This window comes from Polyodon spathula, chromosome 19, assembly GCF_017654505.1.
Source record: "Polyodon spathula isolate WHYD16114869_AA chromosome 19, ASM1765450v1, whole genome shotgun sequence".
In the NCBI taxonomy this organism is placed as follows: Eukaryota; Metazoa; Chordata; class Actinopteri; order Acipenseriformes; family Polyodontidae; genus Polyodon; species Polyodon spathula.
The window spans coordinates 12,807,750-13,074,426 of NC_054552.1; the positions used below are offsets into that span (position 1 = coordinate 12,807,750).

At 39.4% G+C, this 266,677-nt stretch overlaps 2 protein-coding genes across 4 annotated transcripts; both read left to right on the plus strand.

The window, feature by feature from the left end:
* Positions 1-956: 956 nt before the first annotated feature.
* On the plus strand, positions 957-63,415 carry LOC121294571 (tetratricopeptide repeat protein 17-like). The gene is made up of 24 exons (XM_041218366.1): positions 957-1,165; positions 2,206-2,295; positions 4,318-4,487; positions 9,225-9,336; positions 9,919-10,050; positions 12,503-12,612; positions 13,363-13,510; positions 15,549-15,688; positions 18,959-19,119; positions 24,396-24,508; positions 25,029-25,172; positions 32,525-32,640; positions 34,189-34,342; positions 34,780-34,857; positions 37,295-37,519; positions 38,128-38,317; positions 50,293-50,561; positions 50,682-50,820; positions 51,367-51,487; positions 56,034-56,193; positions 56,724-56,807; positions 58,085-58,204; positions 58,626-58,769; positions 62,015-63,415. The coding sequence occupies exons 1-24, from the start codon at positions 998-1,000 to the stop codon at positions 62,144-62,146; spliced, it is 3,420 nt and encodes a 1,139-aa protein (XP_041074300.1). The 5' UTR covers positions 957-997; the 3' UTR covers positions 62,147-63,415.
* Positions 63,416-95,600: 32,185 nt separating this feature from the next.
* On the plus strand, positions 95,601-229,549 carry LOC121294460 (very-long-chain 3-oxoacyl-CoA reductase-B-like). Of its 3 annotated transcripts, XM_041218162.1 has the most exons (13): positions 95,601-95,680; positions 103,092-103,200; positions 189,424-189,470; positions 189,740-189,743; positions 190,006-190,081; positions 215,311-215,421; positions 216,001-216,065; positions 217,313-217,357; positions 219,322-219,356; positions 222,144-222,225; positions 223,076-223,141; positions 225,371-225,520; positions 227,365-229,549. In XM_041218162.1, exons 1-13 carry the CDS (start codon positions 95,616-95,618, stop codon positions 227,470-227,472), a joined length of 963 nt encoding a protein of 320 aa, XP_041074096.1. In that variant the 5' UTR covers positions 95,601-95,615; the 3' UTR covers positions 227,473-229,549. The 3 variants fall into 3 exon arrangements, with proteins under 3 accessions (XP_041074096.1, XP_041074098.1, XP_041074097.1); XM_041218164.1 differs by lacking the exons at positions 95,601-95,680; positions 103,092-103,200; positions 189,740-189,743 and adding an exon at positions 143,443-143,487; XM_041218163.1 differs by lacking the exons at positions 95,601-95,680; positions 103,092-103,200; positions 189,740-189,743 and adding an exon at positions 163,454-163,765.
* Positions 229,550-266,677: the final 37,128 nt, after the last annotated feature.

Sequence of the window (266,677 nt, forward strand, 5' to 3'; positions counted from 1 at the left end):
AAAAAAAAAAAAAACACCCAGGAGATTCTGTTACCATGTGGCAAAAAGTTTTGTGGTCTGATAAAACTAAAATAGAACTTTTTAGCCTAAATGCAAAGCATTTTGTTTGGCGCAAACCCAACACAGCGCATCACCCAAAGAACACCATCCCTACTGTGAAGCATGGTGGTGGCAGCTGTAAGGGGGGACGGACGGACGGGGACTTATCCAATCATGATCTTTCAGTTTTATATTTTTAATATATAATTTTTTTCTCAATAAAAACTTTTTCCCCTTAACAATGTGGAGTATGGTGTGCTGATAAGTGGAAATAAAATCCTCATTTAAATGCATGAAACTTTGAGGCACTGACAAACAAAACGTGAAAAGGGGGTGTAGACTTGCTATAGGCAACACACACACACACATATATACCTGACAGATTCCGATTTTTGAATTTCTACTTGTGCTCCTGAGATATCAGTCTGCGTGATGTTCTGAAGCCTGATAAAAATGCAGTTTCTTTTTCTGTTTTCACGAGATAATTATTACGTTATAATGAAATAATTATTTTGTTAAAACGTAATAATTAATTTATTGTTGCTCCACGTGGCACCTAAATGTTTTCGCAGTTATTGACCCCAGATATCAAATATATTGTATTTCAAAGATTTAAAACTAAACCCGTGATTGAATGGACTGCTATTCCAAGATGCGTTTAGCATTATTATCAATCCAATCCTGCTTGTTTTTGTTAGGTCAGACGCATGCGCTTACTCATGCATTGGCCCATTACAGTTATTTTTAAATACTTTCATTCAACTCTACCGGACATATGGACCCTTAAATACAGGAGGTTCAGTACTAACATGGGGTAATGTAAGTTAACTACTCTGTCGCAATTTGTATTTCTATACCCGTTTCATGTACCAGCCTGGCGTTTTTATTCCTCACCTCACTTCCTTTTCAGGTATAAGCTTCCGTTTCCTGTTTCCTAGTTTCCTCATGGAGACGGAAGATGGCGAATTACAGGAGGGGGAATTTTGTGCCCATATTTTGCTTCAGATTCCCGGGCAGAGTCACTGGACTTGGAGGGGCTCTGATCTTTCTGAGCTGTGTCCTTGCAGAGCCCAGCGCAGCCACCACACACTGGGTAGTGACCGAGGATGGCAAGATCCAGCAGCAGGTAGGGAGCTTGTGAGAATCAGTGCAGGGTAGGGTCTGCGCCCGGAGATTTGCGAGAGTTGGGCTGTCACTGGATGGCCACCAGGGAAAGTGTATCCCGGACCTTGTATGAGAAGCTGTCGGTGCAACGGCACAAGAGTTTTTCATTGGGAATGTATTTCAGCTGAGAATACTACTGGTTTGAATCATGTGTTGTTGTTAAGAGGTGCGGAGTGTCACGACTGAAAACAGGGGCTGAGAAAGCTCAGAAGGAGGAAATGCGGTCTGTTGACAGGAGGTGCACGGAGACTCCCTGCACCGAAGTGTTGCAGATATATGGATTTGTACCAAATAGCAGTTTTTACAAATTAGACAAGCAGGTGGTCAGTCTCCACTGCTGTTTGTTTACCTGCTGTACAGGTTAACAGTTAACTGCTGTCGGACACTAGTAATATAGTCATTGTTGTAAGTCTCCTAAATACACTATGAATGAATTATTATTTTAAACACATGTTTTAGTAGTCACAGTATTCATTGTCACCGAAGTGTACATTTAAATATATCAATTACAGTGGTAATAGTGCTACACTAATAAAAAGATGCAAGCACAGGAGTGGTGGATTGTGCAGCCTCCCTGGACAGACAAGATTATAGTTAAGATGATAGAGCCTTCTATCTGACAACTAACCTACCTCTGACAACGTTTCATAAATATAAATATATGGAAAGTGTTTAATTACAAAGGCAAGAAAATGCATTTTTGGCTGAACTCATTAGAAAACACTCAATTTTCAATGGCTTATCCAAGAAAAATATCAAACAAATGTTATCATTGGAATGGTAACAGAGTATAAACCCCAGAGAACAGAACAGTTTAATTTCACCTGGGGGCTTGGATTTAGTTCATTCCGAAATATCTTTACAATGTTAATTCCCCGAACATGACTACATTGCCATAAGAACAATGTTGTGTCCCCCTTTTGGAACCGGTATCCAGTTCTTTCTCAGATATCCTGCCTGGCTCTGCTCATCTCTGTTTGCCTTTGCTGTTCTGTTTTGCAGGTGGATTCGCCACTGAACTTGAAACATCCCCACGACCTGGTGATTTTCATGCGACAAGAGACCAGAGTGAGCTACCTCAAGGAACTGGAGGTACCTTCATACAATGTCCAGGAAATAAGCATTGCAAGACCAGTGCTCTGCATCCTGCAACACAAGCCAGGGTGCTTGGAGATGGAACAACACACAGTCAACACACAAATATATGCTCTAGATTTTGCCTAATTCCTACCATCATAGTGTCTGTGTACACACACTGACTTCCTTACACTTACTTCTGATGAGCAGGAACAATATCAGATTGGGAAAGCACACGAGACTGAGCTTTTGAGAGTATGTGGGTTTAAGTTGCAATGATCAGTTCTCAAGGAATTTGAAACTGCAGTGGCTCAGTGTTAAGGTTTCCACACACTAGACGCGATCCGATTTGTCCTGCGATAAAATGCTACTTTCGCTGCGACATCAGTGGTGACAGGTGCGCGCAGTGTGATAAGCGACTCTCATCTGATTGTGTCATCAGCTGGAAAAAAATCACATGTATGAGTCCTGTTATGCAGCTAATAAAAATGTAGAATACATTGTAGCTTTTCAGAATACTTATTTCAGTAAAGGTAAATTAATCATACACACCAGCTATATCTGCCAGATGTTCTCCCTCATTGCTGTGTCTATAATTGTTGTGTCCTTTATTGTACAGTGTGGCAGGGACAGGGTTAATGTCTCTGCCAGCAATCACAGGTGTGGACACTCTCCAGTTAGTGCGAATTGGTGCTAATTGGGGAGTGTCCATCTGCGTAAAAACTGCTAGAAATCCTCTGTCTGGGAGAGGAGAAGGTGATGGATGGACCTTCAATGAAGGCACATGCCCAGCCTGACATTGTGTTTTGTTAAATCTTTATTTTGGCCTTTTGTTTATGCCCTGTTTTGTTTATTAAATGTGTGCTTTAGTACTTAAATTGGTCCTCATTTTCCTCATTGGTCAGTTCCCTAGTTGGCACGCGACAGAATCACAAAAATAGACACCAATTCTATTTTTTTTTAACATTGTTCAGTGCTGCCCATCGCATCACTGGGAGTGTGAATGGCTCATACCAAAAATACATGTTTTATTTTTTTTTTGTTGTGGTGCGTTGTGTCGTACGAGATGTTAACTTATTGCATCATGTCCAGTGTGCAGAGTTCTTAACACTCCTAAGCAAATTCCTAAAAAAAAAACAAAAAAAAAAACATGGTTCTCAAATTTGGCAGAACCATATCAAAAGATGATTAGCCTCAAATATGTCAAGTCCTGAGCACAAACACAGTAGATTTCAGCAGCAAAGGGCATTTATGCAAACATGGGGCGGTGCAGAGATACATTTGACACCTGTTTCTTCCCAATCTTGATAAGTACATCCATTAGCATCAAGTTATTGAGAGTTGCAGTTTGGGGATATAAGATGTATGTCACACTTACATTTGTACATTCTGCTAGATGTCTGTCATGGGGAGGCACATTTTTATAATAGAAGGCTCTAGTTTAGTTGTCATAACCATGACAGGGATATATCCATCTGACACAGTTTTAGTCACTTGTATTTGGGTTATAGAACATCCTGCAGTGTTTACAAGAAACACATTACCAATCACTGCTTGTCTTGTCTGCATCACAGCATTATGTTTCTTTTAAAATATTTAATCACACATGATAAATCAGCTGGAGAATACCTTTCTCAATATTTACTTGTGAGCATTGTCCAGGAGAAAACTCATTTCTCCTATAAGGATCACAGTGTGTCCAGATCATACTCCCCCCTGCAACAGTTCTGGTTTTTATTTCCCACAATATGTCACTCATTTCAATCCGTGCACCAGCAGTGTTGCAAGAGGGAGAATGAACTGGATGCATAGCGAGCAATCCTTCTAACAGAAGTTCTTTTTCTCCTAGTTGATTTACCAATGATGTGTGAATAAAAATATCAAAACAGCATTATGTTGAAAAATATATTGCTGCGATATAGATAACACAGGATACAGCGAAGGTAAAGTATTGTCCCTTGTGAACTCGGCAGGGGGTTCTGGAACACCGAATAACAGTGCTGACTGCTGTGCCTCCTCTCCTGTTCTCTGCTGTAGAAGCAGCTGGTGGCACAGAAGATTCATATTGAGGATAATGAGGACCGGGACACAGGATTGGAGCAGAGGCACTACAAAGAGGACCTGGACTGCATCAAAGCCAAGGTTCCTCTGGGAGACCTAGACCTCTACGATGGAACCTACATCTCACTGGAGAGCAAAGACATCAGGTACCAGCAGGGGGCAGTACAGCACCTTCAAAGTCATATTGGCTACAACCAAAATAAACTCCATTGAATGTGTTAACATTCACAACTGTAGAGCCCCATGTAGTTTGTGTAGGTTTCAGAAAATTTTTACTCCGTGACCCAGTGCGGATAGCTGTAGTTGTGATATTGGCTTAACAAACGCCATCTGGGTAAAAGTCCACTTTGTTTTACATTCTGCACCCATAACCTCGTACTGCTGCAAACAGTAGCCGGCTTCCAGTTACAAAGCGTGTCCCTCCTTATATCCCCTTATAAAAGTTTGACAGTAATTTAGCAGTTTTGCTATGCTTTCCCAATGGTTATACTCTGCTTTAACCATAGTTTACCGTGGTGTGCCATGTTTTTTAAGACACTTTATCATAGGTTTGAGACAATATTGAAAATCTCTGAAATGATAATTGTGGGATAAAAAAAGCGATAATTGCAATTATCGTGGTGTTTGCTCATTTAGATTCTGCTGGTTATACAAATATAAAATACAGTCAAATACAGTCGCTAAACCGAGGCCAGGTTACCTGGGATAATGAAGTGGCTGGTTTAAATAATAAATAAATACATTTACAAAACATGTGCACATTTATACTGCTCAATTTATTTTAAATGAATTTTCCATTTTCACTAAAATACAATTTCTGTGATGTGTACACATTGCATTAAGAATGCCTGTATAGTATACAAATAGTAAAATCAAATGAATACACAGTGCATTTCTTTTAGTTTAGCCTGTAGGCTACTGTAAATAATGATAATGCACAAAATAAATCATGCCTTCTCTGTACATATTGCTGTAGAATTCGGAAATAATAGAAGATTATTAAGTTAAAACTAATTTAGCGCACTTTATTTTTACTCAACTACTTAATATACACAAAACAACAAAATAGCTCATGTTGCCACATTAACATTATGTGATACCATACAGTACCTTGCATATACTGCACATGATAAAGAAATAATGCATACATTTTAAATTTACATAGAACAGTTTACAGTGTATTCGTAGCTGCAAGATCACCACATTAGAGTCTGTTATAGTTTAGCAAACTTACATTTGCAGACGACACAAAAATAGGAGTGGCAAACACCGTTACAGCATAAAAGGTCATTCAAAATGAGCTAGACAGCATTCAGAACTGGGCAGACACATGGCAAATGACATTTAATAGAGAAGTGCAAGGTACTGCAAACAGGCAATACAAATGTCCATTATAAGTACCATATGGGAGATACTGAAATTGAAGAAAGAATCTATGAAAATGATCTAGGAGTTTATGTTGGCTCAGAAATGTCTTAATCTGGACAATGTGGGGAAGCTATAAAAATAGCCAACAAAATACTTGGATATATAGTGAAAAGTGTTGAATTTAAATCAAGGGAAGTAATGTTAAAACTGTACAATGCATTAGTAAGACCTCATCTAGAATACTGTGTTCAGTTCTGGTCACCTGCTACAAAAAGGATATTGCTGCTCTAGAAAGAGTGCAAAGAACAGCGACCAGAGTTATTCCGGGTTTAAAAGGCATGTCATATGCAGACAGGCTAAAAGAATTGACTCTATTCAGTCTTGAGCAAAGAAGACTACACAGCGATCTGATTCAAGTATTCAAAATTTTAAAAGGTTCAAGTGTCGAACTAGGGGACTTTTTCGACCTGAAATAAGAAACAAGGACCAGGGGTCACAAATGGAGATTAGATAAAGGGGCATCCAGAACAGAAAATAGGAGGGACTTTTTTTCACAGAGAATTGTGGGAGTCTAGAACCATCTCCCTAGTAATGTTGTCAACGTTGATGCCCTGGGATCCTTCAAGAAGCTACTTGATGAGATTTTGGGATCATTAAGCTACTAACAAAGAAATGAGCAAGATGGGCCGAATGGCCTCCTCTTGTTTGACACCTTTTTATGTTCTTATGTAAAACACATAGCCTTCCTGCAATTTTCTAAAATAGTATACAATTGTTTTCTGTTGGTAACATATTTTGCACATAGGGAACCTCCATTTTCTCCAAGAATACTGAAATAGATGCTGAACTTGTTTTCTTTTTTGTGAAGCTGATTTGAACGAGGGTGCTCACTGCTGCTTTTAATTCAGATGTGCTTTATTGGCAAGACTGTATTACCAAAGCAATTTCTAACAATATAACAATACACGTGTGTGTGTGTGTGTACATACAGATGTGCTCAAATTTGTTGGTACCCCTCCACAAAAAACGAAGAATGCACAATTTTCTGTGACATAACTTGAAACTGACAAAAGTAATTGGCATCCACCATTGTTTATTCCATATTTAATAGAAATCAGACTTTGCTTTTGATTTTTTATTCAACATAGTATTGTAAACAATAAAACAAATGAAAATGACATGTACAAATGATGGGGTCGCTAACCTAATATTTTGTTGCACAACCTTTAGAGGCAGTCACTGCAATCAAATGTTTTCTGTAGCTCTCAATGAGACTTCTGCACCTGTTAACAGGTAGTTTGGCTCACTCTTCCTGAGCAAACTGCTCCAGCTGTCTCAGGTTTGATGGGTGCCTTCTCCAGACTGCACGTTTCAGCTCTTTCCATAGATGTTCGATAGGATTCAGATCAGGACTCATAGAAGGCCACTTCGGAATAGTCCAATGTTTTGTTGTTATCCATTCTTGGATGCTTTTAGCTGTGTGTTTAGGGTCATTATCCTGTTGGAGGACCCATGATCTGCGACTGAGACAGAGCTTTCTGGCACTGGGCCATACGTTTCGCTCCAGAATGCCTTGATAGTCTTGATTTCATTGTGCCCTGCACAGATTCAAGGCACCCTGTGCCAGACGCAGCAAAGCAGCCCCAAAACATAACCGAACCTCCTCCATGTTTCACTGTAGGTATGGTGTTCTTTTCTTTGGAAGCTTAATTTTTTCGTCTGTGAACATAGAGCTGATGTGACTTGCCAAAAAGCTCCAGTTTTGACTCATCTGTCCAAAGGACATTCACCCAGAAGGACTGTGGCTTGTCAATATGCCTTTTAGCAAATTCCAGTCTGCCTTTTTTAGTGGAGTCCTCCTGGGTCTTCTTCCATGGAGCCCACTTTCGCTCAAAAAGCGACGGATGGTGCGATCAGAAACTGACGTAACTTCACCTTGGAGTTCAGCTTGTATCTCTTTGGCAGTTATACTTGGTACTTTTCTACCATTCACACTATCCTTCTGTTCAATCTGGGGTCAATTTTCCTCTTGCGGCCGCGCCCAGGGAGGTTGCCTACAGTTCCATGGACCTTAAACTTCTTAATAATATTTGCAACTGTTGTCACAGGATCATCAAACTGCTTGGAGATGGTCTTGTAGCCTTTAACCTTTACCATGCTTGTCTATTATTTTCTTTCTTATCTCCTTAGACAACTCTCTCCTTTGCTTTCTCTGGTCCATGTTCAGTACACACAATGATACCAAACAGCACAGTGACTGCTTTTCTCCATTTAAATAGGCTGGATGACTGATTACAAGATTGGAGACATGTATGATACTAATTAAAGAAACTAATTAGTTTGAAATATCACTATAATCCAGTTATTTATTATTTTTTCTAAGGGATACCAACAAATGTGTCCAGGCCATTTTAGAATATCTTTGTAGAATAAGCAATAATTCATCTCTTTTCACAGCTACTTTGCTTTATTCTATGACATACCAAAGGCAAGCAAGTATACATGATAAAATAGCTTTTAATTTCACCACTTTTCAGGAGGAATGAAGCATGATTTCAATGAGCTGTAAGGGTACCAACAAATTTGAGCACGTCTGTATATGAACTATATATTATTAAACATTACTAAAACATTTCCCTGTCTCCTTATCCTTCACCTCCCCGCTCTAACCTCTTTCACCCTTCCTTTTGCTCACCGCCTTTTTTCAAGAAAATCTTGTGAAAGCCTCACAACCACTGGGTCATCGTTAGGGTGGAAGTGGCGGCTGCTCCAATACACAACAAGACGTACTGATTCAATATTACTAGAGCAAATGGAATACTTTGAATTACTTGTGGAAAGATTAAACCAAAAATATTATAGTAAACTTAGATGTCATTAAAAAGCATCATAATAAATAAAATGGTGTACATTTCTGATGACTCAGTAATTATTTTTATTTTTATAACGCAATTTTTTAATTTTTTGTTTGATATGATATTACCGAGTTGTTGTAAATCATCCCAACCCTACTTTACCATACCTCTGGGCTTTACAATGCTTACCTATGCTTTTACCACCCATGACTGAGCTTTATTACACTTTGCTATGCTTAGTTTATGGAAAACTTTCATAAGGGTCCACACAAGGAAATGCAAACAAACTGGAGTGTAAGCAGGGCCTGTGTGTTGAGAAGTGCACAGAAGAGAACTGGAAGAATGTACTAAACAGACACTGACGAATGGTCATTTTAATAAAAGATTGAAATGGTTGTGGGACACTGCTCTAAGTGTTTCTCTAGCGTGTAACAGGCAGCTTTCTCCACACGCTCTAATCCAGGAGTTACAGTCCTCTTACATTTTTCTGATGTTTGCAATCATCCGAGTGGCTCTTATTGAAGTTGTTCAGATGCTGTTTTCTTTAGTTGCCTGCCACAGGTGCATGGAACTAGAGGCTGGAAGTAAGAGCCTGCGCTGTTGGCTCCGGATAGTAAGATGCCCTTTTATTGAGAGCTGCGTCTCCTTTTCTCTCTGCAGTCCAGAAGACCATGTGGACCATAACTCCCCTCTGCCCCCGGACCTGGAGAAACCTGACTGTGCCAACATGCTGGAGCTGCCCTACAGTATCCACGCCTTCCAGCACCTGCGGGTGAGTGCAGCATAAAGTAACACCTGGGTGCACGTGCCCCAAGGATCAAACACTTTAATCATTTGTATTATATTCAGGTTTGTATTGGGATACACTGCATATTCCTTATAGTCCTCCAAATAGTACTTGAATGAAGCTTGACTGGGATTTGTAGTTGCTTCTGCATGTATGATGTCATACCTGCATATTGTGAGTGTTGTTTTAAGTCCTGAGCACTCTCTCTGTATACAACACGCAGGGTCGTTTCAGACAGTCCTGTATAATGCAGCAACACCATAAAACCAGCTCAACCATAAGCACAGTCCTCAGCCACACATTTGTACTGAGAAATGTCTAAATAATGAACACAACTGTTCAAACACTGCACATGTCTGTTTCATTGAGGCCAGCTGCATCCTGTACCTGTGCTGGGCCAGCTGCCACTGAGCTCCCAGCATCTGATTGAATGGGACATTCAGATCCAGAGTGTTGCATAAAGGAAAGAACCAAGCAGCGGGTAGCCTTGGGAGTGACTCAGGTTATATTTTGTAAAGATTTTGAATATGTTTCAATATTTTTCTCTCCATCTCGCTCCCCTGCCAGGGTGTACAGGAGAGAGTGAACCTGACCACCCCTCTCCTGTCTCAGGAGGACTCCATCTTCAGCTGCTTGTCCTGGAGACTGGGGAGGAGTATGGAGGAGGTGGGCCATCGCATTCACGAGGCCCTGCACCTGGTGAGACGCCTGCAGTACTGCAGAGAGAGTTGTCTGGTTCCTTTTCATTTCGTTTTAAAGAATGCTGCATTTAAAGTGGTAGTAGATAACTAAATAACTCCATAAATCATACATGTTTTGCACTTCAGAGTCTCCATTGTGCAGTTTTGGAAGAAACAAACGTATTTTAAATGTAAAACATGATGCCTGGAAATGTGTTTCTGCGACAATGGTGGACACTGACTGAAGTCATGTGAGTCAATGGGGAAAGCAGCTGGTTGGTTAAGGACAGTTTCACCCTCCAGGAAGTACAACACTATCTGAAAGCATGGCTTGCAAACAGAGGTTTCATTAACAGTGTATTACCAGATATCAAGTTTTAAAATAATAACCCCTGTTAACTAGAACACATTTCTTTCGAAACACTTAAAGTGATTGTAGTTAACACAATCATTCAAAAATTTTGTTATGTAGCGTTCAGATATCCAGTTTTGAATGAAACACGCGTTACAGTAAACTTAATTTCTATTTTAAAACAATATAATGTACAACACTTGTTAAATAAATTTAGAATGTCTTGCATTTCCTGGGTCATTTCACCTGGATGGTGAAATTGTCCACACTGCTTTAGGGATGTCTACCCTGTCATTTTAACACCATCCACGCTGCAAAACAATAATAGTAGTCACTTTCTTTAAATAAAACAATACATTTAAATCATAATACACAAATAATACAGGGATGGGCGTACTCGTCACACATACATAGGTCCTGTATCTTGTCTGACAGGTGAGAATTATACAGTTTACAATGAACCGTATGGTGGGGAAAAGAGTTATTTTATGTTGCAAAAAAGAACTATGTACATAACATGAAAAATAACCAAAGCTTTCCTATTCCATGAATTGAATGAAAGTGTTTTGTAACGAAATATATTTGAGGAGGTGATATCATTGGGTAAGAAAATATACCATTTTTGTTTTCACAACCCAAATGGCGAAATGTTAAACTAGTGCTTGTCTCTCCTGTTCATCGGATTAGTCTTCCCACCGCTGGTATAGTTCAAACCTGAATATTGTATTAAAACAGGGTTAGGCAAAGGTCGACAGGCAGCTACCGCCACCAGCAATGAGGCATGAAACCCTCAAGCACATACAACTTGAAGCGCATTATATGGAAGCTACTTAATTATAAGAATCGGTAGCTTTTTGTTTACAAATGAACCCCTTTATGCACGGGTGTTGATGACAGACAACTTTAGTGGCCTTAAATTAATGCTCATTCTAAAAGTATCGTCTCCAGTAAATTAATACTTTCCATAACTTTGTAGCTTTTTTGCCTGAAACATTGTAATCAAGGACAATAAAATAAATATATTAGAATTTGACACTTTAGGTAGCCAAAAACACTTTTGCACTAAAAATTTATATTTTCAAGTTTTTTTTAAAGTAAAACAAGCTATTCTTACAGTTAATTGATATTCGGAATTAATCCAGGACAACTCTGTCGCCATAACTAGAGATCGGGTTAAGGGGTGTAGGAAAGCCACAGAAAGAGCAGAGAAATAGTATATAATGAGTAAAATTAATAGAATGCAATGTTTTCTTATGCTTTTTTGTTTACATTTTCTATTACTTTTACATTTGCTAAATACAGTGTATGCAAAATATGACTGATTGCTAATCATAAATCTAGGATTACTTGCTTATTCTAAGATTTACTAATCCTGGTTTAGATTTGTGTGGTGCAGTGTAACTGTGATTAAAACATAACCCCAGAACAACTAACCCTAGTGTAACACTAAACTGAGTTTTATTTAATCCACATTGGTGCATTCGACCCTTGTTGCACTACAGCTGCCATTTTGAAAAGATCTTTGAAACAGACTTTAAAGTTACAAGTGTAAAAAGTTGTCAGGATGTTAACAATGAAATTAATAGTGACAGGTATGTTATTTGAACAGTTGTAGCAACACCTGGGGACGTGTAACGCTATAATTTTCAGAATCCTGCTACTTGCTCTAAGATTTTGTGACAAAAACTTCTAGCCAATAGATTAGTAAGAATGTAAAAATGGGTGTGTCTGAACCACTATAATTATAGTTTGGCTAGTGCTGGATACATTTATTGAGGTTAAAGTTCATTTTTATGGTCCTTATTTAAAAAAAAATAAAATAAATTGGGGACCCAGTTATTCACTAATCGTGTCCGTCATTCTCTCTGTCACACTGGTGAACAACCTTGGTTTTGCACATTGCGTGACCTGCATATCGTGATATGTAGAGTTGCACTCCTCAAAGGGGGTCCTTCGAGTTAGAATAGTTTCGTCACACTATGCAACTTATCCAGTCTTCAGGGCCACTGAAAGCTGTTATAATAGGGGGTGAAATGTCTCTCTGTGGTCTAGGGAGACTTTGGTCAAGCCTGGGCTAGTTTTAGAGATGCGCTGTAACCACTGCCCTGACCCCACACAGAACTCCTCCTCCTGGGTGCTGTATAACATGGCAGCCTTCTACTGGCGGATGAAGAACGAGCCGCGGCAGGTGGTGGAATGTGCCATGAGGGCGCTGCACTTCTCCCCCAGGTACGGTGCTGCTGGAGCGACACTGCAATACAGAGTCACTACTTGGGCCAAACTCCGTTTCAAACTACTTCTTGACATGGGCAAGCTGTAATATGTGATGGAAATAGTGTTTTTTTTTTTTTTTTTTTTTACTTTAATTGAAGATTACAAGCTAATCGCTGTTACGGATTGGCCAGTATTCACTTAAATTCAAGATGTATAGGTTATTCAATAGTAAAAAAAAAAAAAAAAAAACCTGTATTGAAATGAACCTGTCACCATGAGGATTTCTTAATATTCCGGTACATCGTGTCCTGTTTGTGTGTGTGTAGAATGCGTCAAACTATGCTGCATGTTCTAAACATTTTTTTTTTAATGTTTTAGTATTTGCAGAGACCAATCTTTATGTTTTGTGTGTTTTTGCATTTTGTTTATATGAAGTCTGTTATCCTTGAGTATTTCATCTCGCTTTGCTGCCCTCTTGCCCAAACTATACGAGATAAAGCACATGACTTAACCTGTTTTGCAACGTTACAGATCAACAATTAATACTGTTGCTTTCTTGCATCTATTCACTCTCTGTCCTGAAGGTCATATAGTGTGATTGCTGCTAGACCATTGAACAGACACTGCCAGGTAGCACAGGAAATGAACAGATACTTGTAAGAAATCCTTAAGGAGGTTTTATCTGCAATTAGTCATCAGGCTGTGCTGAGTAAACCCTATAATCCCATGTAGGGAGTACTGTATACCTGCTGTCTCCCCCTACAGGCAGCACAAGGACATTGCTCTTGTCAACATGGCCAATGTTCTGCATCGCGCTCACTTCTCTGCCGACGCTGCCATCCTGGTCCACACAGCTCTCGACATCACCTCAGACCTGCTGACCAGCCACTACACACTGGGGAACATCTATGCAGTGAGTACACTGTGCAATGCGCACCACAGGGGAAAGACTGCTCCATAAACCAACATGGTTGAGCTGAAAATAGTACATCTGGAATATAAGACTGCTATTTTAATTTCAAAATTGTGTTACATGTAAGTTGAGCAAGAATGCTGCATTTACACACCCTTTAAAATCTTGACAAGGAGCAGTTTTGCTATATATCTGACAGCAGGAGTATTTGTCATGACTAGGATAATATGATTTTTTTTTTTAAGTTCTTGAGTCTTCATTTTTCTTCCTTTTTTTAAAACTGAATGCTGGTAGATAAACAAACTAATCAATACCCCCCCCCCCCGCAGTGTAATACAAAGTGCATCGCTGTCTTTTACCAGTTCGCAGTGATTACATAGTCTCTTGTCTCTGGGCAGCTACAACTGTCTGTGTTGTCCTGTTTGAAGGCCAGGTGGTGGTCACTGAGTGTACTAGGGATGGGATGATATGAAATTTGCACTGTATGATAACCTTAGTCACGGTATACATCATGAAGTTTTCAAATAAAGGCTCAAATGAAGAAAGATTGATGAAAATCATTTAAATTACCATAATTCACAAAAATAAAACCAACAAAACACACTTCATTTCATGGAATGATTTAAACATTTGGTATTTAGTATTTTACTATGCACGGTACGTTTCTTTTTTTTATAAAGACAATCAGAATAATAATTAAAAAAAAAAAAATAAAAAAATAAAGTTGTACACACTATGTTATACTACAACAGTATTTATCTATTATTTGCTCAAAGTGAGGTGGTGCTGTAGTTTGTTAAAACATTTTAACGTATAAAATTAAATAAACAAATAAATTGTTTAGCTGATGGCAAATAGAATTGGGAAATGATCGGTCTTTTGCTTAAAACGCAAACATGTACACATACAGGAATACTGTTACAACTGGTTTAAACAAAACTACATTGATAATAAGGAGGCTATCCTGCTGCAGTCACAGATCTTTGCTAGTTTTGTTAGACATCACTTAACACCCAACACCCACAGAAATCTGTGCAGATTCTGCATAGCCCAGCATAGCTTTGAAATGTTACTGCGGGAGGCTGACTGCAGCTGTGAACCAAAGGGATGTTGCAAAGATCATGAGTGACCTGCTAATCGTAATGCAAATAACCACTAAAACTACTGCTGCCACCTTGTAGCGGAGGCGAACAACATTTTATCATTATAGAATGAAGCCGTGAACAGCCTTGTCAACGCTAGAGTAAATAAATAAATCAATTATTAAAAAAATAAATTAATAAAATGTACTAACCATGATAAGTGATGTATAGTTTTTATTTATTACATTAAACTGACTGTTGATATTACAGACAAATGTAAATATAGCACGTTGACAATGTGTTCTGCGCTGCAAGGTTTGGAGAAGGCGCTTCTCTAAAAGCTGCATGTGACAGTGCCTGTTCACAAAAGGATCTTCTTCAGACACTTTGCTAAGGCTGCAAGTACCATCGCTTGATTTAGAAGAAGCGTGTTTGCAGTTGAAAAAATGTGTCAACCGATGTATAACCGAATTGAGGTTTAGAATAAAAGCAATGGTAATACTGTAATGTATCTAAACTGAAAAACTGGTATACTGACCCATCCCTGGTATGTACCAGGTATTCTGCCAGGGTAAAGTCACTTTTTAGGGCCTGATAGCATTCCAGTTTGTTTTATGTTTTAGTTTGTGTCCCAGTGAGTGAGGTATAGTTTGGTTGACTCTGATTGCCATTGTTTTAGCAGTGCGGTCCAGAAGCTGACTGATGTCAGTGCCCCTCAGTGCAGCGCGCTTCATGGCTAGCTGGCTGAGCTCTTGGTTTGTCAGGGCTTTGTTTTGGTAGGATTTTGGGTTGCTGTGGTTTAAGTGAACCCAGTATTTTAGTGCTCATTTTTTTAATATTAAGAATCAGTGGGTAGAGGCCTAATTCTTTTTCTTTTAATGTATTTATTGCCAGGTTGAAGCTCCCTGACACACTGATAGTCAGACCCAGGAATTTATCTCTCTCTGTCTCCTCAGATGCTGGGGGAGTATAACCACTCAGTCCTCTGCTATGACCACGCACTGCAAGCCAAGCCCGGCTTCGAGCAGGCACTCAAACGCAAGCATGCTGTCCTGTGCCAACAGAAACTGGAGCAGAAACTGGAGACACAGCACAGGTAGGGAGAGGGGAGAGGTTATATAGGTCTCAAGTGTTAAGTTTTGAAGGAAACGCATGTTATAGCAGACCTGTATTTTCATTTTAAAATATGCTTTGTGGTAGTACTCAACTTGTGTGTGTGTGTGTGTGTGTGTGTGTAAATATATATATATATATATATATATATATATATATATATATATATATATATATATATATATATATATATATATATATATGTGTGTGTGTGTGTGTGTGGTGTGTGTGTGTGTGTGTGTGTGTATATATATATATATATGTGTGTATATATATATATATATATATATATATATATATATATATATATATATATATACACACACACACATACAGTGGCTTGCGAAAGTATTGACCCCCCTTGGCATTTTTCCTATTTTGTGGCCTTACAACCTGGAATTTAAATGGATTTTTACTTGGATTTCATGTAATGGACATACACAAAATAGTCCAAATTGGTGAAGTGAAATTAAAAAAATAACTTGTTTAAAAAAATTCTAAAAAATAAATAGGAGGAAAAGTAGTGTGTGCATATGTATTCTAAGTGTCACATGATCTGTCACATGATCTCAGTATATATATACACCTGTTCTGAAAGGCCCCAGAGTCTGCAACACCACTAAGCAAGGGGCACCACCAATCAAGCGGCACCATGAAGACCAAGGAGCTCTCCAAACAGGCCAGGGACAAAGTTGTGGAGAAGTGCAGATCAGGGTTGGGTTATAAAAAAATATCCGAAACTTTGAACATTTTAAAGCCATTATTAAAAAATGGAAAGAATATGGCACCACAACAAACCTGGCAAGAGAGGGCCCCCCCCCACCAAAACTCACGGACCAGGCAAGGAGGGCATTAATCAGAGAGGCAACAAAGAGACCAGAGATAACCCAGAAGGAGCTGCAAAGCTCCACAGCGGAGATTGGAGTATCTGTCCATAGAACCACTTTAAGCCATACACTCCACAGAGCTGGGCTTTACGGAAGAGTGGCCAGAAAAAAGCCATTGCTTAAAGAAAAAAATAAGCAAACACGTTTGGTGTTCACCAAAAGGCATGTGGGAGACTCCCCAAACATATGGAAGAAGGTACTCTAGTCAGATGAGACTAAAATTGAGCTTTTTGGCCATCAAGGAAAACGCTATGTCTGGCGCAAACCCAACACCTTTCATCACCCCGAGAACACCATCCCCACAGTGAAGCATGGTGGTGGCAGCATCATGCTGTGGGGATGTTTTTCATCGGCAGGGACTGGGAAACTGGTCAGAATTGAAGGAATGATGGATGGCGCTAAATACAGGGAAATTCTTGAGGGAAACCTGTTTCAGTCTTCCGGAGATTTGAGACTGGGACGGAGGTTCACCTTCCAGCAGGACAATGACCCTAAGATACTGCTAAAGCAACACTCGAGTGGTTTAAGGGGAAACATTTAAATGTCTTGGAATGGCCTAGTCAAAGCCCAGACCTCAATCCAATTGAGAATCTGTGGTATGACTTAAAGATTGCTGTACACCAGCGGAACCCATCCAACTTGAAGGAGCTAAAGCAGTTTTGCCTTGAAGAATGGGCAAAAATCCCAGTGGCTAGATGTGCCAAGCTTATAGATACATACCCCAAGAGACTTGCAGCTGTAATTGCTGCAAAAGGTGGCTCTACAAAGTATTGACTTTGGGGGGGTGAATAGTTATGCATGCTCAAGTTTTCTGTTTTTTTGTCTTATTTCTTAAATATTTTGCATCTTCAAAGTGGTAGGCATGTTGTGTAAATCAAATGATACAAACCCCCAAAAAATCCATTTTAATTCCAGGTTGTAAGGCAACAAAATAGGAAAAATGCCAAGGGGGGTCAATACTTTCGCAAGCCACTGTGTGTGTGTGTGTGTCTGTGTCTGTGTGTGTGTGTGTCTGTGTCTGTGTCTGTGTGTGTGTGTGTGTGTATATATATATATATAGCTCGTTATAGACTAATGAACAAGGGATTTTCATGTTTGTATAGTCATTCAAGATTGAGATGGTTGTTCGGTATTCTTTTACAAAGCGTTATTAAAGCCATTATTTGTAGCACTGTATTAAAGTTGAAAAATATCCCAGAAGTAAGAAAGGCCTTACTTTACCCTCATGAATGACTACAAAACAAAGAAAGCAATATAGTAGTTAAATCGTGTGTTTTTTAATTGGGCAACAAAAACTTTCGCAGCGACATGACCATACACACCAGAAGCGATACAGAGGCTATGCGACAGGTTTGATAACTGCCAGATCTATACAACTGTTCAAAATTGTTGTTGACAAAACTGATCAAGACTGTTACATATTCATCAACATGATGTGGAAATTGTGAGTGTCTTCTCTGACGGTATTTCAACACATACGGCAATAAATTGTACATACCTGGAATATCCAGTTCCTTCGCAATATATTATCTTTCATCTCTGTATCTTTGTAATTGTGATGACCTTTGTCGTAAAGCTCTGGGTATTTATCCACAGCAAGTATGAATTTTTTTCTGCCGTCATTTTGGATGTTGCTTCACTGACCTGGTGGACCACATGAATTGAAGCTGTTCTCTGATTGCTCAATGCTCTAGTTGACGAGCCACAAATTGCAAAAATAGAATTCAATCCTATTCACGTCGCTCCAGTGCCACTTGTCGTGTTGCTTGTGGTGTGAAAGATATTTATCAGAAGTTCAGGTTCTCTTCATTTCATCCCATCGCTGCACAGGTTCGCTTGCTGAATCGCGTCTGGTGGGTAGCAGTCCTAAATCCTGCCACCAACCTCTGTGGCAATATAGATAAAATCTCACACAGATTAAAAAAAAAAATTCTGACAGACTCTTTTTTTTGTTTGTCTGTAAAAAAAAAAAAAAAAGTGTTTGGATATTCTGATATTTTGTCCCAGCACTAGTATATAATATACATAATTGTATTTGATTTTTTTTTTTAATGACAATGCTTGTTTGCTAGAACACGTGTTTCTTTCAAAACTGCATATTTGAGACTTGTATAATGAGCGGATGTACCAGGCAGAACTTTTATGCAACAATTTTGTCAGCTACAGTTGCTTTGTCATAGTTTAAATAAAACATGAACTATTTAAATACTGAATACCTGGTTACAGAAATCTATTTTAGTATAGGAACGGTAGCTCCATACAAACAGCAGACTGCTACTGCAGTATAAGAAAGATAGCTTCACTTAAAACAGCTCTTCAGAGAAGCAGGGTGTGAGGTTTGTGTGCCTCTCTGTGTCTGTGTTCAGATCGCTGCAGCGTACCCTCAGTGAGCTCAAGGAGTACCAGAAGCAGCACGACCAGTATCTGCGGCAGCAGGAGGTGCTGGATAAGCACAAGCTGGGCCAGGAGGAGCAGATCCTGCGCAACATCATCCACGAGACTCAGATGGCCAAGGAGGCCCAGTTAGGTAATGAGTTCCACACCATGCAACTCCATTCATAATATAAGTCTCAAGTCTGATTGGAGCTATTAGCATCACTGCATAAGAGTTCCACACCATGCACCTCCATTCATAATATAAGTCTCAAGTCTGATTGGAGCTTGTAGCATCACTGCATAAGAGTTCCACACCATGCACCTCCATTCGTAATATAAGTCTCACGGCCCGCAGAATTTTGGTAATGATACTTGCCCTTTGGGCAGTCCATTGTAGACATTTCGTTGTCCAAAAAAATGTCAAGTTGCCCATAATTGACGTATGAACTGTGATTTGTTCAAAGTATACTGTACTCAATATAGGTACAGTATCTGAGGGTTCATACATTTTTTTTTCAACATCAAAATTCCATACTTTTTCCAGACTTGTGTTTCTACTAGTTTTTTGATAGTTATCCACACTGGCAGGCAGCCGCAGAGCATTATAGCTTTTTGATCCAGAGCAGAAGTTGCTCCTGGTTTTCTAAAAGTTTTTGTCAGAATCTGGAGGTGCATATCTAGCAAGAGACAGTGCAGGTATGCAAAAGGGAAGTAAGATGTCCAATATTTGAGAACTATGCTGCATTATTTCCAAAAAAAATATACAAAATTATATACTGCAAGTATACTTGTGTCAAAATAGAATAGTATAATGGTACTAATAGTATACTAAAACTAGACAATTCTGGCACAAGTTTACTTGCAGTATATTACTTTTTTGTAAGGGATGGTATTGGATTCTGATCCAAACTTCTTTATACCCTCTGTTTAAATGTTGAACACTGGGAGGTGAAAAATAACAAAAATAAAATAACAGATGTGCACTCATTATATATTAAAATGTTCAAGTGTCATGTATTAAGCATATAAGTCAAATACTTAATACAGTACACCCTTGCTATAACAACTGTTTGGGTCCAAAGCCTTTTGTTCGCTATAGTTTAAAGGACAATCCAAAACAAACAATATAAGCTGCTGGAGTAAATTAAGGATGTCACCTTGGATAAAGGCATTAGCTAAACTATTAATAATATTAGTACTGCTTTATTCTTTGATTTTCTTTATTATTACAGTATTATTTGTCACTACTAGCACTAATAATGAGATTGTGAATAAAAGTAGAATTCCAAGTACAGTACCTATTTGTGGCTGCATCCAGTATTCTGGCTATATCCTATTCATTGAGGAACACTGTACAACCCCCCCCCCCGCCCTTTCCAAAAAAAAAAAAAAAAAAAAAAGAGCATCAGCAAAGTTTCAGTTTGGTTTCAATTGCAAATGTTAATTGAAATCTTGGTTCCATATTTAAAAAAATAAATTAAGAAAATGTTGCTTCGGCGTGCTGTTGCATAGAGCTGTACATCAGCAGCAGTTTTATTATTTTATTATTGTTATTATTATTATTATTATTATTTATTTTTTATTTTTTTAACTCAGTATTTAATAATATAATGAAGACCTACAGTGAGGATATACAGTGCCTATAGAAAGTCTACACTCCCTTGAACTTTTTTCACATTTTGTTGTGTCAGTGCCTCAGAGTTTCATGCATTTAAATGAGAATTTTTTTCCACTTATCTACACACCATACTCCAGACTGTTAGGGGAAAAAAGGTTTTATTGAGAAAATGATATATTAAAATATAAAACTGAAAGATCATAATTGGATAAGTCTCCACCCCCCTGAGTTAATACTTGGTGGAAGCACCTTTGGCAGTAATTACAGCTGTGGGTGTTGGGATAGGTCTCTACCAACTTTACACACCTAGATTTGGCAATATTGGACCATTCTTCTTTATAAAACTGTTCAAGCTGTCAAGTTCCTGTGAGTGTTGATGGACAGCAAACTTCAAGTCATGCCACAAATTTTCGATTGGATTTAGGTCGGGGTTCTGACTGGGCCACTCAAGGACATTTACCTGTTTGTTCCTTAGCCACTCCAGTGTGGCTTTGGCTGTGTGCTTTCTACTTCCATCCCAGTTTCAGCTTTCTTGCAGAGGGCAACAGGTTTTCCTCACAAACTTCTCTCTACTTTGCTCCGTTCATTTCCCCTTCTATCCTGACAAGTGGCCCAGTCCCTGCTGATGAGAAACATCCCCATAACATGATGCTGCCACCACCAAGCTTCACAGTAGGAATGATGTTCTTTGGGTGATGCTCTGTGTTGGGTTTGCGCCAAACATAATACTTTGCATTTAAGCCAAAAAGTTACATTTTAATTTTGTCAGACCACAAAACTTTTTGCATACTTCAAAATGGCTTCCTTCTTGCCATCCTACCATATAGGCCAGATTTGTGGTGTTCTTGGGAGAGTGTTGTCACATGCACACTTGGACCAATTTTGGTCATAAAAGCCTGTAGCTCTTGCAAAGTTGCCATTGGCCTTTTGGTAGCCTCTCTCATCAGTCTCCTTCTTGCTCGGTCATCCAGTTTGGAGGGACAGTAGATCTAGGCAGGGTCTTGGTGGTGCCATACCATACCTTCTATCCTGACAAGTGCCACAGTCCCTGCTGATGAAAATCATCCCCATAACATGATTCTGCCACCACCATGCTTCACAGTAGAGATGGTGTTCTTTGGGTAATGCACTGTGTTGGGTTTGCGCCAAACATAACGATTTGCATTTAGTCCAGAAAGACCCCAATTACACTTGCTGAGTTGTCTTGGGCTGCCCTCAATTTCTGTTCACAGTTGAGGTTTTAGGGGGCTTTAGTGCCTTTAATGGCTTTAGTAAATATGGCAATCTTATTTTTTGCAACACTGTTGGTACTGTACTTACTGCATAAGATACAATAAAGGCGTGTGTTGACAGTGCAGTCGGTTACTGTGGAAAGAAGCGATCGTGTTGGATCATGCGTAAATGTAGCAAACAAGGACATGCACATTACATTAGTCACAATACAGATTATTAATGCTGACTGAATATGCAACGTCATATGCATTATTTATCAATATTGACATTTGCAATCTTAGCTACAATCTGAAATGTGTGTGTGTGTATATATACATACATACATACATACATACATACATACATACATACATATACACACACATACACACAGAGCGCAAGTTTTATCGTTTTAATGAAAGCTGTACGATGATTAAATACTTACCCATTCATGACTGACCCAGCATCATCACCGTCAAAAGTGTCGGTGTATCGGTGCATTCCCCATTGCTATTTAATGGGCTGGAGATCGCCGTAGGTTCCATAAAATCCAAGATCCGTTGTGGGTTTATGTCTGGCCTGCTGCTCAGTATTTCCGAGACTTCTCAGACAAACTTGCAGGTTTTCACCACAGAGATAATACGGACATAAAGGCGATAGCTGCTTCTGCATCCAGCGCTCAAAGAATATCGCATGCATTTGCAGAGCTTTTTGAGATGTTATAGTAATAAAATAATGACTTGGATCGTAATATTGAGGAGTTTGGTGATAAAATGAGTGATCGGGTGAGTCTATAAAGAGGTATGTGAAAAATACAGTAAACTAGGGGTGGGGCTTGGCTGGAGATGCAGGACTGTCCTTTTGCGATTCAATACCTTTTTAAACCTGCTTTACTCTACTTTGGAGGGACGGTCTGATCTAGGAAGGGTCTTGGTGGTGCCATACACCTTCCACTTCTTAATAATCGTCTTGACCATGCTCCAAGGGCTATTCAAGGCCTTTGATATTTTTTTTTATACCCATCCCCTGATCTGTGCATTTCAACAACTTTGTCCCGGAGTTCTTTTGAAAGCGCCTTGGTGCACATTTTTGAGTCTGTGATAATAACTATCGTATTCAGGTTTTTTTTTGTTTTTTTTTCCTGGGTTGGATTTAATAAAGATAGCAGCAAGATCCCGGAAATCACTCAAGCATTACCAAGGAAAAACATTGATCCCTCTAAACGTGTTTTGTCGGGATGATCTGTGAGTGGACTCTCAATTGAGAAACTGCTGTTTGATTAAAGCATAGAACGTTATCTTGTTATAGAGTAAAAAAATCGGATTGCCCGTCGGGCAAGTAGCCAGAAAAAACACGTTGTCCGACAGATTTTTTTGTTTGTCCCGGAACGTCGGGCTAGCGATTTAGCCATCTGATGGAGCTCACAGCATCACTGCATAAGAGTTCCGCATCATGCATCTCTCAAATGTGTAGTTTTATTGTCTCAAATGTGTAGTTTTATTTTGTTTGTTGCAAATACACATTCACAATTTGCACAGCATTGCCAGAGCATCAGCAAAACCTGGAGGGTACATGAAGGATAATATGCAAAGGAAAAGTGACAGAGATGCTCTGACGCACTGTTTGGCCACCAGAGGGTTGTTCAGGTATAAAGCTACTGCACACATTCCCCAGTATATTTCAGATAGCTGGTATTACAGTAGGTTAAATGTCTCAGTAGTAAGTAAAGACACTTTGTCAGTGACAGCAGCACTGAGTTGTTGAGAGGATCAGAATCTAGGGGCATTGTCTGTGTGTCATTGAGATGATCAGAATCCAGGGGCATTGTCTATATGTCATTGAGAGGATCAGAATCTAGGGGCATTGTCTGTATGTCATTGAGAGGATCAGAGTCTAGGAGCCTTGTCAGTATACCATGCTTCCATTTTAACATGTCCAGTATTTAGAGAACACTATTATTGTGATGAAACTTGGTTGGGACATTATGTGGCACAATGTATCAATTATCCGAGTCTGGGGGTTCTGGCCGCATGTGCATCTGATTCATGCAGGTCATAGTGGTTAACCTTTTCACGATAGCCATGTACTTACACTGTGGCAGGAGATTTATACCACGGTCCTACTTGGATTATTTTTAGATTGAAAAATACACAAACTAATAAAACAAAAAAAAAAGTTGTACCTGACCAAAGCATTTGAAAAAAGGGTGGGTGGGGGGCTGACATTTATTGCCCCTCTAGACCCTTTATTTACTAAACATCTTGGTATCCCTGAAGCATCTCCTCTTAATCTGTCTTACAGTGGTACTCCAAAAATGACTGCTCTTCATTTTACCATTGGAGATAAATATTTTTAGGTCAAGTAAAGACCAAATATCCCATGATAGTAAATGTATAGTATTTAGAGTACCACTGCACTTGTGGGGCTGACTATTCATTAAAATATTTTTCAAAAAGGTGATTATATATTCACAGATGTTTAGTAAGTAGAGGTCTTACAGGGACAAGAGGGTTAGTAAAGTCCCACCCCAGTCATTCTACTCCAAGGCTGGTGACACCATAGTTCTGATCAGCGTTTATTTCATTGTGTTTTTCCAGGAAATCACCAGCTGTGCCACCTGGGGAAGCTGCAGGGCTCCCTGCACTGTCCCTACGACCTGCCAGTGCGCTACCACCGCGGGGACGTCTTTGAGAGTGTGGCGCTCATCCAGGTCGGGCTCTCAATTACTGCCATGTTTTAAAGAAGCTCTATTGGATGGATCTTTATATCAGGGTTTTCTCTAGGCTACTCTCCCACAGCGTGGAGCTAGTATCACAGCGAAAGCATTTGGAGTCATATACTCAAGTGAGATATGGTGTTTTCATTTTGTTTGCAACTAATATAGTGCCCTACTAAACAAAAACTAGTTAATCTTGACCCCTTTCCATTGGCTTTGAAAAGTAACCAGGGTTAGAAACTCTCAAAACTAGGTATTGAATCAGCTAAATCTGCTCTGAACTGATCGCATCACAACATGAAGTTTATGTTAGTAGTAGGAGTGGGGGGATGCAGTTGTAATGAACAATAATATATTTCATTGAGGGTAGTTGTGAAATGCAGGTGTGTGTTCAAGATTGCTGTGAGTTTTTTACTCTGAGTAAGCCTCTGTTCCTTTTTGTTTTTTCTCAGTTGAGCTCTGCTGTGAGTTTGTTACTCTGAGTAAGCCTCTGTGCCTTCTCGTTTCTCCTCAGTTCGGGGAGGATGGCTCCACTGCTAGCAGCACGTCTCTCATCTCGGAGCTCAGCCTCAACCAGAGCGAGAGCCGGGAGCTCTTCCCTTCTGTGTCTTCAGCCCCCTCGCTAGGGACCTTCTGGGGCAAGGAAGTTTCCTCCAGGGTGAGGCTACTGCACAGTCTTCCTCTATAGATTCATCCAGGCTTGTTCTACCGTTTTGATAAAAGAGCTGCGATTATGAGAAGTGGGCTCTTAGAGACACAAAATCATACAGGTTAAAACAGATTGACTAAGGCTAAAGAGAGCAGTGAAAAGGTAAACCACCAACATCTTTATTTATACTTTTCAAAAACATCTGTGGAATCTATAAGAAATTCAACTGAAAATAAGCTATGTGGAAATAGATTTAGGACAGATGGTCCATGGGCCAATATCAGACATTTTGAAGTTGGCTTTACCCCCACCCCCCTCCCCAGTCAGTTTTTTTTTTTTGGTTTAGTTTTGTTCCTTAATATTTCTAAATTGAATTTCTGCCTGTTGCCAAGATGGGTAAGTGTCTGTTTGACTTGGCAACAACATAAACCTTGCCCTCTCTCACTTTTTTGTAACTAAAAATATTTGTTTGTTTATAAATACAATTCACCAAATTGGAATATTTAAACTTTCAAGATCATTTTAACAATTTAACATGTTTAAATACATATTGTAATATTGTTTTTTGTGCACTAAATTATTTCATATCTGACACAAATTTAATTAATTAATTAATTAAAATAACTATCCAATTTGTCAGAAATGCAATGGCTGCTGCCTAATGAGGAAGGCATCCCTCATTACAAATGCACTTTGGGAGGTGGAGTAGACGATCCTTCTTCCCAGGTGCTCGGCTGGGTTCTGCTCCTTAATGTCCGAGACTGTAAATGCCAGCACAGATGTCATCTTATTGGAAAACCCCTAATTGCTTAAACTATAAATTGTATTGGAAATTGTTGATATGTAAGCACTGCAGTGCTGGGAATACAATATGTTTGACCATTTTACAAGTCTGAGTCTGCCATCCTCAGATTCTTTATTACTGCCGCTGTGTACAGTTCTCACAACTTAATCCACATTTGCAGTTCTGTTCAAGCCATCTTTTTGATGACTCGCAAGCAACAGATTCCTGCCCCAAGCAGCCACAGCTGATGAGCTCCATGAGGGAGTTTGGAGCAGGCAAGATCTCCTAGTGATATTGCCGTCAACCACAGCCCATCCGTATCCAGCAGGCTCTGCTGTGGTGGTTTGGCTCCAAAGAACGTCTCTATATAGCAGCCTGGTAGTTTGCACAGCCTGTAGTTTGCCCAGAGCAGCTGTGCATGGTGGTAACTGGTTGGTTTGAAGAGTCTGACTACAGAAGAGTGTGATGACACTCATTATGCCAATTCCTATACATGGAGCAGACAAAAGCCACACAAGATGTGACAAGCTCCTTGCTTGCTTCAAACTGCTGCCCAATTAACTGGCAGCATCCTGCATTGTTGACTATTCAAATCATGTGTGTGTCCTTGCTCCTATGTGCACCAGAACTCTCACAGGAATGTCCTTTTGCGAAGAGCAAGCCAGGAGTAGCACATCTGAGTCTTGATCACCACACTTGCATTTCCCTTGTCAGCTGATGTTTGACATGGAGGAAAATGCGAGTATCTGCCTCCTGCTGTGTAGATTCCAGTCCTCTATATCCTGTTGCATAACCTTCAAACCGAAGGGAATGTCTGCTAAATCCATAGTAGATAACACGTATTAAACTTTGTTGCATGTAGATCTTTCGACCACTCCTGAGAGAAGAACATGTTGGCATCTTCCACTTCCACTTCCACTGCTTTGGAACGTCTGGTGACTGTTGCTGATTTTGATCACGAGTTTGCCCCTGCTAGCACAACGAGTGCCTTGATGCTTTCAGTGAGGTTTCTGGGTATTCATCAGTGAAAATCCCTTGGAGAATTGCAAGGCCTTCTCCAGAACTACCATGGCAAGGTCCGCAAGAGTCTCTGGGAGGCGAGCGAGAAATTGTGAGCTGGTTTTACATCCTTTTTGATTAACTCTCCCAGCTTGCTCTTGACAGTTTTACATGTGGTACCATCTGCTGCTGCTAGTGCCCAAGGGAGAGATCTGAGTCAATGTCTCAAGACATTTCGCAGATACATCTGACGGGTCTGTGCTATGACCACCATTCATGTAAAGAGGCTAAGATCAGTTTTGTGAATGGCTCCTTACCCAGAGGCTTTGGTTTTTACCGAATTCTATAAATGACTTCAGCTTTATCTTGGGGAGTGGATCATAGCATGTTTCACAAACTGTGAAGAGGCTTCCTGGCCCTTGGTGGGAGATTGTAGTAAATCTGTTGTTACTTGAGGGCATCCAGGGGAGCATGTCATGCACACAGACCAGGTACGTTTCCCATTTGCCCTCTCGAGTAGCGCTGATGAATGATAACAGCAGAATCACCATTTCTGTGTAAGCGCTCCAGATTTGTGCCATTGGTCTTGGTAAATCTTGCTCAATTTGAGGAATGATTGGTGTAGCATTGAATTGTTGAAGCAGGACTCCCACAGTGTGCTTTGTAAGCTGCTCTTGAGTCTTTCTGACATCTACCAATGGTCCAGATTTGGTGTCACCACAATTGTGTTCAACTAGCCAATTTCCATGTGTTCCCAGTTTAGTCTCAGCAGGGCTTCCATTGTAATCTTCTGCATGTGGACTCTCTGTTATGGTGACACCCTTCAGGTGCTCCCATTAATAGAACCTGGTCAAATGTTTTCTGTCCCTGAGACCAGCATCAGGGAAAAAGCTTTCCTAGCACAGCGAGCAGAGTACAAGCTAAGTGAAACCTCCCTTGCAAGGCATAAAGCACTTCAATTCCACAGGGTTCTTCCACATCACAGCTAGAGCTTTTGCATAGATGTCCTGATCAGAAACAACAATAACATCCGCTTGGCCCAATTGGTCAGCCATAACCTGCAAGCGTTTGAGGATGTTGTACACCACAGAAGCATCTGTTGGAGAAGCATCTATCCCTTGACAATAACCAATGATGCTACTTCGGGTACTTCATGTCTTTTCAGTTCAGCACTGAAACCTGCCCATGCTGGAATTGTTTGCTTTTCTTCTTTTTTTATGGTGAATCGGGAGTCCCCACTATCCAAGCGAAGTAGGAACCATGCAAAATCCAATCTTTGACTTTTTGAATCAGCATGAGGAGATTTTAAAAGCAGGTGGGTTACATGGCAGCAGTTCTCTGGAGTGATGGGGCAGGGGACATTGTTTGGAGGGTGCTTATGTAGCTGTAGAAGACATGGGAGCACACATATCTGTCTTTGGCTGGTGATGGAATTAGTGCAGTGTGTTGCTCCTGCTACAGAAAGGGTGTACTCAAGAGTATCATTGTTCTCCCAACACCAAATTGCAAAGACCCCTGGCTGGACATTGCTGGGGAGAAATATTCCTTGTTCCTCCGAACTGTGAACTGCTGCTCAGCTGTGGAAGTTGCTACTGTGTATGTGATGGAATGGATGAACGGTTGAGCAATTGCACATCTATGTGCACTGGAGCTGGACTCTCAAGTGGCTCAACCACCTGCACTGCCTGTTTAGAAAGGCTATATTTATTAATGCTGGCTAAATGCACTGCTGCCAAGTCTGACTGGATTGGTGCACCATAAACATATTTCAGTATGTCCACGTTTGGGTCTTGTCATGTGGTGAAGCAAGTTCTCATTTAATTCGATAGCTGTCTTGGCAGTCGCCACTGCAGAAACATGTTTTTAGGATAAAATGGAAAACAATTGTTCTACACCATTTTGTTAGTAAATCGATAATGTTGGGGTGCACTACTGCACTTGTGAGATAACTTGATCAACTAAATCCATTGCATATTTCTTAAACAGAGACAACTTAGCCAAGGTATTTGATATTTAGGGGGTCTGAGGGGAAATAAATGTTCCATCCCATTCTGATTCAAGAGTGGTGATATATGGAATCACGAAGCATACTACATGCAAAACTGGACTTTCTGATTTGTGTGTGTTTGTAACAGTGCAATGTAGTGTGGAGATCTGCGGAGAGAAGAAAGGGTTGATTCTCCTAAGAGGATCAGAGAAGCTACTTCACATCAAGTGGGGTGAGGGTATGGAGTGGGTTACCTAGTCATGTTGCTGATGCTGAATCACTAGTACCCTCCCTTAAGACCTGGTTTGACAAAGTTTTGAGATCAATCAGCTACTATGAACTGGGCGAGCTTATATAGGCTGAATGAACTTGTCTATTATAAGAACTAGGGATGCACTGAATCCAGGATTCGGTTTCGGATTCAGCCCTGAATACCTACTTTTTGAGCAGGATTCGGATTCGGCAGGGAGATCATTCAGGTCACTCATCATGGTAATTTTTTTCCTCATAGTTCTCAGATAGGGTTGCCAACAGTCTCCAGAACCTCAGGACACTTTAAGGCAGGACAAGTTTTTTAACTCGCCTCTCTAAACTGAAATGTATTTGACATGGAAAGTGAGTGTGAATTGCTTAAGCAGTTTAGTAAAAGTCTTTAATTGTTTGTGGTGGCAATTCTATCCAGAGAGCCTCGTAACAACGATTAATCGTATTGTTTGAATTTTTTTTACACAGTAAACAATATCTATCAAAATAGTGCAACACCATTATTATACTTAACTTTGCACTCACCGGCACTCTTTCATTTAACCTTGTGACAGTAGGTAAAGTTTCTATTTGTTTAATATTTCTTGCTTCACACAGTCCCGCCCAGTCAGACACTCAGAAAGTCAAGCCTGATGTATAGGTCTGATTGATGGAAATGATCCTCGCAGGCATGTGTGTGCTTTTGGCAACAACTAAGTAAAACGATTCAATTAATTTAGAAACAGTTTGCACAATTCAAACTCACTTTACTGGATACATTGCAGTTTAGAGAGATGAGTTACAAAACCTGACTTCCCTTAATGTCCAGAGATTCTGGAGCCTGAAACGAAAATAGTGGGTTACGGCAAAGATGCAGCTCTTCTTGTAAAGTAAACGGTTCTGTATTTTGACGTTTCTGTTGTGGGGGGAGGGGGCTAGCGGTAAATTGTTTACATTTCAAACTGAAATCTTATTCACTGATACAGTTCCATTTGGTAATAAAAATACTATCAACTAAATGGCACAAAACTATAGAATGTGCGTGGCCCTTAAGTAGCTGCTAGTCTGTTTTTTTTTTTTTTTTTTTTTTTCTTCACAGTTTTTGTAGATACGGTATTCGGTTCGGTATACGGCCGAATCTTTTGAGATGGATTCGGTAATCAGCTGAATCCCAAAAACTTGGATTTGGTGCATCCCTAATAAGAAAATGAGAGGAGGCCATTTGGCCCATCTTGCTTGTTTTGGTTGCCATGTGTCTGCCCAGTTTATTATTTTGAATGACTTTTGCTGCTGCAACGGTGTTTGCCACGCCTCATATTTTGTGTCATCTGCAAATTTAACAAGTTTGCTTACTATACCAGAATCAAAGTCATTAGTGTAGATTAGGAATAGCAGAGGACCTAATACTCATCCCTGTGGGACTCCACTGGTTACCTAGTTCCATTTTGAGGTTTCTCCTCTAATCAGTACTTTCTGTTTTCTACATGTTAACCACTCCCTAATCCATGTGCATGCATTTCCTTGAATCCCTACTGCTTTCAGTTTGAGAATTAATCTTTTATGCGGGACTTTGTCAAAAGCTTTCTGGAAGTGTAAATAAACCATATCACATGCTTTGCAATTATCCATTATCGATGTTGCATCCTCAAAAAAATCAAGCAGGTTAGTTAGACACGCTCTCCCATTCCTAAAGCCATGCTGACTGTCTCCCAGGATACTGGTACCATATATGTAATATTGGCTTACTGGTCTGCAGTTACCTAGTTCAGTTTTGTTTGCCTTTTTTGTGGATTGCTATTAAGTTTGCAATTCTCCAGTCTGTCGGTACAACCCATGTGTCAAGAGACTGTTGCATGATCTTGGTTAGTGGTTTGTAAATAACTTCTTTCATTTCTTTGAGTACTATTGGGAGGATCTCATCTGGCCCAGGGGATTTGTTTATTTTAAGAGCTCCTAGTCCCTTTAACACTTCTGCCTCGGTTATGCTAAAGTTATTTAAAACAGGATAGGAACAAGTTGACATGTGGGGCATGTTGTCTGTATCCTCTTGAAAAGTAATTATTTAATATATTTGCTTTTTTTTTTTTTTCTTCGTCTATGCATTTTCCATTTGTATCATTTAACCTCCTCTTTGAATGTTCTCTAGCTGTTATAATATTGGAAAAACATTTTGGAATTGGTTTTAGCCCCCTTAGCAATGTTTATTTCTATCTCTCTTGGCCTTTCTAACTTCCTTTTTGACTTGCGTTTGCAGTTCCAAGTACTCTTTCTGTGTACTTTGTTTTTGGTCCCTTTTAAACGCTCGGTAAAGTGCCTTTTTTCACTGAATATTTTTTTAAATTGATCTATTAAATCGTTTTAGCCATTTGTTTTAGATTGTCTACTTTTGGGGTGTAATTGTTTTGTGCATCTGATGCTACATTTTTTTAAAAACAGCCATCCTTTTTTTGTGGATATTTTTCTGTGGATATGAAACCTTAGCTTTAGTCATTATTTTTGTGGTTTTAAAAATCATTTCAAGTGAGACCAGGTTGTGGTCTGAGTTTGCCAATGGTTCTCTGACCTCTGTTTTAGTTATTCTGTCTTCGTTATTTGAAAAGACTAAATCAAGGCATTCTTCCCTTCTAGTCTGTGCCTTGACAAGTTGCTTTAGAAAGCGGTCATTTGTCATTTCTACCATTTCAATTTCATCTGTCGTGCTCCCTACCGGGTTTTCCCATTTTATATGGGGGAAGTTGAAATTCCCCATTGGTAGGGCTTCTCCTTTGCTACACGCATTTCTAATGTCATTCTATAACAGATTATTTTGCTTGGGGTCTGAATTTGGCGACCTGTAGCATGCTCCTATTATGCCCTTTTGAATTTTTGTCTATTATTCTGACCCATATTGATTTGACGTTGTTTTCTTTGTCTGGATTTGACACCTGGGCTTCAAGACTATTTATGTATAGCGCTACCCCTCCGTCTCTTCTGTCCTTCCTGTCCTTCCTGTCTTTCCTATACAGTGTATACCCACTAATATTATATTTGTCTCCATAACTCTCAGATAACCAAGTTTCTGTAACACCTATCACGTCGTAGTTACTTGTTAGTGCAGTAGCTTCAACCTATGAACTGGGCAAGCTTAGATAGGCTGAATGGACTCCTCTCTTTTGGGAATCTTCTGTTCCTAATGTTTTATTTTTTTGTTTAATTTAAAAGGAAGAAATTTAGAAGAGTTACTCTGAAGAAAATTTGCTTGTGTTCTAATACCAGTCAATAACAAGCCCTGTATTCTGGCTACTCTGGGATTTCTTGCTTATCAATTTTTTCTGATTTATTTCTTTTTTTTTTTGTTTCACTGTGCAGGACAGTCAAGACATCCTGTGGCCAAAGAGGTCTGACTGTGCCCGAATCTTTCCCTCCATCCCCATGCCAGAGGAGCTGCCCACCTACTTCCTTCCACCAGAGAATCGTGGGCTAGGGTAAGAGATTAGCGTGCTGCCCTGGTGCACTGGTACACTGCGCTAGTCACTGTGCACCAGCCGGGAGTTTAAAGTGTCGCAGAACCCCCTGCAGCATTTACAAGAAACGTTCTGCCCCTTTGCTGTGTCTTGTGTTAAGAAGCCTGTTGCTGCCCCTTGTCGTGCTGCCCCTTGTCGTGTCGTGTCAAAAAATTTTATATTTATATATACTAATCAAATTTGTTTTGATATTTTTTCTATTCACACATCATAAGGAAATCAACTAGAGAATTCCTTAGGAATGTCTTGTGTCCTCATGTGTATTACGTCACGCAGTGGTTCCAAACCCGACTCTGGGACACCACCAAACAGTAACTGGTGACTCGAGAGTCAATAATTGATCTCGAATAACTTGACTATTAAAACAATTTGCTTAATTAGACCTTTTATAATTTGTTTCCAGCTTTTAAGTTGCATATTTCAAGTTAGCTATAACATTTTATAACATAATTATTTATAACTTAAGTCTAGCTAAGTAATTGAGAGCTCAGTTGGAATAATATAATAATATCTTTATTTTTATATAGCGCCTTTCATAGTGGACCACCATCACAAAACGCTTTACAGAGGCTGTGAACTGTGCAGTATATGCAGAGTCACTTACAATAGGACATTGATTTAACATCTCATCCGCAGGATGTCAAAGCCAGATGCATACTGTCAGTTTTGTATTGAAGTTACAATAACACTGAGATCAAATTTCAATTGCAGAACAATGAAAAGTACTATACATTTTAAAGTACTGTGCGTTTTATTGATACAGTTGTAAGTGAACTTTTAAAAAGTATACATTGCAGCTTGAAACCTGTATGTCCCATCCTGATCACAGACATTTTTAAACCACAAAAGCAAGGCGTATCAGGGTATCAAATCAGGGTATTGAGCAAATCAGACCTGCTGATGACTTACATCCACAGTGTGCTGTTCATAGGGCTGTGTTATTGTATCCTGGTTTTTCAGAATGGTTAAAGCGTTTGCGGGAACATTGAAATCTGCAGCAGCATCTTTCTTTTTCTTGTACAGTGACTGCATTTGACATCAGCAGGTTTTTTTGGGTCGCGCGTCTTATTGGCTGCAAAGCATGTCAGTCGTTGGGGGATGCAGCTGGTTGGTTCCTCATAGGAAAGAAGGCCCTGAAAGGGATGGGGACAATTTCACTGTGCAGGTGAAATGACCCAGTGCAAGAATCTAGCAAGCCCTGCAAACAGATCTATTTAGCCTAGTGTAGTACCAGAGGCCATGTTTTAAAATGCAAATACACGTTTACAATAACTTGTTAACTTTCAAAACTGCACATTTGAATCCTATACATGAATGCATGACGTGTTAGATGTTTTAAACTCATTGTAAAATAGCAAACATAGTGTGTGAAGCTAACAAAGTGTTTTTTAGTTGAATAAAGCAAGTTGAAACAACAAAAGGACTTTTGGTTCGGTGAGAAAGAGTCCAGGTTTCCAGTGCATCGATGCCCCCTCCATGCCTAACCCCTCCCCCGGCTCTGCTCCACAGGGTCCAGGCTCTTCTATTCCAGGGCCGGCTCCCCGAAGTGCTGCCACCCCCCCCAGACTGCAGATCTGTGCCGGGACCCCCCCCGAGGGACAGCCCTGCTTCTCTGGGGTGGGGGCTGGAGGGGAAGGAGCTGCCAGACCATCATGCCAGGCAGGTCAGTCCCCACCAGTTAGTGACTATTGCTATTTAATGATATCTGTGCTGGTAGATTCTCAGGGCTGCCAATCCCAATAAACCAGGTTGAAGTCTCTCCCCCTTCTCTTTGCGTTGTGTGAGCAAGATCAGGATTGTTAGTGCAATGTGATCATTGTAAAACAAAAATTTAAAACTTGCTTTAAATGTCAGCATTAATCAAGGTGTAAAGTAATATATAAATATTCAGGGCTTTTTTTTTTTTTTTGCCTTGAAGTCTCCAAAATTGAAATAGCATAGAAGGGGATTCATAATTTGCACAACATTGTTGTTTTGCATTGATTTCAGTACTACTTCTAATGTTGATGGTATCGAACAGCCCTCTGGTGGCCAGACGGTGCATCACACTGTCTCTTGTCAACCTTTTTTTTTTTTTTGCATGTCCTCCACGCTGCCCAGCTCCTGCTGTCCCGTCTGGACAGGCTGAGTCTCAGTGAAGAGCAGATCGGAGGACTCATTACTCAGGGCTTGAACCAGGTGAGGCTCACAGCTTAATGCAGCAGCACCCTGCTTCCATTTTAGAGCCTTTTATCTCTGTTTATGAAGTTACTTTTATTTATATTTCTAAAATTAAAAATATTAAAAAGGGATGTATTAATGTCTTTAGTGATAGGAACGTCATCATAGAATTTCTTCAATTATGAAACAAACATATTGTCTAAAATACAAGAGAAAACGACATTGTAACATAACCCTAGATTCAACATTCCTCTGTTAACAGCAGTTCTGTCTCCTCAGAGAAGGCAAGGCTCTGTTATAAACTCCTCTCTACTATTAACCACAGTACTAGCATAGCAGATCATGTGATCTGAGCAGGAGGAGCCAAGTTTTTTTTTTTTTTTTTAACCCCTCAGGAGACACACCTATCTCCTATAACCACACACAATAGAGTACTAGCAATGGCATATGGCAGTCTGATCCCTGGTTTTAATTGGAGGAGCAACTCAAGCCCTCCCACCCCCTGTTGAAGCACTTCTTTAGGCCTGCTGTGCCCGACTGAGTTCATTCGGTTTCGAGATTTTAAAAAGTGACCATAAAAAAAAGCAATCCATCATAACGGTAGGACATTTTTAAAAAACAAAATATATCATTTTTAGAAAATACAGTAAATAATGGGAAAATATGACATTTAAAATATAATGACCTACACATTTGTGCTAGTATTATTACCATTACTGTACTCGTATTACGCAAACATGGTGTGTATACGTTTTGATGATTTAAAATGATTCTATGCCTTTGAGTCAACTGAGGCTACATATAGCGCATATTTGAAAGCAAATATATTAATGTAAAAGTAGGCAGATCTAAAAGGAATAACTACTGTGTTCATTTAATTTTCACTTCATCTGTTTTGTGTTTTGGTGTTTTTGTACAGTGTCTAAAAAGTGCATTTCATTTTTATGCTGAAAGTTCTCATTGAAACTGGCGATCAAACTAATGCAAAATTCGGCACGACACAGGGAAGTTGCAGAAATAATTGCTCAGAGCACTTGCTGTTCACATGGAAAGACAGAACCGTAGGATGTCAGAAAACCTACAGAATGAGCTGCTTTTTTTAGTTTCCTTTACTGCGCAAGAATCAATCAATAGAGAAATGAGTGAAGCTCCTTTTTTTTTTTTACATGACAGATTGATTAGATGAAAAAACGGGTTTGTAATTGTTCCTCTTGTGACTTAGAAGTCACCAGCCACCACTGGTACAGAATGGTATATGTAGTTATTTTGTTGGTAATGTTTAATACATTATGTCGATAGAATGTGCTTGATTTTTGTCTATGACAGCCTTACTTTTTTGCTACCTTTCAGGGTGCGATTTGATGGGGGCGTGTCCCTGGCTCTGCTTTTTGAAGGGGGGGGATGTTCCTGGCTCTGCTTTTTGAAGGGGGCGTGTCCGTGGCTCTGCTTTTTGAAGGGGGCAAGTCCCTGGCTCTGCCTTTTTGTATCACAGGCTTTCTACTCTTTCAATTTTCATCTCTGGCAGGGAAAATAGATTTTGTACTGACAGTGTCTTTTTGCTGAAAAATGTCATTTATACAAATAATATTCAAACATTTTGCATATAGTATAGCAACTCTGTTTTTATTGCCCTTTAGATAATAATAATAATAATAATAATAATAATAATAATAATAATAATAATAATAATAAAAAACGTGTTAAACAACGTTAACATTTGCATGGTGGCAGATGTTAGCATATTAGTGGTGTATCAGCGTGATGCATCTTTATGATAGGCTTTCCTACTGTTTTGTAGTTTGTGTATTTTATCTCCCTCAGTGTGACCCACGTCTTGTGATGTTCTGGCAGGCAGAAACAACTGATTTTGATGCAAAACCCCCGAGGAGGGCGCCACATTGGCTTGACGCTCCCGGGGTGGGGGGTGGGAAACTGGCAGGGGTTGCTTCTCCTCATCACCCTACTGGCCAGACACCGAGCACATTCAGAGTGGATAAAAAGCAGGGCTGGTCTCTGTTCTCCGGGATCGGTAGCCCGCCCACCTCTGCTCTGGATTGCTCGTTGTAAAAGCGATTCACGCCCTTAGAATGTCTGCTGTGTGGGGACTTGCTGCGTTGAAGGGAGAAAAAAACATAATTGGACATTCCAGTTTATCTTTAATACAAACTTGATTAGCCCCACTGTGCATGTAACAAGCTCAGGTATGTCTTACTAAACTCTTTAGTAAAACAAGAAATGGATCAAACTGCTGTTCAATGGGAGTTTGCCATCTGTGTATGAGTAAAGATGCAGTGATGATTGAGTGTTTAACTCATGTATTATTATATCTCTCCATCTTCAAGTTTTTGTTAGTGAAAGGATAGATTTGAATAAATGTTGTTTTTCCAGTCATAGCACACTCTCACAGTTGTGAACATGCTGTCTGTACCTCTTGAGCCGTCTCCCTGTCTTTCAGACTGGCGCCCCCTTGTGGCTTGTCCTAAATGAGGCTGCTCTCTTCTGGCGAGCGAGTGGCAATGCCAGCTCTGCCCTTTCCTGCCTGCGCAGAGCCCTCAACTCCGCCCCTCAGGAGCACCTTGACATCCCATTGGTTAATGCGGCCAACCTGCTCCTGCACTATGGGCTGTACCAAGAGGCCAGCCAGGTCCTGGAGAGAGCGCTGGCCATCAACAGGAGTGAGGTACACACAGGCAGACCGCACTGCCTCCTTTTGTCTCTCAGCTCTAACCACCAGACCATGCTGCCTCCCTCTCCCTGTCTCAGCTCTAACCACTAGACCACGCTGCATCCCTCTCAGTCCCTCAGCTCTAACCACTAGACCCCACTGTCTACCAGTCTCTCAGCTCTAACCACTAGACCACACTGCCTTCCTCCCAGTCCCTCACATCTAACCACTAGACCACACTGCCTCACTGCCTCACTCCCAGTCCCTCAGCTCTAACCACTAGACCCCACTGTCTCCCAGTCCCTCAGCTCTAACCACTAGACCACACTGCCTCCCTCCCAGTCTCTAACCACTAGACCACACTGCCTCCCAGTCTCTCAGCTCTAACCACTAGACCACACTGCCTCCCTCCCAGTCCCTCACCTCTAACCACTAGACCACACTGCCTCCCAGTCTCTCAGCTCTAACCACTAGACCACAGCCTCTAACTCCCTCCCTCCAGTTCTACCTAACCTAGACCACACTGCCTCCCAGTCCCTCAGCTCTAATCACTAGATCACAGTGCTCCCTGAGTGAGAGAACCAGCACCTATGTAACGAGTCTGTCTCTGTGTCTCTCCCTAGCCCCTGACTCTGCTTAGCCTGGGGAATGTGTGCCTAGCCCAGGGGAATGTGAGCGGCGCGGTGTCGGTGTTTCGACAGGCCCTGTCTCTTGGGACGCGCTGCCTGGAGTGTGAGAGCAGCCTCCAGCTCATCCGCTGCCTGCAGTTCTACCCCTTCCTGTATAACCTGAGCAGCTCGCCGGCCGGCAAGCGTGAGTACAGGAATTCACTTCATTAGAAGAGACAGTTAAGCATGGGTTCACACCACAACTGATCACCAATAAAAAAAAAAAACAAATACGGACTTCCTTATTGTTTTTAAGACGCAAATTTTTAACAGGAAAGCATTTTTCATATAGGCAGCGAGGGTCCATATTATCTGGTTGATACCCATTGAGTCTCTGGGATCTGTCAACGATCTCCAGGTAACTGAGCTTATTATCGCTGACCATAATTAAGTACCAGTCCCCATATATCACATAAGGCCGGAGTGTTCCAATTCACTAAAAAGTCCATCCCTGCTAGCGCTATCATTGGCTGCTTCAAGTTTTTATAAAAGGAAAAAGTGGAGAGCAATAGGTGGAATCACTCCAGTTCATAACCTCAGTAATTTGCTTTTAATGGACACTTGTAACAATCAGTGATAGCAGGGATCTCTATTTAGCTGTCTATTCAGAGAACAGGGACGTAGGTACGGGGAGTAGCATTCGCTTCGCTTCCCAAGCTGAGTGCTGATGAGAGACAATGTCGATGTTTGAGAGCCATTACATTTAAACTTGAGTTTAAAAAAAATACTGTAAATACTGTTGTGCCATCAAGCTAACGTGTTAAATAACACCAATAAAGTTAAGAACAGGTTTGTTTTCAGCTTTAGGGCTAGGGCTAGAATTTGGTGGTAAGTTATTGAAGAACAGAGAATTTGTAATTGTAATAACCAGGACACCTACTTACAGTGGCTCACAAAAGTATTTTATTGTTTTACAACATGGAATCAAAATGGATTTAATTAGGAGTTTTTGCCACTGATTAACACCCAAAAAGTCCATAATGTCAAAGTGAAAAATAAAATCTATAAATTGTTCTACATTAATTACAAATATAAAACAGAAAATAATTGATTGCATAAGTATTCACCCCCGTTGCTATGACACACCTAAATAAGCTCTGGTGCAACCAATTGTCTTTAGAAGTCATTAGTTGAATGGAGTCCACCTCTCTGCAATTAAGGTGTTTCACATGATTTCAGGTTAAATACACCTGTCTCTGGAAGGTCCCACAGTTAGTTAGTACATTTCCTAACAAAAACATCATGAAGACGAAGGAACATTCAAAGCAAATCCGGAATAAGGTTCTTCAAAAGCACCAGTCAGGTGTAGTATATAAGAACATTTCCAAGGCATTGAATGTCCCCTGGAGGACAGTAAAGTTCATTATTAAGAAATGGAGAGAATATGGCACAACTGTGAATCTGTCTAGAACAGGCCGTCCTCAAAAACTGAGTATCCAGGTGAGAAGGGCACTAGTCAGGGAGGCCACCAAGAGGCATATGGCAACTCTAAAGGAGTTGCATACTTCCATGGCTGAGCTGGGAGACACTCTGCATACGCCAACAATAGCCCGGTTGTTTCACAAAACTGGCCTTTATGGGAGAGTGGCAAAAAGAAAGCCATTGTTGAAAAAAACTCACATCAAATCTCTGCTAGAGTTTGCCGTATGGCAAGTGGGAGACTCTGAGACCAAGTGGAAGAAGATTCTCTGGTCTGATGAGACCAAAACCAAGCTTTTTGGCCTCAATGCTAAGCGCTGTGTTTGGCGCAAGCCTAACACCGCACATCATCCTGAGAACACCATCCCTACTGTGAAGCATGGTGGTGGCAGCAGCATGCCATGGGGATGCTTCTCTGCGTCAGGGCCTGGAAAGCTCGTGAAGATCGAGGGCAAAATGGATGCCGCAAACTACAGAGAAATCCTGGAGGAAAACCTGCTGAAGTCTGCAAGAGACCTGGGACTTGGGAGAAGATTCATCTTCCAGCAGGACAATGACCCCAAACATACAGCCAAAGCCATACTGGAGTGGCTTAAAATCAAAAAGGTCAATGTCCTGGAGTGGCCCAGTCAAAGCCCGGACCTCAATCCAATTAAGAATATGTGGAAAGAGTTGAAAATTGCTGTTCACCAAAGGTCCCCATCCAACTTGACAGAGCTTGAGCAATTTTGCAAAGAAGGGGCAAAAATTGCAGTGTCCAGATGTGCAAAGCTGGTGGAGACTTATCCAAACAGACTGTAATTGCTGCCAAAGGTGCCTTTACCAAATATTGACTCAAGGGGGTGAATACTTATGCAATCAATTAATTTTAGAACAATTTGTAGATTTTATTTTTCACTTTGACATTATGGACTTTTTTGTGTTGATCAGTGGCAAAAACTCCTAATTAAATCCATTTTGATTCCATGTTGTAACACAATAAAATGTGGAAAAGTCCAAGGGGGGGGGGGGTGAATACTTTTGAGAGCCACTGTAAACATTCATAAACTATTGTCTTTGACTCTGACACTGCCATTAACACTTTAAGGTCCGTGATGGTGTAAGCAAGGTCATACTGAAGTGTCACTCTGGGCCCGTGATTGGAGTATCATGATAAAAAAAAAAAATGAACTTTGTTTCTTTCACTTACTGGACCACCATATTTTGCAGTACAGCTTGTTAATGCATGTCATTGGATAGGGGAGGGATTGAACTTCACTGCCTGATTGTTTGATTTTTATTGTGTCACTGGGACAGGCATGTCACGGCAGCACTCGGAGATAAAACATGTTTTACAGCTAAGAAAAAAACTGGGAAACACTGTTAATCCGATTATGTTAGAACATTTATTATGGCTTGTGTTTTATGTTTTTGCAACATTTATAAATATCAAGAAACCAGTGGCCAGGAACAATTCTTCTTTTATTACTGATAATAATGGAGTGAAGAAGTATTATTATATTTATAAATATTTATTTTGAGAAAATAGAGAGTACAGTTCATTTTTGTTTATAATTCAAGCAAACATTCAAATTTTTCAACATCATTTTCAGGAAGTATTGTAAGGTACCTCGTGTTATTCAACAACACATTTCTATACATGTATCTCTAAGCAGAATACATCATTTAAAAAAAAATGAAGAAAAAACTGTGGTGTTGGAAAAAAAAAAAAAAAGCAAAGTTTGTATGGTTTCTGAAGTACTTTATAATGTTTGCAAGAGTGTTCTGAAAAATAGGACACCAATTCCAAGATGGTACTGTAAAAAAATGTATTTTTAGCGAATTTTTATAAGGAGAGTCAACTACAGCGAAAAAACGCCTGGTAATGGGGGAGCATCCCACTGAAAAACGCTTGGTCCTTATAGGGTTAAGCAGTGCTGCTTTTGAACGTGGGTTTTCACATGTCAACATTTTAACAAACAAATATCCTCCTGTCAGCCTCAGAGAGCCTACTGGTGTTAAATTATGAAATATTGCCCTAATCAAGCCCCTCTTACAACTTCTCACACGACACACAAACCTTCTCTCCTGTGTGTGTGGATGAGTGTGGGCGGGTCATGTGAGTAGTCCAGACCGCGATACAATGGTCACTTATACGCTTTTTAACTTGTTGACGTCTGTGAATAAATAGTACAAATTTGGTCCACGATTATCAAACAATTTTAGTGGTTGAAAAGATCATGGTTACAAGCCAATCAAAGAACCACAATTTAAATACTTCCCACGCCCGGGGAAAATTCGGGAGATCACAGTTCACTGTGTACAGTTGTCTTGTTTCGGTACATAGAGGTGCTACCCACTCAAAACAGCTCTAAATGTGACTAACAGGTTTGGGTATACTCTATTTTGCCTACTGATCCGGGATAGTGACAGCTGTCAGCATGTTAAGACATTGACTTGTCACCAACAATACTTCATTTATAATCATATGTTATCGTGCAGCTAGACAGCGACTTGGATGATGACCCCTAATTTTGGTGATTACCAAACCATTTCTGCTGGTACTCATAATATTATGTGAACCCCTTGTATTGTTTGGGGAGGGGGGGGGAACCTACTGGGGGGGGGGGGGGGTGTCGTGAGTAGTCCAAAAATAACAATAATAATAATAATAAATTAAACAGCGCATGAAAGGTGAATGAAATGTCATTGAAGTCTTTAGGAAGGGTTTCCGTGGGGATGAAGCAGGTGATTTTGACTGATTGGGAAGGGTTTCCGTGGGGATGAAACAGGATGATAATGTAGTGGTAACCCTGGGATTGTATCGTGCATTGGAACACTGTGCAGATTGGTGCGTTAGTTCTTTTGTGTGTTGCGGTTGATGACATCACTGGTCACCAGTGGGAACGGGGCTGGACAGTTATCTGGGATGTTCTTTATCTATCTATCTGAACAGCCTTCCCCCTCATTCCCCAGTCATCCATCCATCTATCAAAATATAGCCTTCCCACTAATTTCCCAGTCCATTTCATGTGCCGTTCAATAGAAGCTAATTTTAGTGCACGCTCAGAGACTTGGCTCTATATATAGCTTCAGTTGATTTATTTACCTTTCTCCCTCCCTCTCATTTTTGCATCTCTTCTCCCCATCTCTCAGCTGCCCTGCACTACACACACCCTGCGGGGAAAAACAGAAGAAAGCTTTGATGTAAAGGAACCGGACAGTTAATAATTGAACAGGATAAAAATAGCTGGGCAATATTTATAAACCTATTTCTATATTCAGTACACTGCAGATTTGTCTGTCTGAATGTGTGGGAGTGGATTGAGAGGGATTGCTAATCAACTTTAGGTGGTCTGGTCCATTCTACGGAGGCAGTAAGAACAGTATTGTATTGGGAATTTTAAAAACTACAAAAGCACATTTACAACTAGAACTGAGGAGTAGCTCCTGAACTCTAGTAAAGCACTTTAAACACAACATATTTCAGGAATTGCACCAAGAATAACCTAGAATGATTGCAAACATCAGCTAAAGTAAAGGGACCATTACAAAATGATGACAAATAATTTTGAAGCTACAGTTCTTGGTTTCCAAATATTATTTTATGCAGACCAGTAGTTCAATTATTTATAACCGGGACATGGTTGTAGGATTGATTTGGTTTAGCGGTTTAGGTACATTACGGTATAGTCACTGTTCCTGTTGTGCTGCACCACAATTATCATAATTACGGTATACAATGGCTAATGCTCATCTTCCTATACCGAGTGAAGGAAATGTCATTTTCATTTCAACAACTTCTTTTAATTCAACGTCCTGAACAAAACAAAACATCTCAAGTACTGTTCTGCTTTCCCTCCCAGCCTCACCCACTACCTTCCTGTGTATCCTGTCATCGCTGCCCTTTTTACAGGAAACATCAAATCCGTGGGTTCCTCAGAGAGAGTGCTAAATACAGCATGCCTGCTTCTAAACGAAGCAATAACAATTCAAGCCTTAGTGAAATGTCCGAGGATGATCTTTTACCACCACAACATGCAGAAATGTACAGCATGGAGATATTTTGGATATAAAAAAGATGACGGAGCTACATATGAAGACAGAGCGGTTTGTAGACAATGGTTTCCGCTCGTGGTGGAAACACATCTCCCCTTTTTACACAACTGAGGGACTGCAGTCATGTCAAAAGTATGTTATATAAAATTAAATATGAGTTATTGCTTGTGTATTAAGTAATGTGACATGTCATTTTCAAGTTTGATTTACCAGTAGCTAAACAATGCACTTTAGAAGCTTGATTTATTTTATTTATTTTATATGTTACAATTGTTCTATAACAAATGTATCCAATGTCTGTTTAAAATAAACTGCAGCATTCACCTAAATGCAAAGCTTGCAGAACCAAATGTTTTTAGCAAAGGATATGTCTTACAGTAGTGTTTTAAATTTTTAAAATGCTGATTATCTTACTGCGCTGTTTTGCAGCTTTGGTGGTAGTGAAATATAAAATAGTAAAAGTTTTAAGATGACATTTTGTATATTATGTTTGAAATTGGGAATTACTCATTTGAAGTATACTTGCAGCTTTTGAGAAAGGAAAGAAATTAGGTGCCAGCGCTAGTCAAGCACAGGATCTAAATGCTGCAGAGGCTTATTTCATTGCAAAAGAAATGAGACCTTTTCAGATAGTGGAGAAGCCGGGGTTTAAAAATCTAGTGGCAAAGTTAAACTGTCTGTGTGTGCTACCTTCCAGAATACATTTTTCAAAGGAAATACCCAAGATGTATAATGCACTACGAAAAGAATCTGAAAGTTCACTTCCAGAGATTGATGATTGTTCTGTGTAACTGATCTGTGGACTAGCAGTTGAGAACCTTACATCAGCCTAACAGTTCATTACATATCAGAATGGAAACTACAAACACACTGCCTGGAACCAGTTTTCATCCATCAGGACCACACCCCTGAAAATATCAAGCCTTTTTTCAAGAGCTCTTTTCTGAATGGAACCTGAACACCTGCAACCGTGCTGGCATAGCCACTGACACTGGGGCAACCGTGCTGGCATAGCCACTGACACTGGGGCAAACATCAACAACCGTGCTGACATAACCACTGACACTGGGGCAAACATCTACAACCGTGCTGGCATAGCCACTGACACTGGGGCAAACATCTACAACCGTGCTGGCATAGCCACTGACACTGGGGCAAACATCAACAACCGTGCTGGCATAGCCACTGACAGTGGGGCAAACATCTACAACCGTGCTGGCATAGCCACTGACACTGGGGCAAACATCTACAACAGTGCTGGCATGTTACTATATTTATTACTATATTACCGTATTTAACAAATTACTATATTTAACAGAAATCATTTCTATCTGAACTGTGGTTGTTCATTTCTGTTAACGTTTTATGTCCAAAGCAAGGCAAAACAGTTGAATTAATCTCACAAATCCTGACTAATTTAACTACTCTACTAAATTCAGCTTCTTTTTATATAATATTGTCATATAATCCAAACACAACATGCTTTGAAACAAAGTAAGGTAATCAGTAGATTTAATAAATTTAAAACAAACAAAGTATTGCCTTAATTTTTAAATCATGAAAACGTGAATACAATAGGCCTACTCTTGATTTGGCGTGTCCAACGTGAATGTAGAGGCCTAAATTGTGTATCCTAGCAACCTGCTAATCTACCGTACTAGCACTAAAAGAAACACACTCACACTCATAAGGTTTTAATGCAAACTGGCAACAGGAGACTTCAAACGGGGTTCTAATTTGATGCATCGATTTAGCAATATGTAATTGAAGCGCAGGAAATTTTAAGGGCAGATGATCAGTAATCGATGCATTGATTAATTGTTGCACCCCTAGTGCTGGCATACCCACTGACACTGGGGCAAACATCTGCAACCATGCTGGCCTAACCACAAAAAATGGGACAAAATTCTACAACCATGCTGGCGTAGCCACTGAAACTGCGGCAAGTGTGCTGGCATGCAACCATGCTGCTACAGCCACTGAAACTGGGTCAAACATCAACAATATCAAAAATATTACCACCCTTCTCCATCACAGCTGTTTGAGATGCCAACTTCATATTTCAGTCCTTTGTAACAACCCATTTCACTTGGACCTGGGACATAACATGGATGCCATTTTAACATATATCTAAAGTGTCGTTCGACTAATTTTAAGGAAAAGACCGGGGAATATAGTCTCTGTCTCTGTTGGCGTCACCTGCCTGTATGTCATACTGTACATTTTGCCCAAGTTATTGAGAGTATTAGAACCTGGGAGTTTATTGAGGCATCTGTCCGTCTGTCACACTATCATTTTTCCATGTGGTGCTTTATTTTTTTATGACCCAATTGACTCCTTACATTTTTCTGTAAGTTATTAGTTAAAATAGGGTTGCTAGATCTTTCCCCTATCTGGAATATTAGTGGTGCGTTGTGCCATTTTTGCACATCTTTTATTTTCAATAGATATGCAGTTTCTTTTTTTTATTTACTCTTTCAGAACATGTGCTTAAAAATGTATTGTGACCAAGTCGATGAGTGTCCTGTAAAGGGTTAATTGTGTGTGTGTGTCTGTGTGGAGTGGCAGAACCGTGGCTGATCTCTGCTGGTTAAAGGCCCCTCAGGAGTCCTCGATATCAGGACAGGTCTTTGGGCATTGGGCTGACATGTTTTACTTCATGTAGGGTACAGGTCCCGTTTGTCTTGCTGGAGCAGTTTCTTACCAAACTTTTCAGACTGGTATTACACGTTGTCTCTGATCGCCTCCCAGAGCGACACAGCATTTCACCTGCAATGTGACTTATAGTGCCTATAGAAAGTCTACACCCCCTTTTAAAATGTTTTACCTTTTCTTGCCGTATAGCCTGGAATTAAAATGCATTAAAATAGTGTTTTATTTTTTTTATTTTTTTTGGGGGGGGGGTTGCATTTATCTACACATCCTACCCCACATCTTTCAAGTGAAAAATATATTCTAGAAATTTGTAGAAAATTAATTTAAAATAAAAACTGAAATAGCTTGGTTGAATAAGTGTCCATACTCCTTGTAATAGCAATCCTAAATTAGCTCAGGTGTAACCAATCGCCTTCAAAATCACACACCAAGTGGCCTCCACCTGTGTTAAATTGTAGTGATTCATATGATTTCTGGATAAATTCAGCAGTTCCTGTAGGTTCCCTCTACTGGGTAGTGCATTTCAAAGCAAAGACTCAACCATGAGCACCAAGGCACTTTCAAAAGAATTCTGGGACATAGCTGATGAAAGGCAAAGATCAGGAGATGGGTATAAAAAAATATCAAAGGCCTTGAATATCCCTTGGAGCACAGTCAAGACGATTATTAAAAAGTGGAAGGTGTATGGCACCACCAAGACCCTGCCTAGATCAGGCCATCCCTCCAAACTGGATGACCAAGACTGATCAGAGAGGCTGCCAAGAGGCCCAAGGCAACTTTGCAAGAGCTACAGGCTTTTATGGCCAAGACTGTATGCATGTGAGAACAGTATCCCAAGCACTCCACAAATCTGATCTGTATGGTAGGATGGCAAGAAGGAAGCCATTACTCAAGAAAGCCTACCTTGAATCCCATTTTGAGGTATGCAAAAAAACACTTGGGATTCTGTAGCCATGTGGCAAAAAGTTTTATGGTTTGACAAAACTAAAATGGAACTTTTTGGCCTAAATGCAAAGCGTTATGTTTGGCGCAAACCCATCATAGCGCGTCGCCCAAAGAACACCATCCCTACTGTGAAGCATGGTGGTGGCAGCATCATGTTATGGGGATGTTTTTCATCGGCAGGGACTGGGGCACTTGCCAGGAAAGAAGAGAAAATGAATGGAGCAAAGTTCAGAGAAGTCCTTGAGGAAAACATGCCCTCTGCAAGAAAGCTGAAACTGGGACGGAAACTCGTCATTCAAACCGGAGACAAGTTGCTGTTGTAGTTACTGTATTGCTGCTGACAGCAAACACTTTTCTTGATTTATTTTAATTATTAAAAAAAATTTAAACAGATAGGTTGAATGTTTAGGACAGCGAGGAAGCAGACTTACTCTGCATTGGCACAACTTTCAGAGGCCGTGTACTGGAATGGAGGTTTTCTTTCATCAAGCAAAAAAAAAAATGTAAAATACACATACTTTTACATACGTATTTTCTGGTGGATTGATTTGGAACAGTGATTAAACATGTTTTAAAAGATAACATTTGAGGTCCTTTACCAGAGATTAAGGACCTTGTGTTGACCAATCAGGTTAAAGGAAATCTCTGATTCACTTCCTAATTGTAATTGTACCCTATAATTGATCAATTACAGTCAATTGCACCTTTCCAAGCTGAATCATTCGCAGTTCCATGTTTACACGGAGCGATCGTTATTCTTGGATTTTCAACCACTTTTAGTGACCCCATTTGTTTGAAATAATAAGTTGTATTTGTACCTGTGATTACTGCTTATTCTGTTAATGTGTAGCTGTTTTTGTTGCTTTTTAGTATAACTGTAATTGTAATTGAACAGCATATCATTGTCGCTTGCACACACAATGCTGCTGTAATTGTAAATGTATATGTTGTAATTCGAATTGAGCCTAGGTTTGCTACACACAAGGGTCCTGATATGCCTAGAATTTTATGACTGACTAGTTTAAGGCAAAAATGTAATGCAACAGAGAGAGTATGTATTCATACCAACTATGAACACATACTTCTTCATTCAAAAAACATTTTGAGAACTACAATGAGCTATATTGCTTTTATATAGCTATTGTGCTTGTGGTCTTTTATCACAGTGCAGACTATACATAGCTCAAATACGATAGAATATACCATGTAAAGAAAGTATCACGACCAATCGGTACTCCCCTAATTGTCCCAAACATTTCACATTAATGATCATTTAATTGTATTCATTGAGTCCTGTATTGCTGTTATTGGTGCCAGTATGAGATTCTCTCAGATGTACTTTATTTTCCATCTGTGTGTATGCGTAGGGTTCTTCGTAGTGGCTTGCTGGTTTGCACGTGCAGGTAGTTGAGGATTGATTTTGCTTGTTTCCCAGCAGAGGGCTCATGTTGCAGCAGGGAGGGGGCAGGAAAACAGGGGTCGGAGCCCCTGGAGACACAGGAGCAGACAGGAGGGAGAGCCTGGGCTCGGAGCCCCTCAGAGACAGGAGGAGACAGGAGGGAGAGCCTGGGGTCGGTGCCCCTCGGAGACACAGGAGCAGACAGGAGGGAGAGCCTGGGGTCGGAGCCTCACGTAGAGACAGGAGCAGACAGGAGGGAGAGCCTGGGGTCGGAGCCCCTCAGAGACACAGGATCGGGCAGGAAAGAGAGTTGGGGTTGGAGCCCCTCAGAAACGCAGGATCAGACAGGAAGGAGAGCCTGGGGTCGGAGCCCCTCAGAGACACAGGAGCAGACAGGAGGGCATGCACTGTGATAGTGCTGCGTGATGTCAACGCTGCGTGATGTTAAAGTAATTGTAGCTAACAAAGTTCCATACATTTTCTCCACATTAATTTACCCTTAAAGTACCCTTTGCAATTTCTTCTCTACTCAATGGTACTACAGTTGCAATAAATGATTAGCACATTTTCTTTTTTTCCCCATTCATTCAATTTATCATTTGTTACTGATATACTGACAAACTACTGCTTTAGGACCGAATACCAAATAGTAGGCTTCATTCTTAAAACTTTTAATTGCGTGTCTTTGGATGCACAGAATGAAAAGACAATATTTGGGAATCTCTTTGGAAACACTCATTCGCTTTCTATTCAGAAAATGATTATAGCTAATACAAAAGTGTCTGTACTGCAAGTGTTCATCACATTACCATTTACTTCCAATCTCAGCATAATTGTGTGCCATTTTAAAATGTTTACAATATTAAAAACATTAACCTCAAGTTAAGAATAATAAATAAAACAAACTATGAGTATTGTGATTATTATTATTTATGTTTACTGGAGCATTTATAGTTCCATAGGCAGAATCGCCAGCCCTAATATCAGAGTGGAAATCCACTCAATCGATAGATTCTGTGTGCTTTTTTACTTTTTCTGCGATTCACTGAGCTGCTAAACAAATTAAATATTTATGCACAGTGGTTTAGAGATAATATATAATACCATTAAAAAAAAAAAAAAAAAATTCAAGATTATTATTCTCTTTTACTTTCATTTTTATTTGTGCATTTGAGTCATCGTATGACTCTTAGAAGTACCCCCCTGGGTCAAAAAAAGAAAGAAAAAAGAAATGAAAGAAATGCATGTTATAATGCATGTATTTTTCATTTGAAATGTCTGGTTCTACAGTTGGTTAAATACATATCTGTTACCAAGTTATATTTTGACTGTCTTGCACTTCCTGCGTCATTTCACCCCTTCACCGGCATCTTTCCTGTCAGTAACCAACCAGCTGCTTCACCTATTGACTGACATACTTTCAGCCAGAAGACACTGCTGGGGGTAAGTGACCAAGGAAGAAAAAAAGTAACAGACATCTGATTGAAAATGAAAATATGTTTGCTAAAATAGCTGCTTCTTTAAAGGTTGCACTTTAGAGATCTGTGTAGCTAATGGAAGTAGAAAATGTGTAATATGTGTGTGGTTATTTAATTAGTTCCAATTGTGTTTCTTGTGAGTTGTGTATTCCCTAGTGGTGATCTCAGTCTCTCTCCCTGTCTCAGCGATGCTGGTCCTGGATGGTAACGGCTCTGGCGGGGCGCTGCAGCGTGGTGGGGAGGTCCAGTGGGAGGAGGAGGAGGAGGAGGAGGAGGAGGAGTGGCAGCTGAAGGAGGACCTGATTGGAGCCTTCGAGGGGGCAATGGATGTAAAGGGGCGCCGTGTGGACCTGCAGGGGATCAGGGTGCTGAAGAGAGGAGGAGAAGGGGCAGATGCTGGGGGGAGAGCAGGGCCCTGCTTCGGGAACTGCGAGGACGATGATGGAGCCGAGTGGGTACGAAGAGATACTCCACCCCCACCCTCCCCGTACACCTAAACAATACTGCAGCCTGAAAAAAATGCCGGTGACTGCTGGATGATTATCTTTTGTCTTTTTTTTCTGTGTTTTGTGCAGATCACATTCCAGGTGAAGCGTATGAGGAAGCCCAAGACACACCCTTCTGACCTGCAAGTGGGAAGCCGAGAGAGGGAGGCTGGCTTCCACTCTGCCCTGGAGATCAGCGGACCCCAAATCCCCTCCCCGGGACCCCCAGGTATCCCCTCACTGAGCCCCCGACTTGCCCTCAATCTGTACCCCTCTATACTGTAACAGAGCCGTCAACACTCCCTCAGTCTGTACCCCTCTACACTGTAACAGAGCCCCTGACTCTCCCTCAATCTGTACCCCTCTATACTGTAACAGAGCCCTAGACTCTCCCTCAATCTGTACCCCTCTTTACTGAACAAAGCCACCAACTCTCCTGCTACTGTAACAGAGCCCCTAATTCTCCCTCAATCTGTAATATTGTAAAATCCTTACAAAATCACTTGAAAAACACAGCTTTTTTTTTCAAAGCACTGCACGTCTGATTCATAGCGCTACTTTTGTGCTACCTCCTGTTTTCATTTTAAATATAAGGTATTTGTATTGTACAACTGCCTTGACAAATAACATTTATGAAAATATTTATTTTCATCGAAATCAGGTATGTGATGCTTGTCTTCAGCTGCAGTATTGCCCTTGACACCTGGCTTTCCCATTGTCTTGGGGGAGAGCTTGTTGTGTGTGACTGCTGGTCTGATATGGTGTGTGTTTGCAGGGAGACGCCGGGACTACCTGAGTCTAGGCTGGCCGAGTCCAGACGAGTGCCAGCGCCTCCGCAGAGTGGAGCCCACCACAGTGGCAAGCACCTGGCTGGCAGTGTCTGCAAAGAGCATTGAGTGAGTCCCCAGCATCTTAGCAGCAGATTAACCAGTCAGCAGCGTCTCAGTCTGAGCACAGCTGTTCAACACTAGAACCACCGCGGTTATACTCATACCTAAAACCGCCATCTGCAGTCATCATGACAGTTACATTTTACCACTAGCACTGCCGTAGCCGCTTTTTGAATGGCTTTTGCAATTGAAATTGAAATATCTCTGCCTTTGTGAATATCTCGTGCATGCCTGTTCTTAAGTGTTAATAAATATTTGATAATACAATTTAGGCTGAGCTTTGTAATAAAATCAGTCATTGTGAAAGAACGTTTTATAGTCCTGTTGAGTGGTTGAATCACTGATGAGTCATTCAACACATCATATATTATTATTTACACTACATTTCTCAGGCAGAACACAGTGCCACCCTGAAGGTGCAAAAAAATAAAAAATGTGCGTATTCTAAGCTCTCTGCAGAGATTAGTGATCATCGGGACTGATGCTAAACGAAAGCCAGAGGCTGTTGCATTTTACAACGCAACGAAGTACAGTGTGGATATACTGGATCAGCTGTATTCTGTCAATGGTGGTACTCGCTGGTGGCCTGTGGCTGTTTTTTATAATGTTTTGGACCTGGCAGCCATCAATGCTTTGGTTTTGTACAAGGAGTGCACCAACAATACAATCACTCGGAGGGACTTCATTTTGCAGCTAGCCCTGGAGCTACGGCAGAAACATTTTGATAAGAGACACGAAAGACGGCTGGCAAATGTCCCTCAGCCTTCAGCCAGCGCAGACCCCACTGGCACACAGAATAAAAGACAATGCCAGGTTGCTAAATGCAATACAAACTTTTGATGTCTGCGCTCGTTGTGAGAAGGCAGTCTGTGGCAAATGCACTGGTACAGTTGAAAAGCATATTTTCTGCTTAGAGTGTACTTAGAAAGCTGTAATAGAAATCTGAACAGATAGACAGAGCCCTTTGAACTCTGTTTCACTCAAAGCGCTTTCATGTTGCATAAGTTATGTTATATATTAGTTTTATGCTCATTTTATAACTAGTTGTTTATGTTTTATAATGTTATATGTGCATACAGCTTTCTGCACCTGTTTACACAAAAGTTTATTGCGTGAAGTTATTTTATTAGTTTTTCATGTTCATGTGTATGTGCTTTTTTGATAAAAAGTTACACTTTCAATGTAAATACGGTGCTTCTGCTCTGAAAATGTTTTATGTATGATGATCATAAATAAAAATATTAAGTTCATATCGAAGCCACACATTTTGAGGATGTGCCGGTTGTGTGTATTCTGAAATCTCGGTGATTCGAACGTTAAACACCATCAATATTAAAATGAAAGACAAACTATCGGATACAACAGAAAAGTTTTATTCAGGCACGTCATATCAAACATCTGCACAGCCGAAATGTTGTATTTAAATGAACAATTAAACATAAAAGGGTTTATTTTCTAACCACATATAAAGCAGTACTTCAGAAAACAAGAAGCTAGAATAAAATAAACATTTCAAAAGAAACTAGTGTGTAAACAGGTATATGTACATATAAAACTGTAAAAAAACGAAAGTGTTAGCTCTTACGTGTGTCATTCGGTGCAGCTTGAGCTGTAGCTTTGCAGTTTTCTGATCGAAATGTTTCTGCCGAAGCACTGTGGCTAACTTGAAGATAAAATCTCTGTTATTGATATTTTCCCTGGTGTATTCCTTGTGCAAAACAAAGGAATTTATGGCTGTCAGGTCCAGTAGCGATAACAACAGGATTGTATATAAAAAAATTGAATATGGTTATATTCAAAATTAAAACATGTATTGTAAAAGGCAGTCAAAACGACTGCTTTGGCGGTTCTAGGAGGGCAGGATTATAACTAGGCTTGCTACTTTTCAATTGTGAATTCCCCAAAAATATGAGTTTGAAATAAATTAATACAGGATAAATGTCGGTAAAACCACTCGCTATTTTTTTTCTTACCAAAATAATCATTTAAGTAATCATCATGTCTGTGTAGTTTTTATACTTGCTGTTTTTCCCGTCTCTGTTCCACTCTAAATGACTTGGGGTCACTGTCAGTCAAATCAGTGATTCCTTAATAGGCTAGTGTAGTTTCACCGTCAGTCATTTTATCCTGTCCTGACAGATCTCGTTGGCTGAAGCAGAGCTAGAATGCTCTCATTCGTTTAAATGACTGTCAATCATTAGACATACTGTTTGAAAATGGGGGGCAAGAGGAAAACACTTAATGAGTATTGTGCACAATACCCTGATCGATGGCTGAAGACGGGCCAGTCTGCCTCCAGTGAGTCAAGCTGTGCTTAAGGAGAGAGGCGGAGCTCGGAATAAGTGCAAGTTAGTTCTGTTCAGCTACACTATCTAATGTTTTGTTCTGTGCATATTGTTTATGCTTGTAAATGTATGCTATAAAAGTCTGTAATACACTTTATGTGCTGAGTTTTCTATGGTTTATTTTAAACATTTTTAAAAAATTTGTATAGATGCACATCTACAAGGTATAGCTTCGCTGTGACTAAACGTTATTTCAATTAGAATGTTGGTAACCATGGCTTTGTTGCGTATTGAACATGATAAGGGGGTTTCTCTAAATGAGACATTTCTCAATGGCATAAAAAGACAGCATAAAGGTTGATTTCACCCATGCTCTGCTTGAACTGAAAAGATCGAAAACCCCCCCCCCCAGTAAATTCTTTAAAAAATAAACAATAAACGATTTGACAAAAAAATAAAAATCGAATAGTAGCAAGCCTAATTCTAACTTCCTTATTTTTGCGATCCTGCCTTTGAAACACTGTGAGGGTATTTACTACATGTATTTAGGAAAAGTTATAAATGGACAACCACATAACTTTCAGACACGCAGAATAATTTAAATTTGAAAACGTCAAACTGCCATTATTATTTTATCATAGCATGCTTTCACCTTAAGACCCAGCTGCTGTGAAATGATCTACGAAGTGCAAGTGTAACAGTAATGAAACAGAATTTTCTTTTACCTGGTGTCGTAATAAAAGAAAATGAAATATTTGCTAAAATGCATGCTTCTTTAAAAAATTGCACGTTTAAAATCGCTGCTGGAAGTGCAAAACAGCGAAGTGCTGTGCAGCTACGCCTCACATGTAACTCGTTATTGTAATCTGATTACATTTTTAAGTAACATGTAACTGTTACTTTCTCAGGAAATTAAGTGCAGTGCGTAATTGCGGTGACGTTACGGACCAGGAAGCAGCAACGCAATACAAAGGACGGGGCAAAACTGAAGCGCAACGGCTCTCAGCGTGTTTATTAATTAATAAAACAAAAGATTTAAACAAAGCAAAAGGGCACAAGGGCCAAACAAACAGTAACAAGTATTATGCTGGTTGAGAAACCAGCACACGTAGTAGTTGTGTACTTATTTTCAAAAACTCATGTTTCTCCTCTGATACTAATCCTTCTGAGCTGAGAGTGGGTCCTTTTTATATTTGTTGCTGGAGCCTTAATTACCCTTTACTCATACTCTTATTAAGGCTCCAGTCACATTACCACAAGAGTTCTAGGGAAGAGGTTTTAACCCCTTCCCCACTGACTACACACTATAAGACTGGCTTTTTCGCCAATCTCAAACAGTAACTAATTACAATTTTGATAAGTAACTAGTAACTTGAATTGATTACTTTTACAAAGTAATCTCCACAACACTGAAGACAGGTAAGATTTCTGGAAGTACTGTGTGAGCTGCAATCACTTTAGAATAAAGATCCTGTTCTTCACATTATTGATATAATCGAACAGAAAAAAATTACAATGTCATACTAAATTGTTTTAGGTCGATGGGTAAAACATCAATGCATAACAAACTGGATCAAGTAACTGAAAGAGAAAAGGTGAATAAAGAGTCTCAAAGATCAATTGCCAAATCCCTTTTTGATCAGCAGTACAAAATTCTATTTAAAGGAGAGTAAAACGTCTCAAACTTTGATCAGTACTCTATAGTCATTACAAATGTGCAAAGATCAGCTAAATAAATACTTAGTAAATGTGTCCCTTTTCTATATTTGAGTTTTGCTACACTATAAAAAGATGCTAATCTTGGTCTCTGGACCAAAGACTGTTAAAGTGTATGTAAATGTGCCCTACTGTTCCATTTGTACAACTTCAGGGAACCACAAGATGGCAACAGAGTGCTGAGCTTGTATTGAAAAGCAAGGGTAACCCTCACTCCCTCTCCTTCTCGGAAAAATCCACAGCATTCTCTTTAGTAGAGACGTTCTATAGTCTACAGGACTTGGCAATGAATAGGGATTCTATGTTGGTCTTTATTATTTTTACTTTTAGATTTAATTATTTTATTTTAGATGTATTAGTTTATATGGCAAAACACACACTCTCTCACTGTCATAAAGAGGAAGAATATATTATATAGAGGATTATATAAACCTTTAGACTGTCCTGATGCAAGTAATAGTGATGACCTAGGGAATAAATGTAATGTTACAGCTGGCAAAGCCATGTGTGCAACCAGGGAATTCCCACTCTTACTCACTTTCACTCCACAGTATCACAGAGCACATAGACTTTGCCACTCCCCTGCAAGAGCCTGCAGTGGAGCCAGTCTGCAACCCCAACCTACCAGCCACCATGCACACCCTGGACCATCTGAATGGAGTGGCCAACCGCGGAGGCATCCATTACACAGGAGAGAGCCAGCTCCAAGAGGTACCCTCCCAGCACAGCCCTGCACAGTCAGACTATATCACAGCACATACACACCACTGCACAGGAGAGAGACAGTCACACTGTATCAGCACATACACACCAACGCACAGGAGAGAGTCACAGTCACACTGTATCAACACATACATACCACTGCACAGGAGAGAGCCATTCACACTGTATCAGCACATACATACCACTGCACAGGAGAGAGCCAGTCACACTGTATCAGCACATACTTACCACTGCACAGGAGAGAGTCACAGTCACACTGTATCAGCACATACACACCACTGCAAGAGGTGCAACAAAGTCACTGTATTGCAGCACATACACACCACTGCACAGGAGAGAGACAGTCACACTGTATCACAGCACATACACACCACTGCAAGAGGAGCAACACGGTCACTGTATTGCAGCACATAAACACCACTGCAAAGGAGAGAGACACAGTCACACGTATCTCAGCACATACACACAGGGAGATAGTCACACTGTATCATCTTAATCTAAATTTCTTGTCTTCTCAGGTACTCCAGAATCTGGGCAAAGACAAGTACTCTCCACAGTCCTTCGAGCAGGTGGGGACACGAATCGCCAAGGTCCTAGAGAAGGTAAACTATTCAATCAAAGTTCCCCCTCTTAGTAAGGGCTGGAAGAAAAACAGCAGAGAAGTTACTGCACCCTCTGATCAGTGCCTGTGTTGATGCCAGGAAATAATGAAGAAGCTTCAAATGATTTTTTCAAAGTTCATTTTACTGTCTCCATTTTGAGTGATTCGTATTAGCAATGCCAGTGCTTCCTTGTGTCCTGCAGAGCAGGTTATAAGGCAGCATGGTCATTGCTGCAATAATAATAATATCTGTTCAATAGATGGTGATGGCTCTTATGTCTTAGAAGAACAGAGGAGCATGAATAGAAAAAGCACGTTCGTACAGCAAACAAGTAATAATCATTTCAAGAAGAGCCGCTTGGAATGAGTGCAATTCTAAATAGAAGACATTCAACTCCATTAACAACTGTTCATATCTTATGAACTTATTTTTTCATCACTTTCTCAGTAAAACTGTGCTTGCTGCCTTCTGTTCTGAGCTGACTTTATTTGTTCCCTCTAGTATTGCTCTCTGAAACGTCTTGGGTTAATGTTCGACCACAACATTGACAAATTGAATTATTTTGGGGCTGAACCGTTTACACTAGCCGGCTTTGAGGAGACTTAGGTCTTTTTTTTTTTTTTGTAGTGTAAACGCAGCCGGCCGAGGTCCAGCCGTCCTAAAATTGATATGTATCAAATTGAAATTAGTCACAGATGTTTCTTTTTAGCTGTTAAATGAATGTACTTTTCTTTTGTTGAATAACAAAAATAATATATAAGAAGAGTTGTCAATGCCTGTTTTTTTAAATGTCCACATACTCCTGAAGAAGAGACTTTGGAAGTGGAAATTTAAAGAAACAGGCGTTATTTACATAACCGAGTCTGACAAATAGATGCTACAGATATGCAAGTTTTCGATGTTTCGCTCCATTTCTGTTGGCAAAATTCAATCTTAATTAGTACGGAACAACCACTTTGAAGTAGAAACATGCAAATCACAGGCTTGTTGTTGATTTAAACACCTCCACCTCTGTGTTTGGGGGAGGGGAAATGTCTTCAAGCCAATGTGACATCATCAGGGACGCGCATTGGTGTTAAAGTCCGTTAAGGTCTGTGCTGAAGTGTAAACACATTATTAATGTTATACTTTCACAACCAATACTTTTTAAAGAAGATAAGAGAGACTAAAAGGCTGTTTTTGGTAACCCCATTGTCTGTGTGTGTGTTCTTGACTGTGTGTGTGTATGTGTCTGTCTGTGTCTGTCTTTGTGTGTGTCTATCTCTGAGTGTCTTCAGAACCAGACGTCGTGGGTGCTGTCCAGCATGGCTGCTCTGTACTGGAGGGTGAAGGGTCAGGGGAAGAAGGCTGTAGATTGTCTGAGGCAGGCTCTGAACCACGCTCCTCACCACATGAAGGTGAGACACACCCTCCCTTGCAGTAATAACACTGACCTCTGGATACACGCCACCTGAGGGTACACTGAATGTCACTGGAGATGTAGTAGAGACCTCCGTCCTGTGATGGAGCTTGTAAAGAGCATTCTGAGCAAAGTTTATTGAGGGAATTGGGATCTGAGGGTTTTTGTATTCTCAGTCACTGGGATGAATGTCTCTCTTCTTCGAGAACCCCCACTTGTTTAGACAGGAATTGGTGCACTGGGGTCTCTGTTAAATCACGTGTGCCTGCGTCTTAAATTACTTTTGGTAATGTTATGAAACTGGTAAGCCAATATCCTGGTTTTGATGAAGACTTCACAGAAGGGTAGACTATGGAAGAATGTTGGACAGTGTCTGCAGATCTTCAGTGATGATATGCTTGTCTCTCTCTCTCTTTTAGGACGTGCCTCTGATCAGCCTTGCCAATATCTTCCACAACGCCAAGCTGTGGGACGATGCCATTACCGTGGCCAGCATGGCGGTGGAGATCGCGCCACACTTTGTGGTGAATCACTTCACCCTCGCCAATGTCTACATCGCCATGGTGAGAGAGGAGGAGAGGTGTGGAGGGAATGGGAGGTGTGTGAGGGAGACAAGGGTAATGGCCATTATCCCCTCCTTCAGTAATGCAATGAACCAAAAAAACTAAATGGAGTCACCCTTACCATGAAAAGCCAATTGTGATTGCCAGAATATTAAGTTGATGATCAAAATTTGATCTTGTCTTTCCAGGATTTTAAAAGCTGTTAACCCACTGATTGATTGGAATCCTGTCTTCTAAACTCCCCAATTCCCCATGCTTGATGTTAGGGCTGTGTTTGTTGCCACTTGCTAGTTTGCTCCTCTCTCTTTTAACGTGCAGTCCGAATCTTTGTTTTACGCTGTGGAGGCATATCGTTGAACTTCTGTCATATTTGTGGAGCAGCTCTATAAATCGGACATTGTCAGAAGACTGCATTAAAGTGTTACAGAACACCCTAAAAATTTTATTTAAAATATTATTCTGCCTTTGCTGTGCCCCCATTGTCCATATCTCAGCTAATATTTTTAAACATACATGAATTGCTGACATACATACATTTTTTATTCACACATTAAGAGTCATAACTAAGGCCCTGTGCAAATATATATATACAGTGCCTTGCAAAAGTATTCAGACCCCTGACCAATTCTCTCATATTACTGAATTACAAATGGTACATTGAAATTTCGTTCTGTTTGATATTTTATTTTAAAACACATAAACTCAAAATCAATTATTGTAAGGTGAGATTGGTTTTATGTTGGGAAATATTTTTAAGAAAAATAAAAAAACTGAAATATCTTGCTTGCATAAGTATTCAACCCCTGTGCTGTGGAAGCTCCCAGTTTGCACCTATGAAAGAAATTGCCCTAACGAGGACACAATTACCTTAACATTGGCCTCCACCTGTGAACCATTAAAGTTGCTGTCACATTTTCTGGATAAAAATCCCAGTGTTGAAGGATCATTGATAAGGCTGTGAATCTGAAGGAAAATGAAGACCAAAGAGCATTCTACAGAAGTTAGAGATAAAGTAATACAAATGCATAGATTAGGGAAAGGGTACAAAATAATATCCAAGTGTTTGGGTATCCCAGTGAGCACAGTTGGATCAATAATCAGGAAGTGGAAGCTGCATCACACCACCCAGGCACTGCCAAGAAAAGGCCGTCCCTCAAAACTCAGCGCTCAGACAAGAAGGAGACTTGTGAGAGAAGCCACAGAGAGGCCGACAATCACTTGAAGGAGCTACAGAGTTCAGTGGCTGGGAGTGGAGTAATGGTGCACCAGTCAACCATATCAAGAGCTCTGCACAACGCTGGCCTGTATGGGAGGGCGGCAAGAAAGAAGCCGTTACTCAAAAAGTACCATTTGAAAGCACGTCTGGAGTTTGCCAGAAGGCATGAGAGACAAACCCAACACTGCCCATGCCTCAAGACACACCATCCCTACAGTGAAGTATGGTGGTGGCAGCATCATGCTGTGGGGATTCTCATCAGCAGGGACTGGACATCTTGTTACAACTGAAGGAAGAATGGATGGAGCAAAATACAGGAAAATACTGCAGGAGAATCTGCTTCAGTCCGCTAAAAAACTGAAGCTTGGAAGGAAATTCACCTTTCAGCAGGACAATGATCCCAAGCACAAGGCCAAAGCAACATTGGAGTAGCTCAAGAACAAAAAGGTGAATGTCCTACAGTGGCCCAGTCAAAGTCCTGATCTCAATCCCATTGAGAATCTGTGGCACTATTTGAAAATTGCGGTCCACAAGCGTCGTCCAACCAACCTGAACAACCTGGAGCAAATCTGCCAAGAAGAATGGGCCAAAATCACTCTGACACTGTGTGCAAATCTGGTACATACATACCCCAAAAGAGTTAAAGCTGTTATTGCAGCGAAAGGTGGCTCTACCAAATATTAATGTGTGGGGATTGAATACTTATGCAAGCAAGATATTTCAGTTTTTTATTTTTCTGAAATATTTCCCAACATAAAACCAATGCCACCTTACAATAATTGATTTTAAGTTTAAGTGTTTTAAAGTAAAATATCGAACAGAACAATGTACCATTTGTAATTCAGTAATATGAGAGAATTGGTCAAGGGTCTGAATACTTTTGCAAGGCACTGTGTGACATATACATACATACATATATATATATATATATATATATATATATATATATATATATATATATATATATATATATATATATATATATATATATATATATATGTGTGTGTGTGTATATGTATATATATATATATATTATATATATATATATATATTTTTTTTTTTTCATGCAAAAAATCACATTTACTAAACTGTGCAGCTCTGCTGTGTGCCTGTGTGTAATATTTTCCATGCACATAGTGCTGTGCAGTGATTGTCATGTGACTACATTATATGCAGTCTAGGCTGGAAATTAAAATACTACACACTATAAACAAGAAAATGTCTATAAAGGCTACAAATGTGTCTGCAGCAGATCGCGTAATTAGTATCCAGCAAGAGTTTACACAGCGATGGAGGTAAGCTCTTCAGTGCGTCCTGCAATGTTACTGTAGATCACTACCGATAATCTTCTGTTGACAAACATTTAGATTCACGTATTCACTGAAAGAAAGGCAGAAATCCAGAGCAGTAGAAACAAAAAACAAAGTCCACTGAAAACCATGAAGCACAAACACATTATATTTTGACCTTACAGAGGCGTTTGCGCAAATATCCCTGTTGACAACCAAAAGTTACATAAATTCATCAGACTGAATGTAGCAAATGGTGGAGCGATTTATACATTGTATTTGTTTTGCAAGGTATAAATGGTGAACATGCTTCTGACTAAACTGAAAGCTGTCCTTGTAGATACACTTTACCTACAGGCTGTTAATTACAACACCATTTCACAAGCTATTGTAAAGTGCTTGAATAACGTGCTTATGTGTACATTAATGTGTTTGCCTATAGTTGATGCTTGCTGTGTTCTACTGTTCTTTGGGTTTACTGTTTAATTTAAAACTGATTCTGATTGACTAATTCCACAAATGTACCATGACCTGGTCATATTCAAATCCTAAAATACTCTTTGACATAACTCTCTGCACAGTGCAGCCACAAGTATTGCTTTGCTTTTGATTATCAAAAAACAAAAGGATGCAAGCTATAGAAATCGACTTGCAAAAATTATTGAATTAAACAAGGCGTTACAACACCACCTCTAGGTAAAATGTACTTTTGAATAACCAGTTTTGTTGTCTCATTCCAGGAGGAGTTTGAGAAAGCCATACAGTGGTATGAATCCACTCTGAAGCTGCAGCCCGAGTTTGCCCCTGCCAAGGATCGCCTGTGGACTATTCAGTGCCACCTGCTGACCAAGAAGGAGAAGCGCCTCCTGTAGGAGCAGTGCAGGTGTGAGGAGCCTCAGCATCTCACCATCCAACCAAACCTGCTTTTAACTGAGCTGCACTTAAACAGTAGTGTTAAGACGGGCGGGCGTTACATTAAAAAAAAAAAAAAAGATTAATGTAAGCTGTTAAATTGAAATATATTACATCTTCAATCGGAATTGTGAATGTATTTCCTGAAATAGCTGTCTCTGACGTCATATTGGGAAAGGTTTACTGGATGTTTTCTGAGTAGGCTATTACTATAATGCCATAGGATATGAAATTTGTAAACCATTCACACATTCTGATTCATCTATCTATAAAGAACAAGATTGCAATCCCTAGTTAAGACAGTGTAATTGTATTGGAATTTAAAAGCTACACAAGTTAAAGACAGTCAAAGGCAGATGCCTGTAGAAAGTTTGAGGTCCATCTCCCCACTCTCCCCTTTCTTCAGGTGTTTGTTCATTGGTTAGAATTTGTAGTTACAAGTTTGCTCCAATCTTAATCCATTTTAAACAGATCCAGAACAGAACCACTGTTTTATTATTTCATTATACTTTTTCTTTCTTCTGAGCAGGACCAGTTAAATGACTCATGTGGCATTAAAAGTGTTCTTTAAGCTCAAAGTGAACGTAGGAGACAAAATAAGGCCCTAATCTTCCCTGTTTTGCCCTTCCATTACCACATTAATTCAGGTCCACCCTTTTTTACATTCTTTTCCACCAGCCGTTCTTCTCGCAAACCCTCAACTGTTTTAAATTAATTGTAGCATACAAAACCATTTCATAAATCTGAAGTATTTTGCATTTCCATTTTGTGGTGTCTGTAGTTGTTGTGAGTGGTTCAGAGTTCTGTTGCATCTGCCTTAGCCAGAGACTAAACCATCTTCCTCAATCCATTCAAGTCGTGTGATGCTTTTCACCTCTGCCAGGCCCACCAGCTCTCTCTACTGTTATATCTGTGGAGTAGGTGGGCTGGAAGAGTTGGAAGGTCACGTGATTTGAGGGAAGCAGTTCAGTTCTGGCACCTAGGATTTTCCAGACAAGCGCCGACCCAGGTTAGAGAGAAACAATCAATAGAATCTGGGACATGAAACAAAAGTAATTAAAATGACTTTGTGCGGCATAAAATCAAGCACAGAATTAATTCACTGAATATGTTGTGGCAAATATTTTGATCTTTTGAATATTGGTTCATATTATCTTGAAAACAAAAGTATGTTTGTATTTGTCAGAATTGTAATGTTTATTGTAATCCCATATGGATAAAATAAACAAAATCTAAAGTATTCTTTGTCTTTGTTTTGTACAGTGATTCAGTTGGGCCTGGGCTTAACAAGGTGTTTCCCCTACACTAGTCTTCTAGATTAAACCTTTTTGTAAGAACAAATATTCAATTGTTTGTTTGAATTGGGTCCCACCAGTGTTGTGAGTGTGTTCAAGTTTGCATAACCTTGTGTGCAGTAAGTGGCCATTTACTGAAGAGCTGGATTTGAGAAGAGGACCTATCAGAATGGGTTAGAAATTGGAGTGCTTCTTCAAGCTTTATCATGTTATCATCATGTTAAAGTGCAGTAGACTACAGAGCTGCTGTGCCCGTACCTCTCAAGGCATTGCACCAGACTGTACATCCCCTGCTGTTTGATATGGGTACAAATACAGTATGGTGGAAGAACTCAAAAGCTGATTGGCTAAAAGAATATTTGGAAAGCTTAAATGAATATCCCGAAGCACTGTATGATAGAGACCCCCCTCCCCACCCTTTATTGAAGATTACAAAACCTAAAATGTACATTCCACACCTTACCTACTGTGCTGTTCTGGTCCATGTTTCAGTTCCGAGCAATGAAACATCCACATTGGAGATGCTAAACTAGATCCCAGGTCTCTCCCCAGGACTCGGTATTGTGTCTGACACGTGGAAGAAGTGTTAATCACTTAACTGCTGATATTGAGTTCCATCATATAACATTTGTTCAGAAATGTTTTTCCACCTCAGCGTTTGAGTGGCCAACAGATTTGAAGAACTCCTTTCCCATCTGCAGTTGTTAGAATTCTGGACTGGTCTACAATGCAGGCTCCCTCTTGGGTCTGGTATTGCTAGTTGTTGGCCCTGGCTGCTCCAGCCTTGCAGAGCCCTAGGCAGACTTTGATTGTGATCATTAGCAGTGAGTATGACAGGAAACAGTACAGTGCAGTCTCCTCAATGTTATAGCAATTGTAATTGTAGTGCTAAGATTTATCCGCCATGTACATCCATTCATTCTATAGGTCTCAAATGTGCAGTTCTGAAAAACACATTACAACAAACATGAATTTTCAATTTAAAACACGATATCTGGTACTACAGTGGGTTAAAGAAAACTGTTCACAAGCAAAGCTTTTAGACTCTTGCATTTCCTGGGTCATTTGACTTCAATAGAGATATTTCCCCCACCCCTTCACTGCTGTCTTCCCTGTGAATAACCAATCAGCTGCATCCCCCAATTGATTGACATGCTTTCCGCCAGAAACATACATTGACCCAGACAACATTGATGAGGTGACATGCAAACAGGCAAGCCAAGAATAAGGCATAGAAACCGAGTTTCCATTAACCTACAGTAGCACCAGATAACCTGATATTTATCCTATTTTATATTGAAAATGTGTGCTATAATGTGTTTCTTTTGAAACTGCACATTTCAGATGCATGTAGCTAAAGTGCAAAAAGGCTAAGATTTATGGAATTATTTTATTAGCTATAATAAGCTTCAAGGGTGTCTGATCCTTGTCCAGTGTAAAAGCCAGTGTGTTAAAACATGTGTTACAGGTAAACCCCAAAACTTGGAAATTTGTGCTTGGTCTGAAACTCGAAAGATCTTTCATTTTATGTTTTCAGGGACATCTCTCATTTTATGTTTGCAGGGGACTGACAGAGCTAAAATTATCACTGAGATTAAAGAGCTTGTTTGACCTGCCTGCCTGAGTAGCGTCACTCACTCACTCACTCATCTCATCCATATAAACTACACAGGAAGTCCGGTTTCAGAAAATAGGCATATATTTAAAAATGTATTTGAAATGTATTTTTATTGCCGACATGACTATGTTTAAGATAAACAAATTATTTAAATCTAGATATGTATTACGTACTTAACTTACACTCTGTTGCTTTGCTGAGTACGCTCTCCAATTCTTAGATTGCTTGTCATAAACACGTGACTCAGCTAATCATTCATGTTCCACCCAGGAACTGCATCCAGCTCTCTAAACGGTTCAATACAACGCATTATTATTATTATTATTATTATTATTATTATTATTATTATTATTATTATTGTTTATTATGTTAATAATAATGTCCTTTATATAATAGAACTTGTAGCAGAAAATTATAGTGCTAGGAGGAGAGACTTGCGCTATAACTGTTACTCGGAACAGGAATGAAAGAACAGAGGGAATGATTCTGACTCTGCCCGAGAAGCAGTGGGAGACCGCGACTTGCCCGGTCACAGGCTGAAATAAGTTATTTTAATTTTAATTTTGCCCTTTGCCCAAAGTCAGCGGGCAATTCGTGAATTGCCAGCATTTTGGGATTTGCTTGTGACATACATACATATAAAATATACAGGTAGTGGACAAAAAATGGAAACACCAATGTAAACTCGCTTAATAGCGTTGGACCACCACGTGCGGCCAGTACTGCCTGTATGAGCCGTGGCATAGAGTCTACCAGCCTCTGGAATTCTGCAGGAGGGATGCGGCACAATTCTTCCATGAGAAAGTCAATCAACTCATGCCTGGTTGATGGAGGTGGAAAACGCTGTCTCAGGCGTTTTTCCAGAATATCCCAGAAATGCTCAACTGGGTTCAGATCTGGTCACTGAGAAGGCCATGACATATGGATAACATCAGTGTCATGCTCATCAAACCACTGGATGACCACACATGGAGGCATTGTCATCCTGGAAGACACCACCCCCCGACGGGAAAAAAATGCTGCAACATGGGGTGAAGATGATCACTCAGTACCATTAAGTAGTGATTAGCATTGACCTTGCCTTCCAAGGGAATGCACCCCACAACATTACGGAACCACCAGAACCCTTCACTGTTGGAACCAAGCACTCGGGGGCTGTAGAGTTCTTTAGGTTGGCGCTACACGTGCACTCGTCCATTTGTCAAGAACATGGTGAAGGATGATTCGTTTGATCATATCACATTTCTACACAGCTCGGTAGTCCATTGCCTGTGCTCTTTGCACCAATGGACTTGCAAACATGCATTGCCAGAGCGTTTTGTGCACTGCAACCCGACTATGGTATCCTGCTGTGTGGAGTTCTCGGTGGACTGTTTTTGATGAAACTGGCTGCACACACCGCAGGTTGAAATTGCAGTCAATTAATCTACAGTTGCTTCCCTGTTTTTCCTTACACTTTGAATTAACACATGAGCCACACCTGTGTGGAAGCCCTTGCTTTCAATATACTTGGTGTCCCTCATTTACCCAGGTGTTTCATTTTTTGTCCACTACCTGTATATACAATAAAGACAGTTGAGCACTAGGAATTTTGTGCCATTTCACATGGATCGGTGTTGGCCAAAATGTATCGTATCTGTATTTGGGATTCTCTGCGCCACAACTAATCCAAGGGGAATGCCTGGAAAATAAGAAAGATCAGTATTGTTTTATGTAAAATTGTAGGGAAGTGTAGTCTTAAATGAGTTAACATTGGATTGTGTTCCATTGAGACAATGTAATGAAGTCCAAGAAAGTCTCTAGGGTTCAGTAGAGGGAATCAAGTTCAGTCCTGGAAACTAGTAGGACGAAAGCAATCTGCCATAATACTGTGACTCTAGCCCAGGGCCAACAAGCTATTTTATTTGTTCTGGGATTGTGACCATTCCTCAGTGATTACCATCTTCTGATTTCTTCAGGGATCCAATCTCGGACAGTTTCAAAGTCAGGGAAGACCTTTACACAAGATCTTCAAGAAGCGGTGCAGCTCCATACTAATCACTCACACCTTACCTAGGCATGTGCTCATCTCAAGATTTTGCCTTTGTTGCAACACCATGTAAGCACTAATAAGAAATTAAAGGAAACAGCGTTCCAGATTCTGTGTTGCCACAACGCGTCACCATCCTCAGAATTAGAAGTGCTGTTTTACTGTTTTGAACTGTGCAGTTGGGTTTGCGGAATATGGTTTGGGAACTCTTGTCTCTCAGACCTGCTGAACCTGGTAAGACTAATTTTGAACTTAAATATAGAAGGATATATCTATATATATATATATTTATATATATAGATATATATATATATATATAATATATAATATATATCTATATTTAGAACTTGGGTACAGTGGGGATTCACCAGTCATGTACAGTGCTGTGAAAAAGTATTTGCCCCTTGTCTGAGCTTCTGAATGTTTGCATATTTTTGACACTGAATGTTATCAGATCTTCAACCAAAATCGAATATTAGATAAAAGGAACCCTGAGTGAACAAATAACACAAAATGTTGATACTCATTCATTTATTTATTAAAGAAACTTATGCAACACCCAATTCCCCCGTGTGAAAAAGTAATCGCCCCCTTAGACTCAATAACTGGTTATGCCACCTTTAACAGCAATAACTGCAAAAAACGCTTCCCGTAGTTATTGATCAGTCTCTCACAGCGCCGTGGAGGAATTTTGGCTGACTCCTTCATACAGAACTGCTTCAACCCAGTGACATTTGTGGGTTTTCAAGCATGAACTGCTCGTTTTGGGTCTTGCCACAACATCTCAATGGGGTTTAGGTCTTGATTAGGTTCTTCAGCCATTCTGATGTAGACTTGCTTGTGTGTTTTGGATCATTTTCTTGCTGTATGATCCAGCTGCGCTTCAACTTCAGCTCATGGACAGATGGCCTGACATTCTCCTGTAGAATTCTCTGATACAGAGCAGAAATCATAGTTCCTTCAATGATGGCAAGTCATCCAGGTCTTGATGCAGCAAAGCATCCCCAAATCATGACACTACCACGACCACCCTTGACTGTTGGTATGAGATTCTTACTGTGGAATGCAGTGTTTGGTTTTCTTCAGACATAACGGGGCCCCTGTTGGCCAAAAAGTTCCACTTTTGACACATCTGTCCATAGAACATTGTTCCAGAACTCTTGAGGATCATCCAGGTGCTTTTTGGCAAACTTGAGACGAGCATTCATGTTCTTCTTAGTGAGCAGTGGTTTCCGCCTTGCTACTCTGCCATGAATCGCATTTTTGCCCAGTGTCTTTCTGATGGTGGAGTCATGAACACTGATCTTAGTTGAGGCAAGAGAGGTCTGCAGATCCCTGGATGTTGTTCTAGGGTTCTTTGTGACTTCCTTGACGATTTTACACCTTGTTCTTGGAGAGATTTTGACAATAAAGAAAGCTTTGAACACATTTTCCAACAAAAGCGCCACAGCAGTCTGTTGACAGCGCTGCTTGCTTATCCTGTGCTTGTACGTACGTGACATTTTTTTAATTTTTTTTTTCCTGAAGGGCTTCTGTGTTACGATCAAACAAATGAATATCTGCATTGTCTCTGCGGTAGCCCAATCATAAGTTAGTTGGGTGGGACATAAACTGTGTCTGTTTCAGTTAGAGCTACTGACAGTAAGTTTAACCAATAGGAGAGTCATATCTGCCAAGTTTTATGCAGCTGTCCAATCATAAGCAAGCAGAGGCCGTTCACAGTATTCTGCATGAAAATTGAAGGCGAGTGAGCAGCCAATGGGATAGGGAAAGATCAGACAGCTGTCCAATCATTCGTGATTCGTGACTGTTATTGAGAAAAATAATACATTTCAGTATTTAGAATTTAATTTTCTATCTCTATATTTTTTTTATTTCACCAGACAAGGGAAACACCGTAGTATATTTAGTTACGAATCCATCTTTTTCTGAATATTTGTACTAGAGATGAGCGATCTTTAAAACAGAGTAGTGTTGACAAACGTATCAAATTGAAACAAAGCGAGACGCTATCTATCCTCTTATTTTAGTTTATTCATGGTTATCTGTGTAAACATGCTATTTAAAAATATTTGCATTGTGTATGTTATGTAAATTATTTAATGAATAAGCAAACTCAATATGAAAAATGTGCAAAAATGCAGAAAATCAGACAGGTGACAAATACTTTTTCAAGGCACTGTAAGAGTCAGCCAGTTTACATAAAGGGGTCAGGACACAGCTCTGCGTTTAACTGAGCCTGTAACACAGGGGTCAGGACACAGCGCTGCGTTTAACTGAGCCTGTAACACAGGGGTCAGGACACAGCGTTGCGTTTAACTGAGCCTGTAACACAGGGGTCAGGACACAGCGCTGCGTTTAACTGAGCCTGTAACACAGGGGTCAGGACACAGCGCTGCGTTTAACTGAGCCTGTAACACAGGGGTCAGGACACAGCGCTGCGTTTAACTGAGCCTGTAACACAGGGGTCAGGACACAGCGCTGCGTTTAACTGAGCCTGTAACACAGGGGTCAGGACACAGCGCTGCGTTTAACTGAGCCTGTAACACAGGGGTCAGGACACAGCGCTGCGTTTAACTGAGCCTGTAACACAGGGGTCAGGATACAGCGCTGTGTTTAACTGAGCCTGTAACACAGGGGTCAGGATACAGCTCTGTGTTTAGCTGAGCCTGTAACACAGAGGGGCAAGGACACAGCTGGGGAGGCACCTCTGCTGTTTGTTTTCTGTTTTCAAAATTATTCTATTAGCTAATTGATTCCTTACATGTTTCAAATGTAATGTAAATATCTCCCATTTTGATTTCAGAATTTTAAACTGACATTGTAATTGAGAGCCAACACTCCTATTTCAGAAGCACCAAAATATAAAGCTCACTTTCCCTCAGACACATGGGTGCACAGTCTCTGTTAGTAACTTTCAGCTACTTCTGTGGCTCAGCAATTGACCAGTAAGCATGCCATCCAACCCCCTTGTCCTTCAGTACGAATCCGCTGTAGTCCCAGTCCACGGTCTAGGCACAAACCCAACTGGCCAGCCCACAACTGGCTAGAAAAAGGACATTTCTAAAAAACTCAGTCATTTGATGCTTGTCTACAGATTCAGTGTTGATTTATAGGAAAACCTGCAGAAGTCTGAGCTGAGGTGTGAAGGTGTCTGATGATTATTATTTTAGTTTGTCTAAGCAAACACTTCTTGACAGATCATGCTATTCATTGAGGACATTATAAAATGCCATTTTCCCCACAGATTCAATGCTAAAGTCAGGTTATGTTTCCATGTTTCAATGCGAGAGAAATGTGCTGCAGTAGACAACATCAGATTAGTACAGCATAGGCTTATCAATTGAGATTCATATCTGAGGTTGAGATTTCACGAAATGTCATTTTTCAAGCTAGCCAAGGACCAAAAAAAGTCCATTAAAACACTCACTGTTTGTTTCATATTGAGGCACTAGGTTGTGTGTTTAAGTATCGTCTAATTATATTCACTATTTTTAGTGAAAATTGTTGAATTACTTTTCTGTGAAAATCCATTTGGGAAGTCCCCACAAGCTGTGAGCACCCCTGCCTGTGTGTCTGTCTTTGCTTGTGTGACTGTTTATGCTTCCTAAATATGTTCATACCTGTGCAAGTTCAGAAGGGAACTCCCATCATCTTACTGGTAAAGAGTCTAAATTTTGAGCTGGGGTTTATGCAGAGATGGTCACATGAGGGAGTTTCCTGTATCATGAACTTAGCAACATGGGAAGAATTTGACCATGGTCTTTGAAAAAGGCAGTCCTATTCCTCCTCCAGAAATGCACCGTGTCCCTTGAGCATCTACATTCCTTCTGCAGTGTTGGAAGGGCTCATGGCTGCGTTCCCTCTGCTGCACTTGTGCATGGCAGAATGAAACACCAGCCGGCTGCCATTGCTCTCGAATGCCTGCAGGGGGCTCTGCTTGGCTAGGCCAGCTGATTGATTGCGACCAGGTATTTCCCAAACAAGCTGCTTCTCAAAAACTGCTGCTAAAAAGAGGAGAAGGAGGGTGGCTGCCTGCCTGTCTGCTTGTCTGCCTAGCAAGGCTCTGCCAGCTGTGGCAAGTCGATTGCAACATGAAGCAGGGAAATCTGTACTACAGAGCGGATGACTCGTGCTCCAAGTTACTGTATCTGAGGTTAGGCACTAATTACACCAAGAAAACCTGTCCCGAGCTGGTATTCTTGCTTGATAATTGCCTACAGCAATAGTTATCCTGAATTTAATTTAGAAATTCAATGACAGACATCTTTCTCAGTCTCTTCAATGCCTTTAGGGGAGACAGCACTCATGTGTATCAGTCTACCAAAATATTGCATAAGAAAAGAGAAGGGAGCAGCAATCAATAGCAGAACTAGTAACAGACTGTCCATTTAGAACCAAATAACACCAGTATACCAGAAAATATTTTCCACTTAATCCCCCCAAATCTACAATTCATCCCCTATCTTATTTTTTCTTTACCTTCAGAAAAATCATAATTTTCCATGTTTGATTTTTTTCCTTGCTTGTGTAACTTGCGGTAATCCACACCTCTGCAAGGCTGCTTTTTAATACGTAGATAATCTGCACGCATACATTCCTCGTATTGGGAGCCTTGAGATCATTCACACTTTAGCCATCAGGGATGGTTCACATCAGTGACAGAAGAATGTGAACCAATTTCAATTCAAAATTTCAATTCATTTCTAAATATTGCACTATTAAGTGTTTCAATATTAGATGAAGCACATTTATCCTGAATAACACTGTAGATTCACTCCCAATCACACCAAAGTTATCTCAATATAGAACCCCACCCTGGGACTTCAATGAAGCAGTTAAGACAATCATACTTCCAGGTCTAGCCTCTCTGAGCATCTGGGGCCTGGTTTGCTCTAGATTCTATTGGCCATGTGCCTGTTGAGCCCCAGGGCCTTCTGGCCATGTGGCTGGTGAGCACCAGACTCTTCCGGCTAGCTGCAGGGCTGGCCTTGGTAGGCCGGTAGCTCGCTGACATCAGCTCTTGACTTCCACGGTGTAAATAAGCAATTGGCTTACTTGGTATCAGAAGACACCCTGTGGCAGGCTGGTGAGTGGATAGAGGCCCAGAGACAGTCTGAAGTTAAAAAAAATAACTATTTTATTATAAATAAACACAAAAATGAAAGTGCACAAGGGCAAAATAAATCTTCAAACACAAATAGAAAGACAACAAAATTTACAAAAAAATAAGGTTTCCAGGCTGGGCATTTCCTTCACTGGAATCAAACTTTCAAAAATACAAACAAACCACCAACCTGCTTCCTCAACTCCCTCCTCCCAGATGAGAAGCAGAGGCCTCCTTTTATGTCAGGTGGCTGGGCGCTGATTGATTGTTAATTAACCTAATCAACTAATCAACCCCAGCCACCTGACCATAATAAACCCAGGCAGGTAGGGGAAATTAACCCCATCCCTGCCAATTTAAAAAGGGCAGAGCTTTGCTCTGCCACACACCCCCTGACTTGTAGTTCTCCTGAGCTGTGTGGGGAATTGCTGCAGTAAGGGAGTGTAATTGAACATTCTAAATGGGGAGAACATAGGAGGTAAAACAATTGGGCACTTAAAATGCATCAGCTTTAATAAACTTATACTTTTTTCATACCACAGTGTAATTACAATTCATTCAAAAAACACAAGTTAATAATAGGGACCCAAAGGAAATATAAAGGATAATGCTTAACAGAAACCAAATAATTGAGAACACTAATGAAAGCAGTACCAGAAGCATGGGTGGTGTGTTTGTTGTCTGGGTGCAGTCCTTATAAAAAAAAAAAAAAATAGAGCAGGGATTAAATATACACAAATAGAACACATGCTGTATTAAGCACCTTCAATGCATGAACACATTTGTTTTAAAATACTGTATATTTTGAAAAACATTTTTTAAAACAAAAGGAGACGTAATGCTTTCTACAGGAAGCAAACCAGCTTTTTTTTAAAGGGCATGTGTTTGAAAATAGCTGCTACTATATATAGCACCTTCTATATTTAAACAATCACAAAGCCCTGCAAAGTGTTTTGTCACATGTGTCCTTATAATAGATCCATTTTCTATTGAAGAGGCCAGGGTGGGTGACAGACATGCAAGTTCAGTAGAGGTGAGGGGCTTTCATTGCATTAGGAACAGACTGCATAGCCAGGGGGACTGAAGGAAGGATGGCAACATGACAAAAGGGGTCAAGATCTAGTTACACCAAGAGAGGGCAAGGGATTTTTAAAGTTTTCCTAAACATTTAACCAGTGTTAAAAATATGAAAATCAAATGTAGATTGTAAGGTAATTTAGTTTGATTCTCAATGTAAATATTACATTTCCTTATACTGTAAACTGTGTGTAAGGGGATTTGTTGTCAAAAACATGCCAGCTTTAGTGTATATACAGTTGTATGTGTCTATGTCACTAATGACCAAAAGTTTTAATTGTTTTATCAGTGTTGGTTTTATTATCTATACTGTTTTAGTTGCACTAATTACTGTGTTCTTTACTCTGTGTTTTATTGCATCATTTATTGTATTTTTATACTGTGTGTTTTATTATTTTTATACCCAAAGGGAGACCCCAATAAGAGTTAAAGTTATATGTTGTCTGTACCCAAGGGAAATCCCAATAAGGGGCTTGGTCACAAGTGATTGGGGCATTGATTGTAGTAAGGTGCAAGTGATCAGCACCCCTTGATTAGTCCCCCCATATAACTGGAACAAAAAGAAATGAAAAAGGAAGACGGGTCATTTTTGGACAAGGAAGAAAGAAAGAAAGAAAAGAAAGAAGAAAGAAAGAAAGAAAGAAAGAAAGAAAGAAAGAAAGAAATGTGGTATAAGTGCTCTTATTGACATTTCTTTGTGAACAAAAAATTGTTTTCTGTTGATTTTGTTGTTTGCCTTGATAAAGAACAACTATTTTACCTATTTGCCTGTGTGGTTCTGTGGCAGGCTGGCGAGTGGATAGAGGCCCAGAGACAGTCTGCAGTTCAAAAAAATAACAATTTTATTATAAATAAACAAAAATAAAGTGCACAAGGGCAAAATAACAGATACTCAAACACAAATAAAGCAAAAACAAAACTCACAAAAATAAAGTTTCCAGGCTGGGCAATGCCTTCACTGGATTTAGAAAATTCAAAAACCACAAAACAAACACCAACCTGCTTCCTCAGCTCCCTCCTCCCAAATGAGAAGCTGAGGCCTCCTTTTATATCAGGTGGCTGGGCGCTGATTGATCTTTAATCAACCTAATCAACTAATCAACCCCAGCCACCTGAACATAATAAACCCAGGCAGGCAGGGGAAGTTAACCCCATCCCTGCCAATTTAAAAGGGCAGAGCTTTGCTCTGCCACACACCTCCCCCCATGTACAACGTACACCGGCCGCAATCGGCCACCGGCCCAACGGCCACCTCCCCCCCCCCCCCCCCCCCCCCCCAAGAGTCCAATTATGTCCCTTGGGTGGGCTGTTATGGTGGGTGGTGGTGGGCGGGGTTGATGTCGGAGCCCCCAAGCCTTCTTTGGTTGAGGGGGCCCCGAATGTCCAAGGTAGCATGGCGACGGCGGCCCGGCTCCCTCTGGTGGCGGAGGCGGCGACGGCGGCCCGGCTCCCTCTGGTGGCGGAGGCGGCGACGGCGGCCCGGCTCCCTCTGGTGGCGGAGGCGGCGACGGCGGCCCGGCTCCCTCTGGTGGCGGAGGCGGCGACGGCGGCCCGGCTCCCTCTGGTGGCGGAGGCGGCGACGGCGGCCCGGCTCCCTCTGGTGGCGGAGGCGGCGACGGCGGCCCGGCTCCCTCTGGTGGCGGAGGCGGCCCCTCCCTCTCGGGCTCTGAGAGCGGCGGCGGCTCCTCCCTCTCGGGCTCTGAGAGCGGCGGCGGTGGCTCCTCCCTCTCGGGCTCTGAGAGCGGCGGCGGCTCCTCCCCCTCTCGGGCTCTGAGAGCGGCGGCGGCTCCTCACCCCTCTCTGGCTCTGGGAACGACGGCGGATCCTCCTCCCTCTCTGGCTCTGGGAGCGACGGAGGCTCCTCACCCCTCTCTGGCTCTGGGAGCGACGGAGGCTCCTCACCCCTCTCTGGCTCTGGGAGCGACGGCGGCTCCTCACCCCTCTCTGGCTCTGGGAGCGACGGAGGCTCCTCCTCCCTCTCTGGCTCTGGGAGCGACGGCAGCTCCTCCTCCCTCTCTGGCTCTGGGAGCGACGGCAGATCCTCACCCCTCTCTGGCTCTGGGAGCGACGGCAGATCCTCCTCCCTCTCTGGCTCTGGGAGCGACGGCAGATCCTCCTCCCTCTCTGGCTCTGGGAGCGACGGCGGCTCCTCCTCCCTCTCTGGCTCTGGGAGCGACGGCGGCTCCTCCTCCCTCTCTGGCTCTGGGAGCGACGGCGGCTCCTCCTCCCTCTCTGGCTCTGGGAGCGACGGCGGCTCCTCCTCCCTCTCTGGCTCTGGGAGCGACGGCGGCTCCTCACCCCTCTCTGGCTCTGGGAGCGACGGCGGCTCCTCACCCCTCTCTGGCTCTGGGAGCGACGGCGGCTCCTCACCCCTCTCTGGCTCTGGGAGCGACGGCGGCTCCTCACCCCTCTCTGGCTCTGGGAGCGACGGCAGCTCCTCACCCCTCTCTGGCTCTGGGGACGACGGCAGCTCCTCGCCCCTCTCTGGCTCTGGGAGCGACGGCGGCTCCTCACCCCTCTCTGGCTCTGGGAGCGACGGCGGCTCCTCACCCCTCTCTGGCTCTGGGAGCGACGGCAGCTCCTCCTCCCTCTCTGGCTCTGGGAGCGACGGCAGCTCCTCACCCCTCTCTGGCTCTGGGAGCGACGGCAGCTCCTCACCCCTCTCTGGCTCTGGGAGCGACGGCAGCTCCTCACCCCTCTCTGGCTCTGGGAGCGACGGCAGCTCCTCACCCCTCTCTGGCTCTGGGGACGACGGCAGCTCCTCACCCCTCTCTGGCTCTGGGGAGCGACGGCAGCTCCTCACCCCTCTCTGGCTCTGGGGACGACGGCAGCTCCTCACCCCTCTCTGGCTCTGGGAGCGACGGCAGCTCCTCGCCCCTCTCTGGCTCCCGGGAAGGCGGCTCACCCCTCTCTGGCTCTCGGGAAGGCGGCTCACCCCTCTCTGGCTCCCGGGAAGGCGGCTCACCCCTCTCTGGCTCCCGGGAAGGCGGCTCACCCCTCTCTGGCTCCCGGGAAGGCGGCTCACCCCTCTTTATTGGAGTGACCGGTGGATCTCCCATGTCTACCGCCAGGTAATTAACCACCATGAGGGCAACCTCTGGGAAGGACGCTGGGTGGTGTTGTTCCTCCCACTGTTCCCACCTCTCCCCATCTCGACGCCACAGCGTGTTGATAACTATGGGGAGATCGTGGACGAGGTCTGCCTCAGGGTGCATCAACCAGTCCCAGATCTCCTGGGACGGTGGTGAAGGTGGTGGTGCTGGAGGTAGTGGGGTGGCCCCTGATGCCCGGGGTGAACACGGCACCTCTTCCTGGGCCTGGTTGTAGGGGCATCCTGCCCAGTTGTGGCCGTCCTCCTCACACCGGCCACACCAGTTTGCCGGTGGCACGTCTGGGCAGGACCGCCAACGATGGTCCTCCTTCCCGCACCAGGAACACCAGGGGAAGAGGCTGGCCGGGTCCTCCAGCGGTGGCTGCAGCAGCTTACATTTCTTCAGCTGCTGCTGCTTCTCCTGCCTTTGCCGCTGTCTGCTCTTCTTTCCCATTTTTTTTTTTTTTTTTTTTTTTTTTTCAAAAAAAAAAAAAATAATTATCCCAAAAATTCCACAAAAAAAAAAATACTGCTCTGAGCCTCTAGGTGGCGCTATCCCACTTCTGACACCAAATGTGGCAGGCTGGCGAGTGGATAGAGGCCCAGAGACAGTCTGCAGTTCAAAAAAATAACAATTTTATTATAAATAAACAAAAATAAAGTGCACAAGGGCAAAATAACAGATACTCAAACACAAATAAAGCAAAAACAAAACTCACAAAAATAAAGTTTCCAGGCTGGGCAATGCCTTCACTGGATTTAGAAAATTCAAAAACCACAAAACAAACACCAACCTGCTTCCTCAGCTCCCTCCTCCCAAATGAGAAGCTGAGGCCTCCTTTTATATCAGGTGGCTGGGCGCTGATTGATCGTTAATCAACCTAATCAACTAATCAACCCCAGCCACCTGAACATAATAAACCCAGGCAGGCAGGGGAAGTTAACTCCATCCCTGCCAATTTAAAAGGGCAGAGCTTTGCTCTGCCACAGGTTCCTGTTCACTCCTGGGGGGGGGGGGGGGGGGGGGGGGGGGGGGGGGGGGGGGGGCGGGGGGGGGGGGGGGGGGGGGGGGGGTTATTATAAAAAATATACTCATGTAAGTCACGCAAACATAACCCCTGACATACATTTTAAGGTGATTTATTTGTATTTTCAATATGTCCTTATCCATATGAACATCAATGTTGTAAACATGTGGTCTCCTGCACAATAATGTATTATGTAAAGTTTTTTTTTAGAATAACTAATTATTTTCCCTCACTGCAGCAACTTCCCCACAACAGCTCAAGAGAACTGTAGGTCTGTGACTGTCCTCCGATCACAAGCTAATCGACAAGATACCGGTTCTGTAGGACCAAGGCCACCCCTACAAGTGTCCACTCATTCTCACCAGTTGCCTGGCTAGTAGGGTCCACTGTAGTGTTGTGTGGTGACACAGTCCCTCACTATTTTCCATCCCCAATCTGTGGCAGTACTGGGGCCAATGCGATGCTCCCTTCAGATCCCCAGCCCTAATGGACAACTTAGCACACCCAGGAACCTGTGCTCCCCTAACTGTATGACTCAACTTGAACCTTACAGCATGCTACTTCCAGTAGGTTGTGGGCCCCTTGCAAACTTAAACTCTTGTGCCCTGATGTTATTAGTTAGCAGTGAAATAAGATGGGGGGAGGTAGCTCACCTCAAGCAAAGACCATTACAAAGCTGCAGTCCTGCTCACAGAATACTGAAGGAATATTCTACGAGGTGCCCTTTTCTGTCCCTGTTAGAAGTGCTTCATTGTCTAGGGACCACTAAGTGTCTCTTTCCTGTTATATTGTTTTGATTATTTACTGTAAAACAAGAACATTTCGTGACTAAGAAATGTTTGCTAATTTCACGTTTATTAAAAATGTGCAAAATGAATGTGCCATGAAATATATTATTTATACATGTGCCGTACATTAAAAGAAAAATTTATTGCAGCAAAAATGGACCTTGAAGGCAATTAGCGAAATTAAGTTGCCACAAAAAATCATTTTTTACAGTATTTCTTAGCAGTGCCTTACCCAGGGCGTCTTACAGTTGTAAAATAACAGTGTTGATAGTTAAGTCAGGGTTAGCTACAAGTGCAAGTGAAATACAAAATACTACTGACTGGATTAAGTGCAGGATTAAATACAGTAAAATAGGGAGCAGATACGTGCAAGTTCAAGTGCATTAAAGGCAGAGTGCTGTATTGTCCAGAAGGGAAGAGTTGAGTTTCACAGGTGTTGTCTAAAGAGGTGTGTCTTGAGGAGGCGCTGGAAGATGGTCAGGGACTGGGCAGTCCTGACATCTGTAAGAAAGTTGTTCCACCACTGTTGGGTGAGGGTGGAGAAGGAGCGGTAGCAGGCTTTGGAGGCAGGGGAGCTTAGAGGAGGTACAGCCATTCTTCTAGTGCAGGTGGAGTGGAGAGTTTGGGTGGAGGTGTCGGGAGAGATGAGGGTCTTTAGATAGCTGGGTGCAGACTGATCAAGTCATATATAGGCCAGTACAAGAGTCTTGAACTGGATGCGAGTGGTGATGGGGAGCCAGTGGAGTGTGCGGAACAGTGGAGAAGGGTAGGAGAAGTGAGGCAGAGAAAACACCAGGCGAGCAGCGGAGTTCTGGATGAGCTGGAGCAGATGGGTGGCAGAAGCAGGGAAGCCAGCCAGGTGGGAGTTGCAGTCATTGAGGCAGGAGAGTACCAGGGCCTGGATGAGGAGTTGATACAGGACTATTCACTTTAATATTTATGGTTATGTGTATGGTTATTAATAGGTAATAGTATTTCAGTCAGTTAGTATTTCCGTGCATAGCAAAGAAGTGCCAGTCTGTCCTATGTTACAGAGCAGATGCTTCAGTCTTTAACTAAGCAGTACAGTCTTTTAGGGAGCAGTTTAACCAGTGAGTAGACAGGGGTTGAAAGAAAGAGCATCCATGTCTGCAAAGCGTATGGGTTTTGTTGTTGATGTTGTTTATAGAGTGGGATGGTTAGGAAACTTCACCATGTTCCTTGCTCGTTATTTTATAGCATATTTATATTTTATAGTTATTTTATATTTATAGTTATATATATTTATAGTTGCGGTTGTGTGTGTTTGTGTAAGATGTAGTAAAGACTATTTGAACTTCCTGGTATGTAATTGGGCCTATGTTGTGTTTTAAAAAGGTGTTTTGTGCTTGTGGGAAAATGCACCACAAACTAGCCAGGCATTGGAATACAGTTTAAACATGTCTGGACTGTTAGTAGGCCCATAATCGTACACCTGCTCAACAGCCACCCCGGCTCACCAGCTCGCCCGTCTGTTCAACCTGCTACCTGTTTCTCCCCGAAGTCCAGAGACTACACGCAGACTGGTTTGGTCCAGCAGCACATCACCACGGGGGGATGTGGTGCCTAGCAGCGAACATGCTTGACGTCTCCCGCTGGCCAAAAGACCCCTGTCCATGAATACCTCGACCTGTAACTACCCTTCCTGCTTGACACTGACGCCAGTAATATCAGACTTGGAGGTGTGATGTTCTAGATGGGCCCCAAAGGGGAATGGCTAGTGGCCTACTACAGCAAAGTCCTCAGCAAGAATTACTGCATCACATGGAGGGAGCTGTTGGTGGTGGTGTAGTCAATTCGTTGCATCCAACCCTACTTGTATCGCAGACAATTCACTGTCTGGACCGACCACGCTTCGCTACAGTGGCTCCTCCACTTTAAGGAACCAGAGGGTTAAGCAGCACGCTGGATTGAGTTGCTCCAGGGTTTAGACTTCCAGTTCCAGTAGCATGGAAACGGTGTCGCCCTGTCTGCAGGCCATACGAGGTCAAGGCACTGTGTGGACAGTGGGATGCCTTGGAGTTGAGAGGGGGGGTGCTTCACCAAGCCGGGGTCTACCCGGACACTTGACAGCAGCGCTGGTAGCCTCAGGTACTCAGGGAATAAGTGCTGTGGGCTGTTCATGGGAGCCCAGACACCAGCAAAAACGCTGCAACAACTGCGTGACCCTTGCTGGCGGTTTGATGCATGCATGGCACGAAAGGGACCACTGAGACATTCGTGGGCGCCCCTACAGAGCTACCAGGTGGGGATCATAAGTAAATAACTTTTGTAAATGGAGCTTTGGCACATTTTAGAGTTGTTACAACTGTATTGTACTTCACTGATAAACATATACCGTGCGTATAGAAAGTCTACACCCCCTTTCAAAATTTTTGTTGCCTTATAGTCTGGAATTAAAATGCATTAAAATTGTTTTTTTTTTAATGTATCTACTTATCCTGCCCCATAACTTCCAAATTAAAAAAATTTCTAGACATTTGCAGAAAATTAAATAAGAATAAAAACTGAAATAGCTTGGTTGGATAAGTGTCCACCCCCTTGCAATAGCAATCCTAAATTAGCTCAGGTGTAATCAATCACCTTCAAGATGACACACCAAGTTAAGTGGCCTCCACCTGGATAAATTGTAATGATTCACATGATTTCAGGATAAATTCAGCAGTTCCTGTAAGTTTCCTCTGCTGGGTAGTGCATTTCAAAGCAAAGACTCAACTATGAGCACCAAGGCGCTTTCAAAAGAACTCCAGGACAAAGTTGTTGAAAGGCACAGATCAGAGGATGGGTATATAAAAATATCAAAGTCATTGAATATCCCTTGGAGCATGGTCAAGACGATTATTAAGAAGTGGAAGGTGTATGGCACCACCAAGACCCTGCCTAGATCAGGCCGTCCCTCCAAACTGGATGACAGTGCAAGAAGGAGACTGATCAGGGAGACTACTAAGAGGTCAATGGCAACTTTACAAGAGCTACAGGCTTTTATGGTCAAAGTGTGCATATGACAACAATATCCCAAGCACCACAAATCTGGCCTGTATGGTAGGGTGGCAAGAAGGAAGCCATTAGTCAAGAAAGCACACCTTGAATCCTGTTTAAAGTATGCAAAAAAACACTCAGGAGATTCTGTAGCTATGTGACAAAAAGTTTTGTGCTCTGATGATACTAAAATGGAATTTTTGGCCTAAATGCAAAGTTTTATGTTTGGCGCAAACCCAACATGGTTGGGTGGTGGCAGCATCATGTTATGGAGAGGTTTTTCATCAGCAGAGACTGGGGCACTTGTCAGGATAGAAGGGAAAATGAATGGAGCAAAGTACAGAGAAGTCCTTGAGGAAAACCTACTGCCTTATGCAAGAAAACTGAAACTGGGCTGGAAGTTCACCTGTCAGCATGACAACGACCCAAAGCACACAACCAGAGCTACACTGGAGTGGCTAAGGAACAAAAAGGTAAATGTCCTTGAGTGGCCCAGTCAGAACCCCGACCTAAATCCAATTGAAAATTTGTGGCATGACTTGAAGAGTGCTGTCTATCAACGCTCCCCAAGGAACTTGACAGAGCTTGAACAGTTTTGTAAAGAAGAATGGTCCAATATTGTCAAATCTAGGTGTGCAAAGTTGGAAGAGACCTATCCCAACAGACTCACAGCTTTAACTACTGCCAAAGTAATATAATCATAATTTTATATAATTTTTTTCTCAGTAAAACTTTTTTTCCTTAACAATGTGGAGTATGGTGTGTGGATAAGTGGAAAAAAGTCTCATTTATATGCATAAAACTCTGAGTCACTGACACAACAAAATTTTAAAAAAGTTCAAGGGGGTGTAGACTTTCTATAGGCACTGCATATATATATATATATATATATATATATATATATATATATATATATATATATATATATATATATATATATATATATATATATTGTAATGAAGTGTGGGGCATTGTGGTCGAGGGCCGATATTTTGGACCACGGATTATGCACAGTCTGTACCCACTTTAAGGAAATGTAGTCCTGCCGATCTGGCGCAGCAGGACTTCAATTCCCAGGAGGCCATGTTAGATGGCATACTTAGACAAGGTGATTGTGTAATTGATTGAACAGCTGCCATCAGTTAAACAATTGGGAGCCTTTTAAAAAGGGCAGGGTCAACCTGTTGGTTGAGGAGAGTTGGAGAATTGGAGAGTTGGAGAGTGAGAGAGTGAGCTGGAAAAGAGTCCTGGTATTTGGAGCCGGTAAGCAGCTTAGCTGCCCGGACAGTTAGTTAGGGAATCTTTCTGTTATAGTTAGTACTCTATTAAGGAGTTACGCTTTTGTTTGTTTATTTTGGGTGTTTTGAAGTATTGTAAATAATAAACACACAGGTACCATCCTGTTTAACTTGCATTTTTGGAAGTTTGACTTTCTTTTTTTTTGCTAGAGGACAGTGTAAAAGGTGCGGAGAAGTGACAAACACACCAAACCTTTCCAGAGTTGTCACAATATATATATATATATATATATATATATATATATATATATATATATATATATATATATATATATATATATATATACACTCTTTCTAACTCAGCAGAATCTCTCAAAACTCATTTTTATAGGAAACGTTTGATTTAACTCAAAATAGTTAAATTAGTTATGTAACTATCAAAACAATACACTGCATTGGCTCAGACTGTCTTTACTTAAGGATAGATATATACAATGATGTTCTTGTTAGTGTAAAAAAAGGTTTGGAAAAATTAACAGTCTTTAAGATTAAGCAGAGTAAATTGAAGAAACAAAAACAGTCAAAACAAACAGGTAAAAATAAAGCTCGGTTATCTCCCTTCGCTTGTTATCAATTGGAACCTGAGACTCACACACACAGCCAGTGTAGAGCAAGAGAGGCAGGGGTGCATGTGATCTATTATGCACTCCACCCGTTCATAAATATGCAGGTGCCTTTTCTATTCATGCAGACTTGTTTAGGTTATTCTTGTGCAGCCAGCACTGAACCACGTGGGGCTGGGGGGTTCTATTAATAGATCTATATCTCGGCTTCCATTGACATCATTTAGGCAAGAGAGATGGAAAAATAAACAGTGGGAGGGGGAGGGGGAGGGGGAGCTCAACCTGAACTTGAAATTTAAACACAATTCTATGCAGTAAACAACAACACAACGTGCCCTTTTCCTGGACCGTCGCGTGATGGAAAGAGGAGGAGCACTAGGTAGTTAGGACATCAAACAAATGAAACACCAATATGAGCACTTGATAAATATTTTGGTCCTTGATGAATGGAGGATTGGGAGTGTTTAAACACAGCCATATTGACTTATTATAGTCCATGCCTATTTTGAAATGTGTAATCAGATGCAATGTTTCCTCAATAAAGCCGCTATACACACAGGTGCAACTTTGTTTTATTTCTGTAAGAAGGGTGCCACTTGTCTCCAGTCCTCGGCTTCCCCTTCATTAGACACAAACATACACAGAGTTACCTGTTACCTTGTTAATAGGAAGAAACAGCGTATAATGATTGCATTATTTCCTAGCTGCTTGAAGGAGAGTTGCTTGAGTGTTCAATAGATAAATGACAAAACTGAATCTAAATTATATAGAAACCTATTGATATGAATATGAATATGAAATTGTATAATTTGGTGTTACTGTATGCTTAGAATTTCAAGGGCATACTGGAAAAGGTTCGCATGTTATTATACACAATAAGATCTGATTCAAGCTCAGCACACACAATATTTCCTAACTGACTGACAGGGCAGCTAGCCATGGAATGGCTTGAATATCGGGACTGACAGGGCAGCTAGCCTCTTAATGGCTTGAATATTGTTATCGGGGTTGATTGTGGATCTAAATAGCCGCTGTTAACATCACTGGTCTTCATATGTGTCTCTTTCAATCATGTCCTTAATTATTGAAATGAGCAGTCCAGACCCTTTGCCTTAAAGACCCAGGATGGAACAGCGTCATGGATTAGAAAGGACTCAAAGTGCCTCATCTGGTTTAAATACTGTCATTCAAAAATGACATTTTATGAAAATTAACATCTAAATCTGCATTTACAGCTGTGTTAAAATATGTAAAACTCCAGCGGTATTTAAAACCACACAGTTCACTTTATTTGAATAGCAGTGTGATTTCCCATTAACTAGCTTTGTTACTGAAACTGTCACCCAGGTCTGTAATTTCACAATATGAGAGCCAGGGGGAGTTGCAGTCCAGATTTAACTTTAAAAATGCATTTTGTTTTTTAAACAGCAATAAGACATCTAGGACCTCATTCACTAAAGGTTCTTACACTTATAGGTGCGCCTTATCCTAGGATAAGGTGTGCGCTATGAATGCCTTATTCATCAATCTAGATACGGTGCACCTTAAAAGAAAGTGCTGGGTTGATTAGCATCTGCTGAATATGCCCACTGCACTGTCATGTATTAAATGATGTGGAAAGATAGCATTAGTGAGGGGAATGGTATGCACATGGTATTCACTAAACCATGCTAACCAAAGGTGCACCTTAAATCAAGTGCTTAGCAGTACTGATGGAAAGCAGGTGTTATAAGCCGAGATCCTTCTTATAAAAAGGATTTTTTTTTTTCATCATGGTGGGACTCCTTGCTAACAGAGAAACTTTAAAAGGAGAGAGGAAGAAGAAAGGACCATAGCCTGAAAGAGAGTGAGACCTAGAATTTTGTATTACAGTACAGAATGTGATTTACAAGAGAAACTTATTGTATCTAGAATCCTGACAATGAAATGATTTACAAGCAATTTCAACTGACATTAGCCATACCATGATGTTCTCTGTGTGTGTGTGTGTGTGTGTGTGTGTGTGTGTGTGTGTGTGTGTATATATATATATATATATATATATATATATATATATATATATATATATATATATAGAGAGAGAGAGAGAGAGAGAGAGAGAGAGAGAGAGAGAGAGAGAGAGAGAGAGAGAGAGAGAGAGATAACTATATTATAATATATTTGTTGACAATAAGGAATATACCTGTGTATTTCATATGGAACATGTAAATATATATTACTGGGGTGATACTATTTTATTTAATGCAAACAACCTTAAATTAAGAAAATGTACACAAATTTTTCTGCCCCTAAACTGTGCTGTGTTTCCTCAGGATCCCTGTCTATGATTATTAGCCCTGGCAGTCACTCTACTTGTTTGGTGCGCAGGATAGAGGCTGTCTTCTCCTCTTTATGGCATAATTTCATTATCAGACAAGGTGCATGCTATGGTATGCTAATGAGTTCCATAGAGCAAGCTGTGATAAGGGGCATTCAGCTTACGGGATGCTGTTAACGTGTGCCTTGTTGCACTCTGTTTCCTCTGTGTTGATAGAAGGGTGCTGTCTGTTTCCTCTGTTTTGACAGATGATTGTTGTCTGTTTCCTCTGTGTTGATAGAAGGGTGCTGTCTGTTTCCTCTGTGTTGATAGATGGTTGTTGTCTGTTTCCTCTGTGTTGATAGAAGGGTGCTGTCTGTTTCCTCTGTGTTGATAGAAGGGTGCTGTCTGTTTCCTCTGTGCTGATGGAAGGGTGCTGTCTGTTTCCCCTCTGTTGATAGAAGGGTGCTGTCTGTTTCCTCTGTTGATGGAAGGGTGCTGTCTGTTTCCTCTGTTGATGGAAGGGTGCTGTCTGTTTCCTCTGTTGATGGAAGGGTGCTGTCTGTTTCCTCTGTTGATGGAAGGGTGCTGTCTATTTCATCTGTGTTGATGGAAGGGTGTTGTCTGTTTTCTCTGTGTTGATAGAAGGGTGTTGTCTGTTTCCTCTGTGTTGATAGAAGGGTGCTGTCTGTTTCCTCTGTGTTGATAGAAGGATTGTTGTCTGTTTTCTCTGTGTTGATTGAAGGGTGCCGTTTGTTTCCTCTGTGTTGATGGAAGGTTGTTGTCTGTTTCCTCTATGTTTATGGAAGGGTGCTGTCTGTTTACTCTGTTGATAATAGGGTGCTGACTGTTTCCTCTGTGTTGATAGAAGGGTGCTGTCTGTTTCCTTTGTGTTGATGGAAGGTTGTTGTCTGTTTCCTCTATGTTGATGGAAGGGTGCTGTTTGTTTCCTCTATGTTGATGGAAGGTTGTTGTCTGTTTCCTCTGTGCTGATGGAAGGGTGCTGTCTGTTTCCTCTCTTGATAATAGGGTGCTGTCTGTAACAGTAATTAAAAAAAAAATCTAACTAAAATCTGTGTTTTATCATCTTGCATTCAGGTTTTCAAAGGGTTTTGTAGTATTACAGCATGATGTCTCATTAAAGAGGTCATTCAGGTCTGAAACATTTGAGACATTTGGTGGCCTTAATATTGAAAGTGACTTTATATTAGCATAACTAGCAGCCAGTCCTCTTTAAAAGAGTAGCCTTGTGTGGTGGCCTTTTTACTCAGGTGGCCTGTGACAGAGACAAAATGATTCTTGGTGATACATCCCCCTCCTGACCAGTGAGGGCGCTGTGCAAAGGGAACAGAGTGCACTAGACTGGATGGCCAGACAATTCATTTCCAGGGTTAGGTGGAAGTTGGTCATCCAGAAAGGGGGCTGAGCTCTGGTAGACTAAATCATCGACCTGGAAGGGAAACGATGTGGCAGACGCAGATTAGATGAGCTGTTGCACTCTAACCAAAGGGTCATGATAGATGGTACAAAAGGGGATGGAGTGAGGTTATCTATTCCTATATAATGGTTAAACATGAACCGGAAGGAGAAATATGTGTTGTTATCATGAGTGTTTTGTTTGTGTCTTGACCTTTCTGAAAATACTGTTTGTTATTATTTATATGGCTGAAATACGATCCGGAACTGTCGCCAAAGGCCAGCACTAAACCCGGACAACATGTCACCTTGTTTGCACAATAAACTGTATTTGCTCTATGAGCACTAGAGCATGCACTGTGGACTTGTGTTTGTGTTTGTTACGTGTGTGTGTAAAAAATCGGGACTATTATTATTTCAGGACCAACCTGCGGATTATAGTAAAGCAATACACGTCACTGTATTGCTTATCATTGTTATTATGTACTATGTGTTTGGTGGCATTAGATACTTGAATTTAAAATAAAACAACATTGTACCTGGATTATTGTTGTCTGTCTGTTTATTGATCACTGCTGCACACCTGCACCTGCACACTGGTAACCACTTTGCCACATGGCCTTAAAGCAACGCTGCTCTTTTGTAACTTAATATGTGATTAGCTTCGTGGGACATTTACTCTCTGAACACTGCTAAAATCTTTTCTGTGGAACACTTGTACAAAACAAAGCATGCTTTGATAGCATACAAGAGAAAGTTGGTATTGTGTTGAACATGAAAACCAGTAGGTTGTTCCAGATACGAATTATGTGGGTACATCGGTAAACAGAAGCTTTTACCAGCAACTGGTCCCAGCTGGTTCCACACTGAAAGGGTAGATTGTTGAAGGACGTTTTGGCTGTTGTTGCGTCTGACGGTGAAGACACTTCTACCCTAGTTAAACATGCTGGAATGCTTGTGCGGGATTGTTTTGTAAAGGGGTTAGGATGCTTACTTGGGGACTATGAAATACCCCATTAGTGGCTACAGTAATAGGGGATTAGCTAATGAAATAACTCCACACATCTTTCCTTTTGCACTGTTTTGAAAGAGAACCATTTTATAGCAAAAATGTATTTTCATTTAAAAAACAAAAAAACAATATCTGGTACCCTACAAGGTTAAAGTCATCTCTTTTTACAAGACTTATTTTCAGATAACTGCCTTCTTGCACTTCTTTGAGCACCTGGAGAGTGAGATTATCCTACCCCTTTAAAGCCTTTTCTGTCATTAACCAACCAGCTGTTACCCCTAACGACTGACATGTTTTGCAGCCAATGAGATCCTTCTAGTATTCATTACTTCCTAAGCCCTTTTCATATGAGCTTGGATGCTGTCTGTCTCGTTAAAATGCAGCACCCTCCTCCTCCACCCTACTGCTGCACTTTATTCTCTCAGGCTGTTAGCAATAAGCAGCCCCCACAATCAAAACATGCCAGGTGATTTCAGGATAGTCTTTTTTTATTCCTTACTCCTACAAAGGCACAGGGTGAATCCAGTTCACGAGCTGCGCTACACACTCGCTGACTACTAATGTCCCCGGATGTACAGGAAATCCATAAACAGAAAATTTCACATTCCAGTCCTTGAAATCAAACCTCATCCTTAAATTACCACTCACATCCTGGCAATGGCACACTGCGTATAACAGTGTGACAAAGTATGGTGTGAAAAGGGAACAATAATTTGGGGACTGTATAATTTCAAACACGTTTAGCCTATTGCAAAAGCCTTTCAGAGCACCTTTGTGAGGTAACTGTTGGACAGCTTTTTTTTCAAGAGCAGGTCATCTGGATTTCTTCCAAATAGTTTGTAGGTTTTCTAGAGCTCTTTCACACAATTTTACTTGAATTGTTCGGCTATATTGTATAAACCTCAAACAGGACTTTATTTCTTTATGTTTTAAATAAACAAGGTTATTTTAACTTGCTGGGTGTATGGTAAATCAAATACTGGCTGCACACAGTATCCGGCTATACTATTGTGTTCAAAGGCATTGTCCAAGGCCACCAATGGACAATACAGACCCAGGTTACTATTACTCTTGGACACAGTAATGCTACGTAGACGGTCCAGGAATAATCATTGTTATCCAGGGTCAGTAAGAGTAGCCGTTAATGCCCTGTGGTTACAGCAGGCCTACCTCCCAGGAGTTACACTTCCATGACACCAAGTCTCTCAGTGTGTGTGTGTGTGTGTCTCTCAGGGGGTGTCTGTGTGTGTGTGTATGAGTGTGTGTGTGCGTGTGTGTATGTGTGTATATGTGCGCACCTATGTGTTTGTGTGTGTGTGTGAGTGCCAATGTCTGTGTGTGTGTGAGTATGTGAGTGCGCGTGTCTGTGTGTGAGTGCCCGTGTGTGCGTGTGTGTGTGTGTGTGTGTGTGTGTGTTTGCGTGTTTGTTCAGATTTATAAAGCCAACAGTCAAATAGATGAGTATCTTTATTGGGGGGGCTGATGCTTTCAGTCACTGTGATAGAAGATGGATAAATACAGCAATATTGTGAAAATACACTGCAGTCAGCTAAAACGTGATGTTATTTTTAGATCTGAGTGGTAAAAATGCAAGCCTGGTCTTGCGATCTAATTAATTTAAATCTCGTTTTTTCCACTCACTACACGGTGTCCTCAGTGCAATCGGACTTCTGTCGGGTTTCCAGAACATCAGCAGGTCTCGGGGATGAGATTTCGAGTGCTTCATGACTGATTCTAACCACGAGCCCTCCTTGCCAGCTGAATTAATGTGATACTATTTTTGAAAGTCAGTGTTTCCAAGGGAGACCTAATGACGCAATGACGTCAATGCAGGTCAATAGCAGACTGGCGGAGCTCGCTCGCGGCAGAAACAGAGGCAGAGGCAGAGTCTGGGGCTGAGGTGTTTTAAACAATCTTTATTTTGTGTGATATTGTTATATTTTAAGAGCAGCATTGAAATTGTTAAACTACCTCTAACTAAAACTGTAAATGTGCGTTAAAATGAATTTCCAAGAGAGTGATATACATATAATGTAAAGCTCTGCACTGTCTCTGCTTCCCCAAACACACTGTAAAATCATACAAATAGTATAGTGCTCCACATTCATCATATGATTTCAAAGCACTTTTATAAATAGATAGCAATCGAAAATGCGGCGTACTTAAAGTGTGCACATCCACATTATGTGGGATTGGGCACATTTTTATATATTAGCCAATTTTTCTGCAGAAGTATTCGATGCCTTACTCTTTCTCTTGCACTCAAAGTGGCACATCACACAACATGTTTTGCCTCAGACGAACCATGTAGACACCCTACCCCTTCATCATGCTGTAAGTATAACATTTGGGTACAGAAGGTTATATTTATTATGAGACGTTGTGTTAATGACAAACATTTGTTCCGGCGAGAAAAGATAGTAACACGTGTTGAAACTGGGGAGACGATTTTTCAGGTAGGTGGATATTACAGGCTTATATTGTGTTGATGCTTGCACACTTCTGTTTACGCGTAGTTTGTGAACTGACTTCATCCACTGATTTCGTTGTTTATTTCAACAAAGTTAGACAACGTTTTCTTTGTGCGTTGCATGTGTCTGTCTGTGTGTATTTGTGGTACTTATTTGACTTACAAAGGGACAGCCAGCAACATGTAAAGTGATGTTTATTACATTGACAAAAACTGCAGTTAATTGGGTAAAATAACTCCTCTGATTCCACAGACACGCGCTTTGCAGTCACTGACTTTATTGTCGTGATTAATATATGTTCTTCATAGATATCATATCTTCTGTTTGCTTTGAAACGTATAAACTTACACACACAGACTCTCTCTCTCTCTCTCTCTCTCTCTCACACACACACACACACTTTCTCTCTCTCTCTCTTTCTCTCTCTCACATACACTCACAGACAAATAGACTCTCTCTCTCACACACAGACACAAACAGTTACACACACGCCCATTCGCACTGTATTCAGTCATAATGCAAAATATGTATTTTAGGTCTCCGCCAATGGGTTATCCCACTAGCGCGGGGACACATTCACTTTTCTCACGGATATCGGGATGAATATGAATACACATAAGGTTCACTGCTGTGCTGTTGAGGGATTTTTTTTTATTTTATTTTGTATTTATTTTATTTTTTTACACCGTTTCTCCCAGACATAGCTGTTCTATTTGAGGCAAGTGTGCGCTGGGAGGGGTGGGGTGGCTGACCTTGTCTAACTGCGTCGATGTTGCACTCGTGAGCACCTGCACTGCATTAAGTTCGACAGCCAGAGAGTCAAACTCATTATTTGGGCCAGTATGCGCAAATACATCTTTCTCTTTTTTCATTTCACGGTGTATGTCAATGCAAAGACAGCATGTGAATCTTTCATACCCTTCCATACCTTCAAATAAAAACGGGTTGTGTGTGTTGGAGCACACGCTCTAGGAAAGTGGTGTTCTTTCCTTACAAATGGGTTTCAGCACCATGGACAGAACACCACTATCTTCCACCTGGTTTCCACCACTGCGCCGAAAAGCATTCTCAGTGTTCAGCCCCCTTTCTGATCCCCAACTGCTTGCTATTTTTTCTTTTAAAAAGTCATTCTTCATGTTTGCTCAGTGATGTTGAGTATTTGTACTAGCTAATACGTAAATACACACTTCATCTTACTGAATATTTACAAGACAGTCCGTATGGAATAATACCTCTAATATATACAGTAGCGTCAAAATATACCGACTTTGAGATCATCTTGAATTCATCACATTTAAACCCACTTTACATCTTACAACCATGCAGGATACCTTGGTTAAGCAAATCACAAAGGCTATATGGAGACAAGGTTAGGGCTAGGGCATCCAATCATCATTTAGAGTGCTTTCTGAAAGTGATATTGTGTAAAACCAATCATGTCATATCCTTTACAAAGTGATTCAATTAATAATGGAGTTATACTAAGTACTTGTATCAATATTCTGGAGCCACTGTCTTTAGCAGTATCCTCCCTTAGAATGGGGGTTTGTCAGCTGCCTGTGTACTTGATTAATTTATTGCAGATTTGAATAGTATTCATTTGATTATTATGAACACCTTTGTGTTCTTTTTTAAAAACATATTTCTCCCAGACAATGTTGGAACACCAACGCCATTCACAATCAATCAGCTGCTGTTTAATATGTAGTTCAATATTAGGCTAGAGTAAAACCTTTGTTGAAGATCTTTGCAACGACGATAGAATATGGACATTTATAACCCTCCATCTCCTACTTACACCTGGTTACAACCCCCCCCCCCCCCCCCCCCCCCCCCCCGCCCCCCCGCCCCCCTCTACATATCACCCACTCACACCCACACAGGCGCCGAGAGACCCGTTTACATTACATCCATTATCTTACGGATGGGTACATTTAATGTGCGATACAAATACAAAAAAATGAGAGTAATGTATCACGGTAGTATGTATCAAAAGGGGTTTCTTCATACTTCATTCATATTTATACTTACTTACAAAGTGCAAATATTTGCACTTATTTGACTGTGATCTAAACACATGATTTTCCCTGGAATACATTGCGAAAATGTTCTTTTTTTTGTTTTTGTTTTTTGTATTCAGCATATAGACATTTGGTAATGCGGATCTAAAAGATATATAATTATAATAAACAAATAAAGAACAATCTGCGTTCGATTCAAAGACACAACATACACATACATTTCTCATAAAACATCAATCATTTCATATGTAGTATCTGCGTGTTGTAGGCGATGGGAATACAATTTTTAAATATAGCTGCATCATTTTATACGAATGTTATTTATCATTTTGATGAAGGATTCCAAACCATTCCGGTTTTTATTTTGGTATTGTATGGCATTTTAACTCGTACAGCATTAGCGTGTCTGTGGAATGACCGACTGTTTGCAATGTAATGCACTTTGTTCTGTTAAATATTCTGTATCTCCTAATGAAAGCGTATTGCTACATTACTGATATACAAGCGTTTTGCATTCCAAATCTCAGCCGAGTCAAACAAACGAACGGCTGTGTATATACAAGAGCTAGCTTTTCATTGTGAATCGTATTGAGTTCCGGGCTGAATGGAGGGCTACTGCCTCTTCAAATGGATGCTGCGACTGACATTTTCATTAATCGTAAGAAGGCTCCATTGAAACTCGGCTGCTGGGGATGTTCAGCCTGTCTCCAGCTGCATCTGACGACCCCATGCGACGCATCACCGTCATTGCAAGCACTGGAGGCGGCTCCAGTCATTGATATTTGTTACTCTTCCTCTGATTGATAGATTCACCACTGCAGCAGCGATACCACACAGAGCCAGGGACTGGGAGGGGGAGAGGGGGAATCAGAAGCCCTCTCCCTAACGTTACGCGATGGAAAAGATGATTTTTTATATAGGAAGTTAAGAAACTCATAGGGTGACTAGATGCCAGAAATATAATTATTATTTGCAGTACAATGCGGAATGGTAGAATGGCAGTGTTGCAAATAGATACTACATGGCTCAGTATGTGATAACAACTTTTATCACACAGGTGAGGATAATCTAAAAACACGAGAGGCAAGTTGGCGCTTGTTACGGCAGGTCAGCTGTGTGGAAAATGATTATCACACATCTACAACATGTGGAAACGAAACATTAAGGTTTCAAAGGAAGATCAGTTGGCGGAGTCCTGCAGCAAATGTATCACATGCATATATTGTCACACTTGTCGCATGAATCTCTTCTTCAACAAGCCCCACTTGAATTAGACAAAGAAAAGTATGTAGGTGTAACAGTTGTTTGGAATACTGCCCCCAAAAATGTGTTTCTAAAATGATGATTACATTAATGTGTCATAGCAGCCACTCTGATAACTTGAATAACTTACTGGATAACTCGAAGATTGGACTATGTTCTGCTTAAATGTACCAAGGTATTTATTAAGCAATGTGTATGAGTGGGGTACATTAGGAAACCATGTCCACCAACAAGGAGCATATAAAAAAGCTTTTTCACTTCTAATTCATTCAGGGAAATCGAGTAAATGTGTCTACAAGCCCATGCAGTCTAATACATAGTTAGATGGGTAGATGGAAGAAAGACTGCAATTCAATAGGGTTAACTAACAAGTTGCTTCTCATAATAAATGCTCGTATTTTTTAAATCTGAAATAAATATATTTGGATGGATTTAAATTCGTCGGGTATTTTATAAGAGCGTTTTGTATATTTCTTTTTCGATGTACCCGAGTGCATCAATGATGTGCAGTCTACAGCGCTGTGCATATAGAACAAGAATCCTTATAGGTTAAAAATAGCAGCAACCTATTGCGACAGGCACTGCCCTTTTTTTCTGAAACGTCTATATCAAGAAAACGTTTTCCCCTGTGTGCAGAGAAATCGTGGTTTCTAAATAAAGTATCATAATCACACTCCTCGTGACTGCTTGAGATGGTTCATAGAATGCAAATAACTGAGAGGAGGTGCCTCTGTGTTCTTGAAAGAGAACCTCGTTTTCATTTATCTTTCGGTGATGCAGTATAGAACATGTTTGCAGTGCAGAATAAAGGCACATTCATAAAACTGTCTTGATACAACCTATTTTTTATTAGCAATCTCTTCTTCTTCTTCTTCTTCTTCTTCTTCTTCTTCTTCTTCTTCTTCTTCTTCTTCTTCTATAGTTTTGGTATTTTAATCTGGATCGGTGCTTTATGGAAAGCTCTGTGATTCCATGGGAGACCGCCCTTGTGCGTGGGCACAGCACACAGAGAAACCAGCACCTTTTGTAATTTGCGTCACTCGGGACAAGCCCGTTTAGTTAACAAAATACATAGAACGAACCCTTAGCTTTTATCAATACTTCTCTGAAATAGCCACATGGAAGGGAAAGAGTGGTGATAAAAGGAAGACTGTGTCCCAAAATTCTGTTACAATCTCACATCAATACAATACTAATATGTACATTACCCACCCCCCACCTTTTTGTGGGGAAATTTCATAACAGCACGTCTTTTATGATCAACTATAGTGGAGAATCTAAACGTGACGTAAATGGTTGATAACTGATGAAGCCTTCTGCAGGAAAAAAAAAAAAAAAAAAAACAAACAAAAAAAAACATTTCCTTTTCGTGACAGCAAACGCTTTAAATAACAAATTTACAGCATTGTGTGCAAGTTATATGATTTATGTAAAAACAATTTTGCACGCACAGTCTTCTCCAATAGACATGAACAAAAAAAGTTCTTCAAAAAAAGAACATCTAAATAAAATCTAGAGTTGTGTGGGGAAATCGATTGTTGTTTTAACGCGTTCCTTTCACAAAACAAATGATGATCTCTTACACCTGCAAAATTTACAAACATAGTCAATCAAACAATATACCAACCGCCTTCTAGGTGCAACTACTGGACAAGGGAAGCAAAGGGAAGCGAGTGCACACATTTACCAAGTGTCTGTATATGAGAAGGCGGACAGGGAAACAATGAAGACGTAGGGTTTAAAAAAAAAAGTATCTGCAATGATGCAAGAGAATCAGATGCTGTTATTGCAGAGAGAGTTAGAAAGGGGGGATAATGTACATTTAATGCTTTCCACGTAACGTTCCTACGAAATGCCTTTGTGAGTGTTTTTTCTGTCCTGCTTTCTAAAAATAGCATCAGGATTTGAACGTGGTCCAGAAATAGACAGGAGTGTTGCACTTGTATAAAAGGCAGTGCGACTCGGAGGAAACTTGAACACACATGCAATGTTTTTAATACAGTCTTTGAAATGAATTGTAGACAGTATGCATAGCAATATTCTGTGTGGGAGTGTATGCATGTGTGAGTGTTGTTTAATTCTCCTTTCCTCTGTCTCCCTGTTGCAGCGAGATTCCTTACCCTGGTAAGTAATACAGCACGTGCAAACGTTTATATTATTTTCTTTCGTTTTTACAAAAAAGTTGTGTTACTTTTTACATGCTTATGTGTGAGGTTTTGTATATTTTACCAAGACGTATGGATGTTTGTTTAGATGCATGCGTTCGTAAGCAACAGCGTATTTTGTTACAGATGGGAATCACCATGACTGTAAATTTTTAAATCAATAGCGGCTACGTTTGTCTGTCGGCGCTGTTGAGTCTCTTTTCGTTTTTTCCCCGCAATATTTTTTAAAGCAGCCTGAAGGAAACCCCTCTGATGTGTGCAAACAAGCCCTGGATATTATCATGCAAAAAAAAAAAAAAAAAAAAAACACACACAAAAAAAACCGCATAGTTGCAAAATATGCAATGCACCATCGGAACAAACCTGCAAAAACATCTTTGCCAAGCATGACGGGGGAAACCCGTGAGTTGTCCAGTGTGGATGTTGCTAAAAATAAATTCAATAACAGCTTGTGATCCCACGTCGTCCTTTCAGCATTATCATTTTCAAAACACCCAAATTCTACAGCAGTGGAAGTCACAGGCTGCACTTCAATGCTTTGGCGGTAGAGGAGCTGTCCTCTCGATCTGGTGCTGAAAACTCCCAGTACGAAACTGATGTTGTACGGTACCGTGCCTTACAATCGAAGAACCTTTGCGTGTCTCCAAGTCTGGTTTACCGCTCTCCCCTAGTGCTTCTTTTGAGCCAGTTCTACCTGATGATGTTGTCTCATAGAAAAGGAAGCTATAGGTTACTCTCCCACCCATCTCATGCCTTTTTGTTTCCTATAAATGTATCCACCTTCATTTTATAAACCTTTCCTTTTCTGATTCGTATCCAGATGCGTTAATGGAGAGTCTGACTCACAAGATGCATTTTTTATTCAATTGTGTCTTTGTGGTTAAGCTGCGTTAAGAGCTGCTACACTGGGTATGACCGCCGTTAACCAAACACAGGCAGTCTGATCGGAAAAAAGGCAAAATCACTTGCATTGATTACATAAAAATGAAAGCAATTTAACCCATAACAAACTCTAAAGATAGCAACTATTTTAGTCAAAAAACTAATATCATTTTCAATTTGAGTCAAAGCATCAAAGCATCAAAACGCAGTGGATAAATACAAAAGACCTAATAAATATAGATGTATATATTTCAATGTCATATTCATACTACACAATACTTTCAACATCTGTTTTAAAAGATTAGTATATGGAAAGTTTGAGCTTCCAAAAAGAGCATATGCCGAAGCAAATATGATGCTAAGATTTGTTTTGTTCACAAAAACCTGGAAACAAATAAAACATGGAAGCTTACCAAAACGGTTAATCCATATAGAGTAAGATATACCGCTGTCAGACTAGGATTTCCATGTACTCTGATCCAACATTGAGGTGTGGGGGTGTATGGATGATTTTTTTTTAAACGTTTTTATCCAAACCCGTTTAATAATGAGTTTGTATTTTACTTTTGGTGGAGAAAAAATATATTCTCACCTCTCATCGGCGGTTTGCAAGTCTGCCACAGAGCACAACCAGACAGACAAGACCCTCTTAAATATCGCAATGCTGGCGTTGTAATTTTAATGGAAACAGCGTGGATTTCCAAGTCGTGACTGTTAAAGTGAGTAATGTGCGTTGGCTGCGTCAGGACTTCAGTCACAGTGCACTCGAAACGGAGGGGAAAATCGTGACTTATTTGAGACATCCCTAAATGAAAAGCACACCCAATCAAAACGACATCAGGGTGCCATCTGGGCATGCATTTTTCCTGTTGCCCTTGCACCAACTTGTAGAAGGGGTGTTGGGGGTGATCCAGAAATACAGAATTACCAAGATCGTGATCCTCCCACTCACTTCGGAAACTTATATACATAACCGGAGACGGGGATACCGGGCTCTAGAGTCTTTGTGGCAAAGAAAAACACCAAACTAAACACACACACAGACACACTTGCACGGAGAAGGACAGGGGGCTGGACCGACGTGGTAAGTGTGATTTAAATCCTTCTGCTCACTGTGAAGATGTTTATTCATTGTTATGTGGGATAACTTTTGGAGGAGTTATGAGACATTAAGTGGGCTAGCTGCGTGTTTTTGTCTTTCTCAAATAAGGGTTGCATATTGGAATGATTGAATCTTTAGTTTTTGTAAACAGATTGGAACACTGCGGTATCTTTTGGTTTGGGTTATTTTTAAACTCTTGGCAGAAGTGTTTGAGATATCTATTATATATATATATATATATATATATATATATATATATAATATATATATATATATATATATAACGATAGCTGGCTTGCTGGCTTACCTCAGTTGTGTAGTGTTCTGCTGTTCGTAATATTTAAGGTGTATGATTGCTCACTTGCCCATACCTCTTGACAGCATTAGCAAGCACTGCATTGCTGTAAGATATTTCAATGAAGTGGTTTCGGTGGCAATCCCCTCCTAATTGATTGTGGTTAGGGTTAAGTACTGGTGAGAGTCTAATTGGTTTGTCAGTTTGGGACAGCATATATTGCTATAAGCAGTTGCTTTTCATTATGCTGGGCTTTGTGTGACTATATTGATTTGTTAGTAAACACTTTTACTAAAATGGAGGTTAAATCTGACCCATAATAATAATAATAATAATAATAATAATAATAATAATAATAATAATAATAATAATAATAATAATAATAATAATAATAATAATAATAATAACTAAGCAATATAAATCTGCATTATGAGTATTTATAAGATTCTAGTTGTGTCAGAAGTCTAATTGCTGTTGGTGTGTGTTTAGTTTGTAGAGGCTATACATACATTACATTCATAGTTTTTCAATTATGAGGTGCATAATACTATATAATAATCCTATATGCAGTCTAAAAAAATCGGATCAATCGTTTATCGTTTTTTGTCATTCTTAAAACAATTTGTATCGCAAATTGTGGTATACAATGTTATGTGTTTTTGGGGGGGGGGGGGGGGGGGGGGGGGTCGTTTGTGTGAAGGCCCGCGATTGGCGGATGACGAAATTTGGTTTGCACCAATGAGCTGTCTAGATATCCTGTATTTATTGAGGGCTGAGGGGGGAGAGCTTCTCTTTACGCAGAGCTACTAGGTTGCTGCAGTAGCTACAGCGAGGACTAGGGTATACAATAATACTGTTGGTTAAAAAAAAAATCATTGTTAAAAAAGTCAGGCCCTTTCACAAATTATTGACATCAAGGACTTAAGCATGGTGGATCTAAGCGCTCAATGCCTGGGATTCGAATGTGGCCTTTTTGGAAATCCCCAATATCTCTGCAGATAGCGCGGAGTTGGAGAAAGCTTTGAGCGCAAACACGATTCAGCGCCTCAGCCGCCACTGGCTGGGTCGATTCAAATTCGGGGGCGTTTATGCCGAAGACCGCTGGACACCCGCGCGCTCTTGATATTTTGAGAGACCCGACAGGATCTGGAATTTCAATGTCTTTCGCGAATCTTTTTGCGGTCTGGGCTTGCTGTATGTAACTATCTAGCCGGGAAGCCCTTACCCCAAAAAGCATTCGCGGAGGGCACATTCGCCGAGCCGAGCGGGAACTAGCAGGTGGATCGCTTCACTGGATACTCGGATTCTAAACCCTCCTTGTTTCCTTTTTTATTATTTCAAATCACCGAATGCAACAGATAAGCACCTCCACCCACCCTATCCATACTCCAGTTTAACACAAAGCCCATGTTACATATCTTACCACGGTCCTAACTTTCTTGTCAGTACGATGTACATTACTAGCCCACATTCAAAAAAGTCTTACAAAAATTATAAAATAAATCTCTGCCAGGAATACATTTAAAAGAAAAAAGAACAAAACAAACGTCTGCATGTGAAAAAAAAACACACCCATCCTTTGTGGAATAGCTTAATTTAAAAGGAGATGACACAGCTTCTCTTACGGTATGACTTCTTCCGCGGACCCCAGCGCAAATGAAGCACATATAGTTAAAGTTTTACAGAGAGACCGCAGCAATCCCTGTACAGTAATAAAGACATTGAGCCGAAAGCTGCCCCCACCCCCACAACATTGATTCAATAAACTGTCCGTTTAGCAGTGACGATACAATCTAATAATTCGTGTTATTGAAATATAACGCTTTGCACAAATTAGTCAAACAATGTTTTAAAAGGTCCCCATATATATATTTATTAATTATCCCATTGATGTATTGTTACTGTCAGCTACATGCTGCTTAACACAGTAAGAGTTAAACAGACATTATTTACAGGCATGGCATCTTTTTTTTTTTTAAAAAAAGCACATTTATGTTCTTTTTTCTGGTTCTAATACACTAACACAAGTCCATGCAACTTACACAATTGAGCCAAAATGCTGTCTCGTACAGCTAGATGAAGTATAAAAGGGTGTGGGGCTGCTTAATTGAAACAGTGAAACTAAAACTACCAGGGGATCTTCCCTTACATGTCCATTGATATAATTAACTAATCAACATTTTTTAAAAAAACTGCTTTTAAAGTTTTACTTTGCATAAATGTTCAAGCCTTGGTACACTGCTTTAACACACGCATACTGCAATTTTACAAAAGACAAAAACCGCAGCAACGCATTAGAGGTACAAGGTGGGAGAGTAAAAGGTTTAATAACAAACTGTACCAATATTCTTGTGAAAGCAAAAACAGATCTTTAAATAAAAGACAAGAAAATAGTACTAAGATTGTTGTGTTCTATGGCACTGCATTTTGCATCAAACCTGTATACAGTCTCGTGCTAATTCTAGTTTATCTCTGCTTTCATCAATTGTGATTTTAACCCAATATTTTGGAAATGTGAATTTGTGTTAACCCCGAAGAGCTCAAAGGGACTCTACTACAGAGAATAACACTATTAAAAACCCATTACTTCTCAGTTAACAAACTCGCTTTCTGACGGTTTAACACCAGACAAGAAATCTACAGGACTAGAAAATATATTTTATTGTGAAAAAAAAAAAAAAAAAAAATCCAACATTATAACAATACGAGCTTTGACACTTTACGCAGCATCCTTATAAAAGAAAGGCAATGCTTACTTTTTTTATATAATGAATACAATATTTTATAATTATTAAACTAAATGCTTTAAACATGAATCTGATGACACAACTTTTGGAATGTGATTTTCTTCTTAAGAACCACTCGGAATCTTCAGTTCTGGATTGTGAGGGATAACTGTTAAATGACGTATTTTCTTATTTTCAAATGTGTCGACAAAGCACAACTCAACATTCTATCATTTGTCTATGTGCTCCAAAATTAACAAAATTTCCACCATTAATGTGGTAATCAGTGGGGTAATTTGTATTTTGGTAACTGCCTGTTTAATTAGACATACATATGCGAGCATACATAGGAAAATACTGATAACATGAATACAGGAATGCCTCACACATTGCCTCAAATTATACACAAACAGACCTTTTTTATTATTTTATTATCACTTTTTTTTTTTTTTAGGTTTCTAGAGCCCTACCTGCTTAACACGCCTGCCATTGTTATTACAACGATACATCTAGAGGGCAAACGTGTTAATTTTAACATGTAACGTCTTTTAGCATATGCCTCAAATGATGCCACCTTGATTTACAATAACAGTTAATCTTGTAATGATCACTAAAACTGTGTTGCAGATTTCAACGTAGTTCCCACAGGTGTGTTCCTTGTGCTATTCAAACAGGTTTGCATTACAGGGTGAATGCTTGAATAATTCTACAAATCATCAACTAAAAAGTCAAACACTAAACTTTTCAACCTTTATTAACCTAAGGAAGAATGCAGGCAGGATGATTAAACGATCTGTACTACACAGCAAGACCGACTATATGGACACAAATTATAACGCTTATGCTTATTCCAAGTCTATTTAACAGAAATAGCCATGTGAAGTTTCTCCAGTTGTATAGTTTGCGTCAGAGGTTTAAGTTTAACTCTAAAGTGGTGAAGCTTGAACTTCCTTGAAAAAGTCACCTCCTGAAAGACTTTTACTAAAATGGAGGACTTTATCTATTATTATTATTATTATTATTATTATTATTATTATTATTATTATTATTATTATTATTATTATTAACCCGAACTTACTTAGCTTTTGAACAAACTTTTTAATTACGAAATATGTTAACTATATACGAACTGACTAATGAAAAGTGTTCAACGTGTTTAGTAAACTAAGTTTAAGTTCGCACAGTGCTCTCATTGTGCACCTTCTGCGGGGTTAGAGCAGGTATTAATTCAATCATTTCCGGAACCAGCTTGGTCAATAAGTTACACAAGAGCTGTCCAGACCTTCTGGTTAAAAGAGCCATGCAAATGACTGGGAGTTCTCAAACAGCCATGCACCATTTCAAATAAATATTAATAATGGACAAGCCTGCAACATAAAATACTACAGCTAAATAGCTGACTCAAGAGTTGCAAAGACATCTTTTAAAACATAAGTTTATCCAGACTGCAGGAAGACACAGCTTTCAGTCTGTTTGTGCTCGTTATGTTGAAACACAGCATATGTTTCGCAGCATTTTGACTGTATTGAACTTCTACCAGACAACCGATGGCTCTATAGTCTTTTCAAACTCATTAAGAACATTTGATGGGATTCCTCAGTTCTCGAACAAGAGAGCATCATTGTTGAGTTTAGTAAGCCACATATTGGAAAGTCATGAGTTTGAGCGTTTAAGTTATTGCACCAGTAAATACAATATACAAATACAAAACACATACAAACTATATATTATACTCATCATTTACATCATTTGCGTGTATAGTAAAACTATGTGAAAGTACCGCCCACAGTCTCAGAAACGCAATGTTGAAATAGAAGGTAAGGCTCCCCCTAGAGATTTGAAATGGGGGAATACGTCTATCTGCGATCTTTAACCTATATCTGACTTACTATCATTCCAGGAAGTACCAGCTGTGTAACTATATTTCACCTGCTTACTGGCAATAGCACTCATGTAAGTTGCTTGTACACTGTACTGATGATATCTGGGTCTGGAAAGATGAACCAGATTAAATCGAGAACCCTGTCGTTTGCACTCTGAAAATCTGTTTTGCAAACAAAACTTTCACGAGTTAAGGTAATGTGCCATTAGTCTGCGCTTCTTGTCACAGACACGGGTAACTTTGTGAAAACAGTGTTAGGAAGCTCATTTGTTTAGAATACATGTTTACTGGGTGTCAAATTTCGCTCACATTGATTCTCCCGTGTCTCAGAAGTCATTCATAGAAGTCCACAGCACGGGCTATGAAACGTGATATGGTAGCTTTTTTTTTTTTTTTTTTTTTTTTAAGTGAGCTGTTGCACAGAGATAGTTAGAAGTCTTGTCGCTTTAACTTTAACGCTTTTGACTATTCTTTTTCCTCCAGGTGGGGAGAGCTTTTCGTCTGTGCCACTGCTGGTTTGTGCGTAAAAAGCATCGACATAGTGGTAGTGCTTGAAACGGCGTCAGACAAAGCGGTTACAAGCCAGGCACAGGTAAGATAAGTTTATTTATTTATTTTGTGGAAAAATATAAAAGTATTCTATGCATTATATTACTGACTAAACGTGGTTTTATTTAAAAAAGAAAGAAAACGAGGACTGACAAGATATACTTTAGTTTTATATATTTACACATTTTTAATGGTCGCTGAATAGCTTGGTTGCTCTTCCAATACGTCTCTAAGAAAACACAAGCATATACCACCCCCCAAACCTTTTTATAAAAACAAACGTGCATCACACTTTTCCTGTGGTATGAAGAAGTCAGGATTCGAATGAACATATCGATATAAGCAACAGCAGCGTAGGGAATCAGTGTGGGTTAAACGTACCACAGAAACGGTGTTGTGTTTAAGCAGACATTGAACACAAAGAGGGCAGTTTTCTTCATTTGTAGACTCCTATTTCTTGAAAGGTGAAAATAAATAAAAACTAATTTTCAAACAACTTTAGAGACCATAACACCCCAAACCACTTCATTGTTTTGGTTCTACTTTTGATAACTGGCACGTTCTCCTTTAAAACATAGGAGCCAATTAAAGACTGGAATAAAAAGTTTGATATAAAGGCCCCTGTGTATTCTTTACAGATTGGGCCATATCTTCAAAGTGTTTATTCCAGTATTACAGTAATTAACTGTTGATAGAGATAACATGGTTGTTAATTTGACAAAACTAGTAAATACAAATAAAAAAAACAAACAAACCAAAAGCGATAGTCCGTGTTCTTATCAGCAATCTCAAGGTGTTTGTTAATATTAATATAATTTTCTCCTCTTTTATGGGCCATAGTGTGTTCATTTGATCTTCCTAAAACGGGGAGGACACATTTACTTTGTAATACTTTTATAAGCAGGGTGTGGTTATTATGCTCACTGTAGTTGGCTTTTCCTATATAAGTCTAGAATAGATATCAAACTGTATTTAATGAAAACAAATGTGAACTTAGTTAAAGCTAAGGCTTTGGTTATATCAAATCGGAATGCCAAATTCTAGGCTAGAAGGGTTTTGTTCTCACAATGCAAATTATATCCCATCAGGATTACCACTGAGTTTAAATGATTAATAGCTGGTAAGAAATATTTAGAGTAATTGAATAAATGTAACATTGTTTTGTAAATGTTTGCATGAATTAAACAAAGCAAATGTTGACTAGCATTACAACATTACAACCAGCTAAGCAGACCCTGGCACTTTAAATACTCTGTACAATGATGTAATCTCACTTTCCATCAGAGCATTTCAAATAAAGAAAACAGTTTGTAATATATAGAGAGCTGGTGCACAGTTAAAACTACCTAACACAGTAAAAAAATAGTTATGTTTTTTTTTTTTCAACACCCTGATCATATAATTAAAACTGCAAGCAAAGGGTGGGGGAAGGGAAGGACACATTTGCTTTATGTTTTTCATTATTTATCTGTAATAAACTTAAAAACAAAACTATGTAGTTTTCAAAATCTGTGCTTTTACTATCTTTATGAGCAGATGGGTGTTAACTACAGTTTTTAAACTTAAAATGTTATTTTTAACAAAATATATATGTGTTTGAGTGTAGGGGTGTGTGTGTGTGTGTGTATATATATATATATATATATATATATATATATATATATATATATATATATATATATATATATATCATGAACTTTTTAAAATATGGTTAAAATTGCTTCAAATCAAAATACCAAAATTACATTACAAAATTCACTGTATTACTGTATACTGTGTTAACCCTAAAATATAGGCTGTTTGGTTTAAAAAAAAAAAAAGAGAGAGAGAGAGAGAGAGAGAGAGAGAGAGGGAGAGAGAGAGAGAGAGAGAGAGAGAGAGAGAGAGAGAGAGAGAGAGAGTGCTTTTAACAAAATGATAGGGATCTTATGAACTACCTATTAGATGTCCTGTTCAAAATCTATATTTGCATTACCGAAATGTTGCCTTTGAGATTATATCAGTATTTGAAGGTTATTTTATTATAAAATGCTAGAACAAAGACAAGAAAAATAGAAGAGGTATTCAACTAAAAACTAAATTAAATGTAAATCAATTTTATTTTTGGGGGAAAATCGAGATGAAGAAAAATAGCTCAAGAACAGCCTATATCTTTTGGAGGTGTAACCCAAGCTGCTACAGTTTCACATACAAAACAACTTGAAAACTGTTTAGTTTAGTTTTGATTATTCACTGCGCCTGCAGAACCAGCACAGGTACATCTCAACAGTGGGAGCTAATATTATACATTGGTACCCCCTGTAGTCAAAGCAAAAGGAACCGGAGTGTGCATTGTGTGAGTGAGTGCAGTACACCAGTACTTACTAGCATGCTGACTGGGAATGAATTGCAGAACTGTAGAACTCTAAGGTGCCCATTCCCTTCTCTAAAATAAAAATGGATAGACAACCCCACCCCTCCCAAAAAAGCAACTGTGAGGCAGAGAATGTCTCCCCATATACACGTAGACATAAACTCAAAACCAAAATAGTCAAACTCACCACATTCGTCATGTCCTGCCCAGAACTTACACATTGTACAAATATATCTCAAGCTAAAAAATATGCTAAATCTGGAGAAATAATGTCACAAGATTAGGGCCTTGTGGTTTTTAATGGCAGTGTCCTTTTGGACCAAGAAAACAAAGCTTCTTAAGAGAAAATTCTATTTCATTGCAGAGACTTCAGGACGCAGTAATGTACATGACCAGACATGCAAGGAAATGCACTCTGTTATTACCGACGAAACACTTTCACATGTTGTATGACGTGAATAATTAATAAATGGCTACAGCAATGTTGGTAAATTGAGTTGCCCCTTAATGACTTTCTGTTAGTTAATAAGGCTCATCTTTTTCAAAGCTATCTTTTAATGAGTTAGAAGAAAAAAAAAACTGGATAGCCACTCTTTCCCTTTTCACTGCTCTGGTGCAATTTTTATACTTAAATATAGTTTATTTGGGGAGGGGGGAGGTGGTGGCGGGGGGGGGGGGGGGGGGGGGGGGGGGGGGGGGGGGGGGGGGGGGGGGGGGGGGGGGGGGGGGGGGGGGGGGGGGGGGGGGGGGGGGGGGGGGGGGGGGGGGGGGGGGGGGGGGGCTGGGGAGTTAAAACGAGGTACGAGGCTCCATTTTGTAACGAGATTTGTAAAATATTGCTCTAAATATTTTATTATACATCTTGGATTAGGTTATAATCAGTTAGAAGGTAACTAGCACCATATTTTTATTACACATTTAAACATAATTCTTTTGAATCTATAAACATTTTAACAGGAATCCAAAGATGCAGGTTTTTGTAATTTTTTTTACAAAGGAAAAAAACGCTCCCAATAGAGGAACAACAAAATCCATCTGTACAGAAACACTAACATTTCAGAGGGGTCTTAAGCTGCTTCTTATGCATTTCTAATAGTTTCCTTTATGAAGGATTTGGAGTAGACAGGTCTGAGGCTGTGTCCTGCAGTGTTTTTAGGAATCTAGACTGTGCTGAGGTCTGTCTGTCGGCAATCTATGGGCTGTGTGTTATAATTCATTGTCTTTATAAGACAAAAACAAAACATTTGCCTTTTAAAAAAAAAAAAAATTTAGCAGTAGCACATAGCATTTACTGTATCACATATTTTTTAAACTGAATACTGTTGTGATAAGAGATGTTCTTCAGTTTGAAGCAGATCAGATTCATAGTTAGGATAAAGGAGGGTTAATGTACGTAAATAAGAGATTTAATCTTTCAGGTTCAGAGAGATTTTACTTTGTAGTTGCATGTAAACAACTTCAATACAAAGAAAAGTAAAACCTTTACTATTTCAGAATGATCATTTTAATTGTAGAAGTAGCCTAAATTGGACTGAAACAAATTCAGATATTTCAAGAAAAGAGATGAGTAAAGTTTCAGCTACTGTAACCTGTGTTAAAATCTCAAATGCAATAGATGTCATTACTAAAACAATAGAAAATAAATAGTTATTCGTGATGTACAGTACAATTCCATATTTCCTAGATAGTTGAAGTATATATGTTTAATGAATTTAATTATACTGCTGACAAGAAAATAGTAATTTTGGTCCAAACGTTCTATGAAAAAACAACAAAAATGTATACATGGTTTATAATTTTTGTAAGTGAGATATGTATACCATAATTTGTGTTTTGAATACATTTAATATATGATATAGCTATATTTAACATATGAGATATATCTATGATATATATATATATATATATATATATATATATATATATATATATATATATAGAGAGAGAGAGAGAGAGAGAGAGAGAGAGAGAGAGAGAGAGAGAGAGAGAGAGAGAGAGAGAGAGAGAGAGAATATAGAATATCATTGTCTATATCACTAAACACTTTTTAGATATTAATTTAATAACACAGTTTGTAGCCTGTTTAGTTTGGAATATAGGAGGATATTTAGAATTAGAGATTCCTCACAAGCTTATTTTAAAATGAAGCACATATGTTTTGATTGTAGCTGTCATTTATCACTTTGCACACAGAACAAAGATGTTTGTGCCAGTTGCCAATGTGTTAATATTGAGGTTCCAGAATGCCTCGACCAGGGAAGAATATTTACACAATTCAAATAGTTATTTTTAGCGTTACTGAACATTTTCCACATTTGAACTTGTGGACAAAGATAGATCTATAGTGAAAGGAAGTTTATTTTTGTGAATGGAGAGACTGTCTCCCACACTTCTAGCTTAGACTTGCCATCCATAGAAGAGATGCTGTGAACACAAGGGTCCCAGGCTGTGAATAGATCACTGACACACAGACTTTACACGAGAATGCTGAGCCAAAAATATACACAAAATCACAAATAACTCAAACACATGCAAAAAATGTTGCATGATTTCAAAAAACTGTCAGGAATTTGCATGGACACACCATTCTGTTTACAGAATTAATTTAAAATAAAGCACATTGTGTACTGTAATATTAAAGTGATTCCTGTGTACTTAAAATGCAATTTGCAAATATCTTAAAATACAATTTGGATCACATTTTTTACTTAATATAGTTTAGATAATTCTGAAGCTGTGTACTTATAGTTAAATTATATATAATATGAATACATTTGAGTACATTCAGTAATATTACAAATGATCAATATTAATCAATACAAATGGGTAAGGCAGGAAACTAAATTGTAAATAAGCGACAGTAAAATAAAATGAATAAAATAATAAAAAAAAAAAAACATTTTCAGTTTACAGTCCATTTACTCCAAGAACATTGAGAATAAACAGAAAATTCAGGAAACAACCTCCCCATCTATGACTAACAGGCACGCTTCGAATGCAACTTTACAAGCATGTCATGACATTTTCAGTCTGTTACAGCTCAAGATGCCAAACTCAATGGCCCTCTTTCCAAATGGCGTTTCTCTTAACATCTTACATGAAGCCAATGAAGAGGGATGCATTCAAATGACTCTTTCCTTGGGAAACCCTTTTTTTGTCTGCAAACCTTTATAGACCTTACGTGGGAAGGTTCATTTAACCGTGAGAATGTAATTTGTGCAAATGTCTTCTTTGTGATTAACTGTTCCTAACCGTCCTCCCAGGGGTCTGGGCGAGGATATCTGTGCAAATATTCTGAGTGAAAACTGAGTGAATTTCTTGTAAGACAAAGTGTGGTACGTGAAAAATGTATAATGATCTGCACAAAATAACTACAAATACCTCTAATGCCTACTTGTGAATGAATTTTGTTTTTTGGACACCCAAAACATTTTTGCAAATAGCATAAAATCACTTTCTGCTTAAGGCTGCATTTTAAACTATGTACACTAAAACACCCACAGGTCATATAAGATACAGATAGCTTAGTTACACAAGACACAATTAAAGCTAGCGTAGCACACATACCATCTCATTGTAACATTTTACTAAGGAACAACCCTCAGATAAATATTAGATTGTCTATCAGTTACTATTATACTTTGTGCTTAAAAATGGGTCAGTTTCCATTGGAAAAGAAGGACTTTCGGGTAGCGTGGGTTTCCATGTAGTTTTCTTTTAGCCAGAAAAATTCTCCTTCCAAATGAAAATAACCTAATGAATATTAAAATACGGGATGGTATATGGTAATTTTTCCACTGATATCGTGCAGCTTTCTTAAACTAAGTTTCCACAAACCTTTAGGTTTGTGTTGAAGCACCGCAAGTGGAGCCTGCCTCATTTGGCCAAATACAAAAAAAAACAACAACAAAAAAAAAAACATTCCATAAGAAAGCTGTGTACCATCCTTGTATTATTTGCTAAACATTTTTTGACTGCATCTTTATAAACCTGTTATACACATACATATAAAATATTATAGCAAAGCAGGCGCTTAAAGCACTGTTGTCGGGTTATACACAGGAACGAGACAGACACACTGGATTTAAGCAGCAACCGACCGACAGGCAGGCAGGCAGGCAGCTCCTCAAAGCAGAATAAATACAGAAATAACACACACTTTGCAAGAAGAACATGCAATATAAAAACAACAACAACAATCACCCTGTTGGCCTACTGCCCTGGATCTACAACAAAGTCACTGAGTACTTGGGGCGGGCAACAAGAACGCTGGCCGCAGCGAGGTGAGGGTTGTGTCCGCTGGGGACCCCAGTGTCTGTGGTTGATGCAGGAGGGCCCACACTCTCCACAGCCTGAAGTTACCCACCAGGCTCAGCTTCAGGCATAGTCCTTTCTTTTTTTCCACGGCTTGGAAACCCTGCCTCCAGCAGAGGGTGTCATATGCCCACTTCTGCCGCTGATCAGCCACATCCAGACAGTATTGGAGCTGTTGGAGGTACTCTGGTCAAGCCGTCTGGGGGTCATCCTGCAGTGGTGACCTACCGAACACCAGGTCCATGGGGGTGTGGCGCTCTCTCCAGAACATGAGCACCACTGGCTTGCACAGTTTACTCATGAACAGTCGTTCGGTGGTCTATCAGGACGAGGGGCAGGTGTTGGTCCCAGTCCTGCTTGTGCCGAGAAATAAAAATGATGAGTTGGGTGGCGAGGGATCGATTGAACTGCTCCACTAAGCCGTCACTTTGTGGGTGGAGCAGTGTTGTCCTGGTTTTCTGTATACCCAGCTACCGACAGACCTCCCCGAACACCTGGGCCTCAAAGTTGTGCCCCTGGTCACTGTGTACCTCCTCAGGCTCCCCAAATCGGCTGAACATGCCGTCCAGGAGTACCTCCACACAGGTGGTGATGTTCTGGACTGGCACTGCATAAAGTAGTCCATGACGACAAGAACGAACCTGCTGCCCCCACCTGGTACTGGTGGAGAAGAGCATGAGAGCAGTTCAATGGGTCTTTTTGGGTGATGCAGTGGTCACAGCGGCAGATCAAGGTCTCCACATTGTGGCAGCACTGTCCCCAGTAGAAATGCTCTCGGAGCCTGCCCAGGAACTTGGCAGCGCTGAAGTGCCCTGCCCCTGGCCCACTGGCACGGCTCACAACGGTCTCCTAAGAGCTTGGGGAAACAACAATTGCAGCTTCTTCTGTCCTGTCGCAGGGTCTGTCCATGCACAATACAGCACACTTCCCTGGAAGCGCAGGCTCCCCCTACCAGTGCTTTCAAGCCCGGAGAGAGGGCTAAGACAGCGTCCCTCGTTTGTCACTGCCCCGCCGTTAACCAGCAGAGCATGGGAGCCAGCTTGGCATCCAGACCCTGCTGACACTGGAGCTTGCCCTGTGGCAATTCCATTGGGGGTCCACAGCTGTAGTGGTAGAACTTACCCTCTCGTCGGGTCACGCAGTAGTTCCATTCAAGCTTGCTCAGTGCCTGGCTGTAGTATGCCACGACTCGCTCTCCGATGGCCAGCAGCTTCCCGATCAGCACATTGCTTGCCTCCATATCCAGAATGAAAGTCTTCTGGAGATCGGGGAACACCAAGACTGGGGTGTCTGCGAGGGCCTTCCACAACTGTCCAAAGCCGGCTACATAGTATACATCTCAGGTGAACTGTCCCTCTTTTTCTTTTAGGGGACCTGGCAATCCTTAACAAACTGCCCGGCTCAAAAAGCTCTGCATCTCAGTCAGTGTCCTGTTACTGTTGCCACCTTGGCAGGGTCTCTAGTGATGCTGTCCATCGCGACCTTGATGGGAGCCCAGTCTATTGTAGTCCGCCTCTGCTCCAGGCCATATGATGGAGATGGTGGAGCTGGTATCGACCAAAGCTTTGTACTGGACCCCACTGATGAAGCATGGTGCATGCAGGCTGTAACCCTGGCTGATGCGGCCCACCAGTACCACCACATCATTGTCTCAGGGAAAGGAGGGGCGATTATGGAACTGCTGTCCCTGGCAGGATGTCTCTGGACATCGGCAATGGACCAGTAGGTGGCCAGGCTTCCCACACCTCCAGCAGCATTTCTCTTGGCGGGCTGGCTTCCACACCTACTGGACCACGGTCTCGTCATCACTCTCCCCTCTACTCACCTCTTGTGTGGCGCTGCAGACCAGCTTCATGGCCCAGTCCCTTTTGGGTTCTGGATGCATGGGTTCCCCCCTGTTGGGCTCTGGATGCTCGATCTCCACCTTCTTGGGTGCTGGACACTCTGCCTCAGCCCTCTTGGGCTCTGGATGCACAGGCTCCGCCATCATGGACTGGACGCTCGGCCTCCCCCCTCTTGGGTGTGGGATGCTTGAGCTCCTCCCTCTTGAATGCTGGATTCTTGGGCTCTCCCCTCATGGCGCTGGATGCTCGGCCTCCCCCCTCTTGGATGCTGTATTCTTGGGCTCTGGACACTCGGCCTCCCCCCTCTTGGATGCTGGATTCTTGGGCTCTGGACACTCGGCCTCCTCCCTCTTGGGCTGATGGACTCTTGGGCTCCTCCCTCTTGGGCACTGGATGTTCGGCCTCCCCCCTTGGGCACTGGGTGCTTGGCCTCCTCCTTTTTGCATGCTGAACCCTTGGGCTCACCCCTCTTGACCACTGGATGCTTGGGATCCCCTCTCTTGGGTTCTGGATGCTCAGCCTCCCCCCTCTTGGGTGCTGGACACTTGGTCTCCCACCTCTTGGGCACCGGACTTTTGGGCTCTCCCCTCTTGGCCGCTGGATTCTCAGACTCCTCCCTCTTGGGTGCTGGATGCTCGGCCTCCCCCCTCTTGGGCTCTGGACGCTCAGCCTCCCCCTCTTGGGTGCTGGACATTTGGGCTCCCCTCCTCTGGGCAATGGTGTGGATGTGCCTACTGTCTGTGGAGCTGGAGTATGCTTGGCTCATCCTAATGAGACTAGAGATAGTGGGGATTCTCCCATATCTGGAGCCAGTAGTTGCAATGGCTGTGATATCTAGGAGGGATGCTGGGCGATGTCTTTGCTCCCAGGCTTCCCACTTCTGCCGCTGATCAGCCACATCCAGACAGTATTGGAGCTGTTGGAGGTACTCTGGTCAAGCCGTCTGGGGGTCATCCTGCAGTGGTGACCTACCGAACACCAGGTCCATGGGGGTGTGGCGCTCTCTCCAGAACATGAGCACCACTGGCTTGCACAGTTTACTCATGAACAGTCGTTCGGTGGTCTATCAGGACGAGGGGCAGGTGTTGGTCCCAGTCCTGCTTGTGCCGAGAAATAAAAATGATGAGTTGGGTGGCGAGGGATCGATTGAACTGCTCCACTAAGCCGTCACTTTGTGGGTGGAGCAGTGTTGTCCTGGTTTTCTGTATACCCAGCTACCGACAGACCTCCCCGAACACCTGGGCCTCAAAGTTGTGCCCCTGGTCACTGTGTACCTCCTCAGGCTCCCCAAATCGGCTGAACATGCCGTCCAGGAGTACCTCCACACAGGTGGTGATGTTCTGGACTGGCACTGCATAAAGTAGTCCATGACGACAAGAACGAACCTGCTGCCCCCACCTGGTACTGGTGGAGAAGAGCATGAGAGCAGTTCAATGGGTCTTTTTGGGTGATGCAGTGGTCACAGCGGCAGATCAAGGTCTCCACATTGTGGCAGCACTGTCCCCAGTAGAAATGCTCTCGGAGCCTGCCCAGGAACTTGGCAGCGCTGAAGTGCCCTGCCCCTGGCCCACTGGCACGGCTCACAACGGTCTCCTAAGAGCTTGGGGAAACAACAATTGCAGCTTCTTCTGTCCTGTCGCAGGGTCTGTCCATGCACAATACAGCACACTTCCCTGGAAGCGCAGGCTCCCCCTACCAGTGCTTTCAAGCCCGGAGAGAGGGCTAAGACAGCGTCCCTCGTTTGTCACTGCCCCGCCGTTAACCAGCAGAGCATGGGAGCCAGCTTGGCATCCAGACCCTGCTGACACTGGAGCTTGCCCTGTGGCAATTCCATTGGGGGTCCACAGCTGTAGTGGTAGAACTTACCCTCTCGTCGGGTCACGCAGTAGTTCCATTCAAGCTTGCTCAGTGCCTGGCTGTAGTATGCCACGACTCGCTCTCCGATGGCCAGCAGCTTCCCGATCAGCACATTGCTTGCCTCCATATCCAGAATGAAAGTCTTCTGGAGATCGGGGAACACCAAGACTGGGGTGTCTGCGAGGGCCTTCCACAACTGTCCAAAGCCGGCTACATAGTATACATCTCAGGTGAACTGTCCCTCTTTTTCTTTTAGGGGACCTGGCAATCCTTAACAAACTGCCCGGCTCAAAAAGCTCTGCATCTCAGTCAGTGTCCTGTTACTGTTGCCACCTTGGCAGGGTCTCTAGTGATGCTGTCCATCGCGACCTTGATGGGAGCCCAGTCTATTGTAGTCCGCCTCTGCTCCAGGCCATATGATGGAGATGGTGGAGCTGGTATCGACCAAAGCTTTGTACTGGACCCCACTGATGAAGCATGGTGCATGCAGGCTGTAACCCTGGCTGATGCGGCCCACCAGTACCACCACATCATTGTCTCAGGGAAAGGAGGGGCGATTATGGAACTGCTGTCCCTGGCAGGATGTCTCTGGACATCGGCAATGGACCAGTAGGTGGCCAGGCTTCCCACACCTCCAGCAGCATTTCTCTTGGCGGGCTGGCTTCCACACCTACTGGACCACGGTCTCGTCATCACTCTCCCCTCTACTCACCTCTTGTGTGGCGCTGCAGACCAGCTTCATGGCCCAGTCCCTTTTGGGTTCTGGATGCATGGGTTCCCCCCTGTTGGGCTCTGGATGCTCGATCTCCACCTTCTTGGGTGCTGGACACTCTGCCTCAGCCCTCTTGGGCTCTGGATGCACAGGCTCCGCCATCATGGACTGGACGCTCGGCCTCCCCCCTCTTGGGTGTGGGATGCTTGAGCTCCTCCCTCTTGAATGCTGGATTCTTGGGCTCTCCCCTCATGGCGCTGGATGCTCGGCCTCCCCCCTCTTGGATGCTGTATTCTTGGGCTCTGGACACTCGGCCTCCCCCCTCTTGGATGCTGGATTCTTGGGCTCTGGACACTCGGCCTCCCCCCTCTTGGGTGATGGACTCTTGGGCTCCTCCCTCTTGGGCACTGGATGTTCGGCCTCCCCCCTTGGGCACTGGGTGCTTGGCCTCCTCCTTTTTGCATGCTGAACCCTTGGGCTCACCCCTCTTGACCACTGGATGCTTGGGATCCCCTCTCTTGGGTTCTGGATGCTCAGCCTCCCCCCTCTTGGGTGCTGGACACTTGGTCTCCCACCTCTTGGGCACCGGACTTTTGGGCTCTCCCCTCTTGGCCGCTGGATTCTCAGACTCCTCCCTCTTGGGTGCTGGATGCTCGGCCTCCCCCCTCTTGGGCTCTGGACGCTCAGCCTCCCCCTCTTGGGTGCTGGACATTTGGGCTCCCCTCCTCTGGGCAATGGTGTGGATGTGCCTACTGTCTGTGGAGCTGGAGTATGCTTGGCTCATCCTAATGAGACTAGAGATAGTGGGGATTCTCCCATATCTGGAGCCAGTAGTTGCAATGGCTGTGATATCTAGGAGGGATGCTGGGCGATGTCTTTGCTCCCAGGCTTCCCATTGCTCCCCATCTCCGGCCCACAGCATGTTGATGACCATCGGGAGGGCCTCCTCTTTGTTCACCCTATGGTTCATCAGCCAGTCCCATATCTCCCTCGACTACACTTTAATTTTTCTTTCTATAGTTTCATTTTTAATTTTTCTTTACATTTTTCTTTTCATTCTTCAAAAAAAAATACAAAAAAATGTTCTGAAAAATGTATCTGCAGCACCTCTCGTGGCCTGGGTATGTGGAGGCACTGTTGTATCCCATTCTGGCACCATAAGTGACAGCATGGCTTGGTAGGTGATATCAGAGCAGGAAGACACACAGATAAAGTATTGTGGAGTGATTCGCCAAAGCATTCGTATTTATTAAATAACCAAAAATAACTAACAAAACACAAGGAACCACATTCACCCTATCGTCCAGACACACTTCAATCACATTTTATTTCCTGTTTAAAATACAAGGATCTGTGCACAGTCTAGTACAGTGTTCTTCAATTGGCGGCCTGCGGGCCAAATCAAGCCCTTGAGAGCCTTCCGTCTGGTCCATCCAGTGTCAGTTGTCTTTCATTCAAATGCTAGTTGCTAGGGTTGCCAACTGGCCAGATAATTCCGGAGCACTTTAAATCACAAATGAATATATGTGACGATTCGATAGGGAGAGCATCATAACAGGTATTAAAATCATATTGCTTGAAAATATATATGGTAAACAATATCTATCAAAATAGTACAATTTGTCGTTATAGAGAATTGTGCACTCACTCGCACTCTTTATCGTTTAACCTTGTGGTTACATTTTTGTTTGTTTAATATTTCTTCCTACTTCATACAGTCCTTCGCCAATCAGATAAAAAAAGCAAATCAGCAAGCTGTACTGGTCTGATCGATGGAAGTGATCCTCATAGGAAGTAATTCCCACCCCCAGACAGGTGTGTGCTTTTAGTAACTAGTTAGCAAAACATGCATTTTTTTAGTGACAGTTCATGCAATTTCACACTGACATTACATGTTCAATAAAATCAATTAATTTATGGTTAGAGAGGTGAGTTTAAAAACCTGATCAGCCATCCAATAAGCAGTAAAATGGCTTATACTGTGATTTAATATAAGCTCCATTTTCAACTTTTGATGAGGACAGGAACAACATATTTTGCCAAGTTTGTGTTTCTAAAAAAAATGTATAAAAAAAGCATTCATGGTCGGGTGTCAAAAGTGCTGTTCTTAAGAATGACGCTGATTCCACCCTGATGATTCCACCCTGATGAAAATGCTCCACTGGGCACTGAAACACTACTGTATTAGTAAACGTATCTGTTTGCTAGTCCAAAACATAGCCATGCCTGCCTGATTAGTTATGTCTGAACTGTCAAGTGACAATCCATTAGTTTTGGACTGGAGGGAGCGAGAGAACAGGGATATAAGAGATTGAGTGACAGCTAGAGAATGTGAGAGATGCACACTTTGTTTAGCTTGTAGTATATATTTACCATTAAAGTGCACTAAAATGTGTGAAATGAAAGCCAGAGCTTATTTAAAAAAAAAAAAAAAATACTACATTTTCTAAACTTCATGTTACTTTGATATGTTCTATAAAAATGACCTTGATTGTAATTTATATGAATAATGTACATCAATATATGATTTTTCTGGCTATGATACATGGCATTTTATTTATTTTTGCTAATGCTAATTGATTTTTCCAATAATGCTACTTTATGTATTAATAATACAGATTGCGTGGTAATTAAAAAGATAAGCCACAAATTGTTTTTAACTTCAATTATTACATAAAATTTTGAAATTATTTATATATATGTGTGTGTGTGTGTGTGTGTGTGTGTGTGTATGTGTGTGTGTGTGTATGTGTGTGTTTAAAAACATCTAAGTCTTGTTGTTGGAGAGGGGCTTCAGGGCTCAAAATGTGTTGAAGACAACCCTCTGGAATAGACTGGCAAGTGACAGACTGAATACCTCCTTGTCACAAGAGTGGAGGAAACTCACTGGAAGGGGTTTGATTATGAGAAGGCCCTGACAAAGTTCATACATGAAAAGGAAATCTTCTGCACAACAGCTGCAAAAAAGTGAATTAAGTGATGTAGGGATACCTTGTTTTTACCAATTTCTTTCTTTTTTTTTATCAAGGTAATTTCAAGATATAATTCTTACTGACTGAATACTAAATGAAAACTTAGTTTTTACATTTTAAATTGTTGTTGTTCTTTGGAAAGACAAGGTCTGTACACTGTTGGCATGTATACAAATACTTTGGTTGTGTTGAGTTCTAAATCATAAAACATATTGACCCCTCACTAAAGAAAATGCCCCACAAAAATGTTGGGAGGGGGGCAAATTGACCCTCAATCAGTAAGTCCTGGAGCATTTTAAAAAAACATGTTTGTTTACTAGCTCATGTGTGCTTTTTCAAGTTTGTCCATCTGGTAAAATGACAAGTTGTAAGGAAGTAATTTCTGAATTTATTTTTCAAGTTCAAATTTGCTTCTGAAAATGGTCCAAAATGCTTGGGTGCATCTGAGAGCCCAGAGCTATGGCGGCCCTCAGAACCCTAGCCAAAACATTGGTTTTGCCCCTGGAGTTTCAGTCAAAATGATTATAGGATTCTATTCTAATGACACAGAAAATTATTTGAATGTACTTTATGCGTGCTGTACAAAATGGGGTGTAGCCCCTTCAGTTTTTGGTTGCGAGCGAGTGTAGACTTTTTAGACTAAAAGAAATTAGATTTAATTTCACAGTTTTAATAACATTCATATTAATAGCATGCAGTTTTAATAGCATTACACTGATACATATTTGCTTTGTATTTGTATTATTAAATGGCAATCAGAAATCGTTTCATTGTAGGTGGTCACCTTCCCCCATACGCATATCATGAGCACCCTGTGACACTTTATTTAAAATTCACGGCAGTGTCACAGGTAAAGTATCGTATTTCGCGGAATGTGCACGGAAATATCTTATAAATTACGTGTACAGATTATTATTTTTTTTTTAAACAGCAAATATACATATAAAAGCACTGACATCAAAGTTAACATCAAAGTTATTCAAGTACTTTACAATAGCTTGTGAAACAGTGTTGTAATTAACAGCCTATAGGTAAAGTGTATCTGCAGGACAGCTTTCAGTTCTAGTACGTCAGGTGCATGTTCACCATTTAGGTCTTGCAAAACAAATAAAATCTGTAACCCATACTGATCTTGTGTATCGATCGAGTTGTGACCACTGACAAGCAATCAGACTGTTTTTTCCCCAATTCCATAATCTTCTTGTGATACTCGGCAACTGTAGGTAAGTATTCACGACTCATCTGGGCTGATGAAGGATTTACTCCACCATTTACTACAATGTCTGAAGAATTTCCCTAACTTTTGGTTGGCAATTTTTTCAAATTTTTGTGTGCGCAAACAAAGGCCTCTGTCAGGTCAAAATTTAATAAGTAGACTTTTGGAATATGGAAGTGTGAGATAGCAGGGAGGGGGTTAAAATCCTCCCTGCTAAAAAAACATGTGAGAATGCACGTTTGGGTGAATGGGCTAAGGGTTTAATTGCTTAATTGTTTAGTTATCCCCAGCACCTGGTGGTAATTGTAAATTAGAACCAGGTGCAGGGTATTTAAGAGAGGCAGCCAGTCTGCTCAGGGATGCTGAGTGAGGAGCCCGACGTGCGTGTGCGTGTGCGTGTGCGTGTGCGTGTGCGTGTGCGTGTGCGTGTGCGTGTGCGTGTGCGTGATAGCGAGTGAGAGATAGCGAGTGAGAGATAGCGAGCGAGAGATAGCGAGCGAGCAGTTGTTTTTGAGAAAGGTAGTGTGTGAAACTTGTGTCGTTATTTGTGTGTTTGTGGCAGGTAAATGGCGTATCCGTCCTGCGAGCTAGTTAGGAACTTGCAACGAATGTTTAGTCAGTGCTCCGAAGGAGTTAGGTGTTTGTTTTGTCTTTTTTTTGTTTGTTTTTGTAATTAAAAGTGCGCATCAGCGCTATTTTTCTTTCAATCCTGTGTGTCGTTCGTGATTTTTAGAAGGGTTAAAAGAACCCAAGTGAGCCTGTTTGGTAAGCTGGCCGTCACATGAAGTAACGGTTTTGTTTCTTTGCTAGTAAAGCAGTTGCAGTACTGGATTTCTGCCTTTCTCTTTCAGCGAATACTTGAATCTACATCAAATGCCTGTCAACAGACTAGTTTCAGTAGTGATCTACAATAACGCTGCAGGACATGCAGAGCAAGAGCTTCCCTCCTTCGCTGTGTAAACTCCTGCTGGATACTGCTTTGCGTGATCTGCTGCAGACACATTTTTAGCCTTTTTAGAAACATCCATTTTCTTGTTTACAATGTGTAGTATTTTAATTTCCTGCTTAGATTGCACAGTGACATGACAGTGACTGCACAGCACTGTGTATGGTGAATATTACATGCAGGCACATAGCTGAGCTGTACAGTTTCATTAACGTAATTTTTTTTGTATGAAATACAAATAATTATGAAATTAAATGTGTATTGCTTAAGAATATTGTAAAAATCATAGTGTTGGATTATTTTCACAATTTCCGCATAGCCTGTGAAATCGCAATTTTCACTGGGCCTTAGTTTGGACATTGCCTTAACTGGCCCTCCAGAAGGCCCTGCAGGTGGAAAACATAGCACTAAAACTCTTTCACATGAAGTGAATGGGTACAACACAAATGGTTAAAGCTTTCTTAAAGAGACAGAAATAACTACAAAGGATCCTGAACAACATTCGTGAAGGGATCAGCCAGTTTAATGCATTTATTTTGGACAATATTAAAAACTGTTAAACTTTTAGTACTGTAAAGCTAAACACTAAAGATCGTTGAATTTTCTGTTCTTGGAAAACTAAGTTAAATATACATTTTCAGAAAACATCATTAATGTGCTTACATGATTAGGGTCAATCACTATATTCCAGATGTTTTAAACTGTTTACACGACTTTGGAATAACTTTTTTTATTGTAATGCTTGTGTTTGTTTAGCCGTACTGATTGTGAGACATTTCTGTGTTATCTGTAATGCAAACACACCAATACACACAAAGTCTGTAATGCAAACATACAAGTAGACAGAACCCTCTGTAATGCAAACACAAATACAGACAGACCCCTCTAATGCAAACACACCAATACACACAGAACAGTCTGTAATGCAAACACACCAATACACACAGAACAGTCTGTAATACAAACACACCAATACAGACAGAACAGTCTGTAATGCAAACACACCAATACACAGAACAGTTTGTAATACAAACACACCAATACACACAAAAAAGTCTGTAATGCAAACACACAAGTAGACAGAACCCTCTGTAATGCAAACACAAATACAGACAGAACCCTCTAATGCAAACACACCAATACACACAGAACAGTCTGTAATGCAAACACACCAATACACACAGAACAGTCTGTAATACAAACACACCAATACAGACAGAACAGTCTGTAATGCAAACACACCAATACAGACAGAACAGTCTGTAATGCAAACACACCAATACAGACAGAACAGTCTGTAATGCAAACACACCAGTACAGACAGAACAGTCTGTAATGCAAACACTCAGTTACACACAGAACAGACTGTAATGCAAACACACCAATACACACAGAACAGTCTGTAATACAAACACACCAATACAGACAGAACAGTCTGTAATGCAAACACACCAATACACAGAACAGTTTGTAATACAAACACACCAATACACACAAAAAAGTCTGTAATGCAAACACACAAGTAGACAGAACCCTCTGTAATGCAAACACAAATACAGACAGAACCCTCTAATGCAAACACACCAATACACACAGAACAGTCTGTAATGCAAACACACCAATACACACAGAACAGTCTGTAATACAAACACACCAATACAGACAGAACAGTCTGTAATGCAAACACACCAATACACACAGAACAGTTTGTAATACAAACACACCAATACACACAAAAAAGTCTGTAATGCAAACACACAAGTAGACAGAACCCTCTGTAATGCAAACACAAATACAGACAGAACCCTCTAATGCAAACACACCAATACACACAGAACAGTCTGTAATGCAAACACACCAATACACACAGAACAGTCTGTAATACAAACACACCAATACAGACAGAACAGTCTGTAATGCAAACACACCAATACAGACAGAACAGTCTGTAATGCAAACACACCAATACACAGAACAGTTTGTAATACAAACACACCAATACACACAAAAAAGTCTGTAATGCAAACACACAAGTAGACAGAACCCTCTGTAATGCAAACACAAATACAGACAGAACCCTCTAATGCAAACACACCAATACACACAGAACAGTCTGTAATGCAAACACACCAATACAGACAGAACAGTCTGTAATGCAAACACACCAATACAGACAGAACAGTCTGTAATGCAAACACACCAATACAGACAGAACAGTCTGTAATGCAAACACACCAATACAGACAGAACAGTCTGTAATGCAAACACACCAATACAGACAGAACAGTCTGTAATGCAAACACACCAGTACAGACAGAACAGTCTGTAATGCAAACACACCAGTACAGACAGAACAGTCTGTAATGCAAACACACCAATACACACAGAACAGTCTGTAATACAAACACACCAATACACACAGAACAGTCTGTAATGCAAACACACCAATACAGACAGAACAGTCTGTAATGCAAACACACCAATACAGACAGAACAGTCTGTAATGCAAACACACCAGTACAGACAGAACAGTCTGTAATGCAAACACACCAGTACAGACAGAACAGTCTGTAATGCAAACACACCAATACACACAGAACAGTCTGTAATACAAACACACCAATACAGACAGAACAGTCTGTAATGCAAACACACCAATACAGACAGAACAGTCTGTAATGCAAACACACCAGTACACACAGAACAGTCTGTAATGCAAACACTCAGTTACACACAGAACAGACTGTAATGCAAACACACCAATACACACAGAACAGTCTGTAATACAAACACACCAATACAGACAGAACAGTCTGTAATGCAAACACACCAGTACAGACAGAACAGACTGTAATGCAAACACACCAATACAGACAGAACAGACTGTAATGCAAACACACCAATACACACAGAGCCCAGCATAGCTGAATGTTTAGCTTCCGTGCTTCTGTCCAGTCTGTAACAATGGGAATTTGCCTTTACCCTTTACCTTTATTAATGATTGTTTCTCTTGGTAAATGCACCATGTGGTGGCTGGTGGATAATGTCAGACCAGGGAAACAGGCAGGTACTCAAGTGAAACCACGGTAGTGTCGTTTTTACTAACACAAAAATAAATTTCATATTTAAACAAAAACAACGCTCACAGAGCAAAGTAAAAGTTTAAACCAAAAACAAAATCACAAACACAAAATAACCCCCACTGAACAAATACGGTGCTCAGGCTTCCAACACAGCAATTGTTCCCTTTCAATTTGAAGATGACCGCCAATGATACTTTCGGGATATGCCTGCTTGTCAGTTATTCGCTGAGCATTTTTTATCAAAGCTGTCGATAGACCCCTCCGCGGAGTGATGTCCTTGGTCCCGACTCGCTGAGGTATTAACTAGTCAGTGCGCGGAGATATCTGTCTCTTTGGCATTTCATAGACAGGTAGGTAAAGTGGGTGAGTATTATTCTAACCTTTTCCAGTTGTGATTGACTCTTTAGCGCTCCTTCAAGTTCCCTTGTAGTTGATTGCTGGAAGTAGGCTTTCCACTTCCCCAGAATCAAAAACTCAGCAACTGAAGGCTGAGCAAACAATACACAACTGCATTTCACATAGCAACTGTAGGCTGCTTTCTAACCTCTGCAGCTTGCTGTAAGTTCTTTACTATAACTTTCCTCTGCTTTTTGCAGCTGGCTCTGGGTGACTTCAGTACACCCACGCGGTGTGTGCAGCCTAGCGTTCCTACAGGCCACTGATTTTACTGATTATTGATTTTACTGTTACAGTAAAAAAAAAAAAAAAAAAAAAAAAAAAAAAAAGACGACAACACTCTTGCTTGCTGTCGAGTGTCTGTCTTCTACTGCACTGCAGTTTTAAAACTAAATAAACCACGCACTTCCTCAATTAGACCTTGGCAAAGTGTTGAGCAGATGGCGTGCACATCACTCATCCATAAAACTGTGTTTGTGTTAAAAAAAAAAAACAAAAAAAAAAACACCTCTTCAGGTCCGTGACTGCACTACCTCGCTGCAGGCTACGTGCTGCACTGGTTGTCTGACTACACTGCAACTGTCTGCAGGCTGTGCTCCACACCGTTGCAAGCTACTGTACATGCTGTTCCTGGTTGTGTGACTGCAAGCAGCCCAGACACAAACATCAACACCTCAAGGCTTTTCAAGCCTGTGCAGCGGTGCCTTCGGTGTCTCGCTGCCCCAGAGCCTCAGTACCAAGGCGCTTCAACATCCTTGGTGCCTTGAGGACTCCACACCTCGGCGCTTCGATGGCCTCAAGATTTTTTGAGCTACTCGTAATGCGCCCTCGGTGAACTTGGTGCGCTCAATAGCCTCTGTGATTCGACACCATTGGCACCTCGAGGACTGTATACCTCAGCGCTTTGATGCTTCAAGTTCTTTTTTAGTCTTGCGCCCCAGTACCCTCGAGACCCTCGGGCCTCTGGTGTTTCGACACCCTCAGTGCCTCAAGGACTTGCCGCCTTGGCACTTCACCCAGCACATGCTATCCCCTCAGGCTTTTTTGGTGCCTCATTGCTACACAACTCCACGCCTCGGTACTTCGACATGTCAGTGCTCCAGAGCTAAGCACCCCAACTGCAATGTTGACTTTCCACCTGTGCACATCCTGCAGGAGGAAATGGCCACAGGACAAATACATCCTGTGTGTGAGGTGGCTGGTTTCGAGCATAACTCTGCTGCCTTGGCAGACAGGTCGTCCTGCTCTTTTTGCGCTGGGTCCAAGGACAGCATGCTGCAAAAAAGAATGGCACTTTTCTCAAACGCTTTTCTCAAAGAAGAACCCTACAACCAATCCCAGGCCTCCCATCCACACATTCCGAGTCCTACACCGAGTACTTCTTGTGTGCAGGTTTCACGGTACCCCCATAATCAATCTAGAGCTCCCCGAGGGGCAGGAAGAGATCTAGAAATGTGGACCAGGCGAGGGATATTGCCGAGTTAAAGGGCCAAATGGCCCAAATACTCAAGCTCTTCAGCAAGCAGCAGGTACTCCCTTCGCCTGCCCCAGCTCCACCCTCACCTGCCCCAGAGCATACCCTGTCTTCGCTAGTGGTTGCTGCAGAGGTTGACCAACAGGACGTGGTGATGAGTGAGGAGGAACAGTATGCGCTCTCCCTAGCGGTTTCCTGGGATGAGGAGTCCTTCTTGCGGATGGAGACTCAGGATCCAGACCTGACTCAGGTAACGGGCCAAGCGCCAAGCTCACCTTGGAGCCTGAGATTCCAGTGCCCTCAAACTCAGCGCCTAGCGTGTTCAAGAGTGCAGGTAGGGCTCGTGCAGGCGTGTGAATAGAACGAGAGCATGCCGTTAGTCTGACCCGCTGTTCATTTGCCATAGCGAACGAACCAGATGTCAAGGCCTTTCTAAGCAGCGACTGTCCCATTGGATTGTGGATTCAGTTTTGACTGTGTATACTAATGCTGGCCTACCCCCACCATTTTCCCAAAAGTGTAATTGGCGGGCATCTTCAAATTGAAAGGGAACGATAGGTTACGGATGTAACCTCAGTTCCCTGAAAGAGAAGATGACCGCCAACCTTGTGAGGTCGCATCACTCGCATTCGCAGGATCAGTTCAAAAGAAACAGATATCTCCGCGCAGTGACCATTTATTACCTCAGTGAGGCAGGACTGAGGACGTCACTCCGCGGAGGGGCCTATCGGCAGCTTTGATATAAAATGGTCAGCGAATACCTGACAAGCAGGCATATCCCAAAAGTATAATTGGCGGTCATCTTCTCTTTCAGGGAACCGGGGTTACATCCGTAACCTATTGTTAATAATGGCGGACAGCACCTCGCTCGTCCTTGCCAAACAATAAATCAAAACACAGCTTTTCATGGTCATATTTATAAATAACTCATAATAACAATACATAGGAAATTCAAAATATGCACAGGGTGCTGGGAGTACCCCATTCTTTCTTGAAGTTTAAGTTAATAATATAAGAAATTATCTGTTGCACCTGTTGCACTGATCCCAGAAAATATGATCAAATGTCAAATGTAATACACAAGATGCTATGTGGAAAAAAATAAAAATAATCAAATGTAATGCACAAGGTACTTAAAAAAACCAAAAAAAACCAAACTGCAAGTAGCACACTACATTACCTCTGAAGAGTTCAGGCTGAAAAGACCCCCACCCCTCCCAAAAAATAAACAATACAGTCAGCGTCGCCTAATCGGGATACTGATAATCGTGATTTCTGCTTAAATGGGATACAACTCTGGGAGACTGTTCTTCCCAATGCTATTTATGTTGTTTAATTGGAACATCACTTTGTTTAATTGGTATACAGTACTTTCAAATGATGAACGGAGATCGCTTTTCAGAGCAAGACAGGTCGCGTACACTGTTGATTTTACGGTAAAAAACTGGCAGCTGGGTTGCCAGTAATATACCGTATAAAAAACAGTATCACAGTACATTATATTACGGTAAGACTTTCTTGATAAACGTCATTTCTACAGTAAAAACAATTTTATCTGGTGAGCGAATTACCATATGAATAATGTTATTATGGTAAAACCGTGTAAAAATAGTATCGTACTTCAGATACAGGATGTGTTGTTAAGGGTTGGTTCAGGTTTTTAGTATATAGAACAGCAAGTGGCAGAGGAAAATAACAGACAACCATAAATGAGTCAGCTACTTCTTTTGAATGAATTGCAATGTCAGGTATCAGCGCTGATGGACCTGCTGCTTTCTGCTATCATCAGAACTCAAATCCAGTTCTGACTGGCCAGATGGAAGCCCATCACAATGCTGTCACATGACAATAACCCCCCTCCATCACCAGAGCACTTTGAAATAACCAGGGTCAATTTATGAATCATTGGTATGTAGCACTGATTTTGGCATTTGCAAGTGGTCGTTATGCCTATGTCATTATTAAACAATTGTTCTAAAGCGATTTCCGAAATTATGTTGATCTATGAAATAATGTTAATCTCTTAGAGTGGTGCTTCTTGTGACTATTTCCCTTGTTTGCGTGGGAATTTAATAGGAAATCTGTGTTAATTGTCATAATTTATCAGGAGTAAATTTGCACTTGGAAAAAGATGATTTTAATTAACGAAAGAGTATATAACTCACCTTGAAACAGACATTTAACAGACCACGTCTGTGACGCCGATAATACAGAGAGAGAGTGTACAGGAACAGGGTTAATTTCTTACAGACTACCTTAATAATTCAATATTTGTAGTTATGAAAATATTTTAGCCTTTTCTATACTTGTGGTTATAAATGAGATTTATTCACTTGTTTTAACCATTTGTAACCTTACAGAACTTTTGTTGTATTGCTAAAATGATATACTGTTATTTGCACCCAGTGTAATGTTACTATCAAGAAATTATCATTGCAACTCTAGTCAATGAACTCTAGATACGTAAATTATATGACATCTGACCTCCACTGTAGTTTATTTGAATTTATACAAATAAAAACCTAACAGTAAATAGTGAAATCTTGGTATAGAAAACTAGATATTAGCTATTACAATAAAGTTTCTTACAGGAGAATACAGATTTGCAGTGCGTCCTTGGCCCTTGTCTAATCCACACAAGAACATAGAACAGGTGTACAAGGACACACAGATCCACTAAGAATGTGATCGAGATCACTGACAAGGAATTTGCCTAAACTTATTCGTATGTTGTCAGACTCCCCCCACACTTTATGTACAATGTACACTTTCACCTTCACACATTTGTATGCATATAAAATGTTCTTATAATACTGCAAGTGCTGTTCTGTCTGCTCAGACTTTGACATCATAATATAAAACTGTTTAAAAAGAAAAAAAAAATGTATTGATTTCAAAGTGAGCCCCCTTTCCCTGCACGAGATGAAATCTGTTCACAGGGTAAGGTCTACTGAAATTCTGGCAAACCCTTACCCGTGAGCTGTTTATTATTCATTGGGAATATTTAGGTTTAATGTACCTCAGTGTCAGAGTGGAAGGACAGGCACTGCAGCATAATTAGAAGAGTTTCTTTTAGGCTTTATTAACCATTACATGTGGGACAAGTGTTACCTCTGACAAATGTTTGTAGTTACTGTGTTTTATTTTATTACTGACTGTAATTTGGTTTAAAAAATGTCAACAAGTACTTATATCAATTGCCTTTTTCATAGCTGTGAAAAATATGTACTTTAAAAGAAGAAATATTTAAGTACGAACCAGCAACGGCAGAAGATTTGTATGATTGAGGAGGCACAATTCATGAGTTAATCTTGAAAATAATTCAGTCCCTACCTAAATTGCGGAGAGATCTTTAAAAAATGCAGCTCAATTGTGGCCAAAGCATGAAAAATCACAGAAATGTAGTTCTGGTGCCTTAATTATTAAGGTAATTAAACAGCCATACAAACAGAATTCAATTTTCTTATTTCATAACAATAATTATCTGAAATGGCAGAATGGTGAAATAACTACCATTATTTTTGAATGGCAAGTTTATAGGCATGAATAAATAGAAATGTTTTACAGTAAATCGCTTACACAAAATCAAGTCCAGCAAAGTTTCTAGACTGACCGGTGCATTTACAGTATTTCACAATAAATAAAGTTGGAACACAAAAGCGAGCCCAGACATATCTGTATATTTACAATTCACAACACATTACATTTCAAACAAAAATGTTTTTGCTACAATTTTCAGATACTGCCAAGCATGGTCTATAGCAATGACAAACAAGCCTTTTTTTTTTTTTTTTTTTAAATATTGCAGACTTTTTTTTGTTTGAATTCCTGCTGTACTTTCCGTACAGGAACACATGTGATCAAGTGAGCATTCCCTAGGGCTTACCGGAAACCTGCTCTTCTCTTCAGGTATCTACCTCTTAAAAAAAAAAAAAAAAAAAAAAAAAAAAGAAAGTACCTGTAACTTTTTTTTTTTTTTTTTTTTTTTTTTTAAATTAGGAGTTGAGTGAACGTTTGTGTATTTGTGTAAGTATTAAAGTTGGCAATAGTTGCTAAAATGTATTAGCGACAGTAAAAAAAAAAAGTTTCAGTAATTAAATATCTAGCAGACTACATGTGTTAGTGCTGATTGTGCTGTTTGTTAAGTAACTTGTTCACAGTGTGTTCATAAAGTGTATTCAAAGTAATCTGTCTGCACGTTTGATTTCTACAGCTTGTCATTCAAACTGGAGACTAGTGCTATTCTTGTTATGTTTACTGTATTGCCTCTGACATTGACAGACAACATTGAGAGGGTGTGACTAGAACAGAGATTTTCTTTCATCAAGCAGAAAAAGGTAAAATACATACAACAAAACTGTTTTTATGTTTTTTTTCGGGTTAAAGGAAATCTCTTATCCATTTTTTAATATACAGATAACTCTGACATGCATTACATACAGAGACTCAGGGTTGGGTAGGCAAAAACATATTTCTGCCCCAATAATTTATTTGGGGGGGGATTAGCGACTTGACTACATTTTGAGATCAATCAGTAACTATATAGGAACTGGATGAGCACAGATGGGCCGAATGGTCTCTTGTTCTCAAATACTTGAAAATGATAAAAGTGTACACATTTATGTACGAATTATAAGGTCTCATATTGTATTGTATGTTCCGCCAATGAAATGCTCTGTGTGCTAGGGGCCTGTATACAGGGTTCAAAATCATCCTCTACCTCTCTTCGGTCTATAAAGAAGGCCTCCATTGCCTGCCAGGGCTTCAATAAATTGACATGGTAAATGTCCCTTTCATTGAGGCGATCAGGTTGCAGAATTTCATAATTCACTTTTCAGTATACAGTTTGGATTCTGATGTGGGAAAAAGTAGCATTACCTTGTCTCCTGGTTAAAATGTCCAAATCCGTGCATTTTGGTTGTAATGCTGCTGTTGCCGGTGCTGAGATGATTTTAGATTGTCCTGGGCCAAACAACTGACCAAATCCAGACAATCACAGAGTAGGAGCACATACTGCACTACATTTTTTGATGAGCTTTTGTGCTCCTCCCACCCCTCTCTCAACAGATCGAGGATGTCACGAGACTGTCGGCCGTGAGACTTCATTATGAAGCCCTACCCAATAAAATCAAGCCAATGTGCTTTCTCTCATTTTATCAGTTCAGAGTTGCCCCGTAAAAGGGATATCATTCGCCAGCCTCATGACCTCGGGCCGACAAGACGAGGGAACCATCAATTGCATTACAAGCTGTCCTGTGCCCATGACAGGGTTTACCATATACAGTAATTTCCCCTTGATAATGAAGTACAGATATAATAGCACCCCATCGCCTTCAACATCCTTACCATCAATAGACCGGACCTGTCCCCAAGCTTGCACCGGTGTGGGGTCGGTGGTCTGAGTGAGAGGTGGTGATGGAGGAGGTACTGGTCTTCGGCTGCTCTGTGACAGGAGGGGTCAGCAGTCCATTGCGGGCGGAGACCAGGGAGTCCTTGTCATCTTCTGCCAGATTGACGGTGGCTTCTAGGGTGTCTGGGTTATGGCTCCATATCCATCCTTGGGTCTCAGCGCCAACCACGTGGCAGAACTGCTCCAGCACTATTGCCTTGCCCATTTGCACCCCTATCTTCTGGGCTGGGCTAAGCCAGTGAACCATGTAGTCACATAACCTCTGGGCGACCACCCTGGGGTGGGTCTCCCATGGCTGTGATGTTAAGGAGCTGGAGGATGGCCTAACTGACCAGGTCATACTGGCTAGCCTCCTCATTTGTCATGGCACACTGCCTGAGCCTCCCCGCTCGTACAGGGGCCCAGCTGACTGGCCCAGTACTCCTTTGGCCATAACGCAGTGGTGGCCAACCACTCCAAATCATCCTATGCCGTCATCTTCTGCTCCCTTTCTTTAGGGGGCGCCATCACAGGTCCTGCTGGTACATGGGGTGTGTCCCAGAGTCCGACTCTCTCTATTAGCTCTGTATATATCTTCTTTCTCTGTCTCTCCTCCGTCTCCCGTCTCTGCTCTAGTGCTTGCAACAGCGTGGTTAGCGTTACGATGCCCATCCCATGTGTGACCAAGTGGTTTACAGTGTGCAGGTGTAGTGGTGATGCAGTGCTCCAACAACAAACAAACAGAGTTCAAGGTCCAAACAGTTATTTTATTTTGTTTGCATGGTTTGCCACCATTAAATACAAATGCTAGCAAATACACAGCAATGTGTAGTTGCACAGCTAAATAATACAGGGTTTCAGTCTTAAAACTACAATAAACAAAGACAATGTCCATGCGTGGCTCAGCATCCTTCGCAGTGCTCCCGTGCTGGTGGTGAATACACAGTTATCATGACTGGTGCAGTATTTGTAATCCGGGTGTAATGCTGGCTTGGCAGCGACAGTTCCTGGTTTGTTAGCCATCTAATAATTATAAATAAACAGTAACAAAAACACAAATACAAAACATTCATGGTTTATACTTTTTGTCCGTCCTTTACAGGTCTGTTTGCAACCATAACAAAGGAACAAATTGCATTATCACATCCCCTGAAGCACCTTTAATCACGCCCCCTGTGATAGCTAGTTCAATCACGTCTCCTCCAATCCACGATTGACACATTGCTCACCGTACTAGGGCGATGACTTCTGGTATTGTGACTCTGCCCTCTTCCTGGATGGCCGGCTTCCAACTGACCCAGGAATGAACTGAATCTTCAAGAAGGAATCTGAATCTTAAGCACACGTGTACACTGTTCAGTATTTGTTTCATACTCCTTGTCATTTCATATTCTTGGTGTGTTGAGTGGAGTGATCTCTAAAATGTGTTTCTTTTAAAACTGTGCATTTAAGACCTATAAACATGAACAGATGTCCTTGGTCGAGACAAAATATAGAATTGTTTTGTCTACAATTACTTTAACCTTGACTGTATTATTCAGATGTCAACTGTTGAACCATTGCAAATTATCAAAGATATCAAAGATACTAAACACACACTAGATTATTTCCTGTTTTATAATCCTAGTAGTTTCATATCATCTCAAGTTTTAGATTTGTATCAGAGTTTGGCTCATAGACAACACAAAACACACTGAAGAGCAGCAGCTTTAAGATCCACACTTTTATGGAGCAGCAGTGAAAAACAATGACAAATCAACTTTTCAGCTGAGTTCAGCGGGTGCCTCGCCAGCAGTGTCCACTTCAGCATGATTAGGAGTAACAGTCCCTAATGATTGTGCCTGTGTAACCTGTGGAATTGCCAGCTCCAATGCAATACTCCCTGTGCAATCCCCAGCCAAGACTGGCAACTTCTCACAGCCAGGACATAAAGCTGCAGCAGCATAATTCATCTAATTGAGAGAGAGCAAATTCCAGGCTGAAGCTTTTCACAGACTTCTTACAGAGACAACCTTTCATCTCCGGCTGTATCTCCTCAGCTAATCTGATTATTTAAAAGGGTCTGGAAAGAGTTTCAAACTAAACCCATAAAGAGCTTGGGAATTCCTTGAGAGCAGAAGTTGTTGATAGTCAGCTACAGGGTGTGGTTTTGGACACTTCATTGCCACATAAGTTGTGTGTGAATGAATGGAGCCTTTTAACAAACGTGTTACTTTCTAAAAAAAAATGTTCAATCTATATAATCACACAATAATTTAAATGAGTGATTTATTTATACAACATTGTTTGAGTTACAGGGATGAATAACTTTTTCATAATCAATGCTACATGGGGAATATCATACTTTCTTTTCCATATACTATATATTTTTAAGAATAATTTAGTTTCAAGGAGTTTTTATTCCATTCGCTCCCTTTGGGGTCTCGTCCTGGTAATTCTGCCATTCCTCATTTGTGAAAATACCACAGCACTCCAGCCCTCTATGTATACCAGACAATACCACATCACTCCAGCCCTCTATGTATACCAGACAATACCACATCACTCCAGCCCTCTATGTCTACCAGACAATACCACATCACTCCAGCCCTTTATGTATACCAGACAATACCACAGCCCTCCAGCCCTCTATTTATACCAGACAATATCCTAGCACTCCAGCCCTCTATTTATACCAGACAATATCCTAGCACTCCAGCCCTCTATGTATACCAGACAATACCACATCACTCCAGCCCTTTATGTATACCAGACAATACCACAGCCCTCCAGCCCTCTATTTATATCAGACAATATCCTAGCACTCCAGCCCTCTATGTATACCAGACAATACCACAGCACTCCAGTCCTCTATGTATACCAGCAACTACTACACATGATTATTCATGGGATCAGAAAATATTCCAATTGGTCATAATCCCAATAATTCATAATTCCAACTTGATTTTGTTCGTCTGGATTGATTATGGGAGTGCAGTTTTACATTATTGACCTGGTATATCACTATGTTTTGGCTGGGTTTTATGATTAACATCATGACAGGAGAAAGATTCATATTCACAGAGAAAGTGAAAGTGGGTAGCTATTTTATTAATTTGGGTTCCTAAACTTTATCGAAGTAGTTACAGTGAGAACCTCCAGTGACTATATATACATACGGATAATTTACATGTTTTCAGGGTATTGCCGCAGCAAAAGTAAATCAGCCAAAAGCACCATTCCACATTTAATTTGTTGTTCCCAACACTCTTACATGAAATGTAGAAAAAAAAAGTAAATACCTGTCATACAGTAAGAGAAATAAAAGTCGCCATCATTTGAGCCATTATTCATCTTCATCATCCTCATTCTAAGAGTCGTGAAATTTTTAGGTTTCCTGTGAGTGTAGCGCTTATTGTAGTCCCTATTGGCACAAGGAAGTCCGGTTTCCTCTCTCTATACTGGTCGATGAGAGTAATGCTATTTGTGGTCCCTGCTGGACAAAAAAGAAGTTAGCTTAGCTATGCTGAAGGATAGCCTATATATTTGGTAAAAATAAAAACAAATAAATAAATACATTAATATAAGTATTGAAGTAAATGAATACATAAATTAATAGATATACATTTATGCATTTATTTATTTATCTTTATTATTTATTATTGATATTATTGATAGTTTCTTTTCTTTGGTACTTTTATTCTGCTGTCGGTTCACAAATCAGTAACAGTAAGTCGTTTTCTATTGGGTGTTACCTGCATTAATATGAAATGTAGATGTCTGCAACATTATGCACTTACACTTGGGGAATGGGGAATGGGGAAAATAAATCAATGCAACCTCCCCCAAGGTTTTAATGAATTGGCGCCACTGCATAACCGAGGAGTCAAACTAAAGGGATGCTACTGACATAGCTTGTTACAGACTGGAAAGAGAAAGTTGTAACCCCTTTGCTAAGGGGTAGGGCTTTTCAAAACAATACAAATAAATTTATCAGGTAGATAAACTATTGTAAATATCATAAAAACAGCTTACTACAACAGTAAATATGTATTATTTTAATGCATAGGCTACTAGTAAAGGCACATGTGGAGATTTGTAAGATTACCATCTCTTTGACTTTGAATTATTTTAACAGTTTTCTGGGAACATTGCCTTCTTCATTCTTAAACTGACATATGTGTTTTCTAACACATTTCCACGCAACTTATTACTATATATATATATAGAGAGAGAGAGAGAGAGAGAGAGAGAGAGAGAGAGAGAGAGAGAGAGAGAGAGAGAGATAAGTTGCATGGAAACGTACCTGTGTTAGAAAACACATATGTTTATGTATATATATATATATATATATATATATATATATATATATATATATATAGAATATATATATATAATATACTGTGTATATAAACTCACTGAATGGTAAATTTGAGATTAAAACTAAAAATGGCCTATGAACCATGCATTGATTTTTAACTGACCAAGATGGCTAGCATTGTAGTACTCTGGTTTCATTGTTGATAGCTACCATTTATTTTTTATTTGTGATACAATAACAATTTATTATACATTATACAACAACTGACGCTCTCCCATTGTTTTCTGTGGAGGTCAGCTGTCCTGATATTGCTCAATAAAGGAAAAGATGAGCCTGCAGTCATTAAGGACACCTTCTCTAAAACCATTGCTTATTGAGAAATGATTCACAGAGAAGCTGGAGCTCTCGAAACATTTCAGAGGGCTACAATCATTATCAGACAATCCAATGTAAATAAATAAATAACTTTTAAAAAGTTAGAGTATAATTCAGTTGACCAGATTTTAAGCAGTTAAACTGGGACGGTATGGAGATATTGTGAAAACTTCCAACTTCCAAGCTACGTTTGATTTATATTGAAAGTGAGTGCAGAGACTCATGATGATATTCATATTGGAATCTTTTACTTTCAAAAACCTTTAGTGAATAATTTAAATTAGTCTTTGTAATTTCATTTCTACACAAGTATATTTATTATATTACACAGTAGCAAATTCATTAATATCAATTTCCAAGATTTATCAAATTCTTCTCCTCTGATTTCCACTTTCAAGAAGTATCTCTCTCCTTTTCTCTTTCTATGCTACCCTCATGTATAATCTGCAATCCAGGCCCTTCCTGTATAAAGACATTATATATCTCAGGGTTTCTACTTTTTAAATGGTTACTTTATAGAATCTTTTTTTTTTTTTTCAAAATATTTAATTTGCTTGAATCATTAGTGTGCCGTGATTAGTAGATACTAGGATTTTTTTTTCAGCCACTTTCTACTATTAAACATGGCTCATACATTATATATTATGTGATGGAAAGCCTAAAGGTGATGACCTGTTAAATATTGTTTCTCTTGACTGTGTGCAATAAATGAAGCCCACTGCATCACCCATAAGCTTCTCCACCTTTTCACAGATAATCAGCTTTTCTGAGTTTTGTTTAGAAGCTGCCCTGATTGCACAAACAGGATTTTCTTTCTGAAATAGTTATAAAGTCTGGCAAATAGTAATCCAGCTAGGCAAACCCTTTCGGTTTCTCCTAATAATTATTAACAAATGCCCCCTTTAACATGATATAAGCTGACAGGTATCACTTAAAATGGAAAGGAACCTGTTAAAATATGTTAATTACATGCTGAAATGTATTTTCTACATTATTTTAAATCTATGCAGTGGTCATGAGAAAGGGTCACCTGACAATCTGAATTAGATAACTATGCGTTTTGCAAAGGCTAATTTTCTTTCATGATCATGACTGGAGTTTATTTTTTTGAGTGAACAGTATAGGCTGAGACTTGGATAGTGCTGTAATAAGATTTTGTCGTATTCCTTTTCTGATTTTCTGATGAAATGGTGTTAATTTTTTGCTAACAAAAGGAATACTATTTGCAGAAAGTGGACTGGGACATGCCAGCAACAATAGCCACTGTTTAAAACATGCTTTCAAAAGTTATTAACAAATTGATGCAACTGTCAGAAGCTTTAGTACCTCTCATTCTAATGTTCAAGAATCCTCATTTTCACTATCCCCCCCCTTTTTTTTTTTTTTGCGAATTTATGCAGGAATACCCATCATTAGATATTCATCTGCAAGAGTCACTAACAGCATTATGTATGTTTAGTACATTTCACAGTTGGCAACTATTGCAACAGCCGCAACACTTTAGTACACCTATCCCCAAATGTTATGTGTTAAATCTTGTCTTTTCATTATCTCATGGGATAATGTTTCGTGAAGATAGCCCATAAACTCACATATGTTTTTAAAACTTCTTTATGGTTACAGAAGAATAATATTTCGTATTAGGAGTAATGAGCGCTGTCAAAATAAAGTTTTGAATTTGATGCCTGTTACCGCACTAATAATGAAAAGATTGCACCCCTCTTTAACAACAGAACAGCCAAACAATTATGAATTTTATGAAGTCATGCAGTTCTTGATTATTGTTACCTTTTATGCACAACTTGCGGTTGCAGGTTGCTAATTACTGTCACTACTTTCAAAATCGAAAGAACAATTTGAAGAAACTCTCGTTGACATAATTTTGTAAAACCTGTACAGCTGGGGTTGAAACTCCAATCAGGAAGACTTACAGGAACGCTGCATCCCTACTTCTGAACTTTACAACTGTGCTACTTCATTTAAAACTCTTTTTGCTCAAATTCAAATGTCAAGCTCCCATAAATAATGGATCTTCAGTGAAATGCCCCTTCTTATGTCTCCAGAATTGTACATTTCTTTACACTTCAACATTATAGACTGTGATTTTGAGTTCAGGGAAGCTAAGCGTTTTGATGGCACTTATTTTTCATGATTTAGTTGCTGTTCCAGGCTCACTGTTCGATTTATATATCACTTTCTGTAGACCGAGATGCTCACACCACATTGCTGTTTGTAATAATGTTAGGAAACTTTCCACTTTATTTAAACAGAACAAAACAAAATCCTAAGTGTGATCATGCACAGACAACCAAGTATTAGCATAATAAATGTATTCATGCTGACAGACTTCTGAGTCATTCGTACCAAGCATATCATACACAATATTTCCTATGTGCTTTTTTTAGACTTTTTTTTTTATGGTGAGTGATGAGATCTTCAACCAGGCCAGTCCACACTGAAATGTGTTTCCACCACCACAGCGACTGTGCTAGGATTTTCTTATTGTGGAGTCACAGATCCCACGACCCCCCCCCCCCCCCCCCCCAAGAGTATGGAATATGATTAGGGCTTCTGATTTTCGATTCTTTGATTACATAGTGTTAAATAAAAGATTAGCCATAGTCCTTTTTTAAATTTAACTAAAAGTAACTTTATCTGTTCACATAAAATGTAATCTGTTCCACATTTCTTTACTGAAAAATGTTATCAGATTACAATAACACGTTACATATAATGTGTTACTCCCCAGCACTACATATTACTAGTTAAAATGTGCATTCAGAGCTGGTCATAGCGAGATTTGGAGCCTTCATTCCCCTAAATTCTCTGCTTGTTTTATTTTTGGTGAATTTTCCATCACTGTAACTGTTCAGTCCGTAGGGTCACTGGCTTCATTCTCCTAGCACCTAGGACCCCAATGGCTGCTAGATTCAAAAGACTGCTAAGTACAGGCCACATTTGTAGTTATGTGTTTAAAGCAATGTTTTTCAACTGCCACTGGGCCCGACTTGAAGCGTGAAGATTTTAAATCAGTCCTGTTCGTTTCCATTAGCAGCAGATCAATATCAAACTGATTTCCAGTGGGACTGTCAGCCCCAGTTAGAAATGCTCTGCAACCCTATGAGTGTGAAATGCCAAGGGCTGTTGAAAAAAAAAACAGGAAAGGGCTGTGAATTAATTTTATTATCAGGCAAATATTGGAAGAAGGTGAAATGATTTATTATTAGCAATTATACCAAAATATGATACATACAGATAAAATCTGAGTTTTGTCAAATTAGCAGACTGCAGATAGAACCGGCAGCAGCCCCAGTTTGATATTGAAACCAGGTGCAATGTTCCAGACAGGGTGCTTTGTGAACATGGAACCAGGTGCAATGTTCCAGACAGGGTGCATTATGAAAATGGAACCAGGTGCAATGTTCCAGACAGGGTGCATTGTGAAAATGGAACCAGGTGCAATGTTCCAGAAAGGGTGCATTGTGAAAATGGAACCGGGTGCAATGTTCCAGACAGGGTGCATTGTGAAAATGGAACCAGGTGCAATGTTCCAGACAGGATTCATTATGAAAATGGAACCGGGTGCAATGTTCCAGACAGGGTGCATTATGAAAATGGAACCGGGTGCAATGTTCCAGACAGGGTGCATTGTAAACATGGAACCAGGTGCAATGTTTCCAGCAAGCAATGATTTAGACAGGGATATGATTTGATGCAATAATTACCAATATTGATCTTGAGTCTTTGTAAAAACAAATTGAAGTTTGCAACAGCATATAAAAAATAATGGAAAGACATAATTGTAGGGATTATATATATAATATATATACTATATATATATATATATATATATATATATATATATATATATATATATATATACGTTATATATATATATTTAAATCGTTATACCCTGTCGGGCTATCTCTAATATAATGAAAATACATGAATACATTGATAAATATAGAAATCAGTGTGCAACGAGTAGCTATTTTTTGCAAAAGGAAATAATAGAAGTCTTAACTTTTAAGTCTAAAATTAATTGTATAATAGTTTGATGCTAGTTTTGTAATATTATGTTTTTGTTTCATTTAAAAAAAAAAAAAAACAATAATGATAAACCTATTTAAAAAAACAAACAAAAAAAACATTATATTTGCATATAATTAAATACGGTGAGGTCCATATCAGTTTATTTCAGTGATGAGTGAATGGGGTCCTGAATCATGGAACATGGATAACAGAAACTAATAGCCTCCATTACATTTTTGTGAATCATTTCAGAATGTTCAATTTTAAACTAAATAGCTGCACAACTAAAATAATTAATTCATTTTTCTAAATCTTCACAGTGTATATATTATCAACGTTTTGCAATCCAATAGCCAGAGACAAACAAGCAATTTTTAAGCATTTTCTGAAACTGACAATAAACGTTGACTGTGTGTTACTTTTGACAACTCAAATTTTTGATTGCCATTCGAGTTGCTAGAATACACCACTTCTCTATTTTCAGCAATGCAATGGACACATTTTCTACACATTGTGTGTGTTCAACCAATGATATTGCATTTTCTAATCATCTGTTTTCACTCTCAGTATTGCTAAACAAGTAACACAGAACTTGAAAACTCTGGCACGAAAAAATTGCTCACTAGACATTATACAAAATACTTCACGGCATAGTGTGGGATATGAGAATGGAATGCCCACCAAGCGTCCCATCCAGAGGGTCGGCATTTAATTCTCATTTCTCCTACACTACCCAAAACGATATTTTTTATAATCTCTGGTGAGCATTTTTTTCCAGCTTTCCAGTTGTAAAGTTCTGTGTTGCTTGTTGTGGAATTCCTTTCACTTTGACAGCTTGCACTCTGTTTCTGGTATTAATGAGCATGTGTCCAATTATTATGGGAAACATCATCTCTGAAAAGTATATATACACCTGAAAACATAATTAAGAATTTTTTCTCCTGTTATCAGTTTGTTTGAAACAGTGTGTTAATGTAATGTGTTAGTTATGCAAAAAGTAAATCATCCTAAAGTGTATTAAGAAGATGCTATAAATATGTGTTGTTTTACTTCGATCTCCTCACATGGCATGACCACAGATCACAACGAGACATGTCTCTACTGCTGTCATATCCAACATGTTGGTCTTTACAGACTCAAAGAAAACTGAAATTTAAGAGTCTAAAATTAGAGTAGGGTCAAACTGAAATCCAAAAAAGCACACACAGCCCAACACATGAGCCCAAATCTCGTTTTCAAATCTGTTACCTTTTCTTTAGAGCATAGATATATAAATAATTTTACTTGGGCATAAGCAATATTAATAGCTTTTTTTTTCCACAAGTGAATCCTTGCTGTCTCACTATCATTTAATTTCTTCCGTTTTCCACCATTATAGAAATAATAAATGCAATGTAATCTTTTGATGTCGATGTAGTCACTGGACAGTGACAAACTATCAATCAAAAAAGAGTTCATTCGAAGATCAATCAAAGGAATTAGCCAATCTTTCATGTAGATCACCAGCAGAGGTAGAAGACAAACTGAAAAACCTCAGAACTCAGTTCCTGCATCCCAGCATGATGTGCTACCTGTTGTTTCTATGGCAGACACTGATCCACACTCAAGTTTTTCTGCGTCAACATCGTTTCAAAATTATTCCAATTACTACAGCAGCTGCTGAATCATGTTTACTTAAATTTACCAGTGTGCATGTGGCAGATTTAGCAACAGCAATTCAGTTGTCAGTTTTTTGTTGTCAACTAGAATTGACAATAACAATTGATGGTGTATCTTCAGCCTCGAGCTAAAGGAACACAAAGCCACCTTTTCAAATCATTTTGAAAATTGGTGCTAAACTGTTTAGAAAGAAAGCCTACTAAATTATCTAACCCCACCCTAAGCAACCCCCCCCCCCCCCACACTTCAATGTTTTTAGTGCAGTTAAACTCCTGTGTATGTGGGTGAGTTTTGGTAGGTCGTGTGAGTAGTCCAGACCTAATGAGAAACTATCATCATCTATGTTTGCTAAGGAATAAATCACATGTGGCTCCAGAAATGAATGTTGCTGGTGCTATATGAGGTACCCTGGTGCTAGAATCTAGCACCATAGCACCAAATTTGCACCCCTGAAAGTGGCTTTGTCTTCCCTCGCTTTAGGAATATCACTATGCTTGATCAGCATCAGCATATCCCTTAAGTATGATGTAATCCTCACGGTGGATTTTACCATCTACTGAGTCAAAAAAAAATATCACCTTAATTTCTTAGTTGATTTATGACCATGATATTTGAATAAAAATGCCAAAACAATTGATATCATGTTGAAAAAGATATTTTAAAAAGTAATAAACCACATAACACCCATGGTGTTACACCACATGATTAGGCTTCATGTGAGAAAGATATGACCAGATGAAACTTAACACATACAATGTAAGTAAATCAAAATAATATTCAAATTACACTTACAAACCATGAATATTAAGTAAAGAGCTTAAATACACAAAAGTATGATTTTCGCTGACTGAGCAGACAGTATGAAACTGTCAGCCTCACTTATACATCTCCGTAAAATAAATGAAACACGCAAGTACCATGAAAAGAGGTATTTACTAATAAAATACTTTTATACATAGAGCATATATATATATTATATATATATATATATATATATATATATATATATATATATATATATATATATATATATATATATATATATATATATATATACTGTACAGTACATGAATATATCCAGACATGCAACCTAATGGAAATATTCAATTGATCTTATTGGAGGCACATGGAAATAATTTAAATACCGCTCTTTGTAAACAAGTTCATGAAAATCAAGCGTAGTCGTGCATTATGCATGATAAAACTTCTGTTCCTAGACGCCCCTTTGCTGAAATGCAGTGACGCAACAGGAGGGACAGTAGCTCATCTGCTCAGAACATGCATCTGATTGGCTTGTTCCTGGGCATCAGAGAATAGAGGAAATCAGCTGAGCTCAGTGATGTTAAGAGCTGCAAGATATACAATCTTAAAAGTGACAACTGCAAAAATGGAGTTCCTAAAGAACAGTTGCTGCAAAGTTTAAGATCTGTATTTGGAAAAGGGCTAGCAAAATAAATAGAATAGAATGCTATTCCAGGGGACATGCAGAAATGTTATTGGAAAGAATACCTTAAACAATAAAACATTCCAAATCTGCCAGGATGGAATCAATGAGATGAAAAACAACAAACATAAGAAGTTTGAACAAGTCCAGACATACACAGAGGATACACTATGAACAAGCAGCTACTCCTTAAGAATGGACGAATGCATACACCAAACGATATACCAACATATGACAAGCCTGTTCATGTAGTATTCTGTAGGTATCATACAGATAGTGTATAGAAAATAAAGTATGTTAAATTACTAGGTGATTGAATTAAGCAGCTGAATTTGGAGACCTGCTTTCCTTAGATCAAGCTCGGCAACTGTTTGCAATGTGACGTCATTTGGAACAGTGCAATTTGCTGAGTCATTTGATTAGAATAAATACAATAAAGATTTTCAAAATGAGATCCTGTAAAAACAAAATCACCAAACTGCATTAATGATACTAGATTTCTGAGCCCCTGTTGTATAAAACTAGGAGCCGAACAAAAATGCTCTTTGTGCCCCACAATGGAGTTTTGTTCAACTATTAAGATCTTTTTTTTTATTTTCATACCAGTACATTCCCTTTTTTCTTTACTTTAAGATTTAGGGCATAATGTCTGTTGCAGAGCCTGAAACTTTCCAATGAACTGAGCCCTGCATGTCTATATCTGCTGTGGGAGTGCATGGTTTTTATGCTGTTTGTATCACTATAGTAGTTCTTAAATCAACCATCAATATTTTATTATCTGCATGTCCAATTCCTTCAGAGACTAAAACTAACATTGATAAGAACTTAATGGGGGGCATGTTTATAACCTGTTTACTCTTTAATAAACTCATTTTTAAAAATCAAAACTGTTAAATAAAATCAGAAGAAAGCAACTGAGTTATGTGATTCAAGGTTCTGCTCATTTTTTTGTTTATGGGTGCAGAGGCAGTTGTCATATTTGTGACGGGGCTCGTCATTTAAAATGTGATAAATGTACAGATATAGATGGAAAGCTGATTGTATGGGCACTTTCACTTTAAATAAATAACCTATCCTGACAATGAAACAAATGTTAAGTAGTTCCTTATTAGACATTACAGGAAAGAACCAGTTTAAAATGAAAGCCTTAAAGCTTTTTTCTCAACAAAAATATTGGCATGATAAAATGCTTCAGATTATTTTGTTGTGATTATTTATACTTATGTATTTTATATTAATGTATTTTATACTGCATGCTAAGACATATATAGAGCATGTATAAGCTTACCAGATTCCCAGAGTGAAAAACACATTTTCTTCCTTTATCACTGATGCCGTAGCAAATGGGAAGAGTTAGGGTTAGGGTTAGGGTTTAGGTGAAATAGCTGCAGCCTATATACTGTAAGAAAACAATCACAGTATAAAGGTAAAAATATGCAATGTATTTACTGTAGATCATAACAGTGCATTATTTTCTTTATGTTGTCATATGACCAAAACATGTTAAATGTACAAAAAAAATAGAAAAATTAGATCAGCTTTTACAATTTATATATATATATATATATATATATATATATATATATATATATATATATATATATATATATATTAAAAATGGCTGTGTTAATCAAAGCACAATTGGAACTTACTTAAAAGGCTACATAACTGGTGGCACTACCAAGATAAAGAAACTTAAAACATGGTCCAGGAATTTAAACAGAATATTATTTATAAACACAATCAGAATTATTAAACAAATAATGCATACATTGTTTACTTTCTTTTTGAATGGTACTAACACAACCTAATGCATGACTGCTGTTTAACTTACCAAACTGCTACAGTTTTGAACTTAAATAAATGTGAATACAACTATAAAACTGGAATGATTTAACAATTTTACTGTTTCTGACCAGGACAAAAAATGAAGGCTGAAAAGTGGGACAATCTCAGGACGTCTGGTAACCGTTTTCATATTTCACCTTTACGTCTGGTAACTCTATTCATGTATCACCTTTTTAAAGTTCAGAGTATTAGTAGTATTATTATTTTTATATAGCCAAAACTTTGGCATCAATGGTACACCATTTCATTTAAAGTATGTATTTACTTATTCATCTTCAACCTGGTTTTATTTAAAACAAATATCTTATCAAATATCATTTTTCATTATGTCAAAATCATATTTTCCCTTTCATATCCCGGATGAGCATAATTTTTATTAATTTTGTTAAACTCAGATATTAATGATATAAAATGACTCTGCTATTGTTTACAAAAAGTTTGTTACAAATGATTTAAATGCCAGGTAAGCATCTTATAATTGTAAAACAGAATTAATTATTTCAGGGGGGAGAACAGATTTATTTCTCTGTTATTTAGCATATATTGATTTGGAAGTCTTGTATATGAATAGAAACCTTTTAAATATACAAGTTGTCTATATTTATTACTAAGTAATTTAGATTAGTTTTACAAGGGCTGCATATAATTAAGCAAACCAGTTTACAGACATACATATGCATTTAGCAGCTCACAATTTTAAGATGGAAGATTTGCAGACAGTAGGAAGCAGTACCAATTAATTTATTTTCATTTACAAACTAAATTAAAACAATATAACTATTTCCCAATTGATCTATGAAAATATTTTACATGAAAACAATTATCATTAATACAGCTTATTATTATTATTATTATTATTATTATTATTATTATTATTATTATTATTATTATTGACTTCTATAGTAAATCAATCTTATATATTAGAAAATTAGTTGAACCCAAATCTTGGATTGACTATTTGTTTACTTGGCTTAGAATCACATAAATAGATTTTTGTTATAAAATATGGAAATGCATACAATATGAAAGACATGGAACAGATATATTGTTATAAAGTAGGTTGAGGAACCAACAGGCATTTCATTATGTTTAGCAATCTTTAGTAGTACAGACTGTAGATCTAAATATATCTTTTACAGGACGCTGATATTCATCCCAGGAGAGTGGTGTCGCTTCATAGTTTTAAAATACATAAATATGTTTTACGTTCTCTCTCTCTCTCTCTCTCTCTCTCTCTCTCTCTCCTCTCTCTCTCTCTCTCTCTCTCTCTCTCTCTCTCTCTCTCTCTCTCTCTCTCTCTGTCTCTCTCTCTTTCTTTATACATATACATGTACAGTGACTAATGAAATAAGTTATCTGTTTATCAATTACTTTTGAAAGTATATATTTAGAATACATTATTTTTTGAATAACATAAACAACAATTTGTGGTGCTTGTTACAACGTAAGTACCCACATATTGACAAGCCGCACGCCACTCTGAAACATAAAGCAAAATGACAGATCTTATTAACTACATACTATTTCAAAGAACTAGATGTCTTTTTTAGATTAAAAACAGAACTGTGATACTTTAGTAACCTAGTAAGATGTTCTTATAGCCTTCGAAACTGATTTGACTTGAAAGACTGTGGGATTGTACGCATCTACTCAGCTCCGCAGGCCTGCCCCATTGCAAGTGCCCAAGAAACTGAGCAGTACAAGATAATTTCTGAACAATATAACACTGGAAATCCATGACTACACTGGGGGAGCACAAGGGTATAGTCATTACTTTAGAAAATTAGTACTTTAGACTGTTAAAATTAAAAACAAAAACGAAATATAGAGGGCAGGAGACATTTCCTCACACAGACAGTGGTGACTTGAAAATAGGTTAACTGGTCATGTTGGTGCTGCTGAATCATTGGAATCCTTTAAGACCCAACCTGACAAAGTTTTGAGGTCAATCAGCTATTAGGAACCGGACAAGCTTAGATGGGCTGAATGGCCTCCTCTCATTCTTACATTTTTAATATGTTCCTTTGGTGTATAAATATTGCAGTGTATGTTGTAAGATCAACTGCATTGAGATGATAAAACATATAATAATCATAGTTTTAAAAGATCCAAGAATGCCGTTTCTCATAACAGAGCCACGTCGTACGGGGGTTAGCTCAGATTTCTCACCCCCATTCTGTGTAATATAAAGGACCCTGAAGTATTTGTCCCACAGTAAATATAAATCTGGCTGTGACTCCATATACAGGCAAATGGCACATTTAAGGAGTTGCTGTGACAGTTGCACTTCCTTTGTTTTTATTTAGATTTTTCACCTAAACAATTCCGTCAGTGAAGGACTGTGACGGGAGTTTTGTGCAAGATCGCTAATGATAGTCACGGTCATCTTCCAGACAGTAGAGCCTTCAATGTGAGGGCACTATTGCTGCTAGAAAATGTATCTCACAAATTTCAAAAGTGTCTGCTTTGTTGTTTGCAGTGTATACTCGTAACGAACTAGCAATGCCAAGACTAGGATTCTATGCAGCTGTTTGATTTGAAACGGAAAGTAATTGTGAGCTGTGCATTTGTGGTTGCAATCCATTACATATAAACAATTTTTTGGTACCTTATAAATAGTTAAACAAAATTCCAAGCAGTTTTAAAATATAGTGCACAAACAGCAATGAGTACCAAACTGTTTACTGAACACAAATAGAGAATTAGACATATTCAAATGCAGAATTTATTTATTTTTTTAAGTGTTGACTAGTAGACTAGTTCATTATTTTTAACTTGAATATTCCACTCCTAGTCCTGACAAGATGAATATGAATAGAATAACAATATTCATATTGTAAATAAATGAACTTTAGTCAATGGAGTGGCAGGTACAATACACAGGTGTAACATGAAAGGTTGCAGAGCATGTTGTGAGCCCATCATGGTAGAGCTTTTGGACCAGCAGCAGTGTATCAGGTGCTAACCTTTGCTGATGCACATTACAAGAGATAGCCAAGTTAACAGTGAACATTGACAGGCTTGCAAATCTGGGAAACGAAAATCCAAAAACGTATGCTGACTCATCTGAATCACAGCTGTTGTGCTGATGTCAAAGTGGGCTTCTAGAGCAAGAAGCTGATTGGCCGACAGTACTGAACAGTTTTCTAGTGTAAAAAAAATGCAAATTAAAAAAAAAAAAGGTATTTTATTGTGTAACAATTTTGGAGCAAGAATAAGATAGTGATAATCACACACACACACACTCCAGACAACCCAGGGGATTGGCAAGGCACAAGCCCCATCAGTGGGTTTTCTTAGTACTGCTGCGCACCTTCAGGCATGTTAACGTGCTTCTAAAATGGCCAAATAAAATGGCTTTTAAAAAGTTGATAAGCATTGAAGCTGTTGCCTTTTGCATTACAGTTGTTGAGAGTTTTTTTTTAATTTCTGGATGAGTTACCTCATTTCTGAAATCCTATGTTTCTGTGTTTTTATTCATTCTTTTGACATGATCTGGACCAAAAAAGTTCTGTCTGATCAAGAACTTTTCATATGTATAAAGAGAAGTATATATATATATATATATATATATATATATATATATATCTATATATATATATATATATATATATCATTATATATATATATATATAAATCAGTGGAGGCTCCTTATAAGAGGAGGCAAGGGAGTCACGGCCTCCTCAAAATGTCAAGTAATATATATTATATATATATATATATATATATATCTATATATATATATATATATATATAGTTATATCAATATATCATATTTAAATATTAAAGTTCATTAAAACAGAACAAAACTTAATGTTTACATTTTAAGAAATAATACATTTTAATCTTAACCCTAGAGTCAACATTCCTATGTTAACAACAATTCTGGAGCCCAATGAGGTTTTTTCCTCAGAGGAGGCAAGCCTCTATTAGAAACCCCAATCTATTTTAACCACAGTAACAGCAATGGCAGATGACGTAGTCTGATCCCTGGTTTTAATTGGAAGAGACACTCTCACTCTCCCGCTCCCTGCTGAAGCACTGCTGTACTGAGCATGCACGATTATGAGTCAAGTGTTAAATAATGGAAATTCCATAATTCAGTTTTGCACCCAGTTTTCTGAAAATTGTTTTAAAAAACGACCAGAAAAAAAAAAAAATTCCATCAGAACGGTACAAAAATGTGAACCGCAGATGAAAAAAAAAACCCCAGTATATCTCATGTCCACACTTTCCACCTGTACGAATACAAATACACATATTTCAATTGAGTGGATTTCCACTCTAAAATACATTACTAGGGTAGCTGAACCAGGCTTCTGGCAATTTTGCCTTCGCAGATCACTCTGTGCCGCTCATGAACTTTGCTGTTTTCAACTTGTCTTATCAGTGAAGCACAATCTTTCTAAATGTTTTAAAAGTACTGGATAAATGCTGCGGTAAACATCAGTAATAACCACAATACTTTGACGGTTTTTGTTTTATTTATTAGATGCAGCTGCATTTTAGGAACAGCGATAGCGGCTGGTTGAAATTGTTTTCAGTGTTTGAAATGCATACATTTGTAACTTGCAAAAGAAAAACGAATTAAGAAAACACAAGAGTGTACAGAAAGTGCAAAGAGACAAAGTCCCTTTGGATAGTTTTTATCTTGGCTTTAATAAAAAAAAAAATTAAAAAGGTTATCATTCTTAGTTATTAAAGTTTTATCTTGAGGCTTACATTTTTGATATTGTAAACATTTTAAATGACACACAATTATGCTGTGATGGGAAGTAAATGGTAAAGTGATAAATATTTACAGTGCAGACTATTTTGTATTATTTATAATAACTTTGCCAAAAAAAAAGCAAATACAAGTGTTTCCAAAGATATTCCAGAAATTATAAAGGGGTACTTTAGCTGAAACACACAGATGGAAGGGGTACGATACAGAATTAATTGATTTAATTTCCTTTACTGTGCTAGAAGAGATCAAGAATGAATGAAGCTCCTTTTTTTTGCATGGTTGATTGATGAAACAACGTGTTTGTAATTGTGCCTCTTTTGACTTAGAACTAGAAGTCACTAGCCACCACTGGTACAGAACGGTATATCATTATTTTGTTGGTCATTTATTTAAGTTTACCAAATTAAGCCGATAAGATGTGCTTGATTTTTGTTTCCCTTTCTCCTGACTTGACAGCTTTGTTTACAAAATATGTTATGCAAAGAATGCCAGTAACATCTAAATGTTATATTAATGTTGTATATAGTGCATTTTTAAACATACACTAGCAGTGTGTAACACTTGTTTATTAGAATAAACTATGATTGGTTACTGTTTTCTTTTTTGTTGGCTAGTGTAGAAAATGTATTTAACAGCCGAATTGGGTTAAAATGTTAAGAAAATATGAAAAGTGTTGTCAATAATAAGATTTTATGGGGTTGGGTTTTAAGGGGACCCCAAGTCCACTGACTCTCCATTTTTTTGGCCAACAGCTGCCACAAATATGTATGTGTTTACCTAGGTAGTTTTTATATTCTAACATTAAACATATGAAATGTTTTGGACTGCCCTATTCATGAGTTATGTATCCTAATGCATATAAACATTATTTACATAGCTAGTGAGTTAAATCTATGTGAATAGGTCCTATTGTTCTAACCAGTGTTTGTATGTGTGTAGTTTGTGAGTCATTCCCCCATCATGTGCAATATGTCAGAGCCGTTTTTTTGCTACAGCTTCTGAGAGGTGGCAGAGAGAGAGAGAGAGAGAGAGAGAGAGAGAGAGAGAGAGAGAGAGAGAGAGAATCACATCATATTTTTTTTTAGGCTGATCAATTAAAAAGTACTGTGGTGTAATTAGATTTTATAAATATATTCATTTCATCAAATTGCATCAAAATGCAGAATAAAGATCTAAGACTAGTACTTGAAACATTTAAACTCTGAGGTAAAGCTAAGAAACTTAAGGGGACCAATCTATTTATTGTTAAAGCTGTGAAAAAGGGGGAAAAGGACCAAATCAAACTCTTGTATCTTATTATAAGTTGTATACTAATTATAGGTTATTATATATAATCAAAAACAATTCAACAATAAAATGAGGAGTTTTAGTATATTGAGCAGCAGGAGGATTTCAAATAAAAAATGAAAAGTCTGTTTCCTGACACTTTTGGGGTTTTACCTAATCCTTTGCCTTTGTTTATACACTAATCTCGTTCTGCCACGTAATCTGTGATTAAAATACAAAATGTTCGTGTAGAATGTCAATTAAAAAAAATACCCAGCAGTAATTGACAAACGTGCAAGCTTTCAAAAAGCAGCTAATTCCCCAGCCCTTCCTCCGGTCTGTAATGAATTCCTTCTGATTGCACAAATCCAGAAGCTAAAAACCCAGTAGTATGTGTAGAGAAAACTCCATGAATGTCCATGGAGTGCTGTAGTTTTTCCACCAACGAGGATGGGCTAATAACCCGGACCCACCCCCGAAACTTACTGAGGAGCCACGTTGTTTCTAGGATGCTGCCGCTGGCGCGCAGGATTTATTAAACACAAAACAGAACGTAAACAGACTGGTCATGTGACGCTACCAACGATGGTAACGCATAGAGGACACAATGTAAACTGTCTGTAAACAGTCATTTGATAAAACATAATTCCAAAAAGCACACAAAACAAACCCGTTTCCACATATAAATTACACCAACACTAATTTCCCCCTGTGCAGGGCAATCTCCGCCTTACAGGTATGTTTAAAAGAAAACAGTAAAGTAATGAAAAAGTAAAGAATTTACAGTTACATGCTGAATACAGTAATTACATGTCCTTTCTCTTGAAAAAACTATCCAGTGTAGATTGCTCCTCACGCCCGTTGCCTGGTTGCAGTTTGTGTGAAGATGATGAACAGTCAATGATTACATTCGTCGTGCATGATTCATACTACAATAGGTCATCTTTGAATTAGCGTTATCTCTGAATTAGTCAAACATGGTGTTTGTTTTCAATGAGAGAATAACACACATGAATCTAGAGAAAGTTCAGTGTCAGTCAATACTGAGATCATTGTATCCGGGTCAATCCTGTAAGTGATTGTTTTAATAGAGCTAATTTACATTGAAAAATTCGGATCTTGCTGTTGGGATTGTTAAAAACTGGTGTTTGTTATAAGCAGGGTTCGTTATAGTGAAGTTTGTATATATACGTTAAGGGTGTAACCCGGTGGTCTGGCGAGTCTAGTTTTGCCTGTGCCAATCTAGTTTCACCAAGGACTTATGTGCGAATCCACTTTTTTTTCAGCACTTGCACGCATCCAATCTGGGGTATGTAGATTGGCCCAGAACTTGAAAAAGATGACTGGGCTAAATCTGTATTTTTCACTGAATTTCAGGACTAGACTGGGCGAGTCTACCTTTGTCTAAATCAATGCTGGGCAAATCTGGTTTGCCCATACCATTAATTTGGGCGAATCTAGTTTCATCCAAAGCTTCAAAGTCGATGCTGGGCCAGTCTAGTTTTGCCTATGTCAATTATTTGGGCGAGTCTAGTTTTGCATTTATACATTCTCCCCTGCCAGCTTCCAAGTACGTGTCATGATACCTGCCTCCATGGAAATCTAAGAAATGCCCAAGTAGAAGAATATAAAATGTCAAGCTACATTAGTCTCCGAGGTGAAATAAACTGCTATGTAAATGAAAACAAAACTGGGAAATCTGTCAATGTATACATTTACATGTATTTTTAGCGGTTTGTAAATGCTACATAAAAACACAAAAAGACACTTCTGCACATTATTTGCACATATACCCTTCGTTCTGCTGAAACAACAGTGTCTTGCACTGAGAGAACAAAATTATTTCAGTGCCGTCTCAACACCGCGTCCAGGTGGACCTTTTCAATGCCAATGTACAATTCAACATATATAAAAAATAAACATTTAATTACTTTTGCATGTTTTAATTAAATATATTTACTCAGCTTTACTTAGTGTGTAGTTCAAAGTTATAAATTGGACTATTTTTTTGGTACCTTCATTGGCATAAGGATATTTAATAAAATATGTCAAATATACAGTCTTCTTGGAGGTTGGTGGCGCACGGCTTCACCTCGTGAGGCTCGATACCCTGAGGCATCCGCATATTTGATGTATACGGACACCCTGTCAGGCCTCTTTGCACACACACACACACACACGTAAAGTTTGTAAATACATGGTGTGGAAGGGGTGTGGGTAATTCACTGACAAGGAGACAGACAGGTGTATTTGGGAAACACCACACAGGTGCCCAGTTTTATTTTAGGCCGGCTCTTTTTCTTTCCTTGATTTTTTTTTCTCCGGTAGAGGGCACTGTTGACCGTGGGCTGCCTATCAACGATGATAGACAGCACCACGGAAATACCACAGCTGGTACACGACCTGCAAATGCACTCGCAGGTGCTCAAGGAAATAATAATGAAAACAGAAGGCGAAAAGAACAAGGGAAAATAAAACAGTAATAAAACTACAAATAAAAGGTGCTGCACTCGGCAGCGTTATCCCGGTCGCCGCTACCCGCACGACCCGGATCACCGTCCTACTCTCTCGGCTATCTCGCCTGCTCTTTCACAATACGCCGGGGTCTGCCCAAGGGTTCCCCGCTCTCTGTCTCTGTCTCGCTGATTCCCGGTCCTGAATCAAAGTGTCCGCACCCTTAGCGCGTCTAAGTGGGCAGACCTGAGGAAACAACAGAGCGTTACTTTATAGGACCGACAATCACCCAAGACCCGCCTCTCGGCCATTCAGAGAGGGGGAAAGTCCACACTCACACTTTCCCACCTCCCCGTGTCACTGCCATGACTCACAGGCGGTTGTTGGGCGACTGCCGCCCTCTTCCTGCAGCCCGTGAACACGCCAGCAGAGTCAGCACAGATCTCTCCCTGTTACACATGGACAAAAGTAAAAATATAATTAAACATAAGAACACCACATATCCACTAAATACTAATATATACTGTAAAAATAGCAATGTTGTTTATGGACTAGCCTGTGAAAAATGTGATGAAATAAAATATGTTGGAGCGACTGGAACAACTTTATATAAAATAATTCAGAACCACCTTTCATTAATTAGAAATAAAAAAATTAATGAACCAATAGTACAGCAGTTCACCAATCAAGGACATGACATAAATGATGTAAAGTTTGTAATATTAGAACAGCTAAAATTAGACAATGCGACATATAGAAGAATAAAAGAAAGTAAATGGATAAATAGACTGAACACAATTATGCCAGTGGGACTCAACAGAAAAAAATGAACTAATTAATTCCAATAAATATATAAAAGTTAAAAATAATTAAATAAACAAAATTAATTCAAAAGTTATGCATGCTGATGCGCTGGGGAGACCAAATCAAGGCTGATCCTCAGAGCAAGCATTGCATGATAATATAAATATAAGTTTATATAAAATAATGTTAATTAGAATAAATATAGATTTAAAGATATAAGTAAAAATGATGTCACAATATATAGAACACCATTACATCATGTAAGAATAAATCATAGATTTGAATATAAAAAATAACAAGTAGTTGTCATGCCGTCAAACACCTATAAATATGGACAATGTTTTGACTCAAACACAGGCTCCCTTGAGAAAGATATGTACAACATATCGAATTGTTAGGCAGTAGGCTTTTTGAGCTGACATATATCTATCTATCTATCTATCTATCTATCTATCTATCTATCTATCTATCTATCTATATATATATATATATATATATATATATATATATATATATATATATATATATATGTGTGTGTGTGTGTGTGTGTGTGTCTATATATATATATATATATATATATATATATATATATATATATATATATATATATATATATATATACACACACACACACAGAGTTATAGTCAAAAGTTTGCATACACCAAAAGAAATGTATAATTTCTAGAAATTTCTCAAATAATTTTAGGAAAAATCTTTTGGAGCAAAAGTTTTGCTTTTGTGGATGAGGAGAAAACTTGCAAGAAGTCGATTCAAATGTCTAAAATTATTTATGACAAGGAAAATTAAAGCAATAGCTAGTTGAGGCACCTTTAGCAATAATAACTTATTTTAAACAATTAGGATATTTGTCAATGAGCTTTTATAGCGGATGACTGACCAATATCTTTTGGTATGCTATGGAATCCATTTTACCATGTATTGGAACTAAATTTCCTGTGCCATTGGAGGAAAAAGTGCCCTATAGAAGGATGTTACCACCTCCATGCTTGACAGTAGGTATGGTGTTCTTTTCTTTGTACGCCTCACCAGATTTTCTCCCAAGATGACCAAGCGTGACCAAATAGCTCAATGGATGGCACAGGTGTCGTTGTCCATCAAATCAACAGTACAAAGGTCACTCTTGAAATCAGGACTTAAAGGGTGTGTTGCAGTAAGAATACCTTTGTTAAGAAAGGGGAACAAGATTAAAAGGCTAACATATGCACAAGAACACAAAAATTGGACTATGGAACAATGGTCAAAGGTGCTTTGGACTGTCGATGGATGGACAACAGCACCTGTGCCTTCTGCCAGTTCTGCTGTCAATTCAACGCTTGTCTTCTTTCTATTCCTTCAGGATATTATTTTCAAGTATTGCTCATTCTTGTTAGACAGCTTTTTGGGTCTTCCAGTCCTGGGTTTGTCAATTACAGAAGATGTTTCTCTGTTGTTGTTGATTTTGCTTTGGATATCACACCTTGAAAATCAAGTGATGCAAATTATTTCACTCAATGTTTTTGCTCATAATGCATCAGAGTAGAAAAATGCAACATGCATATATATATATATATATATATATATATATATATATATATATATATATATATATATATATAGTAAGTTCAAGCTTGTCTTAAAGTTTCATCAGTCTTAGCTATTCTTAAATGAATTTGCTGCAAGCATTAGGATAATTAACTTAATTAAGCTCAAAGTTTGCGTTTCTGTTTTCCTAAAGGTATTTACCAGCATTTGGTTAGGAACTGTATGTTTAGAAAGCATGAGATACTACAGTTTGACTGGTATATACTAAACAACCTACTGTGGAATGTTTAACAATTTAACTTAGTTAGAGTTCAAAATAAACTACTGTTGTGCTTTAAGCAACTGCTAAGATGGGAGTGACATTAGAACAGCAGCCCCACTGTGTACGTCTTCTACTGCTGTGAAGTTATGAAGAATATGTGTTCAGCCCTCCAATCACGATTTAATAACAAACATTTTTTTTTTAAAAGTGAGCATCAAAACGGTCCCACAGCAAATAGTTTTAAACTCCCTTTTAGAAAAATGTCATAAGAACTAAAATAATCAAGGCAGCGCTTTCTCAAATATATTTTTAGTAAAAAGAATAATTCAATATTGAGTCCAAACAAACTATTTTCCAATACTGTGCTTTCTGGGAGTACTTTTTAATTTGGTGGAACAACATTAGTTAGAATGTATGTGTTGTCAACAGAATTTAAGTAGCCAGTTGTCGAGTAATTTAATATGATAGCGTCAGTAATGGTTTATTGGTGGAGAGCTATCTAATTTTAAAGACAAAAACAAGAATGACTGACAGATATGCCACATATCTGAAAAATAAAGCAGGCTGCTGGAGTTGTTGTAAACATCTCTAGACAGACAGACAGTTAGAGAGAGAGAGAGAGAGAGAGAGAGAGAGAGAGAGAGAGAGAGAGAGAGAGAGAGAGAGAGATAGACAGACAGACAGACAGACAGACAGAGATATGCCTCAATTGTCTCTTGTTTAACTAAGACGTTTAATACAGATTTATTCTTTAATGTGTCCCTTTTAAGGCATGTTTAAAACTTGGCTTTTTGTAAGTGGAATATTTTCATCAGATACTATACAAAAGAAGCCTTGCTGCTTTGACCACAGCCTGCATCAAGTAAATACCCATAATAGCCATCCTTAAAAAAATTAAATGCTGCATATAACTTTCTACAGCACATTTGGATATAAAACTCCCTTCCCCACCTCAATAACAATGGTACATCCTGTCAAGTGTGGCAGAAATGTCTGGATTATGCATTCTCGAGTGCTGGGCTGAACAGTTATTGTATTTTGGATTGTTGTTTCATTAATCTAAATGTATCCCAATATATTATTAAATGACCAGTATGAATACATTTTCATGAAAAGACATATGTTACATATACTGACACATAAAATCAATTATATGAAAAATACTATAAAATCTGACAAATTTTATAACCTTTTTATAAAAATTTGATATATATATAAACAAATGAAGAAAATAAGGCATAAAAGTGTGACATATATTGCTTTGAATATATGTAAAATATAATCTCTTTCCATATGGGTTAGTATAAAATGAGTGTTCATTGGGGTAACCTTATAAAAGTTTAGCACAGTATTTTTGCCTGTAAATTTGCTGTTTTCAATGGTTATACTATGCATTCACCACGGTTTACCCTGGCATTGAAAAACATTTATCATTGTATTTTAGTTTCTTTCAGTTTTCTTAATTTACCCTGGTTTGCCATGTTTTTTTATATGCTTTACCATATCTCGTTGGTCTTTAAAATGCTTAACCAGGCTTCACCATGCTTTATTAGACCTCACTATGCTTTTTTTATGGAAATTTTTTATAAGGGTTTGTTGCTTTAAGCATTGTAGTATGGTATAGTATAGTATAGTATAGATAGATAGATAGATAGATAGATAGATAGATAGATAGATAGATAGATAGATAGATAGATAGAAAGTGGTTCCTAATAAACTGGCTAAACCTGCATTACTTCGTGAAATCTATTCTTCGTAACTCCCGGCACAATCTTCCACTCAAAAAAACTTGCCAATTAGTCAATACCTACCTGCATTATGTGTATTCCTTTCCATTTATTGACTCCTTTCACATGTCACAATCCTCAACAACCATTGTCTTCCATTATTAGTTGCCAGCAGTTCCCATTGGCTAACGTTTGTGATTCCATAAAAACCTACAGCTTGGGTCTAATAATCGTGTAGCCCCTTTTATGCACTTTTCTTGGTTTATGGACAATGAGACAGCTAACTAACAGCTAACTGACCCAGGTCTTATACAGTACAGTTAGGCAGGGGGGTGCAGCTTAGAGTAATGAAACTTCATACTCAACAAGGAAATCTTTGTGTCGCTACCAGAGTAAACTCTTCGAACATCTGCGGTGGTCTCATTGAGAAGCTGTAGCACATGTCTAGAACGGACAGTACTCCCTGGGACTTTTATTATAACAGAGTCTTGCCCTGTTCTTGAGGACCCTGAAGACAGCATTGTTTGATCACCTGGCCTGTAACGTGGTTCTGCTCCTCTGCATGATGGTGCTTCATGATGTTCCTGCAGATTTTCTGGTAAAGGGATCAGCACTTATAGGCTATTAGTATGGAATGTTAACCCTTTAATAGATTTCTGGGGGTGATGTTTCTGAGCCTAAGAATGAAACAGGGATACTGCAACAAAGCACTGACCCATCTTTTTTTTTTGATAGCTGCAAACTTACTATATCGAGATATTGATCCTACAGTCATTCAAGTTCAGTACATGTCATTCAATTTTATTTTGTTGTAGATTTGTTTCAGATTAATGTAATTCTTCATGCTAATTTTTTAAGCAGGTCCAGTGGAATCTATCCATGGGACAAAGTTGGTCCAATTATGTGTAAAATAAATAATATACTGTATGTATGTATAACCTCAAAAGCACTGGTAAGATAAATGTTTTTAAAGCACTGGGGATACCTATCTGTGGGTTTCCCGGGCTTAACCATTTAACAAAGTAAATGATGCAATCCTGGGGATTCCCTGTGCTGTAAAATGTTAAAAAATATCCAGCTGTACCAGCAGTTTCTTATCATTTGCACTGTCGATATGCACATTGTGGTGGTGTGTAGTGGGGAATATTTTGAAAGCGTTTTCTACATTATTTAATTAACTCCCATTTTCTGAAAGGAGAAATCTAGATGAACAATAGTACTACAACATAATTCAAGGTCTCTTATGAAGGCTGAGGTTCTTTGCTTCTCTCTTTTATAACATTACAATTAATTTTATATAAATGTTAAGAGTAAGTAGCGGGGTTCCGAAAAATTTAGCGTTACATGTCCCCACGTGATGCTACACCTGTTTAAATAACGTACCTGTAATTTTTCTTTTCATTGTTAACACCCTGACAACTTTTATACTTATAACTGTTTAAAAGGTATTTTCAAAATGGCCGCTCTAGTGCACTGGGGTTTGAGATCTGTCTTCAAAATCACTGCAGGAAAAAAAAAAAAAAACCAAACGAAAAAAATAACATAACAAGCGCTATGGGATTTCTGTTCGTACCCCATCATGGATCGTTATTGCTGTGTTACCTGTTTGACAATGTGAGTAATAATCCTTACACTATCAATGCACTAGAGTGGCCATTTTAAAAAGAACTCTGAAACAAACTTTAAAGTTATAAGCATAAAAAGTTGTCAGGATGTAAACAATGAAATAAAAAATGACAGGTTTGTTATTTAAACAGTACAACACGTGGGGATGTGTAGCGTTATATTTAAACATTTGAAACAGCACGTGGGGATGTTGAACACTGTATTTAAACAGTTGTAGTAACACGAGGGGATGTGTAACACTATTTTTTGGAACCCTACTACTTACTCTTTAGCACTTCTATAAAATGAATTATAATGCTGTACTCTTTAAAGCCCCCATATTTCTTTGATTTTTATATGTTGATATTTTAATTTTAATGTTATTTTTATATGTTGACTGGTAAGAATTAATGAAGTGTCCAGAAATAGATTTATTTCAGGAATATAATTTGATACATCGTTGAGATATCTTTCATAGTGGTGTTATGCTGTTAAGAACAATATAGTTACCACACAAATGCAACTTTTAAATAGTGAATGGAAAATCTGACTGTCTCTTAGTTAAGGTGAGAACAGGACTAGAGGAGAAGTGTGCACAGTCCAGCAGATGTATGTGGACAGAAAGTGTAATGAAGACAGTCACATAGTGTAAAATATATACATATATGGTCTGCGTGTAAGTTTGCTTGAGAAAGGTGAGGGTGGAAGGTGCGTGTACTGCAAATGACTGGAACAGTTTGTGTTACATTGTTATATAGCTGGAGATACTTGTCTAAATAACCAAGCAACATTAAACATTTGGCAGGGGAGATAGAACCTGAACATTATTTTTAAGATAAGACTGCATGTTTTGTAAACATGGCTCTGCCTTATCAGTTGAATTAACACAGTGGGGTTGTTTAATTAACGTGCCTTTTTAAATATACTGTAAACGCAATGGAAGGATGGAAGGTGTGTTAACTGCATATTTGTTGGATGTACATTTATTTAGAGAATATTTTATATCAGGGGGCAGGATGAGGGCTTCCTTGGTCCTTGCCAAAACCCTGCAAACAGTCTGGTGAGTAAAAGGCTTCGAGTGGCTTTCCGCCATGGTATCCCCTATGGGGGGGAGGGGGGTGAAGCCTGGTAAAACTGCAAAAGTACAGTATTACACTTTTATTAGGGTATTTTTTTATTTTTTAAAAGTGAGAGAGAAAACATTATTAAAATGAACCTATTCAAGCAATATACACAAAGTTGTAAAAATTAAACTATGGAAATACAACTTTTCACATAGAGGAACTTATTGGTGGATACCTACTGACCGCTAATTCCTATGAATTCTCGTGAAATAGCTTTTTGTTCTTGTATGAAAACACAAAGTTTCTTACAAATCTTCCTCAGTTTTAAATAACAGGGACAGGGCACTTATAAAAAGGGGTTCCCAAAAGGTTTGCTGTACAGATAAGCGAGCAAAGCCGCTAAAGTTATCTAATAAAGAGCTCAATTATAACTTTGCTTTTTGTGCCCTATTAATAGTTTACCTTTAAAATGATTCACCACAATAGTTGAATTTATGGTTGGGGCATTGCTCCATGCAATAACATATATTTTTTTATTTTTTTTATTTTTTAATATAGGACATTTCGGGGTCGATAGCCTACTGAAGACAACGAGGCCTTTTCAAGGATTCACATTTAGTTCAGCTAATCTTAATTAAGTGATTATTTATGGCAATCAAAGGCACTAAACGCCAACAACCGTGCTGGCTCAAAGTTAGGTTTATTATAGCATGTTTTCTTCAGTGTGTATGTCACAAAAATATTTAAGATGCTTTGTTTTTCAAGGCATGGGGAATTACAATATAAAATAAAGAAAGAAACAGTACAAAGAATTGTTAGAAAAACCTATGTAGGAAATACTGAAACATGATTTGGAAAGGGTGAGGGTAAGAGGGGCATTTAAAAGGAAGGAAACTAGGATTTAACATAATGATATAAGTTAAACTGTAGGCTATTGCCTCCATAAAGAAAAAAAAAAAAAGCCTTTTCTGACAATATTGTTCATTTATTGTTTTATGTATTCAGGCTTGGTTAATGTAACTACAATAAAAACGTTGTGCTAAAAATGACAATACAAGTGTTTGCAGAAGACAGTGTAGGCACAAAAGTCACACAAAATAATGTAGGTGTATGTACCATATATTTCTATTTCTATATGCTTTAACAGCTCTCTAGTCCTGAATGGACATGCATGCAGTATATATGATCAGTGTATCATATATAGTTTATCGTTTCCAAATAGAAATTACAATGTAATTACTGACTGTTGTAATCCCCTTCTTTTTGAGAATTTTATATGTAAAACTTGTCCTTTCATGGATCTTTTTTTTTGTTTTTTGATATCTCTTGTTCGAGGTTCGTTTGTTTTCATTTTACAGGGACAAAAATATCACTTTATGATCACACATATTGAATTTTACGTCAGATCTAGTAAAAGACCAATCTAGATAAAAGAAGAAATATATATATATATAATATATATATATATATATATATATATATATATATATATATATATATAGAGAGAGAGAGAGAGAGAGAGAGAGAGAGAGAGAGAGAGAGAGAGAGAGAGAGAGAGAGAGAGATATTTATATGTAATATATAAAAGGAAATGGCCAAAAACGAGATGTGTTTGACAAACAAACAATACAAAGTGTTAAAGTGTTTAAAGTTCTTAGGATTTGATACAATGTTTCTCTTGAAAACAGCAAATAAAGATGGAAACTTTCAAAGTTGCCCACAGTTTTGAGGTTCTGATTGTGGATTACAGGCATCAGAGGTAATATGACAATATGAGCTAATCAGAGGGGTGTTTAATCTACATCTCTGTGTAAAAAGAGGAGGAGACTAAAACTCATTTTGTTATGTAAAGGGGTGGTTATTTTTGTGTATTTTTGATGCTGTGAACACTGATATGTGTGTATTGTTCTGAGACAGTAATTATGCAGGTCACACAGACGTTTCTGCTGTGTTCTACTAGGGTTAATGTAAAAAAAGCGAATAAAAGAATACATAAAATAATAAATATAAATCAGGATTTGTCCTATGACTTGCAAAAACGTGTACATTGAGTCACAGAGCAGCAAACTGTTAAAGTCTGGACGTAGACACTGAAACCCTGAATGATTATGTATTTAATCTCATGTTCTGTGTAACTGACGGAGGTGAACACGATACTGTAAAATTGTATACGAATTATAAATTGTTGTATACGTGGAAATGTAATTATTGTAGACGTGGGTTCGTCTTTATATTGATTCTAAAATCAAATGATTTTTTTTTATGAACTTTGGCAGCTGTTTCTTTATTTGAGAGAATATACGAACTATGATATTTTATTGTAAAATTACAATTGTAGATTAATAGAAACGTGATGTTACAGGCTGTATTTACTTGCTAGAATTGTGTAACTGTTAAAGATTAGGTGTTTCATTTGAACATAACTGGAATATAGGACAGGCTAAAGAACAGTCTTTTAAAAAAAAAAAGCATGGGCTTCTCCCCAAATTACATAACTATATATATATATATATATATATATATATATAATATATATATATATATATATATATATATATAGTTATATTATAGTTTACATTTATAAGAGAAAGTGTGTTTTCTATTCAACCAGTGAAATGGAATGGAATATTCTGTTGTTTGGTAACGTTAGTGGCTTAAAAATCAATCGACCCATTATGTGATCTGTTTTTGCCCTACAGGTTATTTTACGATCGATCGTACTTATTGAACAGGGGTATATTACAGTAATGCCAGGTATAATTTTAAATTGGTGTACCTTTGTTGTATTTTATTTTTTAATCGCTGCATTTTTTATTTTAACACATGTGTGATATAGCCGTCTAGAATGGGTAATATATTTGTAACACTTGCATTAATACACACATCTTTCCTTAATAATGATTGGTAGAATTAACACTATTGGTTTAGGGTTTTAGAGGTATTCTGCTGCTGGCCTTTTCTGTATTTGGGGTTTCACCAGTGCAAAGTGAAGGTGGCAAATCTGTGTTTACTGTCGGCCTACTGTACTGTATACATTACTGTATACATGAATTCAATGGGGAAGGGTCGTTTTAAGGTGTAATAAACTCCATGTGTCTGTGGTAGTGAATTCACACTTACAGCTCTTGTTTTTAATAATGCATACACAATATACATTTTACTGAAAAATATACTATAAAAGAGATTATTTTGTACAGACATTTTATTATTATTTAGATTTTTACAGTAAATGCATTTTTACTTGATGGTATTGTATTTGCAGTATAGAAACACTATAATACTTATTGAATCAAACAAGTTATACACCTTCATGCTTAAGTGTATGGGTCTATGTTCTTTAAATGTGTATATAAATGTGTGCCTTTTATACATAACAATATATATTTGTGTTAAAAACAAAACAATGCAAAAATAAAATGCAGATTACTAAAGTGGTGTCAGTTAAAAACATTGCCTTGACTGCGTTTCACACAGAACCCGGCACACGTTCTATTTTGATTGTTACAAATAATGTGGACCGTTTGTAAATGTGTATATTGTTTGTAAATGTATTTATTATTTTTCTTTTTTCCGTAACTTTCTGGGTCTCTATCATGTTATATGCACTGTATTTGCGTCACCACAATCCACAAATAATAAAGTATACGTTTTTCTATTCAGTTATTCAAAACAAAAATACAATCTCCTGTATGTGGTTGTTATTATAATTAAGCTGTTTACATTTTTGTAAAGTTTGAGACAGACATATTTAGGTATCTCTTCTTGTTCATGAGGGTAATGCTGGGTTTCCTGTCACATCACATACACTAAAGCTGCCTTTTTTTTTTATAACGGGTCAAGGAGAGTGCGATATTCAGAACTAACCTGTCTGGGTTTTTATTTTATTCTATTATTATTATTATTATTATTATTATTATTATTACATTGGCAGTTAAATAAAACACTTAATAGCACATTGTCCAACATTTTAACATAACACAGCTTCACTTCCGCATTTGAAAGACTGCCGCGAGATTTTAATGACCACCTCCAAGCATTGGGTGCTTCGATTTGAATTCTGGGATTGGAGTTTTTCTACTTTATTAAGACGTAAATTTGCGGTATCGCTGTATGTATGTGATTACAAGTAAAAAAAAAAAAAAAAAGGTATTATACAAAATAAATATAAAAAAAAACAAAATGCAGAACTAAAACCGGAACCTGTTTTGGGCAAAGTTGTGTCGTGGGTGGGTCAATGAGGGACAAGCTGAAAATTTTACTGGAGTATACTGTGTTGCCTGTACATGATTGACATTTACTTCAACAGGTTCCTCTTATGAAACAATGTGAAGGGCGGAGATATTCTAGATTGGCACTTCTGTAAGCAGTAATTCCAGGTTTTCATTCAAAGCCACGGTTTGAAGGGGGGGGGGGTTAATTTCACTTTGACTGCTACAACAAATGGACCAATCAGAGATCTGAAATCCTGATTGTGTCATTTTTACCCAATCAGGTATCGTTGAGTGACGTTAAGATCCACTCCCTCCACTGACAGCTGGAACGCGTGGTTCTGTGCCTGACAGGTCATTGACCATTGATAGGAAGCGTTTACTTGAGTGACAACGCCAGGCTCCAATTGTTATTAGAGCGGGGCGGGGGATGTGTGAGGGTGCTGGAAGACGGTTCGTGTATGAGCGTGTGGATTCTGCAAACGTCGGTTTGGGTCTCTGTCTGTCACTGTGTGTTTCAGATTTTTGAAAGTGGAGTTTTTCCCCAGGACTGGCGTTATGTCATTCCCGCTGGAAACAATTTTCTTCTCTGCAGTTGCCCCACTGTACTGGCTAGGAGCTTTGACCGCAGGCTGGCTCTTCCTGCGCGCTGGCGGCCTGCTTGCTACCGGTTTTCGTGTGTGGGTGTTGGGGAACGGTCAGCAGGTGGGACCGCAGCTCGGCAAGTGGGCAGGTGAGTCTCAAGAATGCTTAACATCTCGTAATGTGAGCGGTGTTGCGGGTCTCCCACAGGTTTAACCTGCTTGCGATGCTGTGATGTGTTGTCTGTGCAGTAAGTTTGCAGCTCTGTCAGTGCTTAAGAAACGGTCGGAATGTAAGTAAAGTAAAAGTCAAGAATGCAGGGGTATTGCTGCAGTCCTTTAACATCTGTACATTGAGCAAACACTCGACAATATTAAGTAATGAACATTCTTTTTTTTTTTGTTACAATTTCACAATTACCTGTTAAACATGGGCTGTGTATGCAAGCCGAACAGGATTGTGTCCGAATTATAATGGTATGGTAAGCATGTGCGTTTTGTGCAGCTTTTACACGTTGTTCTCCACCTACAGTATATGGTATTCAAAACCCCAACATGTATTTACAGCAACCATACTGGTATATAACTAGAATGTATTTTATTAATCTAATGAGGTTTTAAATTGTTATTTTTCTTTTTGAAACATTATAACCAGTCTCTTTTAAGCAACATGACCAGTGCAAAACCCGTATTACTAGTTTCAAACCGTGAGTTTTGTGGTCAAAATAATAGGCCTAGGTATACAGTCTGTGAACCTTTGCTGCCATCACACCACTAGTGTGTTGTAATCATTATCTTTATCTGAAGTCAGTTGGCACACTTTCCTGCCCTTTCTTTTTAAACTGACGTTCAGTTCAGTCTCAAGAGATCCAGCCTGTGTTATAGATCCACACTTTTGTCCTGCAGTGCCTTCAATCAAATTCCATTCCTCACTAATTCTTTGTTATACCTGTTTCTTGCAAGGGTAATTAATACAATCTGGCCTCATTCTAAAGCCTCTCTTATCTTTGGTGTTGCGCTTGGCTCTAAAGATGTAGCATTATCCAGTCCATCCACATGTTTAAGCCTCCCTGCTGTAGTAGTGTGTGATATACAGTACGTCTGTCCGGAGATGCTATGGTATTCTACTGTATGGCATACATTGCTATATGTCTGAGATACTGTTCTCTGTAGCCTGTGGTATGAATATAGTTACAGGTGTTTTTTTTACCTGCTTCCAGACCTTATTGGCATCTAATATCAGATGTTCTGTTCAGAGATTTACAAAAATACTGAATTTTTAAAAATGTATTAAATTAAACCACTGCATGCACATTTGGCTATCCCAACACAGCTTAGAAAGGGATTGCCATATGCTTTTAATTCATCCACTTTCTGGGTTGTCTAGAAAACGTTTGCACAACTTGCAGGGGGTGGCAGGAGAGAGAGAGAGAGAGAGAGAGAGAGAGAGAGAGAGAGAGAGAGAGAGACATCAAATATTTTAACCCATCACCTGGTATAATACTGTAGCAAATATCAGGCTTATAGTACATATTGGATACTGTATAAAATGTATTAATGCCATCTTAAGGGTGAGTTGTGTGCAGTGCAATTATTTTTTAGTTTTGTCCTAACTGTTAACCACACCTTAATTTTCATTAGTGCAACATGTTTTAATAAACTTTAATAAACTTGTGTGAAGCAAATGATCATTTTCAGAGAGGAATACAATAATTCTAATGTTATAAAGCTACTTGTAGCAGGGTAGTGTCATGGCCAAGACTGGTTCTTGGCAGGAAAGAAACCAAAGAGAGAAAGCTGTGGTTGAAGTGCATATACATGCTTTTATTGCACAAAACAAACAGGAACAAAATACACACGGCACAGGGGCCAAAATAAACGGTTCAAGTTCCGCAAGGAACGTTTGCAGGCTGGACATTCACCTTCACTACACTGTTACAAAACATAGGATAAACTCACCATAACCTCCACTAAAAAAAGGATTTAGCTTCCCTTGTATACCTGTGGCCACTCTCCAATTAGCATTTTGTGATATGCATGAGATGGTGTTAACCTCATCCCTGCCAAACTTGCGTTCAAAGTGACTAATCTTCATTTAAACCCAACACCCCAAACCACACACCCACTATTTACATGTACAGAGCTTCTGCCCTGCCACATACCTCCCCCTGGTGCAAAGCACACATGGCTGCCACTAGGCACCTCCCCTTTATGAACTCCATCTTAGGTGAGTGGGAGCTAGTGTTGGCGCTCAGCCGGCCCTGGTCAAAGACCAGATGGACAGTGCTGCCCTCACCAACCCAGGCAACCTGCTGCCAGCTGGCCCCAACATTGTCTCCTGGTGTGGCTCTCCTGGGTCTTCTGTTAGGGACACCCTTTTAGTGCAAACCCCGGGCTTAACTGTTCATTTCCGCAGCCAAGTATTTCCTTCCTAGTTTTCTGTTACAATAATTGTTTTTGTCCTCTCAGAAAATATATTGTGTTCTCACCTTCAAAAAGAGCCCTTCTAATAAAGGTTTACTTTATCCCTGTTAGCAGTACTCTTGAATTGCCCAATGTTATCTTAGGTAAAGTAATGCAAGATTAGTGTAAGTGATTGTCATACAATTCTTTAATATTGTGTGTTTTATGAAAAGGGGACAAATGACTTACACTCCCCGAGTGGTGATTTCTAAGATCACCTAACTTCAGAATTTCAGCATTTTCTCTTGATGCGCCTGTATTTGTTCAAAACCTGGTAAGTAATGGTAATAGAATTATGCAATACACACAGTTCAATATATTGTGTTCAATTTTATAAAATGTCATGGGTAAGGTAAGCATTCTGATTGATTGTTAGTGATCACATGACCAGGATGTTGTGCTCTGCTGCACGGGGTCACAACTTTTTTTGCCTCATCACATTATTGAAATGTAAAGTAACTGCATAAAGAGCAGAGGGTGTACGGGTCAACAGCTTTTAAAAGAAGACAATAGTCAATAATGTCTGACAGTAAACAGATTTCCTTGGATTTAAATCCTTTTTTTTAATAAATATTATTCTCAATCTCGAGCTGATTGATGCCTTTGAGCACCCCGGTCCTTTAGTACCGAATATATCCAATCAGCAGTTTCTATAGCCGGAATAGAGCATGGCTGCATTGGACCTTAACGATAAAGTCAGTTTAAGAAGCATTTAATTAGATAGCAGGGTGTATTAAAGCAGAAAATGGTTTTGTTTGTGTTGACTGAGTTACAGTGGCTCTCAAAAGTATTCACCCCCTTGGACGTTTCCACATTTTATTGTGTTTTGTTGAATAGTACTACTCAACAAACCTGCTCGCTGTTTAAAATGTAAATAGCATTATGTATGTGCCCAATGAGCTGTTGATGTAAAATGTAGGCTTGAGGCCTTTGTGGCCTCCCTGACTAGTGCGCTTCTCGCCCGGATACTCAGTTTTTGAGGACAGCCTGTTCTAGACAGATTCACAGTTGTGCCATATTCTCTCCATTTCTTAATAATGGACTTTACTGTCCACTGGGGGATATTCAATGCCTTGGAAATTTTCTTATATCCTACCCCTGATTGGTGCTTTTGAAGAACCTTATTCTGGATTTGCTTTTAATGTTCCTTTGTCTTCATGATGTATTTTTTGTTAGGAAATGTACTAACCAACTGTGGGATCTCCCAGAGACAGGTGTATTTAACCTTATATCATGTGAAACACCTTAATTGCACATGTGGACTTCATTCAACTAATTATGTGACTTCTAAAGACAATTGGTTGCACCAGAGCTTATTTAGGTGTGTCATAGCAAAGGAGGTGAATACTTATGCAATCAATTATTTTCTGTTTTATTTGTAATTTAATTTAGAACAATTTGTAGATTTTGACATTATGGACTTTTGTGTTGATCAGTGGCAATAGCTCATAATTTAATCCAATTTGATTCCATGTTGTAGCACAATAAAATGTGGAAGAGTCCAAGGGGGGTGAATACTTATGAGAGCCACTGTACATCCTGCCTGTCTACCTGCCTGGTGCACCTCTGCGTTGAGCAAATGTGCTGAGTCTCAGAGTATGAGCACTGGGGCTTGGAGTTTAAAATGGAAAAATGTAAGGAATTATGCCAAGCTTATTTTCTTGCCAATTATTAACATTGTCAACATTGCTATGGGTATTTCTTTATTGTTTTCCTATTTATAATTAATAATAATAATAATAATAATAATCAGCTTTATTTTTATATAGCACCTTTCATAGTGGACCACCATCACAAAGCACTTTACAAGATACGAGACTAGGCTTTATGAACTATGCATCATCTGCAGAGTCACTTACAACAATGTCTCACCCAAAAGACGGAGCACAAGTAGGTTAAGTGACTTGCTCAGGGTCACACAATGAGTCATTGGCTTAGCTGAGATTTGGTTACATTTTACTTCCTGTGACAGGCTAAATTGCAGAGTTAGGGGGAGGTCTTGCACTTTGAAATCATCCACATGCTGTGTATTGTGATGGTTGTCTCTGGAAAACATTTGTGCAGAACTTTCAGGGGCAGATGGTAAGGGAGCAACACATCACATCTTTGAATCCAGGAAATTGTTTGGAAAGCCTCTGAGATCTGGGTCATGACACAGTGTAACAGGGCAGAGGCTGTGTGTGAATTGGTGACCACGCACACCGCAAGAAAATATTTGCACCACTGTGCATAAGAGCCAGGCTTTTAATGTCATCCCACCGACGGGTCAGAATCGCCCAACACTACCGGTTATATTATCACTCATTTTAATATCACCAGATTGGTCTTGAATCCTTTAAAAATCTTAAGAAACTAAAACACAGCTTTTGTCAATATTAGGACTGCCTGCTAATGTAAGCTGAAGAAAACTGTTAAATCACAATATCATACACTGCTGTCAGACATCAGACATGAACACACAAAATATATTAAACCAAAAAAATGACAGTGCGCATATATACACTACCGGTCAAAAGTTTTAGAACACCTCAATTTTTCCAGTTTTTATTGAAATTTACGCAGTTTAATGTCTCAATGTACTCTGAAATTAAAGCACAGAACAAATAAACAATTGGAGATAAAAAAAAAAATAATCATGGAATCATTTTGTTTAACAAAATTTTCTAAAAAGCAGCCGCCTTTTGCAGATATAACAGCCGAAAACACTCGTGGCATTCTTTCTACAATGGAAATCAAATATTGTTTGGAAAGTTCTTCCCAACACTGTTGCAGAAGTTTCCACAAATGTGTTGCACTTGTAGGTTGCTTTGCTTTCACCCTTCTGTCCAGTTCATCCCAAACCAGCTCGATGGGGTTTAAGTCTGGAGACTGTGCTGTCTATTCCATGATTTGAAGCCTACCGTCTTGTTCTTTTCTTCTAAGGTAGTTCTGACATAGCCTGGAGGTATGTTTTGGGTCATTATCTTGCTGTAGGATGAACCCCTGACCAACTAGGCGTATACCAGAGGGTATTGCAATGTGCTGCAAAATGCTGTGGTAGCTGTTTTGGTTCAGGGTGCCACTCACTCTTTGCAAGTCGCCGACTCTGGATCCAACAAAAGAGCCCTAGACCATCACGCTTCCTCCTCCATGTTTGACAGTTTGGTGTCACACACTGAGGAACCATCCTTTTGCCTTCTCGATGGCGTACAAAAACCCTGCGTGATGAACCGAAAATTTCAAATTTTGATTCATCAGTCCATAAGACCTTCTTCCAGTCTTCAGTAGTACACTGGCGGTGCTTCATGGCCCAGGCTAGCCTCTTTTTCTTATTTTGCCATCTTAGCAATGGCTTTCTTACTGCCACTCAACCTGTCAAACCTGCAGCTCGAAGTCTTCTCTTCACAGTTGAAACTGAGACTTGCTTTCTTTGACCAGTGTTAAGCTGTGCTTGAAGCCGTTGTCCTGTGAGCCGCCTATCACACAAGCTGTTGACTCTCAGAAACTTGTCTTCTGATTCTGTTGTGGCTTTGGGTCTGCCAGACCTCTTCCTGTCAGAGTTTCCTCCAGTTTCCAAGTGCCTTTTGATGGTGTAGGAAACTGTACTCACTGACACCTTGGCTTTCTTTGCAATTTCTCTAAAGGAAAGACCTACACTTTTAAGGGTTATAATGGTCTGGCTGTCTTCCTTTGTTAATTGCCTTTTTCTCGCCATTATGATAGCAATATACTACTTCCTGCAGTACAATACTGTCCAAATAATGCTTAAGAGGGTGTAGTAACACAGTCTGTTCCAACACTGCTTTTATAAAGACAGAGGGTTTGTAAGTAATCAGCAAAAGTTGGGACACCTGTAGGAATTGTTAGCATCAACTTTCAAGGCTTAATTTACTTCCATTGCTGCAGAACAGCTGTAAGTTGTTAACCCATTACTTGTTCCCTGAAAAAGGCCTTTTTGTATAACTCTGAAATGTACATTATTTTTCAGTTTTTGGTAACCTAAACTTTTTTTTTTTTTTTTAACCTCTGGCAGTTTACTGCTTACCTTTTTACCATTTCAGGTTATTCACTGGACTTGAACTGCTTAAATTTCAATAAAAACTGGAAAAATGGGGGTGTTCTAAAACTTTTGACCGGTAGAGTGTGTGTGTGTGTGTGTGTGTGTGTCTATATATATATATATATATATATATATATATATATATATATATATATATATATATATATATATATATATATATATATATATATATATATATATATATCTTACTGCTAACACCTCCTGGTATGTCAACGCTTCTGGATGGCACTGTGCATCTGACTGTTGCCTTATTTAAGCTTGCATATTATTGGACAAAGTCTTCTGCCATCAAGTGATGTATTTTGTTTACTGGCTTACTACATGTTGTGCAGTTCAGGAAACGTTTGATACAATCGGTAAACTGTCTGTAGTGTTATGTTTGCTCTTATTGCGATGGATCAGTGGCTAGTTCGTGGAAAAGAAAAACACAACAGCAGTGACATACAGAGAAACCAGTGGCATGCTGGATTTTTTAATTTTTTTACCGTGGGATTTTAGCAGCCACAAAATAGTGGCATATATAAAGAATGTTTTTCACCTGGTCTTCTGCACCTGCTATCAAATTAGCACTTTGCCATTAATAATCAATTTAAATGATACCAAAATGTATACTAAGTGGATGCAAACATTATAATGAGATGTAAGGATTTTGCCTTGCACTTGGGTAATTGCTGACTTTCTAAAAACTTTACATTGTAGAAGTGAGTAAGTGAGTGAGTAAGTAAGAGCTGTATAAAAGCACACACCTACCATTGGCCTCAGGATGGCTGCTGAGGTTCACTTTCTGATACGGTGACGCTTGGCTCTTGTTGAGAACAGGGATGAAAACTTTTGGAGAAGAAGGGCAAGATGGAGAATACCCCGCATATTCAGATCCAGGGTCACTTTGTTTAGGATGCAGTGGTAAGGCGTCATCCTAGACCTAATAGCTGAATTTTACCTTTTCATCACCTGGTTGACTGTCCTCACTGTAGAGGACCATGTGGCCTCTTTGGTAGCATAACTGATCTTGGCTGAGGCTTATCCAAATCACTCAGCATGAAATTGAGTTACCTCAGCAGTAAGGACTTTCTGCTCAGAGAACTTTACTTTCTTTTCCATGCACCAAGAGGACTTTTCTGCCCTTCCTCTTTTTTTGTTTGGTTTGAGTTTTGTGCTCCTAAAATCTCATACAGTGCCTACAACTCTGTACTAACTCACCTCACCTCTGCGCTGTAAATGTGGGTGCTAAATAGCCTGTTGCATAGGTGGTGCTCATTGTGACCCCCATTATCGTGATTGCGGATCGTTATTTGTGTGTGTTGAATAATTGGCATAGCTTTTCAGCTAACATAGGCTGCAATGCAAAATAGTTGCCTGGCCACAGTGCAATTTGGATTTTGTAGCCGCAATTGTTTGCACTACGCCTATCCTTACATCAGCCCCTATATTTAACTTTATAGTATAAGCCACTATTTAATTTGTTATCCAGATGTAGTCTTTTTGGAAATGCACTTGGTGCTGAAAGAGCCCTTCATGTATTAAGCACTGTATAAATGCACATTATTTTGGTAATAGAACACACATTAAAATCCACTGGAGCAGAACTGGGCAGTATGTTAATTGTTGCAGCCTTACCAACGATTCTGGTTTCGATTAGACTAGTAAGATAAGAACTCCTGATACTCAATATGCAATACTTCTCATTGAACGTTGCATTTTTCATTCAGCATGTTTATAATCCACTTCATAGTGCAATGATATTTCTTAATTTTAACCAATCAATGTTAATTCTTAGGCTGCAACATGTTGCCCAAGTAACTTCAACAGCCATTTCACAGTGTGATTCTTTTCATGTGTAGCGACACTGAATAGCTGGTATGGTGTGTAGTTAAACAGCACAGTCGAGGTCCATGTGTTGCTTACTATCACAGTGGTAGGTACCAATGAAATGCTGCACGCTGGCACTACTTCCCTTATTACATACAGTGCTTTGATTTCAAGGCTTTGTTCTTATCACGGTCTCTGAAAGCTTGGCAGCTGTGCACTGACTGCACCATCCTTCTTCTGACTCACAAGCCACCTGCTGGAGTTTGATAGTACAACCTCTTCTGACTATAGACGGATAAAAAAAGATAATTGACAGTCAAACAATGCCAATCCGAAAATACCACTGAATAAAACTAAAATATTAGTGTTTTATGAATAATTCAAAGTTAAACTGGTTTCATTGTTTTGCTGCAGACAAGACTCTCACAAAATCGAACAGATGTCCCTCTTCAGAAGTGTCCTTCAACATAGCTTTGCACCATGTGTATTTTTGTATTGTCATTTTTATATTATTTAAGTATAGTTGTTTGTTAAAAAGATAGTTCTAAAAGGAACACCAACATTATCAATGGTCATATGCACTACTGTATGCTGTAATGACTCATTTCAGCACAACAAGCACTGTGAACTTTGGTTATTCACACACAAAATAATCAAGGTGATCTCTTTATTTTGTTAATATTTCTTGGCACAGAGCCATTGCAGATATGAAATCTAGATACTTGCAGGGTTCAACCCAGTCTTTCACAGGATTACCTTAAGTAGACCTCCTCATAGGTCTAGTTTGGGCTAATATTTATAACTTATAAATTAAATATAACTTTTCGGTGTGTACTTTTGACAAGTCCCCAAATTACTGTAATAAAGCACTTGCCTTTTAGAAAAATATATTTGTTTTGCGTGACTGGTTCTTCACTAAAATATCACGAAACAGGTTAATTGAGTATGTTTCAGAGGCATATGATTTTTATCCAAGTGCCCTAGCCCACTTGGTCAAGCATATAAATTACCTGACTGCGGTGCCCTGCGGTTGGATATGAAACCTGAATCTGACCCTTCTTGTCTTACCTAATGCACTCTTGACTTACTATATATGGTTATTTTACCTCATGTACTCTTTATTTAGGTTCATTTGGTATATTATATAGTATTTTTGAAACTCAGGAGTGTGAAGCATGCATGTGGCCTCCTATAGAACTCTCAGACTTGTCTTTTCTCTCAATACAGCTGGTATACCATATAACCATTACTCTTTCCCCTGCAGATGACCCCTATGACCCCAGTGGACAAAATTAAATGATTTCATGTGGTATTTCTCTGATTTATTTCTTAAAGTAATTGTAGCTAACAAAATAACGACATACATTTTTCTTGCCGTGCAAAATATTGGTCTCAGAGGTGCAGTTATGAAACATGTTTTAATGTGAATTGTCATTTTAAAACATATCTAATACTGCACTAGGATCATTGTTGTCTTGTACTTCCTTGGTCAATCCACCTAAAAAGTGAGTTTATCCCCACCACTTCAGGCCTTCTTTCCTGTCAGTAACCAACCAGCTACTTCCCCTGTTGACTGAATGGCTTTGCAGCCAGTAAGATCGTGCAAGGCAAGCAAACAGATCAGATGTCCTTTTTAAAACCTGTCGCTGCAACTTATTGTTCTTCCAAAACTGTACACTTGAGACCTTTATCGTGAATGTAAGTGCAAGATGGGTAATATTTATAAAATCCTTGTGTTGGCTACAAGCATTTTAAATCCACCATGGGCAGAGTGTTGCAGGGGGACAGGTAAATGGTTGAACTCACGTTTTGAGAGCTCCCAAAAAAAGACAAAACATTAGACTTGGATTCAAACTTAGAGCAAAGCTAGTTTGACAGTTTTTATGCATTAATGGGCCATATCAATGATACCGAAGATAAAGTTCCAAATGTCAACATTTAAAAAAAAAAAAAAAAAAAAAAAAAAAAAAAAAAGTTACCTTAATACCAAATGTACGCTTGTCTTAATACTTTTGTTTTCATTTTTAAGATGAAATAGATTGATAAAATACAATTGCTTTACAGTATACGATCGTAAAAATCTTTAGTTGGAAATAGTACTGAAGATCGTTTTATATAGCTGTTGGCTAAAAAACTTTTAAAGGGCATATGAAGTAATTCCAAATAATTTGACCTCCCCTTTCAAAATTATTTCATAGCAAGATGGTCTGCTGCAGAAAACAAGTTATGCATCACCATCTAGTGGCAGGAAGCAGTACTTCAATGTTTGTTTTTTTTTGTTTGTTTTCTTTTTCTCAGTCTTGTAATGTAGGATAAGTATAAGCCAATGTAAGTACATCACGTTTAATGTTACTTACAGCAAGCACAAATTTTAATAGGCATTTGTTCCAGAACACGGTCTATAATTCATATATTGCCATTTATCATATTAAAACATATCTACCATTGCACAGATGCTCCTTTTGCATTCACTTGTCTAGGTGTAAATGTGAGGTTTATGGACACCATTAAAAGTGTATTTATTTCTAACTTATATTTTTCATAATTGATCCGTTCAAACTGTATGGAAAAGCAAATGGCCCTAAAAGGAAATTAAAAGGCACGAAAATAAATAATCCTAGCTTCTTGAAGCTTTGCTGCTTTTTGAAAAAAAAAAAAACTTGAAAAATGAAAATGCACTACTGGCCCCAAGGTTCCTGCAATCCTAGGTGTAGATGTAAGACTGATCAGGGACTGGGATCGAGTGAGAGGTAAGCGTGTAGTGGAGAGTTCATGAAATCTGTTAACTACAGTGGTCCACTGGCAGACCTCACATATACATCTTTTAAGCTGCTTTTAAATCACATGGTTTTACAAAAATATAATATCTGTGGCTCATCCCAGAAGTATTGACATCCATAATTTCAGATCAATCGGATGTTTAAGCTGTCAATGTCCTGTTACTACAGCTCTCTCCATTTAGAATGTTAGTCAGGAGCCCTGTTACACAACCATGCTGTTTGTGTTCCGCCTTATAACAAGAAAGTAAGTGCTGGTGGAATGGCATTATGAGGTAAATAGGAGCCATGACCATGTTGTCTTCTAACTGATTCCACGGTATAAAGGGCTGCTTTATAAAGAGGGAGCATCTTAGTTGGATACTTCAGTACTGATTTTCCATGTCCACATATGAATGAACACATTTGTAGTTTCATTTGAATTAACTTTACATAGACAATGCATAATTGTATTTATTGGTGAGTGATGTGGCTAGGAATCTTGGTGAACCAAAACTTTTTAAAAATCATAATCGAGGATGTGATGAAAAACAGATGCAAATAACATGAATGACACATGGGTTCATACAGGGCATTCTAATGTTAAATTCTTAAAGCAAGAATGTTGAACACCCTCTGCTTTTTACTATTACCAAAGTAAAATAAATTTATTTAAGAAGTGTGAAACTCATTCAGTGTGTGTTCATTAAGTCTTTCTTTAGATTTCCCTTAGATTCTCTAACTCTGAAGCATAAGCTTTTTGCACCAGTCTGGGCACTACAGTATCTTTAGCCACTCTTCATAACAGACCAGTTTCAACTACTCATTACTTAAAGGTTTTCTTCTCACGACCAAACTGTAACATCCAGCATTCTGTGTTGGTGTCAACCCCCATTCTAACATTGAAGGCACTTGCCGTCACTGGTGCTGCAGGAGAGCGCATTGCAAATATCTAGCCCCTGCCCTTGGGCTATTCCTATTTACATTTGGTATCTCTTCTCTCTGTCTCTCTCTGTCTTATCCCCCATTTGGCTGGTTTTCCTCCCTGTTTTTCCATTCTCTTGTTTTGAAGCGATTGTTCAGAGCTGCCAGGATTGTGGAGTGACTGTAGTGCCAGATTTCTTGCTGCAGTCATCTTGCTTAATTTAAGAGGGGTCAGGGTGGGACAGGCACTAAACATTACATTAAAGCAAGAAAGCCCATGCAACTTGCAAGTTACTAAATTACCAGAGACAAGAACTGCTTTTGGGCTGTTTCCTTTATATGCAACAGAAAAAAAAGTTATGTTAAACAGAAAACAAGTTGATATATTTTGATTGTAACATGCTCCATATGCTCCCTATAGCCTCTGTTGTATTGAGTCATACAGCAACAACCTAACATTCTCTGTGACTTGGTGTTATATTCAACTAGACTAAGGGGTTAGGCCACATGTGTATTAAAGATTTGAAGCATAAATGAAATGGGAAGCAATGCATGTAAATGTACCTTACACTGTTATAATGTAAATTAGTTTATGAAACAGAGGCTGGCTGAAGCTCTTATTTTGTCTCTGGTGATATTCAGAATATACAACATTTGGATTATGGATACTTGGAATAGTTCATTTTCGTGACAGAGTATTTCTTTTAAATTCTTTCTACATGCAAGTGATAATGAGCCTGATTCACAAAGCCTTAACTAATGAGTTTTTTAAATGCTGATAAGATTAATTACCATGTAAAGATGTTCCTGCTTTAACCGTATTGCTGCTTTTTAACTAGAAAATGCACCTTTAAAATGGCAGAGAAGAAAACCTATTAGCATTGTTTTACAGTGAAATATCCTGGCCAACTAATATCTGGAACATAAGAGCAGAACATATACAAACACGAGGAGGCCATTCAGCCTATGTAAGCTCGTCTGGTCCCCAGCAGCCAATTGATCTCAAAACTTTGGCAAATTGGGTCTTGCAGGATCCAAGTGATTTCTGGCTCAACAAGCTCTCTTAAGATATGGGCAGTAACCCCCAGGATCTTGAACCATTAAGATTGGAGACTTCCCCTAGGATAAAATCATGGAAGGAACCATTGTTAATGTTGAAGTGTAGCATAAGCTACATCTGGCAAATTTGAATTCACTGTATTTGCAAGGGTTTGCAGGGCTGCACTGTGCACTGATTCTGTTCTTGCAATGGTTATTGTAATGGTTCCCTTGTTGTAACAGTGCGCAGGTAGTAATTCACCACTGGAGGAATATCTCCAGTTTTCAATACACAGTACCTGCCTTTCATAATGGGTAGCCAACAATATTTTTGCCCATTTTCTGTTTGTTTTGGATACACAAATTGCATAGCTATTATGGTTTAGGCGTTTCATCGGACCGGTACTTTTTTGATTTTTCATGAATGTCGTCTGTATTTGTAAGGAACAGATTTATAAACCAACAGTATCCAGATTTTTTTTTTTTTTTAAACCAAATCAAGTTGCAGGTACATTATACTCACACTAACTCCAACCCAGTGCAGATTTATTTTTATTTTGTTTGTTCATTGTTACTTCTGCATTTAATAATTGGTCAGTGTATTGACGATTTATTTATTTATTTTTTCATTAATCACATGATTTGATTTTCAAAATGTAGGCGAAATCTTTCTGAAATGGCAACCCATTGTTACAGATTTAACAGATCTGTAATGTTACACAGCTTACTTAGAAATCAAGTTTTTTTAAATGTATTTATTTTTATATACATGAACAGATTAATGTATTAAAATAAAACCAGGACTGGTGTGTATTCTGTTTGAATTGGTGCCTTTGTAGTTTGTGTTCTGTCCCAGTGTTTGCATGTGTGCTGCAGCTTGCTGGTGCTGCTGCTCCTGTGTGTTGGAAGGTACTGAATGTTTAATGTCAGGAAGCTGAGTAGCTAGTTAGTATTCCAGTGCTGTAGCTGTACCAGACAAGACTGCAGCAGTGAGCTGCTATTTTTAATCTCTCGCATTCTTTTTTTAGCCCATTGAATTTTTAGTAGCAGTGTCGTGCTGTCAAGATGTCAATAATCCTAAACGTGATGGAGCTAAGGTTCTTGCTCTCTCTTCCCCTGAATCGTAAAGAAATATTTAATAGAATATTTCATGTATTTATTTATTTTTTTAATGCAGTTGAGTGCCTCTGCCCCCCCTGATCTGTATGTATTTTAATTCAATTGTGTGCCTCTGCCCCCCCTGATCTGTATATATTTAAATTTAGTTGTGAGCCTCTGCCCCCCTGATCTGTATGGATATATTTTAATCAGTTGTGTACCTCTGTCCCCCCCTGATCTGTATATATTTTTAATTCAGTTGTGTGCCTCTGCCCCCCCTGATCTGTATGTATTTTAATTCAATTGTGTGCCTCCCCCCCCCCTGATCTGTATGTATATATTTTAATTCAGTTGTGTGCCTCTCCCCCCCTGATCTGTATGTATTTTAATTCAATTAAGTTCCTCTGCCCCCCCTGATCTGTATGTATATATTTTAATTCAGTTGTGTGCCTCTGCCCCCCTGATCTGTATGTATATATTTTAATTCAGTTGTGTGCCTCTGCTCCCCCTGATCTGTATGTATTTAGGGTCAGTCGCTGGTATTCTTGCACGTCATGAGCTGCTTCCACGTGAGGGGAATTATCCTACACTACCCTTCGCCCACGCTCTCACACTCCCCAGTAATGACCTTTTCAACACTGAAGAAACAAGCTTTGTTCTCAATTCTGCTGAGTTCTGTTTGTAGTCATATCGTGAAAATACTTTCTACACACTAGTTATGGTTAAGGTTAAGATGCACAAAGTGTCTTAAAAAAAAAAAATCCTTATGACCACAGTCTTACTTGGCTATGCTCAGGAATATATACATATTTCTGTCCACTAAGCTTTGAAATTCTATTGGGATCTCTACTGGCAGCATTTCAGATCCCACTGCAGGAAGTACGACTCTCATTGCACAATAGTTTGAAACATTCCAGTTTTTACTGTGGGCTTAATTAGACAAACCATAGAGAGCGAAGGCTCAAGCGTATCTAATGATGTGTAAAACATGGAAATGCTTGTACTGCTGTGCAGTGGGAGCCCATCCCTTCTACAGTACCAGTGCCAAACCCAAATGCTGACTGATATTAGATTGAGATCTCTTACTAGTGCAAATGTCCTTTTGTAATACAATGTAACCATTTTTTCTTTCTTTAGTTGGTATTCCATGAGAAAATGTGCAGTGCTCCTGCGTGAATGCTGAGTGAGCAAGGGAAACAATAGTGCATAGTTAAGTCTATAAAATGGAGGGACGGAAAGAAATGAGTGTCATTCTGAAGACTAATTTGGGATTTTGTTGAGAAATTTTGTTTGCAAAAATGTTTGACCACCCACATTTTGTTCACTTTCTATCACTGTTGGCATGACTAGACTAAAATGAGTAGCCAACAATGTTTCTGCTACTTGTTTTAGTACAGGAGACAATCATAACATTATTTGTGTACTTATTGAATTGACACCCCTACACCAGGATTCATACTCCTAAATTGGGATCAAAAGTGTGCTTACTAACGCAATGTGAACTAAAACTGCTGGTTCACAATTCTTTACACTCCTGGGAGTGGACTGGTACAACCACAAAAAACAGGAATACATAGCTGTTTTTCTTTAAAGAGGATCCATTAACATAATTTCAAGTTATTATGTGCCGTGTGACTATTACATTGGTAACGCAGTGTTCTCCTAGACACATAAGAAGTTAAAAAGTGGTGATCTTTGCTCAAAGTTTGCAATAAGATTACCATGTTAACGTTTCTGGCAAAGGTGGACTTTTATAAAAATGACCCCATCCCAGGAGGGTGGGAGGGAATGTTGGAGCTCACCCGGCTCCGGTCAAAGACTGGACAGACAGGGTTGCCCTCACAAACCTGGACACCAGCCTTCTGGTGCCAGCTGGCCTCAACAGTCTCCTGGTGCTTTTTTTGGCTGGGGTGGTTCTGGGCTTCTGTAGGGGAGTGCAGGGTGTCCCCATTACCACTTCTTGGCGCTCTTCTCCAGAGGATTGTCCCATCGATCATACAAGCCCTGAATTTGTTGTTGATGGCATCGCTTATGGAGGATCCTCCATCAGTAGCTGCGGCTTCGCCAATGCACCTCTGGTCGTGAGGAGGGCAGCGGCACTGGCAGTTTTTTGGCTGGTTTTCCACTGTGCTCCCCTCAGCAGAATGTGTGCGGCTGCAGGGGGTGGCATGGCTGTTGCCCTTCTCTCATGGGCAGTGCCTCCGCCTGTTGAAGGTGACTCCTCCCCCTGTGGCTCTGGAGAAGGCAGCAGGAATGTTGAGCTTTTTTGTTCCCCCACGGACGTCCGTTTCCAGTCCCAGACTCCTCCATACCCAGAGTAGCCTACTCCATACACAGTATGATGTATTACTGTACAATGAACAGATTTTACAGTTATAAATGTTAACGTAAGTTTTTGTTCAAGATCATCAATGCTCTTGCAGCCAGTGCAGATGGCAATGCCACGTCAGTCTTTCTCTTTTACAAGTTGGCCTAATCCACCCGTCTCTGGCTGTCTGTCACACGTGACATGGTGAACACCATAACTGGCTTGATTTTGCACCAATCCTCAGCAAACATTTTTACACTCCTAGCCTTGTATAGACATTTTCTATAATCTGATACATGTACACAGTTATTTTATTCTATACTCCTACCCCCTAGCTTTATTCATTAAGGACACCAGTGACTTGCAGGAACACATAATTTACCTTGCTGATACAAGAGCACCTTTGCTGTGCATTTAGTTGACAACGATACCTGCCAGGTGTCTGAAGTGCAATACAGATTAGTCTCCATATTGTAATCGTAAGCAAAACAGATAAATTATTCCCCCCATTTGCCAGTATAGAGTATTACTGCAAGAAATAAAGTATATTGTTCTTTTTTAGTATACAAGGGTGTGTATATGATTGTTAATCACATATAGTAATGTCTTCACAAATAAATCAGTGTGAGAAGCTTTTATACTTGTCATCTACAAATAAAATCTACTTACATGTCTAGCTAATAATCACTATAAATTATCCTAATTACAATCAATAATAGTGTCTTCAATGGACCCTTTTTGGTGCACCAGGGAATTAAGTCAAAAGTAAAAACTACAGATTTTACAGCATAAACAAAAGTTTGCAATATGAACTAGGGTGGTTGGATGACAAGGAAAACAATAGTACCTTTTCAAAATCATCAACATTTACTTTAATAAACATCTGCATCAAAGGATCCTTTTGAAAGAAATACAAACGCTGAAGGAAGTGCATACTACAACATTAGTGTCTGTTTATTAATACTTATGCAACATTGTAATGTGCTAATGGATTTACAGTCAGTTCCAGAATTGTGGCAGTTCTAGAAGCCAGAGTTTAGTCACAGATTTTATGAAATTTACTGAAGCAAATGCAATTTGGTAATTTGCCAATTGGACCAAAAGTGTACTGTTTAAATGCAGTTAGTCTGTGCCCATATGCTCAGGGATTCCTAATATATTTTGGTTTTGATGCAGTATGACAGTTTTCCTCACATTGTTTTTGCTGTACTTTTCAGGAAATGCGTTGCCCTATGCTGTTCGGATATTGGGAGAAAAAAAAGGTTGGCCGTACCAATGCAGATTGCTCAATTCATAGTAATTTAGGGGAGGCGATGTTTACATGTCTGTGTCTGCCTAGTAATTAGGAAAAGAATGACTCTGAATATCGTAAGGAGAGCTTCATGTGTTGCCATGAAGAGTTAAAAACAAGAGAAAATAATTAACTTGTTGTCACGCACATTTCAAATTCACACATTACTTAAGAACATAAGAAAGTTTACAAAAGAGAGGAGGCCATTCGGCCCATCTTGCTCGTTTGGTTGTTAGTAGCTTATTGATCCCAAAATCTCATCAAGCAGCTTCTTGAAGGATCCCAGGGTGTCAGCTTCAACAACATTACTGGGGAGTTGATTCCAGACCCTCACAACACAAGCATGTACACGCACACACATAAGTAAAATAAAACTTCTACGAAGTACAAGTTTTAGTACTTAAAAATAGATGTGTAACATCTAAAAGTTTTATTTAATTAAAGTAGCAGGGCTTGAATTTCAGTGTGGGATCGTGGGAATTGTGTATTTTCCAAGTTGCTCCCGTATATCTGCAACTTTCAGTGTGGGAAAATCCAGCAGAGATATTTGAAGACACCAAGCTACTGTATTTTCCACCCAATTTAGAATGCCTGGAATGGTACAACAATCTCTAAGCAAGTGTGTGTCAGTGACGAAAGCATGATGAGCCGCATTCTGAGTATTTCTGAATAAAATAATAAAAAAAGTGCTGGATATTTTAAGTGCAAGACTTTATTCTCTCGTATGTGATTCTCGGCCACTATATTTAAGCATTATAGAAACTCCGTACACTGCAGTATAAGTAAGCCCCTTCGTTTTCAATTTTTCTTTTCTTTTTCCTGGGAATTTATTGGTGTTTATTACAACAACAACAACAAAATGGGTGAAAGTTGGTGCAATAAAATGACTGAGTTTTCTGGGTAAATATCAGGGTTTATTTTGGCGAACAGAAGGACAAAAAAAAAAAAATAGATGCTTTGACAAACAGAAACTTACGTGGTTTACAAGAACTTAAAAATAATTCAGAACACTATGAGGTGGAACACTGAGGATGCGAGAAGCAGCACGGCTCAAAGTTGGAACACTTGTTGCATGAGAGACAGCAACGTGCAGTAGGTGAGCTGGGAATCAATTCAGGTTTTTCATTGACCTTTACATCCTGTATGAACTTTGTGCAGTAAGAAGCTGAGTCGGAATTCACTGCTGCCACATCCTTCCAGGTAAGTGAATGTTCATTTAAAGTCTTACTGACACACGCTGCAACTGTTTTACTATTTACTGATGTTACAAACTCCAAGTCGGCCACAATGAGCTCAAGCTTCTCCACAACAAAATAAAAAAATGAAAACAATTACCAGGGTAGGGCGGTCGAGAACATCTTGCGAAAAATCACAATTCCAGTCAACCTCTCTTTAATTTTGTTGGTAAGGGCAACATCATTCTCCTTCAAATATTTATTGGTGACGTTGATTGAATTTGGCAAAGATTTTGCAGCTGGACAAAACTTTTGTCCATACTACCCCAAAGGACCATCAGCAAAACATACAGTGGCTCTGAAAAGTATTCACCCCCTTCGACTTTTCCACATTTTGTTGTGTTACAACATGGAATCAAAATGGATTTAGGCTTTTGCTACTGATCAACACAAAGTCCATAATGCCAAAGTGAAAAATTAAATCTACAAATTGTTCTAAATTACAAATATATAAAAAAGAAAATAATTTATTGCAGAAGTATTCCTTGAGTCAATATTTGGTAGAGGCACTTTTGGCAGCAATTACAGCCATGAGTTTATTTGGATAAGTCTCTACCAGCTTTGCACATCTGGACACTGCAATTTTTGGCCATTCTTCTTTGCAAAATTGCTCAAGCTCCGTCAAGTTGGATGGATACCTTTGGCGAACAGCAATTTTCAACTCTTTCCACATATTATCAATTTGGATTGAGGTCCGGGCTTTTACTAGGCCATTCCAGGACATTGACCATTTTGTTTTTATGCCACTCCAGTGTGGCTTTGGCTGTATGTTTGGGGTCATAGGCCATAGGCCTCTTGGTGGCCTCCCTGACTAGTGCCCTTCTCTCCCAGATACTCAGTTTTTGAGGACAGCCTGTTCTAGACAGATTCATAGTTGTGCCATATTCTCTCTCTTTCTTAATAATGGACTTTACTGTGCTCTGGGGGATATTCAGTGCCTTGGAAATGTTCTTATATCCTACCCCTGATTTTGGTGCTTTTGAAGAACCTTATTCCGGATTTGCTTTGAATGTTCCTTCGTCTTCATGGTGTACTTTTTCAACATTTATTTATCCACAAATGATTCAACATTCAATATCCATGTGTGAAAAAGTATGTTAACCTTTACATTAAGTAACTGATGGCACACCCTTGAGCAGCAATGATTTCAACTAAGCATTTCCTGTAAGTGTTAGTCAGTCTCCCACATCGGTTTTGAGGAATTTTAGCCCATTCGTCCTTACTGAACTGCTTCAACTAGGTGACAGTTGAGGGCTTACTTGCACGAACAGCTCACTTCAGGTCCTGCCACAACATTTTGATGGGGTTTAGGTCTGAACTTTCACTAGGCCATTCTATCACACAGAATTTCTTTCATAGACCTGTTGTATGTTTAGGATCATTGTCTTGCTGCATAACCCACTTTCGGTTCAGCTTCAGCTCACGGACAGATGGCCTGACATTCTCCTCTAGAATCTTCTGATACAGTGCAAAATTTATGGTTGTGTCAGTGATGGCAAGCCGTCCAGGTCTTGAGGTTTCCATGTTGTAACAATAAAATGTGGAAAAGTCCAAGGGAGTTGAATACTTTTGAGAGCCAGTGTAGGGCATGGACAAATTAACTTACTGCATTGTGTTGATCTCAATCTTTCTGCCGTGCCCATATGAACAATAATTCCAGTGCATGCTAATTTCTAATTTGACCACCTTTTTTTAATCGTGTTGCTTGCTCTCCAAATGTTCATTTAATCCGGTCAAGTGTCAATTTTGATGCAACACCATTTGCAGCACAAACAGTCAGAGAATTTTGTTTACATATTCTCTACTACGTATGGTATGCCTAATCGTGTTGCAACGTACATAATATGAAAGAGAATTTTCATTTGATATGTTACATGCATGCAGTACAAATTATACAGTAGTTAAACCTACATAAATGAAAAAGGTGAAAAACAGGCAGAAATAGGGCTGAGTGTAAAGAGTTTAAAAGAAAGAAATGGAGCGCTGGTTTAAAAGAAAAGCACCTTTTCTTCACTGTATGGTAAAACTTCACGTTTTGCAAAAGCAATGGAGAGAGCTCTGTCTCACAATGATGAACAGCTGTTAGATGTCCTGAAAGGAGCTTATTTTAAAACACCAGTGTGAATAATGATGCAGTTTTTATTTTTAAATATAAATAGAATATATATAATATATATATATATATATTATATATATATATAATTATATTATATATATATTATATATATATAATTTTTGATAAAATATTATATTTTGCCATTACCCCCTAAAATTTTGGAATCCAACCCCCCCCCCCCCCCCCACCACCACCACCACCACCACCCAACCACCCCATTGACTGCAGCATAGGGGGAAATCCCCCCCCCTGAACACAAAAATGAAATTCAAGCCCTGAATAGTCTATAAATGCATGCGAGAACACGGGGGGAGGGGGGTTACACTACAATACAACAAAAAAACTGTTGCATCCTTAGCCCTATGTGAAGATTGAGAACAGAGGGAATAGGTAAAAATACATACGAGGGTCCTGAGCAGCTTCATGCACTGGCAGTTCTATAGGCGGACTACCAGCCTGAGCATCCTAATGTTCCTGTACACATCTGCCACTCCCTATACCCTGCCTCTGCTCCTAGAAGTCAGTGATTGCTGGTATGCAGTAGAAGTGCAGTAATAATGTGAGACTAAAAGTTTGGTTAGTTGTGCTTAATAAAATGCATTTATACAAACATTAATAATAGGCTATACGAGATTTTTTACATTTGCGGCGTCTTTTGTGTTATTTTGTGTGTGGTTTGCTATGGCTTTGCTGAGGAATAACAGGAGATTCTGCCATTTAAACGGAGTCTTGGCTGCTAAAATCTCATGAGACAAGCATGATTCTTGCTCTGGTTTACGTGGGTTTTTACAACTGTTTTTATTGTGAGAAAGTGATTGACCCTGTCCTTAAAGTTGCGCAGACCAAAAGACGTCCTTTTGCTGTTTCACAATGTATTCACGTGACAACGTCACAGTCCTGACTGTAGAGTAATTTTCCATGTGCATGTAAACTCAGCCTATGAAAATTATAAAAATCTATTGTTTACTGTACCTCAGATGATAAGGAATTTGAATTTGCTCTATAAGCAATTCTATATTTAGTTATGTTCTAGGTGTTTTTGTAGGGGGTATTTTGAATATATTACTCTAATTTTCTAATAACTGTAGAGGACAGACATTTCTATACAATGTATTTTTCCACGCCCTGTTGTAGCTCCGTAGTGCTCCATCATTTTGAAATTCTGTACTAACAGCCATTCACACTTGCTGGAAATCTGATCAAATGAAAAGAGAATTTGCTCAGGATCCATGACCCTACTATTTTTGACACAACTGATTTAATTCCCAACAAGTTTCTTACATTTCTGTTCAGAGCAATCCAAAAACATTATATTGTGTGGTGTTCACTAGTTTTTGTGAATCATCTAAATGCTAATGTGGCCAACATGAATAACATATGTTTTCATTGGAGTACAGGGTTGTGCTTTTAAATGATACAACACTGTTTTCTTAGTTAATATGTTGTGTGTAGAGAGGCCTTTTTATTGTAATAGAAATCATTTTGCAGTTTGAGCTCAAGATGACACGTCTTAAAACAATTTGAGACGCCCTGTATACTGCAAATTAACTTGCTGTTTCCCAAAGCTTTTTATTACCTGTGTTACATGTGCTATCCGGTTCTCTTTTGATTACATTATTGGGCAGGCTGTTCCTTTTGTTTGGTGCAGATTTTCTGCAGGAGTAAGCTATTTCTACCTAAAATCCATGTTGTTTTAACCTTAAAACCTCAAGTCTCCCTTTTAATTGAATATTTTATTTGAGGGCTCTCTCTTTATTACACCTCTTTAGTAATAAAGCTTACCATAATACATGTGCACTTTCTTCATGTTTCTCCGTGCTTTATCATCTCTGTGCTTACCCATGCTTTTGTGCTGTTTTGTTCTTGTTTTGCTATGATGTTTTCTGAATTAAGAACTCTTCTCCAGTGAGGCGTGAGTTTCCTGCAATCCCCTTGCTTCACTGCTTCACTACCTTTATAGCTATTCTCCCTCCCACTCACGCTGTGGGACCTCCGAGTTTTATAAATACAGACCACGCTTCCTCTGTCTGGCATCCCTACTTCGTTTCTTAACGTTGCATTCTGTGCTCTCCAATCAGTTTTTTCACTTGTCAATGATGCCTTTTTAAAAATATGTATATTTCTGTTGCCTTTGCTTTAAAATAGTTTTGATATGCTTTATTGTGTATTAGAGCCCCCTAAACGGGCTCATGATTATGCCTCCCACCCTTCCCTAATACCCAACAGCCTGCTATGGAATCTGTCTCTCTTTTACTTCCCAAACTCGCACACCAGGTTTTTTAAGATTTATTTTCAAGCTCCCCCCTCTTCTCCCCACCCCCTTTCATTCTCCCTGATTTCTATTTTTAGTCAGCCCTGTGATTCTTTTGTTGTACGTCATCCCCCCCCCCCCATGCAGCTCTGCTGTGGCTGCTGATATTAATCGAGAGAGAGAGATGGAAAGAAAAAAAGCAGGGAAATCAGAACAGCATCTCACAATTGTAGTGTTCTGTGATATATTGTGCAGCCCAAATAGCAATGCAGAAAGGATGTGCCAAACCAAGAGGTGCGGCATATTCTACAAGACACTGGGCAGTGAACACACCATTTCCAACTTACAAGTTACTGGTAGGTAGGGTTTCAGTTTTAAGTCAATCTGCAGTCTCTTACCAGCCAAAGAGATGAGTTACAAAAACAAAAGTAGCTACAAAATGAGAGTGGCTAAACGGCAAACTGTTCCAATATGTTTAAAATTAAACGGCACCAAATTATTAATCTTTATTTTTTCTTCTAAATTTTTTTTTCTTCCCAAACATTTAAACTGCTGCTGCTTCGAAGCTGTGTGACAGATCAGGTTCTGACTTGGCAGGTAACAAGCTGGATACATTGGCTGTCAGATGCTGAATTTTGCTGCTACGTCCTTGCAATTGGTGCCGTGACTCATTTTTTGATAAAACCTTACAAAATTTTCTTGGGAACCAGAAGCAGAAGTTTCTACGATAAATTTCTGTCAAAATGGCTGCCACAAATCTTATCGAAACACTCCCTTAACAGCAAACTGCTGCTATTTGAACACTATTTGACCAACAAACTCCAAACATGGTAGTTATTGTCCCAGAAACAATGAAATACAAATATGTCAAAATGGTTATATTTTATAAAACAAGATGGCCACCAGATGTATGTGGACGTCTGAAATTTAAAACTGCCTCAGTTGACAAACGGTTTACTTGACTAACTCGAAACTTCACAAGCATCATCCTTGACACTGTAGCAATACAACTGACTTTTAAGAAACTCACGTTAAACAAGATGGCTGCCTGACACATTTTTGAAAAAAAAACTTTCAAAATCGTCCTCTGTGGGACAGTTGAAGTTGCTGATTTTAAACTGGGTACATTGAGAACTAAACACGCTTAGACAGGTACTGATGCTGGGGCTTGGGAGCCGTAAAACTGCCTGGCAGTTCTAGTTATTATTATTATTATTATATTATTATTATTATTATTATTATTATTATTATTATTATTATTATTATTATTATTGTTGTTGTTATTATTATTATTGGGTTTCTTTGTAACCTGGCAACTGCAGCTGTAATTCCATGTGTGCAGCGCCCCTTATTGGTAGGAATAAAAATAACACTCTAAGAATTTGGAAGGCCATTATAGAACGTTGTGTTGAACATCGAAATGAAGCTTTCAGCATACTCAAATTATTTACCAACATGTAATCTATATATGAATTCATTAACTTAGATTTTATTGATATGTTATGTATTGTTTTTAATCCAATTCCAATGCTATGGATAAATGTGACCCATTCAAACATGTGAAAAAGCTGCTTTGTATCAACAATATCTATGCCTTTTTATATGGCGTAGATAGATGTATGTAAACTATGTTTTAATGTTATACAAGTCTGTCTGTTTAACATACTTCAGTAACATAATGAATTGATCAAGGTTACTTTCAAATTGAGCATGTGTATACAGCAAGTGTGGCCACTTCCGCTGCCTTGCCAAACTTCAGTTACTTCTATTAAGTTATTCAATTGGGCTGAATTCTGATGCTTGAGGCACCGTTTTACATTGAGCGCCATCTTTGGTCCAAATGAAACTTCTTAATGTGAAACTGCAATAGTCATGAATGTGGGCAGTCATTTGTATTAAATGTGCCATGCATACATGTATGTGAAATATTGTATTAAACATCATTTTTGCCATGAATGGCAGAATTCAGTAAAGCGCTAATCTATTATACTTGCAAAACTGAACATGGTTGTGGGATAGTTAATGAGTACGTTTTCACACAAGTATCAAGTAATGTGTAAACTGTCAGGCCCTCGCAATTACAGTAGATTTAAATTCCAGATATTTGCAAAGACATTGCTACTAATTCAAGTGATTCATCTTAATGTATCACATTTTGCATTAAAATGCTTTTGTACATGTTATGTTTCTATCACTCCTCTAGCTTTATCATAAATTAAACCATTTAGAAATGCTTGCACTGACAAAATCACTAATTTACGCTGGGTGGTAATTGTGAGAAAGCACACTTTCTTTGTTTTAATGTACCTAATGTTTGTGTTTTTCAATGTCAAAATGAAAGTAGTATCCAGCAGTAGAGAAAGAGCAGCTGCTGTTATGTGGTTTCACGTAAGTATTTGGATGAAGTGTTAGTCTTTCTCTCATTGGATATGTCTGACACTTTCTCTTTGTTTGTATTTAGTTGTCACCGGAGCTACAGATGGAATTGGAAAAGCCTATGCTGAGGAGGTAAGACTTCTAAAACGTACAGCTACATGTTACACTAAACCCTGGATAAAATATCTACATGAACTGATACAGAAAAAGTGGGGTTGGTTTGTTGGTATGCTATAACGTGGTATATTTCATCATTAAATGATTTCATCATTCCCTTTCTTCTGTATGATATTCATATAATGATGAACGTGTATTTGTTTTGTTTTTTTATTTCATTTAGTGAACAAATGTCTTTTGTAAATATTTAAATGCTTCACTTCCAAATGCTGTCGACATTCAAGATCTGTGAGTCCTTGCATACATTTCTTTCAAAATCACACATTTGAGACCTCTATAATCAGGGGTTCAGTTTTGTGAACCCCTGTCTATAATGAGTCTGTGCATGGCATGGGAAATGTATGGGATTTTTTTGTTAGCTATATTGAAGTTTTGCTCTTGTTTGGTTGTTATGAACGTGTGTACCAGCACCTTGATGCCTGTGTGATTGCTTGTTTCTGCTGTGCTGTGTGGATCCGCCTGGTCAGTAACGCTGGTGTTTCTTCCACAGCTGGCTCGCAGAGGAATGTGTGTCGCTCTCATCAGCAGGTCCCAGGAGAAACTGGACCAAGTTTCCAATGAGATCAGTGAGTTTCATTTAATCTCCAGTACATCATGCTCCTGGGTTACACCAGCAGGGCTGTCGATTTCTATTTCTGGGGATATTGTGTTCAATGGGCTCTATTCTTTGAGATGTTGCCATCCTGCATGTACCCCAAATTCTCAGACCTTTCAGACTTTTTCATACATTGCTCATTCCCTACTCTGCTCTCTCAAAAGTGGACAGCATCTTCTGCTGGGAAAGGTTTGTTTGCCAAATTAAGTAAGCAGAGTACACTTTAATATCACATAATAAAACACAGGGTCAGGTACATAACCTTTTAGTTTTAAGAATAGCGTATTGGCTTCAGCAGAGTATTTGATTTAAATATTTCCAGCTTCCTGATTTGTAACCAGATACACTGATTCTTCAACATGCACTATGATGCTGTGACTGGTCACAACTATGGCAAAATATGCCCCAAATATCCTTGTTGCATGCCGGTTGATTTACCTTCCATTTCAGCATTGATGTTTGACGCAACGTTGTAGACCCCTGTGTCATTTTTTTTAAAGCAAGTTTAAGATTTCAAAGCCTGTTAGCTTTTAAGCAGCACCGTCCCTAGAATAATGACCGCTGAACCTGATTTACTGAAGATCTGTGAGGTTTAAGTATTCCTGATTTTATATTCAGGAGTTGATTTCCTGAACAAGAGTGAACCTGTAATAAGCAGTGAACAGGGCAAAGATAAAAACCAAGTGAAACAGATTCAGTGCACGTGGCCATCCTTGTCCGAAGACAACTTGAAAGTAATTTGAGGATGACCGTTCCAAAATGAGTAAAATAAGCACCTGGATTCAAAGGGGGTTGTAGCCAACCACTTGGAGTCTTAGTGAAAATATCTAAAATCAGGTGATTGTGAGCAGGTTAGTTTGATTTTATAAAGCAATTCGGTTTCATTTAGAGACATGAAATTTGTTTGTCTGATTTACTGCTCTCTATCAGTACATTGATTGAATTCAAGTATAAAAGCATTATCCATGTAGTCACTTATAAAATATAGTAACAGGCTGTAATAAACCAGCAGACTAAATAAAGGAGAATTTGGGGTATTTTTTGGGTGTTAGCGTCAGGCCTACAAGAGGGTCTATTTTAATGTTCAAAACAGCAGCACAGATCTTTTGACCTCCTTCCTAAACAATGCAATGTAACCTTGATCTTTGACAGACACTTATTTACACAAAAATTATATTAACAAGTATGTCATTAACATGTATCCTCTGCTAAGGCTGTGGTGAAGAAGCTGATGACCATGTATATTGGCAATATGTACAGAACAGAGAAAAAATTGGCAAAAAAAAAAAAAACACAATGTGATTGATTCTCCAGGTATATGCCAAAATGTAAGGGACATACAGATGTACAGACAAACAGACACTCCCTTACATCTGCAAAATCTGTTAACTAAATAATGTTCATACCAAGTTTTGTGACCGTTGGATAAGCGGTTCTCCGGATAGATGGAAAACATCCACTACAGTATATCTCCTTAGCAAGAGACTTCTACCCAGCTGGGAATGACAATAACATTCCTGCAGGAGTCATACAAAGTTAAAAGGCAACTGTATTACGATACCCCACATTAAACGTGACCCTAAAGGCATGTAAAAACATGTAACGCAAACAAGACTCGGGTGATCAACCAGGTCTTCCTGAACAGCATGGGTTGAACAGCAGTATAGGAGCTGGATATTAGAACTGTCTGATTCTTTAATACATGTTACTGGGGAAATATCCATCCCTATGCATGTTTTATTATACTGGCCCCTGTTCTCCTAATGCGTGAACAAGGAGATCTGCACTGAAGTGTTTCAGTAGTTTGTTCTCAGCCTTCATGCTACATACCTTTTGGTTCCCTTTCAAGTACGAAATGTAACCATTACCCAGTGAGATATAACATCTTATAGCCTGAATTACCTGAGAACTTATATCAAAGCTGCTGCTTTTAAGAGCCCCATATCCATCAGGTGTTGTCTCCGCCCCCAGGAAATAAATACGAATGACGCATAAGGCTGTGCACCATTTTGTCTTTCAGTCTGCCTGAGGAATGAGTGAGTTTTGACTTTGTCATAAATGTAACTAAGTTGATTTAATTCACATTTTTAAATAATTTTGCTTTTTTAGAGAGAATTCTTCTTAGCTTTATGTTCTGATAAAGTCCCCTCCGTGGCTGTTTGCCCTGTACGAAGCCAGCGGTTCTCCCCGCCCCTTCCCTGGGATTCAGCACTGTGCTGTCAAATTGGCAGGATCCTTTTCAACTGGAAAATATCGGTGCGTCTCTATGCCATTGCTTTCCTGCACTGATAACGAAGTCTACCAGATTTTTCTAGTTATCAGGCAACTGCAGGCCCTGTTTTACAGTGCATGCTTGCAGTTTGCCAGTGGCTTTTTCAGAATTTTACCTGGTTGGGACCAGAGCCTGTACCAGAACCAGTACCAGTCAGCTACCCTTCCCCTCCTCCAAGGAAGAGGAATAGGAGACACCGTAGCAAGCATTCTGGTACTGACTGGGTTGCGGGGCAGATGGAGAAGCTTTTTGAAGCTATGAACCAGCAGCAGTCCCATTTGTTGCATGAGGGTGTCACCAGGTCACTGCCCAGTTTGTATAGGGTGCCCACTTTCCACCTGTTGAGGCTCTCTGGTGCAGATGCCTAATCTAGCATTGCTGCAAAAGGACAGTTCATGTCCTAATAAACAATACCGCGTTACTGAAATGATCGTGAAAATGGTATATGCGACTTCAGCATTTTGCATACGTCTTTGCAGCTACTGTAGCATACTGGTGGCTTACCAGTCCATGCTGCTACAATCCATGTCCTCGGACCATAGGCCCTTGCCCCTTCAGTTGGATGAGCTGAGCCTGGTCAACAGCCACCTGTTGGTTAAGTACAATGGTCAGGTCTTTTGGCAGGAGCATGGCTGCATTGGTGGCAGCAAGAAGGCAGCTCTTACTTTTTCAGGTTCGAGTACCTAACATGGACAAGGCGTCGTTACTGGATGCACCTGTAACACCAGGGCATACGTTTGGGCCGGCAGTGGACAAGATGCTAAAATGCTCTCACCAAGCATGTGAGTCTTCCAAGGAGTTGGCACGCCTCCTGCCCAAGCATAAGCCCCCAGCCCGTAAGCCAGCTAAGTATTAGCAAAACAGGCATCCTCAGCCACAAAAGCAGATTCAGGCTCCTGCAGCCCCTACTAGAGCTAATGCGCAGAACCGTTTTTCGCAGTATGCAACATGGAGGCCGACGAAAATTTCATCGCCCTGCACACAAGTTGCAGGTGCATGCTTCTATGAGGGCCCACCTGGAATATTGGCCATCATGCACCACTGACTCCTGGGTGATTACTGCCATCAGGGCTGGTTACACTCTACAGTTTCGATTTGGTCCTCTTCCCTTTCAGGGCATGATCTCACCTATGGTCATGAACTGTCAAGGTGCTGTATTTTTGTCTCAGGAGGTGGCAGCCCTACTGCAGAAACAGGCAATTTCAATTGTTCACCCTCTCAGCGAGAGAGAAGGGTTTTACTCCAGGTACTTCCTGGTGCAGAAACGAGATGGCGGCCTCAGACCGATTCTCAACCTCAGACAGCTCAATCTGTACTTGAGTCTGAAGGTTTAAGATGCTGACAATGCAGCAGCTGTTGCAGTCAGTAAGGTCAGGTGACTGGTTCACTACATTGAACCTCAAAGATGCCTATTTTCACATCCCTAGAAGACCCGGCCAAAGGAAGTACTTGCGGTTCACCTTTCATGGCACCACGTATGAAATCAGTGTACTGCCATTTGGCCTTACTGTAGCTCCTCTCACTTTTTCAAAGTGCAAGGATGCAATATTGGCCTTTATGAGACTAAAAGGCATCAGTGATCAATTACCTGGATGTCTGGCTGATATGTGCCGAGTCACCAGCACAGTGTTGCACACGGGACTGGTCACCAGCCACCAAAGGTTAGCTGTCATGGTAAACCAGTTGTAAAGCTGGTTAACACCCTCTCAAAGGGTTGTCTATCACTGTGTAAGCCTCAATTCCAGAAACATGATTGCCAGTCTGTCGGACGACAGAATCCAGAGGTTAACCCGTCTGCTTGGAGCTGTTTACTGGTCTTCCAGAACCTTCTGGGCCTCATGGCAGCAGCATCCCACATCCCCCCTTAGGGCAGTTATGCAAGCGTCCTCTCCAAGCTTGTTCAACCACAGGGCCCAGAACCGTGTCGTAGAATGCCATCACTTACTCAGTGTCTTGTCACCTGTGTATGGAGGCTGTCTCATGGTGGGGGAATAAAACAGTTTATCTGCTTGGGCACGGCTCTGGGCTGTGTCACGAGGAGAGAGGGGGTGACTACAGATGTTTAGGATGGCTGGGGAGTAGAGGTCATCACGGGTCCAAATTAGTCAACCCGACCACGAACTGACAATTATTTACCCAACCTGACCTAATGTAAAATTCTTGTTAGACCAGGACCTGACCCAGCCTGAGAAAAGTAGAATGCTTTTCCTTTCCCCACTGACTAGATACAGTGTTGAAGCAGTGTTTTTTCCTCAGTCAATCTGGAAATCTGTCTGAACTACAGACAGTGTTTATTCCATCATGAACCTACACAGAGGACTGTGAAATTAAACACATAATGTTTGTGTGAAAGGTACAAAGATAAATACATTATCTGAAAATCAAATCAACTGAAGGATGATCTTGAAAATTTATTACAAAATTAACACAATAGCAAATGGAATTGAGATGTAAAATTTGTGTTTTGCAAAACTTAGTTTCTTTGTCCAAATTAAAAACAAAAAATTCACACACCACAGACTTGCATTTTTCTGTTCATGGAATTTGTTTTTCTTAAGTCTTTCTTTCACATCTTTCATAAACAAATCCATTACTCCGACTTAAGAATAATCTAAAGGAAACGTCTTCAATATTGGTCACGTGTCAGCTGCTGTGCTCTGCAAGCCATGTCGTGCTACTGGGAGAAGTCAATCCATGCAACAGAAATTATGAACAATGATTTTTAGTGCTAAAGAGAGCCTTTAATAGTAATCGACAGTTTGTGTATTACTGAGTAAACAAAATCGGACTTGACCCAACCCGACCTGAGTGTTGCATGACAATTTTGCATCTGAAAAAACCTGTTTGATCTGGGTGGGGTCTCAGGTCCTCGGGTCTGGGTAGACCCGTGAAGACCTCTACTCTGGGAATACAGGGAGTGTGGGAACCCCCATGGGAGGGTCTTCACATAAATGTTTTGGAGCTGCAGGCAGTTCATTTGGCCCTGCAGCAATTTTTTACAGCGATACAAGGGAGACGTGGTGATACGTACAGACAGCAACTCAGTGTTGGCTTATATGAACCACCATAGCGGTCTCCGGTCTCGGTCTCAATCGTGTTGCCAGGGAGCTTTTGCTTGGGCTCACGAACACATGCTTTCAGTAAAAGCAATTCAACTTCCAGGGGTGAGGAACTGGGTATCGGACCTCCTCTCCCCCCCACAGTTCAGAATGGCGACTTCACCCAGAGGTTGTGAATCTCATCTGGGAGAGGTTCAGGTGTGCACAGATAGATCTCTTTGCGACCCTGGAGTCCACCCATTGTCACCACTGGTATTCCCAAGTGGAGAGCTGTCACCCGCTCGGCATAGACACACTGGCCCACAGATGACCCAGGACTCTGCTCTGCTCTGTGATTTCCCACCATTGCCACAGTTCCACTGTGCATGGAGAAGACTGGGCCTGGGTGTTCTTAGTAGCCCCTAAGTGGAGCAGGAGAACATGGTTCTTGTCACTGGCACTACTCCTGTTCGGTCAGCTGTGGGAGCTGCCGGCTTAACGTGGGGGACTGGCAGCCAGGTCCAACAGCTCTGCAGCTTGGTCTGGCCCCTAACCGGAGATATTTGAGCCTTCTCAGTTTATCTGCCAAAGTCTTTGAGCACTTCAGAATGCCAAAGCAGCGTCTACACACTCCCAGTATGGGTATCAGTCACGTGAACTGGACCCCACGACATGTCCCATGGCAGATATACTGCAGTTTTTGCAAGACCCTTTATGATGAAGGGAACTCTCACTCCATGCTTGAGGTCTACCTGGCAGCTATCTCAACTTGCCATATTGAATTGCCATTTTAAATTGTCTCCCCAGGAGCACACTTCCTGATGGGACAGTTTTTGAAGGGTGCTCAGAGGTTAAGACCCCCTAGAAAAGGACCTTGTCCCTTGCTGGTAACTTAATGTAGTGCTGGATGTGCTTACGAAATCACCATTTGAGCCTTTAAATTCCTGTCATTTAAAGACGGCTTTCTTGCTTGCTATTACCTCCGCTAAGTGTGTAGATGAAATGCAAGCATTTTTAACAGCAAAAGCCAGTTTATTTTTTGCGGCGGCTAGAACAATGATTACTGTCCACACTAATCATGTTTTTCTCCCTAAAAGCAGTTCTGCTTTCCATATCAACCAGTCAGTGGAATTGGAGGCCTTCCATTCACCTCCTTTCCAGTCTGACGGAGAGAAAGTTCCACATGATCTGCCTGGTTAGGGCACTGGCGTATTATGTTGACCGCAGAGTTGGCGACAATCAGAATAATTGTTTATTTGCTTCGGGTCTAAGTTCTATGGACAAACCCTGTCTAAACAGCGACTGTCGAGGTGGATTGCAGACAGTCAGAATTGCATATGATCTAGCCAACGTGCCCCCATCAGAAAAGGTCATTGGTCACTCCACAAGAGGCCTTGCAACCTCCTGGGCATTGTTCCAGGGTGCAGACATTTGCAACGATTCATACTTTTACCAGGTTTTACTGACCTGAATGTTGTAACCTTGCAGCATATACACTGCATGAGGGTTCTCCTTCACTGTACTGTGGAATATATGCTATGGATCCTCATCGGTACTCAGCCAGAATGTTAAAGGCAGTTATTTTCCTTTTTAGCACATCTGCTGGTGCTGCAAGTCCTTCGTTTGCGACGGCTTTGGTATTGTATCCCTTTAGGTAATGGTTAAATTTCATACTTGAAAGGGAACGCTAGGTTGTTATTTATTATAACCCTCCTTCCCTAAAATAGACGTGCAACCATTACTCTTCAGGGTCACTGCGTTCATACCAATGCAGCAGGCCTGAAAAGAAAATGGCGTTGAGCCTTATGCATCACTCGTATTTATCTCCTGGGGACGGAGACAACGTCTGACGCATGCAGGGCTTTAAAAGGGGCAGCTTTGATATAACTGCTCAGGTAATTCAAGCTATAAGAGGCTGTATTCCATTACGTAATGGTTAAATTTCTATTTCGGGGAACCAGTTATGATCATAACCTAACACTTGCACTCTTTTTTCTTTGTTGCAGTAATCCCTCACTCCTCACAACTCCAATTCCAGAGCAGGATGCTAACTAGACAAAACCTACTTGTTATGTGAAATTAGCATATCGCGCTGTAGCATTGGATCCCCACATACACAGTGAAAACATTTAGCTGCAACACAGCTGTCAGAACATGCGGATAGCTCTGACGAGTAAAAACAAGCACGCATGGCTCAGATTTTTTTGCTGATTGCAACCTAATGTGTATCTATAAAATGATGATCTTAAAAAAAACATTAGGAATTCCCTTTTAAAGACCTTTAAGCCCAGAAATAAATGCACATTTCATTCTTTACTAGGCATATAGTCACAATAGTACCCTCCAGATGATTGACAAAAACGGCTGCACTGTGTCGTGCCTTATTGCTTACTTAACTGATGGCTCAAATGAATAATCTTTCAAATATGTTTCTCCTTTGTTTTTGAGGGTAGTGCTGTTTTATACATAAGAAGATTTCTTTTTTGTACTAGGAGTCGGACTCAGTGTCGGCCTGAATCCCTTTTTCTCATCCTGGGTCTCATGCAAACATGAACTCTTTTGAAAGGCTCATTGGGAGTCTGGATTGCGGTTGTTTGCTAGCTATGGGCGGCGAGGGTCCTGTAACAGCAGGTGTCGTGATGTGACTACGTGGCATTTGTGTGCCATCCAGCACTCGGGCTGATTCAAATGAGCCCAGGTTATTTTTAGCTCAGTTGTAAGGCAGGCGTTGAACCACCTGTTTATCCTCAGTGATACAGGGCTGCTGGGGAAGGAAATGGCACTGCATCTCCAGGGGGCTCTGAGGCACACGTAGATACATACTCACTCACACTCGCACATACACGCATACATACATATACACACATGCATGCATGCATACATACATAGGTACAATTCACCATTTACATTTATTTATGCAGTACTCTAGTCATTTTGTATTTTTTAGTGTAGAATAAATAAGTAATCCATGAGTGAGGGAAAACATAAGCATGGAGGACAACAGTTCCAAGTTGGTAATGTCTTTACTCACAAACTCATTATTTCAGTTACCCACCAACAGCCATTGTGTGTTCTGTTTATACCACGCAAAATGAACCATTTTCTCATTGTGACACATTGATGTAAGTAATCATTTTTAACCTTTGCTGTTGCTGTGTGAAGCTCTGAACTCAAAGTGGGGTGAAGATGATATTGTGACGGTTAGTGTAATAAACACCCAAGTGTTCTCTAGATCCCCTCTAACAACTATATCACGAACAAAATGGAATTATATGAATTACAAGAAACTTTTCAACCTGTTCACCTGTAATGCAGAACAGGCTACTTTATTTTTGCTTAAAAAATCAAGCCCTGATTTTTTATTTGTCCTATAAGTTTGCTTTTTAAAAAATAAACAAGTGCATGTATTTTAAACAAACCATGTTCCAGTGATGATGGCAGAACTAGCAACTGTTGCTAGGCATCTGGTTTGATTCAACTCTAACCCACTTTTCAGATACATTTGTGAATGGAACAGGGCAGAGTGTTTGTCAGTCTGCAGATTCATTGCCGGCTGCATTATTCAAATGAGTGTGTTTGTGGCTGTGTGTAGCTGTGCTGTTGGTGGCTGTGCTGTTTTAGTGGCTGTGCTGTTTTGGTGGCTGTGCTGTTTCTTGGTCGCTGTGCTGTTTCTTGGTCGCTGTGCTGTTTCTTGGTCGCTGTGCTGTTTCTTGGTGGCTGTGCTGTTTTAATGGCTGTGCTGTTTCTTGGTCGCTGTGCTGTTTCTTGGTGGCTGTGCTGTTTCTTGGTGGCTGTGCTGTTTCTTGGTCGCTGTGCTGTTTCTTAGTGGCTGTGCTGTTTCTTGGTCGCTGTGCTGTTTCTTAGTGGCTGTGCTGTTTCTTGGTCGCTGTGCTGTTTCTTAGTGGCTGTGCTGTTTCTTGGTCGCTGTGCTGTTTCTTGGTCGCTGTGCTGTTTCTTGGTCGCTGTGCTGTTTTAGTGGCTGTGCTGTTTCTTGGTCTCTGTGCTGTTTTGGTGGCTGTGCTGTTTCTTGGTCTCTGTGCTGTTTCTTGGTCGCTGTGCTGTTTCTTGGTCGCTGTGCTGTTTTAGTGGCTGTGCTGTTTCTTGGCTTCTTTGTGGCTCTGCTGTTTCTGTGTGGCAGTGCTGTTTCTGGCTTTTATGTTTCTATGGTGTTTTATTAAAAGATGGAAGGATTATAGAAACAGACACCCTCAGCTCCATTCTGTCCATATTTAGACAGTAATAATTGGTTAGTCCAGCTGATTCATTTAAAAACCTATTTATAGGTGAAGTTCTTTTAATCAAGTGTGCTTGTTAGACAGTCTGTTTAATAATATAGAGGCTTATTGTTTTGTGCGTAGACGGGGGTTTAAATGAGGAAGATAAGAGGAAGATGTTCCATCTTCAAAAATAGGTACAAGATTCTAATAAGCAAGATGTTTCAATAAATGTAATGATGTCCATTTGCTTCCAATGCAGAATGACTGTGTGTATGTGACTACTTACAGAAGCAACATGATCTGGGTTAAAATGAAAAACAATGTCCCAGGCAGTCACTCTGCATAATAACATTTGGGGTGCCAAATTGCAAATGGGCCACTTTACTTTCTAAATTCTCTTGCCTGTTTTTGAAGATTGGACAGTTGTCAATTCAGGGTTACCAAGGTGTTTAGTACGAGTAGTGAAGCAGGTGCAGGGGTATGCAGTTCATATTGCCCGACGTTTTACCCTACTACTTTGCACGTCGAACAAGTACTTTTTTTTTCTTCTTTTGTCAACGTTCTTTTGTTCGAAAAACTCCTGTAGATTTCTAGGGAGTCACGCAAGGTCCTGAAAACTCTAAATTGCAGCAGTCTTGCATTAAAAAAACAAAAAAAACTGTAACCCTCAAAGCACAAATATACAGAGTACACAAATACGCATAGCCTTTTAATTCACAAACTCTGTCACGCACAGTAGCAAACGTATTTAAATTAATGCAGCAATACTATTACATTGCCTTTGTCTACAGTAGCCCAGTAAAGTTTGACGGCCAGCCCTAGGAAGAATATTTAACATAATAAATGTATGTATCTTTAGATCTATCTGGTTCCTCTCACTTCTATACACACTAGTCTACAATTACAAAAACCTTTTAAACTTTTTTATATGTAACAGTTTTGACATTTATTTTTTAAAAAGCTACTTAAATCAGGTGGTTGGCATTAGGTTGATAAAGCTATAGATTGATTTAATTATTTTTTAATACAACTTTGCGCTGTGAAACCCAATGCCTTCCACACTGCAGCCCAGTGCGTTCTCAAACCACTGAGCTACTCAAACCCACTGCATTACACACTGCATTTAATTTCAGTGCCAACCCTACTAGGGCATTTCAGTACGTTATTTATTCAGTCAATGCGCGTGTGATAATTGCGTGTGTGTCTGTGTGTGTGTGTAATAAAAACCCCTCGGATATTTCGATCGTCATGGAAAATTTGGTGAGCGAATGAGAGAGATTAGGATCACTCCATGCCGCCTCACTAGGGTTTGAGTGCAGTTTACGTCGAAGCCCTTTCTTTCAAAATGCAACCACTCCCCTGGGGAAGAGAGGGAGAGAGAGTGTGTGCAGCTGCAAGGAGCAAAAAGGCAGGCACCTCTCTGTGACTGTGAGCAGCAGCATGCTCTGTGCTGTCTTCAGCAGTATGCCTGAATGGGCTCAGTGGCATCATGGGATAAAGGCCCTGTCGCTACTGCCGCAGCATTTCCTCAATGAAACAGGGGCTGCTGGGAAAGAAGCTTCTGGATAACTTTTCCATGAATGGGATTTTCCTCCTGTATTAACTGGCTCTTGTTTTTATGAACGGAAGCAAGTACATTGGAGACATTTAGAGGTGGTGGTGCTTTATTCCAAAGATAAAAACAGACCTGGCCTTTATAATCTACTCGGTGCATTCATTTTAGGCAGTGACCAGAAACTCAATACAAGATGAGGTCTTACAGTGCATTGTAAGTTTTAACATTACTTCCCGTGTTTGCTTCAACACTTTTCACAATTGATCCGAGCATCTTAATGCCTTTTTTAATAGCTTCCCCACACTGTCTAAATGAAGACATTTGTGACTCCACTGGTTACCCTAGTTCTTTTTTTGAGGTTCCTTCTCAAATCAGTATCTCCCATATGGTTTATAATGTACATTGTTAATCCTGCGTGCCCTACCTTACAATTTAAATGTCATTTGCCTTGTCTGCCCAACTTTGGTCTTGTCTTGATCATTTTAATCTTTTATGCGCAACAGTGTTTGCCACTCCAGCTATTTTGTGAAATCTGCAATTAACCAGTGTCTTACTATATGAATCTAATCCATTAATGTAGATTAGGAATAATCCAGACCTAATACTGATCCATGTGGTACACGATGGTTATCAAGCATTCTGAGTTTTTAGAGCAATGCAGTACTTCCTGTTTTCTACAGGTTAACCACTCCCTAATCCAGTGGTTAGAACTAAAGAGAGGAGGGTAGGGAACTAGAAGGCTCGGTACCATAGTGTTTAGGGAAGAGGGCTATGTGGCTGATAAGTGAAATGAGGGATTTTATTGCCCTGCGTGGGGGAACAACAACATAAAAAAAAAAAAAAAAAATCTGATTTTTATACCAGTGCAGTCCAAAAGGTCTAGAGGAGGCAGAGGTCAAATTTAGGGCAGCTATCATGTTCACACTATCCGTGCATCAAGGTCCACATTTTGAATGAGAACTCCTTAGAATTTGGAAAGGCTTGGGGATTAATAAAGCACAAAAGAACACTTAAGTTTATAGACCCAGGTGCTCACATTATTAAGAACATAAGAACATAAGAACATAAGAAAATTTACCGAGAGGAGGCCATTGCCCATCTTGCTCAGTTTGGTTGTTAGTAGCTTATTTGATCCAAAATCTCATCAAGCAGAATCTTGAAGGATCCAAGGGTGTCAGCTTCAACAACATTACTGGCTCAATCATTTGAAACTTCATTAAAGTATATGTAGACCTGTTTTTTTGTCTGTTACCTGAAGACACTGCTGAGCTCAGCAGTTTGAGGGGCAGTTACTAAAACCACAGATGGTCATGCAGAAGTTCACTGTTAACACATAGCTGAAGCAGAACGGCTGATAAAGTGAACTCCATTGATACTGCAGTGTCCCATTGTCATTCTTTGGTGTCTGTCTGTTTATTGTTGTCAGTCTTTTTTTTTTTTTTTGTCAAGACATTTTGGTTTGGTAAAATAGTTTTTAGCAGTAGGGTTGGTCATTACATCCCCCAGGGTTCTCCCCAGGTCTTTTCAGCTTCTTGCAGACTAGATCACTTGCATGTTTTTGGGTGAAAAAAAAAATATTGGAACCACATGACAGCTGTGTAATTTCTTGACACAACATTTAACCAATCAGAGTTCAAGGGGCTGTTTTTCTGTGTGAAGCACTTTGGGTGGCTAAAATGTTAAAATGACTGCTTAAAAAATAACCGATTATTTTCAAAGCAAAAATAGTGACAATGAATGCAGGGTTTTCAAAATAAGGCGGTGATCGGTGCAATCCATTGGTAAAACATTTTGGATTTAAACCTTATGTTCATTTCTATTTCTGCCTAACACTATATTTGCGCCGGCCCTTATTAAAAAAAATGTTACGATTATTTTGGGGTACTATGTTGTCATGCAGTTCTTTGTTATGCTCAACATATCTGAAGACACTGCTGAACTCCATACTAAAACCAGTGTCATGCAGAAGTTTTTTTGTCACGGCTTCTTTGAACTCCATTGATACTGTGTGTCATTGTTGTGTGTCAAGACATTTTGGTTTATATATATATAGTATGGTCATTACATCCCCCAGGGTTCTCCCCAGGTCTTTTCAGCTTCTTGCAGACTAGATCACTTGCACCAAAAAAAGATATTGTAAAGTATGTACCCAGGAGCTTGTAGGAGATATTGGGGGTCCATGTATAGAGGCTGTACGTCTTTAAGGAGAAAGGCATGATGGGATATCAGCTGGACACTTATCAGCTGACTTAGAAATGCTTAAGTGCAGAGGTGCTGGATTATTACACTCAGTGTTTTATGCAACAGTTATGATGGTGACCAAACATGTGTGAGTACTGTTGTGTAAAATAAAAAAAAAAAAAAAGGTTAAAATGAACAGTTGCATTAAAAAAATATAGAACAGTGAAAAACTAAAATGGATGTGCATTACTGTGAACTCCAATAAACTTACGTTATCCTTCCCCAGTCAAATCACAGAGTGCCTAAATAAGCATGGTAATTTAACAGAATAAAAAGAAATAATGTAGAACATAAAAAAGAGCAACTAGATATAGTCAACAAAAGACAACACATTATTCAAATTCTTTGTCATATTATATATTTAAGGTAAGGCAAGTTTATTTTTTATCATATTTCTACTCATGAAGGCACTTTACATAGAAGATTAGTCAACGAAATACAAATTATTATTTGTAGGAGAATTGGGGGTCCATGTATAGAGGCTGTACGTCTTTAAGAAGAAAGGCATGATGGGATATTGAACACTTATCAGCTGACATACAAATGCTTAAGTGCAGAGGTGCTTGATGGTGACCAAACATGTGTGAGTACTGTTGTGTAAAATAAAATAAAAAAAAAAAGGTTAATATCACACAACGATCTTAGAAGATAAATTAAAAAATATTTTTAGATATTACATTATGTCAACGTATTTTTTATAATAGTGATGTGTCCCTCCTAATACTTCACGTAATACTTTTACGGAACCTCATAATCGCATACGGAAGGGGTACAGTTTTATAGTGTGCTAATTAGTGTTAATGACCATGGAAAAAAAAAGTTTAAAATGAACAGTTGCATTAAAAAAATATAGAAATAAAAACTAAAATGTAGAACATAAAAAAGAGCAACCAGATAAGCATGGTAATTTCAGAATAAAAAGAAATAATGTAGAACATAAAAAAGAGCAACTAGATATAGTCAACAAAAGACAACACATTATTCAAATTCTTTGTCATATTATATATTTAAGGTAAGGCAAGTTTATTTTTTATCATATTTCTACTCATGAAGGCACTTTACATAGAAGAACAATAGAGATGTATCATTGCTGGGACAAACATACATTTTTTTTTTTCAATGTTTACATATTTAAAAAATATAGGTTATTTGAACAATTTGCTGAAGATGTATAACATCGTACTAATATAGCATGCTGTGCCGCAGCACTGAAATACTGTAGATTGCACATATTGTGCACAACACACAAAAACAAGTGACAGGGAGGGTTCATGTGAAGGGGTTATTTTGTACCTGAGCTAAAATATAATTTTTTTTTTTTTTTGTGAGAGTGAATGAGATGAGGAGTGGTTTGCAGCGGCCCCGTATTCTCACAGTAGTAAATGAGTGAGCTCTCTGCAGTGAGTTCCCTGAAAGCCTGGAGTCCTGTCTTGCTATTGGTGCAGCCCATGTATTCACGTGCAGTCCTGCTGTTGCCTAGGTTTTTAAGGCTGTGCATGCTGGCATTTCTATAAATAGCAGCAGGCCTGAGGAAGCGGAATAGCACACATCAGAGTGCTTTAGGGACCCATGTTTTTATTTCCATATGTAATACATTAATGTAAAATATTGTTATTAATATATACTGATGCACAAAAGAAACGCAAATATAAATATGAAACAATCACAGAAAATGTGAACAAAAATACAGATTAAACAATCATAAGTTTTCAGTATGAAACATGACACATTGTCAAAATGACGGCGATTTTGTCTCTCAGTTGTCAACGTGTTACCCCTGAACTGACTCCAAGCTTGCAAATGATTTTCATGCTGTCGGCAAGCTACAGCCATTTGCTGACGCGCTGGTTATTTCTTCCTGGAATTTCTCATGCTGTAACCACTGCAGTCTGAAAGCAATTACTCAGATGGATCAGTTGGATGTGAAGTTCCTGGGACAGTGTGGTGACCTTCTGCCTTTCGGGACATGGCCTGTCCCTCACAGAGCCGGTTTCCTGGTTCCTCTGGACTAGTCTGCGGACTGTTGAAGCAGAACATCTCATTCTCCGGGCAGCTTCTGTCAGACAGGCCGCCTTCAATCATGCCGATAGCAACCAGACGATCTTCATTACTCAAGTGGAGCATGGTCGTATCTTTAGTTTTCTTGCGTTAATTAAAATCGTCTTTTCGAATGGCTATTTATACGATTCTTAATCAACTAATTTTGTCAATTTTAACTCAACTCAAATACCAAACACTGAGCACGTGGCATTTGTATGAAATCACAAGACTTGAGCTCAGTATTTTCTTTGTGGTTTGTTATCATGATGAGTTGTTTTGATATAAGACGAGGTATAAATTTTTACTATGTTAGAATACTAAATACATTATGGGTTACTCGATAACTATTGATTACATTGACGCAAAAGTAACAAATGTACTGCGTTATCATTGTATATAATAATATATATATATATATATATATATATATATATATATATATATATATATATATATATATATATATATATATATACAGTGGCTCTCAAAAGTATTCACCCCCCTTGGACTTTTGTACATTTTATTGTGTTACAACATGGAATCAAAATGGATTTAATTAGTAGTTTTTGCCAATTATCAACACAAAAGTCCATAATGTCAAAGTGAAAAATAAAATCTACAAATTGTTCTTAATTAATTACAAATACAAAACAGAAAATAATTGATTGCATAAGTATTCAATCCCTTGAGTCAATATTTGGTAGAGGCATCTTTTTTAGCAATTTCAGCCATGAGTCTATTTGGATAAGTCTCTACCAGCTTTGCAGATCTGGACGCTGCAACTTTTGGCCATTCTTTGCAAAATTGCTAGTTGGATGGGGACCTTTGGTGAACAGCAATTTTCAACTCTTTCCACATATTCTCAATTGGATTGAGGTCCGGGCTTTGACTTGGCCACTCCAGGACATTGACCTTTTTGTTTTTAAGCCACCCCAGTGTGGCTTTGGCTGTATGTTTGGGGTCATTGTCCTGCTGGAAGGTGAATTTTCTCCCTAGTTCCAGGTCTCTTGCAGACTTCAGCAGGTTTTCCTCCAGGATTTCTCTGTACTTTGCTGCATCAATTTTGCCCTCTGTCTTCACAAGCTTTCCAGGCCCTGACGCAGAGAAGCATGCTAACCACCATGCTTCACGGTAGGGATGGTATTCTTAGGAATATGTGTGGTGTTAGGCTTGCGCCAAACATAACGCTTAGCGTTGAGGCGAAAAAGCTCTATTTGGGTCTCATCGGACCATAGAATGTTCTTCCACTTGGTCTCAGTCTCCCACATGTGAGTTTTTTTCAAAAATGGCTTCTGCCACTCTCCCATAAAGGCCAGTTTTGTGAAGCACCTGGGCTATTGTTGCCACATGCACAGTGTCTCCCAGCTTAGCTGTGGAAGATTGTAACCCTTTAGAGTTGCCATAGGCCTCTTGATGGCCTCCCTGACTAGTGCCCTTCTCTCCCAGATACTCAGTTTTTGAGGACAGCCTGTTCTAGACAGATTCACAGTTGTGCCATATTCTCTCCATTTCTTCATAATGGACTTTACTGTACTTTACAGGGGATATTCAATGCCTTGGAAATGTTCTTATATCCTACCCCTGATTTTGGTGCTTTTGAAGAACCTTATTCCAGATTTGCTTTGAATGTTCCTTCGTCTTCATGATGTAGTTTTTGTTAGGAAATGTACTAACCGACTGTGGGACCTCCCAGAGACGTGTGTATTTAACCTGAAGTCATGTGAAACACCTTAATTGCACACAGGTGGACTCAATTCAACTAATTATGTGACTTCTAAAGACAATTGGTTGCACCAGAGCTTATTTAGGTGTGTCATAGCAAAGGGGGTGAATACTTATGCAATCAATTATTTTCTGTTTTGTATTTGTAATTAATTTAGAACAATTTGTAGATTTTATTTTTCACTTTGACATTATGGACTTTTTTTAAATTTTAATACCTGAAAAAACATAACTGGTCACCGTTTTTTGGGGATTAAATTTATCAGCACATGTAAAATAAGGTATAATAACGTTATAATATATAATATATGAATATATTATATTTATATATATATATATATATATATATATATATATATATATATATATATATATATATATATATATATAGGGGGCAAAAAAACACACACACACACTACCGGTCAGAAGTTTTAGAACACCTCCATTTTTCCAGTTTTTATTGAAATTTACACAGTTTAATGTCTCAATGTACTCTGAAATTAAAGCACAGAACAAATAAACAATTGGAGATAAAAAAAAAATCATGGAATCATTTTGTTTAACAAAATTTATCTAAATTTTTTACTTATCAAAGCAGCCACCTTTTGCAGATATAACAGCCGAAAACACTCGTGGCATTCTTTCTACAATGGAAATCAAATATTGTTCGGAAAGTTCTTCCCAACACTGTTGCAGAAGTTTCCACAAATGTGTTGCACTTGTAGGTTGCTTTGCTTTCACCCTTCTGTCCAGTTCATCCCAAACCAGCTCGATGGGGTTTAAGTCTGGAGACTGTGCTGGCCATTCCATGATTTGAAGCCTACCGTCTTGTTCTTTTCTTCTAAGGTAGTTCTGACATAGCCTGGAGGTATGTTTTGGGTCATTATCTTGCTGTAGGATGAACCCCTGACCAACTAGGTGTATACCAGAGGGTATTGCAATGTGCTGCAAAATGCTGTGGTAGCTGTTTTGGTTCAGGGTGCCACTCACTCTTTGCAAGTCGCCGACTCTGGATCCAACAAAAGAGCCCCAGACCATCACGCTTCCTCCTCCTTGTTTGACAGTTGGTGTCACGCACCGAGGAACCATCCTTTTTCCTTCTCGACGGCGTACAAAAACCCTGCGTGATGAACCGAAGATTTCAAATTTTGTTTCATCGGTCCATAAGACCTTCTTCCAGTCTTCAGTAGTCCACTGGCGGTGCTTCATGGCCCAGGCTAGCCTCTCTTTCTTATTTTGCCATGTTAGCAATGGCTTCCTTATTGCCACTCGACCTGTCAAACCTGCAGCTCGAAGTCTTCTCTTCACAGTTGAAACTGAGACTTGCTTACTTTGACCGTGTTAAGCTGTGCTTGAAGCTGTTGTCCTGTGAGCCGCCTATCACACAAGCTGTTGACTCTCAGAAACTTGTCTTCTGATTCTGTTGTGGCTTTGGGTCTGCCAGACCTCTTCCTGTCAGAGTTTCCTCCAGTTTCCAAGTGCCTTTTGATGGAGTAGGAAACTGTACTCACTAACACCTTGGCTTTCTTTGCAATTTCTCTAAAGGAAAGACCTACACTTTTAAGGGTTATAATGGTCTGGCTGTCTTCCTTTGTTAATTGCCTTTTTCTCGCCATTATGATAGCAATATACTACTTCCTGCAGTACAATATTGTCCAAATAATGCTTAAGAGGGTGTATTAACACAGTCTGTTCCAACACTGCTTTCATACAGACAGAGGGTTTGTAAGTAATCAACAAAAGCTGGGACACCTGTAGGAATTGTTAGCATCAACTTTCAAGGCTTAATTTACTTCCATTGCTGCAGAACAGCTGTAAGTTGTCAACCCATTACATGTTCCTTGAAAAAGGCCTTTTTGTATAACTCTGAAATGTACATATTTTTCAGTTTTTGGTAACCTAAACTTTTTTTTTTTAATCTCTGGCAGTTTACCGCTTACCTTTGTACCATTTCAGGTTATTCACTGGACTTGAACTGCTTAAATTTCAATAAAAACTGGAAAAATGGGGGTGTTCTAAAACTTTTGAACTATAGTGTGTGTGTGTATGTGTGTGTATATGTGTATATATATATATATATATATATATATATATATATATGCACACACACACACACACACACACACACACACACACACTGGTTTGCAGAAGTATTCACCCCCCTGCAAAGTTTTTACATTTTGTTGACACCTGAGCATACTCCAATATGCATTCTACACAATCTACTCCACATGGATAAAGTAAAAAGTGCATATAGAATATAAGTAAGTAAGATTTACAGAAAAAAAAAAAGATTCATCTCAGTTGCATATGTATTTAACCCTTTTGCTACTGCAGCCCTAAATCAGCTCAGGTGCAAATTATTTGTTTGAAAGGTCACAAAATTTTGTGAAATGGTTTCAGCCTGTGTGTACTCAAGTGGTTTAACTTGTAGATAATTTCCCTCTGGTATATAAAGACTTTCAAGCTGCAACTCACGTAGTGATCCAAAAAAGCAACCATGAACACGAAGGAGCTTTTGAAACAAGTCAGGGATAAAGTGGTAGAGGGCCACAGAGCAGGAGAAGGGTACAAGAAAATTTCAAAGGTGCTGATTATCCCTCTCAGCACAGTGAAGTCTGTTATTAAGAAGTGGAAGATGCATCATACCACCCAGACACTACCCAGATCAGGTAGCCCTCCCAAACTGAGCAGCTGGGCAAGCAGGAAACTCATTTGGGATGTCACTCTGAAGCCAACAATGACCTTGAGAGATCTGCAAAGTTCTGTGTGTGGGGTGGGAGTTAGTGTTCACACATCAACAATAAGCTGGTCCCTACACATAAGCTGGCCTGTATGGACGGGTGGCAAGAAGAAAGCTATTAATCAAAAAGCCTCATCTTAAAGTACATATAGAATAGTGAAAAAGAATGTAGATGATACTGCAGACATGAGGAAACATGTTTTTTGGTCAGATGAGACAAAAATTGAACTTTTTGGTCTAAATTCCAAGCGTTGCGTCTGGTGCAAGCCCAACACTGCACATCACCCAGTCAACCTGTTGTGAGTCAGCCAAGACTCTGAAACTGGGAAGGAAATTCACATTTTAGCAGGACAATGACCTGAAGCACAAAGCCAAAGCTACACTGGAGTGGTTGAACAGGAAGAGAATTCATGTTTTTGAGTGGCCCAATCAAAGTCCTGACCTTGAATCCAATTGAAAATTTATGGCAAGACTTGAAGATTGCAGTCCATTGACGATCCCCAACAAACTTATCAGAACTGGAGCAATTTTCCCATGAAGAATGTTAAAAAATATCACCATCCTACTGTGCAAAGCTAGTAGAGACCTATCCAAAAAGACTCTTGACAATAATTGCTGTAAAAGGTGCTTCTACGAAGTACTGACTTCAGTAGCAGAATACTTATTCAACTAGTAAATTTCATTTTGTACATTTCCTTGCAAGTTTTGCAAACTTCCTCTTCGTATAACAGTGTTCAGTTTAACCACTACAGCTTTGAATAAAAAAAGTTGGTTTGAAAAACTGTGCTTACATTATTTGTAATTCAACAAAATGTGAAATTATTGGTAGGGGGTGAATACTTCTGCAAACCGCTGTGTGTGTGTGCGTGTGTATATACTGTGTGTGTGTGTTTATATTATATATATATATATATATATATATATATATATATATATATATATATATAAATAAAATACAAGTAGTTTACGAGTTAAGGTGAATGAAAGCAATATATTTAAAAACAATGGGTTGTAGGGAAATATGCAAATAAAGCATTAAAGAGCCAATCAAATTGTGTGAAAGTTGCCTAACAGCTTCTACAGTCACAGTGTTTTAAAAGTCAAAATACAGTAGCTTCATACACGTTTTGCCCTTTTTGGGCTCATTAGTACAGCGAAACATATTTTGACTTAAGAAAGGCTCAGGAGAGTAAAATCAAGTAGCTTTCGTGTTATGGTGAATTACACGAGTTAGGTCGAAACACTATATCTATATGTTTATATATATATATATATAATATATATCTTATAATCTATATATATATAGATTATATATATATCTCATATATATATATTATATATATATAGATATTATATATTCTCATATAGATTAGTCCTCCTCACTTCTTTGTACACACTAGTCTATATTTTAAAAAGGAGGTTCTTGATCCAACAGGATACTTATTGAAGATAACATTAATGAAGATGAGCAATTAATAATTTATAGCTATGTATTAGTCCAACTAAAGGATTGAAATCAATTGAATTAGTGTTGTATAATATATTAGCAATGAGAAATATTCGAACAAACACTACGTTTGTTAATATAACAGAATTTATAAATTGCTGTATCAAAAAGATTTCATACCAAGGAAACTGATGCATAAGTCATGTCTGTGATAAGTAACAGTGGGTGTCTCTTTCAGTACTAATTCAAAATGAATTATTTCAATATTCATTTAGATTTTGAAAGAATATTCAAACATGGCAAATCATGTTCCTCCCAGCACTGAGATTGATTTATATATATATATATATATATATATATATATATATATATAATATATATATATATATATATAATAAATATATATATATAATACTTTCTTTTCTTTCCCAAGGTTTTGTTTTTTGTTTTTTAAAAAGCACACGAAATTTAAAAGATTGGTTCTAGCTGGTAGCGAGATTGTCAGTATGTTAGATTAATTTCCCCAGACACCAGCAGTGCACTGTAACAAGCTTATGTAATGCTGTTTCCAAACAAGAAAAATCATGACCTTACACTACATGCAATAAAAAAATAAATAAATAAAAAAGTTTGTGCTTTTATTAAGTGGTATTTACACGAAAAGCAACAACTTTCTTTCAGGGTGGAGATACATTCCAAACTATTTTGTATTGGTCTAAAATGCCATCTGTATAGCAAATGCAGGAATTGGGAGAAAAGGGGAGGCCAGTCTTTTGTTCCTTTTCTGTAACAAAGCCATTCCATCGATAAACGCACTAGGTGCAACATTGGTCTACCTGACTGTCTGAAGTTTTAAGACAGTTGGGGACCAGTGTTGTTAACTTTGGGTTTGCCAGCGCTGTATACTGTCAGCTGTGTAGTTTATTTATAGCTCAGAGTGCTGCAGTTCTATAACAAGCAGTCTTCTGCCTAAGAAGACTTCTGCAAAGCTAAATAAAGATCTGAGACTGAAAGCTGCAAATCTGTTTTTGACCACAATACCATCATGCAAAATGCAGTCAATAGTGTCAGTTTTTTTTTTTTTTTTTTTTTGTCATTTGGATTTCATTTTTGTTGTTTATTACAATCTGTTACTTCCAGTGATTAAAATTAACAAACCAAAACCATGGACCAATACAAGCACTGATTCAGATGAGACAGACAGGGTGTTGCACAGAACTGATTTCAGGTCAGACGGACAGAGTGTTTCACAATTACAGCTGAGACGCCCTGTTCAGATGGCTGTGCGAGAGATTGTGATAGTACTGTATACCCATGTTTCACAATGACTGGTTAGTGTATAAGATACACCCCAACACTGTTCATATGCTTGTGTGAGGGATTGTGATAGTACTGTAAACTAGGGGTGGGTTAGCTTACCTCGAGTATAAGAATCAGTGCATGTACAAAAATAAGTGAACCTCAAGTTGCATTAGCTCAATCAAGGAGGTAACTATAATCAGGTGGGTAAATAATTGGGCTAAGCAATCAAAGAGCAGATCTCCAGGACAAAGTTTGGGCGGCACTCTCCTATATAAAGGTAAGAAACCTGGTCAGTTTGGTCTTACCTGTACAGGTCAGTGTAACGCACACCATGCACGATGTAAAGAGACCTCTGAGGACCTCAGGAAGAGTTGTAAGTGCTCATCAGTCTAGAGAGGGTTATAAAACCATTGCAAAACATTTTGGGCTCCATCAGTCCACTGTAAGACAAATGGTCTACAAATTGAGAAAATTTAAGACCACAGTGACTCTACCTAGATGAGGACGTCCTTCAAAATTATCCCACAGAGCAACGCGAAAAATCATAGAGGATGTCAAAAAGAACCCCAGAACCACATCAAAGGATCTGCAGGCCTCCCTTGCTGCAGCTGATGTCAATGTTCATACCTCAGCAATAAGATGTAAACTGAATGGCAATGGTCTTCATGGGAGGGTAGCCAGGAGGAAACCTTTGCTCTCCAAAAAGAACATCGCTGCTTGTCTTAAGTTTGCAAAAGACCATCTGGATGATCCTGTATACTTCTGGAAGAATGTTCTCTGGATGGATGAGTCTAAAATTGATCTTTATGGGCACAACCACAAACGCCAAAATAACATTATCCCAACTGTCAAGCATGGTGGTGGGAGTGTCATGGTTTGGGGCTGCTTTTCTGCCTCTGGCCCTGGACGACTCGCCATCATTGAGGGAACCATGAATTCAGAGTTATACCAAAAAATTCTGGAGTAGAACGTCGGGCTATCCGCCCGTCAGTTGAAGTTGTGCCGAAAATGGGTATTGCAACAAGACGATCCTAAGCATTCCAGAAAATCTACCAAAGAATGGATTAAAAGGAAGAAATTTTGAGTTTTGGATTGGCGAAGTCAAAGTCCAGACCTCAACCCAATAGAAATGTTGTGGCAGGACCTGAATTGGGCTGTTCATGCAAGACAGCCCTCAAAAGTGAAGCAGTTGCAGCAGTTCTGTAAGGAGGAATGGCTAAAAATTCCTCATGGAAGATGTGAGAGACTGATTAGTAACTATAGGAAACGTTTGGTTGAAGTCATCGCTGTTAAAGGAGGTGCCACAAGTTATTGAATCAAAAGGTTCACTTACTTCTGCACAACAAGGATTTTTGAGTTTCTGTTATATAAACATGTTTTGTTAAATAAATAGTGAAACTGTATCTTATATTTTGTGTGTGTCTGTTATTCAGGTTATCCTCAGCAAAAATTTAGATTTAAATTAAGAATTTATAAGGTTCTTTGTCTAAAATATAAGAAAAGAAAGACTACCCCATGTAGGGTTCACATACTTTAAAGCAGCACTGTGTGTATGTGTGTGTATATATATATTCCCCAACTAACTTGACACAGCTTGAGCAATTTTGCAAGGAGGAATGGGCAAATATTGCTCCATCACAGTGTGCAAAGTTAATAGAGATTACTAGCTGTAATAGCTGCCAGAGGTTGTTCAGCCAAGTATTGACCCAGGGGGATGAATACTTAAAAAATGATGACATTTCAATTTTTTAATTTTTATTATTTTATTGTTTACTATTTTCTTGGGGGGGGGGGGGGGGGGGGGGGGGACTCTGTGAAGAAGAATGTGCGACTCAAAAAATTCCCAATCCTAATACATCAAAATCCCAGGGGGGAGGGGGACTGAAATGTGAAAAAAGCTCTGGGGGCTCTCTCTCTCTCTCTCTCTCTCTCTCTCTCTCTCTCTCTCTGTCTGTGTGTCTATGTGTGTGTGTGTGTGTGTATATATGTGGCGGATTTAGGTATGCGTATAACCGCGGTGGTTCTAGTGTTAACATGGTCATTATTGTGGTGTAGAATAATATTGTCTGGCATTAGGTTTGAGTACTTAAATTAACGCTTGAGTACTCAAGCACTAAATTACTTGAAATTCCCACCCCTGCTGTAAACCCGGGGTTCAGAATGACTGGCTAGTATATAAGATACACCCCAACACTGTTCAGATGCCTGCGTGAGAGATTGTGATAGTACTGTAAACCTGTGTTTCACAATGGCTGGTCGACCGCCGCTGGTCTGCAAGTTCCTCCTTGCCCGTTTCTAGGATTCCATTAAAAAAAAAAAAAAAATTTAAAACCTGACACATATAATAATGCTTTTGCATTTTATTTGTATTTTCTGTAAAGAAGAAACCTTAATACAAATATTACAAAAACATGTTACAATGGATGTTTTTTATTTATTTATTTCTAGTTTTTTCCAAATGAGCCTAGGTTTTTGTTCTTTTGCACCTCATAAGGTTTACATTGCAGTGGTCATTTATTTTAAAAATGACTGGCCAGCTTTTAGGAAGACGAGGAAGGCAGCGATTAACCCCAAGTGTCCTTGTTTGGCAATACAGCCGTCTTAACACCTGCTTTTCTTTCAGGGGAGAAGTTCCAAGTTGACACCACGACTATCGCCGTGGATTTTGGACAGGGGGTTGGGATCTACCAGACGATCGAAAAGGGACTGGCAGGGCTGGAGATCGGCGTACTGGGTTAGTACACTGAGTGAATGGCAGGGCTGGAGATCGGAGTACTGGGTGGGTAGACTGAGTGAGTGATTCCTTCAGTGTTGGTGCTGTAAGAAAACAGATCGAGTAATGCCGTCATTGACACTCCTTAGGCGCTGCAGCCATCTAGTGGCTCAGCACAGAAATGCATTCTCTTTGAAATATCCTTCTGTAGTGTACAGTGGCATGTTTCCTGCAGGTATTTTTGTCATGTTGCCATCGCAGCACACGTATCATCGTTCTGTTCATGAGAAGCTCATAATATCCATTTCCGTTCTGTATGCTTAGTTTAAAGACTGATCAGACTTTTTACAATAAAAAAGTACAATAGAAAAAAACAGCAGCATAATAACCATTTGTGATATGATCTAAACCACTAGATTTCTGTATCTTTCTGCTTAATTGTATGTATCTGATAGGGTGTGTGCAGCTCACTCTTGTGCATTATTATGTTCTGGAAATAGTGAACCCTATATGGGGAGAGAGGAAGTGGTGGTGCTAAACTGGTGTTGTCCCAGGCCAGATCTCAGCCACCCAGTCAACTTTGTTGTTTCTTCTCCCTAGTTAACAACGTGGGGATCTCCTACAACTACCCAGAGTACTTCCTTGATGTCCCTGACCTTGATAACGTAAGCACCCTTTAAAATGGACTACACATGTGTGTGATAGGTGTACTGTAAGCAGCACAGGTAAGCCACAAGAAAGTGAAAAAAAAAAAAATATATATATATATATATATATATATATATATAATATATATATATATATATATATATATAAATATATATATATATATAATCGGCTATGGTTGATTGCCCTGAAGTCAAAGTGCACATCTGCTATTTAAAAAATCCAGCTATTTGAAAAAAAAAAAAAAAAAAAAGAAACCTTGCGTAACCCAATCCAACACAACTGTGAATGTCTGATTGGCAGGGGTAATGACGGAGCAAAGTAGACGAAGTAAATATACTGACTGTATTGGGAGTCTTAATGTTGATGTTTTCTGTTAATTGATTAATCTGTTAATGTGAACACTTGATATTCAATTACATACTTTACTACGTACTTTACGGGTCTCTTACAATATGGAATTATAGGTATGCTTCAAAAACATCCAGGAAAATAAGAACTGTTCTAAGCTATTATCAAAACACCACTGTTTTCAGTAAATCTATGCATTAATAATTTAACTGATTTGATGTGTTTAGTGAAAATGCAGATTTAAAAAAAAAAAAAAAAGTATGTATTTTTTAAATTTGGGAATATTTAAGTAATCAGTGAATAAAATGTTTAATCAATTTTAAAGACAACTTTTTGTATGTTTATCAGTTGTCTCACAGGATATGTCGCTTTGAGGAATCAAGCAAGATTACCTAATTAAGTTGTCTAGCAGTCTAATACTCTTTTGTGGGTCATTTTGAAATTCACCAAATTAAAACTACAGTAAGTTTGCTTTCTATGATGAATTATAGCTTCCTGCTCTGTCTGCTTCTATATACCTCAGACATCATACTTAAAGTAATTCAACAGTAGAACGACTCGCTGGAAGAAAGTAGCTGGATTTGTTGAAAAATGAAAGTGGCTAGCAGTTCTCATCCTCGGTCCCCACCATGAGGTCAGCGCCGTGGCTGCAAGTGCAGAGGCAGCCATCGGTCCCCACCATGAGATCAGTGCTGTGGCTGCAGTTAGAAACAGGCAAACTGAAAGAAGTTGTATAAAGTGCAGCTCAATCGTCTGACCTGCTACACTGTATAAATTCAAAGAAGTTTTGAAGTTTAGGTAGCAAAGTTACTGTGTTGATTGACTAGCAATAACCTTTTTTTTTTTTTAACTACTTTTTAAAAAAAATAACTACTTTTTTAAATCTGTCTCACAGATGATCAACAACATGATTAGCATCAACGTCACGTCGGTCTGTCAGGTAATGGATTCTTTGTGGTGTTTTTTTTATTTTATTTCTTGTCTGGTAACATTGAGACAAAAGGATTTTTTTCTTTTTAGATCTGTTTTCCTTGGTCTGGATTTTAAGTGTTTCAACCTTTATTTTGTAGACCAGACTGGACAGGGTGAGGAATTATTGGCCATGGCACTTTGAGAGTGCAGCACTTAAATCAGCTATGGAATCTAGTGTTTGCACCATTGTAGGAAAGATCTGGAAAAACATCCATAAGCATGTTTTGTTTTTTTGTTTTTTTCTGAAAGAGATCAGACCTACTCTGTAGATAAAATTAATTAAATACCTGCTCAACACATTGACAGAATTGCAAAGAATCTAAAGTCCCTAACATGACGGAATGGTGAAAAAGTGAAACTAACATTCAGAAGTGGTGTCATTATTTAAAGTAGCTCCAGAACTACTGTAAGGAGCAGTGCAGTACATAAAGTACTCAATGAAATGTTCAGTTAAAATAAAGCAAATCTGAGAAGCGAGTGTCTTCTCGTGTACATGGCTATGCTAGCAATTCATGGACCTCTTGCCCACCAAAGTGCATGAAAAAATACACTCTTATTCTGTAAAGAGACAGATGAACGTATAAACGCATACTGTATTTGATTACTGTGGGAGAGCAGAGGGGAAACGCCACAATGCTGCTTTTCTTTCAACTAAATGGAGTTCTGTTGTCTGTTACAGGATAACAGTGTCTACTAGTGTGCACTTTAGATGACAGAAACTCAAATTTGAACTGTGTTGAGGTTTAAATGCACTCCTCCTCAGTCTGCAATGCTTCGCTGTAGGGGATTATATCGTGGCCCATCTTAGTGAGATGATAACTATTCTGCAGCAGGATGCCTTACAGTTCGCAGCATTTTCCCTGGGATGTGAGCTCCACTGAACTTGGAGGCTGTGGGCAGAGGCTGTTTGTCTGCTTGTTTTTGCTGAGATAAGCCTGATTTGAGTGGGGAGGTGGGTGCCTCTGCTCTGCTCTCCCCTCTTCTCCCCGCTCACGCTATTGTACCTAAAGTTTGTGGTTCCCAGAGCAACAATGAGCTCCACCCACGCTGTCTGCTCCAACACCACCCACACAATCGGTGGGTGTATGTGTGTGTGTGTGTGTCTCTCTCGCTCTCTCTCTCTATCCCCCCCCCCCCCCCCCCCCCCCCCCCGTGCATACTTACCAATCCACTCACACCTGCATCTCTTCAAAAGTTGCAGCCATGAGACACCCGCAACACTGCAATGTGCCTCTTTCTGGCCAGCTAAGGGACTGAGGGAGGCAGTGTGGCCTAGTGGTTAGAGCTGGGGGACGGAGGGAGGCAGTGTGGTCTAGTGGTTAGCGCTGAGGGACGGAGGGAGGCAGTGTGGCCTAATGGTTAGAGCTGAGAGACGGAGGGAGGCAGTGTGGTCTAGTGGTTAGCACTGAGGGACGGAGTTAGGCAGTGTGGCCTAGTGGTTAGCGCTGAGGGACGGAGGGAGGCAGTGTGGCCTAGTGGTTAAAGCTGGGGGATGAAGGGAGACAGTGTGGTCTAGTGGTTAGCGCTGAGGGACGGAGGGAGGCAGTGTGGCCTAGTGGTTAAAGCTGGGGGATGAAGGGAGACAGTGTGGTCTAGTGGTTAGCGCTGAGGAACAGGAGGTAGGCAGTGTGGCCTAGAGTTAGAGCTGGGGGATGAAGGGAGACAGTGTGGTCTAGTGGTTAGCGCTGAGGAACAGGAGGTAGGCAGTGTGGCCTAGTGGTTAGAGCAGAGATACTGGAGGGGGAGACAGTGTGGCCTAGTTGTTAGAAAAAGCATATTTTAGACCCATTACCATTCCTGTATGTCCATTTTTATTATGAAAATCTTCAAAAACTCAAATGTCTGTGGGTTGAGAAGGTTTCTTTTTGCTGCGTGGTGTACCCTGGCACCCCTGCCTAACCATCTCTCTCTCTTTTTCCTGCCCCTTTTCAGATGACACGGTTGGTGCTGCCAGGGATGGTGGAAAGGTGAGTAACTGCCCGCCACTGGAAGCTGCATATGAAGTTGTGATGAAACAGCTAGTTTTTGTTAGTCTTCTGTATGTACAGTACTGTGTTGAAGCACAGCAAGGAAACTATCGGTCCCCACCATGAGATCAGCACTGATTGGCGCTTTCACTTGTCGTGTTGCATGCACACACTGAAACTGCAAGCTTCCCAAATCAAACGCATTGTAGTAGCAACAACCTTGCTTGAGCTAATGAGCAATAGAGGCTTTTAAAACAGATGCAGACAGACACACCCCTGCTCAGTCCTCTGGAGAGTTAGTTCGCTATGCACACCCCCACTCTGCCCCTGGAGAGTGTGAGAGGATCTCCCCAGTGCTGTGGAAGGACATCCTTGTGACTGAATCATCTGCTGTTTAGGATCCCCTTCCCAGCTTCCTTCCATGCCTGCCCTGCCAGCGTAGGGGCTCCACTTAAGTAAGAATTTGTTGCTGACTCATGGTGACTAACGCAGCATTCTCCATTCACTCTCTGTGACTCTTAGAGGGGGCAGCGGGGATTCTACTGGTAGTTTCCTCGCTCTGTCATCACTCGGGCAGGCTGGCCTAGTAATAAGAGCTAAGTGTAGGAGATAGCTGAGCTTGGCTACAAACCTGTTCTCTCTACCTAAATTCACTAGCCCTATTAGTCCACACCACAAAGCAAATCCACAATTTGGGATGAGTACCTGTTTGAGACAGGATTAGGACTGATTGACGGTGTGTTCAGGTTAGGATTAAGGTTTCTCGCTGTAGCCAATCCCCACACCCCCTTCTTTCAGGAGATTTGATTTCACGTAAAAACAATTGTCAGGTTTGCTAAAAATGTGAGTAAGAATTACAGGCAAGAGGAATTCCTATCTCTTAAATTTTGCAATGCATTTTAAAATGGAAATGTAGTAATATAACACTCGGGTAACTAGCATTGGTTGTCAAATTCAATACAGTGTTCTGTAACAGATGATGGCAAATAAACAAGTACGACCTACTTGTAAACCAGAGCTATCAGTAACATGAAAAGAACAGATCACCTTGGTCTTGATCCACTGTATGCACATGTATGATTGACATGCAGCCAGACAACAGAAGGACAGCCCACAATATTGTAATACATTTAACGTGCTTAGCAACTTGCATCACAATCGGATAAGCAGTTCTCCAGATATAGTTGCAAATGTCTCTACAGTTGGTGCTGCCCAAATCCCCAGTGAGGGATAATAAGAGAACTCAGCCCTGGGGTGTTCAATCTGAAACAACAAAACAAAGTATTTGAAAACTGAAAGGGCCTTCTGATTTGGACCCTATAAATAGTCTATTTTCAGCACAGTAATTGGTTCACTGGCCCTGGTTCTAAGGAAGGAATCTCTTGCACAGGTATCTGATGCCTCAGAACCATATAGGTCGTGCAAAGGAATGGGTTTCCATGGCAACACACCGGGCAGCTGGAATGAATACAGCATGTTGTGTGTGTGTGAGCGTGGGCGGATGTGTTCGTGCCAGTGTGTGTTTATTATTACTTGTTGAAAGGATTTTCTCTTGTCAGTGAATATTATCTAAGTCTATAGATATATAGAAAACATATTTTAGTAAGCAACACACACAACAAGAGAAATAACACCCCAAATCTGTGTACTGCCAATGCAGAGCGAGTGGTCAGGACATTAGGTGCCTGCAGAGGGTGACTGCCTAAACTGGCACTACAATTAATATGATATCTGTCATGCGGGTTATAGGAGGAGAGTCAGAAATTCTGGGACAGCTTTTAATGGAGTTGTTTTTTGAGGTTACATTTCAAATTTAAATATTACTTTAGTGGTATAAGAGAGTATACGTTTTATTGTACATTTTTAGAAGTCACAAAAAATGAGTCAGTAATATTAATGCCATTTTCTTGTTGCCATTATTTGGATCCTCCATCTGCCAAGTTTCATTGCATTTCAACAGCAGCATTGCATGCTGGCTTCATAGTCACCCTTGATGTAGATGGTGTACAGTTCAAGAAAATTGGGATTTGCACACACACACACACACACACACACACACACATATGGAGACCCAATTACTGTATATTGTAATATTTCTTAATACTTACTATTTCAGGTTTAACTTAAGTGTTATATTACAGCACATGACTAAGTGATACAAGCAGAGGGAACAACACTGTGTGTGTGTGTGTGTGTGTATGTATGTATATATGTATGTATGTATGTATGTATGTATGTGTATATATATGTATGTACCGATATCTATGCATTTTAGAAATATTTACTCATTGACAGTGAAATTGGCTAAATATTTGTAATGTTTACATTCAGCTGCATTTCAGTATCTGCACTTTTTTGAGAATTTCTCCCCTTTGAGACAACCCATATGGGACACATCTGGAGATGCTATTGCTGATATTGTACTTGCTGAAGTCAAAAGGATCTCCTGTTTGAATGAGTCACGTTGTGGAGTGCACCGAGAGAGCATGTGTCCTATTTGAAAGTAAATGAAAGGCAAATAAAATAATTTTAATGTTACAAAACTATCAAGAATCTGCTCCAAACAATACTGTTTCAGATCCTTGAACTGTTTCTTGTTAGTTTCATATCTCAGTTGTTCTTCTATTTGCCGAATAGGTATGAACTGGGGTATCGCTCTGTCTGCAAGACACGTGTCTGCTGCTGATTTGTTGGATATTACATGGGTGATTCATTCAGGATGTATGTGTCTGCTGCTGATCTGTTGGGTATTACATGGGTGATTCATTCAGGATATGTGTATTTCAGGTCCAAGGGGGCCATTCTGAATATCTCCTCTGCAAGTGGCATGTACCCAGTCCCCCTTCTCACACTCTACTCCTCCACAAAGGTAGGAACTATACTCTCACTGACACACATACACACTGCATGTTACATCCTTCAAGTACGGTTCTAATTTTCTTTATGCATTTTCCTGGATGTAAGCGTTAAATCAATACAACACTAATTGGGAGCAGAAATAGTTCAAGGGTTTTATAAATTTTATTAGGTTACATGATGCACTTCATTCAATTACGTGGGCTTCAGACCTTGGCATGCTGCTCCTTGGGCAGATGGATGTTTTTAATGCTAAACATATAAACAGAAGGCAGGGATGTTTGGAGCTGCATGTTGTCATTGCAAGGTGCAAATAGGTTTTGAACTGTCTGAGAGACACCTTACATGTGACATACAAACTTATTATAAATGACACAAATGAAGATTGTACGTGTGTGCGTGTGTGTATTTTGTGAAACAACTTGTATCCACTTCTCCCCCGGCCATGAAATGGTTCTGTCCCTGAATCATGCATGTGGCCTACAGATGGGTGTCCTGGTGAGGCGGTTTATTAAAAACAAAAGTGCAGCGTGAGAAACGTGTTTTTAAAAAAGGTTATAGTGATTTTTAGGTCATATTCTTCACTGGAGAAACTCATGTTTAGTTCACTCTTTAAATTGATGAAGTTTAATAGGATGCTCCATTTGACATTTTTAAACTTTGGAATTAGGTATGGTGTTCTGTGCATAGGATGATATCTGTACATGGGGTAAGAGGTGTTGGAATTTAGGCAAATACTTCACTGTGATTTGGTTGGTTTCTGGTTACAGCAGGCTTTGCTTGCTCTGTCTTGAAGAAGGTGTGAATCAATATTGAGTGCTGTGTAATGTTAATTCTCCTTCTCTCTCTCTCTCTCTCTCCAGGCATTTGTTGATTTCTTCTCTCGAGCAATGCATGCAGAGTACAAGAGCCGGGGGATCATTGTGCAGGTAATGCACTTCCATTCCAGTGGACAGGCCTTCCTTTCTTCTTATTGTATACTGTTGCCATGGAGACCTGCGCTGTCTTAGCAACAGCAGGAACTTGCATCCACACACCTAGGGCTGTGATGCTGTTATGTCTTAAAGACACAGTGCTTTGTTTAGTACTTCTCTTTGTTATTTACTCATTTGTTAGATAAGTAACTACTACAGAGCTAAGAAAAGGGGAGGCGTGTGGACTAGTTTTTAGAGCTGAGGGTCTGGGGAACAGTGTGGTCTAGTGGTTAGAGCTGAGGGATTTGAAGGGAGACCGTGTGGTTTAGTGGTTAGAGCTGAGGGATTAGGAGGGAGACCATGTGGTCTAGTGGTTAGAGCCGAGAGACTGGGAGGCAGTTTGGAAACGCTTCCTCACTCTTTTTAAATGAGAGAATTCCACCACATGCCGTTTTAATCAATACACTGTGAAGGCCAAAATGTTTGCCTGTTTGACTTTTTATTAAGTTTTAGAAAACCTTACTATGCTAATTACTTATTGTGATTTTCATTCTTGACATCATGACAGGAAATTATGTTTTTATGGACAATGTCTTATTTGTTCTTGCTGCTTTTTATTAAAATGTTATATATTTATATATATATATATATATATATATATATATATATATATATATATATATATATATATATATATATATATATATTGGATTGGGATATTGCAAAAATGTATATTTTAATAATGAAAAAACAAACAAAGTTGTACCGTTTACCTTGATCAGAATTTGTTTTTTATTATTAAAATTCCAAATGAATGTACTGGATGTTTGTTCATCTAGGTGTGCAGATGAGGGTTTTAATGAATCTGGCTCAAGTGACTTGAACTTCAGCTCCCCCTTATGGCACTGCCTTGATTTGGCTCATCTCAATTTCGTTGTTTTTCCACTGTATATCTTTTATGATTTTATGTTTTAAAGATACACAAAAAACATGGTGTAAGAAAAAAATAAGTTGATGCCATCCTTTCCAAAAATAAAATAGAAATGACTCTGTCACTATATGATGCACCATTTGAACAAATATTGATAATTATTTTTATAGCATTAGATGTACATAGAAAGAATAGATAAAAATTAGCATTTAATTAAAATAATTGACACCAGAATGAGAGAACCAAAAAAAGGTCTTTCAGCACATGCCTCAAATCGACTTCTATCTTTCTAATCATGTATTTACAATATGCAATATGTTCATAAAATGCATTATACCAACACGACAATTCAAGTTCATATTCTATTTAGTCGTTTTGCAATGTATCTCTTCACTCCCTGAACGTGTTTGCAAGTGTTCTACTGTGGTCTCTTCTGACTTTGAAGCAGCTAGCAACAACCAGCCAGACAATATTGTGCTTTTGCTCTTGTATCCCAATAAAACCATGCATTCCTCTGTTATGCTACGATAATCATGTAAAGTCAGTCTCATGATTCTCAGATCCACAAAGAATCATTACACCCCCAGTTGGAGGTGTAGACTGTAGTACACTGCACTGTATTGGAGGTGTAGACTGTAGTACACTGCACTGTATTGGAGGTGTAGACTGTAGTGTACTGCATTGTATTGGAGGTGTAGACTGTAGTGTACTGCACTGTATTGGAGATGTAGACTGCAGTACACTGCAATGTATTGGCGATGTAGACTGTAGTGCACTATATTGGAGGTGAAGACTGTAGTACACTGCACTGTATTGGAGGTGTAGACTGTAGTATACTGCACTGTTTTGGAGATGTAGACTGTAGCATACTGCACTGTACACTGGAGAACTCCTCAAACTGCAACCAAGAGATTACGCAATGATCAGTGTCAATTGGAAACTTGCACATTTAAACAACAACTTGTAGACCTATCCGTAATACATGTACTGTAGTTGTATATTTAAACACACACACACACACACACACACACACACACATATATATATATATATATATATATATATATATATTATCTATATATATATATATAATATATAATATCAAATAAATATCAAATAGGGAGTTTATTTATGTTTTAATCCCTCAAATAAATATCAAATCCAGTTTAAAACTGCTCTTTTCACTGGATGGTGTGGTTTAATGCTTGCATACTGATTAACAGATAAGCAGAACTAGTTTCCTAGTGAGTGTTAATATCACATCTAATGTAATGACGACGTTCTCTCTCTCCCTCTCTCCCTCCCTCCCTCAGAGCGTCCTGCCTTTCTACGTGGCCACCAAGCTGAGCAAGATCCGGCGGCCGACCCTGGACAAGCCCAGCCCTGCAGCCTATGTGAAGGCAGCTCTGAGCACTGTGGGGCTGCAGGTCCAAACCAACGGCTACCTGCCTCATGCACTGATGGTGAGGATTAGGGTCTCTGAGACAGTACAATACATGTGATAGGCCTGATAGTTAGTCAGTAGACATTTCAATCGCTATTTATAAAGCAAGGTTTTTTTAAAGCCCATTTTGATTGATTACACCAGGTTTGTGGTTAATAACTAATTTAGAGAGGGTTTATTCATTTATACACTTTTCAAAGCACTGTGCAAAACAGTCCTTTCATTTTTAATGAATAGGACCCAAGGTTCATCATTGCTGCACCAAAAATACATCGTCAGGACAGTATTGTAACCAAAAATGTTTGTGTGATTCAAGTGAGGATCAACAACAACAAACTTGGACTTATAAAGCTCTTTCCATGTGAGTCACACCCCGGAGCACTGTACATGTTGAATACAAAAACTACAATAATAATATTAAAAGATACAGAACTAAGCAGTTACAAAGGCCAAACTATATAAACAAGACTGAAAGGATTAAACAGAATCATTCCTTAATACCTTTTGGTTTAGTTTAGTTTAGTTTAGTTGCATAGTCTGAGTAGGAAGGCACCGCTCCTTGGATAGAGAGTCTATGTGCTTCACAAATAAGATCCAAGATCTTTCAGCCACAGGGTATAGCTAGGGACATAAGAAAGGAGCCTCTCCTGTATAAACAGGATTAAGACCACGTAGGGTCTTGCAGGTCAGTAGTGAAACCTTAAAATCCACCCTGCATCGCACTGGAAGATACTGCAGTGTTGTGCAAATATAAACTGCACAGTTCTGAACAACCCCATTAGACAGACCAATGAAAAGAGCATTGCAATCATCAATCCAGGACATGACAAAAGTATGAACCAGTTTCTCCGCATCCACCAAGGTCAAGCACGATCCAAGTTTGACTTTGTTTCTAAGATTAAAGAATGACTAATAACAGTGCAATTTATGACCAACAGTAAGCACTGGGTCCAGAATGACTCCCAAACTGAGTTAAGCTCAATAGATATACCATCCACCATAATATTTAGACTGGCTATATCATGTAATTGACGTCGAGACCCCAGGACCATGACCTCTGCTTTATCATTGATGTAAAAAAAAAAAAAAAGTCCTCATCCAAAGTTTAACATGAGCAATGGAGCACTGATGGACCTTTCCCTGGTACAAGAGGGGAATTTATCAAGGGGTGCAAAGTGTTGTATTTTTGTAAGATAAGGCATAAACCATTCCAAGGCAATACCTTTCACAGAAACACTGTTCTAGGCAGTGAAGTAAAATGTTACGATAAACTTTATCAAAGGTTGCACTCAAATCCAATAAAATGAAGACAGAAGTGATCAACAAGTCGTTTACCAGCCACAACAGAGATGTGTTTGTGCTATGGTGACCATGAAAACCAGACTGGAGTTTTTCCAGTAAGTCATCCTTAGCATGAACATTCTACAGCTGGTTGACCAGTACGCATTCCATGATTTAGCAAGTTAGCTATTGGCCTGTAGTTGCTCAGGGCATCAGGACTAAAATTATGTTGTGTGGTGGTGTGTTTTTTGGGGTTTCCAAACAGCTAATTTAAGGAATGAAGTTGAACCAGATGATAAGGAACTATTGATAATCAGTTTGTGAGGTCCAGTTACTGTAAGATATTGCTATAAAACAGTTGAATTGATTGGGTCCAAAGCACAAGGACAGTGCCAGATTGTTCCGACATGGATGAAAAATATACAGTTTTCAAATTATAGCTTTATGCTGTAAACTGAATTTATGAAACTGCACTATACTGGCAGTATGTTCTAAAATGTAAAATTGTAATTCATTTTGCTCACAATTAGGTAGGGTGGATGGTGTGTTTATCTCTAATCCAGTCTGTGGATCTGTGTGCAGGGCTGGGTGACCACAAGCCTGATGCCACTGCAGATGGTGATGAACTACTCCATGAAGATGAACAAGGAGCTGCGTACTCGCTACTTGAAGAAGCAGAAGGCTCAGTAAAGAGGAAAGGAGCTTGCGAGGGAAGACTCCAAACAGTGGGCCAAACTACTATAGGAAATACATGTTATGTTTTGCAATAATACACAACTTTTAAATTCTTGCTTTGAGGAATCTTAACCATTGAGAAAGCTAAATTGCTAAAATACCTCTGGGTTTGTCTCCTATATTTGTGTTACTGTGTGCTTGTCCATTTTTAGTCTGTGTTGAGTAGACAAATCAGTCTGGTAAACACAATTTATGCAGAGCCTTATTATCTATGATCATATGGAATGTTGAATTGTACAGATTAGAATAGGTCTGCATAATGATGCAGTAGCTGTTTGCGTATGTGTGTGATTGATTGATTGATTGAATGAGGCTACACAATTTTCATACAGACTACTGTTTCTGTTGTATTTTTGTCTGTAGAAGCTGTATGGTTTTTTCTGGGTCTCTGCATATTGAATATAGTGCCGCTATAGCATTTTATTGTACGCTATCATTACATTGCATTCACTGATTGTAAACATTTTAAACCATATGCAAAAAAAAAATGTCATCCCATACCACAACACCATAAAGCAATTATCTATGCAGTTATAAAATGTCCAACCTGCTGCTGTTGTACATACTTTTCAAAATGATGCACACACAAACTACCAACACTGTCCAATTTATTACATAAAACAGAATATTTGCAGTACAAATTTAGACAGAAATCCTGACTGAATCAACATGTGTATCGTATGATAAGTATGTCTTTCATTGCTGTGGTTGCTGAATGTCAGTCTTGCTTTTCTTGATATATTAACTGGACAGTAAGTGCACCCCAAGGCAGGAGACTGCGGATTGAATTTATGGGAATACATATGATAACAAACTAACAATAACAAGACAGCCAACATTCATCACCACAGAGTCCAAGTCTGACCCTGTTTGTCACTGTTCTGCATGTTTTGGATTTAGTGCTTATGACTGTCATACCATTTTTACAGGAAATCTTTAAAAGACTTCTCTGGGTGTACTGTGCCTTCAGCTTGAAGTGAATTTGGATTGTGTGTGTGTGTGTTTGTTTATATATAAAGAATAAAGATGCATCATCTCTTTCTGATGTTTAGGGAAGGTAAAAAAGATCCTCTTTCAAGGAAATAACAGTACAAACACATAGTACAAATTATTTAATACTGGAGTGCTTCAAATCCATATTGCTGTATACGAGTCTGATCCACTTTCCAGAAATGTCCTGTTGTGAGATCACAATACTGATTTAAATGGAACTTGTAGTGGAAAACAACTGCAATTAACAAACCCAGTGGCCATTGATGATCCAGACAGCCACACAGGAGAGACTGCAGATACCAAAATGCAGTTGGGTTTAGAGATAAAGAGTAAACAGACACTCTGGGTCATATTTTCAGCCTGTATTTAGTGGTACAATATGTAATATTAATTTTACAAAACTAGAACCAAGCAACCATGTTATGTAGTTCACATTCTCTTAAGCACTCTCGGGTGGTTTGTTTTTCTGTAAAATGAACATTCTCCTTTCAAAAAGTAGTAGTTTGTTTAAAGAATGGAGAAAAAGCTTTGAAAATATGGTCCTCTGTCCTACATCCACCCTGGCTTAGACATTGAAATCTTGCAAACAATGTAGTTAAGAAAGCTGCTATATTGTGGGCAGGGAAGCTTGGATGCTGATACACTGCATATTGGAAAAACTAAAAGAAACTTATCAAGCAGACAAGCGCTTTGGCTAATGCATTCCTTACTGTAGTGTTTGGCATGCTTTTAGTTTTACCTCAGTTATTTTAATGGATGATTTCTAGAAACAGATTATGCATCTTTACTGAAACAAAACTCAGTTTATAGTAGTGAAATAAACACAAAACCGATGCAATGGTGCTGATGTACAGCTTCCCGATGGGAAAGTCACTGGATGTAAAGGGTGACGTGTGTGTTGTTGGTTCCGAACTTTAAGTGTTTGTCTGTAGTGGAATTCTGGCTGTTTAGCTTGGAGGCTGCCTGTGAGTTATCGCTTCGTGAATGTAGGCTTTCTTGAATGGATTTGAGGTTTCCTAACAATAAAACATAATCTGAAAAGCCATGTCCTGTGGGGTGTTTCTTTTTATCATACAAGTATATTAAAGGGCATGTAATAGTCCCCTATTTTATTATTATTATTTGTTTATTTAGCATACACCTTTATCCAAGGCAACCTACAGAGACTAGGTTGTGAGAACTACGGTATGCATCAGCTGCAGAGTCACAACTCCTGGTTAGGAGCCTTTTCCTTTAACCACCAAACCACACATTCTGATGTTTGATTTGTGTTTCATATGCATCATGTAAGTTGTGTGACAAGGTGAACTGATATTTTCTGCATGATTAATACATTTAGATTGAGCCCTTTGTTATAACACCTCAAGGCCATAACTCAGTTATACACTGACAAGCCTGACAAATGTCAGTAAAATGAGCAACCACTTACCAGCAGTCTATTTAAATGTTATTGGACTTTGAGCTCCTATCTCAATTGTTTATGAAACTTAATTAACTGTCGTCCTGAATATCTTGTAGGGTTATGGAGCACTTCAAAGTCAAGCCATGATCTATTGTAAGTTATGCCTCTAGCGGTGAAAAAAAAAAAAAATACCAAAAAAAAAAAAAAAGTAAGCCTTTGACTGATTTGTTCACATTTTTGGAAGGTCTTTTCTCATTTGTATAAAATGAGTTCTCCTTCAAAACTGATGGACAACACTACTGCAGGCAGGCAGGTGTTCTGACAGCTCCCCTCAGTCCTGACCTCAACACAGATTGACAGGTGTGATGGATTGCATTGTCAAAATAGGCCTTGGTTACATTGATGTAATGGCCCTGTTCATGGTCCATGCTGGATTTAAACATTGCTGTTGTATGTCATGTCTGTTTGTATTCCATCTCACAGCATCCCCACATCATGGCAGATAAGAGACAGCGGGTGAGAATCCAGGACTCTTGGGCTGTGCCGGCCAGGAAGCCAGCCCCCGACCTGCCAGCAGGTACTCTGATCACATACTGATACAGGATTTCAATCAGTAGGTACTCTGATCACATGCTGTTACAGGATTTCAATCAGCAGGAATGCTGATCACATGCTGTTATAGGATTTCAATCAGCAGGAATGCTGATCACATGCTGTTATAGGATTTCAATCAGCAGGAATGCTGATCACATGCTGTTATAGGATTTCAATTAGCAGGTACTCGGATCTCTTGCGGATAGAGGATTTCAATGCTCGGCCTTGCCTGATTTGACCCACGGATTGGAGCCTTACTGGCCAATAAAGCGACAATGAAATATGAGTTCAGCTACGACTGAAGAACAATGGCTGACTTCTGCTGGTTTCCAGGCCAATCGTCTATCTTTAACCATCAACCTGAACTGGGCTTGTAGGGTGACACTTGCATGTAAAAAGGCAACTGTTAATCCATTATTGATCTTCATTGCTTTATTGATCAATGAATCATCCTGGTGCCCCTTCCAGCCTCATGTACACGGAACAAAAATATAAACGCAACATGCAACAATTTCAAAGATTTTACTGAGTTACAGTTCATATAAGGAAATCAGTCAATTTAAATAAATTAATTAGGCCCTAATCAATGGATTTCACATGACTAGGAATACAGATATGCATCTGTTGGTCACAGATACCTTAAAAAAAAAAAAACGTAGGGGCATGGATCAGAAAACCAGTCAGTATCTGGTGTGACCACCATTTGCCTCATGCAGCACAACACATCTCCTTTGCATAGAGTTGTTCAGGCTGTTGATTGTGGCCTGTGGAATGTTGTCACACTCCTCTTCAATGGCTGAGCGAAGTTGCTGGATATTGGCTGGAACTGGAACACGCTGTCGTACACGTTTATCCAGAGCATCCCAAACATGCTCAATTGGGGACATGTCTGGTGAGTATGCAGGCTATAGAAGAACTGGGACATTTTCAGCTTCCAGGAATTGTGTACAGATCCTTGCGACATGGGGCCGTGCATTATCATGCTGAAACATGAGGTGATGGCGGCAGATGAATGGCACGACAATGGGCCTCAGGATCTCGTCACGGTATCTCTATGCATTCAAATTGCCATCGAAAAAATGCAATTGTGTTCGTTGTCCATAGCTTATACGTGCCCATACCATAACCCCACCGCCACCATGGGGCACTCTGTTCACAACGTTGACATCAGCAAACCGCTCGCCCACACGATGCCATACACGCTGTCTGCCATCTGCCCGGTACAGTTGAAACCGGGATTCATCCTTAAAGAGCACACTTCTCCAGCGTGCCAGTGCCATTGAAGATGAGCATTTGCCCACTGAAGTGGGTTATGACGCCGAACTGCAGTCAGGTCAAGACCCTGGTGAGGATGACAAGCACGCAGATGAGCTTCCCTGAGATGGTTTCTGATAGTTTGTGCAGAAATTCTTTGGTTGTGCAAACCCACAGTTTCATCAGCTGTCTGGGTGGCTGGTCTCAGACGATCCTGCAGGTGAAGAAGCCGGATGTGGAGGTCCTGTGCTGGCGTGGTTACACGTGTTCTGCGGTTGTGAGGCCGGTTGGACGTACTGCCAAATTCTCTAAAACAATGTTGGAGGCAGATTATGGTAGAGAAATGAACATTCAATTCTCTAGCAACAGCTCTGGTGGACAATCCTGCAGTCAGCATGCCAATTGCACGCTCCCTCAAAACTTGAGACATCTGTGGCAATGTGTTGTGTTACAAAACTGCACATTTTAGAGTGGCCTTTTATTGTCCCCAGCACAAGGTGCACCTGTGTAATGATCATGCTGTTTAATCTGCTTCTTGATATGCCACACCTGTCAGGTGAATAGATTATCTTGGCAAAGGAGAAATGCTCATTAACAGGGATGTAAACAAATTTGTGCACTAAATTTGAGAGAAATAAGCTTTTTGTGCATATGGAAAATTTTTGGGATCTTTTATTTCAGCTCATGAAACATGGGACCAACACTTTACATGTTGAGTTTATATTTTTGTTCAGTGTATGTATTGCAGGCACAAGCATGTTTTCAGTTGTGTTTTAAGGATTTCAAGAAGTCTGTTTTTTGTCCTCTTGCTTTTGAATTAGAAAGTGTTGCATGGATTATTGGTGATTTTATTACCGGTCTGATATTCAGTTGATGAACTGGTTGCTGATTGCATCCCTGGCTGAATATAAACATGATAAAGATCTAGTTTTGCATTTACATCAGTGGTGAGGAAAGTATATTCCTAACATATTTATTCAGAAATATGTAGTCCCTAATGTTTTAAAATAATTTTTCTTTGCCTTTATTGTCTTCACATGGTTCTTGCTCTGATCTGCTGCTAACTGTGTAACCCTGCTCTCTCATCTCTGAGCTGCTGCTAACTGTGTAACCCTGCTCTCACCTCTGTGCTCTTTGCACCACCGGACTCAAACGTGCATTCCCAGATGTGATGAGCAGTTTGTGCACTGCAACCTGACTCTGGTATCCCGCTCTGTGGAGTTCTCGGCAGACCGTTTTTGATTAAACTGGCTGCGTGCGTTCCAGGTTGAAATTTGCAGTCAGTTGATCTAAAGTTGCTCACCTGTTTTGCCTTGCACTTTAAATTAATGCACGGATATCACGATCTTGGAGCATGAGTCAATTTTTTTTGTCCACTCCCAACATTATATATATATATATATTGTGAGATAGCAGGGAGGAGGTTAAAATTCCTCCCTGCTAGAAACATGTGAGATTGCACGTTTGGGTGAATGGGCTAAGGGTTTAATTGTTTAATGATTTAGTTAATCCCCTGCACCTGGTGCTAATTGTAAATTGGAGCCAGGTGCAGGGTATTTAAGAGAGGCAGCCAGTTTGCTCAGGGCTGCTGAGTGAAGAGCCCGACTGCGTGTGTGTCCAGTCGTATCAAAGAAAGTGCTGAGTGACGCCCGTGTGAGTTTGGTGTTTGTGTCAGGTAAACGGCTTAGTCATCCTGAGTGTTTAGTTAAGTTCCCGTTTGTGTTTAGTCAGAGCTCCAAAACGGAGTTAGGTTTTTGTTTCTGTTTTGTTTAATTTTTGTTTTGATCTCTGTGTTTATTAAAAAAAAAAAAAAACATTTCCGTGTCCTGGGTCTATTCTTAAAGGGGCAACGAACCGTGAAAGTGGCGCAATCTTTCACTCTATATATATATATATATATATATATATATATATATATATATATATATATATATATATATACACACACACAGTACTGTGCAAAAGTTTTAGTCAGGTGTGAAAAGATGCTGTAAAGTAAGAATGCTTTCAAAAATAGACATGTTAATAGTTTATATTTATCAATTAAATGCAAAGTTAGTGAACAGAAGAAAAATCTACATCAAATCCATATTTGGTGTGACCACCCTTTGCCTTCAAAACAGCATCAATTCTTCTAGGTACACTTGCACACGGTTTTGGAAGGAACTCGGCAGGTAGGTTGGCCCAAACATCTTGGAGAACTAACCACCGTTCTTCTGTGGAATTTGTGGAAAGAATGTCTACACCCCCTTTCAAAATGTTCACCTTTTGTTGCCTTATAGCCTGGATTTAAAATGCATTCAAATATTTATTTTTTCATTTATCTACACATCCTACCTCATAACTTCCAAGTGAAAAAAAATGTTCTAGAAATTTGTAGAAAATTAATTAAATAAAAACCGAAATAGCTTGGTTGGATAAGTGTCCACCCTCCCGTAATAGCAATTCTAAATTAGCTCAGGTGTAACCTTCAAAATCACACACCAAGTTAAGTGCCCTCCACCTGTGTAAAATTGTAGTGATACACATGATTTCAGGATAAATTCAGCAGTTCCAGTAGGTTCCCTTTGCTGGGTAGTGCATTTCAAAGCAAAGACTCAACCAAAGCGCTTTCAAAAGAACTCCAGGACAAAGTTGTTGAAAGGCACAGATCAGGGGATGGGTATAAAAAAATATCAATGGCCTCCAATCTGGATGACCTAGCAAGAAAGAGACTGATCAGAGAGGCTACCAAAAGACCAATGGCAACTTTACAAGAGCTACAGGCTTTTATGGCCAAGACTGGTCAAAGTGTGCATGTGACAACAATATACCAAACACTCCACAAATCTGGCCTATATGGTCGGATGGCAAGAAGGAAGCCATTACTCAAGAAAGCCCACCTTGAGTCTCGTTTGAAGTATGCAAAAAGAAAAAAACACTCAGGAGATTATGTAGCCATGTGGCAAAAAGTTTTGTGGTCTGACTAAACTAAAATTGAACTTTGTGGCCTAAATGCAGAGCGTTATGTTTGGCGCAAACCCAACACAGCACATCACCCAAAGAACACCATCCCTACTGTGAAGCGTGGTTGTGACAGCATCATGTTATGGGGATGTTTTTCATTGGCAGGGACTGGGGCACAGGATAGGAGGGAAAATGAATGGAGCAAAGTCCAGAGAAGTCCTTGAGGAAAACCTGCTGCCCTCTGGTGAAAAAGGATGGTGTTCAAGGAAGGCTAGCCAGGAGGAAAACACTACTGTCTAAAAAGAACATTGCTGCCTGTCTAAAGTTCGCCAAAGAGCACATAGATGATCCATAAGACCTCTGGAACAATATTCTCTGGACAGACAAGTCAAAGGTAGAACTTTTTGGCCTCAGTGAGAAATGTTATGTTTGGCGAGAAACCAAACACTGCGTTCGAACAGAAGTACCTCATCCCAACCATCAAGCGTGGGGTTGGATTATAATGGTTTGGGGCTGCTTTGCTGCCTCAGGACCTGGATGGCTTGACATCATAGACAACCATAAATTCTGCATTGTATCAGAAGATTCTAGAGGAGAATGTCAGGCCATCTGTCCGTGAGCTGAAGCTGAACCGTGGGTCATGCAGCAAGACAATGATCCTAAACATTCAAGCAGATCAACAAAAGAAATTCTGCGTGATAAAATGGCCTAGTCAAAGTCCAGACCTAAACCCCATCAAAATGTTGTGGCAGGACCTGAAGTGAGCTGTTCGTGCAAGGAAGCCCTCAATTGTCACCGAGTTGAAGCAGTTCTGTAAGGAGGAATGGGCCAAAATTCCTCAAAACCGATGTGAGAGACTGAGTAACAGTTACAGGAAATGCTTAGTTTAAATCATTGCTGCTCAAGGGTGTGCCACCAGTTACTTAATGTAAAGGTTAACATACTTTTTCACATATGGATATTGAATGTTGAATCATTTGTGGATAAATAAATGTTGAGAAAGTATTATGTTTTTGTGTCATTTGTTTAATCAGGTTATCTATATCTATTATATATAAGGACTTAGATTAAGATCTAATAACATTTTAGGTTTGAAATATGTGAAAATCCTAAGGGGTTCACAAGATTTTTCTTGGCAGTGTGTGTGTGTGTGTGTGTGTGTGTGTGTGTGTGTGTGTATATATATATATATATATATATATATATATATATATATATATATATATATATATATATATATATATATATATATATACACACACAGTAGCTATCAAAACACACACAGTAGCTCTCAAAAGTATTCACCCATCTTGGACTTTTCCACATTTTATTGGAATCAAAATTGATTTAATTATGAGTTTTTGCCACTGATCAACCCCAAAAATGTCCATAATGTCAAAGTGAATTTAGTGAAACTAAATTAATATATACAAATATAACACAGAAAATAATTGATTACATAAGTATTCACCCCCTTTGCTATGGTACACCTAAATAAGTTCTGGTGCAACCAATTGTCTTTAGAAGTCACATAATTAGTTGAATGGAGTTCACCTGTGTGCAATTAAGGTGTTTCACATGATTTCAGGTTAAATACACCTGTCTCTGGGAGGTCTCACAGTTGGTTAGTACATTTCATAACAAAAACTACATCATGAAGACGAAGGAACATTCAAAGCAAATCCGGAATAAGGTTCTTCAAAAGCACCAATCAGGGGTAGGATATAAGAACATTTCCAAGGAATTGAATATCCCCTGGAGGGCAGTAAAGTCCATTATTAAGAAATGGAGAGAATATGGCACAACTGTGAATCTGTCTAGAACAGGCTGTCCTCAAAAACTGAGTATCTGGGTGAGAAGAGCACTAGTCAGGGAGGCCACCAAGAGGCCTATGACAACTCTAAAGGAGTTACAGTCTTCCAAGGCTGAGCTGGGAGACACTGTGCATATGGCAACAATAGCCCGGGTGCTTCACAAAACTGGCCTTTATGGGAGAGTGGCAAAAAGAAAGCCATTGTTAAAAAAAAACTCTTCAAACAAATCAAATCTTGGCTAGAGTTTGCCAGAAGGCATGTGGGAGACTCTGAGACTAAGTGGAAGAAGATTCTATGGTCTGATGAGACCAAAATAGAGCTTCATTAATTAACTACATTTTTCTCTCCTCCACAGATGGGAGATGTAGAGACAGGCTTGAAATCTCCTAGCTGTGTATGTTGGGAGGAGAATCTTTAACATCTTTAGTAAACTGGTAGGTAAATGGGTGTAATTTTTGGAGGCATCACTGCATATTTACAAGGATGGGTGTGATTTGTGGTTGCACCACTGTTTACAAGGTGATGTCATCCATGCTGCTGTGAAACATTCCTAAGTGATTTGTGCTCCTTGTTAATCTGTTGCTTTATGCGGCATAATGTTCTCTGGAAGACGACGCCTTCCTCAAGACACAAAATGATTGTGCTAATGGGGTATTAATCGTTTTCTGCAAATTAGAACTTAGAAATGTTGTTAAATGTGTTTTTATTTTTTATCTTATTACCCCTTTAAGCAGAATCCATTCCCAATATCTTGTTTTCATCTTCTGAGCCAGCAGATTATTACCCTTTATATATACAGGGCTGTCAAAGTCCCTCGTGGTACTGTATATCCACACAGGCGAGCAAACACTCAGGGGCCCAGTCTAGCACAGACAGCAAAACAAACCAGAGACTCATAAGTACATCTCTTTATTATTATGTCCACTGTTTCTTAATCTAGAGTCCCTGGATGCCGAAATAAAAGCAGCTTGTTTGTATCCTGCTAAGGTTGTATATCCCTGGCCATGGGGTTACGGTGGAGGCACCTATATATTACTGTAGGTCACACGTAGTTTCACATATATCTAGAGAGCCGTTTCTTCATTTGTGATTAAGCATTTTAGGGTATTATTTATCACAAGTTATTGTGAGTTTCTGAATCTAGGTATAAGGGGATTACTGTTGGTCTTCATGCATGTCTTACTTAAGTTTTTACACTCATCAAAAGAACCTATCCAAATGTGACTAAACTTGGGAATAACATTCTTTACTACCAATTTATTGAGAGTGTCACAAGCTAAGGATATAAGGAGGAATATGTTTGTTGGTTTTAGTATATAAATGGTTTGTGACTGCTCTGCTTGTACAATAAGTTATATCAATGCAATGATATTCTTGATGCTGATGATGTTGGTCTAATTTAGATTTTACAGCAGTGACAAAATATGTCGCTGAGTTTGTTGGGAGCTTGCCAGTCCAATGATGGCCTTGCTTGCACAAATGCAAAACAAATAGTAATGCAGGTTTATGCAATAACAAATTCTGTCTGGCAGCTGGTCCAGCATGGTTCTTGGAAGATGCATAATCATTATTGCTACTGCATGTTTGAACATGTTGGCAGACAAAGAGTGTCCTGACAGCCTGCCGTTCCCCTGATTAGATTGTGTTTTAAGCTTCCGTTCTTTTAGATAACCCCCCCTGGCTTTTTGATTTTGTTTTTATGTACTGTATTGTTGTACTCTACTCTCATGTAAGGTAAATCATTATTATGACTGCTTGTTAAATTCCTGTAATAGGACTAGAATCCAGCTTGCAATATGATTACTTGATAAATGATTTGCACTCAGTGATAACCCACTTGCTTTGTGTGTATAAATGGAATAGTTAATTATAATAGCAATGTGTTGCACTTTGCACGTTTGTTTTTATTGGTTTGTATATGTGTGATTGCGAAAGGGTGGTGAGTAATTCACTGACACGGGAGACAGAACAGATGTACTTGAAACACCACACAAGTGTCCAGTTTTATTTGTTTAGAAGTACACTCGTTTTACCTCTGTTGGCCATGGCCTGTCTATCAATAATGATAGACAGCTCCATGGGAACACCAAGGCTGGTAAATCAATTAAGTGTGGGCACACTCGCAGTTGCTCAAAAATAATAATGAAAACAGAAGACGAAAGGAAAAAGGAAAATAAAACAGTAATAAAACTACAAATAAACGGTGCTGCACTTCGCAATGTTATCCTGGTCGCCGCTACCCGTATGACCCGGATCACCGACCTACACTAGCGGCTCCCTAGCCTGCTCTACAAAATATTTTGGGGGTCTGCCCAAGGGCTTCCCACTGTCACTGTCTTGCTGTTGGGTTGTTTTCTTTCTCCCAGCTGGTTCTCGGTCCTCGACCACACAGGTCCCAGCCCACATGCTTCCACTACACCCTGCACCACAAGCACCAGCCACACACTCCCACTACACCCTGCAACACCCGGGCACAAGCCACACACACCCACTGCACCCTGTACCACAAGCACCAGCCCACACTCTCCCAGTGTACCACAGACACCAGTCTACACACTTCCACTGCACCACAGGCACCAGCCTACACACGCCCACTGCACCACAGGCACCAGCCTACACAGGGCCCCTCAGGGGCGGTCTCCCTTGGGCTTGAGAGGGGGCATGTCTTTCTTAGGCCCCGGCCTCGGTCTCCAGCTGGAGAACCGGTTCCCCCTAGCCGGCAGTGGTCCCTTACCAACGGCTCTTCCTCTGTCTGCTTGCTTGTTCTGGGGTGGAGGGCGGCGTTCAAGCCCAGTTGCCCCTGCAGGCTGTGAAGGCCACCTTGGGCGCTGGCGGTAGGCAGGGAGGCAAGAGAACTTTGAAGCGACCTCCATTGCCTTGTGGGACCTCTCAAGGCTCACATCAATGGTCGCTCCAAAAGTCTGCCCTGTTGTAATAGGAGCATCTAATAATGCCACCTTTTCGATCTCCACGACCTTGGCCTGCATTAACCATATTAGCGCATTAGTGCATTAGCGCCGCTAGAGACCTACCTGATGCCTGACCTAACTACCCCATTAGGTCAGTCATTGCCTTTGTTACCGCCTGGAGCTCTCCTGCGTACGCCTTAGCTGCCCACTCCTGCAGCCTCTCTGCCAGCTGTGACTGGTACAGGACCAGTATGGTCATTGCATTGGCCGTCTGGACTGATAACCCCGCTGACGCATACGCTGACCTTGCCCTAGTACCTAGTGAAACAGATTAGGATAGGTTTCATACTGCACAAGACGACCTCTTCGCCATGGCCGAGTCCACTCATTGCCCCCTATGATTCTCTATGGAGAGAGACGGGGGACTCCTGAGAGTAAACGCGCTAGCTCACCCCTGGCCACAGGGGCTCTTGTATGCATTCCCTCCACTACCACTATTACCCCTGATACTAGAGAGGATCAGGGTGGAAAGAGCACAGGTTTTGTTGGTTGCACCCAGATGGCCAAGGTGCCCCTGGTTTGCTCTTCTCTCCAACATGTTGTTGGGTCAACCGTTGCAGATCCCGCTACACAAGTACATCCTTAGCCAAGTGGAGGGGGTAGAAACGGCACCCGAACCCAGTCCAGCTCCAACTCTGGGTCTGGCCGTTGAATGGAGCCATCTATCCAGACGAGATTTGCCAGATGAGGTGATAGAGACACTACAGTCTGCTAGGACGCCGAGTACTAGAGCCAGTATTCATATAAATGGAAAGTTTTCCAAGACTAGTGCATTGCTGAAGGTCACGATCCAGTGACCTGCCCTATTGAGGCAATACTAACCTTCTTACAACACTTGTTTGATGTGGGTAAATCCGCATCCACTCTGAAGGTATATCTGGCAGCAATATCAGTGTGCCACGACAAAATTGACTCAGTGTCCCCTGGGGCACACTTCCTGGCAGTGCAATTTCTTAAAGGGGCTCTGAGGCTTCGTTCTCCCATGAGAAGCATGGTCCCTAAATGGGATCTGGAACTGGTACTGCGGGTCCTTACGGGCCCATGGCGTCAGCAGAGCTGTGCCCTGTTTCCTTGAAGGTGGCGTTTTTAATAGTCATTACGTTTGTCAGACGAGTAAGTGAGCTTCATGTGCTGTCCATCGATGACACATGTATGGCTTTCAATGGAAATAACTTGCGGGTAACATTAACCAACCAGTGGTTTTGGAAACTTTCAGACCTCCCCGCATGAGTCAGAGGAGGACCGCAGACAGCACACACTTTGCCCGGTTCGGGCTCTGTGCTATTACCTGGATAGGACAGCATCCTGGACACAATCCACCAGCTGTGGGTCCTGCTCTAGAGGTCAGGCCCTATCAAAGCAATGTCTAGCACACTGGGTGGCAGATGCCATACACTTGGCGTATGAACAGACAGACTTTCCCTTGCTGGAGGACATTAAGGCCCATTCTACCAGGTGCCAGGAGACTTTGTGAGCTCTCTTTCATAGCGCCTCCTTGGATGAGCTTTTCAATGCTGCAACATGGACATGTAGTCAGACATTTGCACATTTTTACCCTCTCTGGACTCTAGGATGTTGCAGGAGGCATGCCCTTAGGAGTCATGTGGGCTCTGTGGCTACTGTCATGAGGCTGTACTGTCAGTAATGTGGAGCCATGACAGCTTTGGTACAGCTTCCCATTCGGTAATGGTTGTCATTACATTGAAAGGGAACGTTAGGTTATTACCATAACCCTGGTTCCCTGAAAGAAAATGACAACCATTACTGGTTGTGTCCCCAGCTGACCTCTGATTTCGAAAGAAAATGGCGAGGACGAACCTCTTCAGCAGGAGGTGGGAGGGACTTCCTCCTCACACAGGGCCCTGATAGGGCAGCTTTTTTTATATATGCTCAGTGATTGACTGGTCAGAGAGGCTCTTCCCATTCAGTAATGGTTTGAATTCTTTTTCACAGAACCAAGGTTATGGAAGGTTATGGTAATAACCTAACATTCTGGACAGCCATACAATAGAATACACAGCTGGCAAGGAAACACAGGGCACTGTGAATAAACAGTTTTAAAAAGAATATTTTTCTTTTGGGACGTAAGCTCTTCACTTTATTAGAGTGTTTGTATGTTTGTTGCTATAATTAAACTGTATGATACACATGAATGCGTCTGAGTCTCGTTTAGATCAGGGTTATATTTGGAGTTAGCTGTAATGACCAGTCAGGAATCTGTCATCGGTAGCACTTACTGAAAAACCATTTGAAATCAAACTCTAAGCTCTCAAACACAAGGCTATGTTCGGGTTGTTGTGTGGTACATGCAGTCACCTGGGGTAGCCCTGCTGAGACATCACGTTTTAGTCACCTGTGTGCAGTCCTGTCATTCTGTGACCTGAGGATGTGGGCCAGATCCTTGCCATCCATTCCATTACTCCATTCAATTATATATTCTGTTCTGAAAGAAACTAAGTTTAGCTAAAGAAACATTTTGATAAAAACTGTGTCATGCTTACTAGTGTCTTGCAAAAACTGAGATCATACTGAATTGGTGGGTGCCAGTTTAGGAGCAAGTTAGTTGTTACTATAATCAACTGCTTGAAATACTAAAACAGTAACTTATTTGTTTGTATTCACTTTTGTCTTGTCTCCTTCTGCTAAATGGTTAATTTGTGGTGCTTATGACACAATGATCTCCATGCTTGCTGTATCACTGCCATATGCATATATATTTCCAAAGCTTTCTTCAATCAAGTAAACCGCCATTTCAGTTTTAATTCCCTAATTGTTTTCTCAGCATTCACTTCAGTAGTGCAAAACGTTCTGTCCTACTGCAGGAAACTTGAGTTACTGTGTTTAATGTTCTACTGTGGTGTGATGAACATTTGTTTACAGTACCAACAACTTGACACATTCATAAAACTTGAAAGTATTTTTTTAAAGGGAGAGGCAGCATGTTTCAATTGCTGCAAAATCAAAAAAACAGTTGCCCGAAAGTTTTTAGTCACATTGGTGACCATCGCTGTCTGGAGCCCTGCATACAACACAAACTACATGTATTTAAAAGTCTGTAATCATTTCACTAACTACAGTACGTGGCTCTTCGGATAAATACTAGAATTTCACAGAATTAACATGGCACTGCAAATGAAACTCCAGCGACACACACTGCAGACTCTTCTGAACATTGCTAGGGCTACTAATTTTCTGCAAATGGAGTCGCGGAATTAGGCATTGGAACTGAATTTAGCAGTTTTGTCTTTTTCGCCTCACAACTCCAGTTTTTTAATTGTCTATATGAGGATGGTGGGATACTATTCTGCAAATTTAGCTGTCATTCGATTGATCATGTACGAGTCAATACTATTAAAGATCATATTGCCAGTCGTGAACACGTAGAGAACAAGAAAGCAAAAAAGATGCCATCAAAAAATGGCAAAGCACTGCATTCCTCTATGCTGAAAAACTTAGTCCTAAGCTACTGCGCTCACAGCTAAGTAAGCTAAATTAATTGCGTATTTAATTATTGTTTAGTTTAATTATTTCCAAGTTACCTGCAATGTTAATCTATGATCATTTCTTAATTAAGTAATATCAGATGATGACAAAGAAATGAGCATGAAGCTATTTTCCTAGCTATACATTCTGTCTGCAAATGACAAGGCAGAATTAGCAAAGAAAATTCTTAAGCTAGAAACAATTGGTAGATTAATTGCAAGCAGTGAACCTGTGTAACAATGAACCAGTCAACACGCCTTTTTATCAGTGTTTTATATTTCATATATAATGCCAACAATAATAAACAGCTACATTTGTTTTCTGAACTGTTGTAATATAATTAGGGCTCTGTTTTTTGGTTTTTATTAATAAAATTTTTTGGTGCTTATTTTTATGTAAAATAATTTTTTTCGGGGCTTTCAATTATGAAATTATTGTTTTGGTTACTTTAAAAAATGCTTAACTATTTTTTTTTTCTGTAAACATATGTAGTAACTCGTAGGTACTGTAGTACCTGCACAGTTGTACCTTCTTTCCTTTGTGTCTTCCACAGATTCTAGCAAAGGGTTTTGGAGGATTCAGGTATTTTTTTAAATTTTGCCACAATTTGCAATTCTGTTTTAAATCCTCTGTATCTTAACTACATGCAGATTCTTTTAGGAAATGTAGGAATGTGCTGTCACTCAGTAGTTGGGGTGGGTTTAAAGCATTCAGAACAAATCAGTGACAAGTCATTGTTATTGGTACGAAACCAAACCCAATGAGTCTCTCACATTTCGTCAGCCACCTGGTGTACACGACAGTAACCATGTTAACTATGACCGACGTGACTTTTGTACAACACGGTACCACCAGTGAATGAACACCACCTCCCATATCTTTTATTATTTATTTATTTATTTATTTTTTGTATAAGGGGCGTGTGGCAGAGCAAAGCTCTGCCCTTTAAATTGGCAGGGATGGGGTTAACTTCCCCTACCTGCCTGGGTTTATTATGTTCAGGTGGCTGGGGTTGATTAGTTGATTAGGTTGATTAACGATCAATCAGCGCCCAGCCACCTGATATAAAAGGAGGCCTCTGCTTCTCATTTAGGGAGAGGGAGCTGAGGAAGCAGGTTGGTGGTTTTTGTGGTAGTTTTGTTTAGAAAGTTTTGAATCCAGTGAAGGCATTGCCCAGCCTGGAAAATGTTATTTTTGTAAGTTTTGCTTTTTATCTTTTTTGTGTTTAAATTGCTTTGTTTTGGAACAGTTTCAACTGAAAAACAGCGTGTCGTCTCCCGTTCTTCTGCCTCCTGCAGTCTGTCTCTGGGCCTCTATCCACTCGCCAGCCTGCCACAGGGCGTTTTATTGTTTACCGGTTAAAACCGAAAATCAGAAGCTCTAAATATTGTAGTGGTCCGTTCATCTGTTTTGTGTTCTGTATTTCCACTGTGTTCGTGTACTGTTATTACTGTTGTATTATGATCCCTCCCTGTCATTGGCTGTTGTTTGTCTGTGCCCATTGGTTCTGGTGTGCGGCTGTTGACCAATGGGATATCTGTTCACGTTGGCACCCGATTAGCATAAAGGGGCAAAGCTACATTATAAAAGGGTGCTGTGCCGCCGCTTTGTGTGCTTGTGTGTTTGGGGTTTGCAGAGTGAAGTTGTTACTGCACTTGTTCCTGCCGCTGAGCTGCTAAATCCTGCGTTGTTGACCGAGTGGTGGAGCTGGGTGCTGCAACAGAGCCGTGACTTTGGTTTGGGTGCTCATGAGAGTGTCCAGCAGCCGGTGTGTGGAGCTGGTGCTCGGGAGAGTGTCCTCCAGGCTGCAGGTGCCTGTGAGAGTGTCCGCCAGGCTGTCTGCCTGTGTGTGTGTATGTGTGAGAGGACAAGCAGTGAAGTAGGTAGAGCAGTGGAATCTACAGGGTTCTGACAAACAGCGGCCTAATAAAAGGAACAGTTTCAACTGAAAAACAGCGTGTCGTCTCCCGTTCTTCTGCCTCCTGCGTGAAACGTTACAATATAATTGTGTTCCTGCTTAATGCCAGCAATGATCCAAGTGATGCTTATAAACATTATGACATGTCAGTGTCTTCAGGTTCTTTACTTACTATTACAGCAACAAGAGGCTGATTGAAAATATTTGCTTTAATTAAGAAAAAAATAATTGTGTTAATATTTATTAATTTACTTATTTTAACTATCAGCTTTATATTTATGTTCAAATGTTATGTTTAATTATCAATAAATTGATAAAGAATGGGGAAAAACCAGAATTGGTCATTTTTGAAAAATGGAATTTGCTGGTCCCCAGAATGGAAAATCAATAACCCTACATTGTCTTAGGGGTCAGACATTAGCCAGCATCACACACACTGCGGACTCTTCTGAACATTGTTTTAGGGGTCAGACATTAACCAGCGTCACACACACTGCAGACTCTTCTGAACATTGCCTAACAGGGAACACTTTTGGCAATAAATACATTTCCCTCTGAAAGACCTTTTACCAGGTTTAGATTGACTGAGTAAAACAACATTAACAACCACATAGTTTACAAGTACAAATACGGCTGTCAAAATGTCAGTATTACACTGAATCATTTTAATGGTGTTGCCATTGAGTCAGCATTGGTGACTCAATATTTACATGTGTATATATACTGAGCTTGAAAAGAAACTTATTACTTATATTTAGGCTTGCTACTTTTCAAATTTTTAAGTTTTTTTTGCCAATCGACGGTATTGACGTTTATTTTAGAAATATTTTTTTTTCAATCTTAATTTTTCATTTCAAGCAGAAAATGGGTGAAATCGACCTTTATGCTTAGAAAAATGGACTTTTATGCCATTGAAAAACATCTCATTTAGTGAATCCCGTTTATCATATTCAACAAGCAACAAAACCATGGCCAACATTCTAATTGAAAATAACATTTGGTCACAGCTGAGCTACACATTTAAAAATTGTCTCAAATAAACCGTAGTAAACGCAGCATGTAAAGTATATTACACAGACCTTTATAGCGTAAATTTACGCTATAAATTATAATAATATGAACAGAACAAAACTTTAGATAGTTGAACAGAACTAACTTGCATTTAGTATTTGGAGTCTGAGCTCCCCCTCCTGCTTTAGCAGAACCAGACTCAATAACAGACAAGGCAGATGGACGCGCTTTGTCCTGCTGCACAGACTTCAGCCGTCAACCAGGGTATTGTGCACAATATTCATAAAGTGTTTTTCATTGAGACCTATTTTCAAATCAAAACTAGTAACTGTCACTGTATATATAAAGCAAAAGCTTACGTACACCTTAACCTGCTAATTTCAAAGTAGGCGCTTTGAATGACAGGCGCTGTGGCTGGCAAATGAGAGCATTCTAGCACTACTTCAGTCAATGAGATCTGTCAGAACAGGGTGAAACTATAGTACTAACAAAGCACTGATTTGACTGACAGTGACCCCCAGCCATTCAGAGCGGAACGGAGATGGGACAGACAGCAAGTGTAAAAACTATACAAACTAGAGAGGATTTGTAAATGATTATTTTTGGTAAGAAAATAAAAAATAGTGAGTGGTTTTGCCAACGTTTATCGTATATAAATTTATTTCAGTCAAACACATATTTTTTGGTGAATTCAACGTTTAATGATCTTTAGCGATTAATATCGAAAAGTAGCAAGCCTACTTATATTTGAGAATCAAAAGAAACTTACCACTTATATTTGGACAAAATTGACTAGATGTGATTGAAAAATTACAAACTGTTTTAGAGTAGGTGCAGTGACTTTTTATTGTGCTTAACAATTGACATCATGAAGATGCTGCAAAATGATCTGTCCATCTTAGTCTCCCAATTCATGACCTGTTTGGTTATGCTGTCTTGCCAAGTTTGAAATTGCTGGCTGTGAGCACTCAACACCGCGATCCACAGTACACTGCCCTAGTCCAGCCTCCAACATGCCGATTGGACGAAGGTGCTGCTCTCTTGACAGAATGTGGCATATTGATGTTTTTTTCTGTGATTTTCTTTATTGCTTGTATTCAAGCTTGCAATTCAACAGCTGAAATCACTCCATATCCAGTGTCCAATCAACTGTCTCACTAATTAGGTGATTAAGTGCATATACTTCAGTCATAGTCACTCAAGCATGGCATGGTCAAGGATGAATGAATGAATCGAGTGATTTAAAAAAAAAAAAAAAACATTTCATCAAGGTCTTTCATTTATATACCTTTTTTTAAAAAAAAAAAAAAGAAATGTTATAACAGTGATGAGTTTCTTTTGGTGCTTGGTATAAAATTAACACAAGGACTTCCTCCCCCCAGTTTTAAAGATTTCAAGAACACACTGAATTTATTTGTACGCTATGGACGACCTAAAAGAGTTTTCTTGTTCATGAGTTTTCATTTATGATTCGCTTGACTAAGGAAATATGACTTAGTAGCTGTCATCGATGAGTCTGAGGCATTTATGCTAAATTATTCCGTGAATGAAGATCAGAGCTTCTCTGTCCAGAATATTCTTCACCAAGCACCTTCAACTGCTAATATCTCAGAGTATTCTCCACTCCAGCAGCACCTTCAATTGCTAATATCTCAGAGTACTCTGAACCCTAGCAGCACCATCAACTGCTAATATCTTGTATACAATTTCAGAGGCCCACTTCATATTTTCCACGTTATGGGAACTCTTCTTTGTAAGAATATACTTTTACCCTTCATGAAACATGGTATTAACATTATATAAATGCAACAGTCTTAAGTTGGCATCAATAGCTCATTGGGCACATACATAATGTTATTTATATTTTAAATAGTGAGCAGATAGGTTTGTTGATTTTTTTTGAGCAGTATTGTTCCTTGGAATAACAAAATACTGAGCTCAAGTCATGTGATTTCATAAAAACACCAGGTGCTCAGTGTTTGGTATTTCAGTTGAGTTAAAATTGCCAAAATGAGTTGATTAAGAATCTGTATAAATAGCTGTTTGAAAAGACATTATTTAAATTAACGCAAGAACAGCGAAAGATACGACCATGCCCCGCTTGAGTAATGAAGATTGTCTGGTTGTTATCGACACGTTTGGTGGCCTGTCTGTGAGAAAAGTTCCCCGGAGAATGAGATGTTCTGCTTCAACAATCAGCAGACTAGTCCAGGACCGTTATGCTGACTGTTGCATTGTTTAAGCCAACCGATGGAGTGGTAGAAGTGTGATGATATGTGGAGGAATCTCCTTTAACAGAAGAATGCCTTTGATGCAGATTGAGGACAACCTTACTGCTCAGCGACACATTGATGAAGTCCTTGAGGGAACAGTTTTTCCATTCCTGCAAGCCAATCTAGAAGCATCGATTTTCCAGCAGGACAATGCAAGACCACACAGTGCTAGGATTACAATTGCACGACTTCAAGAAAACAATGTCAAGGTCTTGCCATGGACAGCTTTTTCTTCTGACCTGAGCCGAATAGAACATCTGTGGGACCAAATCGCCAGTGCCATCCACAGGAGACAACCACAACCTGCCAGCCTGCCACAGGAAGAGTGGCCGAAGATTCCACAGCAGTCTATCCACAGGCTGATCAGGTCTATGTGTCAACGATGCCAGGATTGTGTTAATGCTCAGGGAGGTCATCCTGATGCTAACTTTGTAATGTTTTCATTTTGACAGTGTGTCACGTTTCATGCTGAAAACGTATTATGATTCTTTGATGTGTATTTTTGTTCACATTTTCTGTGACTTTGTTTCATATCTATGTTTAAAATATTTGATTAAATCCATTAGACCAGAGTGTTGCCTTTCTTTTGTGCATCAGTATATATCAAATTCTGTATGTCACACTTACATTTTTGCATGTATCTGGAGAATCACTTTCAAATTGTGATGAAACATTGTATTACTAATTGATTTTCTGTATTTTTCTGTACATTCTGTTGTTATAGGTCATGGTAATTAACTCTTTCATCACAGTGAAAGCTGTGAATAATAATTCATGGTGGGGGTGGATGTTACTGACAGGCTTGCTGGTGGGAATGATAAAGGGACGTGGACGGGGATGGTGGTGAACTCCAGCAATGTTCCGTCATGTGGTGGAAAGAATGCCCAGCCCTGCTGTGGAGATGGATGGCATTCCTAGCCTACTTATGACGCCCTATCTTTTATTATGAATTTAATGAAAAATGCCCACCAATAACCACGGCAGTTTCTTCAAAATCGCTTAAATACTTCCTCTATTCAGTTTTGTCCAATGAAGACAATGCTATTGGAAATATGCCTCTTGATTTTTTCCAGCAACATTTCTACAGTTCATGACTGTTTACAATCACAGTCTTTCCAAATGCATATCACTTTCTGTCTTAAGTCATTTTGATTTACTACACTTTTTCAAGCATTAAAAAAGAAAAGATTGCCCAGTGATACTTACTGCACAAGGCTCCTTACATTCATGCAATTTGGCCATTGAGTTAATCCAAGATGCAGCACCAGTTTACTCAAATTATTATTGGCTGTAGTCGAGCACCCAGAATGAATTGATTAGTCAGTATCGGGTGAACCTAATTATTTTGTCCTTATGGCATCTGCTCCACACAATGAGTGCTATATCTTTATCACAGCCACTGTACTTGATGACACAACTTTTTCTTTTTTGTTCTGAATGTTTGAGTACATTAACGCAGCTGGTGTACAATGAGCTTGACACTCAGTATAATGGATAACGGATGAGAAATCACAGACTGGTCCTGATGTACAATGGGCTTTATGCATTGTACAGCAAAACCTATTATTTGTTCAGGAATTTACAGTCATGTTTATACATCCAGGCAAATACTTAAGTGAAGTGCGTAAAGGCCCATTCCTGCAAACATTTAAGTGAAGAGCCAGTGGAAGTCAATAAGGGCACATCGGATTGTTGTTTCAAACGTGTAAAAAACCATTTAAATCAACTGACCTGGGACAGCGTTTCTAATTTGTGAATACCCAGTTGAAGTGAAGTTATTTTACTAATTCTGCAATAATTAATCACAATCACACGTGACTGTGACAAAAGAAGCTATATAAGAAGCAATAATAGCTGATTCCATTCTAGATGTTGGGATTTTCAGCAGCCTGGATTTAAAGAGATTTACCATCTTTTTCAATTTCATACACCTGTGTCAGGCACACCTAGACAAAAGCAGTCTGGAGATTACATTGCTTTGTGTGTCTAAATATAACTGACCCTGTTTTAACTGTGCTTAGTTTGTCATTTTTACATGTACCGGTTTGTCAAATTACAAAAAGGGACCAGTCTTTGAACTCTGTATATTTAGTATGACTCAACATAAATACTGCTGTATGTTTTAGTGTTCAGCATGCAGAATGTCAGTATAGAGCCTGGCTCCCTGCAGGAGTTTATATGCTATGAGGTGAGATAATACCAGCAAACTCATGATCATGCATCGCCGTCATTTTCCAGGAGGATTCTGGGATTTGTTTTTAAGGAAGCTAAATTGTACTTGGCTGTTGTACATATTGCCATATTTGGTCAATGTAAATGAATGAATCCCTGATTGTTTAAAGACTGAATAAGGGTTTAAAATATACACAAATGCAGTTGCATCTTTTTTACTTTTAATTACCCAATATTGTAAATCTGTATTGTAGTTCTATTCTTGAGTTTATAAGTTTGCTTATATAAAACAAATGGCTAATTATTTACCTGCATTTGTTTTCAAAATGTGAACTTTGAGAATGTATTCAAAGCAAAAATCTAAAAGCCAGAAGTTGTTAGTTTTACAATGTTTACAGTGTCATGCTGTAAAAACATATTTCGAGCAATCAGAAAGTCACCAGACAGTGTTTGCATTATTTGCATATGTGTAAATGTCCTAATACGTATTTTTACCCAATGGGTTGGACTAAAACCAGAAGTACGAGTAAGAGGCTTTGCTCGATCAAATTGCCATACTCAGTACAGATGATACTTGTTGGAATTCCTTACTCTGCACATCTCTAATAGCTAGCAAGTACAGAAAAACCAAAAGTTGTGTGCTAATGTTGGTGTATAATCCTTGGTACACAGGATATAAATGGGTCTGTGGAACACTAGTTGTTTAAAATGTATATTTGTATCACTCACTCTGGGTTGTGTGTTCGGTGAGTGGAGAACGGGATTTGGAATAGTTAAAATATCAGTTCACCGTGTTTGTCTGTGTAGTCCGTTTTGTTTGTCTCTTTATTTTGGCGAAAATGCAGTGTCCTGTGTTTTTATTTGTCTTTACAACCTTTTATTTTTTGTTTGTTCATTATTAAATGCTGAGCGAAAGCAATTGCTCAGCTTCACCAAACTCCACCTCTCTGTTGTTTATTTGTTGGTTCCTGGTTCTGGTCTGACGTCACCACTGCAGCCGTCTTCGTGATGACCCACATAATAATACAAATTGTAAATAGCAATGGACTCATTAATACCCCTTACAAAAAATGTTAATAAATATTGCTTTGGTCATTTCACCTTTTACCAACACTATTAAAGATCTATTTTTATACTTTCAATAAGTGGCCTCCACTGACAGCAAAGACATTGCTCTATAGTTTAATTTATAACAGCAGCCTTCTCTTATTCTTCAACTTTTACACGATTATTAAATAAAGCAGCTGAAGACTGTGTTCTGAGAGCTGACGGCAGTTTTAATTGGGGCTCCAGTCCATCCAAAGCAGTCCTGTTATTTCACATTTAGGATTTGTTTTTGAATCTCCTCGGCCGGATGTCTTTAAATAAGAAAGAACCCACTGTAGTCATAGCCTCAGAGCACACCGTTATAAACATCTTGTAAACAAGTGCTTGTTGAATGCATTCACTATTCTTATTTTACCAGTCAAAATACATTGCTAGCTATGTCTTTTATTGTACATGTGTTTACTTTTTATAGAAACATTCAAATATTGCTTGTATAAATGTCAATTCACATACTTTGAGTTACATGAACCAAACCTGCTAAAATAAAAAATAATAATAAAAAAAAAAAACTGTATGTATTTCACATTCCTGCAGATATTCTCATTCATTCTGCTAAGTGACAGTTTGCAATACAATAATTTATTTGTATTCTCTGTTGGTTAAGTCTTTTTCTCCCCTGCACCTCCCAGTGTTTCAAACTGTACAGCTCTATCATTTTTTTTACCGTACCACAAGATAAGTGCCTTGTGAATTGTGGACTAAAGTGTCCCAGAACCCCCTGTAGTTTTTACAAGAAACACAATATTTTACCTTTGCTGGATCCCGTGCTGTCATATGGCAGATTTTTTCTCAACATATTCACGATTGTTTTGATGTTTTTTAGATAGATAAATACACTAGGAATAGATCAATACACTGGGGGCAGGTCAACACTTTTACATGTTCACCAGGAGAAAGAGATATTCTTCTGCAAAACTTCGCAGTGTTAGAACAATGTTGGTACTTTCTTCTAAACAAGAAATGTATTGCCCGGTTCATTTATGGGTGATGAAGTTACTGAGGTTTCTCAGAGATGTCGGGTTCAGTGGCCAAGAGTTGCGTCACACAGTGAAGAACTTATCTGGCAGCAGAAAGGAGCAGCAACTGGCTGTGGTTGAGATGGAAAGATTCTGGATGGGGATGGAGGGGGGTGATGCTGGGATGCCAGAATCCCTGTTGAGCCCGCTTGAGGCGTTGTGGGCTAGTCAACGAAGAGCATGTTGCCGAAAAGGTGGAGTCTTTATATCAAAAGAAAAGGATTCTACAAGCATCTGTCAGTTTCATCCTATTTCCCTATTAAACGTAGAAGGCAAGATTTTCTTCAGCATTATTGCTCAAAGACTGTCAACCTACCTATTAAAGAACTGCTTCATTGACACTTTAGTACAAAATGCAGGCATTCCAGGTTTCCCAGGATGCTTAGAACACATCAGCGTAATCTGGCAACAAATTCAATCAGCTAAAAAGGAGAGGAAGGAGCTCCATGTGACATTCCTGGATTTGGCTAATGCATATGGTTCAGAGCCATATGAACTTCTTTGGGCAGCATTTGATTTTTTCAGTGCACCGATGACAAAAACAAATTTAGTGAAAGCCTACTTTGGAGATTTGCAATTTAGTTTTTCAACTTCAGAATTCAGCACAACATGGCAATGCCTAGAAGTTGGAATAATGGTAGGATGCACTGGCTTTTACCATAGCAATAGAAGTAATTATAAGGGTGAGGTTTCCTTGACAACAGTTGAGAAGCTGGAAGCTTTAATCAGTTCATACGTCAGGAAATGGTTGGGAGTTCCACACTGCCTCAGCAGAGTGGGACTTTATGGTAAAGGAATACTGCAGCTACCAATCTCTGCTATAACCGAGGAGTTTAAGTGCACCAAAATCTGACTGGAAATGACATTCGTAGATTCACGCGACAAATGCGTAAGGGAGGCAGCACCTGTGTTGAAAACTGGAAGAAAATGGATGGCAAAGAAAGCTATGGAAGATGCAAAGGCTGCCCTTCGAATCGGAGATATTATGGGATAAGGAGGTTGTGGTCTCAGTTCAGCTCCTCCTACATGGCACAAGGCAACCCCGGCTCAAGGGAGGAAGCTGGTAATCAATGAGGTGCAAAAGCAGGAGGAGAGGATCAGGTGTGAAAAGGCCGTTTCCCAGGCCAAGCAGGGAGAATGGATGAGATGGGAAAGTGTGGAACAACGTAAGATCGTCTGGCAAGACCTATGGACAATGAAGCAGAGCAGGATCAGTTTCCTCATCAGATCAGCATATGATGTTCTCCCATCACCACAGAACCTAAACCTCTGGGTGGGTGAGAATCCCTCATGTCCTCTGTGTTCATCACCTGCAATAATAAGGCACACTTTGACAGGATATAAGGTGGGTCTTAGCCAAGGATGGTTTACTTGGTGCCACAACCAGGTGCTGCGATGTTTGGCCTTAGCACTGGAAGACAAGCGTAACCTGACCAATAAGTTGCCACCAGTTCCATCAAAGCATTACACACAAAAGACAATATTCCTCCGTCCAGGAGAGCAACCACCAAGAAAAGTTGTTAAAATCAAGCCTCACTCAGGACAACTGGAAGCTGCTAGAGACTGGAAGATGCTGGCAGATGTTGGTCAACGGCTTATTTTTCCGCCTGAGATTGCCCCCACTAACCTTCGACCAGACATTGTCATGTGGTTTGGATCAGCACACCTTGTTCATCTGGTAGAGTTAACAGTGCCATGGGAAGATGCTGTGGATGAGGTGTATGAGAGGAAGAAACTTCGTTATGCTCAACTAGCTGCTGAAGCGGAACAGCGATGATGGAGAGTCTGAGTTTACCCAGTGGAGGTGGGTTGTTGAGGATTTGTGTCACACTCTACAACCCATTTTCTCAGAGATGTCGGGTTCAGTGGCCAAGAGTTGTGTCACACAGTGAAGAACTTATCTGAAGCAGCAGAAAGGAGCAGCAACTGGCTGTCATTGAGATGGAAAGATTCTGGATGGGGATCTCAAGCACAATAGAAAGAAAGCAACACTGATGTACAGGTAAGTAAGCTGGGCTGAGCTGAGTGGGGGATGGAGGGGTGATGCTGGGACGCCAGGATCCCTGTTGAGCTCTCTTGAAGTGTCGTGGGCTAGTCAACGAAACACAGAGGATGGAAGGTGCCCACTTGAAGAACACAGATATGTACCCTACTTAGCTCAATGCAGACGGTTGTCATACTGATGCGCTGGGGAGACTCCACTGGGTTGATCCCCGGAGCCAGCATCGAAAGTCGTTGTGTGTGCTGATGCGCTGGGGAGGCAAAATTAGCTGATTCCTGGAGCAAGCGTTACACTTCAGCAATCAACACCAGAAAGAAGGATATCTATATCATCAGATGGAAAACAACGCAAATGGACGGAGATGCAGATGGATCACATTAGTTTACTGCAAAGCTACATCTTAGTTGATGCTTATCTTGGCGAGAGCCAAGTTCAAATCAGCATGAAGTTCAACATCTACTCTCATGTAATGGAAATCTTTTTTTTAAATATATAATGCTGTGATATTTAAAACATGGCACACACCAAAGGCAGTGTAATGTGTCTCTTGTAAACCCTGCAGGGTTTATGTAACACTTTAAGACAGGTAACAGAAACTGCAATATGTGTCAATAAGGCCCATTGATTCTAGGTTTCCATCCCCTTCCATTTTTAAGGATTTTAAATTAATAAAAATGAACTGAAAGGTCATCACATTAGGGAACTCCTTCTACTTATTATTTAAAGCCCTATGCTCTCAACTGCCCTGCCTCGGCATGTCAAGGCCAAGAATCACATACTGGCGTCAGTCTCATAAACAACCTGCTCTGTGGGGGATTCCCTTTGTCTCTGTCCAGGAAATATCGCTCACCTCCAGGACATATTGCACAGACACGACCGACTCCTGCTTTATCCTATATTTTATTATTGAATTGGTAAGACTCTCATATTGTTTTCAAAGGGCTCATGACCTAGCATGACGACAACATACAGAGGAATAATCTGAAACTATGAGCTCAAATAAAATAACAATTTACATGCAATAGACAAAGTTCAGTAGTTTCTGCAATACACACAGTGCTGGCCAGATGTAAGATGTGCATCAATAAGGCATTTCAAAATGAATTGAGAGGTTGTATTGCTGGCTTAGAATGAACTTTCTAAACACCTAGACTACATTTCACATCTACTGTAATCTGCCATCCATGAAAAAAAAACACTGGCCCAAATTTACAGAGGGGAAAAACCGACCGCAAAAAACCACGAAATGTGCATGTTCAGTACGACGCATTCATTGTAAAAATAACAACCTGTATTATAAGACTAATTAGGTAAAGCAGGCGATTCCACAGTCAACTAATTTAAAAGCAAGCTCCAATCCAGGAAGAGGCGATTCAGTGAAAACTGGAGCTGCAGAACGCAGATTCAGTGATAAATTAGAATAATTCAATACTGGAGCTGCAGAAGGAAGGTTCAGTGATAAATTAGAATAATTCAATACTGGAGCAGTGGAATGCAGATTCATTGATAAATCAGTATAATTCAATACTGGAGCTGCAGAACGCAGATTCAGTGATAAATTAGAATAATTCAATACTGGAGCAGTGGAACGCAGATTCAGTGATAAATTAGAATAATTCAATACTGGAGCAGTGGAACGCAGATTCATTGATAAATTAGAATAATTCAATACTGGAGCAGTGGAACGCAGATTCATTGATAAATTAGAATAATTCAGTACTGGAGCAGTGGAATGCAGATTTATTGATAAATTAGAATAATTCAATATTGGAGCTGCAGAACGCAGATTCACTGATAAATTAGAATAATTCAATACTGAAACAACGGAACGCAGACCCACTCACAATGATTGCAAACATCATAAAATAGGAAGGGGCTTGTAAAAATCTACAATGAACTGGATCTTTAAATGTTTTTTTTTTGTTTGTTCTCCTGGTTGTGCATAGAGATATTATTGCAGGTTTATAGCTACATGTAACTTCAGGATTCCCTTTTTGGAGGATACCCACTAGTAACATAATCCAGACTCTCCCAGAGAAAGTGATTCCAGCTCAGCCCTGCACTGTGTAAGTGATATTTGATAAACATGTTGTTTACATTCTCTAGAGGGCTGCTATTAATCTCCAGGGTTTCCTTTGCGGTATGCCCCCCCCCCTTCTTGTACTGCCCTGACACAGGTTCATCTTGTACAGTACTCTTCTTCTACAGCCCCTGAACAGGGTCGGATTAAGAACTCACGCGGCCCTCAGCACAGACTAGATAAATTGACCTTTTGTTGGGCAGTTTTGAATGTAGTTAAGAGGCTGTTGCATTTCTACCGCATTTTCTTTTGCTCGTAGTTTCTCAGCATTACCAGCTCCATGGGCCATCTTGCTCCTCGTCATTTTTGTCAGCCACTTCACAGCTGTCTTGTAGGGGCTTGTCTTTTTTTTTTTTTTGTAAAAACAAGCTAAACTTGGGATTCTATTGTACTAAAGTTGCTTCTTTTAAACCTTTTCCTTTTTTTTCTCTCCGTTTATCGCCCCCACTCGAGTAGCGATGGTTGGTAGCCAAATCCATGATTTACTAATTAACATATCAGCGGCAGTTAAAATACGCAATCACGCAGTGGTAGTACATTAATTTACAGAGCTCCACTAAAAACACGCAGGTCACGTATCAGAAACGCTTAAGCCATTTTCAAGAGAGGGGGGTGTCAAGTGTTATTAAATACAAATTGAACAGTATTTACTAGTCTTACAGTGACGTGCACGTGATACATATGCATTCTAAGGCTCTGTAAATAAAACAAATGAAAGATGAAAAATGTAGGATCATAATTATGGGGCCCCTAGTTTTCTGGGGGCCCTGGGCCTGGGCCCTTTAAGCCCGCCCCTTAATACTGCCCTGCCCCTGATACAGGTCCATCTTGTACTTCTACTGCCCCTGACACAGGTTCATCTTGTACTTCTACTACCCCTGACACAGGTTCATCTTGTACTCTTGCACTACCCCTGATACAGGTTCATCTTGTACTCTTGCACTACCCCTGACACAGGTTCATCTTGTTCTCTTGCACTACCCCTGACACAGGTTCATCTTGTTCTCTTGCACTACCCCTGATACAGGTTCATCTTGTACTCTTGCACTACCCCTGATGCAGGTTGATCTTGTACTCTTCTTGCACTTTTCTTGACATTAACTACAGCTATGAACAAAAGCTACATTTTTAGGGTTGAGACATTATATATATATATATATATATATATATATATATATATATATATATATATATATATATATATATATATATATATACAGTGCCTATAGAAAGTCTACACCCCCTTGAACTTTTTTCATATTTTGTTGAGTCAGTGCCTCAGAATTTCTTGCATTTAAATGAGGATTTTTTTCCACTTATCTCCACACCATACTCCACACTGTTGAGGGGAAAAATTATATATTAAAAACCTACAGGAACTGCTGAAGTTATCCTGAAATCATGTGGATCACTACAATTTAACACAGGTGAAGGCCACTTAATTTGATGTGTGAGTTTGAAGGTGATTGGTTACACCTGAGCTAATTTAGGATTGCTATTACAAGGGGGGTGGAAACTTATCCAACCAAGCTATTTCAGTTTTTATTTTTAATTAATTTTCTACAAATTTCTAGATATATTTTTTTCACTTGGAAGTTGTGGGGTAGGTTGTGTAGATAAATAAATATATATATATATATATATATATATATATATATATATATATATATATATATATATATATATATATATATATATATATATATATATTAGCTCAAAGAGCCAGCTGCCCAACGTTTCAATATGTTGTACATATCTTTCTCAAGGGAGCCTGTGTTTGAATCAAAACATTGGAGGTATTTATAGGTGTTTGACGGCATGACAACTACTTGTTATTGTTTATATTCAAATCCATGATTTATTCTTACATGATGTAATGGTGTTCTATATATTGTGACATCATTTTTACTTATATCTTTAAATCTATATTAATTCTAATTAACATTATTTTATATAAACTTATATTTATATTATCATGCAATGCTGGCTCTGAGGATCAGCCTTGATATGGTCTCCCCAGCGCATCAGCATGCACAACTTTTGAATTAATTTTGTTTATTTAATTATTTTTAACTTTTATATATATATATATATATATATATATATATATATATATATATATATATATATATATATATATTGGAATTAATTAGTTCATTCTTTTCTGTTGAGTCCCGCTGGCATAATTGTGTTCAGTCTATTTATCCATTTACTTTCTTTTATTCTTCTATATGTCGCATTATCTAATTTTACTTGTTCTAATACTACACACTTGCTATTTTTGTCAGTCCTTACTTAGTTTTTAGTGGATATGTGGTGTTCTTATGTTTAATTAGGTGGTTCTGAATTATTTTAATAAAGTTGTTCCAGTTCTACTTTTGTCATCACATTTTTACAAACTTTACATGTACTAGTTTTTAGTGGATATGTAGAATCTATTCTGTCAATTATTCTTTTGTGTTTACTGTGAATTAGAATATCACTTAAATTAGCTTCTCTTTTGAATGCTACAACTAGGGCCTTAAGAAACACTTTTTTCAATTTTTCTGAATTATGTAGAATACGCAAGTGTTTCCAAACTATCTTAGAAATATTGAGCAAAAGTTTAGAGTACGTCATTACTAATGGGACTCTCTTGACCTTTGTATCTCTATTTTTATAATTTAGTAGATCATCTCTTTTTAGTTTATCCTCTTTTCTTAACTCTGTCTATAATTCTTTCTTTGTATCCTCTTTTTTTAAGATTTGTTTTTAATACATGTCTTTGTTTTACATAGTCACTTTCTTTAGAGCATATTCTTTGTATTCTTATTCCTAGCCCCTTTGGGATTGCCCTTTTAGTGTGTATTGGATGTGCAGAGGACATGTGTAAATATTGGTGCATGTCAGTAGGTTTATAGAAGAGGTCAGTCTCAATTGAACCTTCTTCAAGTTTTACTACGGTATCTACAAATTCTATTTATTTTCTTGTCCATCAAAGGTCCACCTTAATATTATTGTGTATTTCGTTTGCCATTTTATGAAACTGGAAAAGAGATTCTTCTCCATGTGTCCAAACCCCAAAAATATCATCTACAAACCGAATGTATTCTAAAGGTTCTCTTTCTGATTTTCTAAGTAATTGTTTTTCCCATTTCCCCATGTATGTACTGGCAAAATGCATTCCTAGTTTAGATCCTATTGCGGTATCGTCGGTTTTTTTTGTAATTTTTATCAACAAATGTAAAATAATTGTTTTCTAAAACTAAATTGATCATGTTCAGCACCTCTGCTGTGGGTATTGATTTACCTAGTCTATTGTCTAGTGCTTTTTGACAACCTTCTAAAGTTTTTTTACGAGGGACACAAAATAAAACTGTATTCTCTGGAATTCTCTTCTGGAATTGTATTCTCTTGTTTTTCTGCTATTTCAGCTATTATGTGTGTTGGATTATCAATTGTGCTGACTATCATTCACATAGGGTGATTTTCTTTTTGCATTTTAGGATTTCCTCTTGCTAGGCCTATTCTTGCATTATGTGGCTGCATGTATTTCTTTAATTCTTTTGATATAATGCCTTTATTGTATAGTCTCTCTGCAATGTCCTTAACCTCTTCTACCGATTTATTGATCCTATTGCTTTTAACTTCTTCATATGTATACGTATTCTTTAATTCACATTCTACACATTTCATATAGTCCTCTGTGTTTATTATCACTATGCCCGATCCTTTATATGCCGGTCTTATACTTATATCATTGTCATTTAACAACTCAGTCAAAGCTTGTTCTTCAATATTGGTTAAATTAAGTTTACATTTTTTCTTTAGTCCTACTATAATTTCTTGTTTAACTACTTCAATATACATGTCTAACCACTTGTCTCTTCCATCTGGAGGAGTCCACGTGCTTGTACTATTAACCTTAATCCCATGCTCATAATTACTCTCTGAATCGGAGATCTCTTCATTGAAAAAATATTCTGCTAATCTCATGTGTCTCTCCCATTCCTTTAATTCGGTGGCCAGTTTATTTTTATCAATGTATTTTTTAGTTGGTATAAACTTAAGTCCTTTACTCAATACCACTTTTTGGGGTGTGATTAAAGTTTTCCTTGATAAATTAAATACTATGTCTTCTGTTTTGTCTTTAGTGTATTTGTTACCATTTCCATTTCTGGGTCTCCTATCTTTCTGTTTTGAATTCTCTGTCCTAGTCCTGTTTAATTCTCTATTTTGCATTTTATTGTTTACTTTAAACTGGTTTATTTTTACTGTTTTAGATGTATTTTTATTGTCTTTCTTAATGATGGCACAGTTTTCAAACATTTCTCTGGTTTCAGTGTCTTTAAATACAATAACTGAGAAATGGTTATTGTTGTATAAAAGATTAATTGGATTGTTCTTATTTTTAATAGTTTCTATTGTGCCTTCATATTTAAAACAATCTTTTTTCTTTAAGTCTGTGTATATGTGTATGGGCCTATTTAGTAGGTCTGCAGGTGCCAGAACTTCTGCCTCTGTAGCCCAAGAATCTATACTGCCGTCACTTAATTTCATTTTTTCAATATGGGTCACTGAGTCGATGTACGTTTCATATCGTTTTATATTGTTTTCCATTAGTTCTATTACATTATGTCTAATTGTTCGATGATCATTTTGTGAACCATATAAAACCATACCTTAACATCTAAAGAAACAGTTCCCATCCTTCTCTATTTGAACTATGCTGTAACCGTCATAACTATCATACTTACATTGCTCAAGCAATCTAATCGAAAGTGTTTTAGCAGTGTTTTCCTTATTCTCGTTTTTGTTTTGATTTGAAATTTTAATTTTTTCTAGACCTATTCGATTTTGTAATCCTGGCTGATCTATTAATTTGTGTAATTTCATCTTTTTGTTGTTCAAATGTTCTAGTTTATTTATTTATTTATTTATTTTTTCCAGGCTATAAGGCAACAAAAGATGCAAATTTTGAAAGGGGGTGTAGACTTTCTATAGGCACTGTGTGTATATCTATCTATCTATCGATCTATCGATCTATCGATCTATCTATCTATCTATCTATCTATCTATCTATCTATATATATATATATATATATATATATATATATATACACACACGAACATAATGCATATATATTGAACATAATGTAATCAAGGAAATTACAAAATCATATTACAAGTGTCTACTGGAAGCCATAATAGTAGTACAGTGTCACATATGGTTCTGGCACATCCCTTTGTGCTATGTCATTAGATCCTTTTGCATAGAAGGTCATGGTTGCAAGGTAGTGTGGTTCTTTGATGGACCCAGATTTAAGTTTTTGCAGGTATCAGGTTTTTGAAGACTGTCACAGCTACTGGAAGCAGGCTGATCTTTGGGAAACAAATTGAACATTTGTGAAACTGCAACAAATATTGTAATGACTGTAATGTGCTTTAAAGAATATACAACTAGTAGAAAGAATTATTAGCAGATCTGTGTAAGGCCTGTCGTGGTGTTCACAGAACCAGCTGAGCCTGGCACACAGTTCGAATCCTGCTGGGAACGGGCTGAGTTATTACACATGAATTGGATGATTTAAACTAGCCTGTATTGATTTAAATAATATGATATACTCTTAGTCAGTAATCATGGTAATACTGTATGTACTCTGTTTCAAATAGACCTGTACACTTGGTAGAAAATATTAAGAAGCTGTTATGTACAATGTGTGTAAGAGCATGCAGAGAAAGGGCGGGCTGACCAGCTCTTGGCAGACCCTTATCAAAGATAGGCAACTCTTTGATTTAGGTGACATACCTTGGTAGCTAACTTCCTTGAGAAGGCTGCTGAGCTGATAAAAAAAGGATATATATATATATTTGTTAGTGTAGATGTTTAAAGTAAAAAAAGGTAATAAAAAATCTTGTAATGGAAAAACTAAAAAGACTGTACAGGGCAACCGGTTAAAAGAACAGACTTACGGTCAAGCCTCTTATTTAAAGAAAGGAGTGAGTCTGATTTAAAGACAGACTCTGATTTAAAACAAATATTCTAAAGTGATGAAAACAGAATAATTGAATCAACAATTTAAAGTTTTAGAACTGCAGCTATATTTCTAGGAGATAAACGATTGTATAGTTTAAATGACTGTGCAGTCATGTATCTTATTTGAAAAAAGTCTTGATCTAAATCCTTAAGTCAAATCCTAACCCTAACCCTGAGTTAGAAGTAAATCTTTTATTTAAATTACAATAATACAGCTATTGGAATGCTGTATTTAAAAGAAGTAAGACAATAAAATAAAAATAGTATAATCTGTAACTCTAACAGTAAACTTACTAAAGGAATACAAACTTGCATTACAGGCAGTGTTGAAAATGATTCATTGGTGTTGGCCGATGAAGCAGGGATTTTAGATGGTCAGCAATTTAACAGCCAGAGATCCTCTCTATAGTGAGCAATCTCGTTACTATTAACGAATGGAAATAACTTTCGGATAACAGAAGATAGGAGTTTATCTTACAATAATCATTTTCTATATATAACAGAAATTAATTAGAACCTGGCAGGAAGAGATGGGAATGGAAAGCGTAGGACATGTTAATATGTTAAGTTAGATATTGGTTTGAAATAATGAGTACTGAAAAATGCTTACGATTACTTCATGCGATGAGTTTGGAAAACTGTGTACAGTAGAGTTTCATATTAATTAAAACACTAGCCTTGGCTATAAACAAGGTGTATGAAATCCTGCTTGTTGTGTCGAATTTTTAGAAACCGAGAGAGAGGTAAGTTAACATAAGGCTATTATATTTAACATATCTGTATTTGTTAACATATCTGCATATGAAAGTAAACTAAACAGAAAAGGTGATGAGATATGTTACTCAGAAGGAACAGAGCAGGCTCAGGTTAATATAATCACACAGAAAGTTGATGTTAAATATATAAAACAACATCTCTTTTTATACACATATAAACTTGTATCATATTGTATTATATTGTAGCAGGGATCCTGTGAACCTTGTTTCACCTGACTTTTTGGAGAAAGCAGGGGTTAGATAAAAGGGAGTCAAATCAGGTTCCAATATTTTTAGAAATAAGTTATCTCCAATTAGTTTTAAAAAGGGAGTTGACCGGATCCTATATAAGTCCAGAGCAAGACCCCATTCTATATCGCTCAACTTGCTAACTACAAGTTGTGCGATCCATGCTCTGAAGGCCTCTGAAAAACTGATAGCTTTTTGGTTGAAGTCAAGTCTCTGCCTTTTGAAGACAGTTCTTATTTTTCAATATATCATACACTACAGTTCCATATATTGGAAGGTAAGCATATATGTAAATTAAATATCTTTTTTTATATTGATGCATTGCTATGAGGTCTAGAAATTATATTTTAGTCTTAAGAGAGTGAAATATATATTGAATGTTTTAGAATTTAGTGGTGGGCGTTTTTAGCTTTTTGCATTTTATAGCCTAAGAGCTAAATATATAATAACCATGTTCATATTACTGTATTAAAGTACTAATGCTGTTAAACCTGTAAAGCACTGGATCGCCCAGACTGCTTTTTACTTGGGATTTATGGTGGTCTGTGCAACCAAACAATCCAATTTTTAAAGCATTTAATAAACTGAAGAGCACTTGTACTGCTCTGATTTGTTTAAACTTCAGATTAAATGAGTCTGTGTGTTTTTCTTGATTGTTAAAAAGTCATATGGATACTTTGCAAGCCCAGTGCACGAACAAGCCACAGGAGTCTGAAACATCTTTATGTACTCCTTGAACGTCTCCCCTGAGTTTAAGAGTGTGCTCAGAGCATATATATATAATGATATATATATATATATATATATATATTATATATAATATAATATATATAATAAACGAGTATGTGCAATTTCTGACGACAGTATTGATTTGGAAATGTCACATTGTCAATTTTTTGTTAATATATGGAAAACTGCAAAGCTACTTATTTGAAGGTAGAAACAGTCAACTAGTTTAGAAAAAGTAAAATAAATTATGAATGTGATAATGTCTGGTGCTCTGTTTGTGCATGTACAGTTTTGTAACACTTTGCTGTTTGTGCTCTATATTTAGAAATTGTTTCCAGTTTTGTTCAACCATTTATTAAATTGTAAAATATAATTTATATGTAATAGATTGCCACTGTACCTCTGTCCATTTGAAACTGCATGCTTCTCAATTACTTTCTGTTTCATTTCAAGCAGCACACTACAATTAAAATATTGGCTATTATACTGGCTAAATATTGGCTAAATATTGCTACTAATGTACATTTAAATTTTCTAATTGTGCTGAATTGTCTCCTCTCATTCACAAAGTACTTCACCACCCTTAGGGAAGAATAATGAAGTGACAAGGCTTCTTATCATAAGAACCAAAAGGTTAAATCATTTATATTGAATCATCTTTTACACATGTACAATGTATGTCATTAGGGTTATTGCAAACATTTTCAGCACTTGTCAAATATAAATATGATGGAATTGTCTACTTATGACAAGTCTGTGTACATGAGCAACAAAAAATAGTCCAAAACAAATAATGTGAAGGCACGGAAAGAATTTCAGTGATTGCTTGATATGAAAGAATAAGATAGCTGCACCATCAAGTGAAAACAAGTCATCTTTAGAAGAACAGATTTAAAATGCTTCTCTTTGCATTTCCTTTTTTTCCAATATAATGATGTGGCTCCTGCTCCTTATTGCTTCAATTGCACATAGTCAGGGACGTGCTTTATCCTCCTACACAGGCTGTTTACATTACTTTGATCTCGTGTGTGGAGGGCCTGAGACTCAAGGGCAGTGGGATTTTTAGGAACTCTCATTAGCTCTCGCAGCATTATGAGAAGTCTTGTTATTGTATGCTGAACATCTTTTTGTTCTTGTTTTGTTTTTTCAAATACAACACTCTGATTTTGATGAGAGGGCAAACCTCTAACACAAGGGCAATGAAAAAAACACCACTCAGATGGCAGATTTTGCTGACATGCTTTGCCCCATCCTTTTCTGTCTACGTTAGTGCCAGTGGTTGGCATAACTACTGTCACTCACTGTTATACAGCTCACTGTGCCTATGCCTCAGTAACACAGCATTGACTAGCTGGGCAAGGTTTTATTTTTTTATAAACTATATAGAAATACCCACGGTGTGAAAAACAACTTCATTCATAACGCATCTTTGTTTTTTTATTTAGTGATATGAAGAAGTGTTTAACCTTTCAGTTTTTACCTTCTTATTTACTATGTAGCCTTACTGCTTGTGACCCAGTATTCATAGTAGGTGTAATGGTGTAAAAAATGCATTCTTATATTTCACATGTTCACTTCATTTCTATAATTGAACACATTAATTTGATTAGTGCACATTTTAAATATTGTTGTGACTTTGTAACTGATTTATATCACTTTCCAGTAGCTTCTTCACTCAGTCCCTGTGTTATGTCTTATTGAGTACCGACTAATTGAATTATTAATAGCTTTACGCACCTGAATATAAATTGCCAACATCTCTTACAAACGGGATGGCCATCCTGGGCGTTTGTGTCTGTCTATCGGTCCTTTGTCTTGGGCTTTGTTTTTGCAGGAGAGGGAACACAGGTCTGTAAATAAACTTTCCCGATGATAAGTATTTGGCTGATTTACAGTAAGCCCATTTGAATAATGAGTGTGAGTGAAACCCTGTATTTTCTGGTTACTTTCCAATGAGGGCATTTATATTTTACACTGGTTAGAAGTAATAAAAAATAAGTTATCGTTCGCTTTTGGGCACACGTTGGATTATAAAGGGGACGGCACAATCCAGCAGAATAGTAAAGCACTTTGTCCTTATATTAGCATTTTACCGTGTTTCCTCAAAATCATGCCCTATAAGTTTAAACTTCCTGATACCATACCACTTCCTGTGCCAATGGTCCCAGCCTGTTGAACTTGAGCTTGGGAGTGAGGTTGACACAGGAAGTGAGGTAGAAAGTGTATTGCATTTCAGTGAGATAATAATCAAGGTATTTTTGTATTCATATTTCAAATAAGTGGTCCATAGGTCTGCATGAGGCCCAGAATTAAAAAAAAAAAAAATGGCTGACTTTTTAACATAGATTGTGGGCTGACCAGGAACTGTTGAAAACAA

What these genes read in the sequence shown, in the direction of transcription:
- LOC121294571 (XM_041218366.1), top strand. Translation starts at nt 998, where the DNA reads ATGGCGAATTACAGGAGGGGGAATTTTGTGCCCATATTTTGCTTCAGA. An exon ending in ATGGCAAGATCCAGCAGCAG is followed by an intron (nt 1,166 to 2,205) that starts GTAGGGAGCTTG and finishes TCTGTTTTGCAG; the next exon opens with GTGGATTCGCCACTGAACTT. An exon ending in GCTACCTCAAGGAACTGGAG is followed by an intron (nt 2,296 to 4,317) that starts GTACCTTCATAC and finishes TCTCTGCTGTAG; the next exon opens with AAGCAGCTGGTGGCACAGAA.
- LOC121294460 (XM_041218162.1), top strand. Translation starts at nt 95,616, where the DNA reads ATGTGTGAGTGTTGTTTAATTCTCCTTTCCTCTGTCTCCCTGTTGCAG. An exon ending in ACGTCACGTCGGTCTGTCAG is followed by an intron (nt 217,358 to 219,321) that starts GTAATGGATTCT and finishes GCCCCTTTTCAG; the next exon opens with ATGACACGGTTGGTGCTGCC. An exon ending in ACCTGCCTCATGCACTGATG is followed by an intron (nt 225,521 to 227,364) that starts GTGAGGATTAGG and finishes ATCTGTGTGCAG; the next exon opens with GGCTGGGTGACCACAAGCCT.